Raw genomic sequence first — 236340 nt, 5'->3', positions numbered from 1 at the left:
ATAAATCACTTACTTTTTCTTTTATTTTTTTCCCTCCACAACTGTTTAGCAATGTATCACTTATCCGATGCCTTCCCTATTGCAACCATCATCCTCACCTTTGTGTGACTTATAGTTAATATCCCCCTCTAGCTTTTCAACAATTTAAGCCCTTTTTAACAGTACCTAAATTTATCTAGTGACACTAGGTGGCACTTTAACTAACAATTGGAATTGACAGGAAAACAGCATGTATATGCCACTTTAGCGATATATCAGAATTTTTTAAAACAAGATTTTTAAGGCAGCAGGGACTCACTTTATAGACCTTCATATTTTTAAATCTTTTTTGTTTCAAATGTGAATAAATTTGTAAATGCTGATAAAAATTAGTTGAAATTCTTTCTTAATTTCACTAAGTGCAGCTGTTCCCATTGCCATACCTATCTGTAATACAGTACAGTATAAGTGTAAGAGAGATGAATGTGTCTTTCATGTGCCTTTAAGTCCTTCTTGAGTGGCCCTGTGAATTAATTACTTCTGAAAGGTCCTATAATCAACAGTGTTTTATGTCAAAAGTAGGATAATCGCCGTTTAGTCATTTTAGCTTCTAGGAAGAGGGTAGTGTTGATTTGATCTTTAACCACTTATTCGTTTTTTTGGCAGCCTATGGTATATGTAAAGCTCGTCTCCAATACCGCATTTTAGACGAATCAATTTTTTCTCCCACCAGGTTTCTTCATTGTCTATCTTTCGCACCCATACACAGTAATTGAGAATATTGAAAGATCTTGACCTTGATCTCCTGTAATACATTCTTCTTCTTAAGGATCTTTTCTTTCCTTCATGGCTGCCCTTCCAAGTCTTAATCTCATTTTCATTTCTTCAATATGGTGGCAAAAGATTGGACAGGGTAGACTCAGTAAAATATGGCAAAATCTGTTATTCTCACATGTTTTCAAAGTAAGGAAAGACTTGAAGGAATAATGATAACATAGGAACCTTTACTGAGTGCTTAATGCAAATCTGTTATCTCACCTGTGGAGGTTGTTGGTGAAGGGTGCTCAAATGTACTTGGTAGCTTTATAGCCGTGGGCCTATGAAACATTGTATGTTACTACATACTAAGCAGTAAAAATCTGGTGATGTAATGCCCTTCCATTTTATTGTATGAGAATGGTCCTGTTAGTTTGTGGGTTTAGTTTTGATTAATAGTATTAAAGTTACTATTGTTGTTTTATTGGCTGTAATCAAAGAGCTCTCTCTGATATCTGTGGATGTAAGGTGGAATAAACATATTTTACTTAATGTATTGTGCTCCAGACTATATCATAGAAACACTATCTTGGTTTCATTTGTCACACAGGAAAGCCAGTCACATTCCAGCTTTCTGCATTATGAAGGAGATTATACAAAGGAAAACTGTCATGTGTGTGGTAGCTTACTGTGTACAGTATTTCAAAAATTCCTGCTTACATCTCTGCAGCCTCCCACCCCCTTCAGCAGCCAGCTTTTTGAAACTATATACTTTTATGGATTAACAGTACAGTACTCTTCTGTAGTGCAATTCTTTGCCATCATCACATATCCCTTTTCCATAGGATGGAGAACATGCCAAGAATGAAAATTCCTAGGCTTTTTTGATATTTTTAGCACAGAGCTTTGAAGATGTGCTATGTACCCAATGTGATCAATGTACAGTACATATTTGACTTTCCAATTTTATTTTCTCTCTGTACTGCGTGATGTGAAAATTGTAGAACAGATTCAGAGCATGGGAAAAGAGGCAGAGAAAAACATGTATTCTGGAGTCTGTAATTACTGATTGTACCTAAACTCCATTCTTACCTCCCACTTAACAATTACCATTTTAAAAAAGACATTGTTTTTTAAAAAGTATAATCTTCAGACTGTTGTGATCACCAACTCCTAATTTCTCCCGTGTGTTTCTGTTGCCATCACAACAATTGGCGATCTACAGAGTTTGGAAAAGGTTTTATTATTATTATAGTTTTCAGTAGTCCTGCTGGCTGATGGATTTTTGAAGGATTCAGAGTAACTTTTCTAAACTTAACCACACCATAACTTTTTCTGACTGAAGTTGTCCAGATGTCTGTGCAAATTTGTTTTGTCTTCTGAATATGCTGCTTAAACCTTTTAAAGTAGAGATCTCATGTAGTCAGTATTCTAGCAGTCATCATAACCTGACTCTCACAAAGATGTCAACAGTATTTTAATCTGCTATAGCTTTCCTATACTAATGGTCTTAAGAACAAGAGAATTCTCCTTTCTGGGCCAGCTGACATGCTTAAAATTGTTTGCTTACACAAGTGTCTAAGAAGCTTAAAAGGAACATTGATTAAAATTTGACATCAAAATCTAAAATAAGGCAAGTCACTGAGATGCCTTCGAAAATCTTAGTGTACAAGGTTTGGAGTTTGATTAGAAAGTACTGAATTGGATTGGGAAATAACAGCTTAACATTAAGTGGAACCTGCTGACTGCACAAGCAGAATAACTTCTTAGATGCCAGACTTAGGTAGTGGTAGTTCAGTAATCAAGCACATCTTTTACATGCCATAATCCCATGTTACATGCTGAGACTTTGAACAACTGTGGCCATTCATTCAACAGACAGTATTGAGCTAGCTGGACTGTTGTGGCAAAAATAACTTGATTTACTTGTAGCTTGACCTAGATCAAAGATGTGACTCTTTGAGAGGAAGCTTCCTATGTGATCTATAAAGAGTAAGCAGGGAAATTCTCTTTCTGTGCAATTAATTAGCAGATGCCCAGGGGCGGGGCTACTCTTCTAAGCTTTGAGATGCACAACTGTAGCAACCCCAGACCTACTGGAGTATCCCACCCTGTAGTTATGCTGCCACCAACCATTCGCTCTACCAAGTCACCCAGACCAGGAATGGATTTTAATAAACAAGAGAACAAGGTTTATTGAAAAAACAAACAGGGTAAATAAAAGGATCAGGTAAATAGGATACTGGAACTTGGTATAGTCCCAATCATACACATACAACAGATTGGTTCCCACGGAACACTTTAAGGTAACGCACAGACCCTGAACCTATCCGTTCTGGCTACCTAGATAGAAACCTGAACCTATCAGGTATGTACTATCTGACGAACAGTTGTACCCAGTCTGACCCACAGACTCCAACTCCACTTCTCCACGTCAGCTCCCTTACGAAGGACTTCCCCCAAATATATACAGTACAGCTCCTCCCCCCTGATGTCCCACCTTCCACTCCCCATAGGATGGAACTTTCCCTCCAAACCCATGACAGATAGGTACCATCAGTGCTGTATGTGACACCTCCCCCCTTTATAAGTTGTTTTGCGGGGGAAAAGCTAAAGTGCTTTTCTCCAAAAAACAACCAGGATCAAAACACATAAACAGTTATACATTCTAATACAATCCCATAACCCATACTTACTCACTCTAGGTCAAACATATCACTTATGCATTTATACATTAATATTTGCAATACATTAAGTTACCTTTATTAATACATACCAAGCCTGTTCAATAAACAGGTACATTTAACTTTTGGTCACCAATATACACAGTCCATGGTTTCTTCGCCGTCTTCACTCGTCGGGTCTTCTTGACAAGGCGTCAGCAACACAGTTCATTGTCCCTCTGACCACCTTCACTTCAAAGTCAAAATCTTGCAGGTTTAAAGCCCACCTCATAAGTTTACTATTATGTGTTTTCATTGTCTTTAACCACTGCAGTGGTGAGTGGTCAGTGCACAGAACAAAATGTCTTCCCCAGATGTAAGGTTTAGCCTTCTGAATCGCGTATACTATGGCCAGGCACTCCTTTTCCACGGTTGCCAAATGTCTCTCACCTTTCTGGAGTTTCCTACTCAGGTAGGACACTGGATGCTGGTCACCATTTTCATCCTCCTGGCAAAGAACTGCTCCTACCCCGCTGTTAGACGCATCGGTGTAGATGATGAACTCCCGGTCGAAGTCGGGAGCACGCAGCACTGGATAATGGATGAGCGCCTCCTTCAACCTCTGGAACGCCTCCTCACAGTCGCTGGTCCACGGGATGCGGTCATCAGTCTTCTTCCACGTCAGATCGGTCAGCGGAGTCGCCATCTCGCTAAACCTCGGGATGAACTTTCTGTAGTAGCCCACCAACCCAAGAAATGATTTGACTTTTTTCTTGGTGTTGGGTCTGGGCCAATCACGAACGGCTTCTATCTTGGCCTCTAGGGGTTTGATCACTCCTCCCCCTACTATGTGACCCAAGTATTTTATTTCTGGGCTACCCAGCTGACACTTGCTTGCCTTTACTGTTAGCCCTGCTGCACTTAACCTCTGCAGCACTATCTCCAGGTGTTTCAGGTGATCTTCCCAGGTATTGCTGAAGATCCCTATATCGTCAATGTAGGCCACAGTAAAGTCACTGAGCCCTGCTAAGGTCTGGTCCATCAGCCTTTGAAATGCGGCTGGTGCATTTCTGAGACCAAAACTAAGGTCTCTAAACTCATATAGACCGAAAGGGCTGCAAAATGCGGTCTTTTCCTGATCCCTGGGATCAATCCTTAATTGCCAGTAACCCTTTACTAGGTCCAACGATGAAATGAACCGACAACCCCCTATGGTTTCAATCAGGTTGTCTAGCCTGGGCATTGGGTAGGCATCAGGAGTGGTTACGCGGTTTAATTTCCGGTAATCTACACAAAATCTAATGCTCCCATCAGGCTTGTCCACCAGGACTATCGGAGAGGACCAAGGACTAGAAGAGGGGACGATTATGTTCTCCCTAAGCATCTCGTCCAGCTCCTTCCGCACCTTGTCCCTATAGGGTCCCGTCACTCGGTACGGGGATACTGCTTGTGGGGGTGCATCCCCTGTGTGGATCCGATGCATCACTCCCTTCACTATCCCCGGCTTATTTGAAAAAACCTTATGATATTTAGTGAGCAGCACTTTTAGTTCTTGCTGCTGGTCTTGGGTGAGTGCAGGACTGATCTTCACCTCATCTGGGTTGTATTTCACTTCCCCTCTACCCTCCCAGAAGGGCAATTCAGCTTCCTCACTCTCAGCTGCTTTTATGGCAAATAAAACCCTCTGTTCCCCTCTGTAGTAGGGTTTCAGGGCATTCACATGTACCACCCTCCGTGCTTGGTGTTCCTCCTGTTCTATAAGGTAGTTCAGGTCCGACATCTTGGAAATGACCCTGTATGGTCCTGCCCATTTGAGCTGCAGTTTGTTCTCTTTGCAGGACCTAAGCCAAAGCACTTCCTCCCCTGGGTTAAAGTGCCTCTCCCTGGCTTTCTGGTCATACCAGGTTTTCTGTCTGACCTTCTGAGCTTGCAGGTTTTCTGCTGCTAGCTCTAGGTTTCTCTTCAGGTCATTCATTAAAGTGTCTATATACGTCAGAACATTTTGTGGGTCACCCTGGGTGATCTGCTCCCAATTCTGTTTGATTAAATCAAGTGGACCTTTTACTTTTCTCCCAAACAAAAGTTCAAACGGACTGAACCCGGTACTGGCTTGGGGCACTGATCGGTAAGCAAACAAAAGGGATTGCAGCTTCTGGTCCCAATTGTTTGGATTCTCTGCCAAGTAAGCCCTAATCATGCGCATCAGAGTCCCATTGAACTTCTCCGCTAACCCATTACTTTCGGGGTGATAGGCAGTGGTTTCCTTGTGTTTAATTCCACAGATTTGCCATAACCGTTTCATGAGCTTTGATGTAAACGATGTGCCCAAATCGGTGATTATTTCTGAGGCAAATCCCATCCTGGACATATACCCCACCAAGGCATCTGCCACTGTGTTAGTTTCGATGTTAGTCAAGGGAATGGCTTCAGGGTACCTCGTGGCATGGTCCACAATGGTGAGAATGAACCGGTTCCCCCTCTTTGTGGCCTTGGGCAAAGGTCCCACAATATCCACTCCTATACATTTGAACGGGGTGTCAATCACAGGCAAAGGGCACAACTTCGCTTTGGTCCTGTCACGGTTATTCCCCTGCCTCTGACACACATCACATTGTTTACAGAACTCCTTGATCTGCTTCCCTATTTCAGGCCAGTAAAAATTTTGTGTGATTCTCTGCTGTGTTTTGTTCACCCCCAAGTGCGCAGCAAACATGTCAGAGTGCCCCCTTTGGGGCGATACTTTTCAGGTACCACTAGCTGACTTCTGATCCCATCTCCCCCTTTTGAGACATTCATCACTGTCTCTCTATATAAAATTCCCTTTTTCTCGTGAAATCTCGCTGGGGTTTCAGGTGTTAGCTGGGTGTCTGTCACCTTTTCAAAACACTTTCGGAGAGTGGCATCTGCCTTTTGCTCTTGGCCAAATTTGCTGTCTGTGGTTAAGGTTTCTGCCACCGCTTCGGGACTACCCTCATCTGCTTCAGCCTCGGGCTCTTCAGTACCCCCCTGAACTGTCCCCGTGGTAGCTTGTGAGCGTGTAATCACTAGCACCCATTTCACATGTTCAGCCAGGTCATTTCCCACGAGCACGGCTGCTGGCAGAGTCTATGAAATCGCTAGACGCCAAACTCCCCTCCAGCCTTGAAAGCTCACAGGTACCTCAGCTACTGGCAGTGAGATCACCTGCCCCTCAATCCCTGCCACCTTCAGGCTCTCATTTGGGATTATATGCTTCCTAGGAATAATGTCATTATTCCTAGGAATAATGGCACAGGGTCACCTGGGAACAAGTATCCCTTAGCCCCCTATACTGATGGTCAAGTATTCCTACGTCCACCCCAGCGGTCTCAAACAATTGCGAATCTGTCCTAACTAGTAAGCAGCGCTTGACCTCCACAAGAGGACCATTTTCCCCAGCCTGATCAGCAGATGTAACTGGTCCAGAGTGAGTCGCCATGGCAACAGGCTCCCTCAGTGGCAAGGAGCTTTGCTCTGTCTGGACACAGAACACAGCTTTTGGCTTGGTTCCACTCAAATCATGAGGCAAATTTCCCTTTAGCTGCTTTAATTTCTCACACTCTGAGATTAGATGGCCCTTTCCTGGACAGAAATAACATTTTCTGCTGTACTTGGAGTCTTTCTCATCTGTTTTTGGTTTTCCCTCCAAAATCTGAGGTCTTGGTGGTTTCATGTCAGAGGGCTTCCCTTCAACATGGGCCCCTCCCCCTTGCTGGTTTTTCCCTGGTCCCTGAGAGTACCTGCTGTAGGTTTCTTTGGGCTTACCCACAGTTTTCCCCTCAGCACCTAAGGGCTTCCTTATTTGGGAAATAAAATCTGCAATCTCCGCCGCTTCTGTCACAATTTTCGGTTTCCTCTCTCTCACATGGAACTTTAGTTCCCCATGCAGGACTGAATAAAATTGCTCCAGCGCTATCAGGTCTTTGAGCTGCTGGAAGGTCTCTGTCCCCTCCTGAGACAGCCATTTCTCTAGCAACCTCACCAGTTGGGCCCCCACTTGGGTAAAAGTCTGCTCTGTTTTTTTTGTGAGTGACCTGAATTTTTGCCTCAGCTGTTCAGCATTTATCCCATGCCGGGCAAACACCAGTTTTTTAAACTCAGCGAAGTCTTTCAGCAGTTCCACTGGCATCTCTGCATAGACTTCTGCCAGGCTGCCACTGATTAAAGATCGCATAATGGTCATCTTCTCAGTTTCCCTTACTGAGAAGTCCACAAACGCTCTTTCCACGAGGGAAAAGAACACCTCAGGGCAATCTCCCTTGTTGTACGCAGGGAATTTCTTCAAGTCAGTTTTAGACAGGCTGCCTTCCCCATTCCCTGGGTTCCCCTCATTATTATTGTTATTCCTATTTCTACTCATTATTTCCACCTTCTTCAGCTCAAACGCCATTCTTTCTAACTCCAACTGTCTCTGTTTCTCTTCCCTTTCCATTTCAAATTGTCTTTGTTTCTCCCTTTCCCTTTCCTCCATTTCCCTCACCCTCAGTTCATGCTGTTGGGCTAGGAGCATTTTTCTGAGTTCTGAGGTCAGTTCTCCCGTGCTCTCATCCTGCACTGAGCCAAATTCCTCCTCAGAACCTTGGTCTCCCTGTGGTTCTCTCACTTCACCCATTTCTGCCATTTGGCTTCGAGTCAAGGGCATAATCCCCCCAGACCAGGCTGCCTTCAAAAGTCACGCCTCAAAATAAAACGACGACTTTTTTCCTTTTGCCTCAGAAACAGCCTTCTATAGACTGCTGCTGTCCCTCCAGCACCCACTTGCAACTATTGCCAGACAGAATTCACCCCCTCTGCTAGGCCTCTCAGCAGACAGGCTAGATCACTGTTACTTCACGCAGCTTTGCCTCAGCCCTTTCCCGCCAAAACGGGTTGCCTCAGAGCTCCCTAATCTAGTCCCCCAATCTGAGTTTGCACGTTCTTCCACTAGCCTACCTCCCCGTGAGGTAAGCCTAGAAGATTACCTACGCGCCCTCAGATTTTCCCTGACTAGACCCCCCTTGCTCTGGGCACACTAGCCAAGGCTTTGCTGGACCACTGGGCAACTGGACCAGTCGGATCCCACCTGCTGGACACCAATAAATGTAACAACCCCAGACCTACTGGAGTATCCCACCCTGTAGTTATGCTGCCACCAACCATTCGCTCTCCCAAGTCACCCAGACCAGGAATGGATTTTAATAAACAAGAGAACAAGGTTTATTGAAAAAAACAAACAGGGTAAATAAAAGGATCAGGTAAATAGGATACTGGAACTTGGTATAGTCCCAATCATACACATACAACAGATTGGTTCCCACGGAACACTTTAAGGTAACGCACAGACCCTGAACCTATCCGTTCTGGCTACCTAGATAGAAACCTGAACCTATCAGGTATGTACTATCTGACGAACAGTTGTACCCAGTCTGACCCACAGACTCCAACTCCACTTCTCCACGTCAGCTCCCTTACGAAGGACTTCCCCCAAATATATACAGTACAGCTCCTCCCCCCTGATGTCCCGCCTTCCACTCCCCATAGGATGGAACTTTCCCTCCAAACCCATGACAGACAGGTACCATCAGTGCTGTATGTGACAACAACTATCTCAGAAAATAAATTAACAGAATTGTGCTGTTGTTGTGTGATTCAAAAGCAAGGAGAAGGAAGGAAGGAAGGAAGGAAGGAAGGAAGGAAGGAAGGAAGGAAGGAAGGAAGGAAGGAAGGAAGGATGGATGGATGGATGGATGGATGGATGGATGGATGGATGGATGGATGGATGGATGGATGGATGTATAAAGCACCCTACCACAACTTAAGTGTATATCTTATTTTAGTGTGACAATTTCCTCCTCTCCCCGTGTGGCCACTTAACACAGATAGACCTGGTTCATGCTCACAATTTGGTTGCTTTCAATAAATTCTGAAGTACGCAGAATAAAATGACCCAGTTCTTCTGGTCTTGTATAAATCTATGAAGTCTCTGACTGAACCTTATTGTGAAGCACTTCTCAGAATGTCACTAAACTATAGGCACAATTCTTTGACAACCCTGAATAAATTAGTAATTTTTATCAATATGGGGAGGGAGTGTAGGGTTTCCCCAAAACTGAAATAGATAGAGTAAATGTGTGAAATTTCAGCATTTTAAAAACTTGCTATACCTGTGATAGTTTATATTGGATCAATATGAAATGTAGCAACTTTGTGAAACTTATCGCATAGATCAGGGGTGTCCAACCTTTCACCTTCCCTGGGCCACATTAGAAGATGAACATTTGATTTGGGCCACACATGCATTTGGTTTGGGCCGCATGGGGGGGCAGCCCTAGCCGTCCTCCACAGCCCTGCTCCAAGTGCACTTACCGGCAGCTGCAATCTCAGACAGCAGAGGCTGCCAGCTTTGACTCTGGCGGCTTTATGCGGCCGGGAGGGGGTCCACCTATTGACAGGGACGGCACAATGCAGTCACGCAGCCCCCCTGTCCCCTCCCCTCCCACTCCTTCCTTCCTTCTCTCTGTCCCCCTCTACTGTTGTGACATGCCCCGGCCACATTCTGGCCGCAAGCGCCGGCAGTGTAACTTGAAACTTTGGAATTTCTTTAAAAATAAAAAATTGCACTGGGCCGCATTATGAGCTGACCTGGGTCACATGCGGCCCTCGGGCCGTGGGTTGGACAAGTCTGGCATAGATTGTGGCAGAGAAACTGCGTTTTTCTTACTGTGTTGTCACACTCTTAGTGCCATCACTGTGTACTCTACGGTGGCAAAACATTGTTAGCTCAAGGAAAAATACAGTACAGGCATGCAGAAGGAGTAGTAGAAGTTATTGCAGATTTGATACTTTCTCAGAAGCCTTAACCATCATGTCAAAGTATGTTGTTTCAACTGAAAAAAGAGGTTGTATGCATTCAAAATATACTCATTAAGAACCCTAAGCGTATGCTCTGTTCTCCTCCAATTATCCTAAGGTCAGAATGAGGGCAAGGATTCTCCGATTAACTATAGAGCAGGACCGTACAGATCACCTACATATGTTACAGCATGTGTCACCAGCTAATGTAATTTATCTCCATATAGATAAAGGAAAATCCGAGCTGGCCATACATTTTCATTCTCAGGGCTGCTCTTCCCATTAGACAGAGTAAGGTGGCTGATCACCAAACTGGCCCAACTGAGGCCGAAAAATTGAGATTGATCTGAAGCAGTTACTCAACAATATTCCCTAGCTTACAGCTCACATTCTCATTTACACCAGCTCAGTCCGTTCAAGGTAAGCTTCTTAGCTACACCAGTTTAATCAGTTGAAGACAGTTCCTTTGATCTATGACTGGCACATCTTTCCCCACAGTAATGAAGGAAACAGGACTTCTGATACAACTCACTACATTATTCCTGGTATGTTTAGACAATACGACATCTCGGTGTGCTGAGTTGCTTCAGCCCTTTCTGTGATGGTTCTGAGCAGATTTTTTTAAAAAAAAATTAACCTGGTTTTGCAAAGCAGACACAAGGCAGAAACAAGATACAGTACCAGTAGGAATAAGGCAGTGAATAAGACATTTTGTTAGTTTTGGGAGAAGCACTGAAAAATAATCTTAACATTTGTAACTTGGCTGATTTTATGATTAGATCTATAATAAAGATAGATGAAATACACAGCAAATCCTTTTGCTGAATATTACATTCTTATTCTCACGGCAAATATGAAGGCAGCAAATCAGAAAAGCAACTAAGTGTTTTAGTCTTTGGGACAGCTTCAGTAAATTTTAATACAGTACAATTGTGGCAGGCAGTGACTATTTAAACCTATGCAAAATCACTGCTTCTCCAGCTCCATCTCATCCTCGCTCTAGGAATATGAACATGTAGGCTGACTAATTAAAATCTCTAAAGGAAATAAGGGGCACCTTTCCTTTACCACATAGTTCAGAATTCCCTGGGCTGGTACCCTTTGGGCATTTTGGACCACAAAACATTTGGAGAGGCACCAGGTTGGAGAAGGCTCAGTAGATCCTGAAATGTAGCCAGGAAGATAATAATATTAAGACCAGAACATCAGGATTGTTCCTTGGGAGCTGTCATGTACAGCTACCTCTCCTGAGCTCAACTGGCAATTATAAAATAGTATACTATAACTAGAATAGAATAGAATGTTTCTGCAGTAGTTCAATGTGGTGCAATATTTTCCACTTGATATGTAGTATCAAAGCCACCAAAGAACGGGTCTGGTGCATACATGTATGCATACAGAAGGGACAATAGCTCTATTTAAAAGTATTACATTGAATAAAAGGATGAATGGAACTTCATTGTGTGGAATAGGTAAATTTCATGTAGAATAAGTCACCCTTTCTTCCAGAAGCCATTTGTACCAATGATGCTTACATTATCTCCCCCCGCTATCTGTCACTCAAATGTCAAGATTGGCTATAATTTAAAACTGAGCTGAGCTACAACTGTCAGCTTGAAGATTATGCACTGAGTTAGGAGCAGCAGATCCCATACTTTCAAAACCAAGTTCTGGATGGAACTAGAAGAGACAACTGGAAAAGAGGAGGGATGACACTTTGTCCTTTGCATCAGGCATCCAGATGTTTGATGCAAAGGACTGACCTGATTGAGGTGAAATGTAGAAGGATGAGTAGGAAAATTGGTTCTGATTACAACTGCCATCTTTCAAAGGCAGAGCCTTCACAAGAAGGACTAAAATGTTTCTTCTCTGTTCTCCGCTCATTTGCGGGTTTAATTTTTTTACAGCCACTGAGCAATAATATCTGATCACCTCTGTGTTTTGTTCACAAGACATTATAATGAGTTAATTAAGTCGTTCTTGTATATTTTAATTAGCATCCCTGCAGAGCTATTAAGAGTTCTCTGCATTGCTTAAAAAGATTATCAGTCACTTCCAGTCAATGCCTATATATTTAGAGCTGATAGATATTAATCTTAAACCAAAGTTCAAGACACTGGAGAAGGCAAGAGAAGGGTGGGGGTGGGTGCAGCAGATAACACGTTTTGAGTGGTTGTTCCCTTTTTAAAAGTTAATTGCCCTGCTGTTGGACAATGCCTCTGTTTGAATAGTATGCAACATCATGATGATATAATGTTCTGAGCCAAGCATCGCAAGGTACATGGTGGATCACCAGACACCAACTCAGCTGACAGAATAAAAAATTTAGGAAGAATAAAAGCTCCTTACAAAAAAAGTTGCTACTTGTCCCAGTAATATTTCCCCTATGTAAATTTTTAGCTCTTCCAAATATTACTGAGTTTTATATGTACCTCCTGCCAACCTAGCAGTTTGAAAGCATGTAAATGCAAGTAGATAAATAGGTACCACCTATGTGGGAAGGTAATGGCATTCTGTGTCTAGTCACACTGGCCACGTGACCATGGAAACTGTCTTTGGACAAACGCTGGCTCTATGGCTTGGAAACAGGGATGAGAACTGCCCCCTAGAGTTGGATTAAATGTAAAGGGGAACCGTTACCTTTATATGTACATATAGACCTGTATACATAATTTTTTTGCCCAGCGATCATGTGATTGATTGACTGACTGATGTAGAGGTCTGTGGATTCAGCAAGGGGTGCCTCAATCCAAAATTTAGGAGGAACTCCCCATTAGATCTATAAGTCACTCATGGAAGAGAGAGATAATTAGCAGTGGAAGCTATAGAGATAAAACTGTTGTGCATTGCGCCTGTAAGTGCCCTGCAGGCCTCAATGCTGCTAAGTCATACTGCTGGTTTTCAGTTTTGGCAGAAGCTAATAAACAGCCTCAGCCTTCCAGAGGTCAGGTGCATCTTGGGACTATTTTGGTTAAATTGAATTCCAGTTAATGGTTATAAGAACATATATGTACAGTAGTGCTGTTTCCTATGCCGAAATGAAAAGTGTAATTCAGACCACATGTAGTAACAGATCTTTTCCAAATGGAATAAGCATCAAATTAAAAACACTGAAGGGTGCCAATAAAGTGTGACTCCTCATTCAAGTTTTTCCTGGCATGTTATCATTCCCCATGATTATGTACAGTAATCTGGGCTCCAACAAGACACATTTCCCACTGGGAGGGCATATATCTGGCAAGGAACTCTGCTTCATACTGGGCTGGTGAATATCGGAAACATTTGGCAGTCTATGGTTGGTCTTACCAGGGCTTAGAAAAGTTAACAGTTTTGGACTGTTAACTTGTGAGATCCTTAGGTAGCATGGGTTTTGCCCTCCCCAACAAGAAATATCTCTGAATCCTAGTCCTAATTCAGTCCAGATAAAAGGTATCCTCTTCTTAAGGAATGTGTGCCTAACCTTCTGAAAAATTGACTCCTTCCCAGGGTAGGTTGTTCCTTTGCTTTATTTCTCTGTTGGGAAATTTTCTTCTAATATTAGCCTGGGAGACCTATTGTACAATGGGTTGAACATGATGGAAGACCAAATTAAATAGTATGTTTAGTTAAATAGTATGTTTAGTTTGCCCCCTGCAGGCAGAATATGATATACAAAGTAATTCTTCTGTCTAGCTGGCTCATGATTTTATGCTAGAAGGGATCAACACACTAGGAGTAGGCATCCTTCAGTCTCAAGAGGCTGTGGTAACGTGCTCTGAATAGAAGTCTTGGAACAGCATCTACTGTGGCTGAGAAGGCCAATTCGAGAGTGACAATCTCTTCCACACGGAAGACAAATACAATCTGTCCCCTGTCCAGCTCCCTGATTTTGCTGCTTTCAGGACTGCCTCTTTGACTCGGCCTGCTGGACAAGTGTCTCTTCAAATTGGGAGAGGCCATGTTCCCAGGCTTAACACTCATATGTAACTGAGAGCAGAGATGGAGCCAATATCTGCATCTGATCGTGAGTCTTGCTGATATCAATATGTGGTCTTCCTTCCTTTTCCATATGATACAATCTCTTTATTCGCTGTTTTACTCTGCTACACACCAGGGAGTGATCAGTATCGCAATCAGCACCCTGATAATTGCGTGTGATTGTAATACTAGGAAGGCTAGAGCGTCTATAGAGGATCAGATCGAGCTGATACCAATCCTTCAATCTTGAGACTCAACATACTACATATTGTATATTCATTAACTTTTACCAATGGTTTCAAAACAGTGTGCCGTGTTGCCCTATGGTACCACCAAACTCAGTCAAGCACACCCCAGAATCCTCTCATCCTTCATAGGCCTTCTTTAATTGTGGTTAAAATCACTTATTTATTTTGTTCTGTTTCAGTTATGTTTGTTTTTGTCTGTAACTTTATGTCGGTACAGTGGGGTCTTGACTTGAGAACTTAATCTGTATTGTAAGGTGGTTCTCAAGTCAAAACGTTCTCAAGTCAAATCTGCATTTCCCATAGGAATGCATTGAAAACCATTTGATCCGTATCTGCTCTTTTCCGTCCATAGAAACTAATGGGAAGCTGCTATTCTGCCTTCGACCACTAGAGGGGGATATTTTGTTTCTTTTTTTCTTAGGTCAAGAAAGGTTCAGGGAAGGCAGGGAAAATACAGTCCAGGCAGTCCAGTACCAGGCAGTCCGAAGACTGTCTCCCAATCCACTCTCTAAATGCTGGGAGGAGTGAGGAAGCAGACAGGCACCCTTTTCACTGGCCAACAGTTAACTGAAAGTTCACATTTTGCACTTTCCCTGCCTCCCACGTGGGTTTTTTTCAGTTCTTAACTCAAATCTAAGTACTTAAGTCAATATTTTCCTATGAGAGCGGTTCTTAAGTCAAAATGTTCTTAACTCTAGCCGTTCTTAAGTCAAGACCCCACTCTAACTTACTTTTAATATTTATGATGAATAAGCCAGTGGAATATTCAAGAGCGCCTGCATGTTTCCCTGCGCTTGGCCCAGAAAGCTCTTTCAGTTTCCAGAAATATGTCAACTGGGGCTTTCTTTGCAACAGTCTCCGCCCACAGGGCTGCACAGCCAATCAGTGCTGGCCCTCTCCAGAACACTCGGTGAACATATGTAAGCTCCAACAAGTAGATCGGCCAGGCCAGTCAGTCATTACAATGGGAGAGTAATCTTTGATGCAGCTCAATGTGGCTGTGTGCTCACTGTTACATTTTAATTTTGTTACATTCTACAATTATATATCATTTTCATAGAGAGAGAAAAAATAGAAATACTACTCAGGCAGGGCTTTCCCCCCTTCCTTCTCCCCCACCCATCCAAACTATCATACTGGGGAGCTGCAGTCAGTGGCCAGTAAGTCAAGGGAGCCAAGAGTGGAAAAGTTTGGGAACCACTGATTTATGCTTAATTTGTTTGCTTTTTTATTCCATTTATTTACAGCTTGTCTTTCTCACAAGAAGAGACTCAGGGAGGCTTAATTTTTTTTTAAAAAAAAAAGACATGTAGAATCAAACTATAATAAATGTGTTTATTGTTACTATGTGTTGTCAAGTCATTTCCAACATAAGGCAACTCTTTCCAGGCTTTTCTGCTTATAAAGCACTTAGAAATGGATTACCATCCTTTTGATAGTGCTCTGCGACTGTGCTGTTCACCCAAAGATGCAGAAACTGGCTCTTTGCCCAGAAGACAGAGCAGAGAATCCAGCTCATATTCTTGATGGTCCAACCCACTGAACTACCTAGTCACTGTTAAATATGTAATAATAAATGGGACAATTTAAAACATTTATTTAAGAGATCAAAACAATGTAATAAAACCTAATTAAAACCTTCCCTGCCTGAATGGGAGGTCTCTTGCTTCCTAGTGGAAGGACGGAAGGAAATAGGCCAGCCTGGCATCTCTTAGGAAGAAGTTGCATAGCCTGGAAAAGGCCCTCTTTTGGGTCCCCGTCAGTCAAGACTCTGAGAGCTGTAAGACCACAAGAAAGCCTCTCCTCAAAGATCTTCAAATCGATGAGAGCTCATGGAGGAAGACAGGGTCTTTGAGGTGGCTTGGATGCAAGTTGATTAGGACTTGATAGGTAGCCAACAGCACTGTGACCTTTTCTGGAAGCAAAATGGTAGCTAATGAAGCTGACTTCATAAGGAATTTTGGTTATCTCTGGAAGCAGGTCTGATTAGCAGTCTGGCTACACCACTGAAATTACATCAATACATTTGAAAAGCAGCCCCCTCACTAGTGGTGAGGGGTATAGATTTATCAGATGGGCGGGATATAAATAAATAAATAAATAAATAAATAAATAAATAAATAAATAAATAAATAAATAAATAAATAAATAAATAGTGCATTACAGTAATAATCCAAGAGGAAATCCCATGTTAACTAGTCTATATCATCACTATATTATGTACAAGAAGCATTTCAGACATAAGCTATACACTTACCCTTGGCACTTTTCTAAAATATGTGTAGCATAAAAGCCAGTATAGTGTAGCAATTTGTGTGTAACTTGAATTTAGGAGATCCAGCCTGAAGTTATCATTGAGCCAAACAACTCACTGGGTTATTTGGGGGCAGTCTCTTTCTCTCCCTGCCCTCTATCCCCCTTTTTCATCTGTCTCTATACCTGATCTTTAACATGGGTCTGTTGTGAAGATGAAATGTGGGCAAACAGAGCCATGACTGAAGGGAAAGCAGGATATAAATAAAACTAATAAATAAATTTAATTTTAACACAGACTATACAGCATCCTTTTTTTCCCCTTACAAATATAGAACAAGTAAGTTTGTCATTGCCCATACCATTTCATTGTACTTCTGTTAGAATAGGGAGGAGAATTGCTCTTGTATAGAACCAATGTCTCAGTCACAAATATCCAGGGAAGAGACGTAAATAAACTGTTTGCTTCAACGTTTAGTATTAATAACAATATACCAGAGTGGAGGGGGGAAATTGTGAAGATTCATTTATTTGAACCTGATTTGCCTAGCCAGTGCTAGAGATGGGCACAAATCTGGAGTTTAGTGCCACACATTTCCTTCCCCTGCCTCCCCAGATGGGTCCCCCACTCACCAGCTGGTGCATACTCCTCTCCTCCTCTGGCAGGAGCATGGGCTTCCCTGCCCCTCCTCCTTTGCTAATCGCCCACTCAGACAAGGAGGCAGGTCAGGCAAACCTGTGTTTCTGCCGGGGACTGGTAAAACAGCCTAGGAGGAGAAGTGTGAACTCCAACTAATGAGTGGGTCATTAGTCAGGGAGGCAGGGGAAAGGTACGCACAACACCTGTGGTGCTGTGTGTATGAACTGGCACAAACCTCCAAACCGAGGTTCGTTCTCATCTCTACTAGCCACCCATCCATGGCAGAAGCAAGCCTTGTTTCTGAGTTATTCTGTTCTTAGGAATCCAGGTGCCATCTTGTCTTCTCACAATAGGAACCATTTTGATGCCAGAGGAAATCTCATGCTAACTACTCAATGAATTCCCCCACAGTCTAGGGCTGGACAACTGCAGCTTTGGAGATACTGTTGGTCTGCAACTCCCATTAAACCTAGTAAACATAACCAAATATGATGAATAATGGAAGTTGTAATCTGTTACTGTTTGCATCAAAAAAACTATTGCTTACCCCTGCCATAGATAAAAGGGGGGAAACCCTTAATCTTGCCTGTATAGCATCTCCCTTTTGTTTTTGTTTTTTTGTTGCAAGCATAGAAATAAATACAAATCAACCAAACAACTAAGGTTTCTTGATTGTCTGAATGGTAATATATCTAGAAACACTGATAATCCATTCTAAATAAAGAATGGCTATTGATGTTTCCTAGAGGTCTTAATTTCTTTCTTATTCATCTCAGTTATTCCTTCTGCAATATTCAAGCTACTATGAGTCAAGTAACAGATGTCCTTGGTGCTTATTTAGTTACCTTTGAAGCTGAGGAGCTTACGAAACAAAATGTAGATTCTATTTCTCCAGGTGGATTACGTTTAGTTTTCAGATATTTGGCTAGATGGGGAAAAAAGCAAGCCAAGAAAGTTGCTCCTGATACAATTTTTTATATGAAAAAGGTAATGTAACAAAAGGCTTTTAAAAAGGATTTATTTAGCCTGATCTTTAAAAACATCAAATTATAGTATTAGAGAAGAGTATATAATGTTCTCTTTTCCTGAATGAGCCTCCACTTTTCAAAAAAGCTTATCCGTTGGTTTCCAATATGTTATTCTTGCTCTCCATTATTTTGCATAGCAAATCCAATTCATGTAAAGGGTCTGCTACAGTTGGAACTGACAACTAGATTTAGCTGTAAGTACTTGGCTACAAAGGAAAATTTATCTCACTTCTCTAGGGAAGACTCTCACATATTGAATTTAACAGTTTGAGCTGATACGATAGCATAATGCAAGTGAGCCACAGGATCTTATAGCAGTAGACATTTCTACTGTTGTTTCCATCTTGCCACCTACCTCTACTTCTAGTACACAGGTGGGCAATTAAATTCTATTGGGGGGGGCACATGAAAAATCTGAACTGTGTTCGGGGGCTGAACCAACTTTACTTAAAAATAGAATGAAACAGTGATGTTAGGGTTGTTTTTATTTTAAACTTGTTAATCTTCATAAATACTAGAGGTTTTTTTTTGTGGTATGTTAAAGATAAGCAACTGATCAACTTTAGACAAAAAGCTATAAATGGTTTTGATGTCCGGCGGGCCAGACAGGAGCGGCTCGAGGGCCGTATGTGAGCCTCGGGCCGCACTTTGCCCAGGTGTGCTCATGTATGTGGGAGGGATGAGGCAGAAAATAAGGTGGTTCAAGAAGATGAATTGAGAGAGAATTTGTGAAAAATTCATTTCATCTTTCCACTGGTGGAAGTGTACAAGTAACACTTTCACTGAAGAGGACTTCATGTGCAAAACAGTCTTGCACCGATAATTTTGAAGAGTGATATAGATTGCCTCAACTGAATAAAGTGTTCCAAAATGACGCGTCCTCCTGCTGACATCTAATTCATCAGTATCATGTCATATGGTGAGCAAAGGGAAGATGTATCTCCACAAAAGTTTCACACCGGGTCATACCTGAACAAATTAGACAGCTCAAAGGTAACAAATCTCAGTTAGTGCCAGGTTTCCTTAGTTAGCCACAAGCACAGCTGTCTTTATTTAAAGAGAGAAGTAAAACTATCAACAACGATCAAGAGTTTCAGTTACTCTGGATCATCTTTCTAGAGGAGACCATGTATATTTCATTATTTGGTTGCTTTGTCTTTTAAAATAAGAGGCTCTCTATCTGGCAGTCTCCATCAGTGTCACTGAGAGAATCACAGCCACTCATACCCAGCTATGTGTGATCAGAATAAAGGGTGACATTCTCTCTCCCATCGTACACATCCCCCCGTAAAGATTCTTCACATTCAGAATAGAAATAATTTAGGGTTAAACAAATTTAAACATGGGAAACACCCGAAGGGGCAGAGGAACTAGAGACCAAGTTGCTAACATGCGCTGGATTATGGAGAAAGCCGGAGAGTTCCAGAAAAACATCTATTTCTGCTTCATTGACTATGCAAAAGCCTTTGACTCTGTGGACCACAGCAAACTATGGCAAGTCCTTAAAGAAATGGGAGTGCCTGACGACCTTATCTATCTCCTGAGAAACCTATACGTGGGACAGGAAGCAATAGTTAGAACTCGATATGGAACAACTGATTGGTTCAAAATTGGGAAAGGCGTACGGCAAGGCTGTATATTGTCCCCCGGCTTTTTTAACTTATATGCAGAATACGTCATACGAAAGGCTGGACTGGATGAATCCTAAAATGGAATTAAGATTGCTGGAAGAAGTACCAACAACCTCAGATATGCAGATGATACCACTCCGATGGCAGAAATTGAGGAGGAATTAAAGACTCTCCTAATGAGGGTGAGAGCGCAAAAATGGTCTGAAGCTCAACATCAAAAAAACTAAGATCATGGCCACTGGTCCCATCACCTCCTGGGAAATAGAAGGGGAAGATATAGAGGCAGTGACAGATTTTACTTTCTTGGGCTCCATGATCACTGCAGATGGAGACAGCAGCCCTGAAATTAAAAGACGCCTGCATCTTGGGAGGAAAGCAATGACAAACCTAGACAGCATCTTAAACAGCAGAGACATCACCTTGCCAACAAAAGTCCGAATAGTCAAAGCTATGGTTTTTCCTGTCGTATTGTATGGAAGTGAGAGCTGGAACATAAAGAAAGCTGACCGCCAAAGAATTGATGCCTTTGAATTGTGGTGCTAGAGGAATCCGCTGGACTGCAAGGAGAACAAACCTATCAATTCTTAAGGAAATCAACCCTGAGTGCTCACTGGAAGGATAGATCCTGAAGCTGAGGTTCCAATACTTTGGTCTTCTCATGAGAAGAGAAGACTCCTTGGAAAAGACCTTGATGTTGGGACAATGTGAAGGCAAGAGAAGGGGATGACAGAGGATGAGATGATTGGACTGTGTCACTGAAGCTACCAACATGAATTTGACACAACTCCGGGAGGCAGTGGAAGATAAGAGGGCCTGGCGTGCTCTGTTCCATGGGGTCATGAAGAGTCGGACATGACTAAACAACTAAACGACGACGAAACATGGGAAAACTAGAAAGGCTCATCTCTACACACCTGGAGCTTTGAGTGCTTGACTGTTAGAGTTAAGGAATAGAAATAATGCTTCTACTTCAAGGATGAAGTTAATTTGGATCTACTGTGTATTCATTCCCACTAAACTAGGGTTTTTGAGAGAGCCTTCTCATCTTAAACAGCTATAGGAAAAGTATGACCCTCTTTTGAATATACCTTCAATAACATTTATTTAAATCTCTTGGAACACAGAGCAATATCTAATATTAGGAAATATGAAACTTAACTGAATAGAGTGAGGGTTTTCCCCACCCTTGCAATGGTGATGCAGATTTGAACTAACTTTTGTCCTAAAGTGGAACCATTGTTTCTCTTCCTCATGGAAAATCTACTAGCACTGAGTCCTCTGGGCTTCCTTCTTCTGGGCAACAGTTGTGCTACTGAATGTGACCTGTGCAAATGGAGGAGAATTTCATATCAGTTCGGTTTTAAATAATGTAGCCAAATTTGCATGTGAGAAATTTGCACGTCTTTACACATGAGATGGAGAGAATCTTTGGATGTGGAAGAAAGCAAATGTAAAACACCTCATCCTAATGGTGATCTTTATTGCTTTACTTCCTCAGGCCTTTGCAAAATGTTCACCTTGCCCAATATGATTAAAAATCTTCTGTTCATCTTTTGACTGCTTCATGATTGTCCTATAGTACTTAGGACAGCAACTTTTCCTCTATCTTTAACAGATTTTTTAACTGCAGCCGAAAAGAAAGGCATTGAATAAGCACAGTGTTTCTAGTTGTTTTCCTGTAGTAATTAACAGTAGCTCCATTTCCCCCAAAGTAATTAACATTAGTACTGACACATTATGAATTGCGCTTATTCATTCATTCGAAAAATTGAAGGGTGATTTTTAAGGCTAAAAATGCATTAGAAACATATTAATAATGCATTACTCTCCTTAAATGACTAGTGCCAGTATGTTGAAGTAACTACTAGCTCTAATATATTAACTGTTAATCAGATGCTACTTCACTGACTTTTCCAAGCTCTGCTTTAATTTACTTCTGCCATGAAACAAATAACAGATTACTCTCTAACAAAATGCCAATCTTAATAATTATCATGTGATGATTCTGACTTACGCCAACTCTTTTCAGGGTTTTCCATGTAGAGACTACTCAGAAGTGCTCTACCATTCCCTTTATCGGGGGCACCCTTGGACCGTGCAGCCTGCCCAAGGCCACACAGGCTGGCTGTACTTGTAGGAAGTACAGTGGGAAATCAATCTCTCAACCTCTAGCTCTGCAGCCAGATACCTAAACCACAGAGCCAGCGATGCCAATCTTACATATAGGCATTTATTGGGAAAAAAAGGTAGCTAAGGAGCATAAACATTTTTATCCATAAAATGCTGGGGAAAGTATTCAAATTAACTCTGTGTGTGTGTTCTTAGAACAATGTCTTTCAGGAGCAGGCAAAGCTACTGGAGTTGAATTTGTAACTTTCTTTTCAGAGTTGCAATACTTATAGCCCTCATGTAATCTCTGGTTTCAGTTTTCAAGTTCAAGTTACTCGTATATTCCTGTAAATCATAGGTTCCCAAACTTTTTTGCCCCGTAGACCACTTGCCGACTTATTTGTTTTCCCTGCCTACCTAATATTGCATTTTCCTAAACCTATTACCTTCAAACATGTTGTGAGGTTTTGGTTTTTTTGAAAGAGTGTACAAGTGTAGAAAAAAAACTATACAATTTTTATTCATACCTTTATTGAAAAAACACAAAATGCAACTAAATAATCTCACCATATGGAATGATAATCCACTGTGGTATTTCCATAGTCAACACATCATCAAATCTGGTTTTAAAGTCCATGTGAAGGACCTGTAAATGTTGAACATAGACCAAAACATCATCACCGTGGACATTTGTCAACAACAAGTTGGGGAACTGGGAAAATTCATGTCATCCAATATTTTGCTTCATCAGATTCATTCTGGCAAGAAAAGATGCAATGATAGACTTTGTTTTTATTAAATTTAGATTGTCACCTTGCAACTGCAAGTTAATCTGATTGAATTTACTAAACAAATCCGTTAAGTAAGCAATGCCTGGTTTCCATTTGATTAAATTTTCTTTCAAAACAGGATCTTTAGCATCCAAAAACTCTAAAATAGTCTCAAAAAGTGAAAAAAAGTCTTGTCAAACATAAGCCTTTCGACAGCCAGCATACTTTACTGTGAAGGAGTAATTGATGAAAGCTTGTCTTTTTCATCACACAATTGAGCAAATAATCTAGAATTCAACGTGTTGCCGTGAATCTTGTTTACTGTGTTTCTGACGAATTGAAGAGATTGATACAATTTAGCACTCAGATTTTTAGCTACTAAATGTGGTCGGTGAATAATGCAGTGAATTGTAAACGACCCTGGTACATATTGTTTTAAATGGCTCATAAAACCTCGATAGTGCCCAAACATAGCTGGTGCTCTGTCTGCTGCTGGCGAAATTATAATTGATAAAGGGATTGCTTTTTCCATAAATATTCTTTCAAAACTTTGAATATTGATTTGCCTTTAGTATCGGTTGTCAAAATTCTCGTGAATGGCACAATCTTCGTGGATTTCTTGGCTCATAACAAAACAAACATATGCCAATAATAGTGCTTCATTCCCACGTAATGTCGACTCATCAATTTGAATAGAAAAATGGATCGTTTGCAGATAATTACTTAAGAAGCTTTCAACATCATGGCTCATTTCATCAATGCATCTTTGAACTGTATTGTTGCTCAAGGGAATTATTATGAGTATATCATATGCAGGCTTGTGTAGAGCAGTTTTTAAAACCTCTTCAATGGCTGGCAGAATCAGCTGTTCCCCGATAGTATGAGACTTTCCAGATTTTACTGTGAGTAATGAGATATTGTAAGCTCACAATCCATCTTTGTTTCTTTTTGACATTGAAGCGAACATATTGTTCACCGTGGTTCTTTTCTGAAGTTTTTCTTTCAGTGTTTTAAGCAGTGGTTTGTAACCTTGGGTTACTCAAGTGTTTTTGGACTGCAACTCCCAGAAGCCTTCACCACCAGCTGTGCTGGCTGGGGTTTCTGGGAGTTGCAGTTCAAAAACATCTGAGTAACCCAAGGTTAAGAACCACTGTTTTAAAATATGTTAAATCTTTCATTCTCTCATCAGGGTGACACATTCTCAAATGATCCTCTAGCTTGAATGGCTTCCTAGCATCATTACTTAAAACTGTTGCACAAAAGGCACATGGGCATATGTTTGTCCGACAGCAATGCAATGAAGCTGAACTTCAAATAATCAACACTATACTGCCTATATTTCTTTTTAGCTTCAGCCATATTGGGTAGAGGTTAACTGTGAACAAACCAAAGTTATTAAAATATGCTAAAACAGAGCAATTCAAATTTGATTTGTGTCCAGAACTTTGCACATAAAGACCAGATTCTTCTTGGTGAGTTGCTACAGCAGGGGTGTTAACTGGAACTGCAAATTATCACTAGTAAAAAAGTCACTGCACTGCATGCAAGGCGTATTGGTTAGTGTTCAATGAAGGTTACACGCAACAACTTATTAAGTGATGGTAATTTCCTGCTGCAGTTTATGGCACTCCATTTACCCCAGCATAACTAACCAACAATAGTTTGCCAAACATGCACAAACATGAGGGAAGGGACAGAGAAAAAATACAATATAGCAACTCTACTTTCAGAAAACCTCCTCTACCTTTGGAAACCAAAAAGCAAATTTCGATCATAGGTTTTAGTGGAACTTTGCAACAACATGATGTAATAAGCTAATTATGTACACTAAAGTATCTATGAGGTGAAGAACTGTTGTGATATATGCACTGAATCCCAGAATAAAATGCTTTGGAAAGAACCAGTGTTAAGAGACATAAATTAAGAAAATGCAGTTTATTTGTTATTTTTCAAAATTACAAAAAAAAGCAAACGTTATCAGTTATTTAAATTATCCAGTGCAAAATAGAAGCACCCACTAGCTTTCCACCTACATTTTCTAGATCTGAAGTGAACAACTGCAACTGCTTGGCCCGAAGAAGTCATACCAACTTATACCAAGTTTTAATGCAGACAGTAGAGGGATGGACTGCAAACTTCAAAGGAACAGAAATATGCCCTCCATACTACAAGGTGCAAAACCAGGATGAGACACAAAAACTTATAAAAAAATCAAGAAGTATTTACATTAAATAGAGTCTATATTAATTGTAAAAGGAAAGGAATGCCTGATTTTCCAAATTATGTCTCATTTTACAAGTCATAAATATGAATTGAAACGAAGTATGATTGTCTCATTTTGACATCTCAGCTATGTTTTCTGTTCTTTGCCTTTTGGAGAAAACACCACATTATAAGGCTGCCTTCTTTTAGGACGTGGGCATGGACTGAGGTCTTCTTTTATATAACCTTTAAGAAACAGAAATGAATTTTAGTGACACTGTTTTGGTAACAGAAAGCATGATTACACAGTACAGTCGTGCCCTACTTAACGATTGTCTCGCTTAACGAGGAAATCGCTTTACGACGAGGTTTTTGCGATCGCAAAACGATGGTCTAAATGGGGGAATTTCGCTTAGCAATGCTTGGTTCCCTCCTTCAGGAACCGATTTTTGCTTTACTACGATCAAAAACAGCTGATTGTCGGGTTTCAAAATGGACGCCGGCTGAAGAAAATGCCCCCCCGCTGTGCTTAGGGACGGATTCCTCACTGCACAGGCATGGAAAATGGATCTTCGCTGGACGGTGAGTTTTCAGCCCATTGGAACACATTAACCGGGTTTAATGCCTTTCAGTGGGCTTTTTTTATTTCGTTTGATGATGTTTTCGCTCTACAGCAATTTCACTGGAACGAATTATCATCATCAAGCGAGGCACCACTATACTGAGAGGAACCCTTGCCTACTTCAAAATAGTTTATTTTATTTTCATGTTTTAAGAAAATTCCTTCATAACGTCACCAATTGTTGCATCAACTGCTACATTTTATAATTATATATTTCGGCAAAGTCAATTTGTTTTTTGAAAAGGAATTGAAAGTGGCCCAAGCTTCCCCTTTCAAGATCCATATGCATTTAACACTGAAAAAAAGAATCTGTATGTTGTCTATGGTAAGTTTATAAAAGGATCTGCAACTTGAACACTTCTCTCTGGATATAAATTAAATACATTTCCAGTATGCCAAAACCAGAAATATATTTTTGAATTTCAGCCAGAATCAATTATGGAGTATGTACCCTTGGAACTACTGAAAGCATACAGTCTTGAGAAGGAAGCTATATCGTTTCCCAGTTTAAACTATTTCAAAGATATTGTGGGGCAGGTTTTATTTTTAGCCATCTTTTTGTTAAAGAAACATAACTTTTTTCGAGCAAACATAAAACATTTTGAAGCTACATTTTCCCTAGACTTTCTGAGAAGCGTAGAGAAATTTACCAGTGTAAAACAGGGAATGAACAAAGCACCTCAGCCATGGACTGACTGGATGAATTTAGATATATTGTTATTCTCCAAGGCTGTGACTACACCACCATTAACTCTTGACAAGTAACATGGGAAATGCTCTGGGATTGGGATGGTCAGATTCGTATTATTTTCCACTGACTACATGATGTGCAAATCAGCCCAGAGTCTACCACCCATCCATACTTTTTTCCTCCACTGCTGGGACTTCTTTTGAGAATTGAATGTATATACACCAGTTCTTATGGTGTAATTACTTGAGCCAATGCAGCTTCATGTCTGAATGGATGACCATCCATTCAGCTTCATGGCTGAATGGATGACCAGAGGGTGTCAGGTCCCCTAAACAAAAACAAACAAACAAAGAGTGAGGAGGACATTGGTAGAGAGGAGGAAACTGGCAGCCAGCCCTTGTTTGCAAATTGTTAAGCTAATTGTATTGTAGCTGTGGCTCTTGCAGCTCTAGACAGCTACAGCAGAGTTGCCTTAACAAGGTGCTAATGAGTGCTGCTTGATAATTTTCTCCTCTCTCTGCTAACGCCTGTGTGATCAGCTCAAATGAATTTATCCAAGGAAACCTAACCTCCCAGCTGCAATTCCACAGTGGATTAATTCACATTGTTTCAGCTGAGCAGTTGTGCCCTGACTCAGCTCTGCATTTGTAATTGGCAGATAATAGTATTGGTCTGCCAAAGTGGGAAGTCTAAGGATTACAGAGAGAACATTCGTCAGGGACCTGGAATGTACTATGAATTGCTGTTACCAACTGTCTTTGTAATAATTATTTAACATTTATTTACTGTTTTTGTTTATTAAAGTGCTTCTAGTTTATGCTATGACAATATATTTCTGGGAGGGTAACAACCAACAGAATTCTTTTAAAGGAGCTGAAAACAAGACAAATGCTTTAAAACAATAACATTTTAAAAACAACCTGAAAAGGTTTAACTCTTCAACAAAACAAAACAGAGGGCCAAGATAGTCTCCAAATACTTGGGTAAGCAGCTAGATTTTAGCTTGATGACAAAATAAAGAGAGCACCAATCAGGCCTCCAAGGAGACAGCATTCCATAACCAGGATATGTTAGCCTGTTAGTGCTATTATTTTATTTTATTATTATTAATATTGGAGAGGGAACGTGGTTACTACATTGAAGACATGGATCTACTCTTCTGATGGATGAGTATTTTATAAACTTACCTCTTTCAATACACATCTGGGTGGAGGGAAACCCAACTTCCCAGAAATGTTCTGGTGTGGCAGGAGGAACATAGCGTGATCGATGCCTTGAACAGGTAGCTACCTTCTTTTCTCTCTCTGCTTCTGGAAAATCTGCATAATACTAAGAGATAATGCAGAATCTTGGTTAAGAGAAACAGTATCTGAAGCAGAGCACATGCTGGGGATCCTAAGCAGGAAGGTGCTACTGTGCTGAGGCCTACATTCTCATGGCACTTGGGTGCCCACTCCAGGACAAGAATGCTAGTGCTTGGTTTGATTCAGCTAAGCTCATTTTGTGTTTTACCTGAAACTGTACTTATCTACATATCTAATCATGTTAAAACTGTACTTAGCTACATATCTAAATGCCACTCCACCCTCCCAATGCCTGTGCTGGCCTTGCCATGCTAATATATGAAGTGCCCCTTAGAATGGATACCTGTTGCCCTATTTTTATTATTATTCACGTAGTATTTATTTAGCACTTTTAAATGTACTGAAGTGTTTTCCCATCTTCTCCTTAAAACATTTAAGTACAAAGTCTGCTGCTTCAAGGCATGGGGTCTAGAAAACTGTTAAGTCAGTTTCTTTGCGACTTAGCAGTTCTAAGCTGCTGAAAATAAAATTCAGTTGTCTCTTCATTAATCTCAGAAACAGCTAAAAGCCCACAAGCACACAAACAAAGGTTCACTATAGAGGCTCTAGAGTACATTAAGCTAAGAAAACTTTTTATTCTGCTAGGATTAAACACAAGGATAATGTTCTGTACTTCAAGCCAAAGTCCCTGTCAGAACTGTGTAATAAAGACAATACACAATTCCACAATTTCTTTTCTCAAGAGGAAATTCACATTCCAGTTTAACTAGAAATCTGACAGCAGTGCATGTTCCAAACTCCAATGCATCATTAAAAGGACAAAGAGATCACATTTTCAAATTTCCATGATCAAGAAAGGATGAGAATTCTTTTTGTTCTAGTATAGGAGGGAAAAATCAGTATAGAACAAACAGGGATAGTTAACGTGTCAATTCTTGAAGGCTTGCTTACACATGCAAATATTTCACTTGATAAGGGCACTATCAAAAAAATGAACTGCCCAACTAAAACAAAACATGATACAACAGCATCTTTGGTCACCTCCACCCAGTGTTTTTCAATTGTCATTTCATGCATTTGTCTGCAAATCTTATTTTAAATATGAAGCTTTATTCTACGTTTGAGCGTTAAAGCCATTCCTCAACAACTCTTCCATTATATACTATTTCCAATCCCAGTCTAGGGTAGAGGATAGCAGGAAGCTAGAACCTCCTGATCTAGAACAGCTGTTGTTGTTTAGTCGTTAAGTCATATCCGACTCTTCGTGACCCCCATGGACCAGAGCACGTCGGCCCTCCTGTCTTCCACTGCCTCCTGGAGTTGGGTCAAATTCATGTTGGTAGCTTCGATGACACTGTCCAACCAACTTGTCCTCTGTCGTCCCCTTCTTCTCTTGCCTCCACACATTCCCAACATCAGGGTCTTTTCTAGAACAGTAACCCTAAGTAAAGAAATGCAGGGCTATATGGAACTCTGCCAAGCCCTTGCTTTCAGCTGCAAACACAGAATCATTCAGCAGTTTGCTACTTATATACTAAATGGGACTAAGCCTTCTCCAGGAAGCACGAATTAACACCCAGCAATGCTGCTCAACAGTAGCACTGAGACCCTGTGCCATTTTGTTGCCATGAACTGAAAGCAAATTTCACTACGCTATAGGAAAAAGGGGTCGGGGAGGACAAGGCCTTTGTGTGATTTAACAGACAAAAGACTCAGGAAGGAAAGGGGTATCATCCAGTTTACTGTGCAAAACCTACAATGATACAGAAGATCTTCAGAGTTGGAATCAGCACTGACTCTGTATCACTGAAATCACTGCCTTGCCACTGCCCACACAACCAAGCTCCTCAGTCCCTCCCAAGTGTCCATGAGCACATCCTTCTGGATTCCATTTGCAAACTCTGTTTCGTATCCCATAAAAGGCAAAGACATGGATGTATATGCATGTTTGCATGTTAGGTACTTCGATACACATTTATTTATGATATTTTATTTCACCTCTAAGGAACTTAACACAGATTAAATCCTTTCCCCTCCTTCCAACACAACAATTTTGAGGTTAAGGAGTCTAAGCCCTGGTTAGCAGAAAATTCTGCTGGGTACAGTTATTTCTTGTTGATGCGGCTTAGAGAGAGGGAGAGAGATACTGAGCTTTAATGCTTTAATTATACTTATCGGTATCTTGTTAATTATCTTGCACGCTATTTCTTTAGTGGAAAAGTAGGACATAAATTGCATAAACACAACTAAAATCAATAAATACATAGCAAGCATAGATTTATGATGCTGAGTGTAGCAAAAATTGGCTCATAACTGTCACAAGAATAATTTTTTCCTTAGTTAGGCAATACAAAATGCCACCAGTGCATAAGCCTGAGAAGTGCATGTTTGCGATGCTATGCATGGTGCAGGAGGCAACGACCATTCTATCTCTGGTGAAATCAAAGACTAATCCTGTCTTCTATCCACACACAATTGCTTACATGGATGTAAAGATCAGCCTCACTCAGCATTTCTGGCGGGAAGGCTAATCATTTGTGAAACAGACCAAAAGCAACACCCTCTTCCCAAATGACCAGCTGCCCCATTTTAAGCAGCCACAAAATGGAACATAGAAAGAAGCACTGTTGTTGACACAGCTCTTTTTAATGAGTAACCCAGTGAATTCAACTGGCTGTAGCCTTCCTATACACACAACATGAATTCACTTCCATAGGAACTGATGTTGGCAGATACGCTATAACATTTTAAAAAGAGGATAGCTCTAGCTAAGATTATTAAGTATTACAGCTAAGTAGAACAGAAACAGTTTACACCTGAGAAACCTGTGTGGGAGGCAAAACAACCTTTGCATTTTGACTGTATACTTCCAGAGATAACTAGCTCGCTATGTTTTTGAAAAAAAAGTAAAAAGGATCTTATCCGAAACAGAAATTATATTTGTAATGATGCAGTATACTATCCATTTACTCCCAGGAGACATCCTTGTGTTGTTAAGACTCCATTCAAAATCCCAAGTGGTAATCAATGTACTACATTCAAACTTACAGTATACATTGATTTTTTTTTCCTTTTAGCCTTACCCTGATCTGGAGGTCTTCTGCCTCTAATCCCATCACTTGGGTGAAATGCCATTGCTGACATTCCACAATCGTTGGTGAAAACACTCCTCTCAGATTGTTTATACTAAATGCCCCCTTTCCAAAAATGCTTAAGAATTCTGCCCTTAGTCTTAGAAATTCTTTACCTGAGAAAAAAGGTCCACCACCCAAGTGTTTTTTAATCAACATAATTACTACTATGTGCAACTCACCAAAATGTAACAAGAATTAGGTCCATGGAGAGGAAAAGCACTGCACTGCGCAGAGACAGGAAATTAAAACTGTTCACGCACAAATCTTGGCACAAGACACAGTGCTGCTCTATGTCCTCCCCCCACTGGATCTCACATATGTTGGAAAGATAACTGAGCTTCACAGTGGGCTATAAATTAAATTATGTTATACCAAAAATTCTAGCAAAGCTTTTTAAAAAGCACCTTAGATTCCATTTCAGAAACCTATTGACATATTCTTTTTAAATGGAAGAAGCTGAATTAGAAAAGCAGTAAAAAAGCAGGCAGGTTTCTCCTAGTGACTGGCTGCCTGAGATGGGTTTTTAATATGAATTATTGTGCTCTGTTGCTTCTAAATGTGTTTTAGTACTGATTTTTTAAAACCATTTTAATATAATACTTATTTAATTCCTTTTAATATTTGCATAAAAGGTAAAGGTAATTCCTTTTAATATTTGCATAAAAGGTAAAGGTAAAGGTTCCCCTTGACAATTTTTGTCCAGTCGTGTCCGACTCTAGGGGGCGGCGCTCATCCCGCTCTTCAAGCCATAGAGCCAGCGTTTGTCCGAAGACAATCTTTCCGTGGTCACATGGCCAGTGTGATTTAGACACGGAACGCTGTTTACCTTCCCACCGAGGTGGTCCCTATTTATCTACTTGCATTTGCATGCTTTCGAACTGCTAGGTTGGCGGGAGCTGGGACAAGCAACGGGTGCTCATTCCGTTGCGTGGATTAGATCTTACGACTGCTGGATCTTCTGACCCTGCAGCACAGGCTTCTGCGGTTTAGATTTTTTTTAATCATGTAAGCTTCCTTGGGTCCTTTTAAGGAGAAAATGTGGGGTAAAAGTATTTTAAATAAATAATTAAAAAATTAGAAAAAAAGAGAAAGTTAAAAAAATAATGTATTCTCAAAGGCTTTCACAGTCGGGATCCAATGGTTGTTATAGTTTTTTCAGGCTCTTTGGCTGTGTTCTGAAGGTTGTTCTTTCTAATGTTTTGCCAGTCTCTGTGGCCGGCATCTTCAGAGGACTGGAGTTGTCTGTGTTCTAACTCCTGTCCTCTGAAGATGCCGGCCACAGAGACTGATGGAACATTAGGAAGAAAAACCTCCAGAACACAGCCAAACAGCCCCAAAACCTAAAACAATAATCATTATTTTATCAGTCAGGGGTACTATAATAGAAAATGTACCTATGTACTCCAATAGATCACATAAACTAATCAGATGAATTAGTTAGTTAATTATCTGCCGTTAAGTCAGAGCCAACTTATAGCGATCCTAAGAGGGCTTTGAAAGGTAAAGTGAGATATTTAAGGAGTGATTTTACCGTTCCACTCCCCTAGTCAGTTTTCACGGCTAAGCAGGGATTCAAACGTTGGTCTGCAGAGCCCTAGTCCATCACTCTATCCACTACACTACACTGGCTACAACAGATGCTCATAACAGCATAACTGGATACAATTAAGGTATTTGCTGCACTCCAGTAACTTCCAGTGGATTCAAAAGTGCTTAAATTAGAAAAACCAGCAGATAAAATTATAAAGGTGTATCATTCTCCTAATGACGAAATACCATATAGGAAAAATGTTCAATCTAAATACAGTCAGAAAAATCCTGAGTGATCCCAAGAACCACACAGGCAACTTCTGAGGTTCCCTTCTTGCTACATCACTCATGCTATCTGTACAGGCACTACTGAAGTCAGAGAACTTCCAGAGCAGCAGTGTCTGAAACTGCAGATCAGAAATGGATGTTGTAGGAACTCCCTGTAAAAGTGCTTGGGAAAATACACTGGGGTCTCAATTAGAATTTACATACTCTGTTTTCAAAATCCAGGGCTTTTATATAAAACAGTGGTCCCCAACCTTTTCTGATCCACGGACAGGTTGGGGTGGCAGGCCGTGTGTGCGGGTGGGATACATGGGGAGAGTGCATGCGTGCGGGGGGGGGGGAAGAGATCTGTCTCCACGGCCTGGTCCTGCCATGACCATGGACCGGGGGTTGGGGACCTCTGATATAAAACAGTGTGGATCTGTATGGAAATCTCTGTAGACAACCCATGGGGTGGATTCAGATAACTAGGCCCCGTGAAACATTAATTCCCTCCATTTCCTTCCCCGGCACCCTTGTCTGCAAAGCTGCTCCAAAGGTCAAAGGAAACCGACATGGACTACAGCACAGGGAAAGAGTGTAGTACAGTGGTGCCCCACTTAACGATTACCCCGCTCCACGACAAAATCGCTTCATGACAATGTTTTTGCGATCGCAAAACGATGTTTAAATAGGAAAAAAACCACTTGATGATGATCGGTTCCCTGCTTCAGGAACCGATTTTTCGCTTAACGACGATCAGAAAACAGCTGATCGTTGGGTTTCAAAATGGCTCCCCGCTGTGTTAAGGACGGATTTCTCGCATTACAGGCACCAGAAAATGGCTGCCCTATGGAGGATCTTCATTGGACAGTGAGGTATTTCGCCCATTAGAACGCATTAACCGGTTTTAATGCATTCTAATGGATTTTTTACTTTCGCTTGATAATGTTTTCGTTGTACAGCAATTTTGCCGGAACGGATTATCTTCGTCAAGCGAGGCACCACTGTAATCCTGAAAACAAGGTTGGGGAGAAGGTCCACTTGTTGAAGTCACCTCCAGCCAATTTTTGGAGACTTTTCCCTTCCTCCTCAGTCATTTGTGGGACAGCTTATGTTATTCCAGAGGGCCCATGGGTGTTCAAAGTAGACTTTGGGCAGAGCTTCTGAGTAAAGATGAGGTGGGAAATTTAGCTTCCACTCATCTGGTAGCCATGTCTTGATCTGCATCAAACTCATAAAATTTTAGAGTTCAAAGTGGGTGTCTTCTAGCTAAACTATATCTCCCTCTAAATGGAGAATTTAAAATCCTGTGAGCTTACTGTCCAGCCTCTATGTAATATGCCTCCAGTGATATCAGCTCAATACATTGCAAGGCAGGCTGTTCCATGTCTTATTAGCTGCTATCTCAGATCACTTTTCCTAACAGTCAGCTAAAACCTGCTTCCTTGCCATTTTCACACCTTAATTCTAATCCTGCATGACAGCCCTTTGGACAGCTAAAGATCACTATCCTTTTTCCCTTTCATCTTCTCTTCTCCACATTGAACATAGCCAGCTCTTTCAACCAGTCTTTATAGGACTTTGTTTCCAGCCCCCTCACCATTCTGATACTCTATACATGTCACAATTATCTACATCCTTCTTAAAACATGGAACTCAATACAGATGTAGCATGACTATGCAATAGGCTTCAAAGATAAACAAGTAGACCAATATTCAAAAATATGGCACAGCATATGCTCTGCCCTTCTTCAGTTAATACTTCAGATATAATCATCTCATTTGAAATTTAAAGCACAGCTCATGCACTGTACCAAAAAAAAGCAGGAAGTTAAGAGACAAACAAATAAACAAACAAAAACAGAACAGACTATGAGGCTCACTGCATGGTAATTTACATACTTACTACTTCACATTCCTTACAGGTGTGGCCAGGTAATTTTCTTCTTTCTTCTTTTTTTCGTACAACCTCAATATGAGGAAAATCTAGTACCGCATTCCTTCTGGAAGACAAATTGAGAAACTAAAGAAACTAAACTTGATGGCCCAAATAATACTTTTGCACAAGGAAGCTATGTGACTATAATGTTTCATCAAGTTACAAAATTGCTTTAGCAATTTGATTTTTCTACTGGTTTGTAGTTAGTTATGTATATACATTAAACAGGACCACATCATCACTGTGGCAGTAAATCTAGCAAAGTGCTTCTAAATATTTCGCCACTTTATACTTCCTGTTATTTACAGCACTAAAAAAAGAAAAGGAGGAGGAGGTGTGCTTAGCCTGAAAGCTTGCTATTTGTTTGATTTTTTAATGGTCCAATAAAAGGTATCACACTCTCAATGTGTAAGGCAATTATCATGGAAATCCTTCTGACTTCAAAAGGACCTGACCATAGCGATTATTCAATGGCATACTGGACAGAGGGATATTATTATGCAACCTATTTTTATACCTCTATTCATTCGAACAGACTGGAATGTGCAGTTCTGGAACAAGAACTACCGAAAACAGGCTCAGAACCAACAATGTACAATAGTGTATCTTAACCTACTGTAGTGATAGATACATTCCATTGCCTTTCATCTTACTGCTTCCTTGTGAATTGGAAAGAGTTATGGTACATATACTAGAAACTAGTAAAAGCAAGTGTAAAGGAATGTTATAGTGTAGCCCAACAATTTTTGCTGTGAAAAAAAGGGAAGAAAACAGCAGATATTGATGTTTCTCTCTGTCTATTGAAAGGAAAAATATATGAAGGATACATTTACTTTTAATATTACATTGGCATATGTCTCCTCTTGAACTTACTTGCACTTCAATGGAGAAAAGAGCTTCACTATGCATTTATAGAGCAAATAAGAGACAACAGTCATGTTCTATTAATGTAATATTAACAAATACTCCCATTTGATTTGTATTATGTAGGAATTTTCCTCCTCTAATTATCATCTAATTTGTAAATATTAGAGGATAATTTTTACAAATATGCTGCATTTACCTTTCATTACTTTTAAAATACGGTTCCACAAAAGCCTTCTGTTTTATTTTATCTTGTTTGTTTTCATACCCTGAAAAAAGTATATACAACATGATATAAATTTAAGTTTTGCTTAGAGAAAGCACAATACTGTCATAAATCTAACTGAAAAGGAAAAAAATATATCCTACACCATGGCTTTGTATAAATGTCTCAGTCCTTGAAAATGAGAAATAATGAAAATGTAAATGAGAAAAAAATATGTTCCTTGAACCCAGATATAGAAACAGATAATCATACTTTCCTACATTAATGTATGTGCCCTGACTGAAAATCTAAAAAGCAAGTAAGTACTCTGCAGGTTTTTCTTTACTGTTGATGTTTCTGTCTTTCGTTCTTCTTCTTCCTGAGAAGACTCAGGAAAATTTTCATCATCTAAATAGGATTCATATTCTTCACACGATGTCCGATCAAATATTTCTGCCAAGGTATCATTTTCTCTCTTCTCCACACCTATGAACAAACATAAATAGCAGTGACGATTAACATTATTCTTAAAATCTGAGCTTATGAAACATGATGATTGTATCTTTAGAATAAAACAAAGGAAATCAAGTTTTCAACCTTTCAACTAGCATAAAAGCCTAAATCCAGTGTTAGTATTAACTAGAGCACTGGTTCTTAACCTTGGGTTACTCGGGAGTTTTGGACTGCAACTCCCAGAAGCCTTCACCACCAGCTGTCCTGACTGGGGTTTCTGGGAGTTGCAGTTCAAAAGCATCCGAGTAACAAAGGTTAAGAACCACTGAACTAGAGCACAACCATTGACTGAATCAAGCTCTAAGATATTAAGTTCCCATTGATTCACTGGGCCATTTGAGTTAGGAGTGACAATTGAATTTAGTTCACATTGTTGCCCTAATTATCACTGTTAAAAAGATCAAGCAGGATTATTTCTTAGCTTTTCAGGAATTTTTGTCAGACATAAATATACTGTACAGGTTAAAATTGTTAAAAGGAAAAATTCACTTTCTAATGTTGCTTAAGGCAAGAGTGGGCAACTGGAGCAGTTCTGTAGCCCCAAGATCATCTCCCAACTCATCCCTATAAATAAAATAAACCTTACCAATTTTTCAGTTTCTTTAGATAGTACGCTGATGACACTAAACTCTCTCTCTCGCCTTTCAGTCTAATTCCAAAGAAGCTGTTTGGTTTTAAATTGGTGTCTGGTGTCAACAAGGGATGGGATGAGGGGAATAAACGGCAACTTAATCCAGACAAGACAAAGGTGATCCTGGTCTGTTGAAAGGCAGATCAGGGAACAGGGATGGTGTTACATTCCCTTGAAAACACAGGTTCACAGCGAGAGTCTACTCCTGGATTAATCCCTGAGCCAGGACACCCAGGTCTTAACAGTGCCTAGGAGTTCATTTGCACAGTTAAAACTAGTGTGTCAATTCCACTCTTTCCTGGAGATGTCCGACCTGCCACAATGCCACATGTCTTAGTTGCATTCAATTTGTATTACTTCAACACGTTCTATGTGGACCTGCTTTTCCCAGACACATTTCCATGAGAGATTTTATAGAGGCCAGTGAGGGAGGAATAACTAACCCTAATTTACTACTCCTGGGAAATTAGCTACGTATGTAGAAAGTCTCAGTTCTCAGAACAACATATGCAAGTAGTACAGATTCCCTTGGGTATTCCAGATCAAGATTCCTGCAAAGACTAGAAAATCACAACAAACAAAGGTTATGTGTATCTGGTGATTAGCCTTCTAAAGAAGACAGGATACAGTACTTATAAATTGTCTTTTGCAATAGCCCCATATACAGCCCATTTGGTATATGCAATTTCTTTTTGGTTCAGTCCTAAAATTCTCCATTCTGGGAGTTTCATCCACTAGACCCATCGCTACAAACACCTAAATTGTGCTCACCTGGAGAAAGGCTAGGAAGGCTTTATCTCCTAGGACACTGGTTCTTAACCTTGGGTTACTCAGGTGTTTTTGGACTGCAACTCCCAGAAGCCTTCACCACCAGCTGTACTGGCTGGGGTTTCTGGGAGATGCAGTTCAAAAACACCCGAGTAACAAAGGTTAAGAACCACTGTCCTAGGATAGACTAAGCTCCCAGCAAGTACGAGCGGCAGTTTACTTTTCTAACAGAAATCTAGAGCAGAGCTTGGCCTGTCTTAGGCGATGAAGTTTTCAACCCGTCCTCCTTCCAGGTGAGCACAATTTAGGTGTATTTATTTATTTCTTACTGACGCTTATACCCCACTCGACTTAGTGGGTCTGTCAGGTGGAACACCCAGAATGAAAGATTCTGATTCAGAGTTAAAAAAGAAAAAAGAGTGGCACATCCCTATAGCCTATTATAGTTAAGATAACACAACAGCATACACTAGCAAAGTGATATGCTAGTATCATATTCTGTCATTTACTTTTACTATTCAAATTATATTTTAAAAACCTAACTTACTTGGACTGCTTGCTTTCTCCTGTTCTTGATTCTTCTTTCTTAACAATATACTATCACTGACATACGTGTAGTCCATATCCATGGTCTCTACTCCAGTTCTGGCTTGGGTGCCTTCCTTTTGTACAACATAGTTATAAAACTATTATAGTACCCAAACGTTTAAAAGATTGAAAACAACTATGTAATTTCTTTAATTTAAATGTCATTAAAAAGAGGATTCCTAGCCATTTGTATTTAATTTCTTCATATAAAATAAAAGTGTCTTAAAGAAAAGACCCTACAAATCTGCCATAGCTTTGTGGTTACATTTTTAATTCATATTTATAGAATATATTTCCAATTCAGAGACTACTATTGCCTACCTGAAGTCTATACAAAAGCTTTAAAGCATCCCCCCATGCAGTAGGCCTAACCGTACTTTTTTCAAGGGTACTATTTAGCAAGATAGATATGCTAAAATTTGCTGTTTGAGACCTGAAGTAAAACCTGTTTGGATTTTGTTTGAACAATATGAATACTACATTACTAGCAGCAGACTACCACAAGGAATATATTCTTCAAATATTTGTCCAAGTGAGGACTCTGTAAACTTCCACACAGTCAAAAATCTATCCCATAAATGTCATTAGCAGATGCATAAATTCAGGTGAATGTCAGCAAATAAACTGTTACATTTGAGGAAGGCAACCATTCCATAACTCAAGAAAAAACTTTTTAAAACCCAGCAAGCCCATTATGGTTCAATTAATTATAACACTCTTAGTAAGACTCCTACAGGGTAACTTTCCTGAATAAAAAACAAGATAGAGAAATTTTCCCTAACAGATTATTTTTCTATGGGCAAAGAAACACTCTCAAACAGACATCCCCCAGCTTACTATTAACAAAAACCAGAAATCAAATGCTTGAACTGGATCTAAATAATTGCACAATTAGCAATTAATTTTAATTTTAGTCATTCTTACCAAATTTAATTTTTAATTAAAGAAAGGCAACATTATTCTACTTTAAGCCAAGCTTCACAGAGCAAAAAACCATAACACAACGCAGTTTGTTCTTTTAGTCCTCTCTTCAAGATTGCTTACTTTTGTGTCTATTAGGGTAACATCCATTTTGTATTGGGAAAGGTCAGCTCCCGGATCTATACTCCACTGCACGCTTTCCAAAGTTGTTTTATCTTCAAAAGAAGAGAAGGTGTAAAAGTAACAGATGTTCTAAAAATCACATAATTATTTTTATCCCTATCCTCTTTGTCTGTCTTAGGACACACAGCTCCCAAGCTTGTTTCTGTGGTCCCCAGCCATCTCGAAAAGTGCTGCTAAATTTAGGATGAAAACTGGGCTCCTGAATTTTGATGGAAAACTGGGCATTCTTCTTTAAACAATGACATAGTGGTAGGGATGCAATGGGGTGGGATCTAGACTTGCTGAGGTTGTCTACTACTTATATAAGCAAACAGAAAGCAATACAAATGACAGCCACTACTGCACACATCATAAACATGGCAAAATGTAAAAGAGATTAAGAAAGAAGTAAATTACAAGTTTACCCCATGGTGCATGAAAAGGTAGCATAGTCTAACATTGACTCATATAATTGGGAGTATGTTTAGATATCAGGAAATTTTCTTAACTGTTAGAGCAGTATGACAATGGAACCAATTACCTTGGGAGGCTGTAAACACTCCAATACTGGAAGCATTCAAGAGATATGTGGACAACCATCTGTCTGATCTGCTTTGATTTAGATTCCTGCCTTGAGCAGGGGATTGGACTCAATGGCCTTGTAGGCCCCTTCCTACTCAAATATTCTATGATTCTACAATAAAATATTAAAACAGGAAACAGTCTGACATTCTCCTCTTTCCATAACATAACAAGTCAAAATACCTTGCTTGTTGTGAAGTGTGTCTTTTTTCAATCGGCAAGGATTTGGCTGAAGTACAGATGCTGGCTCACCTACTCCAAGTCCCGGTCTCAGTCTCTTACTCTTTGGTTCATGGTCATCTGTGACCTATCAACACAATTAGGATTCAAACAAGCTCTATAGGAAGAAAAAACCTCCAGAACATGGCCAAACAGCTAGAAAAACCCACAACAACCATTGGTTCCTGGCTGTGAAAGCCTTCGAGAACACAATCTCTATACTAACTTCCAGAGATTTTCCAGTCTTTGTTTGTTCACCTTTCTCTTTACCTCCATTCTAGATGCACAAATAAGCAGGAGAAAATTGCTCTTTACAAAAGTTGTGTGGTTTTTCTACAGGAAAATGTACTTCAATTTGGCAAAGGAACAAAAGAAACTCGATCCCTCCTTGGTGCAGAGATATGTATTTATGCAAGAATAATGGTCTTAAACTTACCTTCACAGCATTAGAGGTGCCTGATTCCAGGGCATCCTTTGGCAAAGGTGGATTGCAAAAGGCAGCAATTTCCTCCTTTATTGGAAGTGCAAGTTCTTCCTTTGGGGATGATTTGCTGAAAGATTTCAGGACTGCCTCCTGCACATGGTGATCCTCTTGTGAATCTTTGCTCATTAAGCAGTTACCATTGATGATTTTACAGGAAGACTCTTTCACATGCGGTTGAACCACATCATGGAGTGTCATTTGCCTCAGCCGGGCTTTGGAGCTCTCAGCACTTACGTGGCTTTTTTCTTAACAGTGAAAACCAGAAAAGCTATTAGAGAGATCTAAAGACTTATCAACTGTATTATTTCTATTGACAGCAGGAGAAATATTAGCATGGGGCAGGGGAAGTATTTTCTTTTTCACAGCTAGAAACATGCCCACTTTTCACATCCCACTTCTTTTTTTAGTATATACGCTTCCTACTAGATTTGGGGATGGAAGAAGGATGACACTCCTAGCTGTCTCAGCTTAGTCTAAATGTGTGTTGGTGACACACATTATAGGCTCATCTGCATTTTGTTTCAGAATCTCTTGTCTACTAGTTGGAGCCTGGCTGGTAACAGAAGCTATTTTAGCCAAAAGCTTAAGTGGTGCAATGAAAGCAACGTCTCACTTTCTCAGACCTAGAAAAGGAAAAAAAATGTTGATTGGGCAGATTTACAGACTTGACTTACGTCCTGTTGCTAACACAGAAGGGGAAAAACTTGCAGTCAGGCCCAGGTTCTTCTTCATTGCAGCGGACATCCCAAAAACAGGAGATAGTTCTTCAGAATCCCAGTCTGGAGGTGGAGAATTGTTTGCAGATGGCTCTGAAAATCTGAGCACAGTTTAAAGATTTAACATTTTTTTCTATGGTTGGTAAAGGCTACAACCCCCCCCCCCAAACCAACAGTCTTGTGAAAAAAAAACTAATTTTCCTGAGCAAGCAGGAAATCAAACATGAAGCAATAACCTTATCTGAAACTGATGAATTCAGAACTTCAGAATAAGCAAAGGAGGACATACTTTCCCCTACAACTCTTGATAAGGAAAGGAAGTGTAGTGTGTTGGCCAACAGAGGTAAGAACTAATACGAAAGAACTTTGTTCGCCATTTGTTAACTTGTTCAGGGTTTCTGAACTTTTAGCAGAAGATGTCATTGTGTTTTAACTTTTGTCTATACAGTAATACATTGCACAGTACGGCCTTGATTAGTGATGATTTGTTACAGCACGTGTACTTGGGCATTCATTTTGTGGCGCTCAACGGGGACCCAATCTATCTAAAGGAGTTAGACCAGACCTTTGGGGGACCTGAGACCCTGTCTCTCTGCTCCATGCCAGAGGTAGGCTCGGCCTCTGGTACTTCAGGCATAAGGCACAATGTTAAAATCACCCAAGTTAGCCCTCTCTTTTTCAGTGCATTCTGAGCACTAAATGGGGTATCACTGTACTTACACTGACATCTTCAGAAAACGCAAAATAGTATAGTAGGCAAAATTAATTCAATCCCTTGATTTTACTTCTGAGATACATTATTATTTTTAGAACTGTGAATGTATCTGATTTTCTTTTATAATATCTGAATTTCTAAATAAGCTATTTCCTGATTAGTGAGTGTTCCATATTACTTTAGTAGGACAATAGTTTCTGCAAAACTGAAAGAAATTATTCTGTGCAAGTTTATTCATCATCATATACAAGCATTTTAATATCATTTATTTTTACAGCATTCCTACGTTGCTTCATCATAACAGATACCTTGCAAAGATAACAGTAAAAATAATATATTTGGAATATACATAAGTTTTAAAAATACATATTATTGCACAGAAATATCAAGAAATACATGGTGAAGTGAATTAAAAAAACAAGACAACAAAAGCCACAAATTCTACAACAAATCTTAATTAAGAAGCCATTACATATATATGAGAGAGGTTTTTCTTGGCATACACTCACTTTATCATTGCTAACTTGGGCACTTGAGAAGCTTTCAAAGATAGCCTCAACGTATTCTCCCTGGTCATTGACCACAATAAATTATTATTATTACAGTGGTGCCTCGCTAGACAGTTACCCCACATGAGTTTTTTCGCTAGACATTGACTTTTTGCGATCGCTATAGCGATTCGCAAAACAGTGATTCCTATGGGGGAATTTCGCTGGACAATGTTTGTTCCCAGCTTAGCAAACAACGATTTTGACAGCTTCCTCTGCGCTCACAAAACAGGTGTTTTCGGGGCCTAAGCTTCACAAGACAGCAATTTAAACAGCTGATCGGCGGTTCGCAAAGCAGCTTTCCTATGTCTGATCTTCGCTAGACAACAACGATTCTTCCCCATTGGAACACATTAAACAGGTTTCAATGCATTCCAATGGGGAAATGCTTTTCGCTAGACAATGATTTTGCTAAACAGTGATTTCAGTGGAACAGATTATCATCGTCCAGCGAGGCACCACTGTATTATTAAAGATCACATTTCAAAGCCTCAAGGTATAGGTGAATTTATTTGTTCAGAATTGACAATTCCAAGGTTTTTAAAAAAATCTAAAACTTACCCCTGGTTGTCATTATTATGCTTAGGGCAGCCAAGACCCACCATTTGTTTTCTGGAGACTCCTTGTGGTTTGTTCTGAGGCCCCTATGGATCAATATAATTTGACAAACAGTTGAAATATTTTTACAACACGTTTTTAATAAGCCCCAAATACATTTCTTCACTCAAATACAAGTACATGGAGCTGTTTTTAAAAATATCTCCAGTCAGTTTGGAAGGGAAAGCTGAATTTGCATGCATACAATCCTCAAAGATAAATGCATAAGTTCAGCATCAAATTGTTCATGTCGCTCCCCATCTTAGAAATAATATGACTGCAGGCGCTGCTGATGTGAGTGCAGCACCTTGGACTGTTGTGATTGGACATTCATACTCCGACTGAGGGCACCCTTAATAAAGAAGCCAACTAAATTCTAAAGCAAGGGATCCCATTTCAGTAATATCCTTGCAATGAATTTATAGTTACATATTATCAACAAATAAACATTTCTGGTACTGCAGAAAGATAAGAGTCTAGTATTCTATTGCATGGCTGCGCCAGTGCAATGATTACTGCTAATTAAAGAGTTCCCACTTCAATTCCAGGCTCTTCACTACACACGTGCAATGAGACAATGTTGTGCACAATCTGAAATCAAAGCAGGAATTTTTAATCTCTGGTTTAGCCACTGTCATGTTTGGATGGCCATATTTTCACCCCACCTTCTAGCATTGCTTTTCAACGGATTATAGCAAAAAAAAAAAAAATCCTTCAGATTTTCTTAAGGTGTGACTACTACACAAATACAGCAATAAATATATATTATTCAACAGTGAAAAATGACAAGGTGAATATAAAATTTTAAGATGATGTAGTTAGATGGCAATTCAGATTAGCAAGCGATTGCATTTATACATTATACGTAACTGATTGCTTTTGAGCTGATTGCTTTTATGTGTGATAGCTTTTTATCAGGGATGTGACTTTCAGAAAAAAAGAATGCCCAGTCCTATAATTCACCCACAACCATCTTTAAGGGACCAGGAGCCATGAAACCAGCAAGAGGTAGAGCAGCCCTCTTACCTCCATGCCAATCCTGTGCTGCTGCTTTGGAATCCTTTAAAGCCTCCCTGATACATAGGGGAATGAGTTCCAACACACGCTGACTCCATGCACTCTTTATGAAGGCAGCCTCCATTGGAGCTTGTTTCCCCATGTACCTTTGAGAGTCCCAGGAAATCCTCATGACTCTCATGGTGCAGCAAGATACTTTTCTAAGGTTGCAAAGTAGCAGTGTTGAAAACAGCATGGAGGTAAGACAGGTGCTTTGCCTCCTGCCTATTTGACTGCTCCCAGTCCCATATTGCAGCCTGGGGAGAATGGAAGTTTGCTTTTCCAACAGCCCCATCCCTATTTTTTGCTGAATCATTTAGTGAAAAAATTACCTTTTCCGATGAGGCTTAGGCCAGAATCCTGTTGGGCAAAAATGCATTTGCAATGGCAATCATACAAGCATTTATCTCTTATGCTGGGGTATCTGTTGCATGAGTACTGGTTGTGAAATATCTGTCATATAACAGACGCCCTTGGCAATCAGGGAAACCACTAAGTTGTTTACCACGGCACACACCTTTTTCCCCAACAGGACTCTGGCCTTAATCTCTCAAATTAGACTTGGGACAGATCATATAAAACTATACTCACAGGTTCATCAAACCCAAGTGTTTCTGCAACAACTGCAGCCAAGTTAAAAACTGTTTTATCAGGATGCCCTCCTGTCACTTTTTCAGCTGTACCTATGGAAAAAAGAAAGCAGCAAATTTTACTACACACGATGCAACTTATTCTACTCTTGTTAGTAGAGTCTACAGACTGATTTAATCCTAAAAACTATACATCAATTGAGAACTATGAATGGAATAGTGTTTTCCTTTTGAGATTAATTATTTGTGAAATAACTTTACTGAATTCTTGATAAAAAGGCAGGATATTGTGTTTGCATACCCATTTGTGCATGTACACAAATACACATGGTTCAGTTACACACATTTATGCAGAACACATTTGATCAAAGATAATGCTTCAGGTCTATTTTATTATTTATTAACTGTATTGACAGACCTTCATAGGAGCTTGCACAAAGAAACAATATAATGTAATAAAAATGAAAACAACAGTAGAAGTTGAAAATAAACATGTAAACATGCCTGGTGCCAAAATGACACTGAGCATGTCTCTGTGGAAAAGCCTTCCACAGCCAAGGCGCCATCACAGTGACACACTTCAGTTGGCAGGGCAGCTGGGGAATGTCCTCCAAAGACCTCAAAAGATATGAAGATATTCATTTTCCTCTAGACCAGTAGCTCCCAACTTTGGGTAACACAGGCATTCTTGGACTGTAACTCCCAGGAGCCTTCACCATCAGCTGTGCTGCCTAGGGTGTCCAAGAACACCTGGGTTACCCAAAGCTGGGAACCACTGCTCTACATATACTGCTTCTGAGCTGTGAAGCCTCATAAAGGTTAAAAAAAGCATCCAGATTTTGATTTTGCAGTACTGTAGGTTGCCATGGTTCATGAAATATATGTAGTATATTGTACTTGTCTCAATGCTGTTCATGTCTTTAGAAATGAACAGCTGAATGCATGAAGGGGCTCCTAGAACCCTGTGGGACTAGTCCTGGCTCTGCACACACCAGCACTGCCCCCAAGCTGAACTATGACTGGCAGCATCCAACAGGGACAATGACATTGTGTATATGACTTCCAAAATGGGGGAAGAAATTCTTTGATTGTTGATGTGCAGAGTCACCACACCATAGACAGAGATAGACCGGCATGTTTCTGAGGCCCTTTTCAAGCATTCAGAAGTAACAGTTGAAGAGGGTTAATAAACGGTTTTGGACTGCCTACTTGATTTTAAATATATGATGATGTAAGATTGATACCTTTGTAAAAAGAAACACTGAGAGGTTATGTATAAAAACTACATGCCATATTTCACAGCTGAAACACTGTTAAAAATTCAGAAGATGTCATTAGCTAAGGACATTTAACATGCACAGAAATTACCTTGGGGACCCTTCTATCAATACAGAAGTAATTATTCAGTAACAGAGTAATTCAGTAATATTGTTTTTTTTCTCTGAAGAGCAGGGTGAAAAGCTACTCAAAAGATGTATTTCTAAGTACAGTTCTAAGCACAACTTCAAATGCTCCTTTCTGTTACTGAAATCAATATATAATTTTCAGACTCACTATATCTGCTTGATACTGGAGAAAGCTGTGGATCACAGGTATCTGCCACCAATACATCTTCTCCACAACAGACTTCTTGTTGTGTAGATGACAATGGGATCTTCCCAAGCTCTAGCAAGCCAGAAATAATGATTACAGTGAGTTTTAATGCCTAGGCATAATATTTAAACACAAGTCATGGTGGCAATTCAATATTGTATAGATATCTGTATACATGTATGTCTTGGGATGGGAAAGAGAGTGACTGTGTTTTTAATAGGCAGTAGTAGATTGCATGTGTGCCAGGAGAGTCTGCTGAAAAGTTGGGAAGAGGGATAGAGCATATGTGGATAGAACTGTGTACTGATTGGCTGCTATGCTGCCTGGCTGTAGGGATGCTGTTTCACTTATCAGGAAAGTATCTGTAAGAGAGAGCCACTGTGTTTGAGTTGGTTTTAGAGAAACGAAGAGCTGAGATGTCTATTTCTGTGAAGAAGCTGTAAACTCTAATGTATGCTCTTCTTGTCCATGCAGACACACACACACACACACACATATATGAGACTAAATGAGTTCAAACTATAAAAAAAGAATGAAATAAAAGAAAAAGAATGTTTGCTGCTTGATAAAAATTTGACAGCCTGTAATATTGAACCTTGTTCATCAGTTGTGGTAGTGTTTAGGTGGCAATGGAAAGCGAACACTATCTGTTCAGCTGGTTTGACAAAAGTGATATTTCAAAGAAAGGAGTTAATTACTTTGTAAATAAACAGCAATCTCAAATTTAGTGAAGGGGTTTGGAGTAGTTGTTTTGGTGATGGCACACACCTTGATTTATACTTGTTGAGTATCTAATGATGCAATCCAAAGGAATGTATATTTTCCCCTATGTTGCTTGATTTCAACTATTTCTTGTGCATTTGAAAAATGTGGAAGTGCAAGGTTCTGTCATTGCTTCAAATCTCACCCAGACAGAAGCACAGAATCAGTGCATCCAACCTAGTTTTTTTTTCTAAATGTGTAAAGGTTACTTTACATTTTTAAAATTAATTCGTATTGATTTAAGAAAATACAAAGTAATGGATAATTACAAATCATACAAATACTTTGAAAAGCTAGAATCAAAAGGTAATTAGCACTCCTCACCCACCATTTCTTTTTGGTTCCTTTATCTGACATTTTCTTTATATTTCTTTATTTAATTTCTACACCACCTTTCTCTTGTTCAGGGATCTAAGGGAGTTCACAAATTTTATGATTATTATTTTTCTACTTCATCCATGAGATGTCACCCTAGTAAACCAATTCAATGATTCTTTTTCAGGGCCATATTGTTCAGTGTCTGAATCATGCAGTGTATCTGTATCAAAGGGAATGACTTAGATGCTTTAAGGAGCAATTTTGGCCTCCTGAAACATTGTTATTGCTGTTGATCTTGCTTCATGACATATAATTATTTTTACTGACTGTCTATACCAATTCCAAGCTTCCTAATTTATTCAGGTAGACATGTTAGTCTGCATTAGCATATCAGGCATATCGGCAAAAAAGAAAAGAAAAAGAGAGAGAAAAAAACAATAGCATCTTTCATCTAATCTTTAAAGTGACACAACGTTTTTGTCTTTTTTAATTTTTTCTTTTGTTTTTGCCTGATATGCTGATTTGTTCAGTACAGAATTTAAAGTTCATTCTTCGTAGGGTTGATGTAGCTATATTTGTGAAAGTTGCAATGTACAGGGATACCTCGGTTTACGAAATTAACGAGTCCTTCGGGACATTATGTAATGCGTAAATTTCGTAAACCGGTATGGCGATTGTGCTAGGAACGGGGGAGGTGCTAGAAACCTCCAGGCACAATGCATCCTGGGGAAACCCCTTTGTACAGAGGGGAAAAAAAGAGAGAAAAAGAACATAAACCGGAACATTATTTTCTATGGATTTCAGTTCGTAAACAGACAATTATATAAACTGAGGCTTTCGTAAACCGAGATCCCGCTGTACTCTTTTTTTGGTATCCTACCCTGGGTAGAACAGAATCTTTGAGGATCCCTAGTAAACCAGAGGATTAATAACAGCCACAAAAACCTGGTGGTCTGAGAGATGAAAATATTAGTGTAGCAACTGTTGCCCAAAAGTCTCTGAAAAAACTTTCTAATATACTGCCTTCTGATTTCAAGCAACTAAAACAGCCTGACCTATATCAATATATTTCACATAGTATGACAAGACAATGGAAATGATAAGCAGTGAAGGGGAAATAATTAATGAACAGGACAGAATCACACACACCCATACATTTGTGGAAGGAGATTGGAACAGGGCTCCATGGAACCCTCTTCCTTTTTCTCTTCAAGCCACTGGATAGATGGGGATGCAGCTCAATATTTCTGCTATGTTCAGTCCAATCATGGTATTAGTATGCAGCTCTACATTACTTAGCTCATAACCTGGCTGGTTCCTTCTCCTTCAAGGAGAAATAACCTGTCTATGACAGTGAAGTAAAATAAGGGATGAGTCACTTGAATCCTCAGTGAAGGGAGCAGGACAGTTACAACAGGAAGTATGTATGCATCTCCTGTTGTTACTCAGGCACCCTCTTAACAGAGGGGTAGGGAAAAAGAAAGAAAGCTCCATCAAGCTATGATGCTCCAGTGTCAGGAAAGATGGATCACGCCCATTGTGTCCTCTTCAACCCTTATAGGTTTAAAAACATAACTGCTTTTCAGTTAGTATCTTATGTTATTTAGTTGAACTTTCTGTCATTGAACAGTGCAGATGTGTGAGTACATACAAGATTGAAAAAAAAGAATTTGTATTTCTAAAAATAGTTTTTCTTAAAGTGACACTTCATGCTTTAGACTGATGTTAAAATAATTTTTAAAGCAGCAGCTGTACTGTCACTATACATGGTCAAAGATATATTGAAATTATTGTAATATTAATGTATAAACTGTATTCTAAAAATCTTAATTCAGCTTTATTCACATGTAGGTATACATTTATGTACAGTAAGATTGAAATCTTCATATTGTCCATTAGATGGTAGTATGAGTCAGACAAGGAAATTCTAATCTGTATCCTATGAGAAGAGAACCTTGGCACACATTTTTCCTGTAATATGTATCTTTTTCATGCCAGGCACTTAGAAATACAACTTGGCCATTGTTTTTTTTTAAATTAAGGCATTTAAAATTGTAAATTTTCTAGCACTGACAAAGTGAGTTAAAAAAAACAACAGCAGCTTTTCTAAGAAGAAAGAAAAGAGTATTAAGAAATTATTGACAATTTTCTATCATTTTTGACATTGTAATTATTTTCAAGTATTTTTAGGGGGAAAGAGGAAGCATACCATCAAGTCTTCCTGTCTGTTCCAAATCTGTACACCTTTGTTCTGTGTATCTGACATGCCTATTCTCTCGTTTTCGGCGCATTCGATTAGCTGTTGAAAGTGACTGAACTGGTGAATCTGGAATACATTCTTCCATATATTGCTCCTGCTCTCTAAGAAAAACAAACAAAACAAACATGAAATCTTTATACCGTCCCCCACCTTTCTGCACTTTTTTGTCTCATAGGATCAAGGAGAGCTTGGCACCTATTGCCTCATTTGTTTACTCCTTCTGATGGAGGAAGAAGGAAAGCTGCAAGGTAGGAAGACAGAGACTAAGAAGGAACTAAAGGAGCTGCAGAGGCTTCAGGGGGAAGGGGTGTGTGGAAAAGCATGGCCACAATTAAATACAGTGGACCCTCGACTTACAGACGGCTCAACTTACAGACTTTTTGAGTAACAGACTTCTCTGGCCGCAAAATTTAGGTTCAACTTGCAGCCGGAGAATTGACCTACAGACCAGAAAATAACCAAAATGGAACCAAAACGGAACAAAAACGGACGGTTACGGATTAATCGGTGTTCAACGCATTGTAGGTCAATGGAGCTTCGACCTACAGACTTTTTGACCTGCAGCCACCTTTCCAATACGGATTAATTCTGTAAGTAGAGGGTCCACTGTAAAGAAAGCAAAAGAGAGTAGCCATAATGTACTGGGGCAAATAAGAGAAAAATCAGGAAGAAAATAGCAGAAACGCTGGAAAAAGGCAAATATTTTGTCATTCCAACTCAAGAAACAGGGAATTATTTGCAAGGATTTAAGAGGAGTATAGTGACTGAGATTGGTAGAAGTGGCAAGAGAATGCTGAGGTAGAAGTGACAATTGATGGTAGGATGAGAGCCACAGTGGATGATTATGATGTCTCAAGTGGAGACAAATAATGTGAAGGCTGAGAGATGATCCTAGAAGTGATACTACAATCATTTCCCAGCTTCATTACACTATCATGAAAGTTCTGCAAGTTTTGCTTTGGCTTATCATTTGAGTCTAATTTGTAGTGGCCAGTGGCCATTCCCTCTGCTGTATCTTCCCCCACTCCCAAGCCACAGAAAAAAATGGGCTGAAGAAGGTCTCCCACACTGGCTTGGACTTGAAGACAGGCAGAAACATTTTAAAAACTTAGCAGCAAGTCCTAAGAAATCCCCACATTCCTGCCCTGATTGATAGGGAGTAAGAGAAGCTTTCCATAAACTGTTGTTTAGAACCTCTCTGGGATCTGAAGTTTAGCAGCGTTCTTCCCCCTCAGGAAAAGAGATTTCACATGTTCCACTGAGTAGACTGTACTTGTCATGAGAAAATCTATATAAAGAGCAAATGTATAGAGATTTGGTTGCTATCATCATCTTCATCATGCCTATTAAATGAGAAAAACTACACTTACTCTATCCTTTGTTGCATTTTCTGAAGCTGTTCAGAAATCTTTTTATTTTCATCCTGTAAGTTGTTTCTTTCATTCACTGAAATATATTTTAAAAAAATCAAAAAAGAAAAAGGCAATTACTAGTTCTTTTTTATGGCATCATTCAGCCTTTTAACAAGTCCATTATATGGTACCTGTCATAAACTTCCATGAAGTTGCACTCTAAATCCCTCAGCTTTCATTCTAAACAAAGCAGTCTAGTCAGTCACCAACAGGGATATTTTACAAAGCAATTTATAACATAATGATACTGAACAGGCTCATTGTAAAATAATGCATAACTGTAACACATTATTTACTAGGTTTCTTCTCCTTAACATGAGAATATTTCATCAGATATAGAAATAAAAGCTGCTGAAATGTCATGCATAAATCTCCTGGTCATACTGATTTTTCCATCTGTTTAGAGAACTAACTTTCATAAGTTCACTTTGGTCTTTAGGGTACGCCACTGCTTCCTATAGTGGAGCAACGATGAAAGACCGCAATTGTGATTTACAAATCAACTTCAAACCATGGTTTAATAGTCTGATTTTGTAGAAAGCTCATATGCCAACAAAGGCTGGAATTGCACACAATGCATAGTGTAGCTTTACAAATGACGTTTGGGTGTGGTATCTGAATGTAGCATTTATGTTTGAGGAAAATCTATTCATAAAATTGAACTTAAGGGGGAAAAATTAGAGAACAGTTCAATTTCACTCAACTTTCCTCTCCATTTGTGGCAATTCCTGACATTTCAAAAGAAAAAACCCATCATACATTTTGTCATGATAAATTAATAATTTTGAAAGTGAGTAGCATTTTATTAAGGGACGTGGTGGCGTTGCGGGTTAAACCGCAGAAGCTTCTGTGCTGCAAGGTCAGAAGACCAACAGTCGTAAGATCGAATCCAAGTGACGGAGTGAGCTCTCGTCGCTTGTCCCAGCTCCTGAATTTTATTAGTCAGCTTAAAATTTAGGAGGCTAACAGCACAATGTTATACATGTCTACATTGCAATAAGCCAAATTAAGTTCAGTTTGGTTTACTCTCATTAAGTGGGCACAAGATTTTAGTCTAAGCCTCCTTAGGAGAACTGGTGGTCTATCAATAACATTACCGAGAAACTATACCAACAAAGGATATTGCAGATGTCACAAAAATGATAGCATGACTCAGAGTGGTAGACTGTACCAGATGGGCGGGATATAAATCAAACAAACAAACAAATAGTTAAAACTCACTCAATTCAGTAATTAGCTTAAGGTTTTGTTGCCGGATGTTTTCAAATTCCTGTTGTTTCTTTTTCATGTGCTCTTCAGTTACTGCACAACGATCACACAACCCTGCTCTTAGCCTAGATAAATTAGAAGATGCTTTTGTCATAATTTGTTAGATCAGTATAATAAATTTTAAAAATTTTAAATAAGAGAACACCATAGATGGGCTTATACAAAATGACAACATTTCACATAGAAATATTACTACTTAAATCCTGAGATATTTATGAGAAAAATATTTATGGACTTATGGATCTTACCTCTAAGTAATCATACACAGAATACTCTATAAAAGGCTGTTGAAATAACTCTAAACAATAAAGTATGCTTCTTAGACAATTGTAATTTCATTACTGGATGAAAAGATGCACATTATCTTTTGTGGGAGGGAAACATTGTTTTTTCACAGAGGTCCTTATCTCATGGGTCTTGCATTGTATGTCTTAAGAGTTTGTAGCTGCACACCATTTGAAAAGGCTTCTGCACAAAATGAGTCATTACTTTGGTTCCTGGGCTAGGGTAAATGATATTAACACCTGCCATTCTTGTGATAGTAATAATGTAAAACATTCCCACTCTGTTCAGTCCTTATACTCCAATGAGCAAGAACAGCATGACTAAGGAGAAAACACAAGGTAGAACCTTCCTTGTCCATGCCATTTCTACTTTTTAAAACCTTAGCTAATCAGAAGCACAGCTGCAGAGCGATGCAGAAACTGGGATTCTGGAAGACCAAATAGGATGGCAAACAAGGAGCTGCCTTCTGCCTTTGCATGTGAGAGCTTAACCAGAGATGCTCAATGTTCAAGAGAAAGCACCAGCAGAACTATTATGATGGGAACCCCATATTACAGTGGGAGGCCATTTGTGGTAGCAGTGACACTTTATATCAGAACCTTTCTTTGTGTTGCTTGCAACTAAGCCAAGAAAGCCTCTAATTAATCATTATGTTAAAGCACAGTTTAATACCCTGGTTTGTTCCAAAGCTGGTAACTACAGTGTGCTTCTTTGTTTTCTTACATTTTAAGGGGGAGGGGAAACAAGCGGGTCAGCATCTTCAGGGTTGTTCATATTACATTTGCTGAAAAAATTTAAAACCTAAAATTTAAAAGTTAGAGCACTTTTGGATAGGATGTTACATATAAGCCAAACCAGCATAGCAATCCTATGTATTTTACTCATAGGTAAGTCTCATTTTGCCTAGTGGGACTTTTGGGGGTGTAGCCTGGTGTTTTAGCAGGGATGCTGGCAAGTCTTTGGGTTCAAGTCCCAAATCTGAGTCCAAATTTTTGGTACCAAGCCCAAAGTCCGAGTCTTTTATACCAAGCCCTGAGTCCCAAGCTCCAAGTCCTTATGAAAAACAAGCTTTCCCCGAGAAAAAGGAAGAGGTGGGTAGATTCCAAGTTGAGAGTTGAGTCCAAACCATTGAAAACAGCAGCAACCCTGAGTTGAGTCCAAGTCGAGTCATCAATGTCCAATTTGACAGTAAGTCCCGCAACTCAAGTCCCAATCCCTGTATTTTAGTACATTGGTTATATCTTAAATATATGATAACAATTCTTTTTATATGGTATTTATTATCCAGATTGCTTTTCAGTACATGAAAGACACAAGCAGAACTGTGGTCTTTAATATCGAAGCCAATGCCAATCAAACATTTTAACATCTTTTTTTATCCTTCAGAAGAAGAAAACTGTTCCAGGTGATCAATTTACGGAATATACCTATCTGAAAAAGGTAGCCATGTTAGGACTCAGGATGTTTCAAATCCCTACTCAGCCATGAAAACTCATGGGGGAGTGCACTAATAAAAACACTCCGTAAATATCTCATAAATCTTGGAAAACCTGTTAGAGTTATTTGCCAAAAAAAGATGTCCAACAGAAATCTCACTTTGAAACTGAGATTCGTTAAAAAGTGGGTCAATGAACACCTTCTCTCTTTCCTGGGTTATTTACAATAAACAAAGTCATTGTGGGCATTGTAAGAGGACTATGAGGACTGAGATCAGAGATTTAACTCTTTGGGTTGGTGATGGCTTGAACTGCACTTTCTTTCCTTTAGTTCTTGGGGAAACAAAAAAATTGAAGCGATCCAGAAATACATGTCTTAAAAACCTTGCTAGGAGCTAAACACATATCCATTTTTCTACATAATCTGGAAGAAATGGAAACTTCTGAACAAATTCTTATTTGCTAGAGAGCTTTATTTCATAAGAGGCTCCAAGAGATGTCCCTGTCCTGTAAAAAAAAAACTGCCCTAGAAGAACTGAGAGGAATTATAAATTTTCTTCAAACTATGGTCAATTTCTCATATTATATATCAAACACATTTAAGATCATAATTGAAAAACAGCAATAATAGAACACAAGCTTGAATTATCTAGTGGATTAAAAAGCACATGTCTAGTTTGTAGCACCTTTTTAAATAAAACAGGTTAAGGTTAAATGAAAACCATGACTACATTTTATATTCTGCTACTTACCGATCTTCTAAAACTGTAATTGTGTCATGCAAAGATTTCTGTTGCTCTCTAAGTTGCTGGTTCTTTGTGTAATACTCATCAAGCCTCTCTGCATCTCTAAAAGTAAATAGAAATTCATTGACAGATACACATGAACAAACATTTGTACTATCTTATTTTGACAGTTGTGTCAAATTAATGTCTTCAAAGAAACAAAGTACTACAACCACTAATAAAAATATGTACTGTCTGTACTACAGGATATATCACATCTGTTGCAGCTCAGTTTTCCATACTGTATCATAAATTTGATGCACTGGGAGAAGAATTATTGATGTTGCATGGAAGAATGAAATGGCAGTATAATGCAACACATCCTTTTTATAATTGTGTGTATGTCAAGCAAGAATTTTGCAGTGGAATAGACTTGAATGGAAATTTAAAGATGGGTAGTCAAACTATAGTAAGGAACAGAGCCTTAATGGATTACACAATGAAGATGTTGTTCTAGGCACACTGTGGACTGAGAGGTATTAAGGAAATTATAACAAGATTGGAAGACAGAGTTTGTTTTTCTAACCATGGTACTGATCTGCTCATGGGTTCAACTGTAGCATCTGCAAGGAAGAAATACACAATCCACTTCTGCATTCCAGTTACCTCTCTGCAGCTGATGATCTCCTCAAACAGTTCAAGATTACTTTCCTGCCAATGGCTAAATTTAAATTTGCAAACAGGAGAAAAAAATCTACTAAAAATAACTATAAAAAGGGGAGAATACTGAAATGACATGAGCCAGTATCAACATCTAATATAATACCTCCTTTTAACTGCTGGGATGTCAAGGTGTATACTCTTAGAAAAGCCATATGATACCCCAAATGATTTTGAATGTGTACTAATTTTCCCAATTTCCTTCTGAAGCTGTTGTAACTTAAGAGGCATAAGCTCCTTGCATAGCTACGAAGCTGCTGTGACTTAGGGGCTTGAGCTCCCAGCTTAGCTATGAATTCCGTGGGTGATGTTAAGAAAACCACCCACAGCGGCAGTAAAGGGATGCTACCAGCCCACCTTCGAACAGTCTTATGCTGACAGTATTTTATAAAGCAATGATATGTGTGAATTGATCAGGAAGAAATTCTTGTAGGGGCTTACTCTCAGTTGTTCACAGAACTGCAACCTAACTGGGTTCCACAAATACTGAATAATAAGATAAAGGTTATAAATGGCATTTTCTGCCAATTTATGTCTCAGCATGTTCTGGTAAGTACAGGGACTTGCCAGGATCAAAGATGGATGGCCACCTAACATTGTAACAAATGTGTTTACTGTGGCGACCTACCTGACATGGAAGTAGCCCTTCCACAATAAACCACTTGTCTTTGCTCCCAGGCTTGAGAATGCAATAATATGAAGGTTGCTAGCTTTGTGACAAACCACAACACATGGCAAATATTTTGTGATTGGCTTGAGGTATCGGAATTTACATAGGACAATGGTAAATTATTCTTTCATCCAGTTCAGCCTTTGCCACCTAGTTCCCTTCAAATGTGCCAGACTATAACTGCTCAAATATTTTTTTCACTGCAGCAGTGAAAATATTATCAATCAAGGCAGAAGTCCTGTTCATCCTTACCTGTGAGTAAATTTACCCATGGTCAGGCTGCATGCTGCAATCTTAAAGATACTTACTATGAAATACATCTCACTGAACTCAGGAGATTTGCAACTAATCATGAGGAAACCTGATTAAGATCAGTTGGCTAAGACTGCACTCACATTCTAAGAATAGAGCTAAAAGTGAAGAAAAAGAGAGGACGATTTATGAGGATCCTGATACCGCTTGACAAAATCAGCTGACTCCTTGGCTATGAAAACAGCCTTCCTAATGAATGGCCTCTCCTGACTCTGCATTTAGGAGGCCATTAGCTTCTGCACTGAACCAGGATGCAGCATAAGGGATCCATTGTCGAGCTTGTTATCAGCTCTGAAATATTAAACCTCAGGTATTCAAGAAGAGTGACGGAGAACAAGTATTCCTGAAGAAGATTATTGTATCTACAATGCATTACTTGTAGGATGCTTCCAGCAAATAATAATTGAATCCTTTAGGTTGGTATGTATTAAGTCATAATAGTAGATCATCAGTAAGTCACATCTTCCATGTCTAAGGCTTGGACTGTGAGCTTCAGAGAGAGAAAAGACATAGTAGACACATAACAAGAAATAACATTTGCTACACTTAGCAAGAAATATTGTATAGAAATCTCTTCTGAACTATTCTTGCACTTTGAAAAAGATTCTGAGGACTCTTATATTGCTCACAATATATTGCTTCAGTTGGGGAAAGGGATGATACCAGGACTCTGTCTGGAAAACCACATTCTGATGTACAAAACCTTGTATTTGTTCTTCTTCCAAGACACTGGAAGTTCCCTTTATTTATGTTGTGGTCAGAAAAATATACTCTTCTACTGTTCAAAAGTACGAAGGTTAATTTATTCTTCAGTTGTTATGGAGTCAAGCCTTAGCAATGAGAAATGATATATAGCCGAGCCCTGTACGTTCTGACACAAAATATACTGCCATAAACAGTATTCTAAAATGCAAGTGGCAATTGCAATTTATGTAGATTGGAGTGCATTCCATATCAAACTAATAATTCTTAATCTTTGGAATCCAGACTGGCTTCTGTACAAAGTATGTGCAAACTTATCATTCTCTAGATACAACATGGAGATGTACTAGAATAAACATTTTTAACTGGAGCACTAGCCATTGTATGCAACACAGGTGGCGAACATATACATCTCCAAATTTTGCCAGATTCCAGTTCCCATTAGCTTGACTCAACTAGACTTTACTACTGTATTGGCATTATAGCAACCAGATACATACAATACAGTGAAGACAAAGTAAACTAAGTTTCACCGACAAATTTTAATCTGAAATGAGTAACAGTACATTGAAGATGAAATGACAACATTACAATTTAGAAAATTTTGAAGGAATGATAAATGGGAAGACACACACACACGTGTGTATATATATGTATATGCATGTATTTCAAAATGTGGAAATAAATGTCATGATTTCAAATTGAACAAGGATTTCCTTCATATCAGTGGATACTTACCTACGCCTTTCAGTTTTCAGTTTGGATATCTTCAAGAGTAATCCTAAGAAGGAAATACAGAAAAATCAATGATTTTGCTTCAAAAATTCCCTTTGCTTGACAATTAAATGAAGGACAGTATTTTTAATATGGCCAAATAGAAACTGAGGTTCCTAAAGAATTAACTATGGACAAATTTAGAGTTGAATTACATTTTTAACAATGTATTTCAGAATTTATACAGTAATTTGTTCCTCATTTGCTTCAGTTCTCAAAGCCAGTAACAGCAAAGTAATACAAGATAATCCAAAGAAGTACAATATATTTTTCTTCAAAGTTAAACAAGATCACAATATACACAGAACAGGTAAAATCAGAACAGTCTTCAGTTTTACCCATAGACTTAAGTTTGCCTACACAGAAAGATCTTTACTGTTCTACTAAAAGTAAATGTAAGTAATATACTCTGAATGAAAACGTTCTGCAAGAGGGGAGCCACCACTGAAAATTCTGTTCTCTGTGACTGTTAATTTTATCCCATATTAACTTTATCTTTCAAGGTGCAAGTAAACCTTTTGCAATGTTGCAGTTATATACTGTACTCCGAAGAGAAAGCACTGATTACCACACATTCTAAATCACCCAAAGTTTTTAAACTGCCTTCAACAGCGGCCCTGTACAGAAAGTTATTGTACTTTAGCAAAGAGACTGTCAGAAAATACAAAGAAGTAGTGAGTTTCCTCTTTGTTAGAAAAAAACACAGCTGGACGTGGAAGGGGACGTACTGATCCACTAGCATCTCTAAATTATACATATTTCTTTTAAGTGAGTATGATTCCATTCAAAAAGTCAGTCTAAATTGTAATAATGTGGCCTTTAATTTATAAAGCTTTTCAACCTTTTTTAAAAGCTTTTTAATAATTGTTTTGTTTTAGGTAGCCAAAGGGACAGAAAGGTGGTTAATATTTTTAATAAATGAATTTATCTTTATTTTAGCATTGATGCTCAGTCTTCTGTTTTAGAAAACACTGGTCATAGTCAAAGATTAATGCTATGGACATTTAGAAGAGAATGACAAAATAGAAAGTGTATGAAAACTACTTCGAAAGAAAATTGGGGAAGACAAGAGAAATACAAAGATATCTCTTATCTCACAAACACTCAACACCACAAACATATTATGCTTGATCATTCCGATCAGCCAAGGAAGAAATTTTCTTAAAATGTGGCTGCTATTTGACAAGTCCCTTAGATATCTGGAATTAAGACCTCTAATCCTTCTCCACGCCCATCAGAAGGAATGAAACTGTACAACAATGAAGCTCCTGTAAGAACAGGTAGTCTGGCTGGAACAGCATTTTGTACTGTAACACAAGACACCTCAGCTACTGAAGAAACAGTTATGAAACCTTTATCTGAAATCAGAAGAACTAAACTCACCAGAATATTTCTAAAATCTCCATGCAGTAATTCTTAAGCATCAAACTAGTATTCTGGCATCCACTTTGTTGCATATAAGCCAAAACCATTACATACACAAATATTGCAAAAACATTACTTCTCTATAGAGGTCTAGAATATTTACCCTTCACACCCTATTCTCCTTCAATAAAACAGTTTGATCCCCAACTCATCAAAACTTGGGATATTTCTGGTGAAATCAGATTAGTCCAAGTGGAGTGTATGGAGGTGAACTGGTTTAAAAGGAACTGCTTTCAACTGCTGTTGTGTCTTTTCAAGCATACGTATAAGAATCAAGCACGAGCAAAACACATTAAAAGCATAGTAAAAACAAAAATTATTATTACTCTATTTCTTTAAGTTCATCAAAATCACAAGTTTAATGTGGGTTGAAATAAATTAAGTTAGGAATTGGTTGTTGTGGGTTTTTTGGGCGAAACGTTAGGAAGAACAACCTTCAGAACACAGCCAAAGAGCCCAAAAAACCCACAACAACCATTAGATCCCGGCCGTGAAAGCCTTCGCGAATACATTAACTTAGAAATTATTGTTAGATCAATCCAGATGACATTAGCTAGCTCCACCAAACAGGAGAGGTGTCGTAGCTCAGAGTACAACACATGATTTGCATGCGTTACACAGATTCAACTGCCAGTATTTCTAGATTGGACAATGAAAGCGCCTGAAATCTTACACCGCTAGATGTACCAACGATCTGAGTAAGAATACAATAGCTTTCGATATTGCTATGTTTACTGGTCATCACTAAGATGGGAACATTTGCTGGGGAAAATGAAGGATGAGAAGGGGGATTATCCACCCTGCCACATCCACTGATTCTCTTTCATAATGAGTTCCCTAGGTACTTTTTCTCCACCAGTTTGGCTTGTTTTTGGTCTCTTGAGTCGGGTGGAGGAAGTTGGACTGAAAAAGAAAACACCAAGGGGAGGAGCTGCACAGAAAGAATTTAGACTCCTTCCATTAATTCTACTTTAGAAGCCTTTGCACTATGTTTAGAGTCAGAGGCAAATAAAACAGATTTCTTATTACTGTATCCACAAACAATGTGTTAGCACATGCTGTTCAATTACTTCTACCTATAGTGGAAATAGATAAAAAACACACAGAATTTGGCATTGCAATTGGTTTGTTGTGTGAAATCTCACTGCACTTTCTAGTACGTTGCATTAGAGTAGGCCCACTGAATCAACAGGAATTTGATGAGTCACCTCCTCTGTAAGTCCCTTTGATTCAAATCGTACGACTTTAGTTGTTACTTACTTTGCTGAAGTATTTTGGCCATCAGTGTTTTCTTCACAGAAAATAATGAATTGTCTGATTTAAGACACAAAAATGAACCAAAGCAGAAAACAACTGTGCTCATTTTCACATACAAAAGCTTGTATTTTGTCAAGATGGCCAGCATCAAGCACAGTATACTCTCTATTTGATTGTGTTTTCCCCAGCAATGCTCTGTTAAATTACTGGGGAAAAAATTAGACCACATAAATTGGTTCTCCGTTTTTTGTTAGTGTAAGTATGGGTTTGTGTAGAGAATCCTCAAGAAAAAGACACAGCACAACAATTAGACATAAGCATCAGGCACTCACTTCCTTGATTATAGTCTCATATAAAATATATTTTGCTGACACTTGGAATTAAACATCCATGAGTCAGGTTTAATTCTTATTTATAGACTTCAGAAGTAAGTGAAGTCCAGGCAAGTCTGAATTTGATGTGTCTTAAATATTACCGTACCCAATTCTACAGGAAGACTCCCCACCTTTCGCAAAAATTAGCTATCCTTCAGGCATGTCTTTGATGTAATCACACAGGATCTAACTTCACCAAGCATTGTGTTAAACAGTCACAAAGGTTTAGGCATGAAAAAATCTGCCTTATGGCAAGATCATACTGGCACACCCAAAGCTGATCTTAATTACGCGTATTTAGAAATAAACCTAATTGATTCAATGGGATTTATTTCTAAGTATACATGTATCCAGGAAGTCTTTTCAAAAATTATCCAGCAAGATTTTATTTTTCAAATTCCAAAATAATGTTGAGTTTTCTTTTTTTTCCTGCTAAACATTACAAGAGTCACTAGACAGCCTATTATGTTAAAAAGCAGTTTTCTCTTATGTGGCTCCATAATACAGACACTCCTAAGATTGCCAAATTCTCTACTGTTGATGTCTCAGCATGTGCCCTGCTGATGACATACCACCCACCATAAAAAGTCAGCTGCGGAACAAACTGAGCCAAGAAGTACAAAGGTTATGTTCTTTTCATCTAAAACCATCACAGTACTGATAAACCTAATAAATGTAATACACTTAATTTATGGCCTATGGAATATAAAATATTTTCTGCGTTTCCTTCCTGATGCCTTCCCAGTTCAATACAGAACACATATTGTGGAAACCAGAACGAATGCCTATGCATTAAACTTGCCATCTTATACTATGATTCCTTCTTAGCTTCTAGAAAGGGGGTGATACCTATAATCCATGGATGCTCATAATCAAACATCAGTTTATGCCACACTATAGCATATGTTAGACAGAGGTACTTTAATTATTCCAGAAGATAGGGCTACACATTTCTGCATGCTCAAACTTGACTGCTACTGCCCACAGTATTTCTATTAGACTGAGCAGTGGCTATAAAGTAGGCAGCAGCATAATTACACAAAGTTCGTAATATACTACATAGCTGTATCTGCTTCTCAGCATAGGCTAGCTAGATAAGTAAAATGTGCTGTTGGCTATTTCCCCATCCACTGGCTTCTGATATTGTATGTTAGTATTATTGGCATTCCTGGACAGTTGCAGTTGCACAAGACTCCTGGATACTGCTTCTATTGTAGCTTTCACACATCTCGTGTTCTGGAACTTTATTATGGGTAAGTAACTGGGGCTGCAATTTCAACCCACTTACTAAAGAAGAATAAATCTGACTAAACCCAGATGCACTTCAAATTAAAATGCTTAAGGTTATGCTATGGGATTGGTTTCATCATGGTATTTATTCATTGCAGGACTCTCTTGTGGTTTCCCTGACATTTCTATATTTCATATATTAACAATAGCCAATAAAGCTTATGTGTGATCCACTTATTCTTTTCTTGCATACCATCTGCAGAGATATTTTAGTTTACTGATTAACCACCTCTTTGCAATAAGATAATAAACTTGCTTAACACACTTCATGGTTAAAAAAACTAGCAACAGAACATCGAATAGAACATTGGATAGACTTATTCAGATAAAGCATGAAAAAAATTAATCTGCTTGCCAATACACTGATATATAAAGTTCCATTTGTAAAACTACACACTGAAATAAGATAACATTAATCTGCAATTACAATCTATACCCATCCACCATCACTTATGTTTTCCTCACATGTTTACTGAATACACAAGGCATAAAATCAGGTGATCAGGAGCTAATTATGTTGTATTTGTTTGGTAAACATACAGTGTTAATATGCTGAACTCCAACTATACAAGCAGATTCAAAACTCAGAAAGGACTATTAAAATGAATCAACTAGTATAATATTTTGTTGGCACTGCAGTTGTTTTCTTAAAAAATATGTGCAACTCTCAAACCTGCAAATTTAGGGACATTTCATTTAGCATTGTTCCACACACCACTAGACATGCAGATCAAGAATCACAGCATTACCTTTTACTTCTTTGTCGTGGCATTCCTTCAGTTTGGACCACAGTTCCTTGAAATAATCAGCAGGCGGTTCTGCTGAGGTGGGACTTGCACAGTTTCCTCCAGATGCACTCATTTTATCTTTCTGTTTCCAGTATTTCACCTGCCCTTCTGCAATTCTTGCCGTTTGACACCTTTCTAGGTTTACATTATAGTTATGAAGTTGTTTTTCTTAACAACCGAATCCCTGTAACGAGATATTTATAATATATTTATCAACAGTGGATGAAATACAGTGGTACCTCAACTTGAGAATGTCCCTACATAAGAACGATTTGAGTTAAGAATGGCTCCGTTCGCAAAAAGTTGCTTTGATTCGAGAACGGAGCCTTGACTTAAGAACAAAACAAAAAACAAAACAAAAAAAAAACAAAAACAAGAAAGAAAGAAAGAAAGAAAGAAAGAAAGAAAGAAAGAAAGAAAGAAAGAAAGAAAGAAAGACCTTTCCTGCCCTTATTTTGACCTAAGTTCACCTTAGGTCAAAAGAAGAAGAAAATTTTAAAAAAAACGCCCCCTAGTGATAGATACGGATTAACCAGCTTTGCATTAGTTCCTATGGGAACTAATGCTTCAATTTAAGAACAGTGCCTTGACTTAAGAACGAAAAACAGCAGATACGGATTAAATGGTTTTCAATGCATTCCTATGGGAAATGGTGCTTCGACTTAAGAACGTTTTGACTTAAGAACGCAGTCCCAATACAGATTAAGTTCTTAAGTCGAGGTATGACTGTACACCCTTCCTTGCTATTCACAGGTCTTAGCCAAACTATCAGTTGTAGTGTAATAATTCACTTATTAATTAATTGTGTTTTAACTGGTTTGCATTTTAATAATTTCTGACTCACTTTAGGTCTTGTATTTGCTAGAGAGGCAGCACAGAAATTATGTAGCCAGTTCTACATGACTGTTTTCCTGAAAATATTAAAAGAGCAGCTAAAGAACCAAATGACTATTCCCCACATTCCCAAGCTGTTTTTCCCCCCAAATGATGGAAAGATACACATGTACGCATGTTCATACAGAAACACTAATAGTTTGTATACAAATGACTGAGGTTAAGTGGCCTACCTGAAAGCACATCCATAGTAGTTTGCTAGTGCAAGAACAATAAACATTTGAGGAACTTTAATAGTTTTCATGGGATACAGCTTACTTGGAAACAATGAGGTCAGAGGGAAATGGAAGTGCAGAAAATATCTAGGAAGAAACTTGGAGCAGAAAACTATAGATCTGAGAAGTTTGTCTGTCTCACCAATTTGTCTTTGTCTTTTGCTCCAAACACATGTTGTGACTGTCAATACCTCATGGCTGGAAGTTCCTGCTTTAGAGATTTAGAAACATACAATAGCTAATATGTTCCTGAACATAGTTGACGTAAGCATAATGATACTGAAACTATTTTACTGCATTCCTTATGGGGTTGCCAGAATGATGACTATTTTTTCCCACCATTTATCCCATAAGGCTCCAGCATCTTTAATAAATCTTCAGAGGAGACCCTTGTTCCACTGTTTTCTCATGCACATTTGGTGGGCATGAGAGAGGACCTGATTCTGTGTCTGCTATCAGATTATGGAACGCCCTCCCCTGGTGAGAGGTGAAGAGTTTTAATTTGGGGTGCTGTGTTATACATTTTAAACTGCTTTTAAGGTGATTTTAATTAGTTATTTTAATACTACTGTAGGTTTACCATGTTTTCCTGAAAACAAGACAGGATCTTATATTAATATTTGCTCCAAAAAACGCATTTTGTTTCGTTTAGTCGTTTAGTCGTGTCCGACTCTTCGTGACCCCATGGACCAGAGCACGCCAGGCCCTCCTATCTTCTACTGCCTCCCGGAGTTGTGTCAAATTCATGCTGGTTGCTTCGCAGACACTGTCCAGCCATCTCATCCTTGGTCGTCCCCTTCTCCTCTTGCCATCACACTTTCCCAACATCAGGGTCTTTTCCAGGGAGTCTTTTCTTCTCATTAGATGGCCAACGTACTGGAGCCTCAGCTTCAGTATCTGTCCTTCCAGTGAGCACTCAGGGTTGATTTCCTTTAGAATTGATAGGTTTGTTCTCCTTGCAGTCCAGGGGATTCTCAAGAGTCTCCTCCAGCACCACAATTCAAAGGCATCAATTCGTCGGCGGTCTGCTTTCTTTATGGTCCAGCTCTCACTTCCATACATCACGACAGGAAAAACCATAGCTTTGACTATTCGGACTTTTGTTGGCAAGGTGATGTCTCTGCTTTTTAACATGCTGTCAAGATTTGTCATCGCTTTCCTCCCAAGAAGCAGGCGTCTTTTAATTTCGTGGCTGCTGTCTCCATCTGCAGTGATCATGGAGCCCAGGAAAATAACATCTGTCACTGCCTCCATATCTTCTCCTTCTATTTCCCAGGAGGTGATGGGACTAGTGGCCATGATCTTAGTTTTTTTGATGTTGAGTTTCAGACCATTTTTTGCACTCTCTTCTTTCACCCTCATTACAAGGTTCTTTAATTCCTCCTCACCTCCTTACCCCTTCATGGATTGCTGCCTTGTCGTGGCGAAGGGGCTTGAGTAACTCAGAAAAGCTATGGGCTATGCCGTGCAGGGACACCCAAGACGGACAGGACATACTGGAGAGTTCCGACTAAACGCAATCCACCTGGAGTAGGAACTGGCAATGCCACTCCAGTATCTTTGCCAAGAATGCCCCATGATCAGAAACAAAAGGCTAAAAAACGCATTAGGGCTTATTTTTAGGGGATGTTTTACTTTATAGTCATGTCATCTTCTGGTTGCTTCACAATGGTGGAGGGCAGGGTTGCACTTAACTAGGGCTTATTTTTGGGGTAGGGCTTATATTTCGAGCGTCCTGAAAAAATCATACTAGGGTTTATTTTCAGGTTAAGTCTTATTTTCGGGGAAACAGGGTGATTGTTTTAGTGTAATAATTCACTTATTGTGTTTTAACTGGTTTGCATTTTAATAATTTGTGACTCACAGTGGGTCTCGTATTTGCTAGAGAGGCAGCACAGAAAGAAAATTAAAGGAAATAAATAAAATCTAAGAGATACAGGTTTCTTAGCATACTGCCTTATAATGTTTATTCAGAAGGAAGCCCCCTTGGGCTCAGTGGCACATACTTCCAAGTGTTTACATTTTTTGAGTCTTAAGATCTTAAATCTTTGTGATACCTCAAGATTCCTTCTTCTGCAGTTTAATGGCAAAGGTCCTATTACCACTTGCTGATATTTGGGAAAATATTTTACAGACGGCTTACTAAATTGTTAGGCTGCAAAAAAGACCACAGGATACCCAGGGTATTGTAGTGCACAGAGTACAGTGGTGCCTCGCTTGACGATTACCTCGTTAGACGAGGAAATCACTTGACGATTAGTTTTTTGCAATGACTAAATGGGCTTTTAATCCCTGCTTTGGGAACCGATTTTTCGCTTAACGACGTTCAAAAACAGCTGATCGTCGGGTTTCAAAACGGCTCCCTGCTGTGCTTTAGGACAGATTACTTGCATTACAGTCACTATAAAATGACCACCCTATGGAGGATCTTCGCTGGACGCTGAGGTATTTCGCCCATTGGAACACATTGAACCGGTTTTCAATGTACAGTGGGGTCTCTACTTAAGAACTTAATCCGTATTGGAAGGTGGTTCTCAAGTTGAAAAGTTCTTATGTTGAATCTGCATTTCCCATAGGAATGCATTGAAAACCATTTAATCCGTATCTGCTCTTTTCCGTCCATAGAAACTACAGTGGAACCTCTACTTAAGAACTTAATCCATTTTGGAATGGTGTTCTTAAGTTGAAACGTTCTTAAGTTGAAGCAAAATTTCCCATAGGAATGGACTGAAAACCAATTAATCCGTTCTGGCTGTTTTTTTTGGTTATGTAGAGGTGCGTTCGTACATTGAAGCATTAGTTCCCATAGGAACTAATGCAAAGCTGGTTAATACGTACTCTACCACTAGGGGGAGATTTTTTTTTAAACCTAAGATGACCTAAAAAAAGAGCAGGAAAGTTTTTTTTTTCCTGTTCTTATCTTGGATTTCTGTTCTCAAGTAGAAGCAAAATTTAGCAAATGGAGCTGTTCTTAAGTTGGATTGTTCTTAAGTAGGAACGTTCTTAAGTAGAGACCCCACTGTATTTCAATGGGCTTTGTCGTTTCGCTTGACAAGGATTTCGCTTAATAGCAATTCGAATGGAACAAATTAGCCTCGTCAAGCGAGGCACCACTGTAATGGACTGCAACTCAGGGTTCGAATCCCTGCTCACCCATAGAAGCTTACTGGTGAGATGGCACATATAAAACCAATCCTTCATGGTGTATAAAAATCAATGATTTTTAAAAATCAAATTAATTTAATTCACAATTAAATGTAATTTTTATTTAAACCATTAAAAATCTATTAAAATTTTTAAAATGTGACTAAAATCGTGATTCAAATCAATTTGATTTAAATCAAATTCACCCTGCTTCACTTACTTTGCAAGCCAAAGAAAAGCTGCTATAAGTCACTTCCCGCTTACAAAAACAAAAGGTCATAGGCCAGGAAGTACTGAATTCGAAACTCTGATTCTTAAATATAACTGTAAATTACTAAACACAAAGCTCTCCTTAGCCATAAATTGACAAAAAGGTATCCTTTCAGTTCAGTTTCTGTCAGCACTCTCACGTAATGTGATCCGAGGTTTCTCAGTGAAGGGTAGTTGACTAAGAGTGATGGACTAGGATGGAGATCTGTGTTCAAATGTTTGTTTGGCTATGGAATCTCACTGGGCTGTGTATGGCTCTAGTAAAACCACTCCATAAATATCTCACTAACATTGAAAATCCTTGTAGGATACCTATAAGACAGGTGTGACATGATGGCACATAACACACACACACATGGCCTCTCACATTTCAAACACTTCAGAGACATTGCCTAATATACATCTTCAGCCCATTCCAGTACCAAGATTATGGTCAACAATGTAATTGCCATAATTGATACACAGATTGATAACCAAAACCGTTTTTGGATCTCGGAATTAGGAATGCACAAGGTTGAATTCTCCACAGTCTGCAACATGCTCCAGCCCATCTGTATGAATCATGCAGCAACAGCTCAACTGAAGAAAATATATCCCTCAGCAAGCTCCTTTAAACGGAGTCTGATTTCAGAGACCAAAATTTACTGATGTTCAGTCACACACAGGGGAATCCACAATCACCGGCAGTGACTATAACGTTTTCCTTAGAGTAAAATTGCAAACCATATTGTATTTCCTTAAGAAGCAACAGACTCCCAACTACTCCTGGGGGAGTTTAAATACATCATTTACTCAGGACAACCAACTTCCCAACACTTATTATACAAATCAAGTCCTGTGCCTTCTTGTACATTATAAAAGCTTGGACAGATCTCGGAGATGAGATCTCAGGTCACGAGGCCATCCCTCAGGGCACAAGACGCCTCTTTTGGCTTTTGCGCCTTTCAGAGTTCCGCAGCAGGCTGGAATTCAACAGGGGAGCCCCCTAAATCAGGGACGAAAACAGATGTTCTTGGGCTGCAACTAATTTCCATTATTCCCTCCCCTGCTGGCTGGGGAGCCAGGGCTGAAGGGAACCTGCAACTCAACACCCCGCGGGTCCCTCCCGACTTCATCTGAACTCTCCGTCTTGCAGCTCGCCGGAAGACGGGCTCGAGAGCGCCGCCGTGACAGGATGTGGACACACCTCCACACAACACGGAAGACCCACAACCGAGCTCGCAAAGAGCGGCTGTTTCAAAAGGCGGCAAGGAGGCGGAGTTGGGGGCGTCCCGTTTGGGTGCAATTGGGCGCCCTTTTCCTCGGTGCGCGCGCTCTCTCTTTTTCATTTAATTCTCAAAACTCGTTGGGCCGGCTCCAGAAACCGGGACGGGGCGGCTTCCTGCTCTGGGCAGTTACGGTATCTCTCCTGTACACGTGCGCGAGGTACCTCAGAGAGTAGAAGACGAAAGGGAAAATAACGAGGGTTTTTTTTTAAAGGACGTAAAACGAGGAAAAACTGACCGGAGGGACAAAGGCTTCTGAAAGGAGAGACACGCTGCCGGGGAGGGGGGGGATGCCGTGTGGTTCCCCGATAAGGCGGGAGGCAGGCGAGGCTGGCCAAGGCTTGGGATAAACACGCGGGCGCACGGGAGAGAAAAGACGGGCAGAGTCTGCAGGGCGATTACCTGGCGCTCCCCGGACGCTCTTCAGACGTGTTCGTTGCTCCCTGGGCTGGTTGTGCTCAGAGTAGGCACCAGGGAAGAGGAGCCGAAAGTGCGACCAAAGAGAGAGAGAGAACTTCTGTAGGTTTGTCTTTCTTCAGGACCGACTAGTAAAGCGGGTTTCCACACACATACCCCTTCGGCGGTCCACGGCCGGAGACAAAAAAAGGGCTAAATGGAGAAGTTTGTTGGCGGGGCGGAGCTGCCTCCTCCTGGTGGCCGGAGGTTCTCGTCCGCCGCCGCTGCCGAGAGGAGGGATTTCCCTCTCTCCCGCCGCCGTAAAGGACTTGGGCTCTGTTTTCTGGTTGGTTTGTTGCTTGTTGGCAGAGTTTAATTCGAACCCTTGGACGACCGTGTGAGGTAATACAGTAATCAAAAAGAGAGTACCCTGGAGGATGTGCCAAATGGACCTCCGTCCTCACAAGGGAGGCAGGCATTCCCAGCCCCACTGCCGAGATTCAGGATGGGTGGAGGGCATACTTGGAGGCCTGAAAGTTGTAAAATTGTGGAGGATTGGCCTCCTTTCCTTCAAATTTTTTTTGGGATTTACTTCTGGATTTATTTTTACTTACAGGTACAAAGTGTACATTTCTAAAGCCTTGCAAACACATGGATAACACTCAACTCCCTTTTAAAAAGTACAGTAGGACCCAGATAGTTTGTCTGCTTGACCACACATTCATGTGTAATGAAGAAAGGGATGGATGAAATCTAAAAGGTGCACAGAATGTGATTTGATTTGCCTTATGCTACTGAGGATTGGTGTTTTGAAGTGCCATTGAAGAAATAAATTTTGAAACACATTTGAATGGTAACATCATCATTTGTGCCTTTCAAATTTCATCTCCTTCTAGTTTGTATTTTAGTTTTTATCTTGTCCATCAGCACAACTGGCCACAGTCTAACAAATCTAACTGTTTGGGAGGCATCATTTGTCTTGAAGTTAAAGGAGGAGTGGAGAGGGAACAACTCATATTTCAAATCAGCAGAAGTGTTCCTATTTGCTAGGAACAGACTTGTCCTTGCCGTAGACTAGCAGGTAAGAAGTTGTTTACAACTATCAGTGTTACATCTTTGCATAACACAAAGATGCTTGGGTTGTAGTCCCCAAATTTTCTGGGTCTCTAGCACATTTCAGGTTTTAAGAAAGTATGTTTTGAGTATGATGGAAAAAATGACAACTTAGTGGGAAGTCACAATGTGACTGTCAAGAAATGTTGGTAATGAAAACATTTACTAGTGCAACAAGACCTCAGGTTCGTAGAAAGGCAAATTGTGGAATCTAAAAGGCAAATACATTTTTAACTGACTGTTTTCTGCTTGAACGAAGCATGCATTTCACAGACAGACTAAATTACCCAGATCCCCTTTAAATGAATTCTAAAATTGACTGCACCAATTTTATTTCACTCCAATAGGAACATCTTGCCCAGTTTTTGTAGCAAAAACCCTGACACAAAACACTCTTATACAACCTACAAACAAAACCAACCCTCCTTCTGAGGATCACCCAACACAGATATACTGTACTTCCTTACCCATTTTAAGGTTCACCTATTACTTCTCTCTTAGGACTTAATTCCATGTTACAAATAATTAGAAACTGAAACCTGATTAGTGTTCTAGAGATGAGATTCCAGCAAAAACTCTGTCTGAGAAATCAGACTTGCAAGTGAAACCTTATGTCCTCAAGACCAATCACAATACAAAGCATGCTGATTTCTGAACCATGAGAGGTGTGAAAAGCTCATGCGTTGAAAATCAGATGCCTTGTACTCTTCTAATGATGCACTCTCTGTCATGTATAGTTTGACCCATACACCCCTTGCTCATACTTGTCCATCGGTTCATATATGTGTAATATATAAGCCATTCATGTACCATACAAACACACTGTATATCCTTTCCCCCATTCTCCCACATAGTTTCTCCCCACAGCTGACTTTCCTATCCCTTGGTTATGAGTTTTCCCACACCTTGTCTTCTCTGATTCACTTGGTGACTTTCCCAACCTTCTCTTATACATAGCACTGCAATATATAAGGGTGAGGAAAATTATTTAAATTAAAGGCCAAAATGGCCTTCATATCCAGGGTAGCTTTTTGCTAAGGATGACTTTATCTTCTGAGAAGAAATGACAAACATTTGGCTATCAAATATTGAGTGATTCCACACTTGACTCTGGGAAGTGATGAAAACTTCACAATAATGTTCTCAATTCATTAAAGGTTTAGGTTGAAATTGCTGCTGTATATGTCATTTGTCTAGAAGCAATAAATGTCCACACCTAGACAATAAAACTGTGAGAAAAGGACTAGCACTGTCACACTAAGACTGCTAGGCATTTCCATGAACTCATGACCAAATGTTAATGTCATTAACATGTTCTGTTGGCGGCAATAGAGTATCCTAGATATTTGCTAAATACAGATTTATTTTTTTCTTATTACTGTGCAAGTAGAGTTATTTGTTAGGTGATTTATCAGTTTTAAAACTACAAGTTTATGTAATGATTCCCAGGCATTTACTAATGTATAAGAAGTTTAGGTGTCACCTGAATGTTCGTTCAGTTATTCCCAGATTTGAGTAAATCAAGTATTATTGGCAGAAATCATGTTGTACAGTTAAATAGCAGAACTTTTAGAGATTAATTGCTGTAAGTTAAGAAATTGCCATAGCTCTTATCTGTTGCATTCTGAGTGGCACAACTTGATATGCAACAGATAATGTCTATGAAGATTTCTTGGCAATTTTCTTCCAGAAGTAACTGGCCCATTGGACTCACTCCCTGGCTGCAGCTGAGGTGGTAGTGGCGGTGGGGCTGGAGCATACTAGTCAGGCTCAGCCTCTTGGCGCCATGACACTGCCATTGCAAGCTCCGTCCCTGTAAAAGCAAAGCAAAAGCAAAGTGTGCTGCTTATATACCGCCCCATAGCGCTTCAAGCACTCTCTGGGCGGTTTACAAGTTAATTATGCAGGGTACACATTGCCCCCCCCAGCAAGCTGGGTACTCATTTTACCGACCTCGGAAGGATAGAAGGCTGAGTCAACCTTGAGCCGCTACCTGGGATTGAACCCCAGGTCGTGAGCACAGTTTTGGCTGCAGTACAGCGGTTTAACCACTGCGCCACGAGGCTCCCTCTGTAGGAACCCATTGGGTGGCAGTGGCGCTTGGTGATTCCACGCCAGCTGGCTGGGTGTGGCAAAGCCTCTTGCCACCGGTGCTGGAGGTGGCACCGAAGGAAGCCGTGTGGCCAGGCGCTCGCTTCCTGCTACGCGCAGCCCCTTTGCAAGAACTCCAGCATGCCCTTCGCTCTGCGACCAGTCCTAGTGGACCAAGTGGATTCATTTGCTGGGCGATTTATTGGGTTATACATTTGCAGCTTCATATAGTGATTATAGACATATACCATTTCAGATGCACAGGCTTGGATTAAATTGCTAGCCCCAGCTATAATATACCAGTGATTTATGGAACTGTTGATCTATAATTCTGCAGCTATTTCAATGGGTTTGCTGTACTTGAGATTAGCAGTTAGATTTTGTCCGTTATGTCTGTCATGTACAGGAATGCTAAGACATTGTGTAGCACATATCCTACCCTTTCATGTTATGTAACCCGTGACTTTCATTTTGAACTGTTTGGGGTTAAGACTGAGTGGGTGACATGTGATTCTTAGATGTTGTTGGACTTGATTTCCACAGACAGTAGTGATAGATGGTGCAATTTTCAGCCCAATGATATCTGAAATATCAGATGTTTTCCATTCTTGTTTTAATTATTTTCCCACCACATGCTTTACTGTTTTTTCCTTTTGAATTGCCCCCAAAACAGATTTTTTTAACTGAGCAGTTTGCAAAAGTGCATATATGTAGTGTCACTTTTTTAACTGAGCAGTTTGCAAAAGTGCATATATGTAGTGTCACAAACATGATCTTAGAAATGCAGAGCTGTAAGGCCCTATGGATCATCTAGTCCTGCCCCTGTTAAGGGGGTACGGTAGGGCATTGAACTCCCAACTACTGAGCTATACAGCAGTTCTTAAAAACAGCTGTGAAACAGGTAATAAATCAGGCAACTTTCAGTTGATGTCTTAATGGTACAGAACAGTTGCTATCTAAGGCAGACCTTTCCTTCTATTTCATTGGAAAGTGATCCTTCTGAATTAACATTAAATTAGCTTTACTGATACTGACTAATAAAATGAAAGGTGAAATCCAGTAGTAAATTTTGAGTAGGCCCATTGAATAAATGGAACTTAGGGAGGAATTGAATCATCAAATCTTCACTGACTGAATGAGCCTACACTAGTTGTGACTTACTACTGGATTTCAGCTGCTGCATACAAAGTTTCATTGCTTTGTTAGTTGTTCAGTAATTTAGGTATCTGGCTGTGGAGCCAAAGGCTGGGAATTTAATTCCCTACTGTGCCTCCTTGACAGGGCCTAGACTTGATGATCTGTAGGGTCCCTGCAGTTTTAAGATTGATAATGATAATACCTTAGAACTTCGGAGCTGAAAGGGACCCTATGGATCATCATGTCCAGGTCCTGGACATGACTAGGTTAAAGAGGCATACTGGGGAATTGAAATCCCAACCAAATGCTTAAACCACTGAGCTATCCAGCAGTTCTCCAATAATTTTTTTATGAAAGAGGCCTACTCCTCTGGTAAACAGAAGCATTTGATATTAACCCCACTGAAGAATCCACCCTCCTTCCCTGGATAGTCACAAAATCTACTGCCAGTAGTGGGCAACGCAAAACATTCAGGGGCATGTCAAGATGCTATGAATCTGCAGGATTTCAAGCCTCCTCTCTCCCCAACACACCCAGAAAACTGACCAAGTGCAATTTATAGCAGCAATGGAGCTGATATTGCTAATTTCTTCCCAATTTTGTTAATGTGAAGGGAGGATCCAAGAGGAAAAAAAAAAGCCTTGTAACTGTCTTAACAATAAGCTTGCTGGGTTTTGGAGAAGGTGGGCCCTAGATTGCACATCTAGCTGCTGTATCAGTGGGGGTTATGTGATCCCTGTAACCAGCCTCAGTTAACATTCTGGCTGCAGCATTTTGGACCTGCTGAAGTTTCTGAGCACTCTCCAAAGGAAGCCCAGTGTAAAGCACATTACAAATCTAACAAGGATGTAACTAAAGCATGTGTCACTGTCAGGTCAAGTCAGATCTCTGTAGGAATGGGTGCACTTGGCGTACTATTTTAACAGTGTCAAGGCACTCCTGGCCAGCGCCAAAACCTGAGCATCTAGGCTCAGAGATGAATCCAGAAGCAGCACTTTTTTTTTACTTAGAAATAAGTGCCACAGTGGCTTACTCATAAGCATACATACTGTAGATTCTTATTCGCGGATTAGGGCTTAAGGCTGCAGTCCTGTATGCTTTCTATTTGAGCAGGCTCCAGTGAGTACAGTGCAATATAGTACAGTGGTGCCCCGCATAGCAAGGTTAATCCGTTCCGGATTAACCTTCGCTATGGGAAAACATCGTTAAGCGGAACGGGGAAACCCATTGGGGCCAAAACTCACCGTTCTCCGATGTTTTCCCATGTTCCGGCGGCCATTTTTGGTGTCCCGGTGGCCATTTTTGGTGTCCCGGTGGCCATTTTTGGTGTTCTGGTGGCCATTTTGGGTATCCCGGTGGCCATTTTTGGTGTTCCGGTGGCCATTTTGGGTGTCCCGGTGGCCATTTTTGGTGTCCGGCGGCCATTTTGGAACCGCCGAACAGCTGTTCCCCCATCGTAATGCGAGCATGCCCTCGCATTAGCGATGGGGAAATCCGCATCGCAATGCAGATTCATCATTCAACGATGCGCTCGTTATGCGGGGCACCACTGTATTTCCATATTAACAAGTTTATAATTACCTTATTCCTTTCTACAGTTAAGCAGTTCATTTTGAATAATATCAGCTTTAAGACTGAGGAGGACATCTTCTTCCACACATAGCAAATTATTAACTAGCTTTCCCTTGTACATTTAAATACAGTACTTGTTAAGTATAGTCAAAGCTACAGTTTTTCCAATAGTGATGTATGGAAGTGAGAGCTGGACTGTAAAGAAGGCTGACCGCCAAAGAATTGATGCTTTTGAATTGTGGTGCTGGAGGAGACTCTTGAGAGTCCCCTGGACTGCAAGGAGATCACACCTATCCGTTCTGAAGGAAATCAAACCTGAGTGCTCACTGGAAGGACAGAACCTGAAGCTAAGGCTCCAATACTTTGGCCATCTCATGAGAAGAGAAGATGCCCTGGAAAAGACCCTGATGTTGGGAAACTGTGAAGGCAAGAGGAGAAGGGGACGACAGAGGACGAGATGGATGGACGGTGTCTGCGAAGCAACCAACATAAATTTGACCCAACTCTGGGAAGCAGTGGAAGATAGGAGGGCCTGGCGTGCTCTGGGCCATGGGGTCACAAAGAGTCGGTCACGACTTAACACTAAACAACAATAGTCTGTCATTCAGTGTTGCTTCAGTTTTTATAGTCATTAGGCATTCTCCCAAGGAATAATAAATATAACTGTTCATCAACTTGGATATACATCCACTAGGCTGATATTTCCTCTGTGAGATTATGCTGAGATCTGACATTAAGTTCTGAGCTGTTTAATAACATTACTGTATAACATATCCTAAAAGGTATCAATATTTTACTTACCTCATAATTAGAAAATCTCCTAATTTACTTTTTCTGAAAGCTTCCTTAGAGCCAGCTTCCTTTAAAATTGAAACTACCATAGGATGTTTCTTTTAAAAATCCAGTTAAAAGAGGGATGGAAAGAGTAACATTTGCTTTAAACAAAAGTTATTTTGTCTTAACAGGCATGATAAAACCTGTCTTCATTCCTTTCTATTCAGCTCAGGGTGTATACTACTTGGCTTCCGGACATAATCCTCTGTATGTCTACTCGAAAGTAATTCTCCTGCGTTCAGTGAAGCTTACTTGCAGGAAAGCAGGCTATATGAGTGCAAACCTAGTAAGTTAATCAGTTACCAGAGTTGATAGCATTTGTTTTCAAAGTTGTTACTTGGCATTGAACTAGAAACACACTGGGATCCATATTCTATTATATTCTGAAGATAGGCTACAGTATGTTGGATCTGTTTGATTTTGGATATTTGTTGGTTAAAAGAGTTATTAATGCTAATATGAAATATGTAAGCTATGTTTATACTGTTTCAAGACTAAGATTTTTACAAGGTATGAACACTGTGAAATAATTTTCTTAATATATATTATGAATTGCTTTGTAAGGAAAAACATCAACTTTCCGTATATGTAGTATTTTCCTTTGTCCTATTGCCATTGTTAAAATGTTGCATTTGCAACATATTTCAGACTTAGAAGCCAAGTCTGCTTCTTGTACCCACTTAGTTTGGTAGGGTTGCTCTGTAAGAGAAAGAAAGTTAAGAGTCTTGCCAGAATTTTACACAGCAGGACCATGGCAACACCTGCTTACACTAAAGTACACTTATCCCCACATGCCCCACAATTTCTTTTTCATGTGTTAATCTGTCATTCTGGCTTGGTGAACAGCCACTTAAGAGACTTACAAAATCACATCACCAAATAGATATGTGTGATGCAGCATTAATATTTGTCAGTATTAATACTGAAAAAAATAATGACAGAAAAGTATACATGCATATACACTACATGGCAGAATTAAATTTCTGAGGGGGAAAAAATAAAACTGCATTAACATGAATGGAAAATTTATAAACTTACCGGTACCTTTTTGTTCTGATTGTGAATGTTTAGTCTGACTCCTCTTGATTAGCAGTGGTGATTCTTTATTGTTACCTTTCCCTGAGTTTAAAAGTAACAGGCATCTGTAAGATGAGAAAGTCACCTGTGGACCACACTAGAGAATGCTGAAAGTAGTTTTGCTGCACCTAAGATATATACAATGTGCAATGGATAACCTAATATGTCTTTCATGTAACTGGCTGGGCAGGTTTCTGCATTCTCTGTAACATGGGATCATACCAGAATTTGTTGGCATAACAGTCCTGTCAAACTGGTTCCTTGGCAGAACAGGAACCTGTTCAACCAGTCTGCATCAAAGGGCAGCTCAACATGCTGCGGCTCAACTTAGCTCTGAAGCTTCATAAATGGTGAATTATTCACGCCTTCACCAACTCCCAACATAGAATGTTGTAGCCTCCAGCAAAATAATTTACCAATGGTCTGGAGAGTGCTGTATCTGCAACCATATCATACAGCAATATCCTATTGTTGCAAGTTCATCCTTTATTAGGATGCTAGATTAGGTGGTTGGAAGATCAGCACATTTGTTTCCAGAAATGTAGGGAAGCAGACAGTTGGGGGGGACCAAAATGGTACTTCAATTTAATTGCATTTGGACATAATTACAAATAGTACAAATATACAAGGCGTTCATTTATGAATTGCTTTAACATTTTTGATAATGAAAGCTCTGTTAAGTAGTGGAAGAAAAATGATTTTGCTGGACAACTAAAGGGAAGCTTAACAAAAATGTGTTACTTTTGGAGTTGTATTAAATATTGTCTGTTATGGAAGGAATGGTAGGTCATGGGCTATATACATTCATACTTGTGAAAGTAAGTAGCAGAACCTGTTGAGACTCCACCATATCCTGATAGAAAGATATCCCTAATTTCTAGCATGTTACAACATTTTTGAGCTTCACAAGAAGGTATACAAGATGGTAAACAGACCGAAATCTTTTTCCCCCATTGCAGGTATAGATCTACAGTGGGGTCTCTACTTAAGAACTTGATCCGTATTGGAAGGTGGTTCTCAAGTTGAAAAGTTCTTATGTTGAATCTACATTTCCCATAGGAATGCATTGAAAACCATTTAATCCGTATCTGCTCTTTTCCGTCCATAGAAACTACAGTGGAACCTCTATTTAAGAACTTAATCCATTTTGGAATGGTGTTCTTAAGTTGAAACGTTCTTAAGTTGAAGCAAAATTTCCCATAGGAATGGACTGAAAACCAATTAATCCGTTCTGGCTGTTTTTTTGTTATGTAGAGGTGCGTTCGTACATTGAAGCATTAGTTCCCATAGGAACTAATGCAAAACTGGTTAATACATACTCTACCACTAGGGGGAGAATTTTTTTTAACCTAAGATGACCTAAGGTTAAAAAAAGAGCAGGAAAGGTTTTTTTCCTGTTCTTATCTTGGATTTCTGTTCTCAAGTAGAAGCAAAATTTAGCAAATGGAGCTGTTCTTAAGTTGGATTGTTCTTAAGTAGGGACGTTCTTAAGTAGAGACCCCACTGTAGTTTCCAAAATCCCCTTTCCCCACCAACCAATAATGGCAGCACGATTTTCAGTGAACTCTTCTTGCATTTGACTGCTTTTTACTGCTTTTTAAAAAGTATTGTCAGTTCCCCGTGCAACTAATACACGATAGTTATTTATTAAATAAGTATGCGTTTAAGATGTTTATCTATCACTATCCATCCTATCAGGATTTCGAAATGGTGTATAATCAGTTATATCACTAACATGAAATGGCAGATAAAACCCTAAAAATAACATGTACAACACATTATAATGCCTGGATGAACAATATTTCTGTCTGTTGTTGAAACAGTGTTCATACAGTGGTGCCTCGCTTAACGAGCGCACCGTTTAACGAAGAATCCGCATAGCAACCCGTTTTTTGCGGTCGCTAATTTGATCGCATTGCGATGTTTAGATAGGCTAAACATCGCATTGCGATCATTTCTGCACCCAGTGGCCATTTTGGGAACAGCTGATCGGCGGTTCCAAAATGGCCGCCGGGTGCAGAAAATGGCCACCTGCACCATTTTCGCGCCCTGCCCTCGCTTACCGAGGGCGCGAAAATGGCGGCGCTATGGAGAAACTTCGCAGAACTGTGAGTTTAAGAGCCATCCTGTAGGCATCCTTCAGTCTCGAAAGACTATGGTAGCGTGCTCTGTATGGAGGACTTGGAACAGCGTCTAGTGTGGCTGAGGAGGCCAATTCGATGTGTTTCTATGGCGTTTTCCATTCCGTATAGCGATATTTCCCCATAACGACGGTTAATCTGGAACGGATTAACCTCGCTATGCGGGGCACCACTGTACTATGTTCTCCCTATTTCAAGACTTTAAGCTTACCTAGGCAAAATCTGCCTGTCAGCATACAGAAGGATTCACATACTGAAATGGGACTGATGAAAGAGACTGAAGGGTATAGCCAAAGTAATAGTATGTATTATGCCACTACAGTGGTGCCCCGCTTGACGACGATATTCCATTCCAGGAAAATCGCTGTTAAGCGAAATTGTCGTCAAGCAAAAAACAGCCCATTGGAATGCATTGGAAACCGGCTAATGCGTTCCAATGGGGAAATACCTCATCGTCCAGCGAAGATCGCCCATAGAGAACCACCAAACAGCTGTTTAAAATCGCTGTCTTTCAAAGCAGGGGTCCAGAAAACAGCCATTTTACGAAGGAAAGCCATTTTGCGGAGCCGGAAAAATCGTCATTTTGCAAACAAATGGTTCACAAAGCAGGCATCTAATCGACGTCAAACGGAAAAACCCCATAGGAACCATAGTTTTGTGATCACTATAGCAATCGCAAAAAACTCATCGTAAAGCGATTTTGTTGGCTAAAAGGGTCATTGTCAAGTGGGGCACCACTGTATAGTCTGGACGTTGCATAAACAGGGCTAGAAAATTTTTAGAATGTCTCACCAGTCAGTCAAAATTTTCACAAGCCAGAATGACTGTACCATAACCTTGCAATTTATGTTAACAAATGTAAACTAGGCACTTGTTCACTTTTATTTTTATGTAACAATGCATACAAACCCAAAATAAATTGTATTATGTACACGGTATTTGCCTATGTGTTCTTAGTAGAAAATGCACTGCTGTCAGAGGTGTTGCACTTGTGTCCTTGAACATGCCTTATAGTTTTAGCACAGAAGTACCATTTATGGCTTTAGTAAGGTTAAACTGTGGTAGTGGAGGTCCATTTAGATTCACCATCATAAAGTCATCTAAGCTTTCAGTCTCTAAACATGATCTGAATTTATTTTTGATCAGATTCATCTGGCTGGAACCCCTTTCACAGCTAACTGTAGAAACTGGTAGAACAGAGTCAATTTTAAGGAGCTTCAGAAGAACAGGAAACCTACCCCCATGGTGGTTCATTGCCTTTCCCAGTAAATCCACTGATGACACACCTTTTTCACATATTTTGAGTTCATACCATTCATCCATTGCTTTCTGAATTATGCAGGGCTTTCTGAATTATGTCTTCTTTGCAAAAGGTCTTTGTAATGAGATACAAGTATGGTTACTTCCTTTTTACCAAAACTTTCCAAGGACATTTTTGGCCATGTGAAAGTATCAAATATTGACATAGATGATAATATGCCATCTGTAGCAGTTGCTTTAATATCTGCATGCCTGTGGGCTCTTTGGCCGTGTTCTGAAGGTGGTTCTTCCTAACGTTTCGCCAGTATCTGTGGCCGGCATCTACACTAGAGCACAGAGTGCTGTCCTCTGAAGATGCTGGCCACAGAGACTGGTGTAACTTTAGGAAGAACAGCCTTCAGAACATGGCCAAAGAGCCCGAAAAACCCACAACAACCATTAGATCCCGGCCGTGAAAGCCTTCGTGAATATAATCTTCTCCTGGATAATAAGAAGGGGATGGCCTTTTATTTAGGGTTCTGACCCTGTAGCCTTTGCTGCAGGGTCAGAAGACCAGCAGGCGTAAGATCGAATCCCCGCAACGGAGTTAGTGTCCGTCGCTTGTCCCAGCTCCTTGCCAAACTAGCAGTTTGAAAGCATGCAAATGTGAGTAGATAAATAGGTACCATCTCAGTGGGAAGGTAAAACGGCGTTCCCTAGTCACGCTGGCCACGTGACAACGGAAACTGTCTTCAGACAAGCGCTGGCTCTACAGCTTGAAAACAGGATGAGCACCGCCCCCTAGAGTCGGACACGACTGGACTAAAAAATGTCAAGGGGAACCTTTACCTTTACCTCATCTGATTGCAGGTAGTTTGTGGGCTGCTTTTGCTGTTCGTATCTGAGTCCCAAGAATGAGGCGAGGGATGGGGCTATTTAGAGTAGGAAGCTGATTCTATTTTTGTGCGGTGGTGTTTTTAAGTCTTGTCCCTTAATGTGTTTTAAACTGCTGGAGTGGCTTTTTATCTGTACCTTTTGCAGTCTTTGAATCCTATGTAACCAAATCTGTATTTTAATAAATTAATATATTTTAGACATCTGTGTTGGTCTTAAGTGAAAGGAACGTGGTATCAGCTAGTCCTAGCTGCTTAGCTAAGCTATCAAGAGCCATTGTTAAAATAGTTATAAGGAAGTTATAAGGAAGCCCAGCATGGACATAGGTTAGGGAATAGCCTGGAGGCCTCAGTTTCCTTGGGACTGAGGACTGGCTTAAAGCAAGGTGGTGGCGGTTCGGGGAGACTATAGGGGAAGGATGGCGATAACAGTCCAAGAGGAAGAAGTCTGCTTAAGAAGACAGAATGAAGGGAGTGAGAAAAGGATGGGCTGACATTCTGCCTCAGCTCATTGGTCATGGGTTCTAACATGCTTTATTAGAAAATAATTTCCTTGTTATTGGTCATGGGTTCTAACATGTTTTATTACAAAATAATTTCTTTGTTATGCTGTCTAAGCATAGAGGAATTCATATTTTAATTTAAAGGAGCAAAAATCAGCAAGCAGCAAGGCTTACCCCATTTTTCATTAATATTCCCATGTTGTGTGATCTCAATACCCTTTTTTAAAAATTTTTTGAGTTGACATGCTCCATGACTGACCTGCAGTTTCCACTCGAACGCTGAGACTCAAATCTCCTGGGAGACAGAAAACAGCAACTGCCATGCATGCACAGAATATTACCCTATTAGTGGTAGCTGAAGTGTTATGCAAGTCACTTGTTCATGCTTTAAAGTATTAGAGGAGAAATGTCAATTACTTGAAAATCCCAGCAAAAAAAATATATCCAGAATTAGATTGAAGATCCTGCATATTTGTTTAACAAAAAAAGCAGATTTCAGCTATGAATGGTTACAGATGTGTGACCCAAACAGATCTGTAGGAAAAGTGAAGAACAGATAGATGGTGCATGAATTATTTTTGCTAGTCTGCATCTCATCTTTAATATCAAAATTGCAGTGAGAGTTGCCATATGATTAGTGACTGGAGAATGGGAAGTCACACGCTTGGCTTATCTGGGATCATTTTGCTGTCACTTCATAAGCTTGATTTATTTGATTTCTGTACCGCCCATCTGGAAACCCATGCCACTCTGGGCAGTTTACACAGTACAATAAAACAAAAATATAAAGGCAAAAACAATATAATAACAGGATAATAAAATAGTCAATACAATATAGACAAATGAAAATAATATCAATAAGACATTTAAATAAAACAATGAAACCATGGCGGAGGGCTGAACATTAGTGAATATGTGGTTGTTTAAGTGCTATTGTATCAGTATAATAGAGTCTGGGAAGGCCTGTCTGAATAACCATGTTTTTAGTGATTGCTTAAAAATTCCTAATGAAGACGCCAGGTGGAGAGCATTTCAGTAGTCTAATCTCGAGACTACCAGTGCGTGGAGCAGTGTGGTGAGGGACCCAATGTCAAGGTAGGGATGCAGCTGAGCGTTAGCAATGTTTTTGCAGGTATAAGAAAAAGAGTTTGGAAAGGGTTCTTAAATCACTTGCATTCAAATACAAGTATAAAAATAGAATGCAGGGTTACACTTTATAAAGTATTTTTAAAATTAGGAGCAAACCTAGAAGCCAGGAAGAGTAATAAAATTTAGATAGTACAACAGATGTGCAATGTTTATACTGCAACCACATCACTTCAGGCTATTGTTTTTTCTTCTTAGGTAGGGCTGAGCTTGGGCAGTAGAATTGAATGCTGCAGGAAATGGTTTTGATGATGTAGTCAGGATTACAATGAGTAGGATTAGAGTCACTCCATATGTCATGAGGAGGAAACTTAGATTGCTAGAGGTGTTCCATTTCTAGTGGGAGGTGGTTTAGGGGCAAACTAGAAGTTGCATGTAAATGTGTTATGAAATTGCTATTGGTAAAGGCAATTTAGAGGAGATAAACAGTATGTGTATATCAAAGGAAGGTGAGGGAGGGGGCTTCAACCCTTTTGCTGCACATCATATCCATACTCTGTCTCCACCAGTTTTTCTCCTTTTTTCCAGACGTGTGTACTGTTGCAAATATGTCTTTGGAATATCACAGAAAGGGGTCTGTATGTGCGTGGGAAATGTGAAGTGAAAAAACCATTGGCTATGGAGAATTGCATGTGGCACACAAACTGCATTTCCCCCATCTTTCCCCCATACATCGATTCAGATGTTTTGCAGAAAAATGAACAGCATACTTTTGAAAATGTTTAATTATTAAGGCATTTCTTTATATACTAAATCTGTAGGTATATGGTTCCTTTCTTATCAACCTGGGCTGCTTAAACACTCCATTTTATGTAACAGCACAGCAGCTTGTCTGAAAGTGAAAAGATTTAGTTTCACAATCTTTCCCAAAGAAATAGAGGCTAGTGGCACAGGTGCAGACCTGTTCTTGTATTAGAGAAGTATGCACATTCATATCCCTTAGGACTCATTATAGAATGTTTACAACATGCTTCCTTGTTGCCATCAAAAATAGGGATTTTCAGGTGGATAGAGTCACAATCTTATTGAGGCCTTAAAATTTAAGGAACTGATTCAGTCTGGATCTTTTAGTGGCCAATAGTGACCCTTTGCTAGGCACATTGAGGATAAAATTGCTTGTCTCTGCTATGATCTTAGTGCTGTTTTGTGGCAGATCCAAATGAGGTTTCTAGTACTCCATTTACCCATTTGTGCTCTCTTGATCCTTGCCCTTGTAGCTAATTAAAACTAACTAAAGCAGATTCTGACTACGCAAAAGCCTTTGACGGTGTGTACCACAGCAAACTATGCAAGTTCTTAAAGCAATGGGAGTGCCTGACCACCTTATCTATCTCCTGAGAAATCTATATGTGAGACAGGAAGCAATAGTTAGAACTGGATATGGAACAACTGATTGGTTCAAAATTGGGAAAGGAGTACGACAAGGCTGAGCCTCATGGCGCAGTGGTTAAACCGCTGTACTGCAGCTAAAACTGTGCTCACAACCTGGGGTTCAAATCCCAGGTAGCCGGCTCAAGGTTGACGCAGCCTTCTTCCGAGGTCGGTAAAATGAGTACCCAGCTTGCTGGGGGGGCAATGTGTAGCCTGCATAATTAAATTGTAAACCGCCCAGAGTGTTTGAAGCGCTATGGGGCGGTATATAAGCAGCACACTTTGCTTTGCTTTATATTGTCTACCTGCTTATTTAACTTATATGCAGAATACATCATGTGAAAGGCAGGACTGGATGAATCCCAAGCCGGAATTAAGATTGCCGGAAGAAATAACAACCTCTGATATGCAGATGATACCACTCTGATGGCAGAAAGTGAGGAGGAATTAAAGAACAACTTAATGAATGAGGGTGAAAGAGGAGAGTGCCAAAAATGGTCTGAAGCTCAACATCAAAAAAACCCCTAAGATCATGGCCACTGGTCCCATCACCTCCTGGCAAAAAGAAGGAGAAGATATGGAAGCAGGGACAGATTTTACTTTCTTGGGCTCCATGATCACTACAGATGGTGACAGCAGCCATGAAATTAAAAGACGCCTGCTTCTTGGGAGAAAAGCGATAACAAACCTAGACAGCATCTTAAAAAGCAGAGACATCACCTTGCCGACAATGGTCTGCATAGTCAAAGCTATGGTTTTTCCAGTAGTGATGTATAGAAGTGAGAGCTGGACCATAAAGAAGGCTGACTGCCAAAGAATTGATGCTTTTGAATTGTGGTGCTGGAGGAGACTCTTGAGAGTCCCCTGGACTGCAAGGAGATCAAACCTATCCATTCTGAAGGAAATCAATCCTGAGTGCTCACTGGAAGGACAGATCCTGATCTTGGCCATCTCATGAGAAGAGAAGACTCCCTGATGTTGGGAAAGTGTGAAGGCAAGAGGAGAAGGGGACGGCAGAGGATGAGATGGATGGACAGTGTCATTGAAGCTACCAGCGTGAATTTAATCAAACTTCAGGAGGCAGTGGAAGACAGGAGTGCCTGGCGTGCTCTGGTCCATGGGGTCACGAAGAGTCGGACATGACATAATAACTAAACAACAGCAACAACAAAGCAGGTTCGCCAAGTAGGTTCTGGATGTGGTGAATCGTTCTTTATGTGAGGAAGTAGTGCTCTGCTGCTCTTAAAGAGGCTGTAAAGAAATCCATGGTTCTTGCTAATGACCAGACACTACCAAATGCTTATTCTTAGGGGACTGTTCTTAGGAGAGTTGTGACAATGCAATCACATACACTTTTGGATGGTACTTTTTAGTCAGACTGATTTTAGTCTAGGCCCAGGCCCTGCCTGTGAGTCTGAGGATGCAACTAGATGACTAGAATTATCGCTAGTTGTTGTGGGTTTTTTGGGCTCTTTGGCTGTGTTCTGAAGGTTGTTCTTCCTGACATTTCGCCAGTCTCTGTGGCCGGCATCTTCAGAGGGCAGCAACCTGTGCTCTGGTGTAGTTGGCTTGGGAGTGCAGTATTTATGGCTGTGAGATAGGCTTTTGTCTTTTTCCTGTAGGTGGGTGATTCGTGTGTATTGTTGTGGGTGTATTGTTGTGCTAAGGGGAAGAGATTATCTGTTCCTGTGGTTGATGGGTGTCATTAGCTTGTCTTTTGTGTGTAGTGATCCCCTGTCCTTGTGGGTGGGTAGAGTTCGTTGACCTTTTGCACGTAGTATGTTTGATAGCTGGGAGCCAAGTTTTGTTGAGCTTCATACTTTCCTCTAGAAAGTATGAAGTCCTCTAGACTAGAATTGTCCTTGCTAAGATGGTATCACTTTGAGGTGTGGTAGTGTATATAATTTGAGATGATCCTTGCATCCACATGCAAGGAGCAACTACACTGCAAGCGACCCTGTTTAGCAAAATCAAGGCTTCTTTCCCTTTAAAGGGAAAGTTTCCCATTTCTCAGGATTGTTAAATAACTTAGACAAATCACAGAGGAGGAAGCTGGTTAATGATTTTGAGAAATTGGAAGTGTTTCTTTTAAATCTTTCTTGCCACTCAACTTTTGACGGGAAATTTTGCATTTCTTTCTAATTGTTGCCAACTGACACAGTGCATTAGTAATAATTAAAAAGAAATGCGAATTTCTTCTGCCTTGCCTTCATTGAGTGGAACCCACAAAGGGACAGCCAGCCAGCCACTTTCATTCTATCGCAGCAATCCCACAGAGTAGTAGTAATCATCATCATCATCATCATCATCATCATCATCATCATCATCATCATCATCATCATCATCATCATCATCATCAAAAGTAGCCCTGATAGGGAGTCAGAAATGTGCAAGTAGAAATACTCTGGGGATGGACTGGTTCACACTGGCACTTTTGTCTTCTAGTCACGAACAAAAGGAGTGAACCAATCCATTCCTAGAGAAACAACAGGACAAATGCTTGTCTAATCACCTCCTGAGTCAGGCTTGATCATGTAGGTGGATGACATTTTGAAGAAAGAAGGAAGGAGTGCAACTCTTTATCTCAATTTCTCAGTGGCTTTTAATAACATAACCATGGCAATTGGGGTTATGCCCTACCTACAGGCCGGTTCTCAGAAAATTTCCAATTAAGATGTTGTTTCTTAATCCCCTGGCAGCTACACAATGGGAAGAGCCATAACTAGCCATTTTGGCACCCAGAGCGAATGGCACTGTTTCCTCGCTACTTTGTCCTGAGGTATGGGTACAAGTCTCCTATGAAAAAAGAGGAATAGAGCTGGGAGGTGTTGCTGCTTATTTTCTTCATATTCACCTGTAAAATTGATATCCTGTGGCAAAGCCCCAGTTACTGTACCCTAGTTGTAATCCCGGGTGGGGACTGCCCCAGGTTACCATCCTATCCCCAAAGAAGACTGCGAGTTGGTTCTGGAGTTGTTATACTGCCATTCCATTTTTGGTTTTAAATAATTTTCATTTCATTTCATTTCATTTTGGTTATTATTGTAAACTGCCCAGAGTTTAGTACAAATTATCTATCTATCTGTCTATCTGTCTATCTATCTATCTATCTATCTATCTATCTATCTATCTATCTATCTATCTATCTATCTATCTATCTATCTATCTATCTATCTATCTATCTATCTATCTATCTATCTATCTATCCCTTTCTTTCTTTCTTTCTTTCTTTCTTTCTTTCTTTCTTTCTTTCTTTCTTTCTTTCTTTCTTTCTTTCTTTCTTTCTTTCTTTCTTTCTTTCTTTCTTTCTTTCTTTCTTTCTTTCTTTCTTTCTTTCTTTCTTTCTTTCTTTCTTTCTTTCTTTCTTTCTGTGCCAGGATTGATGGGAGCATGAGTGAGGCTAACTGGGGCCCCAGCTGAAATGACAATACCCTCGGGGTTAGTACAGGTAACTCAATCCTCTGGGAACTCCACTGATGAGACTGGAGGTGCAGTTACTGTTGATAAAGTGATGTAAAGGCTATTGCTGGTTACACTAGTAACACAGAGCAAGTGGAATTATTGCTTGGGGACTATGTAGCTGCCAGTGCTACCAGTGGTGCCAGTGGTGGGGCTTACAGCCTGAGCCTTACCCAGAAAAACTGAGCTAAGAAGCTATAAATTGCAGGGTGTATTGGCCAGTTTGTCTATATTCAATGGTGCAAAAATCAACTACCTGTGATTTTAACTTATCTTTCATGTTCAGGTCCAAAGTGAACATGGCAGCACCTCCAGAAAAGTTCAGTGTGGAAGAGCATAGGACCATCATCAAGTTCCTGTTTCTCCAAGGGAAAGGTGCAAAGCAGATCCATGATGAAATGTCACAAACTATGGGTGACAGTGGCCCTTCATATGCAACAGTTAAACATTGTGTTGTCAATTTTAAAACTGGCCCTTTTCGGTGTTGAAAGTGAGAAACCCAGTGGAAGGCCTGTTTCTGTCTCTGTGCCTCCAAATGTGAGGACCGTCGAATATCAGCCAAAAGTATTGCTATATATCTGAGAATATCACATGAGAGAGTTGGTGCCATTATCCACAAGGACTTGGAAATGAGAAAGCTGGCAGCAAAGTGGATCCCCAAACTTTTGGCAACCGAACAGAAGAGGAAACATGTGGAGTCATCAGTGGCTGTTTTGGAACAATTTGCAGGAAGTGAGTTAGATTTCCTGGGCAAACTGTTAACTGGTGATGAGACATGGGTCTACTGTTATGATACTGAGACAAAGGAACAGTCTAAGGAATGGAGGCACAGTGGTTCCCCCAGGCCGAAGAAGTTCTGAGTGCAAAGGTTGGTGCAGAAGCAAATGGCAACAGTTTGGGGGGATAAGAAGGGAGTTCTGTTGGTGGACTACCTCCAAAGGGTTCAAACATCAATGCAAAATATTACTGTGCTTTATTGATGAAATTGAGGCAAACCATCAAGGAAAAATGTTGAGGAAAGCTCTCCAAAGGTGTCATCCTGTTGCATGACAATGCCTTGTCACACACTGCAGGTGAAACAATGGCAAAGCTGATGTCCTTAGGCTTTCAAGTGATGCCCCATCCACCCTATTCTCCAGACCTGGCTCCTTCTGACTATTATCTGTTCCCCAAACTCAAAAAAGGGACAATGATTTGGGAGTGTTCTGGAGGCAACTATTGCTGGAAGTGAGTGGCTACACCAGCAGTCAGAATAATTTTATTTGCAGGGACTTAAGAAGCTGCAGGACAGATGTCGCAAGTGCATTGGTTTCCTGGGGGAATATGTAGAACAGTGTGGCAGTTACAGCTTCCTAGCTCAATTTTTTCTGGGAAAGGTTCAGTACTTATTAGCACCCCCTTGAATATGTGGTGGTGCCGCACACTCCTCAGATCAACTCTGCAGTCATCTGCAACAGAGCCTTTAATGTTTGTGGCACATGACAAATTTGACATGTGTTCTCACTTTTTAGTTCTAGACACTGTTGAAGATACTCATACTTAGGCATGTACTTCTTGTACAGTGCCTAAAATAATCTTCAGTATGAAATACTGTTTGTGTTGAATACATGTTTTATTGTTGTAGACGTCTTTGAAATTCTTGAATTTACACAGTTTATAAATACTAATCAATAGATAATAAGTTATACACTTCCAGAATGTGTGCAAAGTGAGAATTTAAACAAAAGATGCTGTGTTTCCCGGAAAATAAGGCAGGGTTTTATATTAATTTTTGCTCCAAAAAACACAGTTGGGCTTATTTTCAGGCGATGTTTTATTTTTTTCACGTAGAACAATCTACATTTATTCAAACACAGTCATGTCATCTTCTGGTTGCTGCACAATAGTGGAGGGTGGGGTTTCACTTAACTGAGGCTTATTTTGGGGGTATGGCTTACATTATGAGCATCCCAAATTATCATACTAGGGCTTATTTTCAGGTTAGAGCTTACTTTTAAGGGAAACAGGGTATGTATGTCTTCACAGTGGTTCTAGGTATCCTCCTTATATAGGGAAGCATGACTCTTTGTTGCTTGTTTTCTTTTGTTTCAGTTCATCCATGGAGAAATCCTGCACCTCAAAGTACCTGGCTGGTCCTCTGTAAAGACTTGATGGCACACAATTGTTATTATTTTTATTTTGAAGCTACTGTAAAAAGTCAGGCTTGGCTTTGACTGACTTTACTTTCCGCACTTGTGTGTTAAAAGAACCCAAATATGAGAAAACTAGATTAGTAAAAAAATCAACTATGTGGTTACATTACCTGCTACATAGGCATCCTTCAGTCTCGAGAGACTATGGTAACATGCTCTGAATCGAGGAATGTCTTCTTCAGAGCATGAAGCTTGGGTAAAGTAATATGGAGGATAGGCTGTTGCCCAAGCAGCAGCTCCCCCCTCTCCACATTGCTGAAATGGTCCAATAGAAAGGCAAAAGCCAATACAACTGGTTCCAGCAATGTCGCAGGAGTTGGCAGAACGACACATGCTGCCTTCGGGACTCCAGCTCCGGATTTTGCCTCGAGGTTAACTCCTGAAGCCTTTACCTAAAACTATAGGAATTTCATTCACCTAATGGTGTCCAGTGTAATTTGGCTTCACTAAAGACAGAAGATAACAGCCCTTGATTGTCTTCCATGATGTATGTCTTACACTTTGGATTCTTTGCAGACTAAATTAACACATGTAAATAAATGAATTCTAGTCAATATGTAAAGGAGTATGAACAACCTACAGTATATTGTGATGTCACTCACATGGGTAAAGTTTGTTCAGCTTTTGACCAGCATTAATAAGTGTAATTACTGTTGGTTCTTTCAGCATTTTTTTCATATTTCCAAATTCCAGCTTCATAAACACCACACATGTACTTGAAATTCCATGCAATACTTCATGCATCTGATAACGTGGCCTACAATTTATGCAACCATATACTGTATTTGCTAGCCTGTTAGACATTCTTGGACTCCGTTGTTTTTCCTCCAGAAGATTAACAGAGCCAACCTCTGGAAAAAAAATATTTATTTATCATGGCTTTTTGAAGAGTTACATGATAGTGTTTGTATTGTTTTGCTAAGAATTAAATGCCAGTCATATGTAATCCAATATATTGGATAGCAATTGTGATGTCTACATGCAAACCTGCTCTGCAGCTGAAATGCTGTTGAGGAGGTCCATGTGCCCATCAGGGATGATGTCATCATCACCAGGGTCAAAACGTTGCTAATTAAAAGTGATTTTTATGGTGCACACAATTTGCACATAATGCCATGAAGAATCCCCAAATTTATTTGGTACCATAGCAATTTACTGCTTCTGCTGTCATTATTAGTAATGACTTGGATGCTGTAATTGATACAGTGGATGTAACTTTGGCCCTGGCTTGTCCTGTTTTAATGGATGCTTTTCAGTTGGTGCAGCCTGATGTGGACAAGATTCTTGGAGAGGTGAATTCCACCACGTGTGCTGGACCCTTGCCCTTCCTGGCTCATAAAAGCAGTCAGAGGAAGAATGCCTTATTGGGTACATGGAGTGGTAAATGCCTACTTGCTTAAAGGAGGCAGTAATAAGACCGCTACTGAAGAAGCCCTCCTTGGATCCCAATGTATTGGATAACTATCGGCTAGTCTCAAACATCCCATTCCTGGGCAAGCTGCTGGAGTGTGTTGTGGTTTCTCAGCTCCAGGGATTCCTGAAGGAAGTGGATTATCTAGACCAGTGATGGCAAACATATGGCACGCGTGCCACAGCTGGCATGCGAAGCCATTTTTTCTGGCACGCAACAAACCTTTTGAAGTGGCTGCAGCTGGGATTCCCCCTTTCTCTTCCAGTTCTGGGTCCTTTAACTTCCTATCCATCCCCATGATTCCCCCTTAACTTCCTATCCGTCCCCATGATTCCCCCTTAACTTCCTATCCGTCCCCATGATTCCCCCTTTAACTTCCTGTCTGTCCCCATGATTCCCCTTTTAACTTCCTGTCCATCCCCATGATTCCCCCTGAAACTGCCACTTCCTGTTCCGGTTCTGATCTGGGCGGCACAGCACCCACTGGTTTCTTCCCCACCCCCTCATTTTGGGCACTCGAGCCAAAAAAGGTTTGCTTCCACTGATCTAGACCCATTTCAATCTGGTTCCAAGCCTGGCTGTGGGAAAGAGACAGCTTTGGTCGCCTGGGTGGATGACCTACACCGGGAACTGGATGGGGGGGAGTGTGTCTGTGTTGGTTCTGCTGGACCTCTCAGTGGTTTTTAATACCAACAACCATGGTATCCTTCTGGGCCATCTCTCTGGGATGGGACTTGGAGGCAATCTTTTACAGTGGCTCCAGTCCTTGGAGGGGAGAACTCAGAAGGTGGGGCTGGGTGACTCTTGCTCAACGCCCTGCTGATTGGCCTGTGGTGTTCTTCACGATTCTCATTGTCACCCATGCTTTTTAAAATCTACATGAAACTGCTGGGAGAGGTTGTCCAGAGTTCTGGGGTTCAATGTCACCAGTATGAGGATGACACTCAATTCCTTCCACCCAGTTCCAGGAAAGCTGTCTTGACTTTAAACAAGTGCTTGGCATCAGTAATGGGTTGGATGAGGACAAACAAACTGAAATGTAATCCAGACAAGACAGAGGTGCTTCTGGTTAGTCGAAAGGCAGATGAGGGAATAGGGATACTATCTGTGCTGGATGGGGTTACACTCCCCCTGAAAACTCAGTCCGCAGCTTGGGTGTATTCCTGAATTCATCCCTAAGCTTGGATGCCCATGGTTCAGCGGTGGCCAGCAGTACATTTGCACAGCTAAAGCTGGTGCTCCATCTGTGTCCATTCCTTGAGATGTTGGATCTGGCTACAGTGACACATGCCTTAGTTACATCCCGTTTGGATTACTGTAACACACTCTATGTGGGGCTGCCTTTGAAGATGGTTCACAAACTTCAGCTGGTCCCCCCCCCAAAAAAAACAGACTGACTGGGGCCAACCACAGGGAGCATATAACGTACCTGTTACAAGAACTGCACTGGCTACCAGTCTGTTTCTGGGCCCAATTCAAAGTGCTGGTCATTACTTATAAAGCCCTATACAGCTTGGGTCCAGGCTACCCGAAGGACCGTATCTCCCTATATGCGCCTTCTCAGAGATTAAGATCATCAGAGGAGACCCTCATCTCCTTCCCATTGCCAGCACAAGAACAGCTGATGGGGACATGGGAGAGAGCCTTCTCTGTGGCAGCTCCCAGGCTATGGAACGCTCTCCCTTGGCAGATCGGGATGGTTCCTTCCCTGTTATCCATCCGAAAAAAGCTAAAGACCCATCTCTTCAGGCAGGCTTTTAACAATTATAACTGAATCCCCTAACCCCATTTCAGCAGATAATTTAAATCTTTTTTATGTTTTTATGTTTTAATCTTTTAATTGCATTTTAAGCCATATATTGTTTAAAGTATCTTTTAATATTTAACTTATGCGTTTTTAAATTGTGTGAATTTTAATGTTGTGAGCCACTTTGGGTCCCTTGTTGGGAGAAATGTGGCATATAAATAAAACTAATAATAATAGATGTAACTGTGCAACAGGATTTCATCCTGTGTCTAACTAATCTTGCATGAATAATCAGGCTTGGAAAAAATGGTTGTTGGGTTACAACTTCAGTTGTTTGTGTGAGCTACAAGCAACTTTCCAAGCTCTTGGATAAATTAGCTTGGTCATAGATGTTTATTAGAGGCATAAATCCGTTCCTTGAATTTGAATTAGTGAATATATGGATGCAGATAGTAACTTGCATACAATCTTTGCTCTTGAACAGTATCCATTCTTTACAATGCAGATTGCTTTGATTCAGTTCCATGGTAGATTCCACTGCACAGCTACGAAGAATTATATTCTTTTTCTTAGTTTTTATCAAAAATCTGAATGTTGGTCGTCCTTAACACTGTTTAACATTTACAACAAAGCTACTTTATCCTTTCTATGTTCCATGAAATAATTTTGAATAGGTACTTGCTTCACTTAGCAATCTATTTTCTTCCCACAGCCAAGTTCACATACCAATTAGCCACCTGCAACACTATCAAGTTAGAAAGTATAGCAGTAAAGCTTCATAGGAAATTGGATTCCCTTACCTGCGGTGTAATTAAATCAAACTAAAGAGAAAATGTGCATCTGGGTGTTTCTAATCTGTGCACAGGATATGGAACACTGATTTTCATGAAAAGTACAAGATTGACACTTAGTGTTGGATCAACAGTTTAGCTTTGTTAAATATAAGTTCATGAACTTGCAAACCACCATTTTATATATATTTTTTCTTCTGAATGACAGTGCTCAAATTACTGGACAAACCACATTATTTTCAGGAATGAAAAAAAGGCTTGCTGGGGCAAAGCAGATACGCAGAATGTGAATCTTAGAACATCAGTATCAGATGAATTATTCTGGAACTGGAAGCACAACCACTGCCCTTCTCACATATTGTGGGCTAACTAGATTTACGGATGAAAATATGTGAGCACACTCATGCACTTCTACAGTATTCCCTTTAAAGGAATGTCAGAAATCACTTGGGAAACAGCATTGAAGATGCTTCAAAGTAGTATTTAACTCCACTCCAGATGGCCCACTATAAACCAGCAATATTGCCACAATGTTGGAGAGGATACAAGGCAATAGGATCTTCTCAGCACTCTTGGTGGATAGAGATATTCTGGGATGAAGTTCTTAATGGAATTCAGTTAACCCCAGGTCAGCCGGTTACGAAAACTCCAGAACTCGCATTATTTACAATATTTGTTGATGTAAATGAGATAGTCTGTATAATAAGGCATCTCTTGGCAGCAGCAAGACGAACTATAATTAAGGGTTGGAAAAACTTGTGAGTCTCAAATAAAATATGGTATTTTAAAATATGGCAGGTAGCTTTACAGAAAAAAAAAACGTTACGTATAGCAAGTGGGAAGAAGCAAACCAATTCATTTGTTGAGGATTGTAACTGTTTATAAAGTACATGAATAATATAAAAAATAGAAAGTTTTTACTTGCTGTGACCTATGATGAACTTCCTTCAAGTCTTAGACCTTCTGTAGCTTAGAGCTCCTGATGCCACTTCCCTTCCTTTACACATTTCTTTCTTCGTCATCTCTGGCAGATAGTAGAGGAGACATCTTGCCTTTGTTTTTGAGAGGTGAGGGGGCAGCCATGACTGCATCTCCACCTTAGTTAACAAAAGGTAGGATTCCTATTATCTTAATGTATTTTTCCAGTAAGCACTAGTTGTTTTTTATATTTTTTTTAATTTTCTGAGAATAAGAAATGCAGATGTGATGTTTTCGCAAAGGGAGAAGTGTGTTCTGCTAACAATTTCAATATCCAGGGGCGGAATCCACAAGTTAACATTGCTACTGCTTGCTGCTGCTTGCATTGCTAGCAGGAAGCACAATCATATCTCCGTTGTTTTGCTAGGGAACAGCTATTTAAATTAATACCTGTTATTTACGGAACAGCACAACTAAGTGTGTGCTCAAAAGGGCCTTGAACTTACATATTTCAAATAGCTCTTCACAGAGCATGTTAAACAACTTGGAAACTGAAACCTTGTCTCTGAAGCCACCTTCTGAAACAGACAAACTTAGAGGCCACGCATCCCATCATCCCACCTGAGGCTGGCATTCATAAAACGGAGCTGTCTCTGTGCTGGAGGATGGCCATATGTCCTCTTTTAGATGATATTTGCATATATCAGTTTAAATTAACATAAGCAAATTTAAGGCAAAATGTTCTTTTTTGTGAATAATGTCCTCCTTTTTGGTGATGTTTGTCCTCCTTTTTGGCAGTGTAGTAGTAGCTACCTCACTCTATGGACAACTAGCCCTGTACTTCTGGAAGGCCCACTGCAACATCCCTTCTTTCTGTTGCAGTGGAGGGCACTACTGAAAAGATGTTGGAAGGAGAGAAAAGGGCATTTAATGTACATATGTTTGCTGAGAGGCAGTGACTCTGAGGCTGGGGCAGTGATAGCAGCAGGATATCGCCCCCCACCAACACCCCAATGCTTGAGCCAATTTTCTCTGAGACAAATGATCTGATCGCTAGTTTTATCAGGCTGCCATCTGTGAGGACCATAGAATTGTATTCTTGAAGGCTTTCACGGCCGGGATCTGATGGTTGTTGTGGGTTTTTCGGGCTCTTTGGCCGTGTTCTGAAGGTTGTTCTTCCTGATGTTTCGCCAGTCTCTGTGGCTGGCATCTTCAGAGGACAAAGAGGATGGACAGAATTCCTACTCCAGTCCTCTGAAGATGCCGGCCACACAAACTGGCGAAACGTCAGGAAGAACAACCTTCAGAATACGGCCAAAGAGCCCAAAAACCCACAATAAGCATCGGACCATAGAATTGTTCAACCAGAAGGCTGTTTATCCTCTTTCTCTTTTAAAAGGGAAAGATTTCTTAAGATCATTAAGCAGTTGGCTTGCTATCTAGTTGGAATAGCTTCTTAATGATCTTGAGGAATGGAAAACTTCCACTTGGCTCTCCTTTGGAAGGAGATGTAGCCTCAGGCACTCCACTGCCTGAAGCAGCTGTCTGTATGGCAAACAATAAGGCTAGTTGCCATAATTGCATATAGAAGAATGCATGTGGTATATTGTAATTGCAGGCATAATTTTTGAGCTGAAAAAAAAACTTTTAGAAACAATTTTCAATGTATAGTATACTTCATGTTTAACGCTTCAGAAAATGACCATAGAATTGTTCAACCAGAAGGCTGTTTATCCTCTTTCTCTTTTAAAAGGGAAAGATTTCTTAAGATCATTAAGCAGTTGGCTTGCTATCTAGTTGGAATAGCTTCTTAATGATCTTGAGGAATGGAAAACTTCCACTTGGCTCTCCTTTGGAAGGAGATGTAGCCTCAGGCACTCCACTGCCTGAAGCAGCTGTCTGTATGGCAAACAATAAGGCTAGTTGCCATAATTGCATATAGAAGAATGCATGTGGTATATTGTAATTGCAGGCATAATTTTTGAGCTGAAAAAAAAACTTTTAGAAACAATTTTCAATGTATAGTATACTTCATGTTTAACGCTTCAGAAAATGACTGGGAACAAGAACAGTATTCTTAAATAGGAAAGCCACAGTTGGCCTTCCTGTGCAAGTACAGACCACCCAAAAGAGTTAAACATTTAAGTTTGCTTTACAAGGGACAAAATCATTATCCTCAGGCAAAACTAATTTGATTATAATCACTCTTCTTAGTTGATGGAGAAACAAAATCTCAGTTTTTGTAACTAAATTGACTCAAACCCAAGAAACTCAATATTGCATGTCTTCTCAAAACAGGGCCCAAAGTAGTTTAAAATATGCCAGTGATTGTGTCTTGATAAATGCCTTTTACTGAATTGTACCTTTCAGTACAAATGTAACAGATGTAAGTAATAAAAATCAACGTATTTCATGTGTTCTCTGTCTGATTCTGAAGATTCTGTTGGAAGAAATTTACATAATTACCTCTGACTCACACATGTGGAGGCAAATAAAAAACAATTAGGTACAGAAAAAAAATCTGCAATATTTTATATAGCATGTGCCCTCTTAATGTCTTCCAAATATTTTAAAAGGCACATTGCCTGATGTAAAAATATTTTACCTGATATGACTGGAATACATGATTAATGGATTAGGGCAACTGTTTGAAGCATGGCTTTGCAGGAAAAATAAAACAGTAAGCATTTGTTTTGTAATTTCAAACAATGTTTGCATTGCTTCATCCCTTACTTTCCTAATTGATTCACATTGTGGCATTTGTCATGAGAGCTTGAAGTGGTTCTAGAAAATTAAGGTTGTGCCACCTATCAGAAGACATTTTGCAGCCACATCTTTCCTTTCTAAACACATTTTATTTGGTGTGTGTGTTTGTGTGTGTGTGTGGGGGGATGGACAGATGCAACAGTGAGAAAACTTGGCAGAATTATAAATGGAAAATGACATGTGTGGTGCAACCATTAGAGGCTGACCACACAGAGTGTTTAGCCTGCTGTTTGAAGTGCCGCAGGGACAGACAATGTCTTTGTTGGAAGTACACCAACTCACCACCAAAGCATTCCTACCCATGTCTTCCTGGCCCCTATTAAGGGGTGTCTGTGTCTTCTTTTCTGGTGCAGGTAGGATTGTTCTAATTCAAGCCTGACTCTTCCCAAGTGACCTATACCATCTGGTCCACAGCTAGGAAAAGTTATCTTATTTGGTGGAGGTAAGGTGAAGGTTCCCCTTGACATTTAGTCAGTCGTGTCCGACTCTAGGGGGCGGTGCTCATCCCCGTTTCCAAGCTGTAGAGCCAGTGTTTGTCCGAAGACAGTTTCCGTTGTCACGTGGCCAGCGCGACGTAGGCACGGAACACTGTTACCTTCCCACCGTGATGATACCTATTTATCTACTAACATTTACATGCTTTCAAACTGCTAGGTTGGCGAGGAGCTGGGACAAAGCGATGGGAGGTCACTCTGTCGCGTGGATTTGATCTTATGACTGCTGGTCTTCTGACCCTGTAGCACAGAGGCATTCTGCGGTTTAACCCGCAGTGCCACCACGTCCGCTTGTTATTTGGTGGAAGTAACTCCCAGAACTTCTAAGCCATCATGGACAATGGAGGGTTGATTTCACTGACTGGTGATGGCTTTCTAGAGGTCTTTCTCAACCCAGCCTAACATGTCACGGATTGGATCTTGGGTCTTTTACTTCTCTCCTACTAAGATATGGTACACTGTGTTGATGGATGCCATACCTATACTTCTTGGAATATGGCAGAATGGGAACACCATGAAGTAGACCTTCTTAAACTTTCCCACCACGAAGTTTCCTTGAGAGTGCTGAAAAAATCAACAAGTCACAAAACGGTAGCTCTGGTCACAATATGGTGGCAGATGGAGACACCACCAGTTGGCAATAACAGAGATCACTGTCTCTCAACCTATTCTTCCCTCCATCTGTATGCTATAGCCTTCCTTTCTAACTGGCTCCTGCAAAGCACTTTGCATGCAGAAGGAGGTTGCTGCTTCTGTGGCACTGGAAGTAGTCTATCTAAAAGTTTCTGGAGCAAAGTTTCCTTTCCTCAGAGAAAGGAAGTCTCACAGAATGTTGCCTTGTATGCAAAGGAATTGTGAATTTTGGCAATCCTATAATTCTGTATAGTTCTGTAAAATTTAGGTATCCTACTTAATCTCCAAGCCTGTGGGGATCACCATGCAGCTGATTAATTAACTCTTCAGAAGAATGTCCTAACAGACAGCTTCCAAACGTACCAGTAATGAAATTGCTGAGAAAAGAAAGGTGTCTTTTAATCACCTCCTGCTTGGAAAAAGTATCAAGCATTTAATCAAGACCTAAGGGCAGAAGAGGAGGTTAATTGTATCACCGTAATAATTCAGTTCTGTCATTTCATCAAAAGATATTTTACCCCACCCAAGATAATTTACTGTTTTGAAGAAAGAAATATAGCAATTTGTGGACAGATGAGATGAACATTTATTTTGATTTTAGTATGTTCTAGAGGGACTTCACAGCTAACTCATTTGATATACTGTACAGTCTGGTACTGACTGGCTCATTTTGGATTTGTGTGTTCTTAGTCATCCATATGTTCATTATTGTGTGTTCTTAGTCATCCATATGTTCATTCTGATGGGCAAGAATTATTTTTCTTCATGGGAAGAAGAGGATAGTAGAGGCTTACCTTAGAACATTCTTGTGAAGTTGCATAAGGTAGTATTAAAATATCCTACGCACAACCTACACTAAGTGTTACAAAACTAATCAATAATCTTCACTGCATATTTTAATTCACCTATGACTACTGTAAGGGGGAAGGATGCCAGAATAATATTGTGTGTGCCAGATCACCACAACTTGTCTTTCAGATACATTGAGTAGAGCAGGGTAGAGAACATGCTGTCCTCCAGATATTTTTGATTTCAACCGCCATCATCCCTTATCGTCCATGCTAGATAGGGCTGATTGGAGTTTTAAGGCCAAGGTCAATGTTTTCCGACCTCTAAAGTAGAGAGACAGTTTCAAGAGGCTACTCCTGGGTGTAGAAATGAGCAATCCAGAATGGTAAGGAACATGAGACAGATGTGTCACCTTATCCTAAGCTCCTTCAGCTCCCACTGGACAGGGCAGAGAGGCAGAGAGAGACCAAGCAATAGGAAAGTAGTTTCAGCTGCACCCAAGGTGACATGTTTAACTAACCTAGATTGGGACTTCCGAAGAAAAGCTCCATTCTCCTCCAGCCCAATCCACCCAACTGAACTGAAATCTCTTTGAAGACTTTCCATTGGAAGGGTAGAATTGCACTGATAGGACTTGAGTCCTTGCTATCATAAGGCCATTTATTAAGGCATTCTGCTGATGTACCTAGAGTTGAAAATTATTAAAAATCTTTTGAAGACCCAAAATAATAGGTATTAATCTGCTGTCAAATTCTTCTTTTTGTTCCCTGGGATGGTGAAGTGTTTTTTTTTTAATCTTTTACCTTTGGCCAAGCTGAATGGGACTGTTAAGAGTTACAGTCCACCAACATCTGGAAGATCAAAAGTTCCACCACCCCAGCTTAAGTAGTTGTTTATGATGCCATTATTTTGTATGTCTATAACAGTACTCTACCTATCATAAGACACCCTTAAACTTCTTAGGGCCTCATTAAGGAAGATGTTGATTCCTTATCGAAAACCAGTCCATGCTTAAGAGGAAATGATTGGTTGTTTATTCTAACATTTGCTAATTGGCCTGCTTTTGTTTTTTAATTGGAAGATAGCACTGCTTTTTTGTGTGCCTCAGGGCCAGACACATAACACTGAATATTTGAATGCCCATGGGGATGTTGTGAAGCAAGGAAAAATGCACCTGCCTTAAATTGGGACTTAATCCTTTCACCTCAAAAACCACACCTCTTCCCCAGCAGTTTACCCTTTTTGATACCCCCCCCCCTTTTGTCTCTTTGCAAAGGGCATGTAATGATTTGGAAAAGCCAATTATGAGTTTATCTGAAAATATTTGATGTTGTTGTTTAGTCATGTCCGACTCTTTGTGACTCCATGGACCAGAGCACGCCACGCCCTCCTGTCTTCCACTGCCTCCTGGAGTTGGGTTAAATTCATGTCGGTAGCTTCGATGACACTGTCCAACCATCTCCTCTGTTGTCCCCTTCTCCTCCTGCCTTCAAACTTTCCCAACATCAGCGTCTTTTCCAGGGAGTCTTCTCTTCTCATGAGATGGCCAAAGTATTGGAGTCTTAGCTTCAGGATCTGTCCTTTCAATATATGATAGCAGCTTTTAAAAAGAAGTTTTGTTTTGCATTTGAAGGCAACTTAATGTAAATAGCCAGTTTTGAACCCATTTCTATTAATAAACAAATTGCCTGTGGCTCACTGACTTCCAGAGGTGTCGATCACTATACAGTGCTTTCTTCCTCTTCTTCTTCAAATAGTCAATAGGCTTTGAGTCCTGGACACATGATACTGCATATAATCAACACCCAACAGTATACTCTTTATGAAGTTAACAAATCTGATAGGCATCCGGTTAGTCAAACTGAAACACATCCAGCAGCTCAGGGGATCCATTGTTTGTGTGTGTGTGTGTGTGTGGGGGGAAACAAGAAGGGCTTGCTGTGGCATCAGCACTGTGTAAAAGGAAGTGTGTGGGCAGATATTAGCAAGGGTTCATTTGGACAAGCAAATAGTTTATACTATTGTCATTCCACCTGGCATGCGACCTGAAAGGGCTTGTCTTGGAGCCTTTCACTTTTTCTCATGGCCTTTTGTCCATTGTTTTACAACTGTGACCAAGGATTTGGAATCTATAAATTGTTCTGCAGCCTTTTATCAGAGAGGAACAAACACGATGGAGGATCAGATGCCATGTTAACTATGCTGTGCCGTGGGGCCCTAGAGGTTGTGATGCAATTGTTTGTGAGCTTCTTTTAAAAAAATTTATCTGCTCCCTGTGATTAATTCCTTTACGTATAACACAAGAATACAGTGTCTGCTTAGTGTCTTTCAAATGATACAGAACAGTGAGATCTCAGTCATGATGATTCTGCAATGCTGGTAGACTATTCTGTGTGAGAAGGAGGAGGATAATCTTTTTTGGATAGCAGCATGTTTCAAGTGGGAAGAGTAACAGAGGAAGACAAAGGATGTCTGCTAAGTTTTTACACGACACTTCTTTGTTGCTTTCCACTTTTAGTTCAAGCAGAAAATAATTTTTAATTCTAAACTCTTTTAAAAGAAACACAGTACTCTATTTTGCAAGATCACCTCTTCTCTGTTCCATAAATTTTATTTTAAAAAGGAATAAATCTTAAAATTTAAAAAGAATGAGAGAGGGATTCCAATAAAGTCCTTTGCTGCTGTGTAGGTACTGTACTTTGCCTCTGAAATACATGGGAGAAATAAGATGTCAGTTCAGTTACATTTCTCTGTTTTATTATTGCAATAACCTGTTTAACACCAGCATCGTAACCCAGTTGCCACCTGATGAATTAGATTTTGCCTGTGCCCTGGATATGACATACTGACCATCGTTAGATGTGGTAGTTTCCCACCTACGTTGTGACTCGTGAAGGATATTTGATTAAAGATGTAAGGGCTGATCTAACCCTGCTCGGTTTTGTCTAGGTATCTTATATAGTCACATCCTATAGTTGGAAAATTTGATACCTGAATTAGCCTCTAAAGCTCTTCTCCACTTAGACTTATTAATGAATGTTGAGGATTGCAATTGTGTTGATCATAAAGTAGCAGCAAGTAACTATTTCATACTAATTAAAATTAAACTGTGGGCTGTGTTTTTGTATACCTATAAGAATGTTTCAGAGCTGTATAGAGCAACTGTGTTGCTGGAAAATAGCCCAAACATGTTTGTGTAAATATGCTTTCTTATTTTCCTGGGAGGATGTTCTTTTCTATAAGGAAGGAAAATGGCTCATATTTGCTTTCTCAGCTCTGATAAATAGGTAATTCAAGAGTTATACAGAAGCATAATTACTGTCGGAAACAATGCACCGGTGGAATACTATTTTAAGTCTGCTTTTATAGGTTGTTTTAGTGTTTGTGTGATCAGGTTTTTTTTTACATTGTACAATGTTTAATTGGTTTTTATTTACTTGTATTTTAATTATTGTGAACTGATTAGATCCCTTTACAGGACAAAAACAGCATAGAAAAGAAATAAACAAATAAACAAACAAAATGAGATAAATCTTTTGATCTTCATCATTGCAAACCAAAAAATTTCACAAGAAAAAATGTGAACATCTTTTCTCCTTATACCCTGCAGGGCTTCTAGCTAACTGTGGAAAGGACACCTGAGTTTGTTTAAACAAATCTCTAATATTGGTGAGCTTCTTTTTGATGTTTAGACTAAAAGAAACATTTATTCCCATTTTCACCTACTGATTCCAGCTTTGCCTGTGGAACTACATACTTCCACTGTGCTCCACTTAGCCCTTCAGATATTTGGAACTGCAATTGTATCTTAGTCTTCTGTTCTCTAGACTGAATACACTCTGCTCTTTCAACATTTCTTCTGGGATTTGGTTTTGGGTGCTTTTTTCCAACTGCCCTGAAACTTTCGACTCCCCCCCCAGTTTCTACCCTATTTTCCACAAATTTTGTTTTTAGTTGCCTCTTCCTTTCCTCATGTGTCTTCACTTATTTTCTACATTCAGTCTTCTCCCAAATCCTTGGCGCCATCACATTTCAGCTCCTTCAGATGTTTAAATAGGTTTTGTTCATTTGTTGTGCTGGCTTAAGATACCATCCCCCAAAGAAATAGTTATGTTTTAGGGCCATTGCTGTCCTTTCATTCTCCATAATTCGCAGGTTGGTTGAGAAGCTTCTTACTGATTTTGATATTTTATATTTTCCAACAGCCAAGCTGTAGTAAGATTATGTCTTCAGCAGTGTCTATAAAAACATTTCCTTAGTTGTATTCTCTGTATATACCCTTTGCAGATTAATGAGGCAACTTAGGTATGCCACCTGGGAAGGTACCATAGTTCTAAAGACTCACTATTTTTTTCTCTGATCTAAAATCCTCTTCAAATTGGAAGCTAATCACACTCCTGTCTCATCCATTGGTAGAATAACCAAAAAAGTATAAATATATCCCTGAGAATAAATAATAATCTTGGAACTGCAGAAATGGAAGGGACACTATGGATCATCATATCCAGTCCTTGTCAAGGAAGGGCCATGGGGAATTGAACTCCCAACCTCTACGTAAGCTACTGAGCTGTCCAGCAGTTACAGTGGTGCCTCGACTTATGAACCTAATCCATCACAGAAGATGTTCGCAAGTCGAAATGTTCTTAAGTCAAATCAGCATTTCCCATTGAAATGCATTGAAATCTGATTAATCTGTTCTGACTGTTTTTGTTTGTTTGTTTGTAAGTCGAAGCATTAGTTCCCATAGGAACTAATCAAAACCAGTTAATCCATCCTCTACCACTAGGGGGAGAATTTTTTTTAACCTAAGATCATTCAAGTTATAAAAAGGGCAGGAAAGGAGGAACAATGGGGAAAAGAGAAAAGAAAGAAGGTCATCACTAGGGCACACAGACCTCTCAGACAAAGGTTTGTGCTTTTAAGCACAAAAAGAGAGAGGATAGAGAGAGAGAAGACAATGGGGGGAGAGAGTTTGGAGTCTAAAACACATTTTAAAACCACACATGCTAAACCCACACATTTTACACCAACACATTTTAAACCAAGCCAAGCGACCAAACTCCATTTTAGAGCACACCAGCCAGGACAGACCCGTGCAAAAGATTTTCTGATTTTAAAACCAAAAGACTAAAATCCATTTTAGAGTATACCAACTAGCACAGCCCCTTCCAGAAAGGGTCTGCAAGACCCGTCAGAGCACAGAAACATAGTCCCCCCCACCTAGTCCAAATCCAAAAATCAAAAAGTTTTTAAACAGCCAAAAAAAGTACAGTACAGTACCAGGCAGTCTGAAGTCTCTCTCCATATCCACACTCTCTAACCACTGGGGCAAGCAAGGTAGCAGACAAGCAGCCTCTTTGCTGGCCAACAGTTAACTGAAAGTTCAAATTTCCCGCTTTCCCGGCATTTTTTTCTGTTTGTAAGTCGAAGTTCCGGTCGTAAGTCAAAGCAAAAATGTGCCACCAGAGCTGTTAGTAAGTCGAAATGTTCATGCATAGGGACATTCGTAAGTCAAGGCACCACTGTATATGATTTATATTTCCAGCAACAAAAGTTGGCTTCTCATGTAATATGACTATTTTTATAGTTACAGCTACCACTATCAAAATATCAGAAGAATCAGCTTTCAAGGCTGTGAATGGAGAAATTAGATCACAGTAAATATTTTTAAAATAATATTAAAGGCACTGTTGAGGTCCATTATTAGTTCCTTGGATAGTCTATTGGCTTAGCTAGGGTAGCAGAGCATGATGTTGCATGTATACTGACTGCAATTCATAAAACACCACTTTCAACAGAAGACACACACAGACACACACGCTGTACTGTATATCCTGAAATATATATAGCCACAAGGCTAATAATGACAACAGCTGCCAGCAAATTTTCCACTGCAAGCATGTAAGGACTTGAAGTGAATTTGAGCTCAATTTTTGTTTTAGTAGCGTCAATGACAAGCCTGTGCTGGCAGAACTCATGGTACATTCTTTAACACTAGGACTCTAGGCTTGAAAACTATTAAATTCAATGGCATGTGTGTGGTAGCAAAAGGAATATTCAATTTTTTTTACATTACAGACAATACAAACTAATTTGTATAAGCTATTATTTTATTCCAAATTGCTACCAGGGAAGAAGACAAAGCATTATACAGACCCTGGCTAGTGGAACACCTGCTTAGTTTCCTCTTGTGTGTCTGCAGTTTTAACACCCTTTGCCAATTTTCAAATGGATCTGAATAAATCAAAGCCTTAACACGCTGAATGGTACAATGAGTGCCAGTTCCAGCAAATAAAGTTCCCTTGTCTGTGGAAAATATGGATATTATCAGTTGGAGCAGGGCATGTTTTAAAATTTAAAGGACATGCTTTTAAAAAAAATGTATTTATATCCCCATCCTCAGATAAGTTATGTTTTCTGAAACAATTCATGGCAAAGATGGAAAAACATTGGGCTTTCTTCCTCTTGTAAGTGGAAAGTCCCAAATTGAATCACTAGCTTGGGCTGGAAAAATGTTCACCTGGAAAGGTACTGAAGAGATATGGACAATCAGACGTCCCCCCCCCCCCTTTTGATCGCTTTGAGCAACTGCCAGAGGAAAGTACTCTCTGACATGTTCTTCCTGCTGGTGCTCCTTCTCTGGTTGATGACTAAACCCAGGCCAGTCTTCTCCTTGCCACGGTGTTCTTCCTGGAAGGGCATTACTTTGTAACACAGAAGAGTGCATCATTCCCTACTGTATTTTGAAGAGAACCATCACCCATGAGTGATTTCTTGCACCAGGGGCAATTGGCAGTCAAGTCCTTCTCATTTCTTCCTTGCCTATATTTTAAGCTGTGTAACACATCCATAAGAGTAAATTTAAGTGACAGTGAAATCGTAACTCAGCAGTGTGCCATCTGTTCAGATTGTCCAAAAAGCCTTTTCTAGTGGCAGAATACCTCTTCTTCCAGCAGAATCCTCTTGCTAGGTCATCTCAGTGCTCTGATGACAGAGTGATCTGACAGCAGAGCTGCTTTACTGGCTAAGACCTGCAGGCAGAGGAGCTAAAAGAGGGGTGGAGATAGGGTGGAGCAAGACAGGAACCAAATTACTTCAAACTATCTCCTGACCCAAAAACCATGGCTGCAGTGTCTGCCCAAAATTAGACCAGGGCCAGGATAGTGTTGAGTGATTTCCATAGTTTCCAGGCTATGATGGGCTAGGATTCAGCACCATGTCCAGCTGGGCTATGTAGGCCCTTGGTCAGTTAGAACTGCACTATAATTCAGAACATCCATATTTAGGAAATGAGTACATCACAATGAAACCAATACAGCAGACATGGCATGTCTGTGCTTTCAAAACTACTCCACAGCAGACCACCTGACCTGGATTAGAGGTCCACACTAGTTCCCTCCTGAAAAAATCAGCTCTCCTTTATTTCTATTTGTCCCCAAAAGTGCTCCAGTGCTGGAAGGATCTGGTTGTGAGTAGGGAAGTACAGAAGGCTTTTGTGGTTGTGGATTCTGAATAAGCTAACAAGATGCTGTGTTTTACTTGTAATCTAGAACAGCCTTCCCCAAGTACTATTGTTCCCACTGGGCACTGATCAGCATTGCCAATGGACAGAGATGACAGGAGTTGTAATCCAAAATATCTGAAGGACATTCACATATCATCTTGGTGGCATGTGAAATCCTGCTAATAACATCTAAATCTTTTGATGAGAAGTTCATGCATGACTCAAGCTGTTTAAATGTCAAAAGTCCAGGAGCCAATACAGTGGGATCTCGACCTACGGAATTAATCCGTATTGGGACTGGGTCCGTAGGTTGAAACGTCTTCAGGTTGACTCGGAGGCCTCGGGCAGCAGCGATGGCGGCGGCGGCGGACCCCTGGAAAGCTTCAGAAAGGTAAGTTCCCTTTAAACAATTTTTTGTGGGGGGAGCATTTTCTTGGGCTGGTTACAGATTAAATGGTTTTTAATTTTAAAATTAAAACACCTAATTGAAATGCACTGCTTTTTAAAATTCTGCAAACTCCAGATTTGTTTAGTCTCTAGTGCTAGGAGCTTACTGCTAGTCCCAACCATGCAATGACTCCACCTAATTTCCAGAAGTGTCAACTTGCATTCTACAACTGATTCCATAAATGTCATCTTTCTTGGTCTTGCAGTACAATACTGGTATAGGTGTTTGCAATCCAAACCAATGCTTTATGCACCCTCTAGTGGCCTATTGCAAGTTTTGTTAAAATCTTAGCCATGGGCTGAAATTCTGTTCAAGTAGCGATGCTCTGTAAGAGTGATGATATCATCAACCATGGTGCTGTTTTGGAAATAAAACGTTTCTGATTCCCCTCCAAACTTCCCAGGACCAAAATGGTCTCTTGGAGGAGATTAAACCAGACTTTCTTTTAAAAGGCATTTTATGGAATGGAATCAAATCCTCCATGTGTAATAAACTAAGTTATGCTAATGTACACACAGAAATACACATCTATACCCAAGAATTACACACAGCAGAGGGAATCAACATAAAATTCTGAAACTGATAACAGATTTTAATAATTTTAAGCAATCTAGTCTTTCTCATTTTTTATTCAAAAATTATTTCAGTTTCATAAAATCTGAGGCTGAGAAATAAGCAATTAGCGCAAAGTGAGCCATTTTCTTTTTTATATTAATTTTTTAAAAACTGTCAAGAGTCAGAAGCATTTCTTGAACTATTGCAAATTGTTCAGAGACCAATGAACATGCCCATCCCTGGTTTAAATAAAATTCCTCATTATATATGGGAATCTCCATCATCTGGAAATGTCTAATTAATGTGATTTCATTTCATGTATGTATGTATGTATGTATGTATGTATGTATGTATGTATGTATGTATGTATGTATGTATGTATGTATGTTTGTTTGTTTGTTTGTTTGTTTGTTTGTTTGTTTGTTTGTTTGTTTTATTCCATTTGTATCCCGCTTCCATTAGTGTCACAGAACTATTTTGGATGGGTTACAACTTGTGGTCAGCTGGGGTTGGTGGTCATTTGGGTTTGGTGTGGAAAACTTCCCTGAAAAGCAATGTCTTTAATTGCATTCTAAAAGTCCACAGGGACGGTTCTAGGTAGAATTCCTCCAGAAGCTGTTTCCATAGTTGGAGCCACTGCAAAGAATGCCCTACCTGTACTTTTAATTCTTACTATACTATAATTTTAAAAAGATATAGTTCTGCAACGTTTTGTGCAGCTGCAGCCTTGGGCCCACTGACTAAGGGAGTAAATCCCAATGAACTCAGAAAAACTTACTTTTGAGTAAACATGTATATGTATATGCTACTTAAAAATTATTTGAATATTTTGGGGGTCGTCCTGTCTAGCCATGTAATATAAATATGAAGAAAGATCAGAGTATTAGTTTGGTGTTTTTTCATTCATTTATTCGTGTTTTGTTAACAAGAGAGAGAGACAGAGACAGAGACAGAGACAGAGACAGAGAGAGAGACAGAGTCAGAGAGACAGAGACAGAGAGACAGAGAAAGAGAACACTTGCTCCCCCTAGTGTTTGAAAGCAAAGAGCCAGGAGGCTGAAGTGAGTAGTGTACAGCAGTGGTCCCCAACCTTGGGCCTCCAGATGTTCTTGGACTTCAACTCCCAGAAATCCTGGCCAGCAGAGGTGGTGGTCAAAGCTTCTGGGAGCGGTAGTCCAAGAACATCTGGAGGCCCAAGGTTGGGGACCACTGGTGTACAGTATCTGTCTGCCTGTTTCTCTTGTTTCTCACATTAATTAATAAATTAAAATTCAAAATATTTTAATCCCACCTTTCTCCTTAAAAAGGACTCAAGGCAGCTTATATAATTAAAAGACAATATTTAAAACTGAAAAAAAAATGATTATACAATGGTGATTGTAACTGGGTTGGTGATAATTTTCTTCTAATAAGTTTGTGTTTTTGCAAATATGAACATACACAACCATTCTATGGGAAAATGTCAACTCTTTGGCTTCTATAAATATGAAGATTTGTGAAATACAGTTGTTAGGCAAATACAATTGTAAAAAATTTCTTAAGCAAAGTTCTGAAAACTTTTAGAAAATGAATAAAGTAACATGCATAACAGCTATGTTTGTGCACAAATGCAGTCGATGCAGTATGGTAGTTATTCAGAACCTTGGACATTACTTAGGCAGTTAAATTAAATCTCAATTGAAAGAATTGAGAATCACTAATGGTGTGTATTTGCAAAGATAATTATATATTCTACTGTTTCAAAAGGTGTTCTCAGATGAGACTTTTATTGAGCAATCTCCCTGCCTAATCAATAGGATTTAATGGGAGACCAGATGTCATCTTCCAGTTGTATTCCTCCCATGTTTTCTTCATGTGTCCTCAGATTGGGTTTATTTTACACATAAACACACATGTGGGCAACCAAGAATGTGGTTATGTGCTTTACAGTTGCTTCCAGCTTATGGCAAACTTTGTAAATTAATCACCTCCAAGGGGTCCTGTTATTAACAGCCCCTACTTAGGTCTTCAAACTAAAGGTTTTGGCTTGCTTTAATGAGTCTCTCCATCTTAGGTTTCCCTATTTTCCTACTACCTTCCACTTTTCATAGCAGTAATGTCTTTCCCACTGAGTCTACCCTGAGGAGAATTTCTACCCTGGGCTGCTGTTGCAGTCTTATCGTAAGAGACCTTTATCTGTTGATTACCTACCTGAGGCAAAAAAGGCAGCATCGCCTGCCATTGGTGCCACAAGGAGCTTTCCACTTGGACTCGGGCTGTTGATCCAGACACCAGCCATCTCTGGATCAACTGGCTCCTAGATATGAGGGAGAAGGAAGGAGAAATGGTCATGTTGAGACTTAGGGCTATCGTCCAACACCTTTGCTCTATGATCTCTCGCCCTCCCTGGACCACATTCCCCTCCACCTCAATACCAAATTGGAGGCCTCTGAGATCGATGGGCTAAAGGAGTTGCCGCTGAACATCCCACCCCGGATTTGGATGTGGCTGGGAGTCACCCTCCCTCTCCATCTGAGGACTATACCTCGTATTCTCAGCTGAGATTGAGAATTGCGAAGGTGATGGACTTGGCAGTCAATCTGCCTGCGTCGGAGGAGATAGACAAAGTAAACGAGGACATTACACAAGACTAAAGTCCTCCCCTCCGCCTTGCCTTCATTTCATCCCTGTTGAAACTAGTTGGAGAGTCATGGGAAAAGCCATCTATGGCTCATCAGATCCCCAGGAGGGTGGAGAATCTGTATAAAACTCATGGAGAGAACACAGACTTTCTATCAAAGCATCTGCTGCCTAACTCCTTTGTTGTTGACGCCACACAAAACAGAGCCAGAAACCACTCTGCGATAACCCCAAATAAGAAGGAGGGTAGAAAGCTCGATGTTACTGGCTGTTGAATATATTCATTGGCTTCCTTTGTGTTGAGAATGGCCAGTTATACTGTTGCCATGGGTGCATACTATCAGCACCTATGGAATAAGACTTTTCCTGCCCTCAAGGCTACGTTGGAATAGGTCCAATCCCTGGACCTCTCATGACACCAAGAAGCGATGGGGCTGGCACGGCAAGAGTGCATAGCAGTGCTACATATTGTTGATGCTGCCTCGAAACAGGTAGCCATGGCAGTTACCTTGCGCCACCATGCCTAGCTATGATCTGTGGGCATTTCCGATGATGCAAGGTCAAGGATTGAGGACCTCCCCCTTCATGGCATGGGTCTGTTTGATGAGAAGACGGACGTAATAGTAGACATCCTGCAGTCGCGAGAGACTATAGTAACATGCTCTGAATAGAGGTCTTGGAACAGCATCTAATGTGGCTGAGAAGGCCAATTCGAGAGTGACAATCCCTTCCATATTGAAGACAAATACAATCTGTCCCCTGTCCAGCTCCCTGATTTTGCTGCTTTTGGAATTGCCTCTTTGCCTCAGCCTGCTGAACAAGTCCCTCTTCAAATTGGGAGAGGCCATGCTGCACCGCCTGCCTCCAGGCTGAACCCTCAGATGTCAATGTTTCCCATCTGTTGAGGTCCATTCCCAAGGCCATCAGATCCCGCTTGCAGACATCCTTGTATCGCAGCTGTGGTCTCCCTCTGGGACACTTTTCCTGCACTAATTCTCCATACAGGAGATCTTTTGGAATCTGACTGTCAGCCATTCTCACGACATGCCCAAGCCAATATAGACATCACTGAAACCAAAAATTACATTAACCGAGGCATTTGTAAACTGAGGTACCACTGTATCCACACATATTCCCATCATTTGGTGAGACTCTTGTAGTGAACAACGCATAATTTGCAGCTGGGCATAGGAAGGGTAAGTGTTTCAGCTTCTTTTGAAACTCAGCTTTATGGACCCTCAAGGTGCAATAGTTAAACTGCAGTATTGCAGTCAAAACTCTGCTGACAACCTGCATTTGATCCCAACCAATTCAGATAGCTGGTTCAAGGCTGACTCAGCCGTCCATTTTTTCAAGGTTGGTGAAATGAGTACCCAGCTTTCTTGGGGACGGCAGTGTGTTTCCTACATAATTAAATTGTAAACAGCCCAGAGAGTACTTTAAATGCCAAGGGGCGACATATAAGCAGCACGCTTTGCTTTCCTTTATTAACTAAACCAACAAGGCAACTTCTAACAAAGTCCTTCTTCAGTCTGTCACAGTCAGTCCAATTCTGGGCAGCCTTTAAGTCCATTTCTAATAGCCACATAAATGGAAGGGCATTTGACAGCCTTGGTGCTGCTGGTACTAAGAAAGCACTATCCCACATTGTGGCAAGTCATGGTGTCTTTCATAAGATACCAGCATTTTCAGATGAATATTACAGATGTTGCAAAATGTAGCTACATCTGGAGGTTGTTTCTATGTATATTAGATGGTGGGCTTCATCTTTCTGTTTATGTATGATCTACCATTCAGTCCACCTGAAACTAACAACCAGCAGCAGAATTATACATACTCAAGACTATACTGGCTATTTTTTAAATTAGTTGTCAGTATATCCTCCCCTTTATAAGCCTGTATATTCCCCTTCTCCTCCCCCCTCCTTTATCCTCCAAACAACCCTATGAGGGAAATCTGACAGAGAGGGAGTGAAAAGCCTGGGATTTTGTGGCTCACAGGGGACATGAACCTGGATTTCCCAAGTCCCAGTATAACACTGGCTCTCAGTTACTGAGGAGCAGAAAATATATAATTTTTGGGTTATTTTATCGTTAATTACCCTTAACCCTGCAATAAGAAGAATTTCCCCTTGAATATCATAAAAGCGTATGGGCTTCAACAGGAGTAATTGCACTGTATTTTATATATTCTTAGTTATAGTTTCTCACATGGGAATTATTGTGTTCAAATCTCCATCCCAACAGACTATAAAACAGGCATAACCTCTTTCAGTGTATCAGTAAATCTGATTGATTGGTTAATATCATCCAAAGTTCAAAGCAACACGTCCTGTCAGACCAGTGCTATTTTCTTAATAATTTACCACTTCCTTCTTCCTCAAATCCAGTAGACAAAATAACAATGGAGAGGGAGAAGGAGGTCAGGTTGCTCCAATCATTTTAAGAAACCAGAATGGTTTGGCATAAAGAAGGTCTAACCTGTTACTATAAACATCAGTGGCCCCATCACTGTCTAGGCCCATGGAAAGGCACCAGTGGGGCCCCACCTCATGCAATGAAATATGTACATAGTTCAGGCATACAAGTTAAGTCCCAGGCATCAACAATAAAGAGTAAGAACCAAAAGCCTTTTCCCAGGTTTTATCTAACACAGGCATCGATGCTGAGGGGGTAACAATTCGCCTACTAATTTCTTCTCTGAAAGAATTGTGCTTCCTCCGTTTGTATAGAACTTCCTTCAGTGGGCCAGTATAACATGTTGAAACACAATGGTCTCTGCTACGATTGTTGTCACCTGTGTTTTTTCATCTTTAGTTGTAGACAAACCATGCTTAGTCTGGGAAAGAGAGAAAAAAACTGGGATGCTGTTTGACTGTGCAATAATATACATATTTGCTCTGAAGGAAGTGTCATTGTATTAAATAGGCTTTATACCAGGTAAGGCTGCATATGTCTGCTGCCTTACAGGGGTTATTTATAACCATCTGGAGGGGGGTGTCTTTTGGCTTTAGATGTGTAGTTTTTTAAAAAATCTGAAAATATGTATAAATTAATATGCATAAATGTTAAAATTTGTTGGAAATGAATGATATCTATCCAATCTTTTGGTCATCAGAAAGACCCCGAAGGTAATTTCATCAATCCAGTTATCCAAATGTATTGACAAAATGCAACCTCAAACCACACTCACTGATTAAAAAGCAAAAAATTTAGTTCAAAGAGCAAAAAAAGATTCAAACATCTTATGAAATAAAATGGTTGCTATCATTTGCCTAATATCAATAAAACCGATCCCATTTTTCTAGAAGGGAGTTGCACAGTGTAGAATCCATAATGTTGACATTTCTTTAGGTAAACAGACACAATGTACTGCCATTTCTGGTGGGACAACTGTATTAGTTTTGCAGCAAAACCTGCAAAGTGTCTTATGGCACCTTGAAAACGAACATTTAATTGACATCACCTTACATGGACTACAGCCTGCTTCTTCAGATGTAGATATTGTCTTTTTTCTTTTCTTTTTGGCAACCTGGTCTGTGTAACATCCTGAAATGGCTTTACACTCATTAAAATGAAGTGGAATAAATTTAGGTCCACCTAAAAATAAGTAGGGTTGCATAGCATCCCATCCCACTTTCAGAGGTGCTATATCTCTCGTGACAATAATAGGTCTAAATCTGCTAAAGGGATTTTCTGTGACAGCAAAGTTATAACACCAACAGTAACTTGTCTTATCTGAGCTGTGTTTGGGAGGCGGAGTTACTAGTCAAAACTTCATGTACAGTAAATGTTCTACCAGTAAAATTGGAGTATGTGGCTATGCATTAGGGGGGCAATTTCTTCCCTTAAATTGAGAAGCTGATACAGAGAAAGGTTTGGCTCTGAGTTAAAATAGATGGTAAGGGGTTAGTTAACCCCTTTCTGCTTAATAAAGTCTAACACTTCCATTAAATATCTGCTAGCTTCCTAGACAGCGGAAACATAGAAAAACTGTAATACTCTACATCAGTGGTTCCAATCCTTGGGTCCCCAGATGTTCTTGGACTACAACTCCCAGAAATCCTGGCCAACACAGCTAATGGTGAAGGCTTCTGGGAGTTTTAATCCAAGAACAACTGGGAACCCAAGGTTGAAAACCATTGGTCTACTTTGTTAGATCTACCTGCTGTGATATATATATATATACACACACACACATACATATATATTTGGTACTAGTTCATATGTCTAAAGGTATCTTATGGATTTATATATTCTCCCCTCTGCCCATGCAAAATAGGAATTTCTTTGAAGATGACATGCCCACAATGTCGGTGTCCCAACACCACCTAAGTTTCTTTTGGGAACTGAGTATCATTTTGTTTCTTTACTATCAAAACGTTTGAGTGCAAACAGTCAGTGAGAGCAGATGTTAGTTAGGAGTTTTGCCAAAATAGTTAGCAGCTGTTAGAACTTTTTACCTTTCTGTCTTTGTGTTGCATATGTAGTGATAATATTTTAAGATATTTCATACGAGAGAGAAAGTTTCCTCACCATCACCAACCATGGAAAAGATAAGGGAAAAAAACCTCTCATTCATTTAAAAGAGAGAGCAGATAGGCAATTTTTTCCATGTTGTATATTCAGAAACTGACTAGTTCTGGTGAAGACACATTTGATTTATGCATGCTGATTTTCCCTAATAATTCAAAGTGAGAGAGCTTTCATTAATGTGCTTGTAGGCTCTGTGCTCAATCACACAGGCAGATAATTCCTTTGCAGAGACTGGCACCTCTTGTCTGCAGACTTGACATGAACTTCACTGCTGAGAAGTTCCACAGTGTGGGTGTGGCCACTCCGAAGGCCCTCTTCCAAACACATGCATATTTTTCCAAAATATGCCAATCAACAGCATTCCACCTGGCAGAATTGAAGAAACACCACTTCCTCCAATCCAGCTCAGCTGGACCAGCTTTTCCAACTTTTGGTGTCCACTTTCCCAGAATGGTTTCTGTCACTGGCTGTTCTTCCTGATAATCAAACGTTCACTGTGAACAGTAACAAAGAAAATAGTGCCTAATTATCATTATTTTTAATTTTCAGAGGCTTAAATCTTTTGCATTTTAACTTGTGGACAAAAATTGCAGGAAATCACATAGAGAACTTTAAGTGTATTATTATCATTGTTACCACTTACTTATTCATATTCTTGTTTTCAATCTTATATTGAGGTGGGATACTTAGCCTTCAAATGCTTTGGACTTTAGCTCCAGTAAACTTTAACATTGGCTATACAGGCTGGGGTGTCTGGGAGGTGAAGTCCAAAACATGTAGAGGTTCTAAGGTCCCCCTTTTTCAATCTATAATAAATGACAATTAAGATTTAAAACAAAACAAAAACCACAATTCACCCAATCAACCCCATAAAGCCATTTATCCCAGGGTTGAGCAGTGGTGGCTTTACCTCAGGATGCCAAACTTTAGAAGGCTCTGAAATGTTGTACATGAAAAAAAAAATACACCCCTTGAAAATAAGCCCTAATCCATTTTGGAGCAAAAATTAATATAAGACCCTGTCTTATTTTCAGGGAAACGTGGTTTTTGCTTTTAATACTTCCTCTTTTGTCTGAGCAACACCACATTCTCCTCCTCTTCTTTCCTGGCAGGCTCATGCCCATGCTTCGCAGCTTGTCCCAGTTACCAAAATGGTTAGCCATGGTTCTGCTCTGTGAAACCTTGCTATGTCTTTGTTTCCTTATGGCATCTATTTGAAGTATCTCGTACTTTGACAGTGGTTAAAAATTGGTGGCTTCCATGCGTGCCCTTTTAGTGGTGTAACCAGGTGACTGGGCCCGCATAGTCACCAGGTTCTTAGATATGAAAAACTAATCTTAATGTGTACGTTGTGGGCCTTCTGTTTAAACAGACCAGAAAGTCAGTGGTCTCAAGTAATTATACGAAGTGCAATTGGATTTATATGAATAACCTCATGGTGTTAGAATTATCTCTGTCTCTATACCGTTGATAATAGACAATGTTATAGCCTCATTCAAAAGCCTCTTGACAGGACAATAAAATAGTCTAAAGAGCCATATTGTCATTTAATTTTTAAACCCTAGACCTAACTTAATGGATTATACCCCTCACAAATGCAAGACCTGGGAGACTTTGTAGGGAGACAGCCTAAATTCTCTGGTGCCAGAGGGCTTAGCACAGAATTGTGGAAGCTATGCGTAATAAATTCACTTCAGAGTTTGGAATGAATGCAGGCAAAGGTAAGAAATACATTTCCAAAATGTAGGCTTGGTTGATTCACATTCGTGTGTTGTGATTTTTCAAGGAGGCAGGGGCCGGCAACCTTCCAATAAGACCAGAATCTCAGACTTCTCCCACATGAGCCTCTGTTGTTTTCAATGGACTCATTGCTGGAGCTGGCAGTCATTGTCTAGCTAAAGTGAACTACTTTCTACTCAAATCTGGCAAAAGATCAAATGCACCTCCATCTACATTGAAAAATATACCTCCCACCCGTATTTCAGGATTCTGGTACCAACTCATTTTTCAGAAGAAGAAAATAAAAACATAGTAGTTGAACATGGTCAAAAGTTATTCGCCTTGTCTGCATAGTAGTAAGCTCCACTGAGTTCAACTGAACTTGATCCCTAGTAAAATGCTCTGGATGACAACATTAATAATTTAGTCCCTTTTTGGAGTGGAGAGTAGCTTTCCAGAGTAAATGGAAATAATCTCCAAGCTAGTTCATCGTAAGGAAATCGGCTGGCATCCATGAACAAGGATTTTAAGATACTGATTTGTCACAGTCTCTTTTCGGTTCTACCCTTGTTTTGTTTTAAAAAACAGAGCTGCTTCATAACTAAAGTGGAACACTTGTAGTCTGTTCTGTCAAAGGGAGCTTCTTGGGATGCCAATAAAATACAAAATTGCAGAAAATATAATTATGTTAATAGACCATAGGTGGTTTATGCCTGGAGCAGCCTCCTCTCCCCACTGAAATCTGGGAATATGCCATCCCTCTTGTTTGGTTCTCGTAGTTCCCCTAAATGAAAAAGATAATATGGAGGAAAAAATGTTACAGCTCTGAAAGCCAGAAGCTTATTTCAAAAGTCAATTGTAATCCAGGAAAGCTTGCATTTGAGTGACTCTGATAGTCTTAAATGTGCCACCATACATTTGTTTGTTTTTGCTTTTCTTAAATTAACAGGATTCCAAAAATTCACCACTGGAACTAGGTGATAATTTATTATTGTCAGATTTTTTTTTCAAACGCTCATTATAGTGTATCAGATGTCTGAGAATGCTGGGAAGTGACCAGTCACTTCCAGGAGACATGCTTCTGCTCTCAGCTAATTGCCAGACACTTCACTCTTATATGGAGTCGGCTGGTGAGAACCAGTGGATTGTCTGTCACTTCCTGAGGCTTGATGGCTCGTTCTAGCCATGTTAGGAGATATGGTGAATGTGGAGTCATGTATTTTTGTGCGTAACTAGGTTTTGTGGTTCTTCCATTGTTCCTAATGATTGAGGCAATAACGAGAGATTCAGATTTGTGTAGTTGAATGGGCGAGGACGGTTCAACTTCCTACAGGTCCAAAGCTGCCTTTTGCTGGCTTCTCCAGCCCCAGAAATGGCCTATTTGGAATCTAGCACCACAGGGTCAAGTCTAATATAAATAGATGGATTCACTACAGATAAGAACATTTTAAGTGTGAACCAGACTACTCCAACTCCACCTGTGGTGGAGAGGATGGCTGTTTAAAAATGTTTATTCTAATCATATATCCCTTCTTGAAATGACAATTCTGCTTGTGTTTCTGGCTCTGTAAGGTACACAAAAGATTATAAATAAATACAAATACTGTATTTGCATGAAAGTAAGTGTCTCTATGTGTACATTGTAAATGGCTAAGGCAACACAGAAAGGGGAAGAGATCTGAAGACAGGTGCTTGTATCATTCCACCAAAGATCTACACTGATTTATTTCTCATTTTCATGGCTCATACTAGAATGTAGATAATAACAGTCAAACCTTCACTCTCAGACAGCAAATCTATCTCAAAGTAAAGCAGTGTCAGCAAATGAAAAGCTCATTGTTATCCAGAAATCTATAAGGACCTGCTGTTTTGATAGATGTGTTTGTGTATGTGTATATATATATATATACACATAGTGTGTGTATATATATATATGCATTTTGCCCTTTTAAAAGTGCTTCCTGTCTACAGGAGTGCATCAACATATCTGTGCAATATTGTTAAAATGTGTGCTTTGTTCTCACTGCATCTTTCTTTCTTTCTTTCTTTCTTTCTTTCTTTCTTTCTTTCTTTCTTTCTTTCTTTCTTTCTTTCTTTCTTTCTTTCTTTCTTTCTTTCTTTCTTTCTTTCTTTCTTTCTTTCTTTCTTTCTTTCTTTCTTTGATTTATACCCCGCCCATCTGGCCTAAAAGACCACTCTAGGCGGCTTTCTTTCTTTCCCTTGTTCTTCAGGACTCTTGTAATTCTATTTTTAAACCCTCTCATTTTTGTCTATAGGAGTGCAATACTCCTGTTAAAGTTAAAAAGCAATGGAATGTGGCATCTTATATTCTTGACTAAAGTACAAGCAGAAAGCAGTATTAATTCTTCCTTTCTTTCTTCATTCTAAATCTATTTCAGGCTCCATTCATTCTAGGATATCACAGCAGTACTGTATAAAAGAATTATTTAAAAAAACCAAAATATGCTACAGTGTAATACAATAAAAATGTAAATAGCATTGTAATAAAAATAATCAGATACATAAAAACAGCAGAGCAAGCTAAACATAAATTGGCAAAATATTTTAACATGTCTGGGTGTTATTTGGGATTAAGGAAAGTTTTCCTCACACATAGTCAAATATTAAGAAATTAGACATTGCAGACTTTGATTCCAAGTATATTTTTAGTTGTTTTTTCCCCTGAGGGAGAAAAAACAGGCTGCTTACTCAAGGGGCAAACTGCATAGTCCCAGAGGGGCCCCAAAAGAAGGGCATGATAAACTACTTCTGACTACACTATATCTAGAGAATCCTGGAAGCTGTCACAATGTTGGAACTGATGTGACAGCACATAATTATTAAAGTTAGGCAGCAGCTCAGACAAAGGTGCCTAACGCATGGCCTGAGATAGAGAAAGCTGGGCTGTGGGCTGATAGCCTTTTTTTTGATCTTGTGGGTTCCCCAAGCCTCCTTTGTGCCCATGGATGAAAAAAATAGGGATCAGAAATATGATTGACTGCTTCTGGAAGCCTCTAGAACAGTCGTCCCCAACATTGGGCCTCCAGATGTTCTTGGACTGCAACTCCCAGAAGTCTTCACCACCACCTCTGCTGGCCAGGATTTCTGGGAGTTGAAGTCCAAAAATATCTGGAGGCCCAAGGTTGGGGACCACTGCTCTAGAAACAGTTTTTTGCTATAAAAATAGGATGCAGATCCCCCAAATACCCCATAAGCCTCCTAGTCAAATGGAAATTATACACAAGGTTCCTGAAAACTCATTCACACTTCAAGCCTAGTACAGTCTATAGTCAATCCCAGAACTGATCCCTGTGCCCTCCAAAGCTGTCCACCACATACTGGGCATTCCAGTCACCCCACTATGTTCGGCAGTACAAAACACACGGTTTGAGATGCAAAATGCTACAAAACTACAACAAATCTTTGGCATAACTTTGGGTTTAAACAATTAGCTTTGGCTTTTATTGACAAAGACAATATTGGATGTCTTAAGGAGGAATCTTACTTGTATCTGGCATTTACACATTTACAGGCAATGGTGGAAAATCTGGGGGTTGTGATGCTATATATCTACTGCAGAACACTGGCAGAGATTATGAAGGGATACAAAATTTTGAAATTTGCAGTTAACAAAGCAGCAAAAGTAGATCAAATTATACATAAACCATCTTTAGAGCTGTAATTATGATGATGTTTAGAATACATAATTTAGGCAGCCTTTGGTTTCCTCAGAAATCAGACTTGCAAAGAAATAATATATATATGTCCTGAACAACAGCCACAAAATAAGCAAGCTAATTTGCAAACTATGGGAGGTGAAAAAAGCTGCTAATCACACAAAATCGACACTTAAGGAATCTCTTTTGCTAACAATGGGTCATTTGTCATGCACAAAATAGCCCAGAGAGATATAGAGAGAATTTAATCATTTATCTTTTAAGTTTAGCAAATCAGCGTTGATATGGACAATATACAAAATGACAAACTACACAGTATGAGAGAGGCATGGTTGATGACAAAAGCAATAGCTCATATCTTACTCTCTGCTCTTCACTGTTAGTGAACAGATTGGCTGACATGACATTATCCTGAGCCAGGTGTTCCTATCCACACAGCACTTTGCTGGCTAAACAGCATTAAAAGCAGAAGAACTCAGTCCTATGGCATCCTAGCCCTCCTCAGATGCTATCTGGAGAGTAAGACTGTGTTGTCAGGTGGACCTTACTCCTAGTGTCTAGGTTTTCTTCAAAATTTAGCTGCACATGCAGAGGTCAGAGCTGATGGATGCAATTGCTCTTCTTCCCCTCCCTTTATTCAGTCAACCCGTTTTTAAAGGTTTGAAAGGGATATTGCTGATCTCCTGATTATACATGATCAGAAAAGAACAGAAGAGGAGCTGCAGGGGTTCTTAGCAGAACTTTGTAATGTATCGCATCCACTCTGATTCTGTGTAAGATGGAGTGGGCAACCTGAGGCTCTAGAGGGAAATTTGACCTTTCACCTGTTTCCATGCAGCCCCCAGCCTGATTTCAAATGCACATTAAATACAACCTGTTCAGGCCCATTATAAGTTCCTGCCTCTGCAAGATCAGTCTTTTCCTTCCCCAACAGCCTGCTAGGAAGGAAGGAAGGAAGGAAGGAAGGAAGGAAGGAAGGAAGGAAGAGTAGCAGAGAAAGAAAGTACTTTTGCTTATGTCAAGTCCACTATTGGCTCCCGCTCCACTTACTGTTTCCACCTGATGATCCTGATAGATCTTCTTTAAGGCTCTCAGCAGAAAAATGCTCACCCCAGTCTAAGATAATGCTAAGGTTCATCACTTTGGAGAGTTCAGTATTTATTGAGTTAAACATTGTGAAGTAGAACAGCCCAACCCCGCATGTCTTGTTCCAGCTGACAATAAACTGTTATTGTATGTGGGACGTTCCTGGAGGAGTGCATCTCAGTAGGCTCCCAAAGGGAGTAGGCATAATCCATTGACTTACTCACAGGATAAGTGAGTCAGTGTTTGATGGGAGTAGCTTAGGGTGCCTGGCACCAGATGGAGCAGAGAGACTGGCAAGCAACAATACCCTTGCAATCAAGAGTCATAACAGCCTTAGCAGTAGACTGTAAATAATAAAGACTCCTCCGCCACATGATGTTGGGAAAGGAACTGTGTATGAGAGTAAACAGGGAAAATTGCAACAGTCCTTGTTTTGCAAATAGGCAGGGGTACATCTTCACATATCTGCACACTTTGTTCCTGTTTCAAGTAAAGTAATTCATGGCAAGGAAAAAAAAATATTATTTACTGCCTCATCACCTTATCTTTCTTTGGTCACAAAAACACACAGCTTGTACACATGAAGGTCAATTTCTCAACTACTCAAAGAAGAGATAAAACAAGATCTTCACACATGAACTCTTATCCTACAAAGAAAACATACCATTGATTGACTATTTTTTCAGTATTTCCAGACATTTTTCTTGGTGGGGGGCTGTGGAAATCAGCAAAATAGTTTGTAGCTTTGTTAACATTGTGTATATCTTGTTTATACCTGATCTGTTCTAGGGTTTAAGTTTGTTTATATGTGGTGTCAAGTCGGAACTGACCCTCATAGGGCTTTTGAGATATTTAAGGAGTGGTTTTACCAGTTCTATGTTCCCAGTGAGTTTCCATAGCAGAGCTGTGGAATTGAACCCAGGTCTTCCTGAGTTCTGGTCCATTACTCTACCCACTACACCATACTGGATACTACATGTATGTTACTAATATGTTAGTGGTTCTAATTTGCTGTGTGCAGATATCTGCACTTGTTCAGCAGGCCGAGGCAAACAGGCAGTCCCGAAACCAGCATTATCAGGAAGCTGGACAGGGGGGACAGATTGTATTTGTCTTCAGTGTGGAAGAGATTGTCGCTCTCAAATTGGCCTTCTCAGCCACACTAGACGCTGTTCCAAGACCTCTATTCAGAGCATGCTACCATAATCTTTTGAGACTGAAGGATGCCTACTTCAGATATATGCAGCTGGGGAAGCAAGAAATGCCTGCTGATTTCCAGTGTATACACAGCAAATCTTTGAACAAAAAACATACACATCTTAATTACCATTTCCTGTCTTGATTTGATTCACTTTGATTTGACTTGTACCTCATTTTTCTTCCAGTATAGGGACATCTTTTTACGGTGGCTTATACAATGATTAAAAACAGGCCAAACTAAAAAGACAATAGATATATAATATCAAAATAATAACATCAAAAATAAGTAAGTTATAATATTAAAATTCAGTCAAAATATTATATCAAAACAAGCACTGCCTTCAAACAATATAAAATATATGTTTTAAAGTATATTAAAAGTGAATTAAAAGTCTCTTTCAAGAAGCGCCTTTGAAAAGCAGTCAGAAGAGAGACTCCAGCAATATTCACAAGAACTGTGGCAGCTTGCTGATGGACAGCTGAGAGCAAATTCTTTTATGTGCTCTAACCTCCCTTTGTTTCTTTTGAAATTCATTTATTGGTCGTACAGTCTGGACTTGCAATGCTTGCTAGACGGGCAGGAGAAGATCAGTTGGATACATGGGGCGCCTTTTATTTTTGGAATTATGAACTGGCGCAGTGGTTCCAAGGATACTAAGAGTATACCACTTAAGATGATTGAGAAGTGGTGTTTTACATATATATCCTTAGGGACTGATTGGTGTTAGAAATTGTTTGGAGTGCAGAGGCACGGCACTGGACTAGGGAAAACAAAGCCTGGCAGGGCTAAATATCCATCACTCATTCCTAGTGACATTTTCCAGCAGCCAAGAATTGGAGAGCTGCAGAATTGGCATAAAAGCCCATTATAACCAATCAGCTTTGGAGATTTAAGACTCAGCAGCTGGAGAGGAGATGACAGAATGGAAGATGGTGGGTGACGTGCAGGAAAGGAGGAGCACTACAGCAACTGAGAATGAAACACAACTAACAGACTTGCCTTTTCAGGAGTCAAATCTGTTGTTTATACAGGAGAATCTAGATAATGAGGCTTCTGGAGGGGGGAAGTGTTGGTTTTGCCAGAAAAGATGGGAGAAGTTACTTTTTAAAAGACTTTCACTACCAGCATGGCCATTAGGATTATTCAGAAAGTAACTTTCCTCATCTCTATTCACCAATGAGATACCAAAGCTTGGATAAAATGCTTTTGTGGAAGACAGCTTCCAGAATTCCCTAGGCTGATGGTTCCCAACCTTGGGTAACCTAAGTGTCCTTGGACTGCAGCTCTCTGAATCCTTGGCCAGCACAGCTGGCAGTGAAGGCTTCTGGGAATTGCTGTCAGAGAACACCTGGGTTACCCAAATTTGGGGATCACTGCTCTAGGCAATATCCAACATGGTGGGCTGAACTACACGGCAAGGTTTTTCCAAAACAACAAACAAACAAAGTCTTCATACTACTAAAAATGATAGTCAGAGCTGCTCTGATATCAAATGGCTCATAATCTCCAGCTCTGAACAGCTGTGGAGCAAGCTGCAGGAGGTGTGGCACCACCAGGAGGGGCTCTCCAGACTTTTCAGTAATAACTCCAAGGAACATCTGTAGACAATAGGCTCCTTCAGAGAGGGAAAATGTTCTACCCCAATTGGGTGTGGTTGGTCATCCTTCTTCCAAATGATAATGGTGCTTACAGAAGTTAAGTGCCCAAATTAAACACTAATATACTGTAGCTCTAAATAGCCGTATTGCTTCTTTCTAGGAAATAACTGAAATCATCAGAAATCATCAGAAAAAGATCCCTGGAGCTACCTTCCATGCTGTTTCTCTTGGGTAACTCCCCATGTTAATTGAAAAGATAATTGAAAGTTTCTGACTGACCAGGAAAGGGACTTTTTCTACCCTTTGAAGAGCTTCCATCTTTGTTTACAAGCAGGAAACAGGAAGCTCTTGACCCAGGTATTTTGGATTGCAGAAAATGAAACTATGATCCCTTGGCATAATGGCACACCAGCAAGGGCTGCTTTGATGGCACAATGTCCCTGTTCTAATAGGGTCAAGGGAAATGTCATGTGGACAAGGGGAAACCTGAAAGCAACAGGACTGGAAGAGGTGAACATAGTCTGCATTGCCCCAATGTCAGTCTGCATTGCCCCAATGTCTGGTTGTGGTTTTAAGCAGCGAGTTGCTAGAAATTGTTGTACTTCCCCTGATACCAACTACATTGTAACTAGCAATTTCCAACCTATCTTCATAGCCATCCTGTTTGCATCTGTGTAGATTTTCTAATGATCCAGAACAGATTGTGGATCACAGCCCAAAGGAAGTATAATACTCCATGTTCCACCTATGCTTTATGGGGTCCCCCCCCCCCCCCGGAATCCTGCCCTTTGAATCCTGGTTTAAGAGAGAGAACATGTGGTCTGGTCTATATCACTTGTCAAAACCGCTTGTCTACTAGGAAAGCTTATTCAGTCAAATATTATTATGTGAAATATTGACATATAGGATCTGCGCTGCATCACATAACAGAGGCAAAGACCGTATAAAGTGATCATATAAAAATCTTGTTTTGAGAAAACAAAAAGTAATTTGTTTCGGAGACAAAGTGGTGGAATCAGATGAATTTATTGATGAATGCTACATTGGTTGAAATCCTGGTGCTTAGCTTATTAAGTTTTGTTCATCCTGTTCCTTTATGCAAGACATAGAAGACAGTGTGGTATAGTAGTGAGAATATTTTCTGGGATTTGAAAAATCTAGGTTCAAGTTCAGACTGAACCATGAAACTTACTGGATGATAAGAGTGCCCCTCCATTTTTGGGAAGTGGGATAGCACAATTTGCTTGCATGTTACATGCTGCAACAACACAGTACACCTGTCTATGTTGAGATAATGAATTAAGATTTTGGAGGGTGGCAAGTCTCCCTTTGCATCCCCCCATGGATACTCATGCTGAAGGGCCTTGGGTTATCCACTCTTTGTAAACCTGGACTGCCTCGCAGGGTAGTGGTTGTGATGATCAAGTGGAAAAGAGCCACCTTAAGCTCATGGAGAAAGGCAGAGATATAAATATAATCACTAAATAGATATAAATAAAATAGTCCCAGGTCGGAGGTGTCAGCAAGGCAGAATAAATAATTAAACAAGGATCAGCGTGGAAAAAACAACCTGAAGAAGGAATGGGGAAATGGGAAATGAAACAAACACATCTTGCTTCAATGTATTCGCGAAGGCTTTCACGGCCGGGATCTAATGGTTGTTGTGGGTTTTTCGGGCTCTTTGGCCATGTTCTGAACATGGCCAAAGAGCCCGAAAAACCCACAACAACCACATCTTGCTTCCTCCCTCCTCTCTGCAAGCCGTATTTGGGAAGATCCAGACAGTTCACTCTTTACTGTGAAGCCACTTGCATTCTAAAGTGCTTTCTGGCATTGGGTCAGCTTTGCTAGTTGCTGCCTTAGGCCTGATTGGAGGCCTAGCTGGCAAACAGACATGTGCAGCCATGGAGAAAAGTGGGTGGGCTTGTAGGGGGAAGAAGGATGGAAGTACATATCCCTGAAAGATGACTTGGAAATCTGTTATGCAACAACCATCTATTTTTAGCTTCAAATTTTGTTAGAGGGAGAGAGAGAGACAGAAACCCTGGGGGTAGTATCCAGTTCAGAGTGTATGAGAAACAATCAAGCTTTCTCCTTCTGGCATACACCTTGTCTCGGGGCTAATTTAGGCAGATGGTTGGGTGACCTGTCTTGCCATCATTGTACAATTAGGTTGGCCATGGGGGGGGCATGCTGAACGCTTACGTGATTACTCTTCTGCAATTGCATTATGTGGCAGGATGCTGGCCTAGAGAGTCAGACACAAAACATAATAGACCCCTCAGGCTCCTATTTGTTTATTCATTGTACTCCAAGATTTACAGTGAGAAAGGAATGAGATCATAATAATGTGCTGGGCACTGGAAAGCAATGTGGTAAAATGGCTGTGCCAGTTTTTGTTTGGCAGACGTTTCAAAGAGCCCATAACCTTTGAGCTTCAATTGTAATGAAACGTTGCACAGGCCCATATGACAAATGACTTCAGGGATTAGCTGCAGACTGTGGGAGAATAACCTCACGACATATTTTGTTTTCAGTTCAACGTTTATCTTTTTCTTTTCCTCCCTCCCGCCCCCCTTTGGGGAGGGTCTCTGAATTAGTTTCAATAAAAATTGCGAGACTGCAAGAAGGACTTGTGCAGCTCTTCAATAAAAAAGTCACTTTTATGTTACATGATAACACTGAACAGATTCCAGGCTCTCCTTTCCCTTATCTTAGATATATAGTGGAACATGACTTCGGCAAAGCAGAGAAGCGAATGCATCCAGTAACATGAGGCAGCAGCAGTAGTAGCAACAGTAGCCTGTTAGCAGAGCAATCATTCTTGCATGTGGAATATATATCTGAAGACGTCTTTTATTGAATCCTGTTTATTTAGCAGAGTTAAACTCTGGAGATACAGTATGGATCTCATTTACAAGATGGGGCTGGCAAGGAGGCAAAGAAGATAAGAATGTGATCAAAAGTGAAGAGCTGGTGATATTCGTATTACAAATCAGAACTTGGAAAAGTTACTATTTGGACTACAGCTTCCAGAATCCCCTAGCTAGCGTGGCCTCAGTCCAAAAAAGTAATTTCTCTGATTAGAATCTTCTCATGTCACAGAAGTGAGAAACAAATGTGTAGTACTAAAAGATTGATTACATTTTACCACAGGTGAGAAAACTTGGTCATTGAAGATGTTTAGGACTACAACTCTCATAATCCCTTACCATTGGCCATGTTGGAGGTGCTAAAGGAATTTGGGCAAAAACCTGGAGGGCCAACTTCCCTTAACATTGGCAGGAAGGTACCAATGCAATGGAAGTTGGTGACTTCTTTTACAGGGGCAAAAAGCAATTTATTTAGGCCATTTTAGTCCTCATGATGTCTAAAGTTATTTCCAAAACAATATCAAAATCTTTTTTTTTGTAGCATTGACTATTATTGTATGCATACTTCTTTATACACTGGTGTTTCCTGTAGTAGCAATTAGGCATTAACCATATAGCTTGGTGTTGTAGTATGATGGCACATAAATATTATGAGTTGGATCTCCAGCAACCGGCCTGGCAGATGCTCCTTGACCTCTTCGCCCCTGAACGTTGGAAAATTACTTTTATATGTTACCTGGGGGGTTCTGGGAGTTATATTTTAGGGATGTGCATGGCAAACATTTCCATTTTTTTTCCATTTCGGGCGTGCTTATTTTCTCTTCTTTTTTTTGTGCACTGGTCCTTTTGTTTTACATGAAAGGGAAAGTCTCTTGCAGATTCTTTTATTTCATGTTTCCTGGCACTCCAAAAGTGCTAAAGAGCCTTTAGAAACTACTAAAAAAGAAGAGGCAGTAAATCAATCAACTCCAAAGGAAGACAAAAGTACATGATAAAGAAAAATATGTACATAGAAAAAAATTGCAAAATAAAAACATACACAGCCTCCTTTCTCAAAAGTCAAGAAAAACAAAGGCAAAAATACAGTCAAAGCCCCCACAAACAAAACTAGAATATGGGAATATTTCTCTCTCTATTGGCAAAAAAGAAAAAACTAAAACCCATAGGCAGCAAAACCCAGTGAACAGAATAGAACAAAGCAAAACCAAAAGCAAAACAGAACAGAACAAAGCATACACACCTCATTACAGAATTTTAAAGGAGCTCCTTGATTCTTAGAAAAGGCTTTCAAGTATTTTGTTGAAATGGATCCACATACATTCTTTACCTCTTTAATCACATTAATGGGATGACATGAAGGAAGAAGAGGGATGCTGAGACTGTGGATTTCAAGGCTGAAAACAATCTATTTATACGTATATTTATTAAAATTTGTGTGTGTGTGTGTATGTATATATATGTATGTGTGTGTGTGTATGTATATATATGTGTGTGTGTGTGTATGTATATAATATTCCTTATAAAGGTAGAGTAAGATAAAGGGCAGCTGGGACAGGGGTACCCTCTGAAGGAGTGGATTTGAACGGATACATTACAAATCAATATTTTTCATAATAATTCTATACATTCTCTTCTAGTAATAGTTCCGCATATCAGAAAGAAATATAAACAATGAGCGAGAGGGAAAAATCAAATTCAGACAGATATATTGCTATTCTAATTATTGATTAATAAGTTTGTCATTTGAAAGTGCAATGCTGATAGTTTATCAACAGTCTCTGAAATATAAACAAAAAATGTCCTTTTAAATAATTATGTTTGATATAGATATAGTTGTAGACCTTGATATGTAGATTTGGGCAATATAGTTCAACTATTGTGTTACATTGTATTCTTCTTGTTTCATGTAGTCCATTAATGTGATTGACATGTCTGAAGAAGGACAGAATTTCACCACGTGAACCTATATAAACAAATTACTTGAATGCCTTTTCTGGATGCCAGGGGATTCTTTTAAAAAAATCTGTAGTGAAGAATACAGTGGTGCTTTGAGTTGCAAACTTAATTCGTTCCAGGATGATGGTTGTAATTCAAGTTGGTTATAACTCAAAGCACCATTTCCCACAGGAATACATTGAAACACAATTTATCTGTTCCGGACGTTTTTAAAGGTTAAAAAAAGGGCAGCCAAGGAGGAAGGGAGGGAACAATGGGGAAAAGAGGAAAGAAAGAAGGTCATCGCTGGGGTACACAGACCCCTCAGACAAAGGTTTGTGTTTTTAGGCACAAAAAGAGAAGACAGAGTGAGAGAAAACAAGGGGGGGAAGAGAGTTTGAAGTCTAAAAGAAAAAAAACCCCATTCCAGCAGGGACTAAAAATGCTACACTGCAAGACCCATCAAAGCACAGAAACATTCCCCCCCCCCGAATCAAACAAACCCATTCCAGCAGTACCAGGCAGTTTGAAGCCTCTCTCAGAATGCACACTCTCTAAGTGCTGGGGCGAAGGAGCTACAAATAAGCAGTCTCCTTCGCCGACCAACAGTTAGCAGTTTAAATTCCCCTCCTTTCCCCCCACCTTTTTTCTGATCGTATCTCAAAGCTCCAATCACAAGTCAAACCAAAATTTTGCTACCAGAGCTGGTCGTAACTCGATTTGGACACAAGTCAGGACAGTCATAAGTCGAGGCACTGCTGTATATATATTCTCCTAGTAATTGCATCCTCTCTATGTCCTTGGGTTGCTTTTCGATGGCAGCTCCAGCAGAGGCAAGGTTTTTTCTCAGGATGTATCTGTGGAGGAAGTGTAAGCTAAAATGTGGTACAGTGGTGCCTCGCATAACGATGTTAATTGGTTCCAGAAAAAAAAACCGTTATGTGAAAACATCGTTATGGGAAGCACCATTTCCCATAGGAATGCATTGAAAACCGGTTAATCCGTTCCAACTGGAACGGATTATCCGGTTTTTTCCCTCCCCCCCGCGGCTTGGATCTGACGCATGGCGGCTACCTCAGCCATGGCTGGACTCCCTAGAGTCCGGCCATGGCTGGGGTAGCCGCTGCGGTTACCCTTTAAGCGGCGGAGACAGGCTGGGGGGTGGATCGGGGAGCTTGAAGCCTCTCCGCGCCGCCTACCCCGGCCGTTCCCGGACTTCTGGAAGTCCGGGAACGGCCTGGGTAAGCAGCGCTGGGAGGCTTCAAGCTTCCCGATCCACCCCCCAGCCTGTCCCCACCGCTTAAAGCCTCCTTGCGCCGCCTACCTAGCCCGTTCTCGGACACCTAGGTGTCCGAGAACGGGCTGGGTAGGCGGCGGGGGAGGCTACCGGCATCGGAGAACAGGCTGGGGGGTGGACCGGGGAGCTTGAAGCCTCTCCGCGCCGCCTACCCCGGCCGTTCCCGGACTTCTGGAAGTCCGGGAACGACCTGGGTAAGCAGCGCTGGGAGGCTTCAAGCTTCCTGATTCACCCCCCAGCCTGTCCCCACCGCTTAAAGCCTCCTTGCGCCGCCTACCCAGCCCGTTCTCGGACACCTAGGTGTCCGAGAACGGGCTGGGTAGGCGGCGGGGGAGGCTACCGGCATCGGAGAACAGGCTGGGGGGTGGACCGGGGAGCTTGAAGCCTCTCCGCGCCGCCTACCCAGGCCGTTCCCGGACTTCCAGAAGTCCGAGAACGGCCGGGGTAGGCGGCATGGGGAGGCTGCCGGCGGCGGGGACAGGGTGGGGTGGTGTCCGCAAGGCTTCCAGGCAAAGGCCTGGAAGCCTTCGACACCCCGGTACCCTTCCCCTGCCGCCACTGAGAGCCTTCCGAGCTCTCAAAGGACTTTCTCCAATATCGGAGGGGGCCCTTTGAGAGCTCGGAAGGGAATTGTCGGCAGGGGACGGTGGCTTCGGGGTCCTTCCGAGGCCGCAGCCCACTGCCGACATTTTCCCCCAGCTGAGCAGCGGGGCTTCAAAGCTCCCGCCGCTCAGCTGGGGGAAAATGGTGCCTATGGGGAAAAATCGCAAAGCGATTTTTCCCCATAGGCAAGATCGTTGTGCGATCGCAAAAGCGATGGCAACAAAGCCATCGCTATGCGATTTTTTCGTTAAACGGGGCACTCGTTAAGCGAGGCACCACTGTATATTGGTTAGACCCGGGAGACGAATTAGGAGACCCCATCCCTTTATAAATCTTACTGGGTAAGCTTGGTCCATTCTCTCTTCCATCCCTCTACCCTTCAGCTTACCTCAAGGGAAGAAATAAACATGGGATGCTGTGAGCTTTGTGCAGATAGTGTGAGATAGAAACATAATAAAAATGTAAGTATATGAAACCAGTACCTCAGAAAATGTATGTCTCAGTTGAGATGATAGTCTTGTTGGCCATGAATCACTGGCAGTACGCATCATGAGAACCACCGCAGCCTATTCCTCTGGTGCCTGCAAGTAGTAAAATTCCTAGTGATTATACATATGATTTAATCAATCTACAGTGGGTCCTCTATTTACGGAATTAATCCGTATTGGAGCGGTGGCTGCAGGTCGAAAAGTCTATAGGTTGAGTTTCCATTGACCTACAATGCATTGAAAACTGATTAATGCCATACCCGGCCATTTTTGTTCCATTTTTGTACCATTTTGGTTTTTTTTTCTGGTCTGTAGGTCAATTCTCTGGCTGCAATTCCAACCTAAATTTTGTGGCCAGAGAAGTCTGTAACTCGAAAAGTCTGTAGGTCGAGCCGTCTGTAAGTCGAGGGTCCACTGTACATTGACTTAATACATCTTTACTAGTAGTAGATTTTCTCCCAACCAACATCAAGGTGTAGGTGCTACAGGTGTGAAAAGTACTTTTTTTTGAACTACAATCCCAACCAAGCCAGTATTGCCCTATTAAAAAAACCAAACATCCTTTCCCATTTTTGATCATACTGTATATTTACTTTAGAAATATTTATCTTGAACCAGTTTTTAAAATTGGTTTAAATTTCTTGACAGAATCTTTTTTTTATCTGCCTGCTATTGAATTTTTTATGATATGACATAAAGTTTTGGAGCAGAGATGGGCACAAACAGCCAGGTTAGTGGTTTGTGATGGTTCGTTTATCGGTCAAACAAACATGTTCAGCGCTTCCTCCTCTAGCAGGCACCCACTCAACGTCCTGGTAGGGCACTGCCTCTGAGTGGGTACCAACTTCCATTTTGCCCACCTCTATTTTGAAGAAGATCTGGAGTAAACAATTATCATCAGTAAGAGAAGTTTCACGGAATCAGAACTTGGAAAGGATAAATGTTTTTGGATGGTGCCTCCTATGATTCCCCATATTAGCATGTCCCTGTAACCTCCCAACCCACCTCACTTTCCTAAGTTTGACACAGGTCTACAATTGACAGGATCTTGCTAACATAGAGAACAAACACTTTTATGTTGCAGCATAAATAAGCCTATGATATCATGGTAATTGTGACACAAACCCATTGTGCTATCAAGAGAAAGGCAAGTAAGGAGAAATGTTTTCATTTCATTTACTGTTTGCTTCTTTCACCCAAAAATTGAACAGTGTGTTGAAAATCTTGAGAAGATTAAATTACGCATCACGTTTCATATACTACTCTTCCTCAATTTGGTGCTTTCCAAATGTGTTTGACTGCAACTCCCGTCAGCCTGGTCAATGGTCATGGGGAAAAATGACAGCTATAATTACCAAGCATCAGACAGGCCACAACTTGGGCCATTAGTATTTAGACTTGTCTGTGATTCTAGTCTGATGTGGTGGTTGTTCCACTAAAGACAACCCAAACTTTGAAGAAGGGAGGCTTATATTTGGAAGCACAGTAATTTATCCCCAGCAGACATATAATGAAAGTAGGGCTTAGAAAAATTACTCTTTGGAGTCTAACTCCCAGAATGGGCACAGTGAGCAAGGGACCCAGGGGTCTTGTTCTAAAAGAGGAACTTTCCCAAGTTCTCAAATAAAGCAATATGCATCTTCCACTTTTCTGCCTAGTTAAAGACTTTAGATGTACACTGTAAGCATCACATGCAGCTATTTCCAGAAGATACCCATGGCAGGAGGTGGATGAACTCTGAATTGGTGAGGAGGTTGCACTTTGAGATACATCTCTGATTCTGCCATTCCTCCAGCCCCTCCCTTTCTTCACCACCCTCCCTTGTGTAAACCTGCTTCCACATAGGGCGCTCGCTCTCTTAGATGGAAGAATTGTGTATTGTCATTTCACTGGCACAGTAAAGTTCAGTAGAATGTGGAAAAACAGAATGTCAGATGTGCATGAGAACCCTCAGCTGAGCACCAGCCTTCTGTAAAAATGTTGATTTCCATTCCAGTGTGACTATTTCAGACCGGTTCATTCAAATTTATTGTTCCATGGTTCCAGTAGAGGGTGCTATAAACTCCATAAAAATTCTTGAATGCTTTAAATACAGAGACAAGGATTGGAGGTTTGACACAACAGAAGCAATTTCTTTCCCTCCTTCCCTCCCCCACCTTCCCCTTCCTCTCTTTCTGTCACAGACTCTTATCTCACACAGCATTATCGCCTTCTATTATAACAGGTCTCCCATTCCTTTATTTGTGTGATAGGCGAGACTCCAACGGTGAAGCATTTTCCATTAAAAAGCTTCATGCGTTGCAACGAAGATGAACTAGGGAAAGAGGGGCTGTGCCTTTTACACTTCCCATAACGTAGCTGTTAAAGGCACAGGATTTCTGCCAGGAAAGAAAAAAGAAGGTAACCGGAGCCTAACAGATCAGATTAGCCAAAGGGCAGAAGGCCTCGGGTTGCCCCAGTGGAAAATTTCCTGCCTCACAGCCTTCCCAGATCTGGATGGGAAGGGCACACACTGAGGAAAGCATAACAATGTAAGCGAGGGGTGGGGTGGCCATGGGGGAAGCACACCTACAGCATTCGTGGAAATGGTGTTGCCCACAGCCAGCCAGCAGTTGAAAGACAGAAGACACACCGAGCCACCTAGCAACACAGCTATCCAGGGAGAGGTCGCAAATGAGCCTATGTGTGCAAGCGCACGCACACACATACGGCTCACCAGCTCTTGCTTACAGGACATTTTCCCAAGGGAAATCTAGCCAAGGCCTTCCCTACTGAACTTTCCAGCTGGTAGCCATAACATTATTCCAAAAAGCCTTTGGTCTTGAAGGTTGGTTTAAAATGGGTGTTCAGAGAAGGTTATTAATCTGTTTTTTGAAACTATGGTTTAAATCTTTTAAAAATCCTTTTTATCTGTCTATTGTACATGACTTTGGGAACCCTGGTGGTCAGAACAGCTATATATATTCAAAACAAAGAACTGGATGGCTCAGTGCTTTAGGTATCTGGCTGCAGAGCCAGAGGTTGGGAGTTTAATTCCCTACTGTGCCTCCTTGACAGTATTTGGACTCGATGATCCATAGGGTCCTCCCAGCTCTGCAACAAAACACATTAATTAGGTAGAACACCCATGCATATATATAGCACACCAAGTAGACAAATGGTCTTGGGCTGACCTAGTCTGGCATTGTGGCACGGCACATTAGGTCTGGCTGGTTCAAATTCTTCAAGGAATCTGGGTATATGTTTTGGTTATTTCACAAAAAATTAGAACCCCTCTAGCCAGATAAAAGCCAAAATCCATAGCTCCCATAATGCATTAGGTGCTGAGAACCAGCAATGATGTCCTGATCTGAGTGTCTGTTCACCGTGAAGCCATATGCTTTCTGTATGGCACCAGAGAGCAAAAGGGGGGAGATCCAGATAATGGATCAGATCAACACATGCCCCATTCCTGTTGCAGAGCTGGATAGCTCCTAGAAGCAACCTCTTGCTCCATCCAACTTCAGTACCTCCTCCTTTTCCTGACAAGAAATCCACCAGCCACCTTTTGGGCATAAGAAGTGCCTTCCAGACAAAGACCTAGTCTCTGGGCGAAAGCACAAGGACATGCATGTTGGCTAACTGTACCACAAGGCAGGAGGAGGTGGAGTGGCGGCAGGATCTGACGTTCCCTGTTTGGTGACCATGAGATCCATTGTATGAAGCCACTCATGAAAGAGTAGGCTATGAAAGGCATCCATGATGCCTTTCTATCTTTCAGTCTCAAGAGTACCTGTGATTGTGAGATGGGGACATCAGCACCCATGTGAGGGACAGCTCCTACCCTGAGTGTGATATATACCCCTCCTTTTGTTCACTGGGGGAATGAAGTGGGTTTCAGTGGATGGAGGTGATGTGTATACCTTTCAACACTCGGGCTAAACTATATATTACACTATATCACCAACTTCATGTCATTCAAGCTGAAATCACATTGAGGCTGTAAGGACGCAATTCAGGCAGACATTTGAGCCTGAGAAATTAGGTTTGCAAACAAAGCCCATGTTTACATCCCGAAGACCAGTCACAAGCAAGCTAATTTACAGGAAGTATGAAAAGCTCTTGCTGTAACAATCAGATATTTCCAGCACGTCAGGATTTTTTTAACATTATATGTAATGATTTTCTTCCATAATTTTTCTTCCAAATTATGTGTAATGATCTTTGCACCAATTGATCCTGTGAATTGTGTGGTATTACAGCATACTGTAATATTCAGTTTGATTCCTAGGCTGGTCCTGTAAAACACAATCAGGTATGGCTAGGTCATGTACAGCCTCGGTGGAGTTGAACAGAGTGTCTGGCCATGTGTCACAGTGAGATGGATAACATGCTTTGTTTGTACTCCTAAGGTTGCTGCTATAAGAACCAACAGCATTAAAAGATTGTCCTCTAACTACCACCACATAGCCATGGTGGTAGATGGGACGTGGGAGATGGGGGTGGTAAGAAATAGTGGAAATTTCCAAATTCCGGTGTGGGAGCATGGGCTCTCTCTTTCCTCCCTATCTTGGGCTCCCTCCTGCCTCATGTACATTGAGGCAGATGAAAAAATAGATGGGTCCTACAGCTTTTGTTGTTGTTGTTGTGTCTCATCAAGTCAAAATTGAATTAGCAGCAATAGGGTATTCAAAATTGCTTAGGTATTTATTTTATTAGCTCCACACCCACACCCCATGACTTTCCATGGCAGAGTTGGGGAACTGAATCCAGGTCTCCTGAGTCCTACCCCATTACTGTATTCACTACATCACACTGGATACCCCTGTAATAGTACAGAAGTAAGAATTTCCGCCATTGTAGTTTTCATGTCACCTATTAAACTCCAGTCTCTTTTTTTCATATGGCCACTCTAGATAAACCTAGTCCTGTCTGCTGGTGGGAAGGAAGTCTGATACAACAGTACAATTCAGGTAAAACATGTCAGGAAACACATAGTAACAATATGTGCAAGTGGAGGAAAATTAGAGAATTGTACTGTATTTGTCCTCTCATTCATTGAATTTATTAGGTGCTCATGAACAACAGTTCTGTGTTTAACCCATTAAACTACAACAGCAACAGAAAAACATTACAGGGAAACAAAATAATACTTTGAAATAAAACTAATTGCTTTTGAGAGAGATCAGGAGAAGAAAACACCATAGCAATAATAAGTTGGAAAAGAGAACCAAAATAATACAATCATAAACATGTTACAAACCTGGACTTCGTTAGCTATTGTCAAGTTGTGATAACTCTAATATGGTTTTTGGAGTATGTTAGATATCTACCATTGTCACTCTCCGTGTGAGTTTCCATTATTGAGTGGGATTTAAAACCAGGTCTCTGAGTCATATATGTTTGCAGAGGTAGTCTGAGAAGGTACCTAATAAATGATTTCAGAAGGTCTGACTACTACCTTTGCCTGGACTGCTGTACCCAGCCAAGCTCCTGCACTTTATATTGTTCCGCAGTTCTTTTCTTAGCTAGATTTGAGGCATCACTCCCCACAGTAGCCAGGTCTGAGGTGAATCTTGTGTGTGTAACTCCTAGAGGACAGACAGGCCTTTTGAATTCCTTTGGTGCGTGGCCTTACCGTTGGGAACAGGACAGGTAAGGAAACGGCTGTCTGTTCAATGTGTAGAAATGGTGAGGAACAACCCTGCTCTCTTCCATTTTCATCTGTTCAGTGTCTTTCTGTCAGACACAGATTTGGACTGACAAAGCATGGCTAATGTAAACTTATCCCCCTGAGCATTGGCATGAATTGTCCATGAAGCACTATTTGGTCTTTTATGAATTTGTCTTCTGCTTTTGTTATATTTTCAGAGTCAGAGCCATGCTATTTGCTGTCCTAGAATTTTGACAGGGAAAAAAAAAGAATGGGTTTGATGCTTGGTGCTGCAGTCAACTTTAGTCCATTTTCCACTGCATATGTAAGCGCATAGTTTGGTACCACTTCCCTCCTCCCATCCTCAGGGGAGTTGCAAGGACTGCTTAAAGGGTGATGCATGCACTCCTTTGCCCCCTATGGAAGTTCCAGCAATTTTTAGGAACAGCCTACTAATTTGCAAACATGGCAATGAGTCCCTTGTGAGTTTTTGCTGTGATCAGTTTTAATATTTCATTTGTTTCTGGCTTGTCCCAAACTATGCAGTCTTAGTCTTGGAGGCTAACCAAGAAGAGGCGCGTGCGCGCACGTGAGAGAGAAGGGGGAGGTGGGAGAATGAGAGAGAAAAGCAATCTGGAACGTAAACTTCCCCAAGCAGCAGTCATTTCTTCTTGTTAAAGGATGCATGGAAACGGAATCAGTACCCATCCCATTTAGAAATCCACCAGATCTGTTCTGAATCCTCTTCTAGCCTTGCAGTCAGTAGATAGCTATGTATTTTGATGGCAGGAAAATTTTCGAGGTAAGCCTAAAATCTACATTGATGACTAGGACCTTACAAATGAGCAGCTGACAGAGGAACAGACACAGGGGCATTTTAAGAATAAGCACTGTAGCTTAACCCACCCCCCTTCATAAAGTTTCATGAATGATAGAACCAAAACCCCTAAGCTTTCCTCCTTATCAGAGGCTACCACAGTATGCATTAACTACAGGATGTGTGCATGTGTTAAATTGGCTTTAATAGACTAGCTTTGCAGGGAGAGGGACCGTAGACCAGCCATTTTCAATAGGGGCCATATGATCCCCTGAGGGGCCCTGACACATTTGAAGGGGGTCATGGACTGGAAACAGTTCTTCACATACCATCTTATAAGGTTCATTATGTGACTTATAAAATCCTGACTTGGCCTGTGTTTCTTTCATATTGTGTTTATTGCCATGGCCAAAAAAGGGTTGAGAATGGCTGCTTTAGACAATGCAAGAACATCATGGTGCCCTCTCCCATCCCACACACATATTGTTTCTTTTAATACCACGAGTTGCCATGGATCCTTTTTAAGGAAAAAGGTGGCACATAAACACTTTAAATAAACAAAAATATATACAAAACCTGACTAGACTGGTAGCTGAAACTTTCCACAACACTTGTGACAGCAGAGCAACACTTGCTCTACACCTGAAGGGAGAAGGCTAACTTGCGGGTGAGTTGGAGATTGTGTGGCCTGCCACCTCTCTGCCATCTTCCAGCATTGGCCACCAAAAGTAATTACAAAAGATATTTTCTTGTGCTCGCTACCATTTACAAAGTGACACCAAGCAAGGGAAAATCCCAGAAACAGATTTCTTTTTTCATGAGTTAACCACTTCTCACCCAGACACAAAGCCATTGTCAGGGCTGTTTTTTAACAAATGAGAGGGGTAGTGAGCATAAGAAAGTACCCTGTACATCAGGGGTCCCCAACCCCTGGTCTGCAACTCAGCAACGATCCGTGGTCTAAACAGGACCAGGCCACAGACACAGATCTCCTGCCCCCCCCCGTGAGCACCACTATGCGTGCAAGCGTGCCACACCCCTGTGAGCATGCCATGCCCCCCCAACTGGTGTGTGGTTGGGAAAAGGTTGGGGACCACTGCTGTACATCATTGGCTGCCATTGGGGTTGTCAACATTCAGACTGCCCTTTGCTATGTAAAGCTTGGCATCCTTTTTCCTGTTGGCAATGAGGGCACCATATTGTGCAGCAATATGGTGCCATTTACTGGTGTTTTGAATCATGTATAAAGAAACACAACATCCCATGTTCATAAAATAGAAGTTTTTTTTTTTTTTTAAAAAGAATCAAATTTTCTGGCCTTTTAAAATGGAAGTTTAAGTATACATTTACCATGCACAAATTCCAACAGAAACTTCCATCATGTAGAATTATGCAGTGCTAGAGGATTCCAGAAGATGAGCACATGATCTGTACAGTGGTGGCTGGAAGAAAACAGAAGCAAGAACAGTTGGGATGTGGCTGTAGTCCCTCTGTGCCAAAATATTTTGAAGCACTGTTTTGGACTTAATGAAATGGTAAAACGAAAGTGTGAGTGAGTGCAACACAGGTAAAACTAATGCTGCCATGCTTGCTTGGCAGAATGCAGACTAGAAAGATATGTTCCAATTTCCTTGAGCCGCAATGAAGGAATTAGAAAAGATAATCAAGTGTAAAGATGTGTCACTGGAGACCAAGGCCAGATTCTTACATTCCTGGTTACTATATATGGATGTAAAAGCTGGAAGTGGAGAAACCTGACAGGGGAAAAATCAGTTCATTTGAAATACAGTATAGAGCATGGACCACCAGAAAGCCAAACAAGTGAATCTTAGACCAAATCAAGACTGAACTCTCTCTAGAAGCAAAAATGATGAAACTGAGGGTGTGATCAGACGGATAAACAGCTTGCATTTTGGGCTGCTTGTGGCAGAATCCAGTGTGAGCTTTCTTCTGGTGATCACATGATGCACAGGAAATCACAAACCAGACCAACCTTGCTACCTTTTACGAGGGGGGGGGGCAGGCTGGAGCTATTCCTGAAGGGACTCTTTAAGGGAGATCACTCCCAGAGAAGTGACTCTTTCCTGCACAATCAGATGCAATCCTTTTTTGCAGTCTGATCACACTGTGAGGCTGTTGCACTTTGGGCACATTGTGGGAAGACAGGACTCACTGGAAAAGATAGTTATCCTGAAGAAAGTTGGAGGCAGCAGAAAGAGAGGACGAGCCAATATCAGATGGATTGGCTCAACTCCCTAATGGATGCAACAGCCTTGAGTTTGCCATGTTTGTAAATGACAGGATATCTGGAGGTCATTCATTCATAGGGTCACTATAAATCAGAGGTGACTTAACAGCAGGTAACAACAACAACAACAACAACAACAACAACAACAACAACAACAACAAAACACAATCACAACAACCACCTCCCTCGTCTATGCCAGCATGCTTGTGCTGCATGGAATCATGGGAGTTGCTTCCAGCACATATGGAGGATGCTAGGTCAGGGGAAGACTCTAAGCCAAAAGTCAGAAAAGTTACAATTGCCAGAATACTTCAGCTAGCATAGCTAACAACCAAACTGGCCAGGAAAATCTCAGTAGTGAAAGAGAGGGGGAGAATGTGTGTTATGTTTCAAACTTCTGCTCTGAGGGTTAGCAAATGAGTCATGATAACATCCTTACAGTATTTGTAGATGAAAAGTGGTACATAACAAAATGCACAAGAGAAGGAAGAGGAAAAAGAGATGCAGTACCCTAGGTTATTGGCCAAACTCAACAGATTAGGAGACCAAGAAATGTAATATGATATTTAATCATGTAAATGAGATTTTATGTGTATTATGGCAACAAGACAACTTCCTTGAAAAATGGAGAAAAGCTGTAAGCAATGTCCTTGAAACAGGGAAGCCAAAAAGAGAGAGAGTTTTGTGGTGCTTGTGAAGGTTGTCGTCATTGTCATTCGCTGTATTATGTAAGCCTGGGTTTTACATCTTGGCACATATAGAGAAAGATCAACATGGCCACCATGTATCAGACAAAAATGTACGTGTTAGCAAATATAAGAGGTGGGTAGTAATCTTGGATAATACCTCCTTAAAATGGAATGTTTGTTTGTTTTTCAAGTAAAAAGAGCTGTTTTCAGTTGAGATATAGGGATGGAATTAACTATATTAATTAGTATATGCTATCTGGCAGCTAGTGAATTTTGGTGGCAGAAACTGAAGTGATCATGAAGGTGTATACAAGGTGACCACTTACTAGTAATACATTGTTTTGATTGACATCACCAAGACAGAGGCATTTACCACTTTCAGGTCTGATTTCTTTTATAGCCTATGTGATACAAACAGTCCTGAAATTGTCTGGAAGCTGGATTGACTATTTTGGATCAACTGAGTTTCTAATTGTATATATTAATTGATGTGCAATTGCTATCCCAACCCCAGAATAAAGACGCGAGACCAAAATATGGGTTAAATATGGGCCACTTTATTGATAACATCAAATATAATGGCAATCCTTTGCCAAAAGAGGGGGCTTGCTGTAGTGCGGAAACAGGTGAAAGGCGGGGGTATGCCGACACCTCTTGATCAATAAATGGGTGAGTCCCTGGCCCCAAATTCCTGCAGTCTCCAGACAGCAGGAACTCAGCCAGCCACTAATAAACACTCCCAGACCTCAAGCCATCTTTTGCTGATGACTTGGTTCAGAAGTGGCCCAGTGCATCATCCTGCCACAAACACTGTAATTGCACGATCCGCATTGCTGGGAAGTGGGATGTGCTGTTGGCTTAACTGAGATTACAATTGGGACACACAGAAAATACCTGTTATTTCCACACCACCCGCCTGTGTGACCAAAATTTATCCACTAAAAATGCCAACAATCCTTATCCAGTGTGGGATAGGTGAAAAATCCCCTCATCCAAAAGCCAATCAGGATGGAGGTCAAAAATTCCTGTCCGGCCCCTAAAAGGCAACCAGAAAAACTCACACTAGAAAAAGCGAGGGCAGGTGGGAGTCCGAAAAAGAAGAGGGCAGTGCGAGGGGGAAAGCCCTTAAAGTACCCAGGGCTTTCCTGCCCCTCGCACAACGTCTTGTGAGACTTAAACGTAGCCTCGCTCTATCCCGGGTGGATAGCAAGGATCGATCACGCTGGCCAATGGCGATGTCTTGCCAGCGATCACAGCATTTACTTCATATGTTCACACAGGAGATCCACATTTGATCTTCCGAGGTGCCTCCTCCCAATTCAGCTGCGGGGGGGGGGTTGCCAAGTTCTTTGGAGCAGCAAAGGTTTGTGTATATGTAACCCTTTCCCCCTTTGCTGTTGTCTCATGCAAAACTGACTTATCCTCAACACATCTACTATTTGCTCTGTGGAGGGAAAACTATGGTGCCTATACTTTGCCTTCTGCAGCACAAACACCACCCAGAGGAGGGAAACTTTACAAAAAAGATTGGTGTACTTCAGGAAAAGGAAGACTCCATTACTGCTCTAGACAAATTGGCAGCCGCAAGAACTGCATTTAATTGAAAAGGAAAACACTGGGAGACACAATGATCCAGTCATGAAAACAGCCGTGGATCCCCTAAGCTAGCAGTTCTTAACCTTTTCTTTACCACAGACCCCCTTTAAATATCTTTTGTTGCCACAGACCACCAAGACTTAACTCAAGATTTAAAAACCTGATGTGCATCAAATATTTATTTAAAGTTTCTCATGAAGGCTCTTATTGACAGATATTCCTTGCTAGAATGACTGGAAGAAACTTCATTTTGCTTTGAACTGGATGCACCCTTATAAATAGCATCTGTACTTTTACTTTTCAAATTCAACCAGCGATCCATTCTGAGGCTCAGCCAAAATGTATTGTTATGAAATACACGGTGATAATACTGAAATACCACTTTAAAAGGTAAAGGTAAAGGCTCCCCCTGACAATTTTTGTCCAGTCGTGTCCGACTCTAGGGGGCGGCGCTCATCCCGCTCTTCAAGCCATAGAGCCAGCGTTTTGTCCGAAGACAATCTTACCGTGGTCACATGGGCAGTGTGATTTAGACACGGAACGCTGTTTACCTTCCCACTGAGATGGTACCTATTTATCTACTCGCATTTGCATGCTTTCGAACCGCTAGGTTGGCGGGAGCTGGGACAAGCGACGGGCGCTCACTCCGTCGCGTGGATTTGATCTTATGACTGCTTGGTCTTCTGACCCTGCAGCACAGGCTTCTGCGGTTTAGCCCACAGTGCCACCATGTCCCCGCTTTACCACTTTACCCTACAATAACCAAATGGTTTTATTAGCAGAAATTGAAGAAGAAACATGATCACAAAGTCCGTCCAAACACTCTCTCATACGGGCATTGACTCCGACTCTCTCTTCCCATGGCTTCTGACTGCACAGTAACAAGAAATGTCATGTGATGTCCCTCGGCCACTGAAGGCTTTGTTCTATGCTTTCCTTCTGTCATTCTTTCTTTCTATTTTAAATGCAAAAGATCATAACATTTCTTCAAACCTTTGCAGGCCCCCTGTGAGGACATCATGGCCCCCCAGAGGTCCGCAGACCACAGGTCAAGAACTGATTGTTTGACAACACCTGCAGTCATTGTAAATGTTATTTCTCCCCATACAATTCTCAGAATGCCCCAGCCATTATGACCAGTGCTATACTGGGACATTCTGGGATGTGGAGTCCTAAAAATAATTTCTCTCAGTTGTGCTCAAGGAATTCATCTTCTAATGACAAGCTAGCTGTAGCGCATCATTTGGCCTCTAGCGGAGGGCACAAGCACTCCCCTTGTCATAGAGTTACAGAGGGTCATACAGGTCATATTGTCCAAAGCTAGAAAATCCCCAGTGGATAACTGTACTGTAGAGTTGTGCAGAGTCCTCCAATTCATTTCAGAGGTCCTGCCACCTTCACAGGTGAGTTCGGTGGGGACATGAGAAAGAGCCTTCTCTGTTGCTGCTCCCAGACTCTGGAACTCCCTCCCACAGGAAATTGTGGTGGCCCAATCTTTACTGTCCTTCTGCTAGCAGGCAAAGACCTTTCTCTTCAAGCAAGCTTTCCCTGAGTGAATGCTGCTGGATAGGGTTTTTAAAATGGATTGTTGTACCTTACTGCATTGAATATATTTTGGTGTTGCTTGTGCTTTTTGTTATTGTATGTATTGATCCTTTTAATATTGTATACTCAATGTTACTAACTGAAATATTGTCTTTTAATTGTTGTAAGCCTCTTTCGCTCCTATTTAAGGAGAAAGGTTGGTTTAAAAAAAATAATTTTTTTTAAAAAAAATGCATTCACAAAATAATTCCTGGTTGAGTCTGGAACTATTTATGCTCTGGGTGTGATTGGTAAGCATTCCCTTGGGTTGTACCAAAAAGCTGAAATGACAACACCTTTCTTTTGCTTTTATACTAATATAATGACATTTAGAGTAAAAAGCCAACGCATGGTGGACTGTGAAACATAAGAAATGCAAGCTTGCATATTATTACCTTGAAAATTTGCTTCTTTTTTTCGAACGAAAAAAAGGGGGAGAAAAATCTGACGTGATTTGTCCCCCATCCAATTTGATTTGTACTTTGAATGTAATTGATTTGCAAATCTGGTTTGCTTTGATTTCCCCTGAACCTCATGCACGTTGGTGCAAACCCAGGCCTATTCAAGTTGTAACTGGGCTTTAGCTGAATCTGCTACAACAACCCTACTAGTCAGTTTTTGTTGAAAAAAAAACAAAATTAGTGGAAGTGCACTAAGAACTTTGTTTGCTGGTAGTGGCTGTGGTGATGGAAAGAAAATAAGTAATATATAGCATGCTTTTCATTGATGATGATCCTCACACTGTGGGGATGATCTCCATTCCATTGGGTGCATCCATTTCACAGGGAAATCCTGAAGGTGAAACTTTTCATCCCTTTTAAAATGAAATCAATGTCTGGATTTCCCCCAAGACAGGAAATATCTCCCCTGCCCATTTCTTTTCTGAACTTCTTAACTCAATTCCTTCTTGTGTTGAAATATTAGATTCATTTTAAAAAGAAGGAAAAAGGAAAGAAGTCCAGGCAAAACAAAATTAGCTTGCGTTTCCTCAGTGCAGAATCAGGCATTTTGTTCCTGCCAAGTTTTATTTTTAGACATTAAATATAATTGGAAATAACTTGCATTCCATGCCAGAAGAGTCCCAGAAGAATGGCTTGAACCTTATGGGTGGGAGCCCAGTACATCTCATATGATGTCAGTTTAATTAACACAGTAGTGCAACTGGGAGTCTGAATTTGAGAATTCCATGATATCTCTCTTAAAACAGGCCTTCAGAGGAAAACTTTTCAGACTGATTGCCTTATGTAGACAGAGAAGCTTCCATCTGAGGATGGACCTAGGCAGAAACATTTCAAGATCTTTTTAAAATGGAAAATAAAATCAAACTATTGCAAATTGAAATTGGTATTGTGTACTCTAAAGATGGCCAGTAAAATGAACTATCATGCTTCTAGCTCCCTATGTTTTGTCTGCAGCTTGCTTTGGAAAACTTGGGAACATGGAAGGTTTAAAATACAATGCAAAGGTTATTTTTTTTCTTTATATGATCTTATACTTAACAGCTTCTGCCTAGGGATAGTTGTCCTGAATGGCTGTTTTTTTCCATTTTTCTCACTGGTAAATTAAAAATGTTCCATTTATAATTCAGATCCGTTTCAGCAAACCCTTTATTCCAGTATGCACAAACCATACTTGTTTTGCAGATGGACAATTTCGTTTTAGATTGTTCAAGCCAATCTTTCCCAGTTGTTGCAACTGAATTCCATTAGTTATGGCTCACACGAATGGTTTCGTATGATTAATGCCATAAGAAGACTATAGACATTCGTCAATTTTAAAAACCTTGATAGTGAAACAACACTAGTGATAAAGAGCAGTTTAAGTCCTAACAGATTTCTCATTAGCAAGGAATTACCAAAGAATGCATCTAGAGGTATCAGTTGGGTTCTCATTTATTATTCAGTCATATTTGTTATTATCCTTGCCCACTGGGGTGCATTGATATTTTGCTATAGGGCTGTGAGAAATGGAACTTGGAAGTGATCCCACATCAGTGCATGTAATGCATGCATAGCTGCTACAAGGGAAGAAAAAAAACATATGGAGCATCATGCACAATTTACTGGGAATATAGTTTGTCCAAGCCCCATGGGGGGGAACCCCTATATGTCTAGATCAGAGCATAGTGTGATCACGTGGAGATGGCAAAAAAAGGGGGACTTACATCACCCTAAAGGAAGGTTCTGTACTGATCTGCATGAAATTGAATATGGTGATTAATATATTTATGTAAGATGCAATATTACTTTGTATATAGATATGTATATATACACAGGTTTTGTGTTTGTTTTAGTTTAAATTTTTCTATATGTAAAGTGCCCAGAAAAACTTTGTTGATGAGCAATTTAAAAGTACAGTAGATAAATGAAATAATGGATGGGGCAATGCAAAGTTTCTGGAAAGGGCACCTGAGTGGCCATTGGATCTTACAAATCTCCTTCTCTGCCTTTAGACATTTCCCCGAGCAAGGGAGAAGGGGGACTGGCAGCAGAGGTCCTTTGTCACAGTAGTAGAAACAGCTCTGTTGCTCCCATTGGTAGAAGCAAGGGGGAAGATTTGCCATATTCCAATTTTCCAAATCTGGGCTGCCTCATTTGCATATTATGAATATTATGCAAATTCACGCTTTTGTTTATATTGGCTGAAATCCTATTACTTAATTACACATGCAGAAAGTAAATAACCAATATCCATTCATTTCTAGTTGGAATTAATAAATTGTCACTGGGATTCTTTTGGGGCATATGTCTGCTGGCTTGACATATGCTTGAAAATCCTAGTGGGGACTCATTCATTGACAGATAGAAAGACTGAGTAGTTATGTCATTTGAGTCCTGAATGTAAAATTAAGCAACAGGATTCCAGCATTACTTGTTCTTCTAACCTTTTAATCCTGGCATCATTTATACAGCAGTCATTAGTCAATGAAAACCAGTGTAGTGTAACGTTTACAGTGTTGGTATCCTTGGGCCACTTAGTAAGTTAGTGATTAAAATACAAAACAGTCAAACTTTCCTTTGAAGGTTTGAACACAACATAAACAATACTAGGCAGACTGACTGTCAAACACTCTGTATCTGCTGCAACTGTACCTCCTCTAACCTTTTCCTGAACTCTCCCAACTACTCCCGTCATCTTTGCACTGTAGTATTCAATTCCCCATTCTCTTACTCTTGCTTGCTTTCTTCCAGTCCTCAACAACAACAACAAAACTCCCTTCTCCCCAATGTTTCCTCCACTCTTTGACCTCTCTATCTTGAGGGATATGAGAGGCTGAGCCCCAAGAGAGGATGTATCCCAGTTCTGCCTGTCATACAAACAATATTTGAATGTTATAGTTTGTTTAATTGTGTTTTAACATTACAACCTTTTGTATGCATTTTCCCTGAATCTGTGTTTCTTTATTTTTTTAAATTCATATTTATTTGTACCTGTTTCAATTTTGTTGCAAGCTCCCATGGGTTCCAGTTCTGGGAGAAAGGCAGGAAATAAATCAAATCAGAGCAAATGAAGTGAATGAAAATATGTTGTCAGTTGGGATAACTCGCTTCATACATTTTTCCTTGATGTCATTCCCCAGATTTTTTTTTAAAAAACTATTGTACTTTTGAGGTTGTTTTCCTCTTATTCTTGGGCAGTCAGCTTGAACCTTTTAAAACACTGGGGATTCAAAGGACCACTCTTGAGCAGATGGAAGATTGACAGATCTTTAAAAGTGTTACAAAAGCCTATGAAAACAATAATGTGAAAACTGTTATTTACTACATTTTTAACTAACTATTGTTGTTATGTGCCATCAAGTCGCCTCCAAGTCATGGTGACAATGTCTTTTTCTCAACTGCCCTGCTTGGCTCTTGTAAACTCAACCCTGTGGCTTTCTTCAGGGAGTCAGCCTACATATTTCACATTTGGTCTTCCCCTTTTCCTGCTGCCTTCCACCTTTCCCAGCGTTATTGTCTTTTCCATAAAATCCTGCCTTCTCATGATGTGCCCAAAGTAGGACAGCCTCAGCTTCAACATTTTTGACTCAAGAGATAGTTCAGGCTTTATTTGATCTAGGACACACTGGTTTGTCTTTCTGGCAGTACAGAACATCTGCAAAACTCGCCACCAGTACCATATTTCAAATAAATCATTCCCTCCCCCGTCAGCTTTCTTAACTGTCCAGCTTTCATGCTGGTACTTGTTGATCAGAAATATAAGAGTGAGGATGGTCTTGGTCTCCAAATAACAGTAGTGTTCAGAAATTCTGTATTTAGTAGCATACCTATTACATACACAAAAAAGTTAAGCATGCTTATTTCCTCTCAAAGGGTTAATATTCAGACTTATAAAAGTAGCCATTGTTGTTTGTGGTATTTAAAATGCCACTTAATGGATTTTAGTAACAGCCATGAAAAGCTCAAGTCATGTATCTCCTCCTTTAGCATTTAATTTACGAACACTTAAAAAAAACCTCTCAATCTCTCTCTCTCTCTCTCTCTCACACACACACACACACACACACACACACACACACACACACATATACACAAACACTGTCCCATATAATACCAAATACCACACTTGTAATTGCAGAGAGAAATCTGTTCCTTTTTTTGGATGCAAACATTGCTCTCCACCTGTTGAAAAAAGAGTAATGTTGTTGTTGTTGTTGTTGTTGTTGTTGTTGTTGTTGTTGTTGTTGTTGTTGTTGTTGTTATTATTATTATTATTATTATTATTATTATTATTATTATTATTATTATTATTATTATACTGATAGAAGTAACACTTTAAGTTTACAAAGTGTACCTTCTCTTTTTTCTGGCTGCCGTTTGGTCATGAATGGATACTTAAAAGGGCATTAATGGACATCTGCATTAAAAGATTAGAGGAAAGCATACCTGGCTTGTTTTCCATACGTTTCTAAAACACCAGCTGTGTAAGCCGTTTTGAGAATTCTTGGTATGCCTTGCCCTGGGATTGCAGTATATCGTATAAAATCTGTTTAGCAATATTGGTCTGCAAAACCTCATATTGCAGATGTCTCTTGTAGCTGAAGAATTTGCTAAATAAATATATGGAAACAAACACAAGAAAAATAGACTTGATTATAAGAAGATTCTGTGTTTTCTCTCATACACTGACAATCTTTTGACTGCATTGTACTTCTCATGTTTCTTTTGGAAAACACACACACACACACGTGTGTGTGTGTGTGTGTGTGAGAGAGAGAATACATACACGCACGCACGCACGCACGCACGCACGCACGCAAGCACACACGCACACACACACACGCACATACATACATACATACATACATACATACATACATACATACATACATACATACATACATACATACATACATACATACATACATACATAATGTTGGAAACAACAAGGTATCTGTATTTATGAATGGAAGGGTTCCAGAATGGTTTAGACTGAATACACGTGCTGCATGTTACTGAAGCATCAGGATAGTTCACCTTTCTTTCTGATGCAAAAGCAAAATGGAGTAACTCTAGGTGAAACATTGGGTGAGTCTGCAGAGTGCTGGCTGCCTACTCTGACTCAGAGAAATAATGCTTCTTGAAATGTAAGGCATGCCTCCTTGATAAAAAAAAAACCAATCACATTTTTGCATACCACAACACACATGCCAAATGTGGGTTCATTTTAATCTGCTAAAACTGCTATGCTGTGTATTAGTCTACCAAGCTAGAGAAATTTACTTTTTTATATATATTACAATTTCCAAATTCTCCAGACAACATAGCTAGTTTTCCAGGATCTGGAGCCACTTGTTATGACTTTCTCAAAATGGGGAGGAAGTCAATGAGAACAGTAATTTAACTTACATTTTTTAAGATATCAAAAATATGCCAGCAAAATGAAAACAACGCTCATAGTTATGCTAAATCTTTGCTTGGTGTACATTCACAAAATGGAAATCAATCTAAGCCAGCCTAATAATGCACAACCATGTTGTGTGTTATGAGATACCTGCCATACAGCAGCCGTGTAAGAAATATATGGAATACTGTATGATTCATGGAGGGAATTGACAAGTAGCTTTACAGCAGGAATAGGCACAAAGCAGCCTGTAGGCCACAGGGGTATTTAGACCCACCAATAAGCTGATCCAGCACCTGCTGCTATTTTACAACATCCCCTCTCCCCCATTTTATGGTATATGTGGGCAATTTTACCACTTTTTTTCCTGACCTGTTTCAGGTTGGTGGCTGGGTGTTCAATTTGTGTGTTACAATAATTGTATTTTGTTTAACATAAATAATCAGCCATAAACTGTGCAAATTTCTTTGATACTATAAAGGAAGTAAACAATGTTAAAAATTAACCCAATTTCCATTTAGTGAATTCTCACCTCCACTAATTATTTTCACTGAGCCCTTATTGCAAGCAGATGAAAGGGCTTGCCAGTATGTAACTATCCAGAGAGAGCCATTGATGTTGGTGTGATTTCATTTTGGTTATTTTTTGAGCGAGCGAGGGAGTGAGTGAGGATGTTGGGGATCAGGGCATAAGCAGCTCTGAAGGAGGTCTGGAGGACTCAGTAGGGGGATCCCAGATCTTTGAAATCTACCCACACAGAGTTTGGCATGTTGAATTATCTTGAGCCCAGACCTTTTCAATGGTTTTTAAATGGCCTTGGTGTATTTCTTCCAATTGCACTGAAACCAGAGACGGAAAATCAAAGATTCATAGCATCTTAGAGCTGGGAGGAACTCAGAAGTCATGGAATCCAACCCCCCCAACCCCCTGACAAAGCAGGAAATTAATAGCTAAAAGATTTCTTGATACATGGTCATCCAATATCTGTTTTAAAATCTTCAGTGAACAGCAGTCCACCATCTTCTAAGATAGTCCATTCCATTCTTGAACAGATCTTAGGAAGTTGTCTTAATGTCCAGTCAACTTCTACTTACTTGAAATTTGAATTTATATGTTTGGGTCCTACCTTCTGGAGCTACAGAAAACAAATTTGCTCCATCTTTCACATGACAGCCCTTCAAATATTTAAGGATGGCTATTGTTCCACTTCTAAGTCTTCTCTTTTTCAGGATAAATATACCCAAGTCCTTTCACTGACAGGACTTCATAGGGTTCCATTTCCAAACTGTTTACTATCCTGGTTTCTCTCCTCTAGACATGTCTCTAGACCAATTAATTGGCAGCGAGGATTCAGTCTTAATCCCTTCCATGGTAGGTAAGCACACACATAAGATCATTTATTTCAAACTGTTCTTGTATTTCCAACTGAGCGTACTGACAGAGTTTATCCATTGATGTCTAAATCAACCAATCTATCTTTCTGTCTGCCTGTCTCTATTCACAAAAATCTGATTGCAAATAGTTCAGAAGAAATTTCACCTCATTGTCTTAGAAAGAATACAATATTTTTTCCTTTTCTTTCCTGCAGAATATTTTTATTTCCTCACATTTATTTTTCTCTTAGGCTGATCCCTGCACATCAAGCCTAACTCTGTCTTTAGAGAGAGGAAGGCATCTCCCTAGGCAGCAGATAACATTCCTTCTGAGTCTCCTAGCTCTGCTGGGAAGCCAAACTGTCTATGCCACACTGTCCTCCACATCCCTATCTAATGTGCTGCCCAGAGATTCAGTGAAGGATACTTTCCTATCATTCGTGTTGAAGTCAAATTCAATTGCTTGTCCTGTTTGCACATCTGTGTGGAACAGCATCTGTGTGTTTTAGTGTAATGATACAGTTGATTGACTTTCAGCAATTAAAAGAATTCCTTCTTACATCCCACAGCTTACCCAGCTGACATGTATTCATTTCATTGAGCATGAACTATTCCAGCCCTGGGACAGAAGCAGAAGCTCTTGTATTAATGAAAAATCTCCCTTTGCCAATGACATCATCATCCCTTTGGACACATAATTTATAGCACAGGATTTTGGCCAGAGCACAATACCGTATCTGATATCTACGCACACTAGCCTGGCAATAAGCCACCTGAACAGGGTGAGACTAATCAGAAATATGTCTGCATGGCATAACACATTTATAACAGGATTCTGTCATTTAAAATTAAGGAAGACAATAAGCGTATCTTGCTACATTCGGAAAATCTAAGTGCTCTCTCTGAGCCATCCAAACATTTGGGAATGCTTTGTTTTTCCCCCAGAGGAACATCAGCTAATGTTTTCAAATTATGAATGTTTGGGTGGGGTGACCCTTCATATATTTCAAAGTGATGAATACTTCCAGAAAGGGATATCTCTACTGCCTAGGTATTCATGAAAATAATACTGCTTAAAAATTCAAGTCTAATTCAAGCAATGAAGCATGCATTTTCTTTTCTTAGTCTTGCCTTTCTTCCTGAAAAAAAATATATATATATTTGCAGCTGTTTTGCCACTATAATTTACTTGATTGGTATCTTTCCACTGAACTCAGAACAGCATAAGTGGGGATCCAAACCAATTTGGTGGGGAGAGGGGTGACCATGGGCTGACCTGGGTGTGTGTGTGTTACATAACCGTAACATTGCGAGGGGGGGAGCCTGATCTGTCATGAATTCCCAAGCCTATAACTAATTCCAAGGCTCTAGCCACTTCTATTATACCAGCTCTGGAATAGACAGACATGGCCAGCCTTAGTGGATAATGAGTTCGGTCCTAACATTCCCATGTATATGAGTTCATAGGGGATCATTTTTTAGATGTGCTTATGGGATCATAGTGAAATGCAATCCTGGGGAGTCCCAAACATTGCTTTGGAATTAGACCAAGGCAGAGAGGAAAAGGCAAGTCAGCAAAACTAAGTCACTTCAGCTAGTGCTGCAAGCCTCGGTCTTGAAGCACCTTGCCGGTCTGAAAACACAGGAACTCAGGGCCCCATTAATCCAGAATTATGTATGAACTTGATCCTGCGTGCCTTCCTGTGTGTCATTAATATATAGCACTAATTAGACTGCTTAATCAGAGCTGGCTAAACTTGAGAAGCTGCAAATGAATGACCATTTAAGCTGTCACAGTAATAACAAGGGAATAAAAATGAGGCATGGGGCAGGGCCTCTGTATCTCGTTACCAGAGGACCAGCCTGCTTTCTCCTCCTCTCCTTCTTTTCCCCAGGGATGGACGTGCACTGGAGCGCTGTCGCTAGCAGGGGAAGGCTGGTTGGCTCCTTGGCAATGTTTGTTGTTATTTGTATGGTGCAGGAACTTGGCAGCTGTTTTCCCACTTCTAGTCCCAGAGTCAGGAAAGTCTCACAGCCTGCGGAGGAGACAGGCTGACTGAAAAAGCCAGCCAGCTCTGCTGTAGATAAGTTAATGTACACAGAATGGACGTAAATTACCACGACCCTCAGCAGCAGGACATTGGCCAGGGCCTGTCAGAGAGAGGACAAGCGTCGGCAAGCTGTGCGTCTCCCTGACATTTACCTCTAGATAGAGCCGCCTCTTGCCCTACAAGGAAGGACCTTCTGGAGCCAGAGTTTCCTTGAAAACAGCTGCGTGTCCCTGACACCTACAAGCTAATGCAGTTTTAATCAGGGGAATTAGCCGAGGGCGGCTGACTGTTTTCCCAAGCTATTTCCATGGAAGCAGCATCTTGTGCCTCCTCCCGGGATATTTTGACTTTATTGACAATTCCATTATGTTTCTTTATCTGTATTACATTTTCCCTCCTCCCACTCCTCTTCATCTATCCTCCCCCTTTCTCTCTAGAGAGCAACATTTCTTTTCATCTCCACCCACCATCCTTACCCATCAGGATTTGTGTTTATATAATGACATCAGAAATGGGGGCTTCTTAAGATTTCAACATTAATATGTACAACAGTAAACTGAAGCAGGCAATGGTCTCATTTGACCATTGCCTCTTCTTGGCACATACGTTTTCTGTGAGTTCTGAGGCTTTTTTGTGGGTGACAACACCACACAGACAAGGCATAATGCTATATTTGTTTAAATGAATGCTCCTTAATTTCTATTGTCGTTCAGCCAACCGTCCCATTTGAACTGTGCCTATCTGGAAGGTGCTGCAAAAGGAATGAAGCACTGGGTCAAGCAAAACTGTTCGTCCTGGTTTGTTTTGGACTTGTAGGATTTCATGCATCCTACCTAGACTTTACAAAGCATTCATACAACTGTATAGAAAGTCTCAAAAATATACCTTACAGTGACCATAGCTTGGAAATGTTACTTTTTGGGACTATAATTCCTATAATTCTCCACCTGGAATGTGTAGAGGGAGTTGTAGTCCAAAATACTGGTGTTTCCAAGGTCTCTTAATAACCCTAAAATGAAAACGTGCCACGCAGAGCCTTGTGTTCTAAACTCATTATTTAATGTAATCCACTGTATCCCCTGGTTGTAGGGAATCTGCCACAAACTCAGGGTGCAAATACATATTGGGAAGAATGCAAATGTGCCCACTATGAAATCAGACGTGGGAAGCTGGGTTTCCTGAGTTATTTCTCTTCAGCCAGCCACATATGTCAGCAGAGAGAGGGGAGGAAACCTGCCTTGTTTGCAGCTTGCTAACCTCTCTTCCCCTCACCTTGTACTTGTGTCTGCTTGTTTCCCACTTCCCCTTTCTTTCTTTCTTTCTTTCTTTCTTTCTTTCTTTCTTTCTTTCTTTCTTTCTTTCTTTCTTTCTTTCTTCCTTCCTTCCTTCCTTCCTTCCTTCCTTCCTTCCTTCCTTCCTTCCTTCCTTCCTTCCTTCCTTCCTTCCTTCCTTCCTTCCTTCCTTCCTTCCTTCCTTCCTTCCTTCCTTCCTTCCTTCCTTCCTTCCTTCCTTCCTTCCTTCCTTCCTTCCTTCCTCTCTCTCTCTCTCTCTCTCTCTCTGGCCTGCTGTCTTCCTTTCTCTATGCTTATTCCTTGCTTTTCTCTCTCTCTTTGGTCCGCTTGTTGTCCTAATGGTAGATTATCAAGTGTTTGGAAGGAAGGAAGGAAGGAAGGAAGGAAGGAAGGAAGGAAGGAAGGAAGGAAGGAAGGAAGGAAGGAAGGAAGGAAGGAAGGAAGGAAGGAAGGAAGGAAGGAAGGAAGGAAGGAAGGAAGGAAGGAAGGGAAGATGAAAGTAGACTCATGAGAGGATTCAAATGGCAACTAGTTTCCCCACTAGCGTGTCTCTTTCACTGCTTCTGTGATCAGCTGGAGTGGGTTGAAGTACAACAACCGGAAACTCCTCTACATTGGCTCAAGCAATTATACCATCTAAAATGGTGTGAATGTATTTATTTCCAAAACAGTAGAGGCTCCAGTGGTGGAGGAAAAAACTATGGGTTCGGGAAAAACTTTGGCCTGATTTGCATTGATTTTTATGTCATGTAGTCAATGACATAAAATCAGAGGACCCCAATCCTGGAGCATTTTCCACATTATTTATCAATCTGGAGCTAAGGGTTGTAGGGTGGAGGTTTTAGGACATTTTGATTAAAAAGTTTGTGATGTCACATACTCCTAGTTTTGTTTTATTTTATTTCTGAGCTTTTCTGCAGTTCTCACGGTAGCTCAAAAGTAAGGGAGATTTAATGAAATTTCCAAGCAATAATATATTGTTCTGAGCTATCTATGTCATTAGGCAAAGTGTTTAACAATTAAGATATTTATTTATTTATTTATTTATTTATTTATTTATTTATTTATTTATTTATTTATTTATTTATTTATTTATTCAATTTTTACCCCGCCCCTCTAGACAACGTCTACTCGGGGTGGCTTACAAAAATTAAAACACATTAAAACAATGTAGAAAAATAAAAAGATCCATAAATTTTATATTATAAATAGTCTGCTTCTGGTAAATGTGGAATAACTAGAACTGATGTGGATCAACACATCCATCTGCTTACAGGTGTGGCTATGGGGAAGTATATGACTTGTAATAATTTTGGACAAGAAGACATTTCTGCACATGATCAGAAGAGAACTGAAGTATGGAATATCGATCATTGTAGACATCCTAACCTGCTCTCCCCCCCCGCCCGCTACTATAGCAGGGAATGCTGCTGTGAGCATGACTATTACACCATGGCTCTACGTGGCATGTTGGCTACAGAAGCCTTTTATAATATTAAGGTTTCAATGGTGTGTTTGAACAGGGTTTTTGCCCCCTCTCATTGTTAATTATTAAACCATTGCAAAGTTATTAATATCAAATCCATCACCGAAGGTCATCACAAGAATAAAACGCATATCTGAAATGTAATAAATGGCATAGTCATAACTTACTTGAACAAGGCTGTCACACCCTGACACCTTTTCAAGATTTCTTTGCTTACTTGTAGGTAACCAAATGGTGCCAAGCACCGCCTTTGGCGCCGAGCGGTGAAATGCAAGGAAGAAAGTGAACCAGAAAGGCTCCATTGTGTTGCGTGCACCATTTGAGTGCATTAGGGAGGCTTTTGTTCAAATGTCTGGACTATGACCAGAAGCAAGCATAAATGTTTATTATACAGAAGAACAAACTGATTCGTTTGTGAAACTTGGTAGAATTTTTTAACCACCTGAACATTTCTTCATAGGATAATTTATAGATTAGAGATTTTCTGTATCTAATTGGCAGCTATTTCTTTCTCTCTTAATAGCAGGGTGTGAGCATACATTCTGTGCATGCACCAGTGTACTGATGGAGTGCAAACCCCCCCCCCCCAATAAGGCTCAGACCTTGGAAGTAACTCATTATAGATAGTCATCAATTAATTCCTTCCCCCAATGAAATCTGTACATTACAACGGTAATTTAATGGCAAACAACCCTGCTGCTTTCGTAGTAATTTCCAGGATAGCTATGTCAGTTTGCAGACTATGGCAGGAAAAACACACTTTAAAGATTAATAAGTTTCATTTGGTTCATGGAAAGCATTGCTATATGAAACTTGTAACAGTGACACTACATTTATAGTTTTGCAGCCATAAGTGCAACTAATTTACTTTTAGAAGTTACATTCTAAGGTCTGCAGGGCTATTAAAAAAACAAGGCTTATTTTTAGTACTAGAGCTTAGGCATGGAATTTTTGAAATTCTAGTAAAAGAAGTACAATACTTTTGACTCTGTGCAGAAGATGCTTTCTTGGTAACTAAGCAGTTGAAACAAAGCCAGTCCCTGCCTTTTGGGAATTAAGTCAACTAGGCATTCTTAGCACAGGATGCAACTTATAGAGAAATACAATTATTATACATACAAAATTCAATGTTAGCATAACACCCCATATGCATTGAAGAATCAGTGCTCCACTCAGTGTACACATTTTGGACAAAATGATATAGTTCAGCAGCTATAGACAACTGGCTGCTCTTTAGGCAGAGTTTCTGGGTAGTTCCAGAAGATTTGAAGACCTTTCTCAGTTTGTCTGGGGAGAGAGGGAGAGTCACTCAATGCTTTACCCGGCGTGCTATTAGTCTATGGAACTCCTTGCTACAGGATGTGGTGATGGTTTCTGGCCTAAATGCCTTTAAAAGGGTGTTGTACGGATTCCTGGAGGAAAAGTCCATTGCAGGTTACAAGCCATGATGGGAATGTATAATCTCCAGGCTTCAAAGGAAGATACTTCAAAATGCCAGATGCAGGGGAGAGGGGTATCAGGAGACAGGTATCTAGTTGTTTCATGTGCTCTCAGAGGCATCTGGTGGGGCGACTGTGAGATACAGGAAGCTGGACTAGATGGACCCTTGGCCTGATCCAGCAGGGCTCTTCTTATGTTCTTATATATGGCGGTACCTCGCAAGACAGCAACCCTGCTGAACGACGAATCTGCATCACGATGACTTTTTGCGATCGCTATAGCAATTCGCAAAACAGTCATTCCAATGGGGGATTTTTGCTGGACGTTGATTAGGTCCGTGCTTCGCGAACTGTTTGTTCGCAAGACAATGATTTTTTTCTGCTGATCGTCGGCTTCGCAAAATGGCTGCCCTGTGTTTTCTGGATCCATGCTTCGCAGGGCAGCCATTTTAACAGCTGATTGGCGCTTGCAAAATGGCTTCCCTATGGGCGATCTTTGATGGATGATGAGATATTTTCCCCATTGGAACGCATTAAACCAGGTTTCAATGCATTCCAATGGGGAAAGGGTTTTCGCATGACGACGATTTCACTAAACAGTGATTTCAATGGGACGGATTATTGTTGTCATACGGTGCACCACTGTATGTGTCTCAGTTTACAAGCAGTTATGTAGGAGTGATTGATTACCCAACAATTTCCTATTTGGTGCAGAAAGGAGAGGAAAGAGAAAGAACTAGATAATTAACATTGGGGATATATCTATCAGGCATAACTGTCTTGAGACATGGGCGGCCTCCAAAGTGGTCTTTTGATACCTTTTAAAAATAATAGTAGCCATGTTCAGAAGGACAGGTCTTTTGGACCAACCTTAAATCATTACATTTGACAGAAACCATCTTATAGGTTGTGTTCTCCATTAAACCAATAAGAAAGTGCTAAGAAGAGCTGACCAAAACCTTCTTAGAGAACTCATAACTGACTAGGCCCACATCCAGCAGACTGTTCAATGGAGCAAGGAATCATATGTACAACTTCTTGGATTCCACACAGGGACAAGTTTCTATCCCTTCCAAAAAAGTGGAATTGTTTTCTAGGTCAAATAACAAAGCCTTAACTTTTTATTGCACAACCTCTCGTGGCCAGACTGTTAAGACCCAGTTAACATAAAATATCACAGGCTGGGTCAAAGTCACTCTCATCCTCACCCCTGGTCTCATTTCCAAATTTCTCATGTAACATTATCAAATCACATCATGTAACACATTTGTTTCTGATTACCAGATATAATACGATCGGCAGTACTGCGCCTTACAGTGTGTCATGGTCTCATGCCGTGAGAACACACATTTGCAGCTTCAAGAGTTTGGTGTCAAAGGGAGGGAGAAAATATTTAAGCCTCTTATTTTCCTGCTATGTTAAGGATCATCCATCCTGGCATATGTATACATTCTGTGTCATTAAGAACTCTTCTCAGTTTCTTAAGGTGAAATGAATAGATGTACAGTGGTGTTGGGACGTGGTGGCGCTGCGGGCTAAACTGCAGAAGCCTCTGTGCTGCAGGGTCAGAAGACCAAGCAGTCGTAAGATCGAAACCATGCGACGGAGTGAGCGCCCGTCGCTTGTCCCAGCTCCTGCCAACCTAGCGGTTCGAAAGCATACAAATGCAAGTAGATAAATAGGGACCACCTCGGTGGGAAGGTAACAGCGTTCCGTGTCTAAGTCGCACTGGCCATGTGACCACGGAAGATTGTCTTCGGACAAAACGCTGGCTCTATGGCTTGGAAATGGGGATGAGCACCACCCCCTAGAGTCGAACATGATTGGACAAAAATTGTCAAGGGGAACCTTTACCTTTACCGATACAGTGGTGTTATTATTAATATTATAATTAATTCCATTTATATCCCACATTTTCTCCAAAGAACTCAAGGCACACAATCCTCCTCCCCAGTTTTATCTTCACAACAACCCCAAGGTTAGGCCTGGAAAGAGTGACTGGTCAAAAGTCATTGACTGAGCTTCATGGTTAAATGTAGATTTGAACTGTGGTCTTCTAGTCCAACACTGTAATCACTATATCAAGCTGCATGATGGATCCACCCCAACCTCCATACACTCAAGGTGGAATGTGGATTCATTTGGATGCCAAGGTCTTGTGGACTTCCAAATCAGGTGAGGACATAACAGGTGCCTTCATATCCTGCACGCGCACACGCGCACGCGCATGCGTGCACACACAAACACCTTGCTATGGTTTCATGCGTAATGCTTGACCAGGGCTAGAGAGGGTGTGTATTATGTGTTAGGGAGCCACTGGGTTCACCTTGTTCTATGTGCAAGGGAGTATATGTCACTTGGCTTCTGTTCAAATGATACTTTACAAGTACAGAGGTAAAGAACAAGTGTTAGCTCCAATCAATACATCCATGCATTCACTTTAACCAAGAACTAATAGCTTTTTGTTATTGGTATATGGACATCACATGACATATGTTCATGAACTTTAGTTTAAAGATGAGTACAAATATTTCCTTTCACTTTTGATAAAATGTACCAGAATTCACAAATATCTTCCTATTTGCCATTTTAAAATGTTGGACATGGGAGAAAGCAAATGCACAGATTCATTCACCCAGAACTTTGAATTCTCACATCTTAGAAGTTTGATTCTGAATTTCCTGTGTGTTTAATGCTGTTAGTACTATATAAAGGTAGCCACCTCCTTTTTATTATAGGTTTCTCAGAAAGCAGAAAAGTACAACATGATCCTCTCTATGACGGGAATAGCCCTATGCATTAAAGGCTACTGCAAGCCACTGCAAAAGTGGACACATTTCATTTCATTTTGTTTTGAAAGAATCTATTACAATTTAAGAATACTTTTGTATTCAGGGTGGAGGAAGATTACAAATCCCTCCTAGAGTGACCCACAAGAGATCTATCACCAGCAGTCTGGTTTCCTTTTAAGTTTTTCCAAGGAAGCAGAACGAGACAGTGAGGAATGACATCAGGGAACAAGGCATAAGATAATTGCTGCAAATCAGTTCGGGGTAGATACGTTCAGAACATAAAGAAGAACCCTTCCATTTTACTTATTATCTCTGTGAGGGTTAATGAAACTTTTGAAAAAGTTAACCCCCACAAGAGAAGGGAATAAATTTAAGGGAAAATGGCAAAGGGAGTTCTAAGTTTCTTTGATTTGTATTCCTGCACTGAGCAGGGGGTTGGACTTGATGGCCTTATGGGCTCCTTCCAATTTCATTATTTTATTATCTATCCATGAAGTTCTCAGCCTAGATTGGGCCTACACCCACATTCTTTGGAGTAAAAAGGAAAACGAGACGGAAATCCAAACTATGTATAGCCCATCATTATATGTTGAACTCTGTTTGTATTTTAGAGATGTACAGTATTTCTGAGAAATGTATTTGCGAAGGCTTTCACAACCTTCAGAACGTGGTCAAAGAGCCTGAAAAACCCACAACAACCATTTCTGAGAAACCTTCAGGATATTTGCAAAAGAAGCCCTGGTGACCAATCACAAAAGAAAGCAAGTTAATTTGCCAACTACAGAAGATAAGAAGTGCTCCTGCTGTGTCAATCAGACATTTTCATCACTTCAAGAATTATCTCATCTACTGAAAGTTGTATGTAATGTATAGGTTGCCTCTTATTACATATTTCCATTTAAACCTGAAACATGGTGCTTGTACTTAGCCTGGATCAGGTCAGAAAGTGTTGACTAAGTTACCTCTAAGTTACAATTTTCTGCTAAAACACCCTCTGCATATCGATGGTGGCAGGCGATAAACTACAAGGATTTTGTCTGTCTGTCACTCAGTTTCCTTGTGCATGCAAGACATGTGTGAATGCATTAAATGTGGCACTACTCTGGGACTGCCAAGAGAACACTGGGGGCAGCACAAAGCTGGTGACTGGTTGGTTCAAATTGGTAGAGTTGGTTTCTGTCATTCAGAGTCAGCTCCTGTGGGATGGTATTAGTCATTTGTCTATGGCACAGAAAGTCTCTGAGTGGTGAGAAACAGATTATTAGTTTTAAACATTCAGAGGGCTCTTAGAGTGCTTTTCAGTCCTTATCTCAGCACTGCCACAACAACAATTAACTGTTCTCATTGTTCAGATAAGAAATTGAAAAACTGAGTCAGTGGCTCGTTTAAGGCTACTCAGGGAGACCTTGGTTGTGTTGATGGGAAGGCTCCAGGTTTTGTGTGGCATACATGACTGCTGATGGTCCAACAGTGTTTCACCAGTGTTTCTTGCAGCAAATTGGAGATTAATGAAACTATGCCAGTTTCTCATTTGCCATTTAGGCACACTGACGCAATGAGACAGCCTGCTGAAATTTCTCCAAGGCCTTCAGAGTGAGCGTATGACATCCAGTGTTTTTTTCTAGCATGTTTACACATTTTGCACAAAATGCAATATTGTAAAATAGTGACTGGCTGATTAGTCAAAAACTCATAGACAAGCTATCCATTGTTACAGCATTTGCTAGTTCATGCAAGAAGACAAGAGTTATTGTGTTATCCAACAACATATATTTCATAGAAATACATAAAAATTAGTCTTGCAAGTGCATAAATTCTCTCTCTCTCTCTCTCTCTCTCTCTGGGAGTGGCCAATAGTTATTTATTTATTTAATTTATATGCCGCCCACACTACCCAAAGGTCTCTGGGCGGCTTACAACATTACAATATACTTACCATCATCTCACTATGGGGAAAAAAGTCCTCTAGAAACCTGCCTATGTTAACATCTGAAATGGAGATGTGTCTTTGTGTCTCAACAGCAGCAGAGGCATGATTGATTCTGAAAGCAAAAACCTTCTCCATGACTTTCTCCGAACCTTGGAGCCAGCAGTGAGTAGAGTAGTTGAGACTGTTAAGACAAGGGCCTAGATGACCCAGATTCTAGTTCTACATTGAAAAACTGACTCAGTGACATGGGCCTGTCAATCCCTCTCATCCAGGCCTGCTTTATAGTTGTTGTGAGGAGAAAGTGGGGAGTAGGAGAGTCATGTGCTTTGTCTCAGGCTTATTGGAGAAAAGGCAGGATATAAATGTAGCAAACAAAGAAACAAAATCTTCCTCTGCCTTTCTATTATATTTTTGTTCCAGTAGACATTTCACCTGGAGAAAGGTGTACAGTAAGGATCGACTCTTATTTGATAGTTGACTTGTGCTTTGGAGCCTTTAGTGTAAGCCCCTTACTGAATACAAAAATCTATGGCTATCTACACTATATGAACAGAATATGAACAATATGGGTTGACTAGTAGAGGGTTTCACCTCCAGATCATATTCATTATGGGCTGGTATCAAGGGCATGTGGGCATGTGCAAAGGCCCATCTTTTAGCAGGGTTACCACTGCTAACCCTCAGAGCTCCTGGCCCTGCTCTTGCTCCTTCTTGCTGCTTTCTCTTTATCTACTGAATAGAGAGAGAAGACAATGGTGATAAGGATATGGTAAACCCTTCCCCACAGGGAAAGGCCCTACTGAGTGATACATTGCTCACGAACTCCTGAGACTTCAAACCAAGTGCAAAAAAGTGAAGAGTTCAGCAAGAAAGACAAATTGAGCAAAGATGCAGGTTCATTGGTGGCAGATCAGGTCAGAACATAATTGCTGCAGCTAAAGCTGATTTTGAAGGGGCAGAGGAACTCAAGACCAAATTGCTAACATGCACTGGATTATGGAGAAAGCCAGACAGTCCCAGAAAAAATATCTACTTCTGCTTAATTCACTACGCTAAAGCCTTTGACTGTGTGGACCACAGCAAACTATGGCAAGTTCTTAAAGAAATGAGAGTGCCTGAACAACTTATCTACTTCCTGAGAAATCTATATGTGGGACAGGAAGCAACAGTTAGAACTGGATATGGAGCAACTGATTGGTTAAAAATTGAGAAAGGAGTACGACAAGGCTGTATATTGTCCCCCGGCTTATTTAACTTATATGCAGAATACGTCATACGAAAGGCTGGACTGGATGAATCCCAAAATGGAATTAAGATTGCCGGAAGAAGTACCAACAACCTCAGATATGCAGATGATACAACTCTGATGGCAGAAAGTGAGGAGGAATTAAATAGCCTCTTAATGAGGGTGAAAGAAGAGAGCGCAAAAATGGTCTGAAGCTCAACATCAAAAAAACTAAGATCATGGCCACTGGTCCCATCACCTCCTGGCAAATAGAAGGGGAAGATATTGGAGGCAGTGACAGATTTTACTTTCTTGGCCTCGATGATCACTGCAGATGGTGACAGCAGCCCCAAAATTAAAAGACGCCTGCTTTTTAGGAGGAAAGGGATGACAAACCTAGACAGCATCTTAAAAAGCAGAGACATCACCTTGCTAACAAAGGTCTGCATAGTCAAAGCTATGGTTTTTCCAGTAGCGATGTGTGGAAGTGAGAGGTGGACCATAAAGAAGGCTGACCACCAAAGAATTAATGCTTTTGAATTGTGGTGTTGGAGGAGACTCTTTAGAGTCCCCTGGACTGCCACGAAAACAAACCTATCCATCTTGAAGGAAATCAACCCTGAGTGCTCACTGGAAGGATAGATCCTGAAGCTGAGGCTCCAATACTTTGGCCATCTCATAAGAGAAGACTCCCTGGAAAAGCCCCTGATGTTGGGAAAGTGTGGAGGCAAGAGGAGAAGGGGTTGACAGAGGATGAGATGGTTGGACAGTGTCACCAAAGCTACCAACATGAATTTGACCCAACTCCAGGAGGCAGTGGAAGACAGGAAGGCGTGCTCTGGTCCATGGGGTCACAAAGGGTTGGACATGACTTAACGCCTAAACAACAAGAAAAGCTCATCATTTGGATCAGAAGTTTACATTCGAGGATTTTATAGGTATCAGAAGTTTTTGCCTATACAGTATATTTAGAATAAGCACATTGTTAAAGATCAGTATCAGTTACATACTTTTATTTGTATGTGTCCAGAACCTTTAGAACTCATTGCAGACCTGCACAATTTCATCATGTCAAAATTTTCATGCTCTTCTTTGTTATCATAAAGGGCATGAAGATACAGTTACTTGGCAATGGAAACTGATCGGAAAATGTTATACATGTGTATGTTTGAAGGAGGCGAATAATGCTGTGAAACAGTCATTGACTCTCATTACTTGAAAAATGAAAGTCTGGATGTAATCCCATCTTCTAGCTATATGCTTGTCAGGAATAGGATCTATTAGTTCTTAAAATAAATAATAATAATAAGCAGCCAAGGAGAACCATGTGAATTGGCTTTAAATCAATGTCTCGTGATCCTTCTTTTCCCTTTGTGGTTGTTTTCGTAATTCAAGAAATGAAATTGTACAACATTCAGCCTACTTTTGTCTCCTAATTTTCTCATGAAGTGAAGCTGCTAACCTCTTGGGGGTTTTGTTTTCTTTATTTGGTGTTGGCCTCCTCCCTCTCAAGAAACAGATGAGAGAATTTTTACAATTGTACAACAAGTTTATTATAAAATACCTGCATGGGTGTCACCCATAGAAGCCTTCACACAATCCAATCTTATGACAAAAGCAAACCTTCTAAGATATCAAGAGCTATTAAAAAAGGATGGTGAATTAAGATCTAAAGAGGAATTAGAGTCGCAGAATGTTTATTTAGACTGGTGTCCTAGAATTCAGCTAGAATCCAGATATACAAAAGATAAAATAGAGGGTTTCTACTTCGAACAAACTATCTTTGATAAACTGTTATTGGGTTCAAAAGAACAAATTGTTAAGAAAATGTATAATTATATGTTGGAAATTCAAATGCAAGAGGAAATGGTTAAAGAACCTATGATTAAGTGGGCACAAAATATAGGGCACAACATTGATATTGATCAATGGCTGAAAATATGGCGAAATAACATAAAGCTCACAAGATCGGTTAATTTTAAGGAGAATATATATAAGATGTTCTATAGGTGGCATATGACCCCTGAAAAACTGTCAAAGATGTATACTGATGTATCAGATAAGTGCTGGAAATGTGAAACACAAATGGGAAGTTATTATCATATGTAGTGATCGTGTGGGGTAGCGAAAAAATACTGGAAAAGAGTGCATGTTATGTTACAACAAATTCTGCTTTGTAAAGTACCACTAACCCCAGAATTGTTTCTATTAAGCATGATACCCGATAACATAGATAGGTCAAAGGAACATATAGTTATATATATTATTACAGCAGCCAGAATTATGTATGCTAGAAATTGGAAAAGTACGGCGGAGCCGGAACAAGAAGATCTGATGGAAAAGATATGGGAAATAGCCGAAATGGACATCTTATCGGAAGTTATGAAGGACCAATCCTTGCAAAGGGCAACAGAAAGATGGGACTTATTTTATAAATGGACTGAATTAACAGGTAGTAGCTGAATATATATAGTGAAATGTGAACCTTATACATAAGGCAGAAAAGAGTAAATAGAATGATTTTGGATTTGATATGGCAATAGGTATAGATTGGATATTAGTATGCTATGATTTCCCCTCTCCCTCACAAATCCCCTTCCCTCACAAACCCTAACCCCCATGTCCCTATGTCACCCTTTATGTAAAAAATAAAATAAAATTATATATATATATAAAGAAACAGATGAGAGAGAGATTGGGAGAGAGCATGAGATAGAGATAGACAGATGAAATACAGGAAGGCAAAACATTAACTAGTTTTTGAAAATATAAAATCTAGCTGTTACCCAAAACATTTCCTATGCGTCGGTGTGCCAATCGGTAGGCATGTACAATATGCACCCTATTGCCTGATTGTGCCTATTTTTGAGGACCCTAATCCCTGAAAAATTGTGCTGTCAGAATTGAAAAACAAACATGGGAAAGTCCTTTAAAACAGTATGAAATGCTATTTTAAATGGGTTTCCCTGTTTTCTGCTGAAATGCATCATAGGAAGGAGCAGTTGAGTAGCCTGCAGGAAGTTCTGGAGACATTGAGAAAAGAAGACTGAGAGGAGATATGATAGCATACTTCAAATACTTGAAAGACTGTCATACAGAGGAGGGCATCATCTGTTCTTCATTATCCCCGAGTGCAGGGCACATTATAATGGACTCAAGTTACAGAAAGCCAGATTTTGGTTAAATATGAGGAAAAACTTCCAACTGTTGGAGTAGTGTGACAACAGAACCATTTACCTCAGGAGGCGGTGAGTGGTTCAATGCTGGAAGCATTCAAGAGAAAATTAGATAACTATCTGGCAAATATACTTTGATTTGGATTCTTGCGTTGAGCATTCTTGCGTTGAGCTCCATTACTCTAGGATTCTAGGATTCTATGAAGGAACTGGCATCTAAACCCACCAAAGGTGCCCACTCCTGGCTTGGGCGCAGAGCTTCCTTAGTAACTGGTAAATAGAAGGAAAAACAATTTCTTTATATTAAGAAAACAAGATGTTTTGGTGGAGTGCCATGATTTTGGTACCAGATCATGTTTTAGTTCCTTTGCTGGAACTAAATATTTGTATGCTTACTTTTTTTAGCTTTTAAATACTGTTTTGATGATATAAGCCGCCTTGAGTCCTTTTGAGGAGAAAGGTGGGATAGAAATATTTCAAAGAAATAATAACAAATAATTCCAAGCTATGTGGTTTGCCATTGGTGAATAGAGATGCTAAACACTGATGTCTCATTTGGCAATCCTCATCCTCTGGTTTTGAAAGGATAGCTACATCAGTCAGTTGCTGCATAAATAACAAGAGTATTGTAGTATCCTGCAAATTAACACATTTATTATGGGAGGTCGATATATGAAGTATTATGCAGAATTTCAGGTATACATTTGTTTAATCTACCCTGACCTTTCATAGTCCTACTTTTAGCCGTGTGTATTGTGTGTGCATGAGCATATATCCATGTGCCTCTTTATCTTGAATAATCTAGATCTATATGACATTCTGGATGACTCTTCATGCATCTGATGTAGAGGGCTATAGTCTATGAAAGTTCATACTGTAATAAATGTGGTAATTTTAACAAATTCACATAACCCTTTGACCAAAATCCTGTTGTTTAGTGTACTAAATCATACTAGAGCAGGCTCAATGAATCAATGGGGATTTAGTGAATGACTCTGTATGCCAGGTAAGCCATAGTTAGAATAGGTCAATTTGCATCAATGGGACTTATGGAAGAGCTGACTCACCAAAACTCCATTGATTCATTGGGCCTATTCTAGTGCAGTTTTGGTCCTAGTCCTAGTCTGATGGTCACAGATAAATCAGTTATGGCCATTTGTGACTCCACTGAAACCCAGTGTTACCCCTTATCCGAATCTGCCTCATTCATTTACAGAATGAAAATGGGTGTTGCTGGATGACAATATTTATCAATAGTTATCAACGATTAAGGTGCTGCTCACTGTTAGTTGGTTGTTATAACCAATCCAAACAAGAAGCATGCAGAATCATGTGTTGGCCTCTAGTGATCCAAGTAGACTAATAGCAGCAGAATGGCAGAGTAAAAGCAAGAGTTTCACTCATTGCCCACATCAGCTGGCAGCTTTGGTTTCCAGTTGCACGGCAGGCTTCCCTCTGAAACATAGACTAAATGTGCTAAGTAATTTGTCTCAGGAACATTTTGTACTCCATGACACAAACCAAACTAAGGGTCAAACTTAGACATTGTGGGAAATGTGCATTCCCTGTGACTGCCGGATTTCTTCAGAGATGTGTGCTTCAAGAATCACACTTGCAAATTAAGCCTGTACTTTTCTTCCACCAATCAATCACAAAACCATCAATAGTTATGTGCAAAATAGGCTGGTGAAGAAAAGCAAATGCTGTCATGCCAGCTAACGGAACACTGTTTCTGCCTGAATGCTAAATGTGTTATTTACTTTGACCCTTATTCTTTAGGCTAATCATGGATCATCCGATGTAATTATTTATTTAATTTACACCCCATCTTTTCAACAAATAAAAGCTGCCAGCAACAATAAAAAACAGAAAAATGTAACAAGAAATATATTATAAAACATAACTAAGAACAGAACAGTTAAAGACAGAAAGCTTCCAGCCAGTTAGATTCCTTTCAATAGCAGACTAGCTTATTTCCTGCTGGTGGAAAGGCAGGAGAGATGGCGAGAACCTGCTAGTTTTCTTTGGCAAGGAGTTGTAGAGTCTGAGATAAGCCATGAAGAAGTCATGGGATGAACAGCAGAGCATATTGTACATATTTTTACATTGCCTCTATGTTTGTCAATGTATCTAGGTCAACCTCACAAGTAGACAGAAAATGAAACCCACTAATTTTTTGTTCAGTAAATTCCTAGTGTTTTTCAGACCCAGTAAGAGCGACATTAGTGGGTTCCATGTCCACTCTTAACCCAGAGTATGTAATTTATGCCTTCACTTACGGACTCCTGTTTCATTTGGCTGATAGCAAAGCATGCTGTCAAAAGAAAGAATGCCCTTCTTGAAAACAGTATCAAATATTTTATCCAGTGTGTTTTAAAGGGTCCCTGTGGCAAAGGCGTGTATTAAATTTCATGTTCACAGTTGTAGTAAAGTGAGATTTTGCCCTATCTTTTATAGTCCTTTTGTACATATCATCAAAGCATTTTGTGTAGGCCAAGTCATTGAAGAGTGGAAAGCCAAAGTAAATATTAAGCTTAAATTAAAAGGGCAGAGGGACTAAAACTGTGTCCAAAACTGAAATCATGAAGCGCTGTTCCAAGGAGGTTACTGTAACAAGGTTTCCATATTTTATGGATTTGGCTCACATAGCAGTTTTGATTATGTTGATTATTTATTCCTGATTACTGACATCATCCTTCCACTGCAACAGCAATTTATCATATAAGACTTTGTACAGATGACTGCTATATGTCGGTATCCTCCTGAGTTTTGATAGTAATTCGGAATTGTGGTACTTGTGCAGTGTTGGTGTTGTAAAAATGATCTTTCTTTATTCAGAGTGTTGCACAATTCAAAATCATGGACACACATAAAATATAGACAAAATCAAAAACCAATTAAAATGTTAGGGCAATCAGAGATGTGTACAGAAACTTTTCCTTGACTTCAGCTGTCATCCAGGAAGTCGGCATCCATGAAGTTGGTGGGTTCGGTGCTGTTCTAGTGCAATGCTTTTGGAAGTGAAGGATATGCAGACTGCACACCATTGTGCCATTTGCTGCCTGCATGCCAGGGGATGACTGATTGTACTCACTGTGTACTCCACTTCAGGGAGGCTCCATCTATGTTCCCCTGTGCAAGTGGTGATTGCCATAACGAAGATGCACCTTCTGCTTATGCAATAGCAGTGCTTGTGCAAGCAGCAGGGTTCCACGTTGATACACTTGAAGAACCTTCTGCTCAGCGGAAGCTCAAGGAGATACTGGACATAACTAAGATATGCAGGCCAAAATTCTGTTGTGTTTTTACACCAGCTTAATGCAATTAGTGTGGATCTCAGCTACCAATTGACACATAGGCATTTGCTATTAAATGCCAAGTCATGCAACTACACTAACCTCCTAACTTGCAGCAATTTACAGCTGAGATTAACATCAGTAATGTTGCACCACTGGCAACAACTATAGGATTTTGGCCACAGTTTCACACTAAGTAAAAGTCTTATTTTGTAAATTGTTTATGTCTACAAGTCTTTCTTACAGCAAGAATGGAAACATGGAGCTTTCTAGATGTTTTTGGACTCCAGCTCTCATCAGGAAGATATTCAATAAAACAAAGGAAATAGGAGGGTGAGAAATTCAGTGGATACAGAAAGTTTGAGGTGATGCTTTTTGAAAGTTAGATGGGAAGTCATGCCAAGACACTCATGCATAGATGCACAACACACATCCTACAGGCCATTTTTTTCTGGCCAGCAATCCCCGCTGCCAGATTTTTCATCAATTAAAAGAGCAGTATTTTACAACTAGAACAAGGCATGTGGTTGTGAGAATTCATGGTAATTCTATTAGCAGAACTCAGCAAACACTTTTATGAGCTTATAGCTATAACTTAGGGGCAACCATTCAGAATACTTGAAATAAGAAAGAAACTACTTACAATTATTGTTCCAATAAATTGTTACAGAATGCAACAGGAGAAAATTGAGGCTTCAGTACAGAAGCACCTAGAAATGGCTTCAACATGTGCCAGTGTGCTGATGGCCATCACAGAAATGACCTTTTGTCCAGTTATTCATTGCAGACAAATAGAGAAAAAGAATATTTTTTGAAGGAGGGGAAGTGGCCTAAGAGTAGCAATCAATGACAAATGTCAAGAGTGAGTAAAATATCCAAGCCACATGATTATCTGTCAGTTTGTTAGCTCCCCCCAACATATGGTTATTTAAGTGCAATGTTGTATTGTTTTCAACAATGTAAAGTATGCACTTTGTTTTATGGCAGTATTGTACTGCAGTATTGTACTGTATAGGAAGGCCAGTTCTCCTTTAAAATATGCTTACCAAGCCATTGGAAGAGGACAAAAAAAAACCCCACTTCTTCTTTCCATCGAGCTGCTGGATTGCCATGGCCCAGAAAGGTATGATGTGCTGCTGGATCTAAGCACACTCACAAAGAGGTTTCAACAAGCTTTGGGCCATGGACCTGCTGAAGTCACCCATATTTGTTCTAGTGAATTGGGGGGGGGATCAAAACAAACAAACAAAATTAAAAAGAAGTTGAGGGTGAGCATGGGCCAGTAAATAGAAACCATTGGTGGCATCACAGCACACTAGCAGTGGTGGCATCATATGACACTAGCATGTGCTATTCCCATCATGTTACATGGTTGGAAGGTACTGTGACAAGTGGCCACAGATCCCATTTATACGGGAAAAACAATTGGGAAAATTAGAATTTGCAACAAGCAAATTGCTAAATCCCTCATAAAAATATTTGGATCCACTGTTAATGAATTGTTTAGACAATGTTGTGTGGATGCAGTGCAATAGCCACACTGGGGGTGGGGGGGCATAATGGTACTACTAGAAAACCTACAATCTCAAAAATGATAGAATGATGTCAATACGAATCCAAGGCAGACCATTCAACATCACAATAATCCAAGTTTATGCACCAACCAGCATTGCTGAGGAGACTGAAATTGAACAATTCTATGAAGATTTACAACACCTTCTAGAACTGACACCAAAGAAAGATGTTCTTCTCATTCTAGGGGACTGGAATGCTAAAGTAGGGAGCCAAGAGATAAAAGGAACAACAGGGAAGTTTGGCCTTGGAGTTCAGAATGAAGCAGGACAAAGGCTAATAGAGTTTTGTCAAGAGAATAAGCTGGTCATCACAAACACTCTTTTCCAACAACACAAGAGGCGACTCTATACATGGAAATCACCAGATGGGCAATATCGAAATCAGATTGATTATATTCTCTGCAGCCAAAGATGGAGAAGCTCTATACAGTCAGCAAAAACAAGACCTGGAGCTGACTGCGGTTCTGATCATCAGCTTCTCATAGCAAAATTCAAGCTTAGACTGAAGAGATTAGGAAAAACCACTGGGCCACTCAGGTATAATCTAAACCAAATCCCTTATGAATACACAGTGGAAGTAAAGAACAGATTTAAGGAACTAGATTTGGTGGACAGAGTGCCTGAAGAACTTTGGATAGAGGCTCGTAACATTGTCCAGGAGGCAGCAACGAAAACCATCCCAAAGAAAAGGAAATGCAAGAAAGCAAAGTGGCTGTCCAACGAGGCCTTAGAAATACCAGAGAGGAGAAGGGAAGCAAAATGCAAGGGAGATAGGGAAAGTTACAGAAACTTGAATTCAGACTTCCAAAGAATAGCAAGGAGAGACAAGAGGGCCTTCTTAAATGAACAATGCAAAGAAATAGAGGAAGATAACAGAAAAGGAAAGACCAGAGATCTGTTCAGGAAAATTGGACATATTAGAGGAACATTTTGCGCAAAGATGAACATGATAAAAGACAAAAATGGGAGGGACCTAACAGAAGCAGAAGACGTCAAGAAGAGGTGGCAAGAATACACGGAGGAATTATATCAGAAAGATGTGGATATCCCGGACAACCCAGACAATGTAGTTGCTGACCTTGAGCCAGACATCCTGGAGAGCGAAGTCAAGTGGGCCTTAGAAAGCCTGGCTAACAACAAGGCCAGTGGAGGTGATGGCATTCCAGTTGAACTATTTAAAATCTTAAAAGATGATGCTGTTAAGGTGCTACATTCAATATGCCAGCAAGTTTGGAAAACTCAACAGTGGCCAGAGGATTGGAAAAGATCAGTCTACATCCCAATCCCAAAGAAAGGCAGTGCCAAAGAATGCTCCAACTACCGTACAATTGCACTCATTTCGCACGCTAGCAAGGTTATGCTCAAAATCCTACAAGGTAGGCTTCAGCAGTATGTGGACCGAGAACTCCCAGAAGTACAAGCTGGATTCCGAAGAGGCAGAGGAACTCGAGACCAAATTGCTAACTTGCGCTGGATTATAGAGAAAGCCAGAGAGTTCCAGAAAAATATCTACTTCTGCTTCATTGACTATGCGAAAGCCTTTGACTGTGTGGACCACAGCAAACTATGGCAAGCTCTTAAAGAAATGGGAGTGCCTGACCACTTTATCTGTCTCCTGAGAAACCTATATGTGGGACAGGAAGCAACAGTTAGAACTGGTCATGGAACAACTGAGTGGTTCAAAATTGGGAAAGGAGTACGGCAAGGCTGTATATTGTCCCCCAGCTTATTTAACTTATATGCAGAATACATCATGCGGAAGGCTGGACTGGAAGAAACCCAAGCCGGAATTAAGATTGCCGGAAGAAATATCAACAACCTCCGATATGCAGATGATACCACTCTGATGGCAGAAAGTGAGGAGGAATTAAAGAACCTTGTAATGAGAGTGAAAGAGGAGAGTGCAAAAAACGGTCTGAAACTCAACATCAAAAAAACTAAGATCATGGCCACTGGTCCCATCACCTCCTGGGAAATAGAAGGGGAAGATATGGAGGCAGTATCAAATTTTATCTTCCTGGGCTCCATGATCACTGCAGATGGAGACAGCAGCCCTGAAATTAAAAGGCGCCTTCTTCTTGGGAGGAAAGCGATGACAAATCTGGACAGCATCTTGAAAAGCAGAGACATCACCTTGCCAACAAAAGTCCGAATAGTCAAAGCTATGGTTTTTCCTGTCGTGATGTATGGAAGTGAGAGCTGGACCATAAAGAAAGCAGACCGCCGAAGAATTGATGCCTTTGAATTGTGGTGCTGGAGGAGGCTCTTGAGAATCCCCTGGACTGCAAGGAGAACAAACCTATCAGTTCTAAAGGAAATCAACCCTGAGTGCTCACTGGAAGGACAGATCCTGAAGCTGAGGCTCCAGTACTTTGGCCATCTAATGAGAAGAAAAGACTCCCTGGAAAAGACTTTGATGTTGGGAAAGTGTGAAGGCAAGAGGAGAAGGGGACGACCGAGGATGAGATGGCTGGACAGTGTCTGCGAAGCAACCAACATGAACCTGACACAACTCCGGGAGGCAGTAGAAGACAGGAGGGCCTGGCGTGCTCTGGTCCATGGGGTCACGAAGAGTCGGACACGACTAAACGACTAAACACACACACAGAAAACCTCACTTCATAGAAGGATCTTTATTTTCTATCCTCCAATTTACAATTGCACTGATGTAGCAGTATAAGAAATAAAGACATATTGGCATTATTGGATATGGCCTGATCCAGGGTAGCAACAGATGGGTTCTGCACTCCATCTGCATTGCAGGATTGCTGGGAATATATGTCTCCAGCAACAGAGCACAGTACGGAAGAGGGCTTCACTGAAAAACGCTTAAATATGGGTTAAAAGTAGCTTGATTGAAAAACTAAGATGCATTTTAATCTACATTGCAAACCCAATAAATCTGCATCTGATTTCCATTTGTTTCCAGAGCCAGGAATGGTGAAGAATCTCCTAAGAGAAATCTGTTTCTGGATCTTCATCTCTTTTGTTGGATTACATGGTAAGGCTTTATAAGATATATGTACAGATACACCGATCATGCTTGTTAATACCTCATTTCCAGGCTTAAAATAGATTACATTGTTTAATTTTGTGATCCAAACCAAACAGGGCCTAATGCTAAAAGGATTAATATAATTCCTGCTAATTGAGACATTAGGATGGAATAGCCACACCAAGGAGAGGAAATATATTGTTCATTCTTCCATATTCAATGACAGAACAGGAGGATAGACAGATTTTTTTTTTTAAAAAAATACAATATACAGGAGCCTAAACTGAAACATCATTTGTCACAGGAAGAAGGCTTTGGCATAATCCAGCCTGTTTGTAATGTAGTGTCTCCAGTTGGCTTCAGTAAAAGTTGGCTGCAGTTTCTCAGAACCTGCCTTTTGAGACTCAATGGCTGCTTTTCTTCCCACAGATTTGATTACACTAATTGAACATTTTTAAAAATTATAGAATAGAGGTCAGGAGACTACATAAAATGCTAGAAGTTGATGCCTTTTGTTTTTACCCTGCTTTTAGTTCGGCTTTTGTCCCTTTCCTCAGCTGCATTTAACTGACTTGTAGACCTCCTCAACATAATATTTTATGGATTTTAGCCCCTTTTTTCCTTTTAGGAAAAAAAGATAGTAGAAAGAATGTGGTGTGGTTGACAGAAACTTTGATAAATTTCTAGCTTTCAGCTCCTTCAGTTTTTATTTTCTACTTCCTCTCTTTTGTCTTTAAAAGAAAATAGGCTTTGCTCTCTCTCTTTTTTCAGCTATTTAAGGAATGCTTTCTGGGACCTGTATCTAGCTGTGTCCTTGCTGTGTCTGACAATGTTATACATCCTCAGTCAAGAATTAGACTTGCTGTGTGCAATTAGGCTCACTTGCAGGAACAGAAATATTGGACTTCAAGGCATGACGACTCAGATGCCAGTCCCAATGACTGCAGCCAGAAATAGGAAATATTTGATATACAACACAATCTTAGGCTCATCTACACAGAAGGAAGTCTATAGAATTTATAGATGCTTACTCCTGCAGGCTCGAGATCATGAGCAGAGCTGTCTTATATCAGGTCAAAGTCCTATAGGACCCACTGTTTTGTGGCTATCTAGATCGTCGTGCAAAGCTGGGTTGCATTTTTCATAAGGCTGACAAGGCTGAACTAGGAGCTTGTCAAGTTGTTTTTGTTTTTTGCTGAAACACAATTATTTTTATATATATTTTATTTTTTTATTTTTTTTTGCTGTAATGGGGTGAAAGATTGCAGTGTTGGTGGAGGCCCAAAATACTTGAAAGCCTAGGATCCTGGCCATGGGTTAATACAGCTCAGATGGGAAGTCCTCAAGCAATAAGCAAACACAATAATACTCTTTCTAGCAAGGGTACTGAGAGGTTAAGTACCTCTGATATAAGAGAATGTAGCCTCAATAGACCCATGATAGTTTTATCTGGGATGGCCACTTGCACATCATCAAAAAGAAAAGAGGTTCAAAAAGAGGCCAAAGGAGGACATAACTGCATAATTTATATAAGCTAATGAATATGTACAGAGGCAAGCTTCTAAGTTGTTTCTACAACTGAAACAGAATTACTTCACTCAATGTACTTCAATTCAAGCATGGAAAAAAATGAGGAGATGGCATGTGTGTCCTGCTAAGTTTGTTGTCTACCTGCTTACTGTTGATGGGCAGCTTCAGGGTTCCTGGTCTTCCTCTTCTTATGGTTCTTTATATTTAAACCAGACATGGACTAGACATCTTCAAAAGGAGGTTATCTTCTGGCACCCTTCTAAAGGGAACACCGTCCCCCATAAAAGAGGACACATGGCCAATCTAGCCTTATACTCTGAACTGGTGCTGCTATGATGCAGCCTGAGGCAGTTGTCCCAAGCAGCAGAATTAGGGAGCAGCAAGTTCACATCATCTCTCACTTGTGGAGTCATACATGGATGCAATGTCCTTGTTACAAGGGCTGCTCCCTCATCTGTCCCCTCTCTTGCGTGGGTCTGGATCTTCCTTAATGCTGTCACCTTTTCTATAAGGAAGGAAACACTTGAGAAAATAAATCAAAATGAGGAAAGATGGGAGACTCATCAGCATTTAAAGGAAAACTTACAGGAATGTATTTGCAACATATACCCAACTCTTAATTTCTCTGTAAGGGGTGCTGAGAAATATTTCTACACTTGCATGGGTCTGCTGCAATCTCATCATTTCTGTCAAAGGCATTTATGCCAAAACCTGAGTCTCTGCATAACATGCGAAATGCTGGCTGAGATGTTGTTGATAATGAATGATCTTTGTTGCTCTTGAGTTTATTAGGTCCATTTTCTTTAAAAAATCCTCAGTACATCATATAACAACTTAAAAGTTAAAAATGAAAAGAGTAAGATATAGTCACATCTTCATAAATGTTGATTTGATGTGTTTTCATAGGAAATATGTTTGTGTTAGATTGCAGCTTGAATGAGAGCTATTGCATTAGTCACTTTTTCAGAACTCTGGTGTTTTCCTCAGCCTCCCTCACAATTTAATATGTTTAGAGGTGCTGTACTATCCTTAATTTAACCACTCATATCAGAGACTAGCTATGGCTATAGCTACCTTATAATCAGCCGAAGGAAAGTACCTTTGTGTGTACTCACAGGTGTCCATTTTTGGATAAATACACTTATCCAGCTGAGTTTTGGCAATGGGGAGGGGAAAAAAGGATCTCAAATTGAACTAAACTGTAGAAAGTTCTGGTTGAAATCAAGTCTTACTGTTGTTTGATCCTAAGTACAAATGGCAGTTAATCTCCCTGGTCTTAACTTGAAAACTGACTGTATCATTATTATGAAGAGCAGATTTTGAATATCATGAAAAGGCAACCAAGTGTTATCTGATCAAGGAGGCCATGCCCTTAGGGTGGGTGGAAGAAAGGTGTTGGAGGAGAGACTCCATCTGGCACATTGTGCTTCATAGATGAGCTTGCTGCCTTCAGTTGCAATGGAGGTTGCTATACCAGTGTTGGAGTTAGATTCATTTTCCCACTCTGCTGGCTTTCATATATGGAAATGGGGTGGGGGGCATATTAGGTGTTGCTGTTGTTGTCTCAAACAACAAAGTGTCTTGCATCAGCCCTGCTTACCCACCAGGCATTTGCCATCCAGGTCATCATCTACTGGTAGCAAAATCCGCAATGTAATTTTGCGTTTTGTGAAGTGCTTATTTCTTTCTGTCCAGTCAGCATCTGTGGAAGTTCCTGGGTTCTAGTCATATGAAAGTATTTTCCCCCTCTTTATTTTCATTGCACCATGAACAGTGTCTGACATCTCTAACATGCTTCTCTACTTTTTAAAACTAAAGTCTTAAACTTCGCAACTTTTCCTAATGGTATGTCAATCCTGCCTCTTCATAATCTTCACAAGAGTCTTTTGGCACAAATGTTATTGCACATACACTTTTGTGGATTCCAGACTGCTTCATCAGATGCCTAGCGACAATGCCTCTGAAGCATCTGGCTGCAGTCCATGAAGGCTTATGTCAGATAAAACTTGTTAGTCTGTAAGGTCTCACAGGAGACTGTTGGTTTTGCTTCAGAAGACAGCAACACTCCCTCTTGAAACTTTTGAAAATTCTAGTTACTCTTAAGCTGTAACATTCTTCCAGTTTGCAGCTTTGAAGCTTTTCCTGTTCTGCTCTGGATGTTGTGTGGAATTTTTGCTGGATATCCTTCTTCTTGGTTCTGTTTCCCGTCTACCCCCATCTTTTGGCTGTTTATTGAAGGCAGTTCATTCTTCACTGGAAACAAGATACAAACATGACTTCCATTATGCTTCTTCTTCCTTTCACTCCTACAGAGATCTTTTCAAGGGTGATATGGAAGACATGATTTAATTTTGATTCAACATAGCATGAATTTTATGACCCTGTCTTCCCTGGTGTTGGCTTGTTGTTATTGTTGTTTTACCCCTCTGGGACTAAAAGACTAGTATTTAACTGGGGGCAGTGCTTAAAAATTTTCACTCTTCTTAGCTCTGGCTAGACTCTGACTGAAAGCATCCTAAAGATTCTTCAGCAAACCACTTGCTCATAAACCGGTGAACACACCAATGAGGATTTTTTAAAAATACATCTATTATTTCCTCCTTATTAGGGACAAACATGCCAAAGATAGCAGCTGAGTAATGCTACAGAGCATCATGTGTGACTTCATATAGTCTGATTATATTTGTAAGTTCCAGTCCAAAAGAATTTTTCTCTGTTCACACCAATGTAATTTCTCACCAGATTGTCTAGATGTCATATTTTAGGCTGGAGTTGCAAATTATTTTCACTTACCAACATCTGGAGTGGTTTTGGGCTCAAAGGTATTGCTATTCCACTGAAAAAGGAGTTTGCCCTAATGTTCTACACTGATATATGAATATAGATCTCTCACCAGAAAATTTGTATCAGGGAGCTGCCTGTACAGTAGCAATGCAAACCTCTATTGGAAGGCACCTAGCATTTTCAGAGTAGAAATATTTATTGGTACCATAGGAGGGTGAGATTGGTTCTTGCTCTGTCCTCCTTACCCCATCTTCTGGAAGCTGCTCAGATTACTTCAGGGTTGTTATTTATATAACAAAAAGGCTGCAAATTAACTTCAGGTGCTTAGGTAAGTCACCCCTCCTTTGGCTGTTTGTATGTATGCATTCTACTTGTCTGAGAAATCATCATGCAAAGGAAGAAGGTAGAGATGAATGGACTATCCCTGCCTGTTCCTTGACTGTCACTCTTGCTATCACAACTGAGAGACAAGCACCTGTAGCACTGAGGATTTCTTAACTCATGGAGCTTCTCCAGGCAATTTAGAATCCCCAAAAATTGGAGCAAAATCCTCATAGAAGACAGTGGGCATAGTAATGGGGCCAATGGTTGTCAGCTAGGCATGCTTGCCTTTACTCTCTTCTCCCACATATAGATTCTTACTTCCAAAACAGATATGAAATGAAATAGATTGGCATAATCACTATGAAACTGTTGTCTATAAGAGGAATGCTTCCAAACTGTGGGGTTATGCATATGCCATAGTGCATTTCATGGTCCTCAACAACCTTTTTTTTTGATGGTCTGGCCTAGTTTCTATGGAGGATTCATTGCTTAGTTACACTGCTTCTATCTCTTTTACAGATAGGAAGAAATCAGGAAGAGACTTAAATTCTGTCTCACAATCTCTACATCTGTGAGAAATGAGCATAAAAGGGAAGGGATGGGTGAATGCATAAAATGAGGGTGGATGAAGACTGTGGTTTCAGTGGGGATTTCCATCAAACCGACAGAAGGTGCACAGCTCATGCAGAATTTATACATACCAGACAAGACATGCAATCCCTAGTATTGACCTAAGGGTCCAAAGAACTGGGTGTGACTGTGAGAAACAGGCTGTGGCAGATGTGCTGGTTACTCAGCATATGGAATGGCAAAAGGGGTGGCTGGGAGAAAAAAGGGTTTTGCTTGTTGGTATGTTACACTAAATTCTAAATAATTATAACTAAAGTATGGTATTTATTTCCACCTCATATCCAAAAGGATCTGTGAGGTGAGGTAACATCACTTCATAAATGAAACATTGAAAACTGTAATAAAATAGCAACTTAATCACGGTGCAGAGCTGCATAAAGACAGACAGCTTAGAAACGGCTAGTGGTCTGCCATTCCAAATGCCCTCTGAAATAGCAGTACATATTATAACTTATTGCCATCAGAACTTGGTTAGAGAATGAGGCAGGTATCTGTTCTGCAATCAAAGTGCCACCATTGAGAAAGCTCTGCCTCTCACCAGCGACCAGTTGTGCACATCCATATTTTAAGCTGAAGTCTTATTTATGACTATTAATAGAAAATGGTTACAATTTACTAATTGTAGCTAATATAATAGATTGCCCTTAGTATTCTATTCTTCTGTTGCTCAGCTAAGTCAAAAGATGTGTGACTAAACAACTAGATGCTACTTTTATCTTTACTCCCTGTTTGATTCCCACCACTTCCCGGTGCCCCGAATTACTGTAATCAATCACCCTAGAGTGATCCCACTGAATCAATGAGGATTTTGTGAGGCCATTCTCCTATAAGTTCCACAGATCCAAACAGTCCTAGTCTAACTGTGACTTACTTTAGCATTTATTTATTTATTTATTTATTTATTTATTTATTTATTTATTTATTTATTTATTTATTTATTTATTTATTTATTTATTTATTTATTTATTTATTTATTTATTTATTTATTTAAAAAATTACACAGATTTTCTCTTTTAAAAAGGACCCAAGGTGGCTTACATCATGTAAAGACAATATTAGGCAAAAGCAATAAGCGGCAAGTCTACAAACACTGAAAAGGATCAAATAATACCACGCTAAAAGATGGTAAACAAAGGAACACCAAACACACATTCAAAGCAATATGGTACAACCATCCACTTCAAACTCCACTCGAGCAGCCAGCCACTCAGGGAAAGCTTGCCTGAAGAGAAAGGTCTTCACCTGCTTGTGGGAGGACAGCAAAGATGGCAAAGTAAGCACATGTCGGCAGACAAGTTCATGTTCAGTAGTAAGGAAGGATTTGGGGACAAGTGGAAGATCAACCAACCAATAAGATTAGGATGAACCAGTATTCTATCCCTTCGAGTTTGGTTGGCTGCTGGTATACGGGCCACCCACTGCCTGTCGTGGCCAAGTGCAGGTCTCCCCGTAAGCTGTTTCCTTTCATGGAAACAAGACAGACAAGGCCAACAAGGAGACCCTTGTGTCTGTCCCTGCCATACAAACACTACCTACCCAGCCTTGTTTTTCTGCAAACCTAGAAAAAAAACTTTCTTTTATACCTTCCTAGTCTTGGTGTGTGGGCAGGGAGAAAATTCACCTGTAGTCATACATGGTGGGGCTAAAACCTCAGGAGCCGCAAAAAGAAAGAAGAGGAAAAAGAGGTGGTGGCAATAAAGAGACATGCAAGGATGATGGCGCTAGTGAGAGCTGAGGCAAGCATACATGTGGCAGGCAGGGCTCAGAACGGGTAACTCTTCTCCTGCCTAAAGTGGTAGAAAACTTTTGACACAACATTGTTTATGAAATAACTTAGGGGGGAACTAATTTTTAGTCTTTCATTATCAAATGTTAGTACTCCATTACTAAGAATGCCATGATTTATGACCCTTCTACACACAAATTCGCTCCTGATTTCCAGGGATGGGGAAGTGGTATCAAGGGAGGGGTAAGGGGAGACAGGTATCTAGTTGTCTCGTGCGCTCCCAGAGGCATCTGGTGGGGCCACTGTGAGATACAGGAAGCTGGACTAGATGGGCCCCTTGGCCTGATCCGGCAGGGCTCGTCTTCTGTTCTTAATACGTGATGCTTCTCATGTTGCTGGAATGCAGCTCCCACCATTTCTTACTGTCTGCTGTGCTGCCTATGAATGTCATTGTGGTGTAGCAGAGAAAGCATCAGAATAGGATTCAAGAGATGGGGGTTCAAGTCCCCCACAGCTATGGATACTCAAATGGGTGTGCATGGCAATGGTGAACCACTTCTTAAACATCTTCTTGTTGTTATGTGCTATGAAGTTGTAACTAACTTATAGTGATCCTGCTATAGGTAGGTAAAATACTTAAGGAATGGTTTTACCACTTCCACAGAGAGTTGCCATGGCTGATCGAGGATTCAAACTCAGGTCTCCTGTTCTCAGTCCAGTCCAGTTCATTGACACCCAACACTGTAATGTTTATATGCTCCATTCCTTGCTTTATGATTCCTGGTTTACCTTCATACATACCTCTCACATTTCATATTCCAATTGTATGTTTTATGCAGCATCAGACTTTCCTTTCACTTCTGTGCATGTCAGCACTAGACCTCTTTTTTGCTTTGATCTACTTCAGGGGTTGCCAAATTGGCTTCCTGATGGCACTGCTGTCAGTTTATGTTATTAATTTAACTTGTTAACAGGTTTCCCTGTGCATATCATAGCAGTGAGGCAGAGAACTTTGAGGTGGATTCATGCTACATACAAGAATGTTAAAACACTTTTTAGAAATTCCACGCTTGCTTGCTTGCTTGCTTAATTAATTAATTAATTAATTAATTAATTTCTATACCACCCATCTAAAAGGGACGTGGTGGTGCTGCAGGCTAAACCGCAGAAGCCTGTGCTGCAGGGTCAGAAGACCAAGCAGTTGTAAGATCGAATCCACGCGACGGAGTGAGCTCCCGTCACTTGTCCCAGCTCCCGCCAACCTAGCGGTTCGAAAGCATACAAATGCAAGTAGATAAATAGGGACCACTTCGGTGGGAAGGTAACAGCGTTCCGTGTCTAAGTTGCACTGGCCATGTGACCACGGAATATTGTCTTTGGACAAAACGCTGGCTCTATGGCTTGGAAACGGGGATGAGCACCGCCCCCTAGAGTCGAACACGACTGGACAAAAATTGTCAAGGGGAACCTTTACCTTTTATACCACCCATCTGGCAGCCAAGGACACTCTGGGCAGTTTACAACAACTAAACAATAACAATAACCTAATCACAAAGAACTTAACATGTCCATAAAAATATAATGGTGCAAAACAAAAATACCATAAAATACAACGGAAAATATAATAAAATAAACTTGGGTCCATGAGCATATATTTTCATATAGCCTTTCTTGAATGATAGCTATATGAATGAACAGAACATGAAAAGGACAACCATCAAACTGTTTATTCAGGACAATTCAGCAGTGCACCCATTGGAATCTAAAGTCTTTTTCTCCTTTTCCATTACATTCTGTATGTATTGTTTGGCCTTCTTTCAACAGTGCTTTAAAGAACTCTTTGTTTGGATTTGGATTGGCAGACCATCATTAATTTTCATTGCCCTCTACGGTATAATGTTATTCCCCTTATCTCCTCTTTCTTCTTTCCTTTGACTCAGCCTTTGAACATTAATCTGCTTTCCAGTGGTGGCTGTAGCCATCCTCATGTCTGATCTCTATGTTTGCATGGCTTAAGCCTAAATTGGATTGCAAATTTCTTCCAAGAGAACAGTGACTGGGATATGTGGAAAACAAAAACAAAAATGTTTCATGGGATCTTTGTTTAAGAAATGTTGAGATCTGGGACAAAAAAAATGAATCACAGGATCTTTGATCTGGGTTTCAATGTACGTCTGCAGAAATCTACACAGTCACCGTGATCCATAGGGCATGATGTATAATGATATTCCTTCTCACTGAATTTTTGTGTTGGAAAGTGCTGCAATTCAGTTCAATTGTGCAAGAATCTATCCCAGTTTTATTGAGGAATGTCAGGTATTGAACATGGGACCTTTTGCATTTGAAAAAGACCTTGGCATTTAAATCAAATGCACCCAAACTCAAGTCCATGGTTTAGGACAATAAAAATAGTTGTTTTACCCACCCCCAATAATCTAGAGAGCTTGTGTGGTGTAGTAGTTAGAATGCTGGGCTGGGGCTTATAAGTTCTGGGTTCAAGTCCCCACTGAGCCATGCAATTCACTGGGGTGATCTCGGGTCAGTCTTTTCTTGTCCACCTGCGATACCTCTCATGTTTACTGTAAAGATAAAAGGAAGAGGAGGAAATCCACCTGTGTTACATAAATACGTTCTCCTATGACACAAAAATATTTTGAGGGACTTCTGAGGTTCAGCTTGCTGTACAGTGCATTACTTTTGATGATGTGTTTAGGTCATGAAATGTGGATGACAAGACCGCTGTTATGTGGTACCAGTAATAGTAGCCTAAGTTTAGTAGGCAAACTGTCAGCATGGGCTTAAATAGCCCAAAATACTCTCACACTCCTTGATGCTGTATTGGGACAATGTGATTGCACCAATAATGTGAAACATCAGTCTTATCTATGCAGGAAACAGTATCCTGGCTGTTGGTACTGAGAGTTTGAAGTTTGAAGCCTAGAAGATTAAACCCAGCTGGTTGATCATGATCCAAGTGTGGTCAATTTCTCCATGTCATTAGCTTGAATGGGACCAAGGGGACCATCTGCCTGGGAATTAGAAGATTGAACAAATGGGCCCCCACCATAAGTCTTGTGCTTTCCATTTGTACAGTCAGTACCAATACTAGCTCAGGACTCAAACACTGATGAGGAAGGGATTGTTCCTATTACTCTGTAAAATGTTCACTTTGTGAGAACCAACAATTGGACCACAACTCCCACTATTTCCCAATGAGAGGATTCTGAGAGTTCTAGTCCAAAACAGTAACATTTTCCTGTTCTGGTGACTGACATAATAACTCTTAAGCCAGCAGATTTGCTGTATCTATAATGGGAGCTTGTGTGCAAATGAAAAAAAATACCTGGAAAACGTAGGAAGAATTAGAGGCATCCTAGCTGTGAAACAGATTAGAGATGGCAGGATGTACTGCAGCATGTCTGTCACGGTGCACAGTATTGCTGTGCCATCAGAAAGGACTCAAAATATATTTTATCTTCTCTCTGATGTTGCTGTTATGTGCTGTCAGGTTTCCTCTGGGTGTGCTGCCTTTTTTTGTGAAAGATCTTCTGCTGGTATGTATGGAACTAGAATGGGAGGGGTTTAACTCTGAGTAGGTCGAGTTTACCAGAATTTAAATTATCATCTTGCATGCTAATTAAATTATCATGCATAATTTAATTTAATTATCATGCATGAGATAGGCACGAACTATCAGTTCAGTGGTTCATGCCAGTTTGTCGTTTGGAAGAACAGGTGTTCGGTGACTCCTAGCCTTGCCTCCTCCAGCAGGTGCCCACTCAGGGGCAGCACCCCGGCTTCTCTGTCCCCCTCCTACAGGCGCTGCTTCTGAGTGGACGCCTGCTGGAGGAGGCAGGGCTGGGAAGAACTGAACATCTGTTTGTCTGAAAGACAAACTGGCATAAATTGCTGAACTGGCAGTTGGTACCCATCTCTATCTAAAACCCTATTTTTAATTGAGGTTATTACAATGTTACTTTAAAATATAAAATAATTCCAGTATTTACTTTTTTTAAAAAAATTGCAAAATTAGATTTAGGATGTGATCAGATGATACTTTGTCCTGCCGGTTCCATAGCTATCACCAGTTACTGGATTATTGTAAAGTGTGCTACAAAACCTTTGAACTATGTAATATGGGAATTAGAGATGTGGAGTCTCAAGCTCCAGGTCCATTACCATCAGAAGGACCTAAACATTAAATCAAGTCAACACTCCATGGCAACATGTTCAGGTTCAATGCCAGGTACAAGTTCAGATAGTAGAAGCCGAGAGGACAAAGAGGCAGCCGCTACAAAAACCAGAAAACGTGTTCAAAGTGATGAAAATGATAAAGAACGACTTGCCGCACCAATCCGGATGTCTGCCCATGGAATCAAAGACTGTGTGAGGACAGCAGAGTGCCTGTGGGCTTTGCAGCTAGGGATGAAGAAGATGTCATTTAACTCTTGTAACACCATCAGTGAGTTGATTTAGGTAACTGTTCTTATATAGCGAAATAGCCCAACAATTACATTCTGGAAATACAAAGGCAACGTATGTTGTCTCCTTTGTTTCAACAACATTAATTTTAAAAAATGGTAAGAATTTTTTCTCAGGTTTAGCTAAATCAATGGGGGGAGTTGAACCCCCTTATATACAGGCATGAGTGTCACCTTTCACTATTTATTTATTTATTTTATTTATTTTATTTATTTTATTTATATCCCACCTATCTAGTCAGCTCAGGACCACTCTAGGCGGCTAACAAGCAAAGAATAATAAAAGTAAACATATATAAAACAACATAAATAATAAAAACTTTGCAAAAGTAGAAAAGAGTGGAAAGGAGAAGGAAAGGAACGTCAGGAATTGTTTGGCGGGAAGGCCTGCCGGAACATCCATGTCTTCAATTGATTTTTGAAGATACCCAGCGAGGGAGCTCTGCGAATCCCAGGCGATAGATTGTTCCAGAGACGAGGAGCCACCGCCGAGAAGGCCCGATTTCTTGTCTTCTCCTTCCGGGCCTCCCTCGGCGTTAGGCTCCTCAGCCTCACCTCCTGGCTCGCACGAGTGACACGGGTAGATCTTGGTGGAATCTACTGCTGCTGTCCAATTGTTGCATGCAGTCACTTCTCTTCTGCTGATGTCAGTGTTAATTCTGAAGATGCATCTAAGGGTGTGATCATATGGGCATATCGCTCGCATTTTGGACCACTTGTGGCACCATCCAGTACGAACTATATCCCTGTGATCACACCACATATGGGCAATAGTGCTCCCGTCCTTTTTTGATCCAGCAGCAGGGCTACTGCTTTTTGGGGTTGGGCTGGAGTGATTCCATGATGGAGGGATAGGTTACTCCTGGAAAATCAACCATTTCTGATGTAATCACAAACACACCTTTTGCACTATGTGATTGCACCCTTAGTCTGGTGTCGCAGATCCGACCATTGTCAGTGACCCTCCTAGGAATTCAGACTCATAATGGAGTCTAGTGTTTTAGTGGCAGTGCTCTTACCTTCTCTAACCACTCAAATTCCCTCATGACATGAAAGTGTAATCCAAAAGCAGGTCTCTCTTTCCTCTGCTACCATCTTAATTCACACTCGGGTTCTGGAAAAACTCACTTTCCAGTAATCTACTTGTCACTCAGTGTTGTCCAGCTTTTTCGTATATTTCATTTCTTCTTCTTTTCTATTTTCTCCCCAGAATCCTTTTCAACTTTCAGAGCTGACTGGAGAAAAACTGTAGGAAAAAAAGATCACGTCATCAGTGCCAGCTGCTTTGTACACATTCTTTCAGAGCCAATAGTCTGTCATTAATTGAATAAATAAGAACCTTATCTCTTCATAAACATTTATGTAACCCTCTTCACCTGGAAGTATATGAGCCCCCAAAGGAAGGCCCTTTGTCCTTTGGATTACGATGTTAGAGAGAGACAAAATTCCTATTCTTTGATGGTTGTTGTGGGTTTTTCGGGTTCTTTGGCCATGTTCTGATGGTTATTCTTCCTGATGTTTCACCAGTCTCTGTGGCCGGCATCTTCAGAGGATTTTTTTGCTTCGTTCTTCTTTTCTGTTTTACGAAAGCTTCAGCTGGAGCCAATGCATATCACACAGAGATGGGTAAAATTACCATTTTGGACAACAGGTCTCCACATATGCCAGCCAATATGACCAGCGGTTAAAATATTCAGGGAGTTGTAATCCAAAATAGTAACTTTTCTCATCGGTTATGCAGATCCCAAGTACCATGATTTCCCTGCCTTCCCAAGAGCTCTTAAGCCACTGATTCTTGCAGCCTCCTTCATCCAACTGGAACCAGTCCTAATTTTTCAAGGAACTAGAGATGGCAAGTGTAGATGTTTGCATTTCTTTCCTTTTTTAACAAATGACTGTGTTGGACCCAGTTCGTAATTCCAAAGTATTTTTTTAACATATACATAAAGATATTCTTTAACTCTGACATCATCAGAAAATGAAATTGGTTAAGTATGTCTACTTCCTTAGCTCCCACTGTATCCATTTTTCTCTCTGTGGAGTTGCTTTGTTTTTCTTTCATGGTGTTGCTCCCACACAATGGGGCCAATTTTGTTTAAGACCAAAAAAACATAAACAGACAGAGATTTGGAGTTAGCACAAGGCCAGAGCTCAGAAGCTATCATCTTCCTCTTTGTCTTTTGCCTTTCCTTTTTGGAAAACAGGAGAAATGCAGGCTGATTTCTCTGGTCCAACCATGAAATATCTGACTTTACATAAAGTAACAAACTCTATGCTTTTTGAATCAACTGTACTAAATTCTCCCTTCTAGTCACACTAGATATCATCATATCATCACCATCATCTTAGAAATGCAGAGGTGGACAGCCCCTGTCAAGGAAGACCGGTGGGGAATCAAACTCCCAACCTCTGGCTCTGCAGTCAGAGACCTAAACTACTGAGCTATCCATCAGTTCAACAGAACTGATCTTCAGACAAAATGCACTAGTCCACTACTCTAGGGAAAGTTACCCAGATCAGGGAGACAAACATTACTATATACTGGGAATGGAAATTATTTAGGATTACACTATAAGAGTTGCAAGCTCCCCCCCCGCCCCAGTTTAAAATGTTATACATTTTGAAAGCAAGAAAAAGAAACAGGAAGATAGAAATATCATATTTTCCTTCTTCAGCCCAATTTGGGAGCATGAATTGGAAAAAGTTTGCTAGGCATTGTAAGCCAAGGCGATTTACCTCCCACAATGGAGAATGTAGGCTGATGAGTCACTCACAGGCACATAGGTATTTTATGCTCCTTTTCCTCATCCTTTAAAAAACAAAACCTGTTTATCCTGATGAAGGTTGGTTGGTTAGCTTAGAAAGTTGGGAACCTGACTACAGAGCCAGAAATTGGGAGGTTGATTCCCCACTGGGCTTCCTGGGAGAAGAGCCACCCTGTGTAACCTTGGGCAAGCTGCAACCCAAGAGAGACCTCCAGAATAATGGAATGTTAATCACTTCTGAGTACTGTATACCAAGAAAATTCTGGAAAAGGTCACCATAATTTGAAATTGACTTGATGGTTTGGTGAAAATTATTGGAGACCTCAAAAGCAAGCATGCTTTTGTTGAACAGTAGCGAATCCTAACAAAGTTATTGCCCTCCTATGGACTTTAGATTTATAGCTGTCATTTCTGGAATCTCCTTGACTGTTCTCTCTTTTTTTCTAATGATAGTATCATCCACTCTGTCAGACACACATGAAATCTTGGCTTTATTTTTTAAATTTCTCCTGCTTCTTGGCTTTACAGCATAGGAAATAGGTCACCGAATCTTCCCCCAAATAACAGAAAGTCCTCAGATAAAATCTGCAAGCCTTTAAGATGCCACAGACTTTCTGAATAAACACATACTCATCAAACAAGAAGTCACCTTATAGATTACAACTTGTTAAAAAAAATACTGAAAGCAAAGAGTAGACATACATGTGTGGTCCTTGCAGTAGAGGGACCTGAACAGTGGAGCCCTCCATGGATCTATATCAGGACAAGTGCCTTTCAACTGATTTGAAAAAGATCTGGAGTTAAGGGAGAACAGTGAAAGGGTGAAGTGTGCTAATGACTCCAAATTATTTGGGATTCTTAAAATAAAAATGGGAATTGAAGAGCTCTAAAAGAGCCATGCTGACTTGGATGGTGGTGTGCAAGATGTAATCTGACCCATGTCTTTCCCCATTTTAAACTCTGTTCTTTACCAATAATCCAGAAATCAAAGCATTTGAGGATTTTGGAAGCACCTCTAATGACTGAGGCCAGTATCATGTTGCTTACTTACTGCACACAGAATGATCCCTTCTGCGCATGATTCTTCTTCACTGCTTCTTCCATATGAGGGGAATCCACTGACCCCTTTTGGAAGATGAAACCCCCATGGCTTTCAATGGGGGATCTTCACCTTGTGCAACTGAACACTAAGCCAAAATGGCAAGGCCTTCAGCTCTGTATTTGTCAACAGGATTCTTCGGGCAATAAACAAGTAAGCATGACAACTGGTGCTGTTCTGATGAGTTTGAGTCTCACTGCACACATATTCCTCAAGATGAAAAGCTCCATTAGCACAGAGTATCTAACGGTACCCCAGCAAGGGAATCCTCACACTGTAGCAGTCCCAGCGGGAGAAGCAGCCCGAGGGCACAGCGTCCTGCTTATAAGGGCTGCCTGCCAACCTTTTACAAGAATGTGTGTCTCCCTACTTTCCCTTCACAATAAAATAATAATTTGGCAGAGCCAGGGAAGAAGATAGTAAATCAATACCAGATTGCAGACCTTGCTGAGAAACTCAACCTATTTGTCAAAAAGTGTCAGCTAACTATGTGAACTGAACCTGGGCAGAAGCTTCTGTAGTTGCTTTGCCTTAGGAAACAAGGAAAAAACATTTCAGGGACTAAGGAGCAATAATGCTGTTACTTATCCAAGTGATACAATCATACTAGTTTTACAAATAACAAGCTGTGCTAAGTAGGGTGGGAAGCAATGCCTATGAGAGGAACAACTGGAAACTAGATGTTTCAGTGGATAAATAACACCAGCAGTGGTTCTATGTAGGATTTTAATGCAAAGTCTGGAAGCATTATGGGTGGCATTTGCTTGGGATAGATAGCTTTGACAATGACCCAAGAGAAAAGAGGAGGGGAAACAAATTGAGCTTGCTTAGAACTCAACATAGGCAAAAAAGAGGGAGAGTTAAAATGGGGCATAATAAGTGGGTAGATGGATATCTCAAAGTATGTGTGATCTGACTCTATTGTTCATTATTTTTTATTCAGCTTCTCTCTTATATCCCACTGTTCCAAGGACTAGCAAGATTTAATTTTGGACTGCAAATTCCATCAACCCTAACCAACCATCACCCATGGAAAAGGATCATGGGAGCTACAGTCCAACCATATCTAAAAACCACAAACTGCTCAACCCTTTCCAGTTCCTTTAAACACAGGAACAGAGAATCTCTGTTGATGGATAACAGCTTCAGCAGCTCCACACCACCGGCCATGTGGATTGAAGCTTCTGAAAATTGAAGTCCAAAACATCTGGAAGGAGAAATGTTTTTCACTTTTGCTTTAGAAAACACAGAGCAACTTCAATGGAACTATCATTCTTCTCCTGTTTAAAAACTGACCAGGTCTAAGTCCATTTAATATTCAGGCCTAAATCCATTCAACCCTTGGTCCAAGGCTAACTGAAGTCACATTCTCTCAGGAGAATCAAATCGAAATAGTTTGGCTGAGTTAGTGATAGACTGCTATGTAGACAACACTTGTGTCATGAACTAGATGTTTACAGGCCATCTAATGACTACTAATTGTGAATTAATCTGGAATACTGTCTGTATAAATAGCAATTGGAAAAGTCCCCCAAGCAGTTTGTCCATATTCATCCTCTGATGCTAGCTGCCCAGACTTCACATCTGGGGGACAAACATTAAATGGAATGCATGACAAACTGTATCTCAAGATATTTCCTCAGATCTAAACATCTCTCCTGCTTTTTGTCATATTAAAGAAAAAAAGACACTAAGTTTTTGATGGTTGTATGCATCAAGACTGATAATCACATTCAGAAATGAAGCCATTTCAGAAATGTTGAAGTCTATGACTGCAAGACATTTATTGATGAGTACATTAATTAAACATCTTAACCAGATATCATTAGTTGTTAGTAGTAACAGCCACCATCATTTTTAAAAAATCTTTCTGAGATTTAAACTTGACTTGCACAGAAAAGGTTTAAAACACAGAACAAGCTGTCTTTACATTTTGTTCACCAGCAAGTTTTATTCATCTTACTTATTTTCTATGTAAGTTATGTTCTGAATTATTTCATAAGAATTTATGGAGGGAAAATCTGTATCATGAATAATACAGTGATTGAAATCCTGCTGTGCACCTCTGAGCAACCACTGAGGTTAATGGTATCACCACCAACAAATCTCCCCCAATTAAAGGTAATTTTGGGGTACACACAAACCCTTACACAATTCAACAGTCATATACACCCTGAAATCCCCAACGGAAGCCTTTAATCAGTGGTGACTTGCCACTGATTACAATGTCACCACTGTTGTGTATGCAGTGCTGCATGAACAGCATTTCAGCCATTATTTAAGAATTAAGATGAACGTTGAGACGTTATAACTTACACAAAATGGTTTCCAACTGTGATGGAGTAAACGTGTCTATCCAAATGTTTTTAAGTTCAAAACCTTACTATACGAGGTTAGAAAGAATTCCCTCTTATTAGGTGCGGGACTCAAATACCCGAGGGAAACCTCTCTTGTCGCAAATCTGCTCCTACCCTGAGATTGAGTGGTGTTTTCATTGTGGGGCCATGCCTGTGGAGTGCTTTCTCCAAGGAGGCCTCCTTGGCCTCCTTGGAGAAGATGTTTTTCAGTCCCCAACATTTGATGGTATGTGATTTTAGGGCTCGTGATAATTGATTGTTGCTCTGAGTTGTTCTTTGTAGGAGGTCTTGTTTTATATTATATACTAGCCAGAATCCTGTTGCTTTTCATGTACAGAGAAGCATGTGGTGGCTATTAATCAAATTAATCATTAAGAATAGGCAATAATGAAGTAACAAGAAATGAAATAACAAGAAATTTTAATTTTTACTAAAACTTTTTTGTTGAGATTAAATGATTAAAATAATAAATTTTTAAAAGGGCTCAAAAATGTTATTGAATTAGGAGTAGTGAATTGCTTTTAGTAAATTATTTCCAAGTTCTGAAAATTTTTACATACTCATTCTCAGATTAAATCCCAGATTAAATAGAATGTTCTTAGCAGATTGTGTAGAAGTGTACCAGTCATTTTAACAGCATCTATGTTTATCTTTGGAGTTCAATTTGATTCCGATCATCAAATTAATATGTAATATGAAATGAAAATGAGATATTAAAATATGCCTCAACAAGATGTAATAGCTTTGGTTTATTAAACAATAATCAACATTATCGTCATCATAATATGCCATCAAGTCAATTCTGGTTTATGGTGCCCCTTTTCAGGGTTTTCCAGGTAGAGAATACTCAGAAATGGATTACCATTCCCTTCTCCTGGGGGTGCATTGGGACTGTGCAGCTTGCCCAAGGCCACACAGGCTGGTTCTTCTCCTGGGATGTACAGTGGGGAATCAAACTCCCAATCTCTGGCTCCACAGTCAGATACCTAAAGCACTGAAATATCCAGCCTGCATCAAACAGTAAGTTATCCCATATTTCCCTCATTATATAAAAAAAGGAACTTGTCTTGAAGTTGGTAATATTGGGGGGTGGGGAGCAATATAAATTGATTAATCAAATTTAGGGTTCTATTCCTATTATCATTACCTAATCAAATTCCTGGATCAGTAACATGAAGTTAGAACCATCCAGAACCACTCAGAAAATACATCTAGAAACATCCCATACAAAGATGGGGTGGAAACAACCAGAAACGTAATCCTCTGTGGTGACATGGTTTTCTTACTACTCATTTCCCACTCATCCCTAACCAGAGTTATGTCAAGTTGAAACTACAATGAATCATAGATAAAGGATATGGACTTTTTTCTTTTCAGTTTCATTCCACTTGCATAGGATGATGTTTTATTTTTTCAAAACCAGTAAAGCTCACTGTGAGAAGATTTGGGTATCCTAAGCGTTAAGGAATGTTTTTGAGTGAAGCCAAGTTCTTCAAAATAATAATAATACAAAAAGGCTGTATACGACACTGGTAACTCTTTCTTTCCCTCACAGAGTAACATTTCACCTTATCTAAATGTTTTATGGCAAACATTTCCAAATGTTTGGAATAGCGTTTCTTCCATTTTGTCTTGATGGAACTTGGCTGCTCACTTCCAAGATCAGAAGTAGGACTGTGGCTGATATTTATCGCCTGGCTTTCACTTTTGATAAGAAATACTTTTCACATGCCACTTTTCCTTTTACAGAAGTGCCCTGTCTGGTGTTCAAATTATGTTTCCCAAGCTTGACTGTGCAGCTACAGTAATCGTTTCTGGCTTCTTGAAAAGTACTCTGGGTAGAATGGGCATTAAGGGAAATTGAGCAGTGACTTAGTATAAACTGCCTGCCTTTCATCAGCTAATGTCCTAGCTTTGGTTCTGTCACACATAAAGACATTTACCTAACAACTAGTCACCCAAATCTTGATGGAAAATAAAATGGAGCTTTACATACCCACTCTGTGGATTGCCCTTATCAAAATGTGTTAATTGGTTCAATTAACTTCCTCCTCAACCTTTCCAGCTTTCAGACCCTCTTGGCGGAAAAAAAAGGGGAGGGAGGTTGAAATCGTTCAAGCTGAGTATCTTCCAAGTTGAGGGTAAGCACTAGGCCACTTGTTTGGTTGCTTTGGGCTTTCTCGTTTCTCCAGGGAGATACTCACTTCTCTGAAACATGTATTGACAATCTCAAGATAACAGGTTTGACGGGGGAAAGGTTGCAGTAGTAGAGGCTGTTATCTGAATTTCCATTCCAGACATACGGACTTTGCTCTTCATGCATCATACACATACCTTGTTAAAGTTACTTTTTAAAAATGACAATACACAAAACTCCAACTGGGAATTTGGGAGATATAGCTCAAAATGTAACTTTTCCAAGCTCAGGTTACAGAACAACAATAAAACTGTGCCCCCAAGTCAATTATTTATGGTGACCCTTTCCAGAGTATTCTTCTGAATATTGCCTTCTTCTGGAGGGGGTCCCCTGGGACAGTGCTGATTGCTGAAGGCTACACCAGCTGTCTCTTCTCCCAGGAGGTACAGTGGGGAATCCAATTCCCAACCTCTGTCTTCAGAGCCAGATGCCTAAGTGGCTGAGCTATAAAGCCAACCTCAGGTTATTTATAAATAGAGATACCAATTAAATAAATACGCACACATATGCATGCATGAGCAGATGCGCGCGCGTGCGCACACACACACACACACACACACACACACACACACACACACACACACACACAAATACCTTGATAAACTATTTCTTTGCATTGGTTCATTCATTGATTAACATCACAACTCATGGACAAAGGTGGAGATATCTGTCAGTTTCACTTTTTCTTATATTTATATTTAAACACACACACACAACTGCAATTCATTTCCATACCATATACTGTAAATTGAAAATAGTGACTTTTTGTAAATTCTTCAAAAATGGACTAAATAAAAGTCTCCCTGAATTGAACTGGCCTATTGCAGCATGGAGGGAAAATATTTTACTTGCCCAATGTACAGCATATTGGTGTTGATTGAAAATTCTCTCATAAAAAGAAAAGCAAAGGGAAGGGAAGACCAAGAGGCAGCAACTCTAATTCAGCACTAACATGGCTGAGCATGTATCTACGCAAACCCAGACTTTTGAAAGTTAAATGCCTAAGTCACAAGTCGTGGATGGATGAATCTTTTAGCCTTTATTTCTCTCACAATTTAAAACAAACAAGCAAGTAAAACCCTAACCTCCTGTTCTTTTCATCTTAAATATGAAGGAACTGACAAATTTTGATAAATTCTCATTAAATGTAAACTGATATGAAATCCTCATCTATATTTATTCGTCATTATGGTAAAGCAAAGCAAAAGCAAAGCGTGCTGCTTATATACCGCCCCATAGCACTTCAAGCACTCTCTGGGCAGTTTACAAGTTAATTATGCAGGCTACACATTGCCCCCCCCCAGCAAGCTGCGTACTCATTTTATCGACCTTGGAAGGATAGAAGGCTGAGTCAACCTTGAGCCGGCTACCTGGGATTGAACCCCAGGTCGTGAGCAGAGTTTTGGCTGCAGTACAGCGGTATAACCACTGCGCCACACAAGTCTTCTTGTGGCGCAGTCTTGATACAGCGTCAAGACTGGCAAAAGTCTTTAAATTCTACTAACCTTACCTGTGTTGACTTGTTACTATTGTGACTTGTGGGAAAATATTTGGCTTCAATAGGGAAAACAGATGCCTTTTCATTGTCACATATTACAATGGGAAAATTCAACCTAAAAACAAAACACAAGTGAATCATAATTCTCTCTTCCCCACAGAGTTGTCTTTGGAGATGGTCGGCAGAATATGTACAATCTCAGAAGGCACTCAGCACTGGAATCTAGCTGCAGACACCAGTTGGCAGGTTTCCTCTGAGGAGCACATTTTTTAATCAGATGTGAAGCTCTTCTGTCTATGCACAGCTTCTCCAAACGTCAGTAAAACTCATTCTGATCTATTGTGCCTCTCACTAAATTTATTGAAGTTTTTCCCCTTATACTCTCACCTTCAGTCGGCACCAGAGAAACCAATGTTTAAAGGAGGTGAAGTATAAAAGCTGAAGAAGGAGCTGTGGTAGGTGAAGAATTCTGAAGAAAGCATTGTAAGGAGTATGGTCTGTCTGTGAAGAGAAGAAATCTTGCCCATTTCTCATCTCTTATTCAGGCAAGCAGGCAAAGACCTTTCTCTTCAGTCAAGCCTTCTCACAGTAAATAGCTATCTGTATGTGATTTTTTGATAGATTGTGATGCGTTACTACTTTGATTGGATTTTAACAGTACTTGTGTTTTCCATTCCTGTGCTTTCCATTTCTCAGAGTGACATTAAAATATATATATTTGTATTTATCTTTGACTTAATAATAAACAAGTCTTAATATTGCTTGTTAATTATGTAAGATGCCTCTTTACTCATTGTTCATAGTTTTAAATGTTGTCTTTTAATGGTGTTAACCACTGTTGTATACTCATTGTTTTCAACTTTAAACACTCTCTTTCATTGTTGTAAGCCACCTTGGGTCCTTTTCAAGGAGAAAGGGGTGTGCGTGTAAAAATATTTTAAATAATAAAAAATAAATAAAATAAGGTTGTGTGTTTTGACACGACAAGAAAGCCTGTCAAGAATTCTCTAGCTCCTGCAAGGGTTGTTGTCTCCAGTTCATGGATGAGACAACAAATGGTGGTTGTTTCCTGCATTTTATGTCAAACTTGTGCTTTCCCTCTAATGGCAAACATGCACGTGGCAAGTGCAAAGGGTGGATAAAGAACTGCTGCCGCATTATTAATCCATGCAAGGGAAAAAAAACATGCTGCATTTTTCCAATATTATACTTTTTTTAAAAAATGCATGAAAATCAGCCTTATGAAAAGTTGTGAAACCAAAAGACACTTCTCACCATTTTGTGATAAGGAAAAAAAATGCTCACAGTTTGAAAAAGGTCAGGATTTGCATCCACAGTATGTAATTAATTTGAAGATGAATTATTACATCAATGCAGTACCTCATATCCATTCTGAATGAGTTGGCACATGCACTCAGTTTAGACAGTGCTGCTTTGCATGCAGTATATTTGGTGCCTTCGGCATAAGGAATATACTTAACAAAATACATTTACAAAAGCATAAGCAAATGAGCTTCCCTCTTTTGCACAATACTTTTCTCATGTAATGTATGCAGCATTGTCCAGATGACAGGGGTTTTCCCTCCATGTTTGGAGGAAGACGTGCTCTGAAAGTCAAGATAATGCCAGAGCTACCACATCACTCAATGCCCTTGTCCTGCCTGAGCAATTTTGCAATATATACATGTTGTAATTCCATTTATCAAGTACCTGCTGGGGTATTTTGTGATTTCTTCAGGTGTTCCTTTGTGTAAAATGTTTATGTGTTCCATGGACAAACACCATTCATATGTTCTCCAGCATGGAAATCAGCAACCAACTGCAATGGATACATAAGCATTATAGTGAACCACATTCCACACAATTTGAAAAAAACAGATCTAGCTCTTCTTTAAAAAGTGCTTTCTTCCTATGAGAGTTCTTGCGCAGGTCTAAGAAGTCATATTGCTAGATCACTGGGTGATTTGCAGTGGATCAGGAAGGATTTCTGAATCTCAGTTACTTAGCAATAGTAATAGCAATAAAACCACTCCTTTCCTGCCCCGCTTGATGTTTATAAAATGAAGATAGCTTTGAGGTGACCTAGAATTTATATTTTATTTCATTTTATTTTGTTTTGGAAGAAAAAGATTGATCTCTATTCAATTCTGAAATTTGAAACAAATTACTGAATCCAGTGTTCTAATTTTAAGTGTCTATCTCTTGCTCCAGGATCCATTTTTTTTTTTTTTTTTTTTTTTTTTTTTTTTGGATCATATCTTCATTTTTTTTTTTATTATTATTTTTAATTTTTTAATTAACATATCCATACATAACCATTTCTCTTATCTTTACATAGTCATCATTTTCCTATTTATTTCTACCCCCTTATCCCACCCCCCCCCAAAAAAAGACCATTTAATTTTAAATCTGCAACCATGAGCACACCTTTTGGAGTTTAACCAATATAACATTATTGGCCCCCCCTTCTCTTACCCATCTTACATATCCCGACCATTTCTTTCTTATCTCTAATGTTTTTTCTTCCCATACCTTATCCTGTGTCAAAATCGACAGTATGTCTGATTGAATCCATTCATATAAATACCAATTCCATCTTTCCAAAGTCCATTTTGATGCATCCTTCCACCCATAAGCTATTACTGCATGTGCTGCTATAATCATAGCTTTAAATAAATTCTGTTTAGGTTTTTTTACTTTATTATTCCCCAGAACTCCCATAAACAAGATTTTCCCAGTCAGCTGCAATTTAATATTACACACGGCGTTCACCTTTTCTAAAATCAGCTGCCAAAATTCAATAACCTTAGGGCATTCGCACCAAAGATGTGCATAATATCCCTTACTCCTCTTACAATGCCAGCAACTTGAATTCAAACCTTTTATCATATAAGACAACTGAGGGGGTGTCCTATACCATTTCAATATTAATTTCATCTCCAATTCTCTAAATTTATCCATTTTGATTTCCAATATGCCTTCCATTAACCCATCTATTTCGTATGCTGACAATGTCATTTCTCTTTCCCACTTCATTTGTATTGTCCCAATCATATAATCTTTATCTGTATTTATCAAGTTGTACAACTTCCTTGCAATACCCTTCTTATTATCCTCTTTATTATTATATAGTTTTTCTAGCGGGGTATCCTCTTTATTTAGTATTCCAGAATACCTTCTCTGTTTCAAAATATTATATAAAGCCATAGTCTGTAACCAGTATTGTCTTCCAACTTGTCCTACTACATTTTGTGCCGGAATCTGTGTCCCCTGAGGGTTATATAAATCCTTCACTCTATAATAGCCAGTTTCTTTTAGTTTCTTCCAAAAAGTTTTCTCAATTTTCAAATCCTCACCTAGAGATTCTAGTGGGGTCCATTTGGAAAGACTTGGCATCCAATTAAGTTGCCTTTCCCCCCATATTGTTAGTGCTGTCTGTCTTGGGCCTATTGTATTTTTAATGTCGTTTTTAACCTTCTGTGTAAATATTCCAAATTTACCTACTCCTTTATTTATTATATCCTCCCATCTTACCCATTTCTCCACACTTTTCCCATCTAATTCCAATAGCATTTTTATTTGAAAAGCTTCGTAATAGCTTTCCAAATGTGGGAGACCCCACCCTAAATCTTCCTGTGGTGAATATATTACCCTCTTTACTATTCTAGCTTTCTTCTTCCCAAAAACCCAATTTTTTAATTCTTGATCCCATACAGCTAATTGTTTTTTTGGGATGTACTCCGGGAGTACCTGAAATAGATATAACATCTTTGGTATTATAAACATTTTTATTGCCCTTATTTTCCCTAAAATACTTATATATCTATTATCCCATTCGTTTAGTTTTTCCTGTATCCTTCTCCAAGTTATTTTATAATTAGTTCCCATCAAATTTTTAATACTTTTTGTTATTGTTATACCTAAATACTTTAATCTCCTAATTCCTAATTTCATACCTGTCAGCTTTGCTATTTCTTTTTGTTCCTTTAAATCTATCCTTTTAAACATTATTTCTGATTTCGAAATATTTACTCCTAAACCTGAATATTCTTTAAACTCTTCTAAAATTATCAGTAGTTCTCTTATTGCATCAAGAGGATTTTGTAACACCAATATTATATCATCCGCATACAGATTTAATTTAATTACCTCTTTCCCTACTGTATATCCTCTTATTTTACTACTACTTCTAATTTTTTCGGCTAAGGGTTCCATAGATAACACAAACAGCATTGGGGATAAGGGACATCCCTGCTTCACTCCTCTCTGGAGCAAAATTTCTTTTGTATAATTATCATTAACTTTAATCATTGCCTTCCCTTCTCTATAAATTTCTTTTAATGCTATCAAAAAGGGACCGTCAAATCCAAATTTACTTAGTACTTGAAATAAATACCCATGACTTAGAGTGTCAAATGCCTTATATACATCTAATTTTAAAAGGGCAAATCTTCCTTCACTGTTTCCGTGATGTAGAGTATTAATCACATTCCTTATAGGGTGTCCAATATATCTCCCTTTAACAAAACCATATTGATCCTCTCCTATTAATCTTGGGAGTGTTTTCTCTAATCTATTTGCTAAAATTTTTGCAAAAATTTTATAATCCTGGTTTGTTAAACTAATAGGCCTATAAGAGTTGGGGTCCGTCGGGTCTCTCGATTGTTTCAAGATTATCATAATTTCTGTTTTCCTCCATGATTCAGGGGCTCTCCCTCCCTTCATTATCTTGTTAAACAAACTCTGCATTTCTGGAACTATTAAAGGCCCCACCATTTTATAAAATTCTGATGTAAAACCATCTAAGCCTGGTGATTTCCTACTTTTTAAATTTTTAATAACTGTCAAGATTTCTTGTTGTGTGATTTCTTCATTTAAAATTGCTAAATCTTGTTTCTTAATTTTGTTCACAATAGCTTCTTCAAATTGTTTCTCTTCATTTACTTTAAATAACTTACTATAAAAATCTTCAAAGATCTCCCTTATTTGTTTGTCTTTAAACACCTTACTTCCCGTTTCATTTTTCATGCACCCTATCTTTTGTTTTTCCTTTCTTTTCTTCAAATAGTTTGCCAATCTTTTCATCGAGTTTATATTTATTCTCTGATACTCATTCCTCACCAATAAATCTTTTTTCCACAAAAACAAATTATCTAACTCTTGCAGCTCCTCTTTCACCCTATTCAACTGTTCCTGTATTTGTCTTTCAAACTTCACCTGTAATCTTCTTTGTAATTCAACTATCTCCTTTAATTTTTGTTCCCTTTTAAAATTCACCTTTCTTCTAAAATGAATTTCTTTAGAAATACATATTCCCCTGATTACTGCCTTTGCAGCATCCCAAATTATATCTTCCTCCGCAGATCCTTTATTTTCTTTAAAATATTTTTGTATCCCTCTTATTAAATCCTCTCTATCCTTTTGTTGCAAAAATATCCTAGAGTTAAACCTCCACCTTCTAACTTTCTGTTCCTCCTCCAAACCAATCTCAACAAGTAATGGTGCGTGATCTGAAATCCATATAGCTCCTGTTTCCACACTATTAACTTCCATATCGTTAGTTTCTTTCACTAAGATATGATCAATACAGGAAAATTTTTTATACCTTTTTGAGTAAAAGGTAGGATGCTTTTCATCCTGCAGGAGACTAAATACCTCTTTAAGTTTCCATTTTTTTAAGTTTAATTTCTTATTTTCCCTAATATCATTATTCAAATCCCCTGCAATTAACAAGTCTCCTTCATAAAATGACTGCAATCTTTGAAAGGTTCGGTTCAAAAATAGGGTTTGTCCTTTGTTAGGTGCATAAATACATGCCAAAGTATACTTCTTTCCATTCATCCTGAATTTCACAAAAATAAATCTTCCATCTCTATCTTTACATTGTTCCAAAACATCTATATTCATTCTAGAGTGCAAGAGAATAGCCACACCCCTTGCTTTGTTTGTTCCCCTTGACTCTATCTGCAAACTCCAGTCAGAAGACTTCATCAAAGGTCTTACGTCTCTCTTACTCTTATGCGTTTCCTGCAAACACAGAATATCAACCCCTTGATCCTTTATCATCTTATTTAATCTATAACGTTTCAGATCTGAGGCCAAACCATTCACATTTAAGGAGAGTACTTTAATTATCCTCCCCATTTTTTGTCTATCTCAACTCCCCCTGGTGTGCCCCTATTATTTACTATTTTTTGATGGTCTTTCCCTCCCCCATAGCCCAAAAATAACCCCTTCCCAAGGAGTTGGGTAAGGATACTATATCCCCCCATTTTCGTCTCTATACGTGGAGATCTGTCTACCCACATATTCCCCCCCCCAAAAAAAATTTCATTCTTTTCAACCAACACTAACCAAAAACAAAAAAAAACTATTTTCACATGGTATAAATTTTACATTCCTGAAGGAAGCTTATTCATATTTACAGTCACATATAAATTCCCTCAATCTTCTTCTTCTTCTTCTCCTCCCTCCTTCTCTTCTTCGGCCTGCTGAGTAGTACGTTGTATGTTAAGTCTGTATAGTAACTTCTCCGCCTCTGCTGGGTTGCTAGCTTTCAAGAGTTTTCCATCTTTAAAAATTAAAATATTGGCTGGATAACCCCAGGAAAATAAAACACCATTCTCATGCAACTTCTGTGCAAAGGGTTTCATAAGTCTTCTTTCATTCATGGTTTCTGGTGATAAGTCAGGGCGAGGAAATATCTTCTGTCCCTGAAGTTGTAAGTCTTTAATTTTCCTGAGTTTGTTCCAAACATAGTTCTGCGTTTTCTCTCTTGAAAAAGCTATTATAATGTCTCTAGGCCTGGCTCCAGGCTTTGGTTTCGGTTTCAGAGATCGGTGAGTGCGTTCAATGTCCTCATCTGTTATATTTATGCCATGTTCCTGAAAAAAAGCAATTACAGTCTTCCCAAGGTCTCCTGCAGCAATGTCTTCTGTTACTCCTGAAAGTCTTAAATTCTTTCGCCTTTGGCGGTCTGATAATATGGCCAGCCTTTTTTTTAATTGCTGTATTTCTTTCTCGTTGTTTTCACTTTTTTTCACAGCACTATCTGCAGCTGACCTTGCTGTTTTAACCTCTTCCACTAATTGCCCAAACTTAGATTGAAGCGTTTTTAGGTCTTGTCTAATATTTTTCTCCATATTAGTTATCAACTCCGACAGTTCTTTAACTTCACGTTTTGTCGCCATTATGCTTGTTATGTTGTTTTGTTGTTTTCGCGGTGAGTATTATTGCTTGTAATTAGCAAGGAAAAACTCACCAAGTCAAGGGAAAGTTTGTAGCTGAGTTTCCGGAACCTCCTCAAAAGTTCCTTCAGGCTTATCTTTCAATTGTTTGGTTGTATTATAGTTTTATCTGTAAGTTTCCTGGAGGGCGATGTAAAGGCGTCTAGCTTCGTCGACGCATGCGCAGATCTCGCTCCAGGATCCATTTAATAAAGCCTAGGAGGGTAATAAAAATAATTACAAATAGTGAAGCCTGCCCGTACCTTTTCTAGGGAGAACTCTAGGTAAAGGTAAAGGTTCCCCTTGACAATTTTTGTCCAGTTGTGTCCGACTCTAGGGGGCGGCGCTCATCCCGCTCTTCAAGCCATAGAGCCAGCGTTTGTCCGAAGACAATCTTTCCGTGATCACATGGCCAGTGTGATTTAGACACGGAACGCTGTTTACCTTCCCACCGAGATGGTACCTATTTATCTACTCGCATTTGCATGCTTTCGAACCACTAGGTTGGCGGGAGCTGGGACAAGCAACGGGCGCTCACTCCGTCGCGTGGATTCGATCTTACGACTGCTTGGTCTTCTGACCCTGCAGCACAGGCTTCTGCGGTTTAGCCCACAGCGCCACCACGTCCCTATACTCTAGAGTGGTTGATTAGTGTAAGTAACCATACTGTAGCCAGAACAATGAAGCCAGGTTAGATATGGTGAAGGGCGGGGAACAGATACCTTGCTCCTTCACATTTTATCCTGTTGTTACTCTGATGTCCTTATTCTTGTCTCTGCAGTGTCTGTGTTATCTTGTTAATTCTAGAAACACAGGTTGTCTGAATCCCTTGAGATAAATGGTGCTCCCTCTGCTGGTCTGAGAGATGCAGAAAACGAAAACAACCATCATCTTAATCAACCCAGCATATTAGTTGTATCAAAAGGTGTAACTACATATTTGCTTTCAAGTGAGATAAGTCTCTATATTTGTGAAGTGGAATTTGTTGGATGCACCAAATGCCAGTTTCCATTAAATTATGCATCTTACTCCATTAGAATGTGTAAATCTTCCATAAAACATGTGGGACAGAATCCTGCTAATAATCATAATCATATAAGGGTGATTGTGTACATGTTTCTTCTCCTTTAGGAGTCTCTCCTTTATGCAACTGGCCACACATTGATTACAAAATAAGGCATGGGACCAGCTGCAGGACTGATAGCATGAAGGACAGTGGGCTTAGAGTGAGAAATAATTGTGTGATTGCCCTCCCGTAGTTGTTCTTCAAAGGAATTTGGCCTTACTCTTTTCTTATGTCACGTTGTAGTTCTATATACTGTAGTATCCAAAGACACACACACACACACACACAGACAAGTTTGTATAAGCAAATTATGACTAAGTCCATTAATGTAATGAAGAATTAATGAACAATTAATTTCTGTTAGGTCCTTAGCTTCAACGCAATTAAAATATATCTGAATAAAAGGAGACGGTAAGCTATTTTATCATATGCGAATTGTAGTGAAGTATTTCCTTTATCTTTGATCCTTAAACCATCTCTGTGTGAGCCCCTCATCAGTACCTCTAATTCCCTCTTCCCTGACAGAAACCTGCCTATGTTTATCTCATGCTGCACACACAAGATCACTGAATGTGGTTTGGTTGCCATTCAACACCCTTTTAACACTCCTGACTCTTCTTTCACAGTCAGAAGCTTATTTTTAAAAAATGGAGTGCCATGACCTAAGCGTCATGACTTCCACTGGCCTTGTGTACCAACAACTCCAGTGGGAGCCAAGCATTCTCAAGAGAATCAGACCCTCTTTACATCCTGGGTGCTTAAATACCCTCCTGGGTGCTTGACTCAAGTCAGCCGACTTGAACCTTCTAGCCAAACACTTCCCCCTTTCTCAAGCATCTCAACTATTTCCACTATGAAGTGGACCACTTTTTCCTAACATACATATTACTTAACAAAAAGCACCAACTCCACTAATGGATATCATACTCTTTGAGCTTTGGACATTTTAATTTCATTTGATTTTTTGGACTACAACCCCCACCTAGCATTTTGCAAGCCATGCATCCTCTGTAATTGGACTGCCTTGAGGTTGCAAGCAGAAAAGGTAGGTCCATCTCTCACCTCCCTTCCTCCCCCCTCTCCCAAGTATGCTGTGGGTGTGGGTGTTTTCAAGGAGTGTGTGTTTTGGATGAGGGAGAGCATCAGCTGCCTGGTATCAGTGCTCTGGCTCCGGCTGGGCGGGATAGAGTCTGAGCAGAGCCAGGCTCGGGAGGGTCAAGTACAGGTTGCTGAGCAGGAAAGAGGCAGGGGGAAGGGAGGCATGGGTCACTCCTTTCTGTCTTTCATTCTCCCCCCTTCCCGTCTTGCACAGTAAAGGGAATGTTGGGCCTATTCCATCAGTGTGGTATGTCTGTATAAACATCATTAGCCTGTATGAACTGACATGCCATAGATTTTCATTTCTTCTTACAAATTGCTCCTCTCCACAATAAAAATACCAGTCGTATTAGATGGAATATGTTTGGGGGTGTGGGGGAAGAGAGAGAGAGAGAGGGAGATGTTTATTCATGGTTCCTTTGATCTTGAGTTGAGCAGGGAGCAAGATTAGAAACACTCGGGGCTACTGAAAGACAAAGGAGAACACGTCACCAGCAGGTTGGGCGTCCTCTTCTGTGTTAGTGCACCAAACAGTGGGTCCTGTTTTGAAGACAGGTAGGAGGCATTTGTGATTCATGGCAAGGGCCTTAGGAATGATGTCATAATTTTTTTGAGGGAAGGCTCAATTTGGCAGGCAAAAGCAGAAATAATTCCTATTTTCCCTTGTTTCCTCCACCCATTCCTGAATAATCCTAATTTGGGCAAGACATTTAACGGATGGCTATTATTTCTGAGGAACTGCCTTCCCTTGGGCGGATTTTGGGACCCAAGGATAGAGGTTTCTTTTTCAAGCCAGTGTCAACAAAAACAACAAAAAATGTACAGGCACCTCTGGATGACAGTTTCATGTGCTGATAGTTAGATTCTATAGCTTTCTCCAAGAATATAGGAAGAATCACAAAGTACCAAATTATAGAAGAATGAAGAAGAGTTTTAACAATTATTTCAGAAGGTTCATACTTTTGACAATTACTTCTAACAACTGAGTAGCCACAAGTATTTCTAATCTCTAATGCTTAGAAGTATTAAGGCCTCCCAGCAGGCACTCTTCTGTCTATTTATGGTGTCATTTTCATAACTTCTTAAATAAAACTTCCACAGAAAAAAAGAGAGAGACCAATGTTCCTACAGTCATCTCCCAGGAAGCCTGAAGCAATGGTTGACTGGCCTAGCAGGGACCTCATTCCTCCTCCCACACCTTACAACTATTAATCAACTAAGGTCTTCTGTGCCAGTGTTAGGGATTACAGAATGGAAGGAAAGAGGAAGGGGGCTTCTTCCACTTCTGCAACAACAAAATGGGGTTCATTCTGAAATAAATGGGCTTACCTGCACTGTGGAAGCAGAAGAAAAATCCATTTTTATTCCATTAGTGACAGTGATGCATTAGAATGGAAAATGGCATACTCTTGTGATATGTCTCTTTTATTAGAGTTGGTAAACTGGCTTTTGTTTGGATTGCTTTGCTTTACATATCAGGAATGAAGAAACATTTGTAAAAACAATCGCCTGGCAGGGGACAGGAGAAATGTAATGCTAATTCTGTGCTCCACAACTGAAGTAATGCACATGGCCATCTAAAGACTTCACCCCCACCCCCAAGCTATTAAATCTACATAGTAAAATTGCCCACCTACTCCACTCAATGGTCTTCATAATATTTCTTTTCTGTGGAGGAAAACATCTCTTCCTTGGGATGTTCCTATAAAAGTCCTGGAATAAAGAACTCACATTTTAGAGGTGCAATCAATCAGTCAATCAACCAACACACTTCACAATAAAGTAAAATGTACACAAGGCTCTGTGGTTTTTGTGGTAAATAAGTAAATAAATGAGGGAGAGAGAGTTTAATTGTACCAGTCATACCTTGTCAATTCGATACTGTACTAGTGGTACGTAGTTAAATGTAGTGTTTGATATCACCTGTTGTATCTCATTCAGCACCTTAACTTAACTTCTCCTGTATACAGGCAAGCCTCAGCAATGGCTCTGTAATTCTTCTGAAATGATGGGGTCATTTTTATGGATTTCAGTAGAAACTGCTTAGGTTTATAATTGGATCTTTCCACAGAATGAGTCACACAAACTTGACTCTCAGTGGATGTAGTGTTGCTTCTCAGAAATGGGTTTGAGATTGTATGAAGGGAGAAATATTGTGATTCCTGGTCCATATGATATCCATATTATGTGAAGCAGTTTCTGTATGACTGTATTCCTTGGGAAACTTGGAACAATGTCATGTGGTACTGTTTATGCACCTGGGTGCTCCTCCACAAACAAAGAAGAGAACTGGCTCCTGAAAATGTTGTGTGGCCCTCTGGCTGTTTTTGCCCACAGTTTCCACTCAGATGACCAATGATGGGACAGTAGGAATTGTAGTTGACAACATCTGGAGGGCCAAATATTTTCTACTTCAGGAATAAAAGTGCTTAGCCAGGCAGATAACATCCTGGCAATAGAACGTTCAGATGTGATGAAAATTATACTAAATAAAAACTAGATTGGGCAGGAAAGGATAAGCTACTGCCCATGTCAGGTGTCAGAGAGGTTGAAAGAGCTGCAATATGGCTACTTAGAGAAGAGAGGGGAGGCATAGGAGCAAATTTCTAAAAGGTCCATCACAGGGGAGATAGAGGCAATACAGAATTTGTCTACTCTACACAGACATGGGCCCATTCTATGGAATCCCAGGCTATGAACTTAATACTTGTAGTGTTATATGTACACTGTCTTGTGGAGCCTTCTGAGTTGAATGGCAGGGTAGAAGTCAATTAGACAAATGAATCATGTGGACACAAAATATTCTGTGTAAAACCAGTCCTGAAAATAGCACAGCTTAGATAGGAAAAAGATTATCTCGGAGCTAGAGAATCAGGTGAAACTACAACCAGCATATGCTGTGTACACCATCTTTGTTTTCTAAAACAACCAACATCCTTAGTTTTCTTGGCTTGAAATACACCAAAACTGAAATATGATGAATCCTTAACATGCAAAACAACCAAGTGGTACTAAACTACAGAGGAATGGAATAAAGGAGTGTAGGGCAGCAATCAGGGTGAAGGAACTGGATTTGGAAAATTCAGATTCTAATTCCCACTGAATCATTACATTTATTGGATGACTGGTGGTTTCTCATTGTTTCTTAATGTGAATTACCTCACAAGTTGTTGTTAGAACAAAGGAGGAAGGAGGAGAGCAATGAGCAAGTTAGAGGAGAGAAGGTCACTAATAAATACATTACAAATAAATAAAGTCAGTTTCTTCTTGAGAATGCCATGTATAAAGAATGGCACATCCATTAAATGTGGCCTTTATAAGAAATTATCTATTATAACTAACAAAATGACAAAAATATTGTTAATAAGTTCAATTCTAAGAAGACTTATAGAAATCACCCAGCATTTGTGAAATTTGATTATTTTATCTATGCTTCATTTTGTTAAAAAAAAAAACCGAATGTGTTTAGTTTGTTTCTTTTAGTCTCCTGTATTTTAGTCCCCTGTATTTCCCAAAGAGCAAACTCAAAGCTATGAACAGAAAAACTCAGCACTATTTAGTGGCAAAGTTTAAGAAAGTAGCTTCTTGGACTACAGTTCCCAGAATCCCCTGTACTAATACAACACATTGGAAAAACATCAGCTTGGGAAAGGTTAGTGCATCATAATAGGGCAGAGGATCAAATGGAGATTTGAATACAAGGCCTTCTGAGTTCAAACCCTTGCTTTTCTCTAAAAATCACTTCTGACTCCTCCATCATGCTGCTCAAACTCCTGATCTTACTGAGACCCTACTCCACAAACTTGGTTGTGACCTTGCTTGGTGAAACTTGGCCCTTTTCTATTTGACATTGGAACCGTTTGGGATTGTTTGTTCTATAGGTTCTTTCCCCTCGATGTGTAGACAAGCTGTGACAGTGAAAGTTTGCTAAGAATTATATGTATAGGACTGGACAATGCAAGAGATTTGCCATCTAGGGAACAACTTTATGCTGAGGTTTCCCTCTTGCCTCCTTTTTCTAATTGTTGTTGCTGTGGAAAGTTCTACAAGTAATTGTTGCAAAAAGAGATCAGGTCTGCAGCTGGAAGATGATTTTAAAAAATCCAATCCCCCCTACTTCTCATTGAAGTAGGGGGGATTTGGTTTTTTAGCCAACCTACCTTTTGGAAAAACAACAACCATGTGGCTATTAGTTGCATGAATGATTTGCGCCCTACATCTAGTTTCGGTCATTCCTTTTTAAAATTTTCCTTTTTACATATTATCAAGGAAACACAAGGAGCAGGCAAGTGGTTCACTCACGCATCATCTGCCCATTTCCTTTATGTGCCAAGCTGCATTTAGTTTTGTCTTCCTCTTCTGCTTTCTCTTACTTCAGAAGCTCCGCGTATTTGTTGATGTGATGCGCTTGCCAAGTTTGGGCCATTTAGTGTCATAGAACTTTATTCAATCTTTTTATCCCTTTTATCTTTGCTCTTATTCATGTGGTTATTTTCTGTCAGTATTTGCTGGAATGAGTCCAGGAACACTGGAACAAGTAACATTTCCCTGTGATTAAAAAGTGTTTCAAAATGAGTATGGTTCTGCAGGACACTGTAAATTAGCATTATTTATTTAGAGGTGGGCTAGTCTATGTATGCACATGTGAACGTCTTATTAAGTATGTGATGGTCCATGCTAATTGTGCTGATCACTGTAAATGAAGGCATTGGGTCATTAGCAGGGGACAGAAACATTTAATTGTGAGGTCTGAAGATGACAAAATACTTCCATCTGTTGCAACTGGCACAATGAGTGTGCACTGTCTCATACTTGGCACGACTTCCAAGATGTTAGGGCCAAACTGATGGTGCCACAAATTATATGGCTGAGAACAAAAACAGTATAAAAAGTAATGGCATCTTAATGGCTAGGTAATTTTCTTGGGCATAAACTTTTACGGACTGCAGCCCATGCCATCAGTAGAATGGAGTGTTACTTCAATTTGAAGATTATCATATGCATACATGGGTAGTTTGATGAGGACATAATGAGTGAAACAAGAAGGAAATGAAATGCAAAACATCCAAATAGTGATTATTACATTAGCAGCGTTGATTAATAATAAAGATAATAAAAATTAGGTGCTATCAAGTTGATTCTGAGTTAAGGTGACCCTTTTCAGGATTTTCTAAGTGTAGAGCACTCAGAAATGGTTTAACATTCTCTTCTGAGGAGGGGTGTCCCATGACTAAGCAGCTTGCCCTAGGCTTCACAGATTGACTCTTCTCCCAGTGGGGAATTGAACTCCATAAACAGTGACTGGATGCTAGCACAGATGCAGTACTTGCAATTATGCACATGCAGTCCTTGCAAGTAATTTGATATAAAACCTTTGCCTCCAGTGAAGCTGATTGGATTGGACTGGATTTATGTCCCATCTGAAATAATTGAGAAAGCTGCTTTTGGCCTAGAACCCTAAAATTTTGAGCAAGGCAACTATTAATCATGAGAAGAATAAGTCTTACTTCATTGCATTTTTTTTGTGGCTTTGACAAGGGACTGTTCAACTCTTTTGGACTGGCCAATGTCATAAAATGAGCAGAGACTTAGAAACATCAAAAGTAGGATCTAAAGGTGTGGATCTCTGCCGTCAAAAATAAGGAAACAATTTTTTGGAACTGTCTATCTTGGATGCTGGAAACAAAAAGCAGCTGTATGGCTCCAGGTTAGCTGGAAACGAGAGGTCTGTAGTAAATTCAGCCTAGAGGGAGTGCAAGCACCATTTCCCAGTGCTCCTGCTGTATCCCTTCTCAAACACTGAAGATGTGAAGGAATAAATTTCCCGAGACATCATATTGCTGCAGGGCTCTTTTTTCTCCTGATGTGAAATGAGCTGGAAAGATTACCTTGAACTGCTTACCCCCAAAGAGGGGTCAAAATAAAGGCATAATATTCATTTTACTTGCTCTACTAGCAATTATCTATAACTACTGAGGCAGTATCCAATACGGTAACCTATGTTTTACATCTGTGTGGACTCTCACATTTAAAATAAGCTGTGTATGCTCACAAATGTCATTCTTTGCCTTAGCAGCATTTCAAATGTTACCAAAATTTATGATGTTCTGAACTTCTGGAGATATCCCCTCTGCTTCAAGAGATTCTATCCCCAGCTTTGCACTCTGGTAAGTGCATTCTGGGACAGAACTTTGGGAAAATTAATCATTACTGTGTGAATTCTCACAGCACACATTAATCAGCCATGCTCATGGTTTATATACCTATTGCGTTTCAATGGCTTGATTTAAGCAGTTCCTTGGCAACTTAGCACATAAATATACCTGACACATCAATTCAAGGAGCCATGCAGGCAATTCCCAGTTCCAAAACCCTTGGTTTCCTTCTAAGTGACAATACTTCAGTGCAGAGCACACTCTACAGTACTTACAAATGGGCCTTTACTTCAGAATAAACGTGTTTAGCAAGGCCCTCCCAAGATACTTACTGCACAGGGCAGCAATGATGTCTTCCATGAATATCTTAAAATGAACTGACTAGGCTGGTAGTTGAGCAGTTTCTTTTACGCTGTCTGTGAGTAAGCGTCTTCTGTAACACGTGATGGGACTAGGTTAAATTAGAAACTGTGTGGTTGGCTGCATGACACACAGAGCTATATATCCTCCAATAAAGATCCATCCTCCAATATAAACTGTGGCAGGGCTGGCCCTGGTGTGAAAATGGTGCGGGAATAATGTATCATTATGAACCCAGTGGTTTAATGAGTCCAGCATGTCCAAGGCTAGTCAAGGGGCTACTTGGCTGGTCTTGGGCATCTCCTACATTCATAGCTTAAGTTCTAAATCCATCTTTACCATCCTCTTTAGGAAAGCTTTCCCTCAGTGACTAGTTACCTAAATGGGGTTTTTAAATGGATCGTGTTGCATGCCTTACAGCGTTGGATATGGTTTTGGTTTTGCTTAAGTGGTATTTGTTTGATCTTTTTAAAAATATTTATATGTTTCAAATGTTGTCTTCTAATGATGTAAACTGCCTTGGGTTCTTTTTAAGGAGAAAAGTGTGGTAAAAATATTTTAAATAAATAAACAAACAAATATTAGTTCCAGTTAGAGGAGTTGGAATGTATGTCAGTGGAATGATTGAATACAGCAATTGAAGGATATAAAGTGATAAAAAAGAACAGAGAGAATAAAAAGGGAGGTGGAGTTGCAGTATATGTAAAAAATGCACATTCTTGCACAGAAATATAGGTGGAGGAGAGTGGCTGTCCCATCGGAGCATCTGGATCAATCTAGTTGGGGGAAAGAACAAAACATGGCCACTGGTCCCATCACCTCCTGGCAAACAGAAGGGGAAGATATGGAGGCAGTGACAGATTTTACCTTCTTGGGCTCCATGATCACTGCAGATGGTGACAGCAGCCACAAAATTAAAAGATGCCTGCTTCTTGGGAAGAAAGCGATGACAAAACCTGGACAGCATCTTAAAAAGAAGAGACATCACCTTGCCGACAAAGGTCTGCATAGTCAAAGCTATGGTTTTTCCAGTAGCGATGTATGGAAGTGAGAGCTGGTTCATAAAGAAGGCTGACTGCCAAAGAATTGATGCTTTTGAATTGTGGTGCTGGAGGAGACTCTTGAGAGTCCCCTGGACTGCAAGGAGAACAAACCTATCCATTTTGAAGGAAATCAAGCCTGAGTGTTCACTGGAAGGACAGATCCTGAAACTGAGGCTCCAATACTTTGGCCATCTCATGAGAAGAGAAGACTCCCTGCAAAAGACCCTGATGTTAGGAAAGATTGAAGGCAAGTGGAGAAGGGGACAACAGAGGATGAGATGGTTGGGCAGTGTCATCGAAGCTACCAACATGAATTTGACCCAACTCTGGGAGTCAGTGGAAAGCAGGAGGGCCTGGTGTGCTCTGGTCCATGGGGTCACGGTCAGACATGACTTAAGGACTAAACAACAATAACAACAAGTTGCAGTCTACTACTGACCGCCCAATCAAAGAGAGGAAGTGGATGAAACTTTTGAAAAACAAATTACAGGGTTTTTGAAAAGACAACGTAGTAGTGATGGGAGATTTCGATTATCCAGATATATGTTGGGAGGCAAAATCTGCTAAGTATGGCCCTTCCAAGAAATTTCTGGCTTTTGCGGCTGATAATTTTCTCCTATAAAAAGTGAAATTAGAGGATTTGCTATCCTTGACTTGATTCTGACCAACAGAGATGACTTGGTGGGGGAAGTGGCAGTAAGGGGAACTCTAGGCGAGAGTGACCATGTCCTTCTAGAATTCTTGATTTCAACGGAAACGAAAGCAGAGTGTAGCCACACAGGTCTGCTGGATTTTTAAAAAGCCAATTTTAATAATCTCAGAACAAGGAAAAGTAAGGTCGCATGGCAGGATATCCTAACAAGAAAAAGAGTCCAAGAAGGGTGGGAGCTTCTTTAAAAAGAGAAATTCTAAAACTACCAACAATTCCAACAAGAAAAAAGGGGGGAGGTGGCAAAAAAGGCCAATGAGGCTTCACAAAAAGCTTAGGGGAGACCTAAACCCCAAAAAAGACATGTACAGGAAATGGAAAGAAGGCCAGGCCATCAAGGATGAGTACAGACACGTAGCAAGGAAATGCAGGGATGGCATTAGGAGGGCAAAAGCTGAGAATGAGCTGAGGTTTGCTAGAGACACTAAAAGCAATAAAAAAGAATTCTTCAGGTATGTGGGTAGCAAAAGACAAACAAAAGACATGGTGGCACAGCTCCGCAATGGTGATGGAAAAATGATAACAGAGGACAAAGAAAAGGCTGAGGTGCTCAATTCCTATTTTAGTTCAGTCTTTTTCCATAAGAAAATAAATTGGAAGTGCAAGTGAGGGGGCGACACGACTACAGCTGGAGATAGATAGTCAAGGGATACCTTACCACCTTGAATGTCTTCAGATCTCCAGGGCCAGATGAACTGCATCTGAGAGTACTGAAGGAACTGGCTGAAGAACTCTCAGAACCACTATCCATTATTTGTTGAAGTCATTGGAAACGGGTGAGGTGCCAGAGGATTGGAGGAGGGCCAATGTTGTCCCTATCTTCAAAAAGGGCAAAAAAGAGGAACCTAAGAACTGCGTGCGAGGGTACTGTCTGTCTTCATGGCTCGGTCGGGCCCAGGTCGGGGACTGGCACTGGGCCGCGGACCGGGGATTCATGACCTCTGCCCTAGAAGACAGAAACAAAATGACCTTGATAGGATGGAGCACTGTATCCCACAATTCTGAGAATTGTGGGACATGGCTATTAATGATAAACTGACATGCGATATGAAAATAAGCAGGGGCCAAATGAAAAATAATGACTTTTAAAAAATATGGAACGTATTTTTAGAACATGTATTTCGGAGAGGGAGGGGGTATACACCGAGTGAAGAAACATTGAAATTTTGGAATGAAAATGGATGGAAAGAAGTGTAATGCTAGTCCTGAGGGTGATGGGTTCACTGTTATGTTTTGTAATTTATAGTCTCGTAATTTACAGTTTGTTTTTTTGTAGCAGTAGGTATTTTGTATTTTTTGTTTTTTTATTATTTTTTGTACTTTTTAATAAAAATAAAAAAAATAATAAAAAAAAGATAGGATGGAGCACTGGGCGAAAGCAACAGAATGAAATTTAACAAGAATAAGTGCAAAATACTGTACCTTGGAAAAAGAAACCAATTGCACAGTTACAAGATGAGGGGTACCTGGCTCAGCAAAACCATGAGCAAGAAGGACCTTGGAATTGTTGTAGATCACAAGCTAAATATGAGCCAACAGTGTGATGTGGCTACAAAAAAAGGCAAATGCTATTTTAGGCTGCATTAATAGAAGTATAGTTTCCAAATCCTCCGAGGTGCCGGTCCCCCTCTATTCAGCACTGGTTAGGCCTCACCTTGAGTATTGTGTCCAGTTCTGGACACCAAGAAAGATGCTAACAAATTGAAACAAGTTCAGAGGAGGGTGACAAGGATGATCAGGGGGATGTAAACCAAGTTTGATGAGGAAAGACTGAAAGAATTGGGCATGTTTTTGATTGTATTTCTGCATTGAGCAGGAGGGGCTTGATGGCCAATTAGGCCCCTTCCAACTTCACTTTTCTATGATATGATTTCTATGATTCTGTATCTATGGAACATACACTACTGGTGCCTAACAAGTTCTGCTAATTTTAATAGGTTTACTCTAGGTAGGACCAACACTGATTTAGCTGTACATTTTAAATGAGAAATAAGAATAAGAGGACATGATGATGATAAACATAATAGAAAACACTGATGGGGCTCGCTTGTATTGATTTTTTTTGCCAGTCCATCTAGCCCAGTGATGGCAAACCTATGGCACGCATGCCACAGCTGGCACACAGAGCCCTCTCTATAGGCATACGAGCCGTAAGTCACCATAGAGAAATAATTACCCATCCTCCGATCACAGATTTCAGCACTCCCCTCTGCTGGTGCAGAGGTCCAGCGGAGGGGTGCAATGGCGACCATTACCAGTCTAGCCCAATGGGGGATTAGAGGACCAGTAAGTATTTATTTGCTGACGATAGGAAAAACAACAGCAAGCATTTAACCGTTGCAGTGCAGGATCAGTTGTTTTTTTCTAAACTAAAACCTCAGTATTCGGGTTTTAATTGCAGTATTGGCACTTTGAAATAAATAAGTTGATTTTGTGTTGCAGTTTGGGCACTCGGGCTCAAAAAGTTCAGCATCACTGATGTAGCCCAATATTGCTTACTCGACAGACAGTGGTACTCCTTTGGTCTTGGTGCTAAAACACACATTACAGTCAATGCATAACATACAACGGAGCCTCATTTTGTTTTACTCTGGAGTAAGTGCTTCCTAAACTCTTTCCCATGAATATCTAGTTCTTTCTCAGCCCTGTTAAGTTGGCAATAGGCTTTTGAGTAAGCAGTGGCATAGGATTTCCCTACTTAAGACGTAGGACTTTAGGCTTTTCCAAGTTTCAGAGTTGTGCTCCAGACTGGAAAAGTTTTTTTTTTGTTTCTTTGTTGTTGTTGTTAAGATTTTGGCAGCTTAAACTTTGACTATTGAGGAAAACTTGTAAACTTTTAAACTCTGAACCCATTTGAACTTCTTTTGATTTATGAATTATTCAATGTAGCACTTGAATTGGCTGTCTTCTCTTTTTAACTACAAGAAACCTCATTTTAAAGCTGCAGGCTTAGGGAAAGATCATATTGCTGGTTTATTCAGGAACTGTTCCTCACATTTACAAAACTGACCAGAGATTAAAGAAGATTGGAAAATTGAAAAAACCATCTAAAAAGTGTATAAAAGCATACTGTAGCTAAATGGAAAGGTACAGACTTTGCATACATAAGTCTAAGGTTCTGTGTTTGCTTATCTCCTAATAAGCTAGGCAAGGCACTAGCTTAGAGAACTGTGTAGAGATCAGAAATATTTATTCTCAAAATTTCTTCCTGAAATGTCTTTTACCTCAGTTTTAACCTAAGTTTTCATCTCCTCATTTTTTAAAATGTTATAAGCACTTAATCTAATTATAGCTCTACCTCAGGCAGACCTACTGGAATGAATATAATTCTGCCATCACAACAACTTGAATCCTCTTGATTTAAATGGGTCTGCTCCAAGTAAGACTAATTTTGTATTTAGCCCAATATTGGTGAATAGTTTATAAAATATTTACTTGCGAAGGAAGTAAAGAATCTAAGTTGATACTCAGCTCAGATGTTGGTACACAAAGATGTTCACCTTCAGTGAGGCTAATGCCCACTAGGCTTGGTGTGGCCCATACCACCTTCTGGTTTTATTATACTATCACAGTAGCAGAGAGGAAATCAGAGAATGAGGAAATTCATCAAAGTTGGATCCTTTTTCACTTTTCTTTGGCCAAGCTCCTAGTTCACACTAGCAATTTAAGCAGAAATGAAACCCGTGGTCAATAGTAAGTGTCATCATGATTTTAATGAACTTATTGTTGTTCTCTGTAAGCTTAATTGTAAGCCGCCCAGAGACCTCTGGGTAGTTTGGGCGGCATATAAATTGAATAAATAAATAAATAATAAATAAATAAATAAATAAATTGTGGGGTTTTTTTTCAGTAGTTTGTTTTGGGTATCTGTGTTTTATAATGTTCTGAGCCACAGTGCTAGTTTCCTTCTACACTTTATGAAAGAAGGTTGTGGGGAGAGAGAATGGAGTGGCACTGCCAGGGAGAGAACTATGCAGTTCTTTACTGTTGCAAAGTCTTTTTGCGTTTGGATCTGCCTGCCCCCATCATTTCATCTAGTTCTTCCCTGATTTCACTTAGCTTATCATTAGCTGTATAGCCGCAACTGAATTTTCATGGGAGTCATCTGCCCTTCATAAGAAAATTGTTTCCTACTCTTCTATTACCCAAAAAATCTATTCGTAATCAATATTTATATTAAATGGATGGTTTGGGTTTTTCTTTCTCATGGTGCTCTCTTTCAAAATATTTTATCCATAGAGGTCTCATTTTTACCCCGCAGTTCAAGTAACGGTTGTACTTATGGCCTGATCATGACATCTCTACATTAGAAAATATATTTATCATATGATGTCTTGACCAGTTTCAGGAACATTAAATGAATGTTAGACGGGTGTTCAAAGTTATGTCAGTGCATATAGCCACCAGATGGCGATCTAGTTAGATAATATGATATAAGGAAAATTTAGCCAAAGTTGGCCAACCTTCTGATTGTAAGAGCTATGCAAGAACTTCACATTATCTTGCTGAAATCTGTGAGGTTGTAATGTGCTTAATTTTTTTATCATACTTTGTGTGTCAAAGCTTTGCAGTATTTACTGCCAATAATGAGTGTAGTTAATATAACAATTATTTTTAATAACACAGCTGTAGTTACATTATAATTATAATTCAACAAGGAGTAACCTTGCTCTCTTTGTTGCATAACAATAAATTTTACAGTTACTTTTATAATTACAGGGATTTTGCATCATTAAATGGAGGAGGAGGAGGAGGAGAATCACATGGTTCAAGTGCTGCCTTGTGCCCGTGCTGCTGTGTCGTGCTCTGTTGTGGGTGAGAGGAAAAAGAGCATGGTTTATACCACATGCCATCAGCTTGCAACATCCAGCTTTTTAAAATAATTTAAATCAGCTGCTAGTTACTTTTGAGAAGTGTTTCCAATTTAAAACTGCAAAGAATGGCTTTTTGAGGATCTTTGAATTATACTTATTATTACCATATTTTACCCCCCAAAGTATAAAATGCCCCCCTAATTTTGACCCTTGATGGAGGCGGTAAAGGTAAAGCTTCCCCTTGACAATTTTTGTCCAGTCGTGTTCGACTCTAGGGGGCGGTGCTCATCCCCGTTTCCAAGCCATAGAGCCAGCGTTTGTCCGAAGACAATCTTCCGTGGTCACATGGCCAGTGCGACTTAGGCACGGAACGCTGTTACCTTCCCACCGAAGTGGTCCCTATTTATCTACTTGCATTTGCATGCTTTCGAACCGCTAGGTTGGCGGGAGCTGGGACAAGCGACGGGAGCTCACTCCGTCGCGTGGATTCGATCTTACGACTGCTTGGTCTTCTGACCCTGCAGCACAGGCTTCTGCGGTTTAGCCTGCAGCGCCACCACGTCCCTTGATGGAGGCGGAGGAGCAGTTAATGGGCAACTGCTCCTCCACCTACACCTCTTGCTGTCTCCGCTGCCTGCCCGATTACCTCTTCCACTGTGACTGCCTGCCGGGGCTCATGTCAGTGCCTTGTACCCTGCCCTAAGGAGATCGTGGGAGGAGGTGATCTGGGGGGCGGCAGCAGGAAGAGGCGCCCAAGCGCGCATGAGTGTTTGTTTGCTTCCACCTCTGCCTCCTGCTGCCTCCACCACCGGAGGGAACAAGGCGGCAAGTGAGCTGAGCCCATCAGTCCCAGTGGATGTGTTGATTGGGTGGGCGGGAAAGGCAGCAGCAGGAGGCGCTCGAGTGCGTGTGAATGCTCCTTCGCCTCCACCTCTTGCGGCTGCTGCCTCGGGGCCACCAGAGGGGACAAGCCGTGAGCTCTTGAAGAGGCAATTGGGCGGCGGCGGCGGCGGCAGGAAGAGGCACCCACGCATGTGCACGACTGCTTCCTTCGGTGTATAAAATGACACTCAATTTTTCCTCTAATTATTTTAGGAAAACGTGTTATTTTATACACAGAAAAATACTGTGAGTTCTTTTAGGAGTTTGGCTATACAGTAGGCCCTCGACTTACAGACAGCTCGACTTACAGACTTTTCGAGTTACAGACTTCTCTGGCCGCAAAATTTAGGTTTGACTTGCAGCCGGAGAATCGACCTACAGACCAGAAAAAACCCAAAATGGAACAAAAATGGAACAAAAATGGCCGATTACGGCATTAATCGGTTTTCAATGCATTGTAGGTCAAAGGAGACTCGACCTACAGACTTTTTGACCTGCAGCCACCATTCCAATACGGATTAATTCCATAAGTAGAGGGTCCACTGTACTCAGGTAAGTGTGATATAAATGTGAAAGTGAAGAACTAATCATGAATACTAAGACCGTTATATATCCTTGTCCTTAGGCAATGTAATATTAAGGATATATTTCTCAGGACATGTGGAGAACACACATACACCTAGGAGAATGAAATATTACTTTAACTGTGAAAGAAATTCTTCTCCATTTCTCTAGTACACTCATTCTATACTGTTATTATATTTGCTGTGGAAGCAAAATATATCCCTGCCACTAACAATGACGTTACTGAGATCAACATTCTGTTTTATGGATTTCATCAGAGGCTAATGGTTCTAAAGTGATTGGTCCCATGACCATGTTTGAGGAGACAATGACTCTGCTATGGGCACCTGCCATTTGCCATTATCATTGTAATCACAAGGCCCTTGAAATAGCATCTTGAAGTCCTACAAAATGTCTATTGTATTTAATGCTGTTCCAGATCTAAGTGCCACTTGTTTTCACCCCAACGTTGACTTTATAGCTCCTTGTTGTGTTCAGGCCTCATCAGTTTAATTCTGCAGATATCCTGACATTAACATTATGTCTCTTTTCCCTCTCCCATGCCTGTTTTGTTTATCATCTAGTCTGATTGCCTATTCTGGAGAAGATGAAAGCTTGCTCATGATTCTGTGACATTGTGCTTAATAAGGTACTGGCCTACTGTGAACTCTGGATTTTTAAGCTATGGGCCAACATAGTTATCAATGCTTATCCTGCAAATTATGCTGAATCTGCCATGGTGACCCATTGGATTCCAGAAAGTCTCTTCCTAACCTATTTTGATAACATCACATTTTAAAGCTGCTGTGCCAGATTTCAGACCTACCTCTAGGTGAGGGATCCCCAATTTTGTTAGAGGGCGGGCACATTTGGAGAATATGTTGTGGCCTGTCCCAAGATGTCCGCCACACTATGATTATCCATTCACGAAATTGCTGATGTGATGAGTGCATCATAAAATAACCATTTCTGAGAAAAGCAAAGAGGTGAAGGTTACGTATATTTTGTCCAAAAATCTGTGCACAAGGCAGAAGTAGGATCTGAGTCCTGGGATGCAACATCACTCACTGGAATCCACTTTTCTGGTCACACAGCGAAAAACAAAACAAAACAAACAAACAAAAACAACAACAAAAACCTGGAATTTGACCTGTGTTAAAAAGATGCTGAATTTTTACATTCACACAATGAATTCCAAAGTGTGTACACTATTTGTTTCCCTCTGAGCTGGATTATTTTCTCAGGAAGTGAGATGAAATAAATGGCCACCTACTACCCCTGTTGCCTCCCTACCTTGACTGCCACAGTCTGTGCCGCTGCCACCACTGCCTCTGACACCGCCACCTCTGCTGCTGCCACCATCCACAGAGGCCTGTGCCACTGTGGCCTACACAGTCACCATCCAGCACCACTTACTGCAACGGCCTCTGCCGCTATGGCCTGCCTTTAAGGGAATCTAGGCTCCCCTTTGCAAAGATGATGGCTTCAGCTTCCCTGCCTAAGAGAAGCTGCAGCAACCATCTTTGCAAAGGGCAGCCTGGATTCCCTTAAGGCAGGCTAAGGGAATCTGGGATGCCCTTTGCAAAGATGGCAGTTGCAACTTCCCTGCCCTAAAATAAGCCGCAGCCACAATTTTTGCAAAGGGCAGCCAGTGTCCCTGCAGAGGCCACCGCAGTGGGTGACGGCAGGCAGCAGTAGATGACGGTGGCACCAGGCGGTGGTGGATGGTGGCAGTGGCTAATGTAGGGAGGTGAAAGGGGCAGGGGATAGGCTGTGGGGGGGGTGGCTGTGGGGCTGGCTGGCTGCCTATCGGCCCATCAATCAGATGATCAGCGAGCCCATCGGCAGAATGGGAAAGCCATAGAAAGAGAGGAAAGGCTAGCCTTCCCCCTCTTCCTATGGAGGGATGAATCAAAATGGGGAAATATTAGTCCCTTCGTATTTTTTGAAGTCTCTGGGACTGGCGAATATGAAGGGATGAGTATTTAACGAGTCAGTGATTTTTTTTACAATTATCGCAATCCATTTTTTAATTTGTCCCCATGTCTAATTAGCACACTGGTTTTTTAAAACTGATTTAAGCTCATGTGAATGTTACAGCCAGTTTTAAAAGAGAGCTTTTCAATTACTCAGTAGGAATGCAGGAAACAACTCAAAAACCATGTGACTTGAGTCAACTAAAATAAAAATGCTACATATTGTGGATTTTTTTTTTTTTTTGAGAAATGTAGACAGGCTGAGAACCTGCTTTTCACTAGATTTAGATTCCACAAAAATGTGAGACTTTGCCTGCAGTCGTTGTCTCTACAAACCAACTATCCCATACATCCAAAGGTGCTGGCCTGCAAACCTTTGTCTGAAATGGACTACTATAGATATGCTCTGAGATTCAAGATTCTATAGAAGTAGGTGGGTGGCTTGTTACTAGTGAAGTAGATTGGATCGGGCAAATTCCTGAGGACTTCTGTGTGTATGATTTTTGTGTACATTTTTCTTGTCATTCTACTCCTGTCCCAAATAAATGTTATACATTTGAATATCTGCCTACATTGTTTAGAAAGAGTCTTTCTTATTAAACCCTCTCTGCATAGCCCTGAGCTACCCATCATGTTCCCAGAAGAGTTCATGAGATTGTATTAAATGATGTGTCACCTGAGGTTTAGGCAAGTAAATCCAAAGTACACTCTTTGCTCTCCCCGAGAAGTGGGTTGAGGGGAGAAGTCCTTGACAGAAGGGCTCAGAAATTTCCAAAGACTAGAAAGTGTTGGGATGTTAATTTGACTGAATGCAGGTTATTGTAATTGGGGGACTTGTAACTCTTGCAAAAAAGGTGATCTGGTGTTAAGAAAGACATTTCTAGCCTCCCAAAACCATGATTTATTGACTGGTGGGGTGTAGGATATTTTTCTTTGAAAGTTTCATGATAAATTCTTCCAGTTTCAAGGAAACTTTTTATATCCTTTCCAAATCATCTTTGTGTGTTTGTTTTTACAATGTTTTATCCTCCCTTTTAGAAGTAAAAACTACCCACAACTTCCAGAACCCCCTACTCTGTATTGTTCACCTCTAGCACATCGGGTTACCCATACTGACTGGACGATTCTGGGAAATGTAGTCCAAGATAGTAACATTTTCAAGCTCTAGGTCACAAAATAAAAATCAGGTGATTTATTTTTAAAGCACTCAAAGGCAAAATAGAATGGAACACAAAGAAGAACTATCTGCATGCTGGAAAGACTAAAGCCCCATCTAGGCCAGCATTTTGTTCCCATAGTTGCCACTCATGGCAACCCAACATACAGGCAATGAGTTTCATGCTGGGATTTCACACAGCAGCTGGTACTTGGAGGCATCCTGCTCATGCTGTTGGAGGTAATGTATGGCTCTTGTGACCAGTAACCACTGATAGCATTGTCTTTCATGGATGAAGGCATGGTGAAACAGTTCCAGAACAAAAAACAAACAAACTGAAAACACTATCTTAACAAACAGCAGAGGAACAAGCATGGATGGGCCAGCTCCTTTGGGAAGGAGCTCTGGATTTAGGATGCAGCTGTGGTTTTCCTTCTCTGTTGGGGGTTGGACTCAATGATCCTTGGAATCTGTTCAGCCTTTACAGTTACATGATTCTATAGCCCTGTTCAGTTGCTCCCTGCTTGCAGTCCACACTCTTAGAGAGGGGCTTTCTTCACTTGTATAATGTTTGAAGAGGAGAGGTTTCTGCTTATCGGTAGGATCTACACAAGCAAGAATCCTGGAAAAATCAGAATTTTTGCTGTACATAGAGCCTAACAGATGTTTCTTCTTCCCTTTCTGGTAGAGAAAGTGACAATGGAAGGGAAGAGGCTGGCTGATCTGCTATAAGCATGTTGCTTACAGTCAGAGAGGCGATGGCAGAATAAGACTTTTATGATTCCATGATCCTACAACTGGTGTTCTGACACTGAAAAGTTCCAGTTCAGTTCCCCCACCTGTCAAATGTGCTAGAATTGTGGACTATAGAGTAGGGACCAAGAAGAATACACTTTTCTTTCCCTGGTGTGATCTCAGTCAGATACATGTCGCATGTGTCATTATTCAGTGATGGATATTTTAATGTGTTTGCATGTGCCTAAAAAGTTTGTCCAAATCTCCTTTCTGTCTTTGCTAACAATAATGAGCACAATTGGTATTTCAGCAGTAGTAAAAAGAAGGCAACACTGGGATGTTTGCAACAGTGGCCTCTAATTTTCCATCTAAGTACTTAGGATAGAAGCCATGTGGTGCTGGGTCTCTTACTGAGCTAGTAATCTTCAGGTCAGATTCCGCATAGCAATCTTCAGATTTTTCTGCAAATATGTATAGTCAGGGTCACTTGAACTTGGACAAATTGTGTCTTTACTGTTATGACATCTTGAATATATACTTTTGTTTATGACTTACAAAACACACCGATGAGGCTTGGAAACTCCAGTGTGAAAAGAAACGGCCAGTGAAAGAGCAAAGGCCGCCCGCCCCTGAATTTGATTGTGCTGACATGGTCTCATTGTCTGCAAGTATTTCCCACTAAATGGGCTGCAAATTGTGCACTGGCTAACAAACCTTAGCTTTACCAGTTACTGTTTGGCGTTCCTGACAAGCAGAGGCAGAGGCACTGACTCATTGCCTAGGACTGAGCATAGCCAGAGCAGCTGCTGCAGAAGCCATCAGAGTTGCTGTATCACCTTTTCTCTCTGCTAAACACTGGCTGAAATCCTGTTGCTTGGCACAATTCAGTTGCAACTGGAGTAGGCCCCTTAAATCTGTGGAGATGTAGTAAGCCCACTCCTCTCTAAGTTCCATTGATTCAAATGGGTCTACTCTAGGGTTAGCTGCCGAATGCCAGAACTCAAAGCCGCATATGTAGGAAATTATATTCAGCTCAGTATGTAGTAGAGTTCTACAGCTATCCTGCAAATGTATAGATCTATCCATCTTGAACTTACTGTAACAGAGAACACAGCAGGCTTGCTGGATTCTTACGGTATGAGGTTACAATTTCTAAGGCAGTGGAGTGTGTAAAACATGGTGCTAATAATGTTATTGCAGTAATATTCTAGCAGGCGTGAGAAATGGGCAACATTGATTCACCTGGCTGTTCACATTGCAAACACAAGGGCCTTCAAATTGTGCAAATGTTACCCATGATGTACTATATTCAGTTGGTAATCTCTCCTTTTGTTTCTTATTACCCTTGTTTCCCTAAAAATAAGCCTTAACCTGAAAATAAGCCCTAGTATGATTTTTCAGGATGCTCATAATATAAGCCCTACCCCAAAAATAAGCCCTAGTTAAGTGAAACCCTGCCCTCCACCATTGTGCAGCATGGTGCATCAACCAGAAGATGACATGACTGTATCTGAATAAATGTAGATTGTTGTACATGGGGGAAAAAAAACATCCCCTGAAAATAAGCTCTACTGTGTTTTTTGGAGCATAAATTAAATAAGAACCTGTCTTATTTACGGGGAAGCACTGTAGTTTCTGAGTTTTGAAACATTTATTAAGTGACTCAACACACTCTGAAGCAAGTAGTCATAGTCAGCTGGATCACCATATCAGAAACTAAACAAACTAAACTAACTAACTAACTAAAGAAACTAAGCAAAACAAAAACAAAAAGATAAATAAGACAACATGTGGCACCTTAAAGACTAACTGCTATATTTTATTATGAGCATTCATGGATAAAGTCTACTTCCTCAGACATAAGAGTGAGACTACATGGCAAATATCTATACATTTATATGGTCCCAGCATGTTGGTCAAATCAAGGACCTTTAAACTTTGTTAATGAAAGATATATAACTTCGAAATATTGATTAAACAATATTTTTGGTGTAACAACAATGCATAGGTGGGAATGTAAGAGGGAATGAATAAAAAGTGCATACACAATAATATTGTTAAAAGTTTTAAATTCCTAGAAGAACATACACTTCATCTCTGTCTTTTCCCTATAACAGTAACACTCTTAATCCTTGCCTTTTTGGAGGACCAACTTTTTCTTTCAAAAGATGTGTTCTGTTTATAGATTAATCCTTCTGGCACTTTGTTTAATGGTAGCAATACTTGAGCATGACTTCACTTAAAGAATTAGATGTTACTAAACTGTAATTTAATGCTGAGTGCTAAATGAGCCTAATGAAGGAATTTGGACTCATCAGTAGGGAAGGAAGATACTTGGAATGTTGGTAATTTACAACAAAAAATAAATACAGGTCCTGGCAGCTAAATGAGGTGATAGTAGAAACATGGTATTTCCCCCCCCCCCCCAAAACTGTTTATGTTAGTGATTTCTTCGTAAAATTCATTAACTTTGGCAGAACTCTGGGTAGAGTGCTGAAGGCACATGTTCACAAGCAAAGCTGAGAATTCCTTGAAGGCCTTATCTATCTGATTCTTTTTAGCAATAAAAAGTGTGATGCATGTTCATTTATTCTAGAGAACTGGAGACAGGCTTCCAGCTTGTTGTTATGTGCCATCAAGTTGCCTCCAACTCATGGCAGCCCTATGAATGAGCGATTTCCAAAATGTCCTGTTCTCACAGAACACTCACTGTAATATGTTGTTGTTGGGAAAACACAGTTTAAGGCCCACTGCAATCCCCTTGATGAGATAAGCAGTTTCATCAGATTCTAGGACATGGAGACAACATTAGGCATAGGAGAAATTTTGGCTTCATAGTATACCTTTTATATTGGATGAAATATGCAACAAATTTCAGGATTAAATGTATGTATTGCCCAGAATCCTGTCACTTACGCTGCCCACTTAAGTTTGGTGACACAGATCTCAGCAGGGAATTGCAGCTAGTTAAGTAGTTAGCATATATGTTTGGTAATGATCCTCCAGTTATGTGATTTGGCACATAACAACAAATGCAAACAGAGACTTCTTAATCAGCAACCATTTCAGTGATAAAATTTAGGCTAGTGGGTTTAAGGATGAAGAATATGTACTCATCCGGATATTGTTGGATAATCCCGTGCTAGTTAGGGGTGATGGGATTGTAGTCTGCAAACATCTGGAGGGCTACATGTTACTCATCTTTGATACACCATGTAGTTCCAAGTATAGCGTTAAAAAGGAACACCAGGAGATACATTTAATATGAAACTCCTTGCACATTCTTCAACACTGTGCTGTATTAAAGAGCCTTACCACTTGTGTGTGGAAGCAAACTATCATTCTTTTGTACCAAGAAGTATTCCCTCCCCAGCATTGTCCGGAGAACAGAGTAGCATTCATAATATATCTCACACACTTAGGGATGTTGTTAATATCTCTCTTTAAGCAAGCAATTTAGGAGACATAAATCTTTACAGAATATTCCACTAATGCATGCAGGAAGTTGAAAAAACATTTTGAAGCATGGCCTCGTATATGCTTCCAGGTCTTTCTTTACAACTGGGTATTTAAGATATTCAGCTATGAAACGGCAAGTTTCAACTAGTACATAATGTTGCCACTCATCTCTTGATGGATATCAGGAGACAGGAACATGTTCAATCAGTCCTTTGCTAGTTGCACTGGATGCCTGTAAGCTTCATGCCCCAATCCAGATGCTAATGATGCTTACCTTTCAAGCTCTTAGTAGAGTGGGAACCACATACCTCCAAGTCTGACCTTCCCTGCAGGAGCCCTGCCTGTTTACATTCTCCAGGTTGGGTCCTGTTCTGCATGCCTTTGTGACATGTACTAAGGACATCTGTGGGGCCCTGTATTCTACCCTCTCCCCAGGGACCTTTTACTGGAAGTTGTAGGATGACCTCCCACATGAGCTGTGGAGATGTTCTCCTCTTGAAGCCTTTCAAACAAAAGTGTAATACTGAAAAAAAAGGGATTTGAGATTGGTGAGACAAAATACAAAATATATATAAATGCACCTCTCTATAACTATTTTGCTTGACAAATCGCACTGAAAAGTCTTTGTTGTGAGCAACTTTGAGCTCTGGAGATAAAATATATATTATTTTATATTATTTATTTTGTTATATAAATATTTTTACAGTGATGTCCTCTGTCGTAGCAACTAAGCAATGCATCATTTTGTAATGAGAATTCCTACTCACGGATTGGTCTTAGTCTCAAAGGTTATACTTCTTTGGTGAAGTTAGAGGTATACATGTTGAGTTTGTTCACAGCTGCACTCCTTCAAAATTCTCCAGGAATTGAGGGGACCATTTCTTTGATTTTCTCCAGTGGAAGCAGAAACTCTACAGCAGTTTTTCAGAAAGGTGGCCCTCACCCTTAGCTGTGGCTTTAGCACAGCTATCATCTTCTTTCCTTCAGGATGGTTGTGGCTCTCTCTCCCCGCCCCCCACCGTAGTTGGAATACCGCTACAAGTGGCAACAGCAACAGCTTGATTGGCAGCTTGGTCACCATTTTGCTTCCTCCGTGACCTCTGTCTCATGTATTTCTGGGGCATGGAGGCGCTGGTTGGAACAATGTGGCAACATTTTGGAAATTCTTCTTCCTTCCCTTGCTTTGAAAGTAAGGAAAAGGAAAAACTTCAGAATGTTTCCCAGAAAATGTCTTCCAAGAACTTTTGTCTCAGCATTAGTTGTCAATTCTCAGAGTTCATTTCCTTCCCCAGGACATCCCAAATGTTACATTTTGTCTCTAGTGTAGATACTTATATACTTACACAGCTTCTTACTTGCAAGCTGTATAGCAGATAGATAAGAAGGAAGGGGATGGGGGAAAATTGTGAAGTTAGTGATGTGTGCCAGAAATATAGGGTCCCTTCCAGGGGACGTGGTGGGGACGTAGTGGCGCTGCAGGCTAAACCGCAGAAGCCTGTGCTGCAGGGTCAGAAGACCAAGCAGTCGTAAGATCGAATCCACGTGACGGAGTGAGCTCCCGTCGCTTGTCCCAGCTCCTGCCAACCTAGTGGTTCGAAAGCATGCAAATGCAAGTAGATTAATAGGGACCACCTCGGTGGGAAGGTAACAGCGTTCCGTGTCTAAGTCGCAACGGCCATGAGACCACGGAAGATTGTCTTCGGACAAAACGCTGGCTCTATGGCTTGGAAACGGGGATGAGCACTGCCCCCTAGAGTCGAACACGACTGGACAATAATTGTCAAGGGGAACCTTTACCTTTACCTTACCAGCTCTGCAGTTCTAAGATGATGATGTTTATAAGATGCCTACCAATTTCCAAGAAGCTTAATTTCCAGAGGAAAGTTTCCATTTTTCCATCTCATTTTCATGGCCCTCTAGGATACATTTGTGGTCGTTGTCAACCCCCCCCCCTTCTATTATGCATCTTTTTGTCACTCTGCACCTTCTCCGGCTACCTGCTTCCTGACCCGAAAAAGTCTCCTTCCTCCTGTATAAGAAACTACTTTATGACGTCTCCCCCCAGGCTTTGATTGAAGTTAGGAACCGGGGTGTGAGTGGGGACACAGCTGCCGACTGCCATAGAAATGACTGTACAGTGGAAGAAGGCAAAACATACATACTCACTCCTTAGCCACCTCATAAATAAACAGAAGGGACCTGAAGCTCCTTTCAAAGAGAATTCTTTTCCCCGCAGTTAGAATAAGAATGGTTGACTTTCTCCAGGGAGAAATCCAGCATAGCCTTGCTCCCCTTGTCACAACTGTTATGACTGGATAGTGGGTCTTGCCTATATATACACATCTACACGTATCTACATTAAGAAAAAAAAAGATTCATATGAATAATGTATAAGTAGATTATAAAACATACTTGGACATTAATAAAGGCAAATAATCTATGTTAGGGATTTTGTTACAGTCTCATTTTGTTATATTTCTTCATATTTGCCTGCACTTTCTTCCCATCTTTGTTCTGTATCCGGTTGTGAGATTGAGGGAAGGGGTGCAGTTTCACATTAAAATCTGGGTGTATTTGGCCATGTACTTTTTCTGCAGCATAAATTTTTATGTATTTTCTTTCATGTGCATATATCCGTGCATTTTCCCCATTGAGTAAAGCATCCTTTTTCAAGCTGTGCTCTCTGACTTGTGTAAATTTACTTGCATATAATTCAATGAAGATAAATAAATAAATAAATAAAAAGCATCTGTTGCTTGAGGTTTCTTCCCAGTGAGGGGAAACCAAAAGGTACTTGCCCACTTTTCATTAATAGTCTTGCAGACTGCAAACTGGGGAAACTCATTGGTCAATATAAATGTCTGTTTTAGTCCCAGTTTTTGGTTCTAGCAAGAAAACTGAGGGAAGATGTCTAGTTTGAGTGTTAGGTTAAAGAAAGGTTTGGGGCCAAACTCTCTATTAGTAACTTCCTTCCTCTAGTGAGTTGTAGTTGCTACTGTATATAGAGGTTTGTTGAAAGAATCTATCAGATGATCTCATAGTGGTGAAGGACAAAGGAAGGAAAAGACTGCAAAAAGTCATTTTATACACAATCTGGGGGAGAAAGGAAGTGCAAAAGGCTTTGAACTATTTCTTGTTCCTGAGCAAGGGTATAAGAGAATTGCCTACACAAGTTCTTTTTGTGAGAGTCTGGAGACTGATTTCCCACTGCTGTATTCCTTGCATGACTGGGTACTGGGATAATGAGTAGATGAGAACTGGGATGAACCTTTGGTGAGCCCTTGGTGAACCTTCATGATCATGCCTGTTGGCCTTGATGATATGGGGATGGCCAATGGCTTGACCTGGGAACATCCTGACTCATGTTAACTTTTCTCCAAGAACCCTCATACCCATGACTATGTAGACGTGTTGGAATTGAATTTTGCTTGGTAATGAAATACTGCACTATGGGGTTGCACTGCTAGTTTGTAGATTGTACTGCTTAAATAAGAATAGCAAATGCCAACCCCCTTCTCAAATCAAGGTACACAGTACTGAAAACCTGACAAATTATTCTGGTACCTAAGACAACAAATCCCCCAAGTGCCTCTTAACATTTTCATGCTTCTAACCTGCACATCTTAATGTGGGGTGGTTGTTGTTGTTTTGTAATTGTGTCCGTCTTTTTGTGACCCCGTGGAACAGAGCACGCCAGGCCCTCCTGTCTTCCACTGCCTCCCAGAGTTGGGTCAGATTCATGTTGGTCGCTTCAATGACACTGTCCAACCATCTCATCCTCTGTCGTCCCCTTCTCCTCTTGCCTTCACTCTTTCCCAGCATCAGGCCAAAGTATTGGAGACTCAGCTTCAGGATCTGTCCTTACAGTGAGCACTTAGGGTTGATTTCATTCAGAATGGATAGGTTTGTTCTCCTTGCAGTCCAGGGGACTCTCAAGAGCCTCCTCCAGCACTACAATTCAAAAGCATCAATTCTTTGGCGGTCAGCCTTCTTTATGATCCAGCTCTCACTTCCATACATCGCTACTGGAAAAACCATAGCTTTGAATATGCAGACCTTTGTTGGCAAGGTAAGGTCTCTGCTTTTTAAGATGCTGTCTAGGTTTGTCATCACTTTCCTTCCAAGAAGCAGGCGCCTTTTAATTTTGTGGCTGCTGTCACTATCTGCAGTGATCATGGAGCCCAAGAAGGTAAAATGTGTCACTGCCTCCCTATCTTCCCATTCTGTTTGCCAGGAGGTGATGGGACCAGTGGCCATGATCTTGGTTTTTTTGATGTTGAGCTTCAGAACATATTTTGCGCCCTCCTCTTTCACCCTCATTATCAACACCTTGAACCCAGACCAGTCAAAATAACTTACAACATAATATATTTTTTTGAACACAGCAAGTCAATTACTTTACTCTCCCTAGCAGTAAAGCCAGAGCCTTTCCTGTTGTTGTAGGTGTCTTGCATGGCAGTCCCGGGTACTGTATATACTGTAAGTCCACTGAAATGCTTTGATTCTGTATTAATGGAGATGATGGCCAACAGTACCCTGACCACGTACAGAGCACTACAAAATAAAGCCCTGCTGCCTTGGTGGCAACCTGTGATTGTGGTTACATGCTCCCTTCAAGATATAGCAATACCACTTGCTGAGGAATAACCGTGAAAGGCTACTGCCCTTATGTTCACCTTGTAGACCTCTTTTAGGCTTTGATCTGGCTTGCCACACTTGGAAACAGGAGGATTGGTTAGACCTGTACCTGACTTAAAATAACTGTTTATACATTCTTGAGCACTCCATACCCTTCAAGTGTAAGTAACAGTGTTCAGCCATCTCCTCTGTTCTAAATATCTCTTGCAACAGTCTTGACCATCAGCTCTGCCAGAGTGTTGATCTGTTCCTGTTGGGATACATATCAGATGCTGGCATACCACAGTTTTGGGCACAGAGGATTCTAAAGGGCAACTTGGCACATGGACAATTTAGGTTCTGCTTGATGTGTAAAACTAGCTCATGCCCAGAAGAGGCTTGAGGTTTGTGACTAGGGCAGCTGAAGGCCTCCTGCCACCTGAGGTGGGAAGTGAAATGCTGCCCCCACCACCACCCACATTAGATGGGGAATCCAATTGCTGGTGACATATTGCATTCAGAATTTATTGTGGCCTCCATGTAACACCAAATGAAGCTCTGATCCAGCACCTCATCCATTTGCTACAATGAGTTCTGGTAATTCATGCAATTTTATATGTGTATGTGCGCATGTGTGTATGTGTGCATGCACATGTGCACCCAATTCAGAAAGTTAATAGTAAATACAATAGTGGCAGCAATTCACTAATTCCAAGTATGACTTCTTCATGTAACTGTTCTAAAGACTGTCCCGCGAGCTTTAGAATGTTTGGGCCCATATCCCTTCTATCGTTATGGGGCATAGCACTCCATAGGTGTAGCAACTCTAACAGCAGCCTTCCCTCCCTCTTACTGTCAACAAACAGACACACAGGGTACTAGCCTTTGTTTTTAAGCCATGTTGATAGTACTGTTCCAAAATCAAGCATTCTGACTATAATATTCTAAAGTAAGCCCATCCTCACAAAAATCAGAGGGGATCTCAGCACAGATAAAGGTAGTTTCAGAGTTCTTTTAGATGCCACTTCTAACAAAAGGAATAATGGCAAGCTTAAACTGGAGCCCGAAAGTACTGAGGTTGATACTATCACTGCAGCTATGAATAATACATTTCTGGAAGAACCTCCGAGTAAGACATATTAACTAGCAGAGGAATGAAGATATTAACTATGAATCCCATTTCAAAGTGACAAGGTAAGTGACAGCTATGTGCTATTCACAGTGATCTCCCTGCTGGATTTAGCCAATAGCAATTGTTCCAAAGACTGGTATGGTCCTGCCTCAAAAGTAGTATTTACCACACCAGCATGCTGATCTCCCAGAATGCACTATCAGTGCTTTGCATGCTTCCCAGTGGATCACTGTTTCTTTTAGTGAAGCTTGAACCTTACCTTTGCTGGCCCTACCCTCACCCCCACCCCCAAATAAACATGATGTGTGGCTCTATGAGAAGAGATGTGAACCATAACAGGAACATGGAAAACTGTGGGAGCCTTGCACTGTGAGACTTCATGTCTGGCATTGCTTGAGAAGAAGGAAGTCTGGCTTCCTCTCTTAATCACCACAAAATGTATGTCTACAACTAAAGAAAACATTTGTCATTCACAAGTATCTCTTTCCAGTCTCTAGGCATAAGAGCTGTAAATACTTCAACTCGTTAATTGAAGAACTGTAGTTTTCATTTGGAAAAAGAGAAACGTACCACTGTTTTCAATATACATTAGAATATATTTTTGACTGCTCTGAAAATTTAGAATCAATTTAAGAGCTTGCCTTAATTTCTTGGGACACATCCTGGAAAAAGCAGGTACAATTTGTGTGACAACTCAAGTAGAAATCCTTGATTAATCGCTCACTCCTCAGTTTGCTTTTGGAAAAGGACAAAATTTGAAGAGATTATAGAAAAAAGATTGAAATCAGAGGAAAAGACAGAAAGAAAAGGAAATGTAAGCCAAATATATAAATTATTAATTCAAGTAGAACAGGGTATCTTAGGGTTAAAAATGCAATGGCAAAATGATTTGGATGAAGAAGTAATAGGAGAAGAATGGGATAAAATATGGGATCAGAGAATTATGAAGAACATGTCAGTAAGGATAAAAGAAAACTGTTATAAAGTAATATGGAGGTGGTATTTAACGACAGTCAAAATGAATATGATGGACAAAACTGTCTCAACATTATGTTGGAGTTGTAAAAAAGAGAAGGGGACGTATTTACATATGTGGTGACTATGTGAAAAAAGAAAGAAAGAATGGAAATTAATATTTAAAGAAGTATCTGAAATAATTGGATTGAATATTCCAATGTCTCGAATAATAGCTTTATTGAATATGATTAAAGATCAACTGGTGAAAGAAAATAAGGATTTAATAGTAATAATGATTATGGCAGCAAGGATAACTATGGCAAGGAATTGGAGAAATGAAAATCAATTTAACCTGGAGGAATGGTATAGAGAATTATGGGACATGGCTATTAATGATAAACTGATGTGTGATATGAAAATAAGTAGAGGCCAAATGAAAAATAATGATTTAAAGAAAATATGGAATGTATTTTTAGAACATGTATTTCAGAGGGGGAGGGGGTTTACACCGAGGGAAGAAACAATGAAATTTTGGAGTGAAAATGGATGGAATGAAGTGTAATGCTAGTCCTGAAGGTGATGGGTGCACATGGGTAAATGTACTGTTTTGTTTTGTATTTTATAGTTTTTTTTCTGTAGTAGTAGGTGTATTTTGTATTCTTTTAATTAAAAAAAAATAATTTTTAAAAAAGGCTGTTGTCTCTTCTGGCAAGGAATGGCTCCAAGCTACATTTTCATTGAGAAAATGCAACTCTCTCCCCTCCTGCAATCTAGCAGAACTTATAAATAACCTATCTAATTTGCATCATGTTTCCCAATTAATTATGTTATGAGGACCATGCTTCAGACACACATGTTGTATTTGTGTAGTCCAAAGAACAGTGGCTGGCTTGATAAACAAGCATAAAAACATGATTGTTGTGGGTTTTTGGGCTCTTTGGTCGTGTTCTGAAGGTTGTTCTTCCTAACATTTCGCCAGTCTCTGTGGCCGGCATCTTCAGAGGACAGGAGTAGAGAGGACAGAGTGCTACCCCTGTCCTCTGAAGATGCTGGCCGCAGAGACTGGCAAAACGTTAGGAAGAACAACCTTCAGAATACGGCCAAAGAGCCCGAAAAACCCACCACAACCATTAGATCCCGGCCGTGAAAGCCTTCGCGAAATCATAAAAACAAATGGAAGTTACTAACTGCAAAAGTGAATAGAAAAAATAGGTGGCTGAAAAATGACAGAAGCATTCAAGATCGTATCAGAAAAATAAGAGCACATAAATATTTATACTTAGGGAGCAATCCTGTCACTCATCTGCTGATCTTACTACAGGTATCAGGATATTGTAAAGGTTCTGTTCTGTTGGTGGGATGGCATTTATGCCTCCAGTGAAGCCCTCAGTCCTCCCAGTCTATGGATGGAAACCTGAACTGATGCTAATATCTCACCAGTGATGTTTCAATGACAGTAGTAGAGAAAGGGGTATTCCAGGGCACGTCAGAGACAGGGCTGCAATGGATGCATCGATACACACACACACACACACACACACACACACACGCACGCACGCACGCACGCACGCACACACACACACACACACACACACACACACACACAAAACCTGAATGGGTTTTGCCCATACTCTGGCCCTACTCCCTTTGCATCCCTTACCACAAAGAGCTGCCTGGGAAATAACATACTGTTATCTCACCTATAAATAAGGACATGCCCTGCAGTCTCAGGTTTTGCCTTAGGGGATGGGATAGTGCTGACCTGATACAGTAACTCTTTGCAAGATGTATAAGTTACTGTTTGCTTCCCAATTTTAACATGCTCTGTGTTTGGAAAAATTAGTTTTTTGGACTACATGTGCCAGAATCCGCTAGCCACCTGGGCTGATGGCTTTGCTGGCTGGGGCGTGATTCAAAGTCTACCTTTGTGCAGACTCTACTGTAAGTCAGCCATCTTTCATCAAGTAAATGTGAACTGCTTGTAGTGTATGAGATCTCACAGACCAACTTTTGCTTTAATGGGACAGATGATTCTGCTTTTGTATAAAACAGTATGTTCATACTCTGAACAGAGAAGGCAACCTGCTCTAACTGTCATTCTAATTTTCCACTCTCCCACCTCTTCTATGCTAATGTCCTTTGTTTCTGTGCTATAGTACAGTGTCCCATCATAAAGCTTAACTCCGTACTAAATCAAGCCTCTAAATCGCTTGTCCTAA

At 40.2% G+C, this 236340-nt stretch overlaps 1 protein-coding gene and 3 long non-coding RNA genes across 15 annotated transcripts; 2 read left to right on the top strand and 2 right to left on the bottom strand.

Annotated features, from left to right (window-relative positions):
* Window positions 1-24803: 24803 nt before the first annotated feature.
* On the bottom strand, window positions 24804-69501 carry RBBP8 (RB binding protein 8, endonuclease). Of its 9 annotated transcripts, none has more exons than XR_013544768.1 (21): window positions 69294-69449; window positions 63948-64014; window positions 63065-63287; window positions 57934-57976; window positions 54819-54914; window positions 52298-52410; window positions 51035-51110; window positions 49614-49765; window positions 46286-46396; window positions 44733-44824; window positions 43050-43132; window positions 41184-41326; window positions 40462-40754; window positions 39990-40113; window positions 39186-39277; window positions 38101-38215; window positions 35988-36127; window positions 35636-35705; window positions 34540-34636; window positions 27586-27727; window positions 24804-25331 (listed from the first exon to the last, which is right to left on the bottom strand). XR_013544768.1 is itself a non-coding variant. In XM_072998846.2 (21 exons), the coding sequence occupies exons 3-20, from the start codon at window positions 63174-63176 to the stop codon at window positions 27591-27593; spliced, it is 2109 nt and encodes a 702-aa protein (XP_072854947.2). In that variant the 5' UTR covers window positions 63177-63287; window positions 63948-64014; window positions 69294-69436; the 3' UTR covers window positions 24804-25331; window positions 27586-27590. The 9 variants fall into 9 exon arrangements, 8 of the variants coding, with proteins under 8 accessions (XP_072854947.2, XP_072854949.2, XP_072854946.2 ...); XM_072998846.2 differs by having other exon boundaries at window positions 34536-34633; window positions 35969-36127; window positions 69294-69436; XM_072998848.2 differs by having other exon boundaries at window positions 34557-34633; window positions 35969-36127; window positions 69294-69435.
* A 236-nt stretch (window positions 69502-69737) lies between these two features.
* On the top strand, window positions 69738-94779 carry LOC140706914 (uncharacterized). The gene is made up of 3 exons (XR_012086844.2): window positions 69738-70368; window positions 88150-88731; window positions 89955-94779. It is a non-coding gene; the product is annotated as an uncharacterized LOC140706914 (long non-coding RNA).
* A 7400-nt stretch (window positions 94780-102179) lies between these two features.
* On the bottom strand, window positions 102180-128615 carry LOC140706913 (uncharacterized). Of its 4 annotated transcripts, XR_013544766.1 has the most exons (5): window positions 121712-128615; window positions 115909-116071; window positions 115504-115759; window positions 110302-113568; window positions 102180-107489 (listed from the first exon to the last, which is right to left on the bottom strand). It is a non-coding gene; the product is annotated as an uncharacterized LOC140706913 (long non-coding RNA). The 4 variants fall into 4 exon arrangements; XR_013544767.1 differs by having other exon boundaries at window positions 110302-115759; window positions 115909-117768; XR_012086842.2 differs by having other exon boundaries at window positions 110302-115759.
* Window positions 128616-186495: 57880 nt separating this feature from the next.
* On the top strand, window positions 186496-197133 carry LOC140706912 (uncharacterized). Its single transcript, XR_012086839.2, has 3 exons — window positions 186496-190273; window positions 191064-193497; window positions 196333-197133. It is a non-coding gene; the product is annotated as an uncharacterized LOC140706912 (long non-coding RNA).
* Window positions 197134-236340: the final 39207 nt, after the last annotated feature.

This window comes from Pogona vitticeps, chromosome 4 (genome assembly GCF_051106095.1).
Source record: "Pogona vitticeps strain Pit_001003342236 chromosome 4, PviZW2.1, whole genome shotgun sequence".
Lineage (NCBI taxonomy): Eukaryota > Metazoa > Chordata > Lepidosauria > Squamata > Agamidae > Pogona > Pogona vitticeps.
Note: the sequence above shows the minus strand (reverse complement) of the source record. Positions and strands in the feature narration are given on the sequence as shown.

What these genes read in the sequence shown, in the direction of transcription:
- RBBP8 (XM_020785694.3), bottom strand. Translation starts at nt 63,176, where the DNA reads ATGAGTGCATCTGGAGGAAACTGTGCAAGTCCCACCTCAGCAGAACCG. An exon ending in ATTACAGTTTTAGAAGATCG is followed by an intron (nt 52,411 to 54,818) that starts GTAAGTAGCAGA and finishes TAATTTATCTAG; the next exon opens with GCTAAGAGCAGGGTTGTGTG. An exon ending in GGAGAAAGCAAGCAGTCCAA is followed by an intron (nt 36,128 to 38,100) that starts GTAAGTTAGGTT and finishes GTTTGTTCATAG; the next exon opens with GTGTGGAGAAGAGAGAAAAT.